Source organism: Battus philenor, unplaced genomic scaffold (assembly GCF_028537555.1).
Source record: "Battus philenor isolate CCGP_79_NKW_IND1 unplaced genomic scaffold, ilBatPhil1.0.hap1 SCAF_30, whole genome shotgun sequence".
In the NCBI taxonomy this organism is placed as follows: domain Eukaryota; kingdom Metazoa; phylum Arthropoda; class Insecta; order Lepidoptera; family Papilionidae; genus Battus; species Battus philenor.
Genome location: NW_027181694.1, coordinates 3326719 through 3534476, shown reverse-complemented (window position 1 = coordinate 3534476; position 207758 = coordinate 3326719). Strand labels below are relative to the sequence as shown.

General features: G+C 35.2%; 4 protein-coding genes across 4 annotated transcripts; 2 read left to right on the top strand and 2 right to left on the bottom strand.

Annotated features, from left to right (window-relative positions):
- Window positions 1-4051: 4051 nt before the first annotated feature.
- PAPLA1 (Phosphatidic Acid Phospholipase A1) lies at window positions 4052-165170 on the bottom strand. Its single transcript, XM_068771192.1, has 20 exons — window positions 164909-165170; window positions 35871-36497; window positions 27084-32005; window positions 25349-25475; window positions 23706-23820; window positions 22887-22962; window positions 21274-21417; window positions 18386-18536; window positions 17367-17452; window positions 16709-16867; window positions 15545-15694; window positions 13655-13775; window positions 12449-12557; window positions 11020-11105; window positions 10063-10187; window positions 7565-7633; window positions 6928-7049; window positions 5678-5789; window positions 4671-4695; window positions 4052-4297 (listed from the first exon to the last, which is right to left on the bottom strand). Exons 1-20 carry the CDS (start codon window positions 165060-165062, stop codon window positions 4266-4268), a joined length of 7512 nt encoding a protein of 2503 aa, XP_068627293.1. The 5' UTR covers window positions 165063-165170; the 3' UTR covers window positions 4052-4265.
- On the top strand, window positions 73504-159550 carry LOC137927223 (uncharacterized). Its single transcript, XM_068771003.1, has 20 exons — window positions 73504-73669; window positions 98554-99104; window positions 105459-105576; window positions 107405-107647; window positions 122110-122207; window positions 126489-126653; window positions 129040-129162; window positions 130044-130160; window positions 131097-131226; window positions 134725-134845; window positions 136256-136407; window positions 150768-150864; window positions 151670-151800; window positions 152136-152323; window positions 153563-153649; window positions 154069-154166; window positions 155267-155370; window positions 156376-156555; window positions 156836-157015; window positions 159053-159550. Exons 2-20 carry the CDS (start codon window positions 98598-98600, stop codon window positions 159211-159213), a joined length of 3000 nt encoding a protein of 999 aa, XP_068627104.1. The 5' UTR covers window positions 73504-73669; window positions 98554-98597; the 3' UTR covers window positions 159214-159550.
- A 1524-nt stretch (window positions 165171-166694) lies between the features above and the next one.
- Window positions 166695-184337, top strand: abs (ATP-dependent RNA helicase abstrakt). The gene is made up of 12 exons (XM_068771138.1): window positions 166695-166975; window positions 169430-169612; window positions 171583-171750; window positions 173191-173380; window positions 173779-173915; window positions 176196-176293; window positions 177428-177591; window positions 179182-179387; window positions 180830-180946; window positions 181791-181981; window positions 182922-183021; window positions 184148-184337. Exons 1-12 carry the CDS (start codon window positions 166759-166761, stop codon window positions 184234-184236), a joined length of 1860 nt encoding a protein of 619 aa, XP_068627239.1. The 5' UTR covers window positions 166695-166758; the 3' UTR covers window positions 184237-184337.
- Window positions 184338-185088: 751 nt separating this feature from the next.
- LOC137927310 (uncharacterized) lies at window positions 185089-196915 on the bottom strand. The gene is made up of 7 exons (XM_068771098.1): window positions 196656-196915; window positions 195400-195507; window positions 194244-194359; window positions 191273-191338; window positions 188600-188714; window positions 187671-187797; window positions 185089-187095 (listed from the first exon to the last, which is right to left on the bottom strand). Exons 1-7 carry the CDS (start codon window positions 196727-196729, stop codon window positions 186457-186459), a joined length of 1245 nt encoding a protein of 414 aa, XP_068627199.1. The 5' UTR covers window positions 196730-196915; the 3' UTR covers window positions 185089-186456.
- Between the last annotated feature and the right edge of the window lie 10843 nt (window positions 196916-207758).

Genomic DNA, 207758 nt, shown 5'->3' with positions numbered 1-207758 from the left:
AGTAGGTAGATGGCGCTGCAAAGGTATCAGCGCGATAACCACGGGAAGCTGTTGGTCGACAAGCGGCAACTGCAGCGAGTTTGTACGAAATGAAAAATATAGAGAATATGTTGGTAGTAGCGTTTTATAGTTGTGACCTGTATGCGATGACCCTTATAGTACGCAGTAAGAAACCCATAAGGCTTCGCCGGAATGCTCACATATTTTATCTACTCTTTAATATTCTTTTCAATCCACTCACTCCCTCTTATCTCAAATCAAGGTTTCAATTTCTTCATGATACACATGAGAGGTCTTTGAGATCATCAGATAATCTGGAATTAAAAATGCCGGCGCATTCTTCCTCGTTTATGGCCAAATCTTTCACCACGCAGGATGTTCGATTGTGGAATGATTTACCGCTGAATATAAGACGTGCTAACTCACTACTTATTTTCAAGAAAAAGGTTAAGAACCATTTACTAGACCTATAATTATCTATATCTTAGTTCATTTCTTTTTCTTCTTGCTTCTTTCTGAGACAAGTGCGATCGAACCAATACTGATCGAAGTCAGATATTTTTATTTATTATTGTAATATATTTATAATATGTATTAAACCTTTTTTATTATAAGTATGTATGTTATATACGTATGTATGTATGTATGTATGTATGTCTATGTATGTTTATGTTCATTTGTTTGTGAATATGTATTTTTTTTACACGTAAACTACCCTTTATAAGTACTTTTATCTTTTCCATACTATGGTTGTCTGTAAGAGATTGCCTTGTGTGATAAGACCGCCCATTGTATTTTTTTGTATATTATTGTAAAAATTATTAAATGTATCTTATCGTGTACAATAAAGAATATTAAATAAATAAATAAGAAGTTTTCAACGGCGAAGGCTGCATGTGATTTGTTTGAAAGCTGCTTAATTTAGTTCTTAACTATTTTCGTATCACGCCGAAGATAGAAGGCGCATTTCGGTCCGAGTAGAATTTAGATAGGCTATTAAATACTATAAGGTATCTATATAAATAAAAAATAAACCGCTAGATGTGTTGGTTAGCGAAAAACTCAGGAGCGGTTCTAATGTAGAGAATAAATGTAAAAATTGTGTGGGACATCGTAAAATCGCATTGCATGCAATGTATTTCTCTGGAGACCATAGGCCAGCAAGCATAGGATGTCTACCCATGAGGTTGACTAACTTTGTCAAGGTCATCAGAAAACAGAGGATACAGGTCCCTTCCAACTGTGGGTATTGTAGAGGCAGTCGTACGGCAATAAACACCTAATGGCCAAAATAATAACGCTGCTAAATCACATTATTACAAATTTTCTACACAGAAATCGATTTTAATGATATAAAATAAATAAATAAAATTATCACATTCAAAAAAATGTTTCATGTTTTCTACTGGAACGACATTTGACAACACGAAGTCTCTTGAGGAACAAGAATATTTTAAAATACCCATTCTCTGCTAATTCAAAAACTGACCGCGCGAACTTCGTTTAGCCTAACAGTCAATGAATGATCAGATTTAATATTATCAAATTTCCCCAAATAGTTAAATGACATTTTTTAAACAGTTACATTGATGGTTTCTTAGTCATATTTTAATAGATTCATATTATTTTTAATACTTATTCTATTCCTAACAAAATCACCAAAATACCGTTCTAGAATTATAAATGCTAATATTTTTATATTTTTTTAAAATTAGAATTTAAAAAGGTACATAAGCTTAAATTAGATTTCATATTTTTCCTAGTTATACTATTAAGTACATAACATCAGTACTTAAAAAAATTGGCAGTTCTTTGCTTTCTTTTTTGGTATTTTTTAATTTGCAATAAATTGGTATATTATTGTAAGGATCCTGAAAACCCTAAAATTATATAAAAATAGTGCAACTAACACTACTTCTTGCTTTACATACATATAAAGGTGTCTTAGTTATTAGTAATACACCGACACCAACGAACGGCGCCCTTACATGCGATTACCCACCCGTAAAAAATGATAGCGCGAGGTAATCTGCTACCAGCGCCATCTATCCGCCGTCCGAAGTGACATACAAATTGTGAGTGAAAATAAAATAACGGTGTAGTAAAATATAAACTTTATTTAAGTGATAACCAATAATGTTAGGTCAGGCCGCGGGGCCCGGTGCGAATAAATATTGTGAACCAAATCATTACATAACAACCACGAAAATAAACACATCCATTTAAATCATACAACATATATATTTTTCTAATTTAAATTATCATCTCGGGTCGCATATTCAGAGCATAATTACCCACAGTTTCTGTTAGCTTAGTATGGAAAACATTCATTAAAAATATTCTGGGTATGAAATTGAGGTAGAAATTTAACATAAAAAGGTTTCTTTTGTAATTTACTTATTAGTAATTCAATAAAGTCATCTCCATGGTAGAATTATCTAGAAAAATAAAACGTGATTAGACATAGGTGTAAAATTGCCATGTGTGAATATATACCTAATTTACTGTTAAGTAATGTAGGGTAAACCTACCCAAAAACCAAAAATTAATGAAACCAAAAAAAATATCGTATACTAAATGTCCTTGCAGATTTTATACTGTCAGAAATTATTGGTCTATAGCATTAACAGAAAAAATTGCTTTACTTAAAAATAGTTTTAAAGATTTTACACCTATTTCCAATCAACCTGTATAACTGTAGGTAGATATGCATCAGAATATTCGACCTCCACTTACGGTTCCTTAAATAAATTTTCTAAAGTAATTGTCTTTGTGCTGGCAACAAAAAAAAAAATGTTCACGTCTTTATAAGTAGAAACGAAAATAAATATATTTGTTGGATCTAAGAGACATAGATATTAAGACAATAGTATTATTAATTAACAACCTCGTATAACAATTGAAAACACTAACCGAAATTCATAAATTATCCAAACAATATTTCAGATAAATTATATATGAAATTCATTTCTTTGTTTAATAAAACAATTGTTGAAATATAAAATAATTTTTTATGATACAATTACACTCAAACCAGTTTTTATGCTAAAATATTGCAAATCTTCGTGAGTAATTATAAAAAATTGTTTTTAATATACAATTAAAAACATTTATGCAATTAAATACCACAAAACTCGTTAAATTAAGCCATTTAATGATAAATTTTAACCATAACAGTTATGTAACCGGTGAATAATTTTTTAAAATAAACGCTCGACATTAATATTTTTCATACCGCATATTAAAATAATTAAAATCTCGAAAAACAGGTTCGAGTGTAATAGCAAAACAATAAAAAATTTTAATTGTAACTAAGACGCTTTAGAAGTAACTAAAAGCTTATTTAAACAAAGTTTTGAATATTCTAATTATATGTAGATACATTCGAATGCATATTCTCCTAAACTAGAAATGTTGGATTACTATGGAAAACACTTTTATATCTCATGATGCTAGAGCGAGATATACTTTTAAGGAGACGAGAATCGAAAACTCATTGAAGCTGTCTCCACATTTTTAATGGTTTAGGTATATGCATCCATATATCCAATTTTCATCAAAGGACATCATGTAGTGTACAACAACAAATACTTCTTTCAAAAATAAGAGAATTCATTTAAATGTATAATTACAGGTTGCATTTAAAACATTGGCGAAAAATAACCAAAATTAACAATTAAAAGCATTTCATTTAGTTAACATAATGAAGAAAATAGTTTTTTTTAGATAAAACTTTAATAGTTTAAAACAATTTGTTTAATTTCATTACTGTGAAAATGTATTTTCTCGTCAAAATATCGATAGGTGTTAAAATTTAAGAACATACTTTTTTTAAATTATATTTCGCTATGAGTAGAAGTGAAAATAAATAAATTGTAATAAATATAGATGGAAATAATAATGAAAATTAATATAAATATGAAACGAGAAATTTTAATTCTCAATACGAATATGTGTAACAGATAATGTAAACAATTGTTACATTGACCGAATCGATTTTTTTTGTGAATTTGTATTTTTTTTACACTTATACATCTATATTGACTTCTTTCGTATTTTAAATTATCTATGTTCACATTAAATTTCTTAAAACTGTCTATGTATCCATCATACATTTTTTTTGATTAAAATTGATTTTTACCAAAATATTTTCGAAGTTATTCCTAATATTTTTTTTTACAGTATAAATAAAATTTAAAGATGTTCCTATCTCTATTTACGTTATTAAATTATTTTGACGTATGTATCTTATTTTCTGAGCGTGTTCAGATGCCGCCGCGGCTGGTGGATGGATGATCTGTAATTCATATGATATTTGTTCACAGATAAAATATAACTTTGTTTTAGTATAAATTTTTGAACACGAGAAATTGTTTTTGTTTAGTAAAGTGGTCAAATGTTATCTAAAAATTTATGGTTATCGTCGAACGATTGGAAATACTCGCAAAACGTTCACAGGTTTTTAAATAAATCAAGTAGACAGTTGGCAGCACTGCTTTTGAAAATAAATGTAATAGACCGTTGTCATTTAACTTGCGCCCAATCTTTTATTGAAATATGATCAATATTAAATAACTTTACCAAGTTAGGTAGTGTTAAATAAAATTTTAATTTTATTTTAAGAATAAGTGAATGTAATAATTGGTAAGTTACAAAAAATGAGGTCTTACCCACGCTGTATATGTCGGCATCGGCCTGAAAAATTAAAACAGATCATGTACTCGATTATATTTAAAAGAAAACTCGCATTTGACCGAATACTGCCTGTTCAATTGTAGGAATATATACTTTTTTGGTGTTTACTTTTTTTTTAGTGCAGTGAATAAGGTTTCTTGTGAAGAAAGATGTAAGTGAGGGAGAGTTCTAGTAAAGAAGAGTTATAGTGAGGAAGGGTTCTAGTGAGGATAAGTTCTGATAAGGAAGGATTCTAGTGAAGAAGGGTTCTTGTGAGGATGGGTTCTGATGAGGAAGGATTCCAGTGAAGAAGGGTTTAAGTGAAGAAGAGTTCCAGTAAAAAAGGATTCTAGTTAAGAAGGGTTCTGATGAAGAAGGGTGTAAGTAAGAAAGAGTTCCAGTAATAAGGATTCTAGTGAAGACTAGAACCCTAGTGAGGAAGGGTTCTAGTGAGGATGGGTTCTGATGAGGAAGGATTCCAGTGAAGATGGGTTTAAGTAAGGAAGAGTTTTAGAAAAGAGAGGTTCTATTGAAGATGAGTTCTTGTGACGAAGGGTTCTAATTACGAAGAGTTTAAGTGAGGAAGGGTTCTAGTGAGGAAGAGTTCTAGTGAGGACGGGTTCTAGTGGGGATGGCTTCTAGTGAGAATGGGTTCTGGCGAGGCAATGGTCTAAGTGAGGCAGTAGTCTAGTGAAGCAATTTTGTGGTGTGTGGATGATTAAAATATATTAGTAAAAGAAATATATTGGTGGTAGTCGTAGTATAAATAGTAGTGTATCAGATGTAATAGTGTAGTGGGAGTACTGTTCGAATTGTGTTACTACTGTATTGGTGAAGTGATGAAAGTGGAAGATATAATGTATTAGTGGTACTGGTGTAGTAATGGGAGTGATGTAGTTATGTAATGACGTGTGATAGTAGTGGTGTATTAATTAAAATGTGATGGAGTAATGAGAGTGATGTTGGTGATGGGTGAGGTGATGGCAGGAGGGTGGTGGCTCACCAAGCGCGTGCGCTGAACGGTGAGCGTCTGCTGTGGCAGGCAGCCGTCGGGGCGCACCCCGCACGTGTCGTATACCTCTCTCAGCATCAGCAGCATCGTGTCCTCAGACTCCCTAAAAACAAACGAAACGTCTATTTCCAGCACTGAATAGTTTTTATTCTAAATTTAAAAGTATATTATTAAATATATCTTATTACAGCATTCAAAAGTTTTAGTTGATCGCAACGTGTGGAACTTGGTTCTTTGATATTTACAAGGTTGACATTGTATATATGAAATATTTTTTAATTTCATTTACACGATCAACTGTTTAGCTTCTGTCCGGCTCTTAGCAGATCAGTATTCCTGGCCGGTGGTACAATGCGATTAAAATAAGAATAGGACGGGCTCTCGGCTAACTTCACTCATATAAGTACGGTCAGCATTAAATACATAAAATAAAAAAATAAAAATCTCCCGATTTTTAGATAGCAAATTTAACGAATTTCATTATAAACATAGGTGACAGTAGTAGCAGCAGCAGTGATGATGACGACGATTACGAGGAGTCTGATTCAGTTGGGCATCAGGGCATGAGTGGAATTGAAGAGCTGAGCGATTAAAATTAAAATACGTACATTCACTAAATAAAGACAGTTCAACGTGTTTCTGTGTTTACTTTAGTTTACCTACCTATGATTCGTTTTTAGACGATTTTTTTCTCTATCAGATAAAAAAGTACGTGCTATTACAATATAAAACAAGCCAATATTTTTTAACATTGCTTTTTTTGCACACTATACCAAGTTCCCGTTGTGACGTCAAAACATGGCGCTAGGCCGGTCCTATTCTTATTTTAATCGCATTGTAGCTTTCTACTTACAATTTTAAAATAATCGTAAATTCAAAAGTGCGTATATATACCTAAATCAAAAAAGATAATTTTAATTTGATAATGTGTGCCGATTTAGATTACCAGCTACAATAAGCCAACAGCACCTAGCAACACTGAAGAATATAGCCAACTCTTGTGATGTCTTCAGAGAGGTTTTTATATGTAGTCTTTATTCCACACATATTAGCCATTAGTCTATGCCTTTATTTATTAAAAATTTCTAATATTATGATAATTAAAACCAGTAAATAAAAATAATAAAATTGTTATTGTGGGCGGGGCATATCTCTCGTGGAACCGATAGCACATTCGAAAGGTCTATATCCAGCAAAAGAAATTAGAATTAATTGATCTGTAGTGGTATTGGAGTAGTCACCAGTATCCCACGTGACTGCTCATGGCAAATAGATACTCGTTGATCATTTCAAAGGGCGCCTCTTGGAGTACGTAGTCCACGCGTCGGCCGCCGTTCAGCTTCCCCAGCATTTCAACGCTGACCTGTAACGGTATTATTTATTTTTATAATAGAAAAAGTATGTCTTCACTCTACCAGTATTATAAGTTACAAATTAAAAATATACATTTAAAGACGAAAAAAACATAAGTATAGACACCTTCTGGCTGAAAAAGGATTGGTAACAAGTGAGACCTGACCAAAATAAAGCAAATATAAGAATTCCATTTGGAACAAATTAATTCACAAAGAATGGATAGCGTTCTTTTTAAATACCACACCGCACGTGTTTCAGAGTAGGCAATTTGGTATTACAATATCGGTTGAAATACAAATAACTTTCAACGATTTGTTCATCACTTCCAGTTCATTGCGGTTTAATATTTCATTACTTTCCCGCTATTTCTACTTGTTGCACTTAAATCGTCCTAGGTGATATTAAAAGTCCATGTTGTTTTTTATTAAGTCCTAAAACCACATCTATAACTCGGAATACTTTTGACGGTATTTTCAGTAAATCTCTGCCGTGATAAATAAGGTGTTATAGAATAATACTCACTTCATTCTCCTCCGCAACATCGTCATTCTCTTCTTGTAGTTGCTCTTTCTCTATCTCTTCTTCGACAACCTGAGCGTAGAAATAACTTACATTAGACAGTCCACATATTTGTATTGACAAAATTATAGCTTGTGATGTGGAAAAACGTTTATTTAATTATTAAAACAATTTGTGAGCGGAAAATGAATAATTCGCTTACGCGCGGTTGCGCATCGAACCATGGCTCAAATCCGACTCTCTGGAACTCCAACGGCCGCGGGCGCATGTGTTGCGTCTTGGCTACCTGTCAAGAGCAAGCAAGAGCGCGTATCGTGCACGCCGTGCGAGTGAGCGAGACGAGTGGGCGAGACGAACAAAAGGTTAAGCGTTGTGACGACGTCCGCGGGAACTTTCACATAGGACGGCTTTTTATATAGCAATATTATTACAAGCTGTTATTTTTCGAAATTGGATATTTTTAACAATTTTCAAATTGTAAGGCTTGGTTATTTCATATAGCATCAATGAAATTAAAAAAATCCTTTGATCAACATCCATCATCTATATATTGATGACATCATGATGAATCTGATGATTTGTTCGGATACAAATGATTAATATCTCAGACCTGATGAGGACAGGCCAAGGAAACTCGACTGGATTATATATTTTTCAAAATAAGATACAATTACAAATTAAGTTAATAATAAAATAGCCCGGAGATGACCGCATCATTCTCAAGGTGTGCTATCTTCTATAAAGCCTGGTTATACAGAACTGTTTTATCATATTTTTTCAAAAAGATCTACTAGATGGCGCTAGTCAATAAGTCTCAAAGAGTAGTGCTGATTTACCGACGTTTTGTTTTCTTTAAAACCATTCTGTATACGTGTAATACGTACTCTTGAAAAAAAAAATCATATCACAATATTTGTGTTTCTTCAATATTCTTCTTGGACCTTGAAGAGCAGTCTATCATGGTCTACAAAGTCATTTACAGTGTAATAACCCTTACCTAAGCTTTCTGAACATCATCTAGGATCCTATTGTGAAAGTGTATACACTGCCCAGAGAAATATTTACAAACTCAATGAAGTAGAGTCGAAGTACGAAAAAAATATTTTTGCTTCTGGTTATACTGTGCGTTCACACTTTATGGGTAAATCTTTGCTATTTATAGATTCCCAATAGATTTTCATACTTTTCAACGTTTATGTTCGACATTATTTTATAGTTCATTAAAATCTTGTATTATATTAAAAATTTCAATCGAACAGAAAAATATTTATTAACATTTTTTTTTACTTTTAATAATTTCTTGTGACGTCATCTAATTGTATCAAAACCAGCGAAACTAACTGTAAATCCGTTAATTTTATACTAGTTAGTGTTAACTTTTAAACCACGTTGTTAAATGTTTTAAATTTATGGGCGGCGCTTTGTCAGACTACAACCATCGACAATTAGAAAAATAAACAACAAGACTTTTTGGTGATTTAATTATGTTACGTTTTCGAGTGGCGATCAGCATCCGGTAGATGTAACGTGGGTAGGCTCCCATTAGTGGACCCATAACATAGTTAAGGTAGCGGTAAGTCGCTAGATGCGTGCAGCGCAAGAGCGGTTTATTGTGGCGATTTTTGGGGGAGCTCTATGCCTTGCAGTGGGCGTGATGAATGCAATTCTTTTTAATTTCAGGAATAAGGCTTCCACTGCTGAACATAGGCCTCTCCCAGAGACTTCCAATAGAACCGGATGGAAGCAACCTGTATCCAGGGTTTTCAGAGCAGTTTCGTGTTCTGTTTACGGTTGAACATCCCACGCCGATTCTTGGTCTCCACTTCAATACCTTAAGATCCCAGAAGACATCTGTTCTGGCCTGTGCTGTTTTAGAATTGTAGCGGCCGAACAAACGCATGGTCTCCCCATGCTGCGGTCGGTTTAAATGATTATAACATGCACAAGGTCACGACTCTCGAGCGAGCGACGGCCGGCGTTCCACCCGCGCGCACCCCGCGGTAGGGAGAAACGTACGGCGGCGCTGGGAACACGCGCAGTTTGCTTTCGGTCTGCCCTCGCGATTGTAATTGTTTATAAATGTTTAAGGACTGTGTATCGGTGTACTGATTAATATTGTAAACCAAAGTTTACTTATATAGCGTGTCTGTTTAACAAATTGGTGTATGATTTATCGCCCTCAGTAAACACGCTACAGAATTATTACCAGGAAACTCAATTACATGATTATATTTTTCATTATAAAGCTTCATGGCACTATCTTTTGTCTTTTTGATTGATTTATATATTTATTTAGCTGTATGTCACACATTTGTCGTCAAATGGGAACAGATCAATAGAGATAGGAAACTCTGGATTGTATTGGATTGGATTCTTCAAGACAGATCCTTGAAGACCCAGTGTCAGATAGTACAGTTTACTTTAATTACCAGTTTCATCGACGTTATGGTTCTAGAAATTGCTAGCTAAGTGGTCAGTGAACTACTTGACGTTTGTCTCACCTTCTCCAGCTGTCGATCTATTGCCGGCGGCTGGGCCTTCCACATGCTGGACCACGTGTTCTTGAATAATTCCATCAATTTCTGCTTGATGTCGGTGCCAAACCGTGCCATTGTATCCTTTAGTTCTGTAAAGAAAATATGATGAGGTGTACCTTTTTCATTTGAAGATTTCGTGGGTTTGAAACTAGAGGGTCAAGTCGGGGAACCCTCTGCTTGGGTTGCTACACACTATAATTTCACCAGATTGGGAGGCCGCTGAGCTCTTAGATCGTTTCAGTGGACGCTCCATAGAGGTACCAGGCTCAGGGGTCCCCCACAAGTGGATCTGGGCTTGGACTCTCACTCTTCGATAATACCTGCTTAGCATTCCCACACAAGGACACCAGAGAATGCCTGTAGAAACTCCAGTACCCCTTCAATCTTATATGGTAGGAAGTTGGCTTTTTTTGTGAATACTATCTGGCTTCAGAAGAGACCGGTTTCTCTAAAGGCGGAGGTAGAATTCCTTATCTATTTGCCTAGCCATTTTTACTCCATGGCCAAATTCAGTCGCCCAACTTTGTGAAGGAATTAAGTGAGGACCTTCACGAAATCATCTCTGAATCTATGCCAAGTGGCTTAAAGGTGAGATGATCACGACCATTTTATTAAGACTATATGACTTCGATGCTGTCATGGAAATTAATTAATACAGGGAGAGGCATAATAAAGCAAGGAATAATTTTTGTTTTTTAATCATCTTGCAACCAAAGCTAAATACAACTTTAGGACTTTATTTCGAAATGGAGCTATTTTTCACATATCTGATGCCAGCGTGGAGGTCGTACGAGAAATGTTCTCTAGAAAAGTCATAACGAAGAGATAGTTAACAAGATTTTCTTAAGTCTCTTAACCCAGCAGTGGGCAGTAAGGCAAATACGTATGTATTATAGTATGTATATATTATTATGGACTCACCTAAATGCATTCGCTTCCTTCCTTTGTGGTGTGGTATCTGAAATGGCTTGACGTTCCTCAGCTGGGGATTTATAAGGGGTTCGATTCTGTAAACAAAGTTGATCACTTTAATGAAACTAGACTTATTTATCCACCTGAAAAGCTTCCATATGTCATTTTAAGAGTTCCAAGAGTGTCTTACAGAGAAGAATCCACAACTCAGTCGAGTTCATTCTTCGGTCACTTTCTTACGTCATCAGAAGGATGTCAAAATGAGCCCAATTTAAAAGGAACTAGTATCAAGTTGAACTGCCCTATAAAGACATCATTCAAATTATTACATGGCTTTTAAGGTTCTACAACCTTATACCCAGCTTAACCCCAATTTGACGTTTTAAAAAACATGACTCAAAGCTAATTAAGATTTTCTATAGCAATCTATGTAAAGATCGAAGATAGGTTCCGGGGTTACGAAAATACTACTTTTTAAAGAAAATTGAATAAAGTAAGTATTTGAAAAACAAAACATTAATATTTTTTTACATACATGCAAAAATAAACAAAACGTTCAATTAATTCATGAAAAACAAAATTAAAATTAATCAATTGTCTTATGGGCCCATAGCGGCTGTTATCACTACGTAAATAAAACTGAACTTTTCAATTAGCAAAACAAAGTGAAAAATAAAACTGTATTAAAATTTCGATGATTTTTAGTTGGAAAGAGAACCCTTGAATTTGATGGCATGGCCGCAATCAGAAACAAGTGTTGCCATCTTTCATCAGGAAAGAATTTCATCAGGAAAGAAGAGAGAATTTCTAAAAAACAAATTGAAGACAGAAACACGGTAAAAATCAGTACAGATTAAACAGCGATGCAACTTAGGAAAAACGCAAAACAAAAAGACGCAAAGCGAGGTATTGGTGTATATAAAAATATAATACATCTGAATCCTGGGCAATCTACACAGCAGACCGATTGAAAATCCACATTTTTGAAATGTGGTACCGGGGAAGGATGTTACGCATATCGTGGACTACCAGGATAAAGGATCCGTATAAAGTCCTTACTCTCCACCATCAGCTACTTCTTTCTTGGACTTTTGGTCTACTTCGGCCACAGCTCGGAGGCAACCAGAGAGTCTCTGTAAGCTGGTTGTCGTAGGAACAGTATCCAAAGATATATCCACTGCAAAAGTCGTGGCCTGCTTTTTAAGTGCTTCCGTTATTGATCCTGGCTGATCATCCTCTACAGAAGTAGTCCAGTGGTAAAGGACTGACTTGCTATGGAAGGTCGCGGGTTCGATACTTGGGATACAGTCTTACATATAATTGTGAATTAGTTATATAGGATTTCCACTACTCATAAACAAGTTTCCAGAGGAAAGGCAGCACCGTCCTCTCCACCATACTGCCTTATATTCGACTATTACTATATTGATAGGAGTACCTGTATGCTATGGGGTCATAGGGGTGGAAGATGTTGAAGAACTTGCTGCAGGTTGGTAGACAGAATCCAGGGCCCAGTAGCTCTACGCCCCGTATGCATTCGAAGATAGCTGCAGACGAAAAAAGAACCCTTGTATGTGAATTTGTTACTTATTCTCATAATAAATTTCTTTAATTTCCAAACTAACCCCACTTCAGTATCACGGTATTTGTTTTTTTTTTCATCTTCAAGTGACGTATTCTCGTTGACATTCATACCTTCACTGGATTTAAGGTGACAGAGTTATAAAGGTAGTTAGTAAGAATAGGACAAATATTCCACTTCCGCATATGCACAGAGTCGACTTTGTGTTTGGCACCAATCGGTGTAACATAACTCCTGAAGATGCCCCGTTGAGGAGTGAAACGCGCCTTGAGTGATTTAACGGTGGTAGTTGTGTTTCCTATTATTTGCCGCATACGCATTTATCAGCGGGCTGGCGGGCGGTGCGCTTTGTTGCACGACTACCACTGCATGTGCGAAAGTGGCTAAATAGTGGTCCTTTTCTTACTTAGGATGGACTTCCGCAAAATAACACCTGATTCCATTAAATATAAAGGTAATTAGTCAAGATCTCTATTGATGGAGGGAACAGGTTATGCACGGAGCATATACATCGAATCAGAAATGAGATCTAGTGAAGAACCAAGGTCACTGATGCAGCTTGAAGATCGTCTGATATGGCGGTGCGCGCAGAAAATTGCTCCTATACTGAGAAACGGCGGCTGTTGGGGCGAATCAGTTCTCGAGTGGAAAAATGAGCCGGTCAGTATCACCATAATTTCATCCGCAGGACTTCCATATATACATACGTATATATACACCTATACATATATATATACACGTATATATACATATGTAGGACAAAAATTGTACTAAATGTAGTGTTTATAATTGATAAACGCAGTGAAAATTATTTCTAAATGACGCCTGTATAAAAGAGATGGATGTATGCGAAAGTATAGCTCTCTCTCACTCTCTCACGACGACACCATCATTGTGTAAGACGTAGTAAGATTTTCTTTTGATTAAAATTAGTTATAATACTAAAATATCGCCAATCATTTAGGCCCACTCCCACTTTATATATATATATATATATTTATAGTGATAATCTTTGTCTCTCTCTACCTCTCTCGAGAAACATGTATTGCATAACAAACTCACCTATCGGGCTGCCAAGCGCGTAGAGAGCGTCGGGTCTGAACTCCAGGTGAGGGTATTTGACTGTCGGCTGTCCAGTGCCCGCAGTGCCGTTTACGTATCTCTTATCAGGACAAGTGTTCTCCTGGGGACAATAAATCATTTTCCATAGGTTTTACTACACCTCTTAGTCCTAACAAACCTCGGCACGGACTATTATATAAATTAAGGTATATTCTTAATCCATAGAGCTCAAACGCGAATTAATTCCATTCCGCGAGGCCCATATTGCACTCCTGAACTGCCATGGGGCGGGTCACATTGTTGGCACACTCAACGACCGCTGACGCCGAAAGGTTCCCGACTGGTGAACAAGAGCCGGTAGACGCATGGGTAAGCCTTACTTTAGGTGGTCCAACGACATTAACATAATACGCAAGACCGATCACTGTTGCGATCTTTATTGGAGACTTAGATCTCGCTGTGGGAGTCTATCACCTAACGTGATGATGATTGGTGAATTGTGAACCAGTGCTTGCTTTAAAAATATGAATATACACGTGGAGTAACCGTGTGCGGGGATTCCCACCTGCTGAATGACTACTGACTTAATTACAATTTGCCTTTAAATCGGTACTATTGGGAAGATTTACGTGGACCTTTTACGGTTAAAATAAAATAAAATTGACAAGAGTGAATAGGTGTCTTCTAGGCAAACATGCTACACATGGTAGACCTCGTCATCGCTTAACATCAGACGAGACAGCTGCTTTGCCCTTAGTCGATAAAAATAACGTTAGTGATTTTTAATAAGCTTGAGAATTAATCGATTTAATACTACTATTACTGATACTTATTTTACTACTACTACTAATTTTACGATACTACTACTGGTAGTTTTACGATACTACTAATACTAACTAGACGATACTACTACTACCAACTTTACTATATTACTAGTACTAATTTTACGATTCTACTACTACTGATTTTACGATATTACTACTACCAATTTTACGATATGACTAGTACTAATTTGACGATACTACTACTACCAACTTTACTATATTACTAGTACTAATTTTACGATTCTACTACTACTGATTTTACGATATTACTACTACCAATTTTACGATATGACTAGTACTAATTTGACGATACTACTACTACCAACTTTACTATATTACTAGTACTAATTTTACGATTCTACTACTACTGATTTTATGATATTACTACTACCAATTTTACGATATGACTAGTACTAATTTGACGATACTACTACTACCAACTTTACTATATTACTAGTACTAATTTTACGATTCTACTACTACTGATTATATGATATTACTACTACCAATTTTACGATATGACTAGTACTAATTTGACGATACTACTACTACCAACTTTACTATATTACTAGTACTAATTTTACGATTCTACTACTACTGATTTTATGATATTACTACTACCAATTTTACGATATGACTAGTACTAATTTGACGATACTACTACTACCAACTTTACTATATTACTAGTACTAATTTTACGATTCTACTACTACTGATTTTATGATATTACTACTACCAATTTTACGATATGACTAGTACTAATTTGACGATACTACTACTACCAACTTTACTATATTATTAGTACTATTTTTATGATACTACTACTAATTTACTGAATTATGGATAATTGAAAGCAATCACAAAAAAATCATCCATGTATGTTGTGGGATCTTTTCAGATCAATCATCGTAGTTGTCAGTGGAAGGATGATTTAAAGGAGATGAATTTGTTTATTTTTTTTATTATCAAATTGAGCCTTTATGGCATTTTTCTCGACATGTGGATTATGTCAACAAGATGTCACTGTAAATAATTCAAGTGAATAATAACATGAATAAATATTTACCGCGGGTGTCTGATGGCAGAGCAAATCGTACATGATGACGCTGCCGAGGGAGTGACCACCAAGTGACACGCCTCCGTTGAACGAAGGGTTCCGTGACCTGAACAGGCTGTATATCCGGTTCAGTTCCTTGCATACGGTATCGATGATTGTCTGAAATTATGTTTTATATTCATAAGAATTTTTCTGTGTCCTAAAATTAGAAAATCGATTAAAGATTTAAATTTATGTAAGATTATATTCATTCTAATAATTATTTATATAATAATTTTACAAAGTAAATTTGTACACGGTAAGGTAGTAACAGTAAAATATCTGTAACCTGCTGAAGGTTGCGGTTATCAATACATTACTCTAGAATCTACTTTGTAGGAGATAGGTCGTTGAGTAAAAGTTCGTCGAACGTATAAGAAACACTGTATTCAATATTGCCAACTTGGTTCTCGATTCTCTTCTGGCTTGTTTGCTTCTTTGTCCTTTGCTTCTCTTGCTTCATTTGGTTTCTTTATTTTGCCGCTATATCTACACATCTTGCGTAGTACAACTTGTGGGTGACTGAATCCGCACAGGTCTGCTTGTGGTAGGTACTGTGCGAGCGAGACAGCACTAGGGATTATTGTTTGACGTACTATTGGTTGGTTGGGCGATAGCCATTACTCAATAATGACATGTGAGAAGGTAAGTTTTTTTATGCTTTTATAATGGCTTCGATTTTAGGGACCGCGCGTTGCCCCTGTTTTCTGACGGACAAGGACGTTACAATATCGATTTAAATATTTTTTAACTATCTTTCTCCTTTCAATCTTCACAATTTCTTTCATTCATCACTTCGATTTTTTTTCCAACATCTCCTTATATAGGTGACTAATCGTTGTTTAACTAAAAAAGTATTTTCCAAAACGATATAAACCTTCGTTTTTTCACTATTGTTTTGACAGCCTCTTATTGTCATTTATCCTAAATGAGCACAAAAAAAAAACAAAAAAGTAATCGTCCACAAACGATATATGCGTAGTTAATATATAGTGTGTTATGCGCATTTATTAGCGGGCTGGCGGGCGGTGCTGTTTGTTGCACGACTACCACTGCATGTGCGGAAGTGGCTAAATATTGGTCCTCTTCTTACTTAGGAAATATATAATAGCAATTTTCAAACTATCCACATACCTGACAGTAGACTGGGCTGGTGTAGAACAAGACGTCCAGGACTGTATCGTTGGTGAAGTTGCGCAGACGCGGTATGCTGTCCAGGGTCACCTGCGCTAGCCTCTTATCAACCCCACCTTCCCCGGAGTGGAGTGTGGAATGCCAGGATATTGGCAGGACCTGTGGAGATACACTTGAATAAGCCTTATGACTTTCAATCTTGGTAGACACTCAGACGCTTTTCTTACTTATAATATTGACATTACTGTCTGTAAATTAGAGATATTGTGTACCATATATAAATTAAGCTATACATCCACCTCCTTAAAAACTTCTAAAACTATTTTCAATCACCCTGTAGACATATATAACATCATTTGATCTTATTTAACCGAAACAGACCATTTTGGAGAATTTTTTGTAATTAAATGTTCTCTTATAACTAGTGTAGCATCAATATAAAACATTCATTCGGCTTGCATCTATTAATTTGTGAGTTTAAATATGGAATAGTTGTAATATATCCACTTTTTAATCTATTACTATTTATAAAAATTCTACTTTAATCTCCTTTTCTGGTTGTAAAAATGTTATAAATGATTGTTCAAATGTACAATTATTTTTTTTATAATTAAATAAATTCTAAGTTAGGAAAATCTGAGTAACAAAGTGAACTAACCTCTATTCTTCCCACGATTCCACTCTCGTATGAATTCTTGTAGTGAGATTGAATGAGTTGGAGGCTCGTTGCTCGGAAATCGTCAACTGCGGGCAAAGCGTTCATTTAAGTTGTCAAATTTGTTATAAAATAAAAGTGCCTAACAGTGCCTAGGTGTTAAAAATAAAAGGAAACTAAATAAAGTAGAAATTGAAAGAGCGAACCTCTATTGTAGAGGAATTGGGTTCGTCAGCAAATCTTTAACAGATTCTGGAAGGTTTTAGAAAGAGCATATTTCTTTTGAATTATTTTTGAGATCATGTCTAGATTGCAGTTAGTCTATGGTCACCCTCCAAACGACTCCAGTAGACATATGCTCTGTGCACCATGTTGCTTACCACGACCAGTTTAACTTGCCGTGTATATATATATATATATATATATAACTTTGAGCAAAAAGTAAGGTGGCTTGGTTTTTAAAATGTAAATTCTTACTTATTTTTCCTCAAATTTCTTTCCCTTCCGAAAATTCCCTATCCAATATTACACTCTTTTGCAACACTTTTTCCAGTCCTTGAAACTATGGGAATATCATTTTCCGCTATAGCCTTCAAAACCCTTCTTCCTTTTTTTTCTCCTTAATCGCGTCAAAACGGCAACCCCGCATTGGCGTTTTGAGTTTGCTAAATATTAAGAAAAAGAAAGGAGCCAAATCAGGTGAATACGGTGGTCGCGGAGTTGATATTTGGCAAAAAAGTCGCGAAGAACCAATGCACTCTTACATCGACCAATTGAGACAAGACACGAAACGCCTTTCAAAATGGGCTGAGCCAAATGATATTCCAGGTCTTGACAAACAGACATTTGTCAAATGTTATAGACAATCCTACGAACCTAAGAAAAAAAAATTCGTGTCCAGGATTTTTAGACTTACCTTAGTCACCTTATTTTGTTTCTTACAGTGTTATATTTAAGTAGTATGATATTAATATTAAAATTTTATTTATTTTCCAGTACCAACAAGTACTAGTAGAACTTACCAACATCCTCCACCGGACGGAATCTCATATCGCAAGCAGAACCAACCCCATGACAGAGCAACAGGAGATGGTCCACCTGGGACGGCTCGGTGTCTTCTATCTCGATGTCCGCGCAACCTCGTCGCACTACCCAAGGCCTCAGCACCGATTGCTACATAAAAAGTTTTATAATATACCAAAAGAGTACAGTACCAGCTCCCACGAACGAGCCTTCGGACACGCCATGCCCGGAACCGAGGTCTCTACAACAATAGTTCAACTTTAGACCTCTATAATAATTTCGTGACAATCAAACAAACGAACGCACCTTTAAAAGTAAAGAAATTAAAAAAAATATCTATACATGGAACTACTCCTTGTTTCAGAATGTTAATTTTATGTAGATGAACTTGTCTAGAAAGTCTACAGTTAATATTTTAACGCTTCCGCATGACATTAAACCCAGACCTCTTTATCTCTTCTTCTTCTATCTTTCTTTTATAAATTTTAATGCAATAACATGCGTAGAACGAATACGAGAATAGGATAGGTTACACACTGCCTGTATTCTCTCATTTCTTTAAAATGAAGGTACACTATAAATTTTAACTAAAGTTAATAAGGGAATCTAGTTACTTTTGCTTGTTTATCAATTTTATTCTTTTATTGAAATACAATTGTGTAATATTGTAACATATAAACCACTGACAAAAAAAGTTTATATTATCTAATTTACTTATATATTTATCCAGGAAACTGTTTTTGGTACAAGAAATAACTGCACTATTGCGATTGTGCACTACTGCACTGTTGCAATGTATATATATATATATATATACATTGCATCCACTTTCATGACAATCACGAAATCACTTAGACTTAATGAACAGCGTTTAGAATGTGAATCACTTTAATTACATTAGGATTCACTTAGTAATTTTGAGACCATTCTTGTAAACACTTCTGTATTTCTTAACAAATAAATAAGCTCTGCAAAAATTTTCGACGATGGTATGCCTATTCAAACGTTGGATCCCATGTCCAATATTTATTTATCAAATTGCTTTTGCTGCAGAAGTCAATGTAATTACTCCCTTACAACTATCCTTTACAATATCATCATATGAATCTAGGTCAGAAGTGATATTGATTACTCTAGAACTATTGGCACATTTACTGCATAGGGTTTAGACTGAATGCCGTGGAATGTTTAAACATTCCAATGACAACAGATGATTCGATAATTTCTTTTAAGTTCTTGAAAATAAAAATGTCTGTATTTCTAATGAAATAATATAACATGATATCTAAAATGTTTTAAAATTACAAATATGGTTTTACTCTTTGGTTATCCAGAACATCTACTCTTCTAGAGATAATATAATTTTATGGATCGATTTTCTAAAGTTCGAACGTTGGAGTCATCTCCTTCCATCCATCTCCTACCACGATTTCCAACAATAAACATAATGCGTATTGATGTAATCGGTATCGTTGTATAACACTAATATTACAAATCTAACAAAGTTCATCATCATTCAGCAGTAGGTCTACTGGATATAGGCCCCTTCCATTGACTCACAATAGGACCGGGTGGAAGCGGCCTTCATCTTCCGACCAGAAGATCGTCTGTCTACCGTTTCTTCTGCGATATGTGTCCTATTCATAGCCACTTCAACTTCCCAATCTACTGGACTATATCATTTATTATCATTCCAACTTATTTTTCCTGGTATGAGGGAAAATATTCCTTTATACTTTCCAGGTCTTTATCAGAACTAGTAAATTTTAAATAGGAAATGATTCTAACATTTATTTCGTACCCGTTGTGTCCAGCTCCGTGGACAAACAGCACAAGATGGTCCTGAGCTCTCTCTTCACTTGGCTCCATGGGAATCTTCGTAGGAGTACGATATACCCACTTCACATACGAAATGTGCTAAGGATGACATGGAAAGGATTAGTTGATGAAGGAAAAGGAAAGAAAGGATATAACATTCGTAAGGAACCTAAAAGCCTGGCAGTTAGTATTCAGTATAATTAATAATAAATGTTCTCGAAGGATTCTTCAAGGTCACTTAAAGGATTCTAATTTAAGAATAATTTAGGTAATGATTAAAATAGGTGAAAATGGAAATGCGGATGGGAAAATAGTGCTAAGCCGTGAAAAGACAAGGATATACAAAATTATCAAGGTTTTCTTTTTCACAGTATCATATCTCTAATAAAGTTTTAACCCCCTATAAAGCGATAAATTCCCATGGTATCAACAAATTTCTAGTATGGTATATGTACTATGTTCCGATTTTTTTTAACAGTTTATTTTTCATCAGCTGTAATCATGGCCAGTTTTAACAAACCCGACATGAACACTCATCGCTGTAGGCGTATAAGTCAATGGTGTTAATAAACAAGTGTGTATGTTAATATTTGTAAAAAAAATACAATCAGGGCCGGATTTATATTGAAGTAAATTAATTAAAAAAAAAGTTAACAAATATGTTGTTATAATATAAATATTTGTAATTGTTTAAACCCACAAGATACAATATACACTACATAAAACATGATTTTTTTTTCACATTTATAAAGATATATACACATGTTCTTGCTACTCTATGATAGAAGAATTATTTGGTAACTTCTAAAGAGGTTAAAATAATGAACAGTGCCAATAACATTTACTAAACATAAAAAAAAAATGTAACGTCATCATCGGTTACACCGATAGACGTTCATTGCCAGGCATAAGACTCCCAAGGAAACCCAAGATGAAGAACCTTGACTATGTCATCAGTCCATGTAGTGGGGGAATTCTTAAGTCTATCGGTCAAATTAGCCGTTAGTCGTTTCCACTTCTGAACATGATAAACCAAACCTAAATCCGCCCCTGAGTTACTGTTACTCACAGGCGAAGAGCTGAATGCGTCCGGCACGCTGGACTGTCGGTGGTGCTCCATAACGGACGGCCCGTGCATCACGACGAGCTCATCGTTGGGTAGGATCAGCCTCCTGTGCCACTCTCCCGTCATCACCCCGTGCTTGTATTCCTCCTGGTGAAAATAAGTTACGTCAACAGTCATGACAGTCTTACGTAAGGTTTTTTCTCAGTGTAAGACACAAGAAAATTAATTAGAAAAAAAAAAACAAAACTATAGGGTTGGAAGCGGTCTGCATCCATTATATAGATAGCTTGATCTTATGACTTTTTTTTTTGTTATAATGGTCCCCGCTATTGGGGACCTCTCGTTCCCCTGTCTCGTGTGGGACAGGGACTTTTTATTTCTAATAATTTATTCACATTTTTTTATTATTATCATTCTTCTCTTTCATGTATCATATTATCTGTCGTACTGTTTCTTTCATTTTACAATTTTCCCAGTCTTTCTCTTTCATTCCATTGGCCATACATCCGTCCTTAACCACTACATTCTAGGTTTCCTTACTATTTTATTTTGCAACATTATATTTATTGTTCAAACATTTAACACATATTTTCTTTATAATTATCATATTATATTATACTGTTTATTGCACTATTTTTGGTACCACTTTTTTTTATTTTATTTCTATTAGAGAGATTAATACTTTTTATACATATTTACTTAGGAGACTTTAATTATAAACTTTGAACTACAATAAAGACTGTAGTCTCAATGGACTACACTCGAGATCACACTATATACTAATTTCTTAACATAATAACACATTATAGCACTGTGCTCCTCGGCAAACTTTTTGAACTGTCTTCGCGACACTAACGCCCTCCTTTTATAAACGATAGTATTAGTACGTAACACTATTAGCTTTCCAAGATTACCTTAATTATAATATTTTAATGGTTGCTATCATACGCACAAGTTATTTAAAGTATTTTAAATTCGGAGAGTGAACAGATGCCGACAGGCATTATTTGATTTTGAGTGTCTAAGTGCGGCGCTGGAGTTTTTAAGTTTTGCACATACACCCACAGGTTCCGTCTGCTCGAACTTTAAGGTTGTCGAAAAACGATGGATGCAGTCAAATTACAACTGATATTTTTTTATATGGCCCCCGCTATTGGAGGCCTCTCGTACCCCTAATTAGTTGGGATCAGGGTCTTTGTTTACAAATAAGTTTTTCAGATTTTTCATCTTTATTCTTCACTCACTTTCATGCTTCTCAATTTCTTTTATTCTTACCTTATTTCACAACTGATTTTAGAAATATATGAAAAGGCCTATATCTAGTAGTGGACGTCTCACGACTGAATGACGAACAAGGACTTGTTAGAGTGTTATCATAAAACGATGCCAGAAAACCTTGTGAAGGTAGTCAGAACACCATGAATGCTTACCACTTTTAACATAGTCTCATTAGAAATATACAGAGGAGGTTTATATATGACACAACTACCTACGGTTGACTATTTCTTCGTAGTTTTGATTTTTAATTAATTTCTGATGAATTACATTCATTTGAACCATTTTTTAAGGTTATAAACTTTTTTTTTCGAGTGTTGAACAATGAAATGAAACCGTACCTCCAACATCTCCGCAATCGACTCCGCATAGGGCACGTACCGTGCGTCTGTATTACCTTTGTAAAACCAACTGCATCTGTTGAAACAATTTTTACTTTATCATATTTTAATAAGTGACAAGTTATACCTAATAATGCAAAATAGTACCAACTCATTTGTTCCTATTGCAGTGAAATATTATTAATTCTATAATTTTACTGGCAACACCACCACATAAAATTACTATAGCACCCGGCGTTTGATTTGGAGAACGCAAATGTAAATATTTAATGAACATAATTCTGCTTTATGTACTTATGTGCTTTTGTACACAGGATGATTGGATTTAGATGTAAAAACTTTTAAGAAACATACCTAAGAACATATTTTAACAGACAGTAAATATACCTCATTTACTGTCTTCTAATGTAATGATAATATTATAAGAAAAAGTCGTTCTAAAATTTGAATTACGTCATATTAAAATTACTTATTTTTTACAATCAAAATTTAAAATGCGGAGACATCTGCAGATTTTGTACTGTCAAATATTATTAAATTCAAATATAGGAAAATGAATTAACGTAACATTTCAGAGATCTTTAAAACTTTCTACGTTCAAATGCCTTTTTACTAAACATCCTGCATACACTAAACATCCTGCATACACTAAACATCCTGTATACACCTACGAAACAGAAACAAGCCGATCTTTTCCGTAAGCTGTTCTTATCTTCACGATATGTTATATCGAATCACAGGTAATATAACTTAATAGTAGGTTTATGTTATTTTCCTGATTAAGATCGATAAACAGGACCATAATAAAAAAAAACTCACCGCAAAACATTCGTGGGTTTATCTGACCAGTACACTGGAACCCTGAGCCTGCCCACCACGTTCACATCGTACCTGCCGCCGTCAGTCGCCACCAGCGTTGTTTCGTCCAGCTCAGCTGAAAGTGGGTTCACTTTTAATATTCCTCTGTTGGGAAGCAACAAGAGTATGATCTAATTATCACTACTTTCTTTATTTTTGTAAATATACGAGGGCCAAACTGAAAGTTTTTAGAACTGGCAACTTAAAAGCATTATATTAAAAAAATAAGTTTAAATTTTGAAAATAGAACTCTTTACCAATAATATTGAGTATACATTTCATTCATTTGTCATTTGTTTTACGATTTGGCGGCAAATTGAAAATTGTCTGTGCACGTCAGAATGAATTTAAGCCGAGAAAATTTTCGTGCAATGATTTTTTATGACTTTCGATGTCATATAAGTCAACAAGAAAGTTATGATAGACTTCGATTGGCTTTTCACGATGAAGCCCCATCTCGTGACACAGTTTACAACTGGTTTAATGAATTCAAACGTGGTCGAACTAATCTCACCGATGATTTGCGTGAGGGACGGCCTTCTACAGCGACGACTGAAGACAATATCAGTGTTGTGCGGCGTATGATAGAGACTGACAAAAGAGTGACCTATCAGCAGATTCGGACAAGTCTAGGCATAGGTATGAGTCAAGTGCACGAAATCCTCCATGAACATTTAGCGGTCAGAAAGCTTTGTGCCCGCTGGATACCGCATAATTTGACCGAGGCTCAAAAACTCCGCCGTGTTGATTGGTGCCCAGAAATGATCCAAAAATTTAACGGAGGTGACTCAAATGCTGTGTTCGACATACTAACGGGTGACGAAAGCTGGATTTACTGTTATGATCCGGAAACCAAAAGACAGTCTGCTCAGTGGGTGTTTCCTTCCGAAGAGTTGCCAACTAAAGTGGAGAGAGGTCGAAGTGTTGGAAAAAAGATGGTGGCCTCGTTCTTCGGAAAGACAGGTCATTACGCGACAGTTGTCTTAGAGGATCAGAAAACGGTTAATGCAGAGTGGTACACTAACAACTGTTTGCCACTTGTCTTGGAAAAAGTTCGAGAGAAATGACCTCGCAGCAGGATCCTCCTTCATCACGACAATGCCTCGTCGCACACCGCCAGGCAAACGATCGACTATTTGGCGACCTCAGACGTGGAATTACTGGGTCACCCGCCGTATAGCCCCGACCTCGCACCCTGCGATTTTTATTTATTCCCGAAAATAAAAGAAAAACTTCGAGGAAAACATTTTATGGACGCCGAAGAAGCAGTGGCTGCGTTTCAAAACGCCGTCGAAGAGGCCCCTAAGGCCGAGTGGGCAAGGTGCTTTTCTCAATGGTTCCATCGAATGCAGCGATGTATTGATGTAAATGGACGCTATTTTGAAAAGTTATAATAAACTAATAACTTGCTAGAATGCTTAGTTTTTGATTTTCTAAGAACTTTCAGTTTGACCCTCGTAGTAGCATCTCCGTAGATACACCGGAACCAGCTAAATTTCCAAAGTAGTCTTTATGAAATAAGTCTGGAAATCTCTGCTCTATGAATTAACTTCCCCTTTAGTGAACAATTTAAGTGCTTGTTATTCTCTTAACGTTCTACTTACGGCTGCTGAAGGCATTTTCCAAAGCATTGGAGTCGACCACTGAGAAACCTTTCCACACTTTCTCCTCGGCCTGCGCTTGGTAGAACCAATGGTATTTCACTGGACTGTACTCTCCCGCCGACCGGTTCTGAAAGGTAAAACTTCTTATTAGAACAAATTGACACATGCATGACTTCATGTTCTTCATAACTCTTTATAAGTTCGATGGTGTCCAAAGTAAACTTCGAAACTATCATTCACATAAAATAATTGGTGATGTAAACTCAGAAAACAGAATATCTGAATTTATTATTACTTAAAAATAAGTGTACATTTTATTAAAAGGCCTATTCAAATATTCGAATTTTCTGGAGGGGCAATATTATACTTCTTGTGAGTATTTCAAATTGTACTTACATTAAATATTACAAAAAAATAAATAAATATATTAAGAAAAAATATATATTAACAGGAGAAAATGTTTAATATAAAAACCCTTAGCGGAATGCCTGAAATTTTAAAGCAGGTTGCATGCCAGTTGCCCAACCCTGACCTAAACAATTACATATAAGAGAGTTAACGAGGTCTTCTAATAATAGAAGGCATTACTTCTTCTAGACCAGAACTCCTACTCGACCTCCTAGATATTGCGACAGTAGATCGAAACCAAATAACTTCTCAGCCAAATCATATGCTATTGTCAGCGTGTTCAACTTACTGGATATATACAATACATCTATAAATAGGGCAAGATTTTTCATATAAACGATAGTATCTTTGCTGGAGTTTTCTCCGCTACTACCTGCATAAACGCTTTCCAAAGTGGATGTAATATTAGCCGTAGAAATTCTACAGGTTATGTCGAGGTTCGGACCTCTCGGGTAGCTTCGAATCGGAATGAAAAATGCGTTTTAACTTTAGATTCGTCATCTGGAGCCATCGTACCGTAGTACTTAGTCGAGTGTCTGTCTTAGCCAGCTCGGCGGGATTCCGAGTTAGTGAAATAAATAATGAACCAGTCAAAACAGAAGCACAGCCGCGCATGTGACAAATCAATCCATTCCTAATGAGAAAAAGTAACCAGATAAAAGCATACTTTCGAAGCGACGACCCTTGCAAAGATTATTGTAAACAAGTCTCTTCTAAGAGCTTTCAAAGCTCAGTAATTTTAAAAATTGTAACCAACCCTAAGACTGCATTTCTAGATTACAAATTATCAGCACTTACAGACATTATTAGTTGAAACCCATATTGGTTTGATTTGCGAAGACCTTATCAAAATTGTCTGCCTGAAACTTTCCAATACCTAACTAAATTAACCAAAAGAGGTTTAATGTAAAATAAAATTAGTTTCAGCTTATAATTAATTTATGTACATACATGGAAATAACTTCCCGGAACTATCAAGCAGTATCTAATATATTTTATGTTAGCGTGATTTTTAAAACATGACTCTTAAAGAATACTACCATAGGCTGATAAATAGTGGGTTCTGTAGACAGGGATTTGCTTTGAATATTTTATAATTTCAACAAAGTGCAAATTATTATTTCTAAACACCGACATTTTCCAGTTTTAGGTCCCAACCAAAAACTCAAAATATACACGACTTTCATCAATTAGGAATACTTATAAATCAACACATGAAAAAACTACAAGCCTAATAACATATGAAACATAAGGATAGCCAGAGCGTAACTAACGTTTGAAAGTATTATAATTATTTTACTTAAGAATTTTTCTTAAAAATTCGTACCTCTGCCACCATAGCGACGTTCTCTTCTTTATCTTCGTCTATAGAAAAGTCCTCGAAACTGACGGTGAACGATCTTCCCGTGTCGTCTTTTTTAGTCTCCATTTCCTTAATTTCTTTTCGCGCTTCAGAACTATTTTTACTCATATGTCTCCTATCTTTTACGTTTTTCGAATCTAAACTATTTAAATTTTCAGCGGTACTATCTCGGACTAAGCCGCTACCTATGTTACAGCTATGTTTGCTTTCTCTGTCTAATAATTTGACAGAGCCTGTCACACTGTCAGATGGATTTGTTTCAACAGTTTTATGTTCGCGTTTGTTACTTTTGTTATTTAAAGAATCATTGTCGTAAACTACAGTGAAATAATTAACCGACCTAACTATCTGCTCTTTTGGAATGAAATCTATATTAGCTGTGGAGGTCAAATCTTTCATTAAGTTCATATTAGCAATGTATTTCTCATGTGGAATGTTTAGTTTATCACAAATGTTTTGTTGAAGAGATGATGAATTTTCTGTAGTGGATTCGTCACAAGTGTTTGCTGTCATATTTTGGGGGTTTGTCTTTTCTTGTCTGTAGTGGTTTTCGGACTGGCTTAATTCAAAAAAAGATTTTGACGGATCTGATTGTGTTGGGGCTGAAAAATAACTTGATAATCTGCTAAAATCATAGACGTCTGAGTTTTCGGATGTCGTCGGAGTAGGGTCTGACGAGAATAAATCTGTCGATTCTGGTAATGATGCCGGAATGTTAGTAATAGGTTCATGAATTGTTTCGGATTGAGTTTTGGTATTTGAAAATAGTGAAACAGATTCGTTTTTATTATCTTCGTAATATTCTTTGCTTTTTACGCCAAATGCACTAGCGAAATCTGGTAGCTTCATTTCACTTTGTGATATATTTGTCGGTACGTTTTCGATGGATACATCAGTCGCTTCTTTGTTTAGTTGTTCCGTAGATATGCTTGTGGAACCTGTGTTTGTCGACTCTAATGCTAGAGAATTTGGAAAACTAGTACTCGAAGAATTCTGACTCATCATTAAGTTAAGAGCTAAGTCATTCTCAGACAGTGTATCCGGAATGAATTGAGCCAAGTCTGCTTTGTTTTTTTCTAAGAATCCTTCATTAGATAAAAGGCTTAATTTCCTCTTGAATTCGTTCTCAAAACCAGGAGGTATTCTCATAATAGGAATTTGGTGCATCGAATGAAATGCATATAAACTCGACGGAGATGTTAGAGAATTCCTGTAATGATTTTCTACAGCATAATTTCCAGTGTCAAAATAAGAAGCTATAGTAATTGATGGACTTGTTGAAGTAGGTAATTCAAATGTCATTGAACTTTTCTGCATTCCAAATACTTCTTCACTATGATCAATTTGTGTTTCTTCCATTTTCTTATATCTTTCCACTCTGCTAGTAAACGTATCCCCTTCCTGAACTGGATCTTCGGAGCTTCTCTCCCTTTCTTTGAACTCAATTTTATCGTCATCTGTTTCAGAAGGCTCGATGACGTATTCTTCAAATATGGGAAAATCCTTCTTTGCATCCTGTTCTATAGATTGCACATCTAAACCACTTTCATCTGATTTAGAATCTTCTTCTGCGGGCGGTGCTGTTGGTATACTCATTTGTCGAGGGAGAACCGTTGTCGTATCGTCGAATGAATTTTTGTATTCGGCTTTAATTTCGTCACTTGCGTTAGTTGGTATGTTATCAAAGAATAAAGACTTATTTTGGAAAAATCCTGCAGAATTACCCACTAACTGTAGAGTATAATCATGTTCTACGAGGACGTTAGAAGTTGGTAGAGGACTGTCGCCTGCAATCCATGCATAGTTTTTAACTATAGTTGTATTGTTATCATTGACATCCAAAAGCTCTGTCGCAGCCTGTACATGTATTGCTTCAATGGTTTCTTCAGTTACATGTGAAATTTCAGCGCATTGGTCAGGTTCGAAATCAGAATTACTTACACCTGGAACACCGTTATCGGCAAGGGGAACTTCGACAGGATTTGATAGCTGTATTGGTGCAGTTATGTTTTCAATAAGTTGATCGGTTAAATTTTCAACTTCTTTTTCTTCAGGCTTATTAACCTCTCTGCAGGTTTCACAAATATTTAAGTCATTATCATTTTCTGGTTCGTCTAAAAGAATATTTTGTATCAATTTGTTCTCTGATAATTTAGGTTTATCAAAAAAGGCTGCAGCGCTCTCATCAAATCTGATGTTATTTTCTTGTTTTACAGAATCCGCGAATAAAATTATATTTGACTTATCCGGATTTTCAGCAATATTTTTATATTCATTGGATAGTGGTTGGCTAAATAATGAAATGCCTTGGAATGCGGTTGCAGGTGTTTCAAAATATTTTAAGGTAGAGTTATCCAAATTGTTAAAATGTTCTTGTCCAGTAATATGGGACGACGAATTACTATCAACCTCCTGTTTTATATCAGATTCAATAGCGACATTTTCTTTCATTTCAACATTACTCAATTGCCAAGAAGCTTTTGCAGACATTAAGTCGGTTGCACCAAATAATTTATTATTTTCTGTAATCTCATGCACCGCCTGCGAAGAATCTTTACTTGACATTTCTTCTTCCATTTTTGACGAAGACGGCTTACAGAGCAAGTCTTGTTTTAAACTTGTGTCGCAGTAGACATGCGAATCCGAAAAATAGGAGTTATCAATCAAATTTGTTCCTTGCGTTTGGTTTTCGAATGGTTTAAAATCTACGGTATTATCTGTGCTCGTATTGAAATCCTTTACATTTTCTGTGGAGCTCAAAGTGAGATCGTCAGACTTGAGTTGATTTTTTGACACACAAGTAAAGGTGGAATCGATTTCTTTTTTAACATCTTCAGCCTTACTCGCAGAAGGAGGAAAAGTCGCACTCCACGGAGTTGCATTGATAGTTTGACCAAAATGGGTATAATTTAAAGTTTCGTTGGAGTAACCTGTTGAATACGTATTTCCTGATGGATTAGCAAAAAAATCGAAATAAGAATGTCCAGATACATCAGATCCACTTTTGGGTGCAGTAGTATTAGTTCCATCAATTATTTGGTAATTATAATCACTAATTGATTGTAGAGCCGGTTCTGCCTTAGGAACAAAGATTTCCAAATTATTATCTTGTGTTTCGGGAAATTTGTATGATGGCATCGATTCATATGGTTTATTTTCTTGTTCACGTATTGGATCAACTTTTGTATAATTATAAGCGGGATCAAAAAATGTGGTGACGGAATTTTGAATCTTATTGATATCTATCGAACTTAGCTTAGATTTTAAAGATCCAATAATTCCATAACCTTTCGATTCCAGCTGAGGACGATCGAAGCTTTCGGTTGTTTGTCGGCTCAAATCAAAGACAGTGTTGTAATCGGGCTGTGTTTGCGGCTGGTTGATTTCATACCTTGGAAATGATGTATTATCCTCCATTGATTGCGTGATATCGAATGGCGGCACTGACTGACCAATACCTGATAAAGATATACCAGAATCCTCAAGGGTAGAATGGGCAGGCATCAAAGGCATTTGAGGCGTGTACATCACGCCCTGAAAAGTATTCGTCTGCACAGGATTGATAGTGGGTTTTATGTTATTGCTTATACTGCCAACGCCTTCAATAGGGCCAGAATAATATTGTGGTTTCTTCTTTATCATTCTGAAATTATGATTATTGGACACTTTTGGAGGTTCTGGTAAATTTTTGATAGGTCCTGAGAGCGTAGGATCGAATTCATATGTTCTTATAACAGTATTTTTATTTTCTTCTATCTCAATATCTTTACTTCTCATGTTAGACGTTGCTGAAGAATCAATTCTGGAAACTCTTGACGGTGGTGGTACGGGGACCAATATTGTAGGCTTGCTTAATGATAAACTGCATAATGATTTCTCAGAAGGGACCACTTCCAGTAATTCTTCGGTGAGTTTAGATATAGGCGGATCTAAGTTCATCTGTGACAGCTGCTTTACTGATAGATCAGATGGTTGTGAAATGACGTGAGGTAGTTCAACATGTGGTTTTTTGTTATCTTTTGCAAGTGTAGCTGATGGTATATCTTTTGTTATAGTTTTGGAAAGGCCAGTTGCTTTTGATGAAGGCGGTTCAATAACAATTGAAGAAGTAATTTCTTTTGCCATGTTTGTATGTGGATCATTTATTGGGGTTTTATCCTTCGTTGATTGTGAATCAAACACAGGTACAAAACATTTTGCAGCTTGTGACACATTCTGGTTATGCTCTGTTTCTACAGGAGTATCAAAAGTTGGTACAAATATGTTATGAATCGGATTTGCAAGTGGAGGAGCTTGTTGTTTTACTGGATGATTTGCGGAAATACGCCTTGCAACAGATGGCGGTAAAATTGTTCTGTCGATCTGTCCTTCTGGTTTTGATATATTTGAAAACATTGGAGGCGGCGGTATCACAGACATGTTGGCACTAGTCACTGTTGTTATAAATTGAGATTGAGAGGTAATCATAACGTTTGGTTGTACAGTGTCAACTGATTGAGATTTTTGAGTATGTGTTTTGATTTCTATGTCTTTGTTTATGGGCACAGCTCCTTCAAGTGGTGGAAATGGATGATTATCTGGTTTTTGGTATGATTGCGATGAACTATTTGGATCCGTGTGAGTAATTTGATACTGAGTTGTCCGATCAACAATGTTATCAAGAAATGGGGATTTAAGAACTTGTACGTAGAGTCCACCTTCCAAATTAGTCTCCGTTTTGCACATTTCGGGAACGTTAGTCGCTTCGGGTATAAAGTACGAAGGTGTATTTGCAGGGCATAAAGGGCTGTACGTGGATGTATTTTGCGAAATATGTCCAGATCTCAAACCGGGTATCTGCGCATACATTTTCTTTCTAGTAGTTATCCGATAATTGGAAGCAGCGCCTGTAACAAACAAGATCGTGTTTAATCATAATATTAGCGTCGAGTATTTCTACTCGTTACTTGCTTATTGATTCTATATGCGCAGTATTCTATACAAAGCACTTAACTTGCATATTTTATTGCATATGATAAAAATAGAGACACATTCGACTTATTTGCAGTAAGTAAGTAAGATACATTGAGATAGATATATTTCAAATCATAAAATGAAATAGCATTAGAATAAGTACAAAATGGACTTTGTTCATAATTAACATTAAGGTTTTGGCTAGGTCCTACATTTAAACAGTTCAATAGTTTCTGAAGGCTTCTATTCGTTGCCTTTTTATAATATAATCTGTTAGTCTGTACGAGTCTGAAGTACCAATTAACAAGTTTTCGATTTTCCTTGCAGAAGATATGGAAGGGGAGAAAAAAATGTTCGTAATAAGCTCTTGTATTATTTAGCTAAACAGACATTCATGTAAAAGATGAGATGAAATACCTCGGTGTAACGAGTCTCTTTTAAAATCTACTTCATAATATTACAGGGAAATGAAGGTAAAGACCTTTTACATGATCTGGCCAGTAATGAGTTTTAATAAGATTCAATTTATTTTATTGGAATTATGTAAACATCGTATAGCTCTCGGAACTGTTGGAGTATAAACATAGTTAATACTTAATATTAGTTCCTGCAGAGAAAGCTCGTCTAAACAACTTACATAAATCACTAATTCCAGTTAGCACAGCCCTCATTAAACTATAACTGTCACTCTACTCTAGATTCAGGTCTCGTAATGATAGTGTCGAGTTGTCACCTTTATAAACCAGTTCCTTGTTAATATGCATAAGAGAGTATATCAGGAAGTAATGAAATGGCATCTAGAAGTTTTAGGTTCGATTAAACTGTGACCGTTCGTCCAACACAAATAGTCAACATCACGATGCCTCTGATATCTGACACTAGGAACCGTAGCTAGAAAAATTCTTGGGCAATCATTTTCACTTCAATCGTTATAGCAGAACATAGGCATATCCCATAGATTTCCAAGACCATTGGTAGCGAGGGACCTGCATCTAGACTATTCCGAAGATTTTAACAAATTTGTCTGTCTAACTACGCTTTGCAATGCTGCGTTTGGCAATCCGTGGTCTCTACTGCCCCTTCTCGTCAATTAGCTGGGCTAGGTCCATTACTTTTGTTATACTGATCTTATCATTCCTAATGTAATCCATTATATAAGGAGCATCATTATCTTATATGAACAAATCAGAATTGACGCTACCAAAGATTTTTAGTATTGGTACGTTTGAAAAAGGTTAATAATCGTTTGTTTGAATCGCCTTTTATAGATCAAGTTACCGACCATCTTGTAAACTATCTATTCTTCTAACCATTTAAATACTAAATATCTAAAACAGTAAACGTTCATGGTGGATATTTTATACAAAGACAGTTGTTATCACAGTGTGTTCATATATTATTTCTTCTTTTTAGTGTATGCTCTTGTCGGAGCAGTAGTAGCTGTCGCTGCATGGCGTTTCTTACAGTTCCCCAGCCTCTCTGTCTCACCATTAACCTTTACATGCATATAATCACGGGTTGCTATGAAAACCTTCGCTCCATCTATCCATCATAAATGGTCATATCTGGATTCTGTGCCATTTACTTTACCCGGCCAAAGTATTTTCAAATTTAAGTCACCGACTGCTGAAAGGCATTATGTATTTGATTTTGAACTCATGGAGATCGGAGACAGTAGCTTTATTATGAATTTAATTGATTTATTTGATATTATAGATAAAGTGGTAATTCTGAAATAAGTTATATTAATTTATTTTTTAACTTGGTTTGCGATAGGTCAAATACTTTTGACCGTATGAAATCCGCCGGGGCAGCTAGTTGTATGTACATACATATATTGTATCTGTGACATTCTGTAATGTTCAAGCGTGCAATTTGTTGAAACGACACTTAGTACATATTTAGTACGCAATCACGGCACAACAAAATGGATGTTATGTACCCATCTAACATAAACATATGTCATTTCAGTATATATATGCATTAAACTTTGTGGCATATTTGTTAACATGTGCCAGCGTGTACTGCGTAGCTTTGTATTTTATATGTTGTCGTATAAGAAGGATTTACTCAATTTTTTTTGGTAAATTTTAGATGTGATCGCATTTTTCTAAATGATACAGTAATACCCCGCTTTACGCGAGGGATACGTTCCAAAAAAAATCGCGTTAACTGAAATTCGCGTATAACGAGGTTTATAATTAAACATAGTCAAAAATTATTACAAAAAATACAAACCATTTTAATCAATCACTTTAATTCTAGGAACAGTTTATGCAACACATACTCTTATTTTTTACGGAAAAATACATCTATTGGGTAACGTTTTGTTTACGTTCTTGTAAAATACGTTCATAACACCCAACACTGTTTTTAATTGTTTGACAGATGGTCAAGACACCATAGAGAAGTTGATGACTACATTATATTTATATTCACTCTTTCGCGTAATTCGAGGCATTTGAGCGCGAAATTTGCAATTCGCGTTATAGTGAAACCGCGTATAACGGGGTCGCGTAAAGCGGGGTATTACTGTAATTGCTTCGTGCCCATTGGTATTTACAGCATCAGGATAAGGATAACATGTCTTTATAGGTACTAAGCTTGAAGTCTTTCGAGGGACTTGTGTCTTTTATATTAGATATTTTGACGGATTTGCAAGTTGTCAAGCTTTTGTCGTATTGGACGATCGACGAACTGTCTAAATGCCTTTGTGGGGTGTGGGGGAGGGGAGGGGGAGATATCTCGGCTTGAGTTGTCGCTCGGAACGCTGTGAGCATTTTGATTACTGTTATCGGAAAATAGAGAATGAGATCTAACATTGAGAACTTACAAAAGCTTTGGCTGCTGCTTCTTTAATCCGTAGTCAATGTTTCAGATTGTAACGAACTAGAAATATCCAACCGACGTTTATAAGAAGAGTATGAAAATAATAAAGAGGAAGTGAAAAATTTCGTAAAGAAAGTAAATCCCTGTTCTCAACAAAACAGGGGGGCGGAACGAGAGGTCTAAGAAAAAAAACCGAAGTTTATAAAGTAACCACAATAAGCAACTATTTTTGCTCTAGGATTATATCTCGAAATGTGCCTACTTCGTCGCGTAAGATACTAAAGTGTAACTTGCATTTAATCCAGACTTATGAAAGTCCATTGCAGAACAGCATTCATACTGAGTTTGCAGTCGTATCTACTACATACTTATAAGTCAATTTTTAAAATTCTATTCGTTTCGTACTGGCTTCACGTAAACGCCGCTCTAGAGGTCAATTGGGGACCATGAGAACGACAGACCGCGCGGCGCCCGCTCCGCACGTTCCGTTTGCTTTAAAAATTCACTTCTGTCGTGACGCAAACTCTGCTCTGCAGGTGCCTAGCTGACCTTGATATGAACAACAACCGTACATAACAAGCCTTTATCAATCCGTTCTTATATTTTTAAATACATTTTATTTGGCGCCTTTCAAACTTGGTTTCTTAGAGAATCATTGCGGAGAACTATTCTGTTATTTCACTGTTCAATATTATTTCATATGCCGGTTTCAACGTACTTGTTATGCGTAGCGGTTTTATGTAACATATTTTGTATTTTCATAATTTAATGCTACATGTTCTATTTAATTCAAGTATTTTAGTTTTAATAGTATCTAATAATGTTTTATAACTATTATTCTAATAGTAAGCAAAATTAAATTATGATACTACCTCACAAATAGTACAAAATTTGTCGATAATTTATATTTGTCAATATATCTAACAACTACTAGTGATTTATTGCAAGTAAATTTAAGTTCAAACTCACCTATTATCGGAGGTTCCTTAGGCGGCGGCGCCAAATCCTTGACCATTTCTGGGGCGGACATCAGAGGAACACTAGCGTCCTCAGGGCGCTGTATTTGCGGCTCATAATATTCCGGCTGTTTTACCGCATCCGGTGTCTGTTCCCGGCTTTTCATGCTGAGCATATTCGAGAAAGAACTGAACACTGCACTAGCCACTTGAGGGAGAACAGTCGGCAGCTGAGAGAAGTTCTGAGCGATGTCTGAAGTAAGACTATGCTGAAATTCATCTGTTGCCGATTTATCTGGCTCGTTCAAGTTTATCTCCTCCAAATTCTCTTCTTCTGTATTCAAGTTGTCTCTCTCTTCTTTGACGGCGCTATTCAGTGGTGCGCTGACATACCTCGTGCCGTGGAGCCTAGCAAAGTATTCGTTCACGTCGAAATCGTCTTCGGCGCTGACGGGGGCTTTTGACGTCGCATTGCGAGAGTCATTTATGCTGTTATTGTCGCCGAAACTTTTGACTGGTGGGTTAAGATTAACGGGTTGTTGAGTGTGAGTGAAGTTCGATTTTCCATCGCCGGATGAGAGATCTGTTGCGTTCTGGTCGGAGTGCACCAAGGAATGCGCTTGGGATCCGGATTGTACATCTGGAACAGAAATTAATTTTGTTATAAAAACCCATAAGTAATTATTAAACAATGATTATGAGTAGAAGAACCATGGTCTTAGGCGTTGTAGGAATAATTGCTCAATATTTAAATATTTATACTACCACTAGTTATTTAACAAGCTTGACACTGTGGCATTGGAGCTCATGCAATAAATATATGTTTATTCAATATATTATACACATGGGATTATTCACTTGAGTATGTCATATCAAGAATGCAAGAGAATCCCAGTTTGATAGGTATTAGAAACAAAACGAGGAGTTATGCTGAAAAACCAAAGTCACCGACGCAGCTCGAAGATTTTTCGTCAGCAGTGGAAACGTGCGGGCACATGGAACCGATGGCTGTTGCAGTCGAAAGGTTCTTGAGTAGGGACAACTGGTCGGTAGACGTGGCGTGAGTAAGCCTCTGGACTGGATGGTGAGACAACCAAGTTCGCGGCAAGTAGCTTGATACGGCAAGACCGTTCATCATAGCGATCTTTAGAGAAGACATATGCCTTGTAGTAGACGTCTATCGGCTGATATGATGATGAGGAACTATTAATTTAATTGTCAAAGATAACTTATATAATTACTCTGTTTAATATTGAAAGATATATCAAGCTTTGTAGTAAATTATGGTAGCTTTTGCAATAACATTAAATATTATAATACCAATTTACCGACATTTTAAAAACAGCATCATAATATATTTTTTTACAGAATCTAACAAACCGAGCGCTAAAAATACATTTTGTTATTTTTTTATCAATATTGAATTATCTAATCGTGGTTTATTATTGACATTATGACATACAAAGCGATCACTCTGAAATACATTTTTTTATATTTTGGCCATTTTTTTGCAGAAAGAAGTCTGTTTGAGCTAGCACTTAATACAAGTATTAGAAGCCACAGAGTTAAGAATAACTAGAAGTGTCACTGAAATACGCTTCAGAATTTTTGTCTATTATCATTAAGACGTTATCTAGGCTGCACCATAACGGACGACAACACCAGAGAGGAGGATATCGATATCCGTATCCAGAACTCGCTGAGATGCAGTGCAACACTTCACAAGGTTCTAGTGTCTAGGCTCCTAAGCAGAAGTACAAAAGTCCGTATCTGCAAAACCGTAATACGACCAATATTGATGTATGGCTGTGAAGCTTGGACGCTAACTTTGAAAGAAGAACAAAAACTGCTAGTGACGGAACACAAATCATGCGGAAGATCTTGGGACCAGCGAGAAATCAAGACGGATCTTGGAGGCTCCGAAAGAATGCCGAAATTGAGACTTTAGTAGCACAGCCAAATATCATTGGCGAATATAAAGCTCAACGAATCCGTTGACTTGGTCACTTGGAGCGAATGGGATCGGATCGGAGCGTGAAGGTAGCGTACCTGGAAAAACCGAGGGGTCGAAGACCAGTGGATTGACCCAGGTATCGCTGGATCGATCGCGTTGATCAGACTTGCGCGAATTGAATGTCAACCAAGGGCAGACGATGGCGCAAGATAGAGGAAAGTGGAAGTCTCTCGCTTCGGAGGCCAAGACCCACTTTGGGTCACTGAGCCAGCGGAGTAAATAAGTAAGTAAGTAAGTATCATTAAGACGTATAATATTACTTACGTAGATGGAACCTACAGTTTTTTAAACAAATGTACTTGACTACACAACTAAAGTAATCAAGTACTACGATGTATTAAACGAAATAACTAGGAATATATTCGTAGTGTATTTGTATGCGGTGGAAGTAGGAGCGCGAGGTATAACAGAGATATCTCTATGTAACCTGATGAAGGATTTCGGCCGGTCAAGAGAAAACATAAGATCATTTCTATGGCTCTAAAGTTGGATTGTTAAGATGCGATGCGTTTCATTTTTGTGTCGCAGGTCGACAATTTGATACATGAATGAAAATGACCAATGTTTAGCCACTTCCGCACATGCAGTGGTAGTCGTGCAACAAAGTGCACCGCCCGCCAGCCCGCTGATAAATGCGTATGCGGCAAACAATGCGAATTACACAACCGCCACCGTTAAATCACTCAACACGTGTTTCACCCCTCCACGGGGCATCTTAAGGAGTTATGTTACACCGATTAGCACCAAACACAGAGTCAAACTCTGAATTTGATGTATTTTACCGTAAACCACTTTATTTTTCTCGGAATTGATATTTGTGTTTATACTGAACACAGTTGGTCTAAAGCAATTTAACAAATCAACCGCAATAGAAGCCTGGCGGCTGTTCTATAATTCGCACGTGGTTTTTATAATGTCAAGAGCAACAGAGAAAAACAAACAGATAACACTCCCCGACTAACATTCGACAGGTTAAATCAAAAAATATTTTATTATTTTGCAAACATTTCAAGTTCATAAATGATACTGTAAACAAAATAAGTACTTTGATATAGTGGTGATAATAAACGAATTCTTTTCTTATTCAACAGATAAAAATCTACTTGTTAATATATTAACTTAAACAACATATACGCAGTTAAAGTTTTGTAGCCGTAAACAGATTTATTTATATCACTACTACTAGCTCCACTCAGAAATGATAAAATCTGAACGAACAGAAATTACGGATATAGCCCAGCGGACTAGCAAGTTGAAGTGGCAGGCCACAAATCAGATGGTCTCTCGGTCGATTCTTGAGAACAGGGATCGGCAAGTGACTTTGTTAAGGTCGTATACACTTGATAAATACGTATTACCTCGAATGAAGTTAACGCTATTAGTCCTGGGGTCTTTTAAAGCTTCGTCGGAACAGAGTTCACCGGTCTGCAAACTATATTCGATTCATTCCAACCGGTCCTAGCAGTATTTATATTCGACATCTACGTTTACGTATCTTCTCATTTTTGATTCGATATTGTATAGAAAATAGAATAGCATAGAATAGAATAGAATAATTGGATTCTAATTTTAAACTTCCGTTTTTTAGTAGAAAGAGACTGTTGAGACTGAGAGTTCTAATTAACCCCAATCAGCTAATAAAGGACACAAAGGAAAATAGTAATCATGGTCCAAAAATCCTAAAGGTACATATTGGTCCTTTTCTTACTTAGGATGGACTTCCGCAAAATAACGCCTGAATCCTTTAGATATTCTAAAGGTGGTCAATCAGGACTTATGGATACGACACCTATTCTGTTCAGGATTTCGTGTGGAAGAAAACAGAGGTTGTGCGTTATGTATTGCAACCCCACAACGTACGTTGTTTAATATAACGCGGCGAGTGAAAAGGAACGCGGGTAGTTCAAACATTTGCGACTCGCTTATTGAACGCGACCGCTTTCTCGTCGATCGCTACCAATTGTGTACAGTCGCGGGGAAAAACACTTTCATAGAGTTATATTTATGACTCTTACAGGCGAATAGATAGCTAAGATATGTATATTAAGAGAAGTTCTACGATTGGATTAACTTCAACTGAAATATCGCTTTTTTTATTAAATGGCTGTTTTTGAACGGAGTACTTAAATCTATGGCTAAATAAGTTATATTACACTTTTATGTTGATTTGAAATAAATGTAAAAGCTTTTAAGATTTTTGCCGATAAATAACCTTTGCCCCTTTAAATATTTTAGTTTACATCTATAACCAATCATCCTGTATATGTGAACAAATAAATCACTATCGAAGTTATGACCTTTTGTGTTATTTTTTGTAATTTTAAAGGTTATTCTGTGTATAAGTATATATCGTTAATTTTTTAATAAAACTGATATATAAAGTGTATCTATGAATCTGTGCGTGAAATGTCAATAACGAGGGCGCTACTGTGCAACGGACAGACAGGAAAACAACAGATCTTGTAAAATAACTTTTAACGAGTTTAATAAATATTTGTATAGCTGGAACAGCTTGTGTTACAACTACTTAAGACGTAACAATGTTATGTTAGCACACACTACGTCTTCTACGTTTTATTTACGACTACTACGTTTCAAATTCACAAACTCACTACGTACAAAATGCCTTTCTTACTGTTGCAGTGGTATCATCGACTGCAGTAAAATTACAATTGTAATACTTTCCATTTAGATTAAAAAATAAGTTAAAATTTAAAACTTTACCACACGCCTGTACGCGTTGACGTGCAGTCCTTATAAAGCTCGACATTTGTGCTTAGGCCTTGCGAAAACCTTTCGAGAAGGAAATCTATTTTTCTCAGGCCAATAGTTACTAACAGGTTACATAGTAGGAAATATGGCGCCGTCGCACACCGTGTTATATTATAATTCAGCCTTGTTACGTTAGATTTTTACTTTAAAATACTCTAGAAGTCTTTCGACAACTTGATTGCTGATTGTAATTTTTATCCAACGGATCAGCGCTCCGAAACCGTGGTAGCTTACTACATATAATGTTAGACTAACTAAAAATTTAAAAGTACGTATAAAAGCCTTCTTCAACACAGTTATTGATTTTTTTATAATTTTGCCAACGGTTCGTGAAAATAAATGAGATAGATTTAATTGATAAAGTGCGTGAAAAAATCTGTAAAGAATTCTGTTTTCAAATTTTATTTTATTTTTCATTATTTCTTTACTATCGAGATTAAACATCTTTCAATGACACCTATTAGTGATTAATATCTGTTGTAGTAAACGAATATAGCGCTATAATAGTGATAAAAATTACAAATAATTAGAAAATTGTAATTAAGCAGTGGTAACCAATCGCTGAAGTACTGAGATTTGCGATCGTAGGACGCGGATTCGATTTCCAGAAAACAATCTTATGTAATTAACATTTTGTATTAATTATATAGAAATGCCACTGCACATAAAGAAGTTTCCAGGGTGGACAGCTGCATCATCTGCGTACAATAATGCCACATTGCGATCGTATGTCCGCTTGACAAGCGTGTCGAAAATGATATATCCACCCATAGATATCTTTCGGGAATGATCGTAATTATTTCAGATAGGTAAAAATAAAACACAGTAATAAATTCAAATAGACTTGAAAATGAATAAAAAAGTAAAGCAAACACTTAAATAAATAAAGTAGTACCAAAAATAGTGCAATAAACAGTATAATATAATATGATAATTATAAAGAAAATATGTGTTAAATGTTTGAACAATAAATGTAATGTCGCAAAATAAAATAGTAAGGGAACCTAGAGTGTAGTGGTTGAGGATGGATGTATGGCTAATGGAATGAAAGAGAAAGACTGGGAAAATTGTAGAACGAAAGAAACAGTACCACTGATAATATGATACATGAAAGAGAAGAATAATAATAATAAAAAAATATAAATAAATTATTAGAAATAAAAAGTCCCTGTTCCACACGAGAAAGGGGAACGAGAGGTCCCCAATAGCGGGGACCATGTAAAAAACAAATTGTTTTAGAAATAGTCAATTAATTGTTTTCTATATTCCACTGTAACTATTAACTACCAGGTTAGTAAATGTATTTCTAAGAATAATTAGAAAATTTATACGTCAAATGTCTGACAGATAGCGACAGGGATTTTAATAATTTAATGTGTGATTTGTACGGAAAAACTAAAGTAACACATCATCATATTATCGGATAGACTCCCACTGTAAAGTATAAGGCTCTCCCAACAATAACTGCTATTGCGCTGCCCGCGTTCTAACAGCCTTAACTATGTCGTCGTTCAACCTATAGGGAGCTCATCTGTAACGTTATTAACGATATTATATTCAATTAATTATTAGTCTATAATCTTTCCTACCAGCATATGAGACGGAGGTCAGGACGGTGAAATCTATGGGTGAGGCCTGCCGTATGATGTCCAACAGTGGACTTTCTAAGACTGAAATGATGATGGGGAATGATACGTATCTGACAATCCTGTGAGCATATATGACTTACAATCAGAGCTCCCATTACATAACCACGTCAGAGAAATTAACATTTGCGGCACCTTTGTTTTTCGGCATTGACTTTTCGCGAGAAAGGAATTCTCTCATATACGTTCAAGATACGCAAAAGAGAAGACATCTAAGCTATTTTTAAAATATCAAATTGTTTACTTAAGCAACCTCTTCTTCTCGAAAGAGTTTCCAAAATATTTTTAATGGTTCTTCTTTTATCGTTCAAAGGTAGATTGATGGTGATATTTCATAAACGTTTATAGTACAAGGCGTCCGGTGGCAGAATTCGAATTTCAAATTCAATTTTATTTGTAACCGTTTGGCTGAGGAGCGGGGAAGGGGCAGAACTAACTTGTTATTCGTGTGAATTTTTCACACACTTTTCTTTTACATCTTCTAAACTTACTTTAAACTGTTAACCTTAAGTTTTTCCTGCTCTGATAGACTTACCTTTTTCAGGATAATTTCTTTGAATAATCGTAGAGGTATTATAAACAAAAAATTCTTATTCAAACTGTTGGACAATAAAATTAAGATACCCTCGCTGTTGCCAAGTGTTAATTTCAGAATTCCAAGCACTCCAAAAGTCAAAGTCAAAATCGTTTTATTATACATAATATAAGATCGTTACAGTCATCTATAAACGCCAGCTTAAAATTAAGTTTACGCTAATCAATCTACAGAGAAGAACCAACGAAAAACTCAGTGGGATTTGTAGTTTCCTTTTTTTATTTTTACAAAAAAAAAATTCCTTGAAATTGGAACAATTAATTTCCGAACATCTCAATCCTAAACATAGTTTAAAATAGAGTAATATACCTTTCGACAGAGCCCGTACAAAATTTCTTAATTCTTGCAAGTTTTTAAACTGCTTCAGTAAATCTAACGACATTTATACGGATTCGAACAAATTTCGTAAGACTCGTGTACACGATGTTTATTTATAACTTGTAATGGATACTTTTCGTTCAGAAATTTAAGACAAGATATATGTCTTATGTATATAGTTAATATAATTAGTGAATGCTGTGTATACTATTAACAACTGCGTATCCTCAACAAATCAGTCGATAGTAGCCCACTGCCAGGCGTGGGCCTCTCCGAAATATTGCAACGATATCGGGTCTTGCACTGCCCACATTCGCGACCTTAAGTATGTCTTCTGTCTACCAAGCGGGGACCTCTACTAATGCCGCATCAACCGGCTTGTGTTTTTCTTTAATTCTTTGCATATTTCATGTAATAATACATGATTTAAACTAAAATTCTTACACCCCACATATTTAACATAGATATTTTTATATCAAAGCAAAGCGAAATGGGTAAACTCGTGAAGAGTGCACTTTCGAATTGCCCAAACAATCTAATTACCCCCTTTGGGGTGTGGGCCCAAAATTGAGGAACACTGGTGTAGATCAAACAAATAAGAGTCATCTTTGAGGTGGTTTATAAATTTTTCAAGCAGTTCCTGGATATACAGTTGTATAAAAACAGGTTTAACTACTGCTTAATAACGTATTTACTATATCTGGTGTATTTCATGTAAATACCGTCACCGCAACCTGTTTGGGTCGTTTACTAACATGTTTACATTTAAATTTAAACAATTTTATATATTATTGCAACAGTTATAGAGTTGAAAATGCTGTGAGTTTGAAAGTAGGTTTATATGAAAATACTGGGATTCGACTCAGTGATTAAACCACGTCAAATTATCGGTTTAAGTAGTCTTGCTTATTTAACTCTTAAGTTACATTTGTACTTTAAGTAATGGGCAAGTGTCGAAAGTTTCTGAACGTTCTAATCGCGTATGAACAATTTGCATGGTAAGCGGTGGTTGAGACAAAGGATTTGAGAATAACAACAACCTTTATTAACAGCAAGGTCTGGCAGAAAGCCTCGCTGCAAACTTGAACTTCTATAGGTTTTATGTCTGTTTATACCGCAATCTCCATACTTAATAAAGCTTGAGCGCTTTCAAAATTTTTGTACTAAGTTCATATTTTGGTTTGCGCAGATATGACCAAGTGCCCAAGCGGTTATCGATTCTATTTAATCTGACTTACTCTATAGCTCAAATGGCATTAGCATTCGCGGGTACGTGGAGGCAGTACGCTAAAGGCGCTAACATCTTACCATCTCTTTTTAAGTAGCAAACTTCGAGGGCTCTCCAGGAAGCCTCGGCACAGGCCATATCCTACATTTTCACTGGATTAGGAGACCGCCTAGATCTTCTATCGCTTCGGTGATCGCGAGGAGACCTCACTCGTCAATAATACCTGTACCATTCCGACTCAATGGCACCCAAGAAGGCCATACTTTGACTTGGTCGGTAGCTATTATCTGAATTACGTTACCACAACTTCCAAAAGCATTAGCGCAGGGTGCATTGGCGGAAGAAACTCCAGCAACGCTTCTATCTAGTATGATCCGGAGTTGGTGACCCCTGACACACAACTGAAAGGCCGGCTGGTTTTCGATTGGTGCCGATTCGACTTCGCCGGAATACCTTTATCCTTTTAACTTACTTCTTACTTTAAATCAATGTTTCTTTTTCTACATGACTCACATGATAAGTTACTTCGAAGTACTTGAAATTAATAATGCTTTGAATAGGTAATTGTAATAATATTTATATAAGTAACAACTGTCGCTATTAGGTTATGGCATGAATTGCTAGTAGCAATAATAATTCGCGCTAAATCGCTGCTTGCCTTTATAACACCTTTTTAAAAAAAGATGGCAAAAAGCACTTTCTTTGTCTCTAACATAGTATCGACTAGCATTTATTCATCTACTTTTTAGACGATAGACGCCCACGGCAAGACACAGGCCTACCCAAAGATCATCACGACTACCAGCGAGCATATTACATATTCATATTTACGTAATACCTTTTTCTTGTATTACGTGTACACGCATATTAAGTATGTATTTGTTTACGTATAAATAATTATATGTAAAAATATATATATATTCTTAAGTAAGAAAAGGACCAATATTTAACCACTTCCGCACATGCAGTGGTAGTCGTGCAATGAAATGCACCGCCCGCCAGCCCGCTGATAAATGCGGCAAACAATGCGAATCACACAACCGCCACCACCAAATCACTCAACACGTGTTTCACCCCTCCACGGGGCATCTTCAGGAGTTATGTTACACCGATTAGTGCCAAACACAGAGAGAGAGAGAGAATCGGTGTAACATAACTGAAGTGGAAGTGGCTAAATATTGGTCCTTTTCTTACTTAGGATGGACTTCCGCGAAGTAACGCCTGATTCCATTAAATATATATTCTTCGTAAAATATAATTTCAACCATGTAAAAGAGTGAACAGTTCAGCAGTAGCACATCGGTAGAGGACTGAGACTTGCGACTGTAGGTTTCGGGTTCGGTTCTTGCGATACAGTCTTATATAATTCACACTTTGCGCATTAATTATATAGGATTGCCACTGCTCACAGACAAGTTTCCAGAGGATGAGCTACGATAGCAGCGTCATCTGTGTACCACAATACTATATTACAATCGCCAACTCGTCTGCCAAACTTGGCGATTATGGTATATCTTCCAGGGATAGCCAGTGCCTTGCTGTGGTCGTCTATGAACTGAAACGACGTGGAGATCACAGCTGACGTTATTTTTGCCAAAAAAGAAGAAAGACATTAGTGTAGTATAGGTGTATTCAGGAATGACTAATAGAAGAGACCCACTTCTTACAATACAAATCTTCTTTGAAGAAGAAAGAGAGAGCGAGCGGGCGATAGTATCAGATTTACGGGGTACCTCAAGGATTTGATTTTGACCGTTTGTGTTTAGGTGGTGTTATTCACCAATTCCTTTATTATCTGTAATCAAACTGATCTGTGATTATCCGTGAACACCAGTTTATTTATCATTCGAATGTATTTCCTCATCGTTCAATGTATATAATTATCCAAAGGAAGTGGTATCAAGTCTAAGTCTAAGTGTTTATGTTTACACGAGCTACATCATTATTAAGTTATTACATATGTAATTGCTGCTTTATATCGTTATAATTAATGAAAACATTAATAAAATGAAATCAAAACATGAACTTTCGAACCGTTTCATATTTACAATTTGAAACGAATGTAAATACATTGGTTGAAATAAATTGGTTAAAATAAAAAATAAATGAGGGCAAAGGACATCCGCAGAAGAGCCAAGGTTACTGAAGTAGCTCGAAGAATATCTTGTATCTAATAGATTCAGACGTTATTTTGCGTAAGTCCATCCCAAGTAAGAAAAGGACCAATATATAGCTACTTCCGCCATGCAGCAGCAGTCGTGCAATAAAGTGCACCACATGCCAGCCCGCTGATAAATGCGCGTGCGACAATCAATGCGAATTACACAACTATCACCGTTCAATCGCTTAACACGCGTTTCACCCCTCAACGGGGCATCCTCAGGAGTAATGTTACACCGATAAGTGCTAAACACAGAGCCTTATCTATTACCTAGATTATTTACTTACCTAGATATCTTGTCTTAAGTAGCCACGGGGGGGAGCTTAGTCCGCTCTGATTTGTTGAGCGTCTGTGAGCCTATGAAGCTCGAAGATGCAATATCGATGTTACCTACACTAAAACGTATTATGATAAAATAAACACTTTGACCAAGCACAACATAGGGCAAGTTGCGCTTGCCGTGGTCTCCACAAGATAGAATAATCGTCACGATCAGGGAAATGAGGGGGGGGGGGAGGCAAACAACTGGACAGGGACGTGGTCTTAAAGATTAAAAGAAGACCAGAACACGGGAAATGTAGTTTCGTTCGTCAAGCGACAGCTAAGGCTGGACACTCTGGCTAATGGAACAGGAGTTATGTGGAAGGCGAGACGGCTTCGGCAACGAGGAAGTTCTTCCCGAACGTCGGGTCAGACTTGACGCACTGCGTACAGTGGGGCTAGACACGGTTGTGGTCCAAATGTTCACGGGGCATTGGGGATTCGCCGAGTATAGATTTAAACTTAAGGAGAGTCCCTCGTGCGCTTGTGTCCCAGCGGTGGACCAGACCGTGGTTTACTCAGTTACGAGCTGCCCCATGTTTGCAAAGAAAAGATGGGAATGCGAAGTGGAGCTGGAGGTAAGGATAGAAAGCGGCATCATTGTCTTCATTATCAAAAACAAAGAAAACCGTCTCAAATCTTTACAACATTTTTACAAAATAATAAAGAAAATAATAGGTCATAAAAATGTAAGTACATACAAAAACTAAATTGTGATACTAAAAGAATTCGGCGAAGTAAAAGGGGCGTTGTGTGTAAGAATTGTAAATGAAAGAAAAGAGTATACAAGAGAAAGTAAAGAATTAAAGAAGACATATAAAAGAACTTGTGAAAGATGACAGAAGAGAACGCTTATTAAAAATTACTGTGCAAATATTTGAATCAAAAGTCCTAGTCATAGATTTTAGATAGAGGAACGAGAGATCCAGGCCCAGGTATAAAAATCATGTAAGATATGTGATTCAATACTGACGTGGTAGATTTTAGCCTGTATTCTTTCCCTTTTAGTGGAAAATTTTTATTATGTATTTACTTGAATTAGTCAAACATTGGTTCAAATGGTCAGTTACTGGGTAAGTGGGCGCACCTAACTTACTATCATTAGCTGTTTTAACAATTGCGAAATATGTCGCAGCAAATATTTTAATCTTGTCAATGGGCAAAATGGCCATATTCGATAGGGTCATCGCTAATGTTTTTTACGCCTTGATTTTATTTTGAGCAAAAATTACTATTACTTTTCTTTTCTCATAAATCTTTTATAATAAATGATATTTTTTTTAAGTTATTAGGTTTAGTGATATGTTTAGTGATTTGTTATAGATATAAGAGTTTTAAAGACGTGAAAGTGTATCTCATTTGGTGTCGATTGATGTATGGTACACCCTACCAAGAAATTGTTTCACACAAAAACAACTAAAAGAAATCATCCATTAATTTAACATGAGTTAACACAGGATGATTAGAAGTAAAATATTTAAAGCTTTTTGCTGCTTTAAAGAGTTTTAAAATTATAACCACCCTATGTAAATGATCTTAAGTGGATAATAACATGAATAAATTATTAAAAGATGTAAAGACTAATTTGGAAACCGTTTTCGACGCCCCAAAACGATTTCGACATTAGCGAAACTGTAAATTTTTTACTTCAAATACTGGCTGATACAAAATAAAAGCCTTAAATAAATCCAGTTTAATGAATCACGAGCAAAAACTCTGCCGTCGCCTCTACCGTTTTGATGTTCGACGTAAAACATGACGTGAAGAGCGAGCGGCTTAGAGAGTGATTAATGAATGTGGTCAACGACCTCATTTGGCGGTCAAACGATGGATTAACATGTCACTAACATATCGACGATATCGAATCTAGATGGATACCAATGTAGCCAACTTCAGACAAAAATATCAGGGAGACCGGAAAGTAATGTCGTTTCTGTCGACATATTTTACAGAAAAACCGATTGATTTGTTATCGCTCCGGCATTGAAAAATTTTGTATACTAAACTGCAAAAGGCTGTTGTTAACGAAGGTGAACATATTGTTGATTAGAAATAAAAACTTGCTAAAAACGTAGTCGAGTGAATTTAACTTAAGAAAGCGGCATTAGTTTTTTATACAAGTAAATTGGTATATAACATAATCCATAACTAGTGCAGTGTTAAAATAGATTTTGTCCCATAAGTCGAGGACCGTGGTCTCCTTTTATGAGACCGTCGTGGCCTAGGAGATATGACGCCATCAGCGCATGAACTCACCTAGTGATGGCTCTCAGGAGAATGATGTTCTCCAAAAAGGACTTTCGGAGTTGCAGTAGTTTTGGGAAGAGGCCCAAAACTCCCACTGGCTTCAGCGCCTTTGAGATGTACGACGGAAGTACGTGCTTTCAAACCTGCCTTAGGGAAATACCTAAATCCCTCGCACAGCGCAGATGGCGATCCCAGAGATCACTGTTAGTGGTTAGCGATCATACATAACCCTGTACTCTCCTCAGAGGGTATCTTATACATCAAGAAGATTTCCTCACTAAAATATAAAATAAGGTTAAGTCACATATACTGCACCATGTTTGCGCTTTAAAGAAATGTGATAATATATAAAAGAAATGTCATTATTTGCGGCGTAATGCTACACGTTTACAAAATATACCTTCCCTTATTGCATTTACAGTATCCTACTTAACATGCAGGATGACTTTTTAATGAACACTTTTAATTCAAAGGTTTTTTCTTTTATTCTACTCAATCAAATTTCAACTAATTGCTCTTAATCACTAAATAATTTTCCTATTTTTATATCAGTCGATACTCCTTCTCACTAATTAATAATTTGGGTCTAAGTTAAAGTGATTTTTAAACTCATTTTTGACTCGGTGTTTTTTTGTTGATAGAATAATAAATTTGTAAATATTATAAACAAACACTGCAAAAAATTTTAATGCAAAAAAATATTTCCTTCTAATATTTATATGGCCGTATTATTATTTACATTTAAAATAAATAAAAATTAAGAAATTTTCAATGACAGTCCGCCGTGAACTCCGCCCCCACCTTTTTCATAAAGGCATGGTACAAAGATTTCGGTCACATTAAGAGCTCTTTTACCAAGCAATATGGCCACCAGAAAGGAGAAATAAGAAAGTGGGAAACTTTAACATCGAGAGCTACAGAAGCGGTGCGACGGCAATAAATACGAAACGAGAATTTCTCCTACACCAACGGGAAGGACAAAGAAACTGTGTATTCGAGTCATACAGACGCGAGACATAACCTCCAAGTGGCGCAACGGGCAGATCTAGTAGTGGAACAAATTTAAGTTTCAGCGCGAACCCCACAAGGCCAACAGCGCTGACATCTAACAAAAACTACTAACTCTTTTGGTGTCTAAAGTCGTACGCCAAATGTTTCCTCTTACGGTCATTTTTTTCTTCATATTTCATTTTTTTCCATAATTTTGCAAGTAGTAAATTTTAAGTGTTTCTGCTGGTACTTTTAAATTATGTGAACCGCTGGTGTACATGAATAAATAAACCCTTTGCAGCTGTATTGGCCAACGCGCAAGCGGCGTAATCTAATATATAAAATTCACGTGTCACGGTGAACACACAACTTGAACTCCTCCGAAACGGCTTGACCGATTTTTACCAAATTTTATATGCGTATTCAGTATGTCTGAGAATCGGCTACTATATATTTTCCATACCCCTAAGTGATAAGGGTGGTCCACCCCTAAATTTTATTTTTAATTTTTTAGACAATTTTTTTGGTTTTTATTTTATTATGATACAGCATACAAAAATACATACAAACCTAAATTTTCACCCCTCTACGATCAACCCTTATCTTACATTTGTTAATTAAAAACTTTAATTTTTTTTGCAAAACAACGTTTGCGGGATCAGCTAGTAGAAGTATAAAGAGAAACAAATAGGCTAATAAAAATAATATATAAACAAATTGTGATACTTTAGAAAACATATGATTGAACTGTGGAATAGTGTTAAAAAAAGTACATGTAGCTAATCATTGAGCGAAGGCGTCGTAAGACGAGGTATGAAAGGAATATAAAGAATGAAATGAAATGCAAGAAATTATGAGGAATAATAAAGGAATGAATGGATGTCATTAATACGAGAAGAAAGAAGAGTACGGAAATATGAAAATTAAGTCAATAAACTATTATTGTCATCCCTGTATACCCTGGACAGTACAAAAGGCACCAATAGCACCATTAAAAAAAGAAACGGGCAAATGTTACAATAATAAGTAATTTTCCAGTTTGCCCTAAACACAAACTGTAACTGCAACATAATGATTCACGGTTTGCGTTGCGGTAACGCGGGTGCAGCGAGTTATCTTCGAGTCGCCTTTATTTATTTCCGATGAACCAAATTTACTTGTACTTTTCATGTAACACACACTTACCCTAGTTTTCCTACGTTAGCAACGACGGCTGTATCTTCGTTAGTTTTGGTTACAGAACAGAACGTGGAACTATATTGTCTTTCTAAAATATTTTACCAAATGACATTTGGTCGTAAAACTCGTCACCAACGTGATATTTAGGCAATTTATATTATGTCATCTATAGAGCAGTGGCAGTCTAACCGTAGAGCACAGATAATTGCGATTGTATGCCACGGGTTCAAATCCCGGGATACAATCTTATATAATTCACATATTGCATTAATTATTGCTATTTCTCAAGAAAAAAACTCAAAAGGATTGACAACAGGGTCCTCTGTTTATCTTAATAGCACAGTGTTTTTTTTTATGACCCCCGCTATTGGGGGCCTCTCGTACCCCTATTTATGGTGGGACAGGGACTTTATTTGCAATTTAATTTTTCACATGATTTTTAATTTTCTCTCTTCTTTCATATTTTACTTTCTCTTTCGGTCTATTATCTATCTTTCATGCTACGTTTCTACTTTCTTACCCTTTTGCTCTGTTTATCTATCATTCTTTCCTCTTTTCTTATTACATTTTTCATTTCACATTTTTATTTTACATTTTTACTTATTTTCTATAATACATTATTTATCACATTTCTTATTGTATATTTTGATTTTTATTTTTTTGTATAACGTTTTTAACTATTTTCTTGCAACAAGCGAGGAATTCTTTCCTAGTTTCTTTTTCGCCTATCAGGGAGGCTATTGTCTCCTCCCTGATTTCAACGCCAGACCGCCACTCGAAGCCGTGCTGGAGTCCCTCGAATGCGGGACACCGGGCCACAAGGTGGATCACGGTCTGGTCCACGCCCGGTTCACAGAAGCACGAGGAGTCCTCCTTGAGCTTGAACCTGTGGAGGTACTCAGAGAACCCCCCGTGCCCCGTGAAGAGCTGGGCCGAGACCGCGTCCACCTCAATAGCACAGTGTTATCGCCAGGCTGCCTGCCAAGTGTGGCGATAATGGTATATGCCCCTAAATTATGTCATTGGAGTTCTCTGCCTTGCAGTGGACGTCTATGAACTGGAACGATGCAATGGTGTATACGCATACTGCAAATTCAAAAAGTCGTCTCAAAAATAACTTGATTCCTCGTAATCACAAATAAGCTTTATTGTTCCCTCAGAGGGGACATGCAAAAGGTCAAACTAATGTATATTACTCTAAGAAATTAATTATTGACCTGATACTTTTAGATGAATACTAGCTGATCCCGGAAACGTTGCTTTGCAAAAAAAATTAAGTTTTTAATTAACAAATAAAAAATAAGGGTTTGATCGTAGAGGGGTGAAAATTTAGGGTTGTATGTATATTTGTATGCTGTAACATAAAAAAATAACAACAAAAAATTTTGTATAAAAAATAGGATAAAAAATTTAGGGGTGGACCACCCTTATCACTTAGGGGTATGAAAAATAGATAGTAGCCGATTCTCAGACCTATTGAATACGCATATAAAATTTGGTAAAAATCGGTTAAGCCGTTTCGGAGGAGTTCAAGTTCGAACACCGTGACACGAGAATTTTATATATTAGATACTGCCTTCTTAACATAATAAGACAACACGGGCATATTACGTATGTAGTGATAAACAAGGTTTACATCTTACACTCGCATTACATATCACAAATAGTGGAAACAAGCGCCGGAATATCCTTTATATGCCGCTGACTGTCGCGTTGGCTTTGAACGAGAATTATGAACAAGACGCACTTGAAACCAACGATTGAGGTTACTTGTGCAATAGGTTAACAGCTTGAATACTTATATAGTAATACTTAGATATGAAATCCTGTGGTACATTAGCTTAGACAGGGTAGAAGGGTCATGAACTTCTCCTTCGAACTCCTTATTCTAAACGGTATTGTGCCTTTTCAGGCTTAGTTTTTAGGGTTTACGGCGAATAAACGTGAACCGTAACTAACTAAAGCACATCAACACCGTAAACAAATATGTTATTACAAAAGAATATTGCGGATATCGTAGAGTTTCCTGGATAATGTCTTTATTATCCGAAATCACTATCGAAAATTCATATTTTAAATACTCTGGCCCTTGTTATGTAAAAGATACTATCACGGTATGATACAAATGTTTCTTGTCCAGGGTAGAGTGGGTCTCACAATCCTCGAACAGATCAAGGGTTTTTTTTTTGGTTAACTACACACAACATAACCAGATGATTAACCCTTAAATGCACGGCTTTTATTTATACTTTAAAAAAATATTTACCTTGCTGATAAGTACACTAAAATGTAGGGAAAAATAGAAAAACAATATGTATATAATATTTTTTCTGCTTATTTTTTTAAAAACCTTAAGTTGTAGATATACACACGGTACACTGTGCATTTACTTTTAAGTGTAGTACTCATTTTACGTTTAAGTAGTAATTTGCAGTTTTACATCATCATGCATTTAAGGGTTAAATAGCGACTCTGTGTTTGGCACTAATCGGTGTAACATAGCTCCTGAAGATGCCCCGTGGAGGGGTGAAACACGTGTTGAGTGACTTGGTGGTGGCGGTTGTGTGATTCGCATTGTTTGCCGTATACGCATTTATCAGCGGGCTGGCGGGCGGTGCATTTCATTGCACGACTACCACTGCATGTGCGGAAGTGGCTAAATATTGGTCCTTTTCTTACTTAGGATGGACTTCCGCGAAGTAATGCCTGATTCCATTAAATGGTTAAATAGAGTTTTTCTACATTCACTCTTCGCATAATTTTAAAATACTTTGAACATTTTATACGAAAGTAAGATGCTATAAGACACTTGTGGTTCAGGATAGAGTGAATCACTATATACCAGGGGGTGGCCAAGCTTTTTGAAACTTCGAGCCATTGTTAGAAATTTGAAATTTATCGCGAGCCGCAATTTATTACGCATTTAAAACACGCAAACGATTTTTCTTTACAAAAATTATATTTATTGAAAATATATTAAATTAATGAAAATATATGACAAAGAGTACAAAATATTTTTATTGAAGTTAGATATAATAACTCACGTATATGACAACACTCATAATAATACCGGTTAGTTAATTATGATCGGTCTTTGGATTTCGCTAATGTTATGGTGGAATAATAATTATTATTATTCACACCAGTAATTCGTTTAGATTTCCCAGGAGCTGATATAGGTTATATAAATTTAAATATTAAAATAATTCGACAATCAATCAGAGTCAAAAATAATCGTTCAAATATATATACAGATCTCTCAGATTTGCGATGTATTATTTAGAACCTATTAAAGAATCGCCCAATAAAAATTCCAACGCTGATTTTTACACCATACATATTTATATATTTAGTTTATAAAAATAGTGGTATTTCATTAAATCCCTTACCAACATGAAACCACTTTTATAACATCTTAATACAGAAGCAAATCAATTCGTTTCCAAGCTCAATTATCATTTAATAATCGTTCACACAATAATACGGTAATTAATTTAGAGACAGACACGGGATATAATATCGTACACCCCACACCCACATTTGTTACAAACTTTATGAAGTAAGAAAAGGACCAATATTTAGCCACTTCCGCACATGCAGTGGTAGTCGTGCAACGAAATGCACCGCCCGCCAGCCCGCTGATAAATGCGTATGCGGCAAACAATGCGAATCACACAACCGCCACCACCAAATCACTCAACGCGTGTTTCACCCCTCCACGGGGCATCTTCAGGAGTTATGTTACACCGATTAGTGCCAAACGCAGAGTGAACTTTATGAAACTTTATGAAGTCTAGAGAAATATATAAAAATCTTTACTTTATTCTTCATATTTCTTCGTTCATTTGCAATCAAGTAATTTACATAGCACATGGTATCACTGCATTGGAATTGTCAACGCGAAACACTTGATCGCGGTTAGAGAAATTATTGTAAAATATTTACATCATGTCTGCAGACAATTGGCCTTACCTGGAACAATTAAATAATATCAACATTAAAGTAATTATATTTCAATTTCTGAAAAAAGAACACAACGAATAAAAATGACAGTCAACAAAGTTTCAGCCAAAATTACGTTTACTGTACATAAGGGAGGCTTTAGCAGATTCTCAAAGAATCGGTCGAAAGCGGTCCACATCCAGTGTTTCGACCTTGACAGAATAGTCTCCACACCTCGAGGACGGACTTTAATCTTTTACAAAGCGTTTAAGAAACATTTACATTTAAAATTAACAGAAACATATACAAACTCTTTGTTTAAAAGGAGGTTTACTTATTAATAGGAAAAATCCTATCCAGCAGTATATATTTAAAACGATATATCCGATTTCCATAGTCTTTATAATAGGGGTTTAGAGCAGTGGTTCTCAACCTTTTTTGCGCCCCAACTAAGCCTTTGTAAAATTCTTCATCCCCCGATGTAAACTCGTTTCGAATCCGTTTTAGAATTGCCCACTTAACAATCAAATTGACAACTAATGGGGCGTGGGTTCCACGTTGGGAAACGCTGCTGTAAAGACAGATAATTGTTTGAAATGCGTGTAATATATATTCAAAAACATAATCAAAAAAGTTTTTGGTCACATTATGCGAACGAATGTCCAGGGTATAGTGAATATATCTATATATAGTGAAAATACATACAATATTCAGAAATCGTATGTATTTATGTAAAGGTCCTCTCGAAACCACCCCTAAACCCTTTCCACTCCAATGTCGAGTGTCACTCGACACTGATTTTGTTCCACAAGCTCAACTGTCGAGTGATACTCGACATGGTGTAACACTTCTTTTTGCGGAAAATTTTAAAACAGGAAAGATTTTTGTTACCAAAATGTTTGAATCACGAATGAATGAAACATATTATATAATCGCAAGATACTATAATTCAATTAAATATTATCGATGCTACAATAACAGCCTTGGAGTGGAAAGGGTTAATGCAAGGGCTAAAAGGCGTTTTGGACCAGTAAACGGAGGTTGTCAAAACAAGTGTATCTCTATTACATATTAAAAACAACAAAATTACAAAAATGTACCAGGCGGGCATAGCTCATTGGAGCCGCGTCACACCTCTTTTTGCGCAATCACAGCGACCGCAAGTATTGCGCTAACCGCACGCGAGACGAGGACAGATGCTGGACAAAGAGAGAAAGGTAAACAGAGATATTTGCTATTCTATTTAGACGAAAAGTAAACACATTAACGGTTAGAATTACCAATAGTTAAAAGAGTTCTTGATTCGAGTTACTTTGGGATTCACATATCGCATTTAACTCATTTGAAGTTGCAGGCGTCAGAGGTAATGTGTGCGTATTATCATAAACTTCTTCATCTTAGTGCAGTAAAATCTTACAAGTTCCATAATACACGCAATCATCATTTTAGCTGCAAGACTACCACTAATAAATAACGAAAACATCAAATCCAAACATCATAGACAGAAATATCTCTAACTGTATGGAGATGATGAGAGAAAATGATAGAAAGCAGCATATTACTCCTCGACGGGAGATAGAAAAGTGAGAAACAGTAAAACGTAATAGTGTAAGAAAGGTCCGTGAATAAAAGTTTGGAATGAAATGTGAAGAAAATTCTGATAAGGGAAAAAAGAGCAAACATTTTAAAAAACCATGATCCGTTCCGTTTGAACGAAATTAAGAAAAATTCTCTACGAAATAGAACCAGGAAAGAGGAGATTCATATATGAACAGCTCACGTAGCTCAGCGGGTTGGCAGGTTGAAGTGACAGCGGATAAGTCACACAGCGCACAGAACTGATAGCCGCTGGGGCTAAGTTCTGGAGTGAAGACCAAAGACTGGCAAGCGCAGCGTTGGACAACCACTCACAAGTGGATAGACTGCATTGTTATATTCTTTGTAAAATGCTGCAAGCCGCTTTGAACTGGTTCTTTTCAAAATACATGCGAGAATGTCCAGCCGTGGACGTCTTTTGGTTTTTTTCTTTCCTCGTTTCCCCATGTGCCATGTGTGGAGGGAAATTACATTTCGAGTAAAGAGTTTTTTTTTAATTTTTATTTACATACTTTTACCTTCATTCACAATATCTTTTATGTCTTCCTTTCGTCCTACAAATGTTCTATCTTTTTCCGTACATCTCCTTTCTTCTTTCATCTATATTTCCTGATTTCAAGTTTGCATTACATATCACAGATTTTCTATTTCATTTTTATACAATACACTTTAGTTCTTGTTTTATCATTAGAGTTAAAAACCCTTTTTTAATTTTCATTATTTTTTCTGTATAGCTCTTTTTATATGATTTTTATCACAGTTTACTTCCTGCGAGTCTTCCCGACTCTTAGTATATAAAGTTGAGCCTTGTTTCTATTTATTCTGATTTGCATCACTTTTTACAATACTCAAGGAATATAGGTAGCGGATTGTCGTCGTCCATCTGGAAGGCGACGCTAGCTCCCTCTATCTCTCTCTCTCCATCTCAACCTCGGAGATGTCCAGCTATAGGAATGGTGATGATGATGAAAGAGGCCCATAAATTTAACTATTGCAGTAACAATAAACTTTTAATTCGACCTTTTTTAATAGACCATTATGGTACCGTAAGGAAGTAATTTATTTTAGTAAAACCTAACAAACCCATATAAATATAATATTTAAGTCAAATATTATATAGATTTACGTGCTTAGAAAAAAAGTTTTTAGTACACTTCTTCTATATGTCCCAGAAACGTCAGCGGCTAGCTAATAATTAAAAACAATATAATTATTTAACAAGTACACACGTATCGATGTAAACAAACAGTAATTATGACATCATTTTCTGTACCTACTTGGATGGAATCACTTCAATGATTTAAATGTGCTACGTAATTGAGGGTTATAGGTAGTCGACAGTGTCCCTGTATTGAGTTATAGGTAGTTGACTATATCTCTTTATTGACTATGTTATTCTAGGCACGAATGCCGACACTATTGTATTAAATTTTATAGCAAACTATAAAACTAAGATCACCGAATCCAACTCTGATCGCGTTCGGAAAGCTAAGAAACATTTTCGAGCTCAAAAAACTGAAATGCCTGAACTAAGGTCTTTGTCCAGTGTTTCTTATCGGCGATGACTTACTTATGCTCTGAGACGTGGTCGTTTACTATAGACATCATAGGAAGGCTCAAGGTAACCAACATATCAATGCAGAACAGAGCTATGCAGAAATCAGGGGATTCATAGAAGAAATAAGGTACCCGAAGTAGTTCAAAGAATTGCTTGTCAAAATTAGCAATGGGCCGAAAGGTTCTCAAGTGTCGATAACGGCCCGGTAGACGCGAACTTAGGTCCCCCATTAGGAGGATCGACAAGATAGTTAAGAAATAAATAAAATCTATTCGATGTCTGCATATTTAGAGAAACTGTCCTCTTTAAACCGTATTCCGTGGGATATTATGTACCATATTACAACACAATCCCATGTATACCAATAATTATCTATATACATAAAAATTAATGTTTATCTGTATGTCCTTTATAAGATCATAAACTATGCATTTGACCATGAAATGATCTTTAGCAAATTTGTTGTGCATTTGCCTACGAAGGTTTCTAAGTGTTTTTTTTTTTAAATCAATAAAATAACTCAAAATGGATCGAACAGCTAGTGTTATATATTTAACTTAATAACTGTTACAAAAAAACTAATTAGTATAAAAAATTTTAAGTGACAAAGTTCGAGAATCAATTCATATATTAAGAAACAGTACTAGTATGTCCAGGGTTCTTCTAAGATCGGAATGCGTATAAAATCCACGTAATTTCTAATTCAAGGATGTCTCTTAATGTATAAATGTAAAGCATCCAAGTGTCTTAGTAAATTTGAAAAAAAAAAAAACAAAAAACAAATTCGTAACTACGCATTGTTGCCAAATATTATCAACGTTGTTTTTATTAGAGTGGCCAATACATCCAATAGATAAGTGTAATAAAAACGTAATGGCGTAAAACCTTCCATCATTATTCGAGTAATAAAAAATAAATGCGCATATGGATTACATCAAGCGATCGATTAATCTGGGTACATGATGACATCTGTCGACCGAGCCGTGGAGGTCAAAAATGTTGAAAAATTGCACAAGATCACAATTTGTGTTACGCGAATAAAATAGCTCATATTGCTACCACTTAGCCAGATCCTTTTGACAAAACCTAACCTGATGAAAATAGAGATACACAGAGACATAATTAGAAGAGTTTAGACCTTTTTATCGAAAGACATGTTGTTGGCAGAATCCAGTTTAGTATAAATAATGTGTAAGACGTAATGTAAATAATTCACTGTAAGGTGTTTGCAATTGCGTTCAACAATCAAGTTAAATAATAAATCTCAATTATATTTACATTGTAATATTGTTTCAAAACATCCCTTAGCAGGCATTGTTTTGGATTTGATTAAAGTCAATTATAGTAATATTTAATGGAAATAGGCGTTACCTTGCAAAAGACATCTTCAGGAGTTATGTTACACCGATTAGTGCCAAACACAGAGTCTGAAGATACCCCGTGGAGGGGTGAAACACGTGTTGAGTAATTTGACGGTGGCAGTTGTTAATTTCGCATTGTTTGCCGCATGCGCATTTATCAGCGGGCTGGCGGGCGGTGCATATTGTCGCACGACTACGACTGCATGTGCGGATGTGGCTAAATATTGGTCTTTTCTTAATCATAGTAATATATATAAATGATTTTTGAGATGAGCGTAAACTGTTTCTTGACACTTCACATATGGCAAATATTAATATATTTCGGCTATTTTATTTTCCTTTTAAATCATTAAATTTCTGTTTGTGAAAGGGATTAATTTAACTGTTCTTCTATAGTATTTTTCGTGACGTAACAGAACAATGTATGTAAATAATCATAAAAAGAGAACTTAGTCTCTACAGGCGGTATTAGATATATATCGAAGCAATGGTTGATAATAAGCAGACCTTAACAGCACAACTTTTGGATACCTAATTTACATACGGATACTAGAGGTGGTAGCTAACGTCGAGTCTTATAAGATGGTACGATAGCCAGAGAGCAAATGGAGAAAGTTATGCTCGAAGTTTCGTTGGGAGATCGAATCAGAAATAGGATGTTTCGCAGAGGAAGCAAGGTTAGCGACTCGAAGAATTGCTCGTCTGAAACGGGAGTGGGTGAGGCAGATTGCCCGTGCGATTGATGGCCGTTGTGGTGACCACGAGCCGATAGACGCGACGTGGGCGACTGACCACTAGGCAGTCCGATGACGTATTAAGGTCTAATTTCGCCTGTGATTTGCTGTGGGCATCTATCGGCTAGTATGATGAAGTAATTCCTGTTAAGTTTGGGAAGCGCCGGTGTAAAGGATCAAGTTATCAACTTGGTAGGAGTCCAAGTTAAAACGAATATCGATAGATGGACGTGATCGATACTGTGTATAGATATTGATAAGGTTGAGACGTGACGGCCGGCGACAGTTTTTGTGAAACCTCAAATCAATTGTGCGGGTGTGGCAATACATTGCGTGTTATTGCTCCGATATTAAATCACTCGTTAATTGAAATAACGAAATGAATGCAGCACCAGATTGCGTTCTATGCGCAAGGGCAAAGAGACAACGATATCTCCATACTCTACTGTTTGTCAGGGCTTATAAAACTCTACCAAGAAAAAAGAAGTGGCAGAGACCTTTTATATGAAGTTTTTAAATGATTTCGAATTTTATTTTATCATTACATATATTATATCATTTGTTAAACTTGGGTATCGTTACTTCTAACACTCTACTTATATAACTTAGATAACTTATCCTAGGTCCTACGCCTCACTCTACCGTTGCTGCAACGGTTTTTGCTGAGTCAGCATCATTACGACTCAACTATTTTTGAGATTGACCGACATTTTCAAAATCTCTTATAAACTTAGTGACACAATAAGCTTATTGCTGTAGGAAAGTAACTCATTCCCAATCTTTCATATCTTTAAAAACCTTTCATACTATAGGAATTTTAACGTTTTTGTTTAATGAACTTATTTAATTTATATCACGACTGTCTTTAATTGTCAATTCTATTTAAACATAATGGTGGGAGGGTGCAAGGTTCTATACTGGCTTATACATTTCGACCACAACAACGGTCACCTAACACATTCAGGTTTAGCTACTCTGCGACTTGACAATGAATTGACAGTACAAACTTCCTCGAGGTAAGTAATATTGGATATGTTGCATAATGTTAATGCTACCGAAACCGCTGTACCGCTTAGAAAAGCGAGGTAAGGAAATATTTACAATATTACTTAAATAACGGACATTTTTTTTCTTCTAATATTTATACAGGATGATTAGTTACAGATACAAGAGCTTTATGGGAGTCAATTTACAGCTCATTTGCCATTCAACTAATGGTACGACGTATACAAAAATCTATGGTTAAGAAATAGTAAAAATACTGATAATCCCATATTAAATTTAATTATTGATTCTTAATTGTATCTGCAGACTTTGTAGTGTCAGATTAATGCATTGCAATTAAAAATAAAATATAAAAGGCCTGTTTCAGAGGGTTCACTTTATACAGGGTTTTTTGTGAATGTTTTTGTAAAATTACAAAGCTATTTGCTTATAAATAACCTACACATTCACGCCATTAAAGCTTTTATTTCTATAACCAATCACCCTGTATAAGTTAACTGTTATAATTTCACCGTACTTCCGTCATTACCAATTTACCTTTCGCGTACCATTATAAGGATCTTTCGCAAATCATACGATACAAGTACCACAGTTTGAGTATCACTGCTTTAGATAGAAACTTCGAGGTCGAATGGTCAGAATGTCTTTATAACGGCGCCCTTTTTGTGGAGGAAATTCCTTCGAAGTTTTAACCTTGAAAGTAAGGATTAACTATGTATCTTGCGTTGATTTAAACCAGACTATGATCTTTGACCGTAAGTTGTGAGAATTACTACGGAGTGCACTTTAAAGAAATGCCTACATTTACTAGTAGTGTGTAAGAAAATAAGTATTAACACTACACTCTTAGTTCAATAACCTTTTTAACATAATTTTTAACATAATCACACTATAGAAGCACGCGCCTCACAGCACATGTTGAACGGTGTCCCCGCGACACCAACGCCCTCTTTTATAAGTGATATCCCGTTCACTTTTTTCCAAGATTACTCTACATAGTCACTTACAATAATACTTACACAAATTAATGATTGTAAACCGTTTTTAAATATTTGACAACGATATTTACTCGTGTGGCGGCTCCACAGTACAGACTTTTTTTAACCACTTACTCAGACACTGATCCCGATTCGAAACCAAAAGACGTAACCACGTGACCCTATGGGAAAACCTTAATATACCTTCGTACAACTTACGGGACCTCCTTAGGAAAAAAATCTACGGCAGAATCTTTTGATGAATTGACCCGAGCACATTGTCTTAAACCATTTAAAAAAGGCATTTAGCGGTCTATAGAGCTTGGGCAGCGACTTGAAATAAAACATGCACCAATTAATGTACAATTGAGTAAATACAAATTTGTTAATTATATTGTTTACATATATACATTTTAGCAAAAAGAAAAATTATAAATAATAGTAAACGCAACAAAAGTAAAAACGCAGTCGTGACTCGCAGATGGGAAAAGAAAGATCCGTGTCAAACAGCGGCAATTCCTCTCCCGACTGTCAGCGCTCAGTGAACGGGAAAAAAATATTGGAAACAAAATACCCTAGTGATACCAATCAGAATTAATAAAAAAAATCTACTAATAATAAATTTCCATAAAACAAAAAAAAAAAAACCAATTGCAAATCAACTCATGTTCTATACACACCCGCATTGACATAACGTGTCTAGATAAAACAATTTATAATCCACTTGGTCATTAACTGGTAAAATATTTTATAAAGGAAGTCATTAGATGGTAGTTGAATTTGATACTAATTTTTATCAAACAGGGTGCTTTTAGCATTCTTTTCATAACGTACACAAGTGATGATTATAGATGATAGTATTAGTCGATCGGGAAGTTAGACAAGATGAACAGACAGACGTTGGGACCTTAAGGATTTGGTGTAAATACTACGGATTGGCAAGCGTAGCGTAAAACGTTTGGTTAAGGTGAACAGATGATCTTTTTGAAGACATCGAAAGTTGGATACAGGACACTTTCAGGATCAATGGCCGCCGGTTTCACGAGAGGTGTACCTCGCTCTCTGCCACTTAATTATTTCTAGACATACTGTTTAATAACATCTCAATCGCAACTAAATGTAAAGTACCTAAAGAGAACTGCGCTTGTCGTAATACTGTGATAAAAAGTAATGTGAATTTGTTCATAAAATCTAAATTCTTTATTTATTCTCACAAATCAATTTTATCCCCTTCAAAGTAATCTCCGTCTGAAAATACGCTCTTTTGCGGACGCTTTTTCCAGTTCTCGAAACATCAAAGACCTTCTTCGGTTCCTTTTTCAACACGGCTTACTCGCATTGGACTTTTGAGTTGTCTAAATAGTCCGAAGTTGCATGGAGCCAAATCAGGCGAATACGGTGGCTGTGAAACGATATGAGTCAAGTTTTTGGGGAAAAAAAAAACGCGAAGAAAATGCAGTATGTCATCGACAAGACTTGACATGTTTAAAACACGAAACGTCTTTCAAAACGTTTAGAGTTAAGTCAAAGGATATTGCATTTTGTGATAAACAGACACTTTGCAAATGTTATAGACTTAATCCTATTACAGGATTAATCCTAAGAAAAAAAATTACCGTCCGTACTTTTTGATCACAGTGGTATATGTGCATTAAAATTGCTCAAATATCACACAAGAATGTTGTATTGAATATACCAAAATGATACATTTCACGGAATGCATGGACCGTCTTAATTTTGTCACATACGGTCTTTTAGCGGGCACCGCAAAAATGCATCGCCCGAATGGCGGGCGTTCGGTGGCTCGAGATAAATCGACACTTAAGATTGCAATTAACGAACAGGATCGCAGGTCACTGACACCGACCGCTGAACAAATTTGTCCATTCAAGTTAAAACCAAAGCACAATTTACACCGTGTAATCAGAAACTTACCATAAACACATCGCTCTTCCTAATCTCCTTGTATTCCTAAAATTACATCTGTTTAACTAAATTTGTAATCATATTGTAACTTACTATTAAAACCATAATTTTTTTTTGGTTTATTCTTGTTCCCCTTATGTTGATCAGATGACATTGCTGCGTGAAGTATTTATTTATTTTTATTCAAACATCAACTATTTAATGATCCAGCTGTATTTTTTATATAAATTATTTAAGATTTATATGAGATCTTTTTAACCCTTTCCATTACTTTCTGAGTGATCTTGAGCCTTTTTAAGAGGTCCATCGTAAGGGACCACTTCGCGGATCCGGATGTCATCGCTTCAAAATTTTAATTAAATGATATGCCTATATCTATGTCTTTGTCTTACATTCAATTATCAATATTTCTGCTTCTTCTCTCCGGAGTACTTTAGCTGAATCGGGTCTTTAACCGTTTCCATTTATTTCTAGTATAATAATTTAAAATGATGTACATAACAAATATTCCTTTTGTCGAATAGAAGTTAGCAACGTGTAACACCTGACATGTAACAACTGATTTTACGAAATTCAACCTGTCGAAGGGGTAGAGGGAGCGTCAAACGCATTTGCCGAGTGTGTGCAAGACAACTGGTTATTGATTTACGAAAACATTTAAATATATAATGACGGACCTATAATATGAATAGACGAATGGAGTATAATTGCCCTAAAGAAACCCCATGTTATACCTCCAGTAAATCCTACAAGTACCAACACATAGAAAGCATTACTCATTCGGCTAAGCGAGTAGGGTTATCACGATATCGCCTCACGCTGCACGTCCACACGGCCCGGCGGCGTTCTTTGATGCCTCCGCGGTCGACAGTGCAAGACATAAGCGGAAGCGATTGTACGAACAATAATTCAAAAATGTATATTACGGTAAAAATGATTAACTGGCAATTATACTGCATTACATGAAGGTCGAAATAGTCAATACTTTAGACTCATCATCATCACTCACACAACTCACTACTAGACGGAGGTTTATTACATATTCCATAGATTTCTGACAGAACCGGCTGGGAGCGGCCTGCATCCAGCGTCTGTCCATTTAGGCTATGAAAAAACATTAAAGGTTTTAATTTAATGAAATTGTAAACAGTTTCAAAGCGTCAAAATTAATAAAAAAAAAAACACGCACAATACGGAAAGGCTAATCGATTTTAATTAACGCTCGATCTCGTGTTAATTATTGTTTAACATACTTCGGTTAAGTATAATGCTTGAATGCAAAGTTGATTTTAACTTGCAATTAATCTACGATTACCGGAGTAGAAAATTTGAGTTTCCCGTACCTTATCTTAATCAGATAATTAGTAGTCAAAACATTTTAGCTAATCGAGGAATTTGACCGAATAAACGTTGAACGTACAAGTCTTTGAATAAATTCTGTTTTTATTAGAAAATTCCATCAATACGTTAAAACATATAATATTTTATTGCCATTTGGGTGAACGAGAGGAATATAACGGGAGGAAAAATTATGCATACTTATTACGCAAGCGATTAGGAAGCGGTCAAAAGAGTACGTCCGCTTATAACTTGCACCCCCTGCCAAGGGTGTGCACGCACGCGACTCCGCAAAACAATTGCCGCCTTCCTGTCACGAATGACAAAACTTTTCCGAGTATTCATGGTTTTCACGCAGTGACCGAGCTTTTCACAGGGACAAAGCGTAAGTTTTTCGAGGACGTGAATAACACGTAATGATAGTAGTGGTTAAAGAGAGTAACTAATATTTAGCCACTTCCGCACATGCAGTGGTAGTCGTGCAATGAAATGCACCGCGCGCCAGCCCGCTGATAAATGCGCATGCGGCAAACAATGCGAATCACACAACTGCTACCACCAAATCACTCAACACGTGTTTCACCCCTCCACGGGGCATCTTCAGGAGCTATGTTACTTCGATTAGTGCCAAACACAGAGCCGCTAATCGGTGTAACATCGATGCTTACTTAGGATGGACTTCCGCGAGGTGACGCCTGATTCCATTAAATAAATAAAGAGAGTAACTTTCAATCGCAGGTGGTGGGTCCAAATCCTGGGATTTTACACACGGTGAAAGAAAATACCCTTTCACCGATCGCGTGCTAGTCTTCATCATCATTTCAGCCTTTGAACGTACACAGCTGGACATAGCTCTCGCTATAGATATAGATATATATAGATTTCCAATAAAACCTGTTGAATGTTGTCTGTATCAAGTCTCCGACGAATTTAACGTCTCCAAGGTGGTCCTAAGGTGCCTTTTTTTATCGTTTATAAGGGAAGCATTTGACCTCTGTCGAGCTATTGCGTAGACCTCGCAATGGAACATGCTTGCCTAGATGATGTACATTTACTCTCGTCTTGAAAACTCCTAAATTGTTGTTGGCCGCTACAATTTTTTTTAAATATTGTTGTAAAATAATAAAGAAAGTAATGGATAAAAATAATAATGATTTAAAAAAATAAACAAAAATTAGCCGAGTTAAAACGAAATATAGAATAAGGAGTAGAAACCAGACAATAATCGAAAATTGTTAACTAAGTTGTGATACTAAAAGAATGCGGCGGAGGAAGAGGAAATGTGTGGACGAATAAATGAAGATATAACAAAAGAACTGGTAAAGGATGACAGAAGATAACGCTTACTAAAATTATTTGAAACAAAAGTCCTTGTCATAGATTTAAAGTCAAGGGAATTAAAAAAAAAAGTTATAGTTGGCTGGAAACAAAAATGTCGATAGGTTGTTCTACTCCTTGGCTGTTCTCATTATAAAAAAATTATCAAAGGCTTAGTGTGGGTGGAAAGGATTTCAACCTTAAGACACACACACACACAACCATAGATTGATGTTGGCGTTCGTTTTATGCATATTTAATTTATAGAACACGAGATTAGCTATCTCTAAAATTTCCAACTTACTATTAGCTTCGCACCGACATAAACAAACTGCGAAAACTCATCAAGACATCTGTCCATCTCACACCACTACTAAGCGGGCACGGGTACTGCAAGCAGTACTTACACCGTTTTAAAATAATCGATAACGAGACTTGCCCATGTGACGACTCCACAGTACAGACTTTTGATCACTTACTCAGACACCGCTCCCGATTCGCATCCAAAAGACGTAACCACGTGACCTTATGTGAAAACCTTAATATACCTCCGTTCAACTTACCGGACCTTCTTAAGAAAAAATCTACAGCAGAATCTCTTGATGAGTTGGCCTGGTACATTGTCCAAAATCTCAAGGCATTTAACGGTCTGTAGTGCTTTGGCAGCGACTTGAAATGAAATAATGTACCAACTAATATATAATTGAGTAAAACTTTCAAACTGTATTGTGTATAATGTAATATGTATAAATTTTAGCTGTATTTATCCATAAGAGAAAATTGTGTAAGAATTTAAAAAAAAATTAAAACGCTGTTGTGGCTCGCAGCTGGGAGAAGAAAGATTCGTATCAAATAGCGGCAACCCTCTCCCAACTGTCTGCATTTAGTAAAAGCGAAAAAAAAATTTTATAAAAAAAAAATTAGTGATACAAATTAGAATTAATAAGAAAAACTATTAGTTTCGGGTCCTCTTAAGGGACCCTAAGGTCATTGTTCATTTATAATATAAAAATCATTTATTCGATGACGAACTATTTCCATGCCCTCTTATTGTCTGCTTTCCTCAGGGCAGTAGTGATAAGAAATCCAGATACTGACTTGATCATACCATCGAATAGACCAGTGCTCCGCAAACTTTTTCCCATCTACGGCGCGCTAAAATCTTTTCTAGAACGGCGCGCAGACAGAAACAGCACACAGAAAGTTTAATTCGAGAAACGAGTGAACGTGGCGTGCGGCTATGTCTCAAATACAAAACATGTATAATGAAAAATTGTAAAATTTCAATTTATTAATTTTTACCGCGGGACACTTGTATTCGACTTACACACCAGTGTGCCGTGGCACATCGGTTGAATAGCACTGGAATAGATGATCGTCTACATCAGTGATTCCCAAAGTGGTCTATATCGACCCCTAGGGGTCTATGACAACCTGCAAGGGGTCTACGTCAGCGAAAAAAAATTTGGGGGTCCATGAAATGAAAATGGGGGTCCACGATAGTGAATCTCAACACATACACTGATAGTACCTATTTACTTACATCATAATATCTTATAATACCAAAACATTTACATTATTTATAAAAGTACCTATGAAGTAAAAAAATTATTATATATGTTTACAAAATTGTGTAAGTTGTAGGATGTTGGTATTCGCTTTGTGGTCGCAATACATTTTGAACTTGTAAATTGAGATTTAAGATTAAACCTTACAAAATTGACGCCAAATGTTGATAATTTATTATTAAAACATCAGTTTCATCCTTCTCACTAAAAATATTGACTTATTGCTTATGTTATTTTATTTATAATTTATTTTATGTTTATTTAATGTTACGTATATTTTACATAACATATGCAAAATTTTATTTTGAGTAGTTTTAATTTAAATTCAATTAATAAATGTATAAATTAACATGTGTTTTTACTTTAAGTTTTTACACTAAACTTCACTACAGTTAGAAATTTACAGGAAATCAATATCAGGTAAGTAGGGTGTCTACTTAACACAGAAAAACATGGCAAGGGGTCTATGACACAAAAAAGTTTGGGGAACTCTGGTCAACATGGTGTTTTACTGTCTTATTTCCCTACAACCAGTAATTTGTTGAAGTCATCTGATTTGCAATATGACTAGAATAACTTAATATTCGTTGGTAACATATTTTATTACTCTCTCTTTCTTCTATTTATACCAAGAGGTTGGTTTTTCCGTATATAAATTCCAGCGAGTTCTACTAGCTCTTGAATTTTGGATTCAATCAAGCTGCAGACAGAAAGGATTATAGCCAGTGGTTTAAATCCATAGACACCCACTGCAAGCTATATATATGGCTTCTCCGTATATAAATTATAGCGAGTTCTACTAGCTCGTTGATTTCAGATTCAATCAAGCTGCAGATAGAAGGGATTGTAGCCAGTCGTTTAAATCCATAGACACCCACTGCAAGGCATACGCCTTCTCCAAAGATATCTATAAAAGGATATCCATCAATGGCCACGCTTAGCAGGAGGATTGACGATCGCAATGTGATATTATTGCACGCAAAGGACTCTGCTGCACATCCTCTGGAAACTTGTTTGTAAGCAAGGACAATCCTAAATAATTGATGTGCAAATTAAAATTTATATATTATACTAGCTGATCCCGCAAACGTTGTTTTGCAAAAAAAATTAAAGTTTATAATTAACAAATGTAAGATAAGGGTTGATCGTAGAGGGGTAAAAATTTAAGGTTGTATGTATTTTTGTATGCTGTATCATAATAAAATAAAAACCAATAAAATTGTCTAAAAAATAAAAAATAATAATTTAGGGGTGGACCACACTTATCACTTAGGGGTATGAAAAATAGATATATAGTAGCCGATTCTCAGATCTACTGAATACGCATATAAAATTTGGTAAAAGTCGGTCAAGCCGTTTAGGAGGAGTTCAAGTTCGAACACCGTGACTCGAGAATTTTATATATTAGATTATAAATTAATGTTATCTCACACAATAAAATAAGATTGTATCCTGGAACCTAAAATTGCAAGTCTCTCTTGCAAGACTACAACTGCTGGACATTAAATTACACACAGAGATTTCAAATTAATCAGAAGCTGGAAAAACAGATTTCTGATCCTATTGGAAATGGATAGGCCTATCTGGGACAGACCTACAAAGGACAGTCCTATATAATTAAGGTACAGGCACAAAGTGTGAATTAAATGAGATAGTATCCAGGGCATCGAACCCGCGACCTACTATCGCTCGACTGTCGACCTTTATCTGTCTTCTGTCTACCACTGCTCAGTAATGTAGTCTTTCTATTTAACCCAATCGTGTTCGAACACCCTAAACCACTTTCCTTCGCCTTATGCCGTGTGTTCTTTTTACAATTTACTAAGCATACATACATACATTTCTTTTGTAGTCTTTTCTATGATATCTGGTCTAATAAATGATGTATTAAAAATAAGCATGAGTATAATCGTCCGTGAAGCTGGTCTTCCTTTCCAAACTGATCTTTTCCTGTTGTATTTCAAAACACATTCACGATTTATTGTGTCTTATTGTATGTAAATAATCAATTTTGTTTTACGAACAAGACGTAAATATGAGTCATTTGCCTGTTGGCAGGTAATAAGTTCAATATGGGTATATCCAGAACTTTTAATAATAAAACTAGTATTATAGAATATACAGCATTCTCGTTTCATAATTTTTAAACGGATCTACTTTTCCAGTGATCAATAGTTTTTATATATTAGTATCTTTATCAGGAAAGATACTATTCAAAGATATATAGATTCATTTCTAGCTATATGTAGAAAATATGATACAAGTGAAGAAGAAAAAGTAAAATATCGTTTTCATGTCAACTGGGCCACTGCAAGCCTTCGGCTTTCGCTAAAATTACCCAGTTGATTGACTCCTTGCTATTGTGACTATGTTGTTGGTCAACCTAATAGGGGTCGCCACTCGAGAACATCTCGCCCTCAACAGCCGTCAGATGCATGAGCGATGACCCTCCCTACTGCGACTTAGACACCAAATTCTTCAAGCTACATCGGTACCCTTGGTTCTTCAGCGCATCTCATATCTGAATCGATCTTCAAGCATAGCCCTCTTCATTTCTCTCTATGTGACCCTGAGCATTCTTATAAAGCCTATCGTAAAAAATGAAAGATGCTTTTTATACGTTGTTGCTTATCGGTAGCTATTATACAGATTAAGAAACATCCACCGCTGACAATGGGTGATATATAACTGAACGTTTGAGTCGACGGGTTGCAAAACCATCACGTTACAGCCGTGCCCCATCACCCACATACCACAGTCGTGACAGCGGCGAGATAACCAACCCTGGCCGGAACAATGATAGTGAAAACGTAACGTGGACAAATAATTGGAAAATGACAAATTACTTGTTCGCAACAGGCTTAGTTCAAGAGCTGTTAAACTGCGGCCCGTTAAGTGATATATTGATCAAATCTTCTAATATTTTTTCTTTTAAAACTTATTATTAAGAAGCACCTCTTTATTGATGACTCCATACCTACATTAATTTTTTTTTAATTTGGTTAAGGGTGTGGAGTCTGACCGATGAACGAGAACTGCAACTCACAACAAGAAAGCCGGCCTCCTTTACACATGCACTAATACGATATACATAAGCTAAATTTTCGTGATCTTTATCATCGGGTCGTACATATATGAGCTTCGTTCAGCATTAAAACTAAATATTTATTTAATAATAACACACTTCCTAACATTATAAAGATACACAGAGAAACACTTACTAATAATAGTTATATTGTTCGGATGCATTGATGATTTGTTTTGCTTCTCTTTGGTTGTAACTAAATTCATTCGTTGGCTAAAAGAAAAGGAGATATACTGTTTACCAATATGCAAATTGTGAGGTGGAAATATATTATTATTATACTTATACATTATTTTTTTTCCACTATAAGGGCCGTAGCAAAGGTATCAATGGAATGGTATACCATAACAGACGCTATTATCGATTTAAAAATATTCACACGTTACGAAGTAGAGCTCCATGGTTTATAAGAAATTCCACGTACAAGAACATTCAGAAATGCCAACTGTCTCCAAACTGATTGAAAAGACCCGTAAGGCTTTTAAACAAAGATTGGAATGTCATAAGAACTTCTTGGCAATGTCTTTGATAAAGATAAACAAGCATGTATTCCGTTTAAAAAAGATCAAGACTAGGTCCATTCTGAACTGAAGTAACATCTTTTTTTTTTCTTTTCTAAATTATTTAATCTTTTGAAGGATTAAGAAAAATAGCTGTGATACAAAATAAGTGATAAAAAATTGTAATATAGAAATTATATGTAAGAATTAAAGAAATTAAAAATTTGTAAAAAAAAGCAGTCCAGGAGGAAATGGTAAAGAAAAGATGCGATGCATGACAGATAAAGGAATGAAAGATTATGTGAAGCAAAATAAGAAACGAGTGGGAGATATCAAGACAGACAAAAGAAGAGTTAGGAAATAATAATAAAAAAATGAATAAAATAGAGTGAATAAAATATTTAGTAAAACAATGTCCCCGTGAACCCAAGGCAGGGGTTGCACGAGAGGTTCAATAGTGGGGGCATTTAAAAAAAAAAGAACCTACATCGTTGAATGAAATGTCACATCATGAGAAGTAGTTCACTTTCAAAAACAAACAACTTGATCAAAAAATTAAATAAAGCTTTCTGGTTGATCGTATACATAAAAACAAAATATACACACGTAGCGAAGTGTCTTTTCATAATAAGAGCAGCAAAAATTCTTTTATTTTTGTTGCTTATAAAACATCAAAAATTTTCTTTGCAATGAAGAGAACCATAGATGAACGAAAGAAAATACACACAGGCAAGAACCTGCGCGATGAGGAAGCACACATAGCGCGGATAATAGATGGCCGCTGGAGCCTTAAGGTTTTGAAATGGAGACCATGGAGCGGTAAGCACAGTGTAGGAGGATTTATAAAAAATAATTACCCAGTACCAAATTATCTTTCTTCTTTTCAAATAGTAACAGCTACACCAAATTGAACAGAGCAGTGATCTAAAGCTCCCTTAGAAGCCTCGGCTTAGACAATTAATTTTTTTATTTCACCTTGTTAAACTAAATATTAAAGATATACGTTTGTTATGATACTCTGTGGTCCGTAAAACTTTGCGGTCCTCTACAAACAAAGCTTGCGAACTCCTGCGTACGCGCATTAAGGCACCTGCGCGACTGACCGACAACGCCAGTTTGGACCCAGCCGCCGTCGCGTACGGTCGTCTCTTACGCCGCTCTGTTATTACGCGATTTATTTTTTTCATCGTTTTTCTTTGTGCCGTGTTTTTTGTGATCGAGGACATTTGATAGTGGGTTTTAGGTACGTTTATTGATATTAATTTATTTAAGTGTTTAGCTTTATAAGTGTGGTATTGTTAAGAGTGTTGTGTTTTTTACTTCAATTTATCAAACACTACAAAAAAATTAAAATATTAATGTGTTAAATTTAAATTTACTTTTCGAAGAAGATAAAACATAAACATACATAACGTTTCTTCTGTTTGCGAAGAGGTGAGGAGTAAATTTGTATTTGATTGATTACAATACATAACATCAAATTGGAACATTTTATTTAAATAATGCATTCTTTTTGCTACGAAGGATTTTGCGAAAAATATTCCCTGATGTCTTGTCTCGCTCTGCCGAATTACATTTTGTTTTTACTTTAAAATGATTCATATATAACTTTTCATATATTATGACATATAAATACGGTACATAGTTTTTTTACGTTATCTCAAAAATATAATTCAGGTTTAAATGGACACTGGATCTGATCATGAAACCGTAACCAAACTAAATCATTTATATGAGAACGTACACGACTGTATTCTTGAAGTCATTTTTCGAATATTTAATATCTTGTTTACTGTCTCATAACAATATTACTTTAGTAATCGAATTCTTAAAAAAACAAAAAAAATTCACACATCTTTATTCGATCGAAACATCTAAAAAAAAAACTATTTTATCTGTGTGTCAACATAGATAAAAAATTCGCATCATTAGCATTTTTAAATTTATAATCAATTCAAAAATAGCACATGGATAGCCCTTGGTTTTTGCCTCACCGCTAATGTCAAATACACGAATTTATAATCAACACGTGAAGATTAATAAAACAAAATAAATATGCCTATCGTAAAATTTTTCCGCTACATTTACGTTAATAAAAAAAGATCGGAGAGCATTCTACTGCGCTGCTGTCTTAAAATTTGGCTTCATAAATAGTAACACATAGTATGTGTTCTGTATAAGTTATATTAAGTTAGTATTATGAAATTAAACATTAATAATGGACTCAACTGAGTGCTTTGTAGTGTATTCTCAGATCAGGATGTGTTTTGAAAACTCGTAGGTTTAACACGATCTGATTTTAGTGGGACAAATTGTGCTACTCTACTGGGATTCTTCTAATTTTTAATAATATATATATATATATATATATATATATATATATATATATATATATATATATATATATATATATATATATATAATGGAAAATTGCAATTCAAAAGTTAGTAATAGCGTTTTCATACAGTTTGATTAATGTATGTCATCAAATAGCTTACATATTAACCACTTTAAAACTTTTACATCTATTTCCAATATCTATATATAAAGTGATCACTACGACATGTTACATTATTTTGTTTTTTATTGAAATGCGATAGGCGAATAACTTTTGTCTATACAAAGTTAACAGACAATAAACAATAATTAATATTAATACGCAGCAATCAAAAATTTTAAAACGCTTTTTAACTACATTATCATAGCTCTAATTATTATTCCTGAAACTTTTGATCGATTCTTGGATAGTTTCGCCTGCAAGACATATGCCTACCCCAAAGCCATCTATGGAGAGATATACCAAAATCACCGCGCTTGGCAGACGCGCTGATGATCGCAGTATGGTGTTACGCTGCGCAAAGCCGTGCTGCCTATCTTCAGGAAGAAAAGAACCACTATTTAGCCACTTCCGCACATGCAGTGGTAGTCGTGCAACAAAGTGCACCGCCCCGCCAGCCCGCTGATAAATGCGCATGCGGCAAACAATGCGAATCACACAACTACCGCCGTTAAATCACTCAACACGTGTTTCACCCCTCCATGGGGCATCCTCAGGAGTTATGTTACACCGATTAACACAGAGAGAGGACTTTATCTTCTGGAAACTCGTATATGAGCAGTGACAATCCTATATAATTAATGCACAAAGCTTTAATTCTATATCAGCCTGTGAGGAATTGAACCTGCTACTTACGATAGCCATTCTCAACCCTCTATCGCTAGGCTGCCACTACTCGGATGCTGGATAGTGTACGTTACACTAATTTACAGCAAATAAGATATACAATAACTACTTTAACGTTTTATACGAATTTCCAATCATCATGTATATCAAAGTTATCAAATAAATATTCATAAATGTTGTAATAAAAAACGAAAAAAAAAACTACAAAAAACCTGTCCGAATGGAAATAGATAACTTTTATAGAAATGTGACAGGAATATATTGACAATTGAAAATAAATATTTAATGTGTTTTATAAAATTATAAATAAGAGTTGTTTTTATTGATAAATAGCGAATGGGTTTTAACGAACGGAAATAAAATTAAAATCAAGCTATAAATAAGTTTTAATATTAATATCCATTTTTGTTTGTTTGTCGGTGTTTACGTGGTAAACGCTCCATTCTTATTTTATAAATAACTAGCTGATCCCGCAAACGTTGTTTTGCAAAAAAAAAAATTTTATTTTCAATTTAAAAATAAGGGTTGATCGTAGAGGGGTGAAAATTTAGAGTTGTATGTATTTTTGTATGTTGTATCATAAAAAAATAAAAACAAAAAATTTCGTCAAAAAATAAAAAAAATTTTTAAGGGTGAACAACCCTTATCACTTAGGGATATGAAAAATAGATAGTAGCCGATTCTCAGACCTACTAAATACGCATATAAAATTTGGTAAAAATCGGTCAAGCCGTTTCAGAGGAGTTCAAGTTCGAACACCGTGACACGAGAATTTTATATATTATAGATTATCATGACATATCTATAATATGAGAGACTACCTCAGAAAAAATTAAGACGATAGATATATAGCACTGTGATCAAAAAGTAAGGTGAAATAGTCATTTAAAACTCTATGACATTAGGAAGGCAGGTATTTTTTTTTCATAGGTTGGTAGACCTGGCAAATGTTATTTGCCAAGCGTCTGTTTACTAAAAGTTGGAGTATCATTTGGTTCAGCCCAAAAGATTTTGAAGTAAGCTTCGTGTCTCGAACCCATCAAGTCACGATTGGTCGATGTCATACTACAAACTTTCTTCAGGACTTTTTTTGTCAAAAGCTCGATTGTTTTGGCTTTGTGTGACTTCTGACTATTCAGCAAACTCAAAAAGCCAATGCGCGGACGTTTTGACACGATTGAGATAAAAATGTAATCGAATAAGATCTTGAAGGCCTTTAAAAACTGGAAAAAGGTTTGGCATAAGTGTGCTTTTTCGGACGGCGATTACTTTAAAGAGAATGAAAATAATTTGGAAGAATAAAGGAATTTACGTATTTTAAACAATATATATGCATATGTATATTTATACATACATACATATGATATGGTCTGTGCATACGAATATTAATGAATATAAGAAAAAGAGCGACGTACACTAACTAGGTCAGCAATAGTAAATTGTAGGCAACTCAAATTCTAAAATTGTCATTAAAAAATTATTTAAACTTGCAAAACCTTGTGAGCTCTTCCCTGAACAGGATGCGTTTGAAACCCTCGTAGTTTTAGTTTGATGGATGCCATTGTGCTCTTCCGGCATCCTTTTTATGAGGTAAACAAGTGATCAATATAAATGATTGATTGTTGACAATGTGAAAATTCCCTCACGTAATTAATAAAGATTCCGTTACAATTCCTTGTGAGGTGGTTGTAGCTTTCAAAACACTTTACTTTGTTTATTATATATAGAAATGAATGTTTTACTCAAACCAGAAAAGTGTTTCATGAAAAACAATTATTTTTAATTTCCTTGCTGTTCGTATTATTATTGCAATTTCCTAGATTTCTCAGGCAATAATTAATGCTGAAGCGTGCAGTTCAGATCACGAAGTGTTCAGAACAGTTTTCAGATTTTATTTCCGCGAAGGAAAACGTCGCGTGGACACCGGCGTATCCAAAGATATTATCATCGTCATATAAACCCATATACGCCCACAGCAAACCATAGACATCCTCACAAGATCACTACCTTGACATTCAATCCACTTATTGGAGAACCTACCCATTACGTGTGGACCAGGGATAATACTTAATAAACACTTAGCGCAAATTATAACCAAGTTTTACTATCCTTTAAAAATCCTTCACCAGGATAAGTAACAATTTTTTTACTAGTTTGAAATGCCCAGAATAAAATAAATGCATTGTTTTTTTTGTGTCCTTTATCTGGGGACTTCCCCGAATGGAATCTTCAGGATTTTCCCGGTTGAATTAGGCTAGTGTTGTCTCAATAAAGTATCAAAGCATACTCCGTGTTCTCATGACAAAACTTTTGAAGACGCTTATGATATGCCGAGGAGAAAGCTGTACATCTTTTAATCTGGTAAACATAATGCTACGTAACTTTTATTCGTCTCTGAGTTTTTGAAAATTTTGGCAATTCGATAAGCTTCTTGAACCTGCTACAATTGAAAAAACACGCTTGTCTGGATCTCATTACGAGAACTTATGAAATGAGAGAGGTGCTGTTAGTGGGAGGTCTATACCCAGCAGTGGACGTCGCGAAGCTTTTGGACTTTGGAAAATGGTCTTGTTTAGAAGTCCACGCTTGAGGGACCTATTTCACTTACAAAAAAAGTAAAGTTTATAATATATACATGAGAAATACAAATGGACGGTATAGTGCTACAACCAAAGCCTGGCAAGGTCGTGGAGAAAAAGGAGACAGATGGAGATGGCGGATTGACGAATCGGTACACGATACTCCCCCCCCCCTTCCCCTTAGCAGTACGCCTTCCTAAGGCGCGGTACAGCGGTTTAGGTAGCACTATAATACGCACGGTCGTCTCCCTAAGATGATGGACATACACGAAAGAATCATCATTTTATTCGAATGAGTGAGACCACGGTGTTTGACACTAGCGTGCGTGTTTTTATTGTTATTTAGATGCAGATGCAAGATGTCGATGAATATTCATTAGTTTGACCGGTTCAGCAGACGCGAGAAGGTCGGCTCGGTTCTGTTTCGGACGTATTTAAGAAACTGTAATTAAATATCGGCTCAAAATTAAGATTCAGCTCGTTTACGAAATAGTACAGTTCGACCTACATTCTCGACTCATTTTAGGCTTAGAAACTAGACACCTTTGACTATACTTGCGGCTAATATATTAATCAAATAGCAACATAAATAATTACGAAGTTTTCGAACCATAACGTACATCATCTTTTTACATCCTGCAGACATATTATGATTTTAAAGTAATGATAATAGAATAAAACAAAAAACAAGTATTGAATGCATTTTCAAAATTAGGATTACTACATATTAAAATTAATTATTATTTACTATCTGTTCCAGCAGACATTGTACTGCCAGATGTTATTGACCAGTCGCATTTTAACAGAAAAAATAAACTAATGTAACATATTTATACACATCTATTTATAAAGAGCGTTTGGTAATAATATATGTTAAATCATTTAAGAGGTAAATCTATAGCTCATTTTTTGTCTAATAATATATGTTAGCCTATTTCAAAAACAATAATTTAAAAAATATTAACGTTGTAATAATATAATAAGAAGAAACGTTTTCGAAATTCGGATTTCTACATATGAAATATAATTTTTTTTTTTTTTTAATTTAGTCTTACAATACAAGCTACATACATATGGTTTAGGGGATATGTTCCACAAATTTAAAGCGTCGTGTTACATGAAAAATCTCTAAATATTTTACCGAAGAAAACGTGAAAAAGAAATACTAATAAAATCAATATTACTAAGTATTAATAAAAGGAAAACATTTCATTTTTATTACAAACAAAAATTGAAATTATTGTACAGTGAAAATTCTGTTTGTAAATACAAAACATTAAAATAGGTGCTAGTACAAAATACTAGTGCTAAAAGTATATTTATTTTTATTGAACTGCATTATATCAAAGTCGTGTAAAAAGATCGTGAAACTAGAAGGTCGGGTTTATATGTTGGTGTGGCCACACCACCATCGTCATTATTCCACATGTAAGACGTCGACTACTGAACCATCTCTATTTCTATAGGTTACTAGTTGAAAGCAGAAGGTAGTGTCCACCTTGTGTGTGAGACACCTACGCCGCACTTGCCAATGCGTGATTTCCATTCCACAATATTAAGTCCCCATCAGCTATCCGTTCTGCACTTGGCCTTGCACTTCAACTTCCCAATCTTTTGGTGGTAATTGGGTTATTTTCATTCATGTCCGGATTCCATCAATCGTGAGTAAAAAAGTTAAGGCAGCACAAATTAATAAGGTCGGTGATTTCCCACTTTGTTTAGTCATTTTATGATATAAAAACTTGGGTTTACCGCTTTCTTAAACTCATCCTTATTACCGACGTCTAACATGAATTTTGTATGATACAAAAAGTTTATCCGTCACTTCTGTAATATTCAGAAAGCTTCTATTGCGATATTTAAAAACTATTAAAAATGTTTGTGTTAAGTATTACTACACTTAATACGTTGAATGCCAGAGTAAAAACCATGTTTACTTCAGTGAGCCGCGACGGACACCATGTGACTGCCATCATGTTGGGTCCAAGAGGCCGCGTCAGACACCATGTGTCCGCATGCCCTCGATCACTTCAGAAGCCTCTAGGGAGCCAACGGACAGTGTTTCGACTGTTTTTACCAAGGCATGTGACCCGCGCGGCCCCGCAGAAAAATAATGGGTAAATCGCTGTTTCCGTAAGTCGCCCATTATTTTTAAGGGTTTTACTGACAATATTTGCAAAAAAACACCTTGGCGATTTTTGACGATTTTCGTGGTGTTAATGGTGTGGCCCCAGGGGACAGTATGCTGTCGGACTCATGGTGTCCGCCATGGCGTTCAACGTGTTAAAATATTTTTATAACATGGGACACAGCACAACTTGGGAGTGACGTGTTCGCCTCCAGGCGTATATATAAAACAAAGACTATTTCTTCATATTATTTCTTTCGCCCGTTCTTCTCATGTCTAAGGTATTTCTTCTCATGTTACTCGTGGAATTAACCTCATGTAAACAAAAGATGTAAACAATAAAATATCTTCAAAATAAATTAACATACTATTAAATGTACTTAACATTTATAAAATTATGTAACGAAAATTCTTATGTTAATACGCACATATGATACAATAACAAAAAAACACAGATCTAGAAAGACCATAGGACACTTCGTAACACAAAGATTCGCTTCATGATAAGCCTGGTCTTTTCAATCTGTACCTGGATGCTGAGGATTCTTAGAATGAGACGGAAGCTCAGAATTACATGTTAGGTGCACCGAACCCATATTTCGTTCCCCAAAAAACTAAACACAAAAGAGACGTTTTATTTTTCTTAAAATGGCATCCGTTATTGTAAACCTCTCGTTCGTCCTTATCTAGGGAAGTACAGGGTCTTTTTATTGCGTTAAATAATTTTCTCAAGTTGCTATTTTTATTTTCCTTCTCTCCTTATATTCTTTCATCACAATATGTTACACTCTCCTGGCTTATTTGTCAATTCAATGGAACTTTTGGTGGTGCAAGGCAATATGCAAGACGAGGGATCTCGTGGACGCTCTCCAGCAACATAGAAAGGTCTCATCAAAATTGGCACTTGGAACTCAATTAATGAATGCTTTGGCGGAATAAGCCGCCAAACACCGAGCTACATGGCGACGCTTAGCAAGAGCAGCGGCTCCAGAAATGTCCGGGGCATGATGAGTACGAAAGAGAGAGAAATGAAGAGATGAAGAGAGAGAGGAAGAGCTAGAGAAAGAATACAACAATATTCAATTTGATTTAATACGCAATTTCGCGAATGTTATGTGTATGATGCAGCTTACATGACTATGTGTCAACACTATGATATATATATGCCTTTATATATAGGTGTATATATATATGATCCGGTCTTCATCTAGCAGTCTGTGGTAACCGCACCTTTTTCATTTCATCGTCGTATAAAGCAGCTGTAGATTTTTAAGGAACAAGTTGTAAGCGTTCCTTAACAAGATCGTCTGTCCTACGCCACGATAGCTGGTACGCGGTCTCAACTTCAGAACCTTCAGGCGCCAATAGGCGTCTGCTCTACGAGTCATGTATTCTGTCCACTGCCATTTAACACTGGGCTATTTCATTTACTTTCATTGATCTACGAATCAACTCATTAACAATTTTATCTCGAACGAAAATCCCAAGTATAGCTCTCTCCATGGTTTGTTTAGCGACTGAAGCTTCCTAATGGGGGGCTGGAGTTAGAGAGTTTACCTTCCGCCTTTACACTGGCATTTTATAACTGACACAAAACCTTTTTTAAAAAAAAAAACAATCATTCCAGCCAGTCCCAGCAAGTTTATTCCTGATGGTTACGATAAAGACGCTTGTAAACAAAACCGCGGGTATAACTTAGTCCTTTACGTAAGTTATACGCAATAATAACGATATTAAGTTGAATCCGTAGCACAATTCAAGTTATGCAATTGGGTTACGCAGTTATTTACGTACGCACTTCTTAAATATTTTTATTCCTTTCGCAAGAGATCGTATTGCCATACATAGAAATAAATGGAGTGTCTATTTGTAATATTAAAATAATCGACTTTTACTACGTGCATATGAATATCTATACGGTAAATATAACAAAACATTATTTTGTTATAAAATTTTGCCTGTTTGTTCCGGCTTATCTCTAAAATGGCTAGAACGATTTTGACGCGGCTTACACTAGCAGGTAGCTTATATAATAAGGAGTAACTTAAGGTACTTTTATTTTAGAAATTTTTTTAAACGAAAAAGATCTAATAAATATTTTTTTTTTGCAAATTTCAATATGTGAAAAATTGTGAACAGAAAGAGTGAAAGAGAGGTAAAACAAGTATGTGAAAAAATTATTTTATAGAATAAAAAGACTATACCTTAAAAGACAGGGGTGTACCAGATACCAATAGTGAGGACCAGAAATAAAAAAAAACTCCCACCAGTTTCAGCTAATCTAATGCGGACGGTGGATAAACGTAGTCTTGAACCAACGTGATGGCACCAGCCGGGTGTCAGGGTAGTGTGAAGGTGGAAATGGGCTATCCGAGCCAGCACAGCTCAGTTGTCGAGTACCATGATGTTTTTAGTGTGTAAGGAATCTTACATAACTCCGTCTTCATACCCTATACCCAGCCTTATAGCTGAGTATTTTTAACATTCATAATTTTCTCCTACCTAAACTAAAAAGATCCGCAGGAGATCAAGTTAAGTTCGACTAAGTTCGCCGTTAAGAAAAGGACCAATATTTAGCCACTTCCGCACATGCAGTGGTAGTCGTGCAATGAAATGCACCGCCCGCTAGCCCGCCGACAAACGCGCACGCGGCAAACAATGCGAATCACACAACCGCCACCGTTAAATCATCACTCAACACGTGTTTCACCCCTCCACGGGGCATCTTCAGGAGTTATGTTACACCGATTAGTGCCAAACACTCTGAGTTGTAGATATTGGTCCTTTTCTTACGCTTTCAATTTGACCGTGTGCAGGTCATCTAAAATTAGATTAAATCTATCTTAGTTCAAGTTAAGATCGAGTTACGTGTTAATAACTTCTGCATTTTGTTTGGGGGGTAGCCCATGTACAGTAACAGACGTCCTATAGCTGAAATGATGTATTTCTGCAAATGCGCAAGTCAAATTTGTATTAAGTTCAACTATCAACCGAGTTCAAATTAAGTGCAAGATAGGTTCGAATAAAGTGTAAGTTGTTGTTAAGTTTGACTTACGCGTAAGTTAAGTTCAACATAAGTGAGCCAATTCCTTGAATTAAGTAGAACCGGTCACGTGCGCCACCTTGACCCGTCGGCGCGCACGCCGCGGCTAAGCCTTTGTTACAGCCCTTTGAGTCAGCTTCTTATCAAAGAACACTACGTGTACTATCACAGGGATTTGATGACGTTAAATGTCAACATTTTATAGCGTTATCATCTAAATATGTTGTTATTGGAGCATTGTTGTAAGATCGTGTCGGAAATGAGGTCTACGACGGATGGGTAGTCGGTAGGGCAACAGTCAACCCACCACCGATGGGCTGAGAGATTATTGAGTGGTGATCACGAATCCGAAGACGCAGCGTGGAAAGCCCCCCCCCCCCCCACGGGACATGACCAATCATTGCGGAGAACTTTGGAGGCTGCCAATGCCTTGCAGTAAGTGTTAATAGCGGACATCATGATGATGGTGATGAAGCTTAAAATTATGATGTCAAGTATTAGAACAGCTCACTTCCGGTGCCTATAAATTCAAATATTCTTTATTCAAAGTCCGATGTATCTTTTACTGGCGTCAATTTGTATCTACACAGGCAACAGAAATGTAGTTCCACTACATTTTTTAATCTTTAATTTTTGGTAAAGAATGTCATATCACAATATAAATTAACAAAGATAAAGCCTGGAGGCTGACATATCATTTCCAAGAAGCGTTATCTTCTTTCAACTAATTTACAGTGTAACAACCCTTGGCACATAAACCATCTTTGTCATTTAATTTTTAAATCTAACAATCGAAGCTTTCTGAATCTTACTATACTGTAAAAGCGAATGCTCTTAGCGAGATTTGGTACCGTAGGTTGACCCTGTAACCATATTTTGATTACAAGAACTAGCTATTTGAAATAACAGTGGACAGGCCATTTAGCGCAAAAACTAAATGGTCATTCGGATCTTAGGATTCTAGAGGAGAAACCGCGGACTAGCATACTTAGCGAAGAACCTCCACCAACAATATGGATAGATGATATTCTTAAAGTCCTGGGAAAGACGTATCATGTCCAACGACGTACATCCCCCTGAATCGAAAAAATCGATAAATAAACCAGAAGTCAATCGAAATGTACCAGGAAGGCATGAGTTATAGGTATCTAGAGTCGACGAGGAAAACAAACACGCGTTCGTGTCTGATCAAAAAGTTCGGCCACTGAATGTTAAGTGGACAGATGTACAGCTGTTTCCCGCCGCCGTGCATTACAATGTTCCGCGCGGACCGCGTCCTTGTACCGCGGACTGGCGTTCAGTTGACTGATCTATTTATTATATGCGAGCTAGCACGTCCACTGGAGAGCCTCTGGTGTCCACAACATAGGATAATGGCGGATAAACTTATAAATCAGTAACAACATTTGTAAACTAACTAATGCATCCGACAAAAGCCGGTAGAGCTGCAACTTAACGTGGCAGTGGTGGTGGTGGCAGTCTTCAGGTTCTGAAGTGGAGACTACAGGCAATTGATTGTTCTTCTTCTTGAAGTGCCTCTCCAACTAGTGGAGGTTGGCTATCAGCTTCCAGCTCTCTTCCTTATTTTTGGTTCTGCGTAATAGCTCAGCAGCGCTGGCGATTCCGGTCCACTCTCTAATGTTACGAAGCCACGACTTCTTTCTCCTACCAACCTTCCTTTTACCAGCGACCTTTCCCATCATGATAAGTTGAAGGAGATTGTATCGTTGGTGTCGAAGAACGTGTCCTAAGTAAGCGATTTTCCTTCGTTTTACTGTGAGCATTAGTGCGCGTATATGGCCGATTCGTTTCGTGCTTATGGACAGCATGCGTCTATATGTCCACATTTCGAAAGCCTCTATACGCTTATTGATTGATTGTTGAAAGAAGCTAATGCAGCTCGCTTCTAGCGAGTCTTATTGGAAAGCTATGAAGAAGGACTTATGTATAGCTGTCATCCTACATCTTAAATAATTTTTAACTTTGTACACAGAAAATGTAAAAAAAAATTGTGATCGAAAATCAAAATATTCTTTATTCTAGGCTGTTACAAGCACTTTCGAATCGTCGATCAACATAATATGTAGGCATTGTTGTCCCTACAAGAAGCTGCCGCCGGCTTGGAAAGCAGTTCTGCTGAGAAGAACCAGCTAGAAACTGAACAGTTGCTCTTTACAAATATAATTATGAGAATAGTGCTTGACAATAATTAGCTTCCTATATTAGCATCGATAACATTTAATTCCACACATTAACAACAGATCAGTATTGTTGAATACAGTAAAATACTTTTTTTACAATAAACTATTATTAACATTAGTTTTAAATCCCTCCATTGTTTGATCTGATACGGTTTGTGGAATTTTATTGTATACACGTACACCTTGTGCTCTAGACGATTTATTTAATTTATGAATTCAAAAAAATTGGGAGTATACAGCTTTTTTTTATTCCTTGTATAAACAGCGTGTCTATTACGATTTCTTAAAATATTTTGTGCTTTTGCGGACAAACAAAATATCGTTCTTTTCAGCCGATGGACGCCCACTGCAAGGTATAGGCCTCCATCAAAGGTCGCCACGGTGAGCGGTCCTGCACTTCCCGTGACCTCAACTCCACCTTATGGGGGGTCTGCCCACATATGGTCCACCGGCTTGTGCCGCCACTTAGAATCTTTCATTATTATACATACATTGCAATATACAAAAGTTTTAGGAACGTTATTATAGATTACAATACGATCTCTTGAATAAGAGAAAAATATTTATGAAGTGCGTAATTAAATATCTGTGCAACTCGAAATATATATACATGTCCTGCATTCAAATAAATACATTTAAAAAACTTTTAAGTTAAACGGTTTTTTAAACGGTTTTATTTGATACCCATATTGTGGTGGTTGTGGAAAAATATGTACCTAGTCCGCCATATTGGAACGGCCTCCATCTTGAATTTTAAATTCTGACATAATTATCGTGTTTTACTAGTGTAGCCCTTTTATTTGATACAAATGAAAAATATGTAATCAGCCATTTTGTTTCGGCGGCCATCTTAGATTTATAATGTTATTGATTTTTATTATATTGTATTGTCATCTAAATTAAATGTGTGTACCAAATTTCAGATCAATCTGACAACGGGAAGGTGCTTAAATTTCAATTTCTAATTTTGACCCAAATAAATAAACAAATAAATTCCGTACGGGTCCAACTATCTGACAACGGGAAGGTGCTTAAATTTCAATTTAAGCTCCTTCCTTAATTTTGACCCAAATAAACAAATTCAAAAATACATAATGAAAAAACAAGTTTAAAAATAGCTTTCGTACTCCTGTCCTAGACTATCTAGAGCGTGTGGACACAGTAATGTCGACCGCAAGCACTAAGCCATCCAGTCGAATAGAGCGTCGCTTAATTTATGATCCTAAAACTGTTGTAAAGCACGCAGTTCAAGTTGAAATGTGAAGCACATACGTGCTTCGCATATACACTGTTTGGTGTACACTTTACACGGCTTAGATTTTCCCATTTTTTGTTCACGCCATACAAAAAGCGATGTTATTAATGAACTGTTTAATATCATAATATCGTTGGCTGTAAGAGGCTTATATAGGTATAATTTTGTCGCCTATTAACACGTTGAACGCCTTTGCGGACACCATGTGTCCGACAGCATACTGTCCCCTGGGGCCACACCATTAAATCGAAAATCGCCAAAGTGTATTTTTGCAAATATTGTCAGTAAAACCATTAAAAATAATGGGCGACTTACGGAAACAACGATTTACCCATTATTTTTGTGCGGGGCCGCGCGGGTCACATGCCTTGGTAAAAACAGTCGAAACACTGTCCGTTGGCTCCCTAGAGGCTTCTGAAGTGATCGAGGGCATGCGGACACATGGTGTCCGTCGCGGCCCAATGAACTAAACATGGTTTTTAGTCTTGCGTTCAACGTGTTAATTTCGTCAAACTGTGGCGTTAGATAAATTTTGGGGTAAATGCGTTATCATGGAGAACTAGGTATGGTATGTAATATACTACACGGGCACAATGCAATTTGATACTTGTCAAAATCTCAAATTTTTGGTTCATACATGCAGGTGTTACTAAAGTGTTAGTAAAACATAATTTTATATGAGCTAATAGGTTTACACCGTCTAATTATAAAAGTAAGGTTTTTATTTTACGATCACTGGAAAATTTATTAAAAAACATTTTGATCGCTTATGAAAAAACTCCACGACGCCGGACTCGGTTCTGGACGATTTGGCCGATTCGGAAGAAGACTTTTTTCGTTTTTTTTATTGGAGTTGAAAAAAAAATACTGGATAACAAATAGAATGGAAATAAACAAATATATAAAACAAACAAATTTTGTATCTATATACGTATATATATCTTCGACATTTCATGAATGTAAGGGGTTCAGAACGCATGAAAACTAGCGATGAGTTGATTAAAACTTTACAATTCATAATTTTCCGATAATGTCAAAAGCGGCCGGCGACAAGCCAAGTAATCCAAATTAGCGCTGCCGACGCCAAGAGAATAAATTTTTACGAAACGAGGAACGAGTACAAGTATGCCTTATTACACTAAAAAAATCTGTTTAAAAACCTGATTAATAGGAAGGGAGATGAATAAACACGTCATACGTTATTTGATAATATATTTAAATATCCTGGATTATCCTACCTCCGTCATTTTAGTCCATAGAATCCCACTACAAGGCTTATTATGCCTCCAAGTTCTCTATAAGGGGCATATACTATAGTGGCCACGCTTGACAGGCGGTTGGTGATCGCAGTGTAGTATTATTGCACGAATCCGCGACGTACGAACTCAAGTTTACTACCACTGCTTACTTACTTGCACAAAAAACAGGTAGACAACTTCAAGTACTACCTGATTGAAACAAGAAATTTCGATGTAAAATTAAAACGAGACAGTGATGCAACTCCTAATCATGATCTGATACAGCGTTGCAAGTACAACTCCATGCTCTGTAGCGGCATCATCATGAGCATTTCTTCTGTAACACCACATTTCCAAAGCATCTATTATGAACAATCACTTTTAACGTCCACGTTCTAAGCTACCATGTCGAAGATCATGTATGTCCAAGTAAAAACTATATATATCCTTTTTTATCCTTTAGAGGTGAAGCATTTGGCCTCTGTCAAGCTATGATGAGGTCTACGACGGTACATGATTGCACGGAAGAAACCCATTCACTCTTGTCTTGAAGACTTCTAAGTTATAATAGTATAGAAACAATAAAGCCGCTTGGTTTTTCCAGTCCTTAGCTGTTCGCACTATAAGAGTATTAGCAAAACGCTTAGGGTGGAAGGAATTTTAAGAAAGGGGATGGGCGTTTTATTTGGTGTAATTCCGAAACACACTCTCCAAAACACCGTCTGATTTTAAATCTTCTCATTCATCATCATAATTTCAGACGTAGGTCCACAATTGGACATAGGTCTCGTCTTTAGGTTTCCAATAAGACCGGCATCCAGCGTCTTCTAACGACTTTAACAAGCTTATATATATATATATATACACATGTTAAAAGCATTAAGATCAGGGAGGGGCATCTTATAAGTATATCCGAGAACCATCTTTTATTTCTGTAAACCTAGTACGGAAACGAAATTATTGAAGAAATAAATTTATCCTCAAACCAAACCCCGCTTTTATGACGTTAAAATCTTAAATGAATAAATAAAACTGGCCGACAACATTTTCATACCAGGATATAATGAGTGTCGTCTGCAGGATGCTGTTTGCGTATTAATCAACACGGAAGACTGTTTTACTCCGCACATAATTACTGCGTAGTGTTCGAAGTAATCAAGCTCTTAACATCTCTGACAGCTTGGTACTTGCGGTAAAGAAAGCATTCTTTAAATTTCCGTAAAATAAATTATCCTGTTTATAAAACCGACGTCAATTTTCACAAGAAATTTAAAATATGTGTAGTAAACAAAAATCCAATTAAAATGACGACCGACGTACTTGAAAAATACAATTATTGTTCATAATAAACAAGCTCCTCGCATCTCTGATAGCCTGGTACTAGCGTAAATGAATACTTTCAAACCAGAGTTGGTAGGAGGTGTTTTTCGTTAAATTTAATTAAAACTAATATGAATTTAATTACAACAAAGTTAATAAAATAATATAAGAAACACTGTTCTTGACAATTAAGCCCTTACTGTTTTTGAAAACCCCGTACAGGAAACTATAAATTCAGTATTAAAATTATCTTTTAAGCAGGCAATTTATACGTTGATTATTTTAACATTCTAGTGGTAATATACCACAGACTCGAACTGCTGATCTGCGAAGAGCCGGCCAGAAACTTAACAGTTGCTCTTTTTAAATGAAATTTTACAAATTTTTATATCTGTATTCTTACATGATTGAGTCATTAAACAATATACATTATAAGACTTAAAAAAATATTGATAAACTCCCAATTATAAAATTATAATTATTTATATATAAAATCAATTAAATAATACATGTCCAAAAAATCAAGATTTCCTCATCTCTTAAAGCTTGATGCTAAAGAATTTTAAAAAAAATTATAATCAGCAAATTTCCGCGTATTTGAACGATTAGGGACCCTCATTTTGTAAGTAAATACCGCGTAAAAGGTTTTAAAAATTTCCCTGCAATTTTTTTTTATTTCCAGCTAATGAGCAATTTTGATTTTCTTTATAGACCTGACTTGCACTCCTGCTTAAGTGACAAAGGGCGCTCAGCCTAAAACCTCTTTTAAGGTGGTGAAACTTTAGGCTTCTCTGAGAAGTCGCATGAAGTAACTAGGCTCCAGGTCCCCCACGAGGGTGCCTCGATCTGGGTTGGCACTCGTCTCGAGAGGACCGAACCTCGATTTAGCCAGTTGCTATTATCTGGTTAAATTAAAATTTCCAGTTTTCTTATTTAACATCTGTACTAAACTGTACTGTCCATTACGTTGTTTATAACTTTCGCTTTACAGTTTAGTAACAAAAACCTAACTGATTTGATTTAACTTGGTTTTAAACTAGTGCAATTGCTGGGGCATTGAGACATCATTTTTTATTACAAAATACGTAAGCGCAGTTTCGGATTATTAAATTAAAAATCCACATCATCGAGTTACAGATCACCGTTTCGCCACCATCATCACCATTAGCGAACCATTAAATTTAATTTTTCTGTAATCCATTCCTACTGTAGTTTAGATCTGATAGCTAATATGCCCGTAAAATCAATTTAACGAGTAACCAAACAAACTCGACGGAAAAGTTGACCACCTTATAACTTAACGTGCTATAATAGAGAATGATTCATGAATTTTAATACAAAAAATATTACCAAATTGCATCGTTTTGTATTGTGTAAATACATTAATTGTTTACAGTCACTCGTAAACAGTAAAAAAACGTTTTATAGCAATGTTTCTTACTATAGGGCCCACGCCCCAAATGGGGCAATATGATTGAATTCGAAAATGAACTCGACACGATTTTAACCCTTTTGCTTTTATATAAAAAAAAATATGTATCTTACTTAAGGAGGCGTTATAATTTAAGAAAGGCTTAGGTGGGTCATAACATAAAACACTGCTACATAGTGTCAGAGATTTTTTTTAATTTGTGGCCCTCTTTACTGGGAGCTTCTCGTTCCCATATCTTATTTTTGGGACAGAGATATAAATCTTCCTATTTTCACCCTCTCTCTCTCTCTCTCTTATACATGACAATTTCTTTCTTTCTCCCCTTTTTAATTTTTCATACTTTCTATCACTCTTGCAGCATCCATTTACATGATATTCACGCATCGCTTCCCATCCCGCGCCACATTTCTTGAAAATTTAATTACTCACATTTTCCATCGACTATTTCCAGTTTTCTTTCCCGTAATTATTCCATTTTATGTTATTTTATACAATATTACAAAATATATTACAGTCTCCTCTTACACGGTTTTGTTACGCTTAATTACATCAGCGTGGCGGGCGGGCCGGGATTGGGAAGACATGCTCTTTTTTATTTCATCGTCGCTGGATTCGAGCAGCGCAAGAGCAGTCATCGTAGCGGTTTTAAAGGGAGGCTGTTGAGATGATGATGCTGGTGATGATGATATATGTATCTGGAAAGTCTGTTTACTTTCCAACTGCCACCACGAGTCCCAGCCTACCTTTCCGATCTCTACCCAGATACTACATAAGAGATTCAGTATTTTTGATAAAATACAAACAACGCCGCGGGCAGGCACGAGTGCGGCGGATCCTGTCTTCGGTTTCATCATTACTTGAAATAACTTAAAGGGCCGGACTGTGAGTCACCGGTCGTTATGTCAGAGCACTTGCTTTTTCGGCTGTTTTAGGGTACCGCGAGCCGGTACAGCAAACCATAACCAATATTGCTAGCTTTCCGATATTTCTATATGAATACAAGCTTTCCTCGGAAGTAGACAATGTGAGAAATCCACCTGATAGCTTTAATGTGAGACGAGACTCTTCTGCGAAAGAGATTACGGTGCCCTATCCAATCTATTTTGGACGTCAAATAACTTACAGATTTAAGTTTAAAAATATTTCAGCTCTTGCAAAGTTATCTTTGCGTAAAGTCTCTAAGGGTGCTATAACAGATTCGCATCTAATCACACGGTATCAACGATTTAAACAGACTACACTTTTTTTTCTCATTACCCCTATTTGTGGTGGGATAGGGACTTTATTAGCATTTAATTTTTTTTCACATTATCTTTTATTTTCTCTCTCTTCTTTCATTCTTCACATTCTCTTTCGGTCCGTTTTCTATCTTTCATGCTACATTTCTACTTTCTTACCCTTTTGCTCTGTTTGTCTATCATTCTTCCTTTTTTCATTTTACATTTATCGATTTGTATTTTTATTTTACATTGTTACTTATTCTATAATTATTTTCTATCACAGTTTTGTTTCTATTTACATTTTTAATCTATTTATCTTTTTATACGCTGTTTGCTTTATAAACAGACTACACTTATTAATGAGAACCTTTTTCTTAAGCCACTCTCTGTTCCTAATGGTCGCAGTAACTACCGATACAACTCAATTTTGTTGCGCACTATGCGTTATTCTATAAATAAGTCGAAGAAATACAATTTGACGGTTTCAGGTTCAATCAATGTGCATCGAAGCGCAAATACATAAAAGATTCCTTTGGTTCTCGAATTTTAAGAACGATTTATTTATTTATATCAGACTTTGTTTTACATTCTATATATGATATCAAACTTGTTGAGTAACTTTCTTCGATAAAGGATTTACATCCTTTTATCCTTACATAAAACCTAAGTCGTGCTTAAAGCAAAAAACTTGTGATGACCCTTTGTAGTGTATGTCGTCTTGTATTGTGTAACTACTTTTAAAGATTTCTCAATAAATAACAAAAAAATAACTTAATGAAACCATCAAGCTATTTTGTTTACTATTAGACTATTTTAGATTTTAGACTGTTAGCATTTATTTAAACACTAACTTACATCTCAGTTGTATCTTAACTCGAGAACTTTCTTGGGAGGGTCGACTCGTACTACAATACATAAGATGTTTCATTGAATTTAGAAACGTCTCTTAGTATTGTATTTCACGTTTATATATTTATTGCGCAATAAATCAACTTTAACATATTTTATATATCCCTTTTTTCACCAAGGATCACTGGTAGTGATGACATGTGACAAGAAAAGTACCATACAAGAATATAGTTGGTAAAAACCACAGCCCCATAGAGCTTCTCTACAACGGATGTTTATCATTTTTAAATAAAGCTACGAACGCGTCCAGATCTGAGAACTCAACTTCTTCTAAAATTGCGCCATACCCCAATCCTATCCATACCGCAGTCCGTTTCGCCGAAATGGCGCTACTGAACTGGATAGCACGCCGCGAAGTGTGCACATTGCATGGCGGTAAGCTGATGTACGAATTTTCTCATTTGTCTTACACATTTAAAGATTTCAAAAAAATATACGTTAGGATAATTGTTAGTAATTTATTTGGCTGTGATAAATCTTAAAACAGGGATCTACACACAAGCCCACATTACCAGGTAGATGCTAACTAACTCCGGCGCTGGTAACGAAAGGTTTAAAAATACTTGACTAATCACAGACATGCGATATCAAACACTTACATATTACTTTTAAAAACGAGTACGGAACCAGTGTTGATAATAACTGATTTTTTTCCACCGCAATCGAACCTCGGACCCTAAGCACGTGCGCTCGATGCGTGTTGAAATCGAGTTTGAATATTTTTTATCCGATATTTTTTTTTTGATGCCCGAGTATAAATATGCATTATGTATTCCGTATTGCGTGTTCGAAAATTCGGCTATGTATGCAGTTTATTGGGGTACGATAAAGGTCAATGGCCATGTAATTATACATTTGCGACGATATATATCAGTAGCATTAAGAGAAGCTTTAATATGTGACTATTTGACAATAAAACTTAACATACGACTTACTACAACTTCTATTGTTCACGGACCCTTTCGCTCCGTCAACTCGTGTCAGACGAAGCTTAAAAGCCTTAAGGCTAACAGCACTAATGTCATCGAAACAGTACAATACAGAATTCTTCAGACTAATTGACAGTTGTCTCTTAGACAAAAACGCGCGTTTTAATAAGCGAAACTTATTTCAATCCCTTTTAATGACAAAACAGTTTTTTTTTAACGGGTCCCGCTATTGGGGACCCCTCGTATCCCTATATTTGAGAAGGACAGAGTCGTTTAGTTTCTTTATTGATTTTTTCACGCTACGTTTTTATTACCTTTTTTTATTTCATTCATCACATAATCTGTATTTTTACTTATTTCATTCCGCAATTTTCTCAAACTTTCTCTTTCGTTCTATTCGCCATACATCCCTCTTCAAACACTACATACTATATTTATTTACATTTTTTTTACGTTCTATTATTTACCTATATTTATCACGGTTTTTATCTTTTATTCTACTTAATGCAATAATTATATTTTCAATTTAATTTAATTTCTTTCCTAGTTCTTACTTACTATTTAATTTCCTATCTGACAATATTTGTGCGCATAATTAAGTTTTATTTCTCTCTATTGCAGTTTTGGCTACCTTCTTACTTGAGGAAGGATTTTCTTTTCTCTTCCTCTAACATGAAGCGATAGTTGCCTCCTCAATTTTCTGGCCAACAAAACATAGTTAAAACATTCCAATCAGGACAGTGAATATTCGAGGAAGAATAAAATTAATCGATATATTATAAAGTGACAGTTGACTGGCCACAGCGCGCAAAGACCGCTGAAGCTTTAAGGTTTTAGAATATAGACTACAGCCCCACAGACGCAGCTTTCGACTCAGGTTGACGTCCTAATCTATCGGGATTGATCAACGTTAAATGTTTTACACCTCTGGATAAATGTTCACAACTCCGAGGTGTTATATAGTAAAAGAAGTGTTATTTTAACGATTTTCCTCCAAGTTATTGTATGTAACCTCTCTATAAAAATCAAAGAAAAACTATATTTGAACAAATCTAAACACGCTTTTTGTACTGATTTACATCATATGCTTGACGGATAGCGAACGGTGTTTTAAAACTTTATTCTGTGATTTTTGCTGAAATGATATCTAATATATAAAATTCTCGTGTCACGGTGTTCGAACTTGAACTCCTCTGAAACGGCTTGACCGATTTTTACCAAATTTTATATGCGTATTTAGTAGGTCTGAGAATCGGCCTACTATCTATTTTTCATACCCCTAAGTGATAAGGGTTGTTCACCCTTAATTTTTTTTTATTTTTTTGACGAAATTTTTTGTTTTTATTTTTTTATGATACAACATACAAAAATACATACAACCCTAAATTTTCACCCCTCTACGATCAACCCTTATTTTTAAATTGAAAATTAAAATTTTTTTTTTTGCAAAACAACGTTTGCGGGATTAGCTAGTATCATCATATAAACAGATAGGCTCTCTTGATTTCCCGCGAGCTTGTCTACGTCGTCGGTACATCTAATCTACCCGCGACACGCGCCACATTTACCATCTCGTGGTCGCCATTCGAGAACGTTTCGGCCACAACAGCCTTCGATTGGACCAGCGATGAGCCCCACCTATTCCTCAATCTACCTCCTTCACCTTGATTCTTCTACAGATCTCCTCATGTCACATTCCATCTCGCTGCGAAGATAACGTATACCTTTCACTATTCACTTATTTATATATTTATCTCCCTAAGAACCTACATTCAAGCTAAGTTAAAATATGAAAAAAAATTGCCGAGTTTATCGGATCGACTTTCGCGATTAGCAACACATTTGACATTTCATTTACAAATTTGAAGGAATCCTATTCACTGTATATGGAGTTATGCTGGCATATCACCTTGGCCATTTTGACCATATGTGAACATGTGTTGTAGTGCAAACAGAAATTTTAGGGTCAAGTATTATACGATAAAATGTCTTCACGGTCACATCGCGTTTGCGGTGAACAGAGTTCCATAGAAAACACGTAAACCACTTTACATTTGTATCTATACATAAGGTAAATATAAGTAAGACGATCAAAAAGTTGAAAATTCTCGACGTTTACATAAAATCTAATTTGTTAGGAAAACAGTAACAGTAGTTTTCCTTTCTCATACAATCACATACAAAATCTTCCGTCAAATATTTGACGTCAAACAAAATCAAAAAATGACATTCCGTCTTATTAATCAATATTATTATAGTGCCATCGAACCCGCAGTACCGCGCCTTAGGTAAGCGCGTGACGAGACGGGGGGAGTATCGCCTTTCTGCGCATTTCTAGCGTGAGGTACACCGGTTTCGGTAGCTCTATAATCTTGTGGAATAGGCAATTAAGAAACTAAAAGTATAAACATAACAATCCGAAATTATAACAAAGTTGTCACTCAGAAAAACGTGTTCTTAATATAACTAATTATTAGTCTTATAACGTGAAAATTTTTCTACGAATTATTTCTGTACTGTGTATAAATTTGTTTCGGCATCATGTAATCTATTCGATATTACTTTATATTTACAACTACACATTTTAATTTACGATGTGTAAGGTATAACAAACTTTTCTTTATTTCTTCGTTCATTTGCAATGAACTAAGAAACTTCGTAACGCTTGATCGCGGTTAAAGAAATTATTTTGAAATATTTACACCAAGTCGGACTGCGGATCATACGCCTTACCTGGAACAATTAAAGAAATTCAAGATTAAATTATTTAATACGTTTATATTCAAATTTCTTAAAAAAGATAACACGATGAATAAAAATAATATACATCAACATTTCAGCTGTTGAAGGTCCAATACTGGACATTATCCCACAGAATTCCAACAGGATCCAACAGGATCGGATTAGTTAACATATTTCATCTACATCTACAACGTGTTTAACATTGACAGAAGCATATATAACAGTGTAAACTTTGTATTTTCCTACATCGAGCAGTGAATTTCTTCGGCTTTATGATGATGAAATCAATATAATAAAAAATTGTCTTCATCATTATCATCACAGTATCAGCCGGAAAACGCCCACTGCAAGGCTTAGGCATTCCTCAAAGATCGCTGTGATGACCTGTCTCCCGCTCCTGGTTTCCGAACTATTTCGTCAGTCCACCTAGCAGGCGGCTTCTCATGCTACGATCTTGGTTCTTCTGCGGATCTCTTCATTTCTTATTCGATCTCGCAAAGAAACTCCAAGCAATCGCTGTTGTTTATATATAAATAACATACGGAACCATCAAAATATTTGTTGACTCGTGCAAGGCATGCGTAATTAAATCAAATATATGTGAAATATCAATCCATGCCGCGAAGCCCCAATGTATTTTTTGTTTACACCAGCGGTTGTCAACCTTTACTCACGAAAGTTCGCAATTTAAAAATTTACGGCGCATGTTTTATCTTTCTTTTTTTAGGTGGGTAGGAATGAGAATTAAAAAAATAAATAATACGGTAATAACAATAATACATTAATGGTAATTTTAAAAATATTCTTTTTTCGAAATACCGCTAGTGGCCTCCATTGGTTTACACTTTTATACTTATCCAATTTAAAGGTTATTTCGAATTTGGTGTAAACATGCCATAACTGTTATCCGAACTTGTACCATATTTTAGGCAGTAGAAGCAAACTTCAGATATCATAAGAAAGTCCCACATTCCCATAGACGTCCACTACAAGGCACAGAACTCCTACAAAGATATCTATCGGTAGAATATAACAATCGCCACGCTTGGCAGGCGGGTTGACGATCGCAGTATTGCGAGTATTGCGCAGTATTGCAGTGTTATGGTATGCATAGGGCGCTGCCAATTTTCTGAAAACTTATTTGTGAGCAGTGACAATCCTATATAACATCCTTTACAAAGTGTAAATTATATAAAATTGTCTCCCAAGAATCGAGCCCGCGACCTACGATCGCAAAACTCAGTCCTCGGCTACTGTCTACCATGGCTCATTTTTCGTCAAAATAGTGTGTGATAAATATCGACTCTATATGCAAATATTACATACAAGAGAAATTACTTTGAACAATTTTTAGAATGCATTATCACACACATTTGCTATATATCTTCCGCTTTGATAAAATAATACAGTAAAAAAATGTAAAAAAGTAATACACCCGCAACCGATTTACCGCGTAATATAAATGCGGTACAGCGGTTCCGGTCAAGCTAAAATCAAAAAATCATACTACATTGTAAAAGGTTCATGAGAAATAATAAGGTTCGGGAACGAATTGCCATAGCTAGTGTATCAAATAATTCTGAATTGAATAATGTCAATATAGGAGAGCTGAAATTGATTCTAGTTTCAATCAAATTGGACTCATCTGACATTCTTTTCTTGACATACATTAGTAATTTAAAATATATAATGACATCAATAAATGAATAAGATTGTATATTTTACTTAACCTTGTATTTACGTTACTTTTTTACACAATGTTTTGTGGGATTAGTACCCACTTAAATCCTCTCGACCAATATTATCATTTGAGCTGTAAGACGTCGACTGGTTTCGTGTCCTTACGGTTATTAATATAAATGAACCGAAGTGAATATTATGAATAAATTTATAAGTACCAACACATCTCAGTGAACACTGTAAAAAAACTTGTATTTAAAAAAGATATAAAAGTAACATTTAATTTCTGACTGCTTTTCGTTTAAACATGCTCATAAAAGACAGCAAAGGGTTTTAAAACCACACACAATTGATAAAAACTACTATATAAGGTCACATTTCAACTACAAAGTGTTTTTAACATTGACATTTCGTCTTTGACCCGTCGCACGATTTTATGTGGCATTTTATCATTCCAGGTAAACAAAGAGATGCGTACGTGCTGAACAATCGTGAATACAAAATGGCAGCGTACACGAGGAAAGACAAATTGACAATTGTGTTAGTGATAGTGAGTGTGATAGGGTGTGGCTTCAGTGATGGTGAGGTGCAACAGAACTATGCCGTTGATAGTGAAAATGATTTTGACGTGATGGTGGAAGTAGACAACAATAGTACACAGGAGAGTAGAGCTGAAACACCTTCTGATAGTGAAGGAAATATGACTGAAAGTCAAACTAGAAGTGTGGAAACATCAGAAGTATATTACGACACAGAAAACGCAACAGATACGACTGTCAACCAATTAATGGAGACCACGACAGCTGGTGAGGAAGTACCCGAAGCGCAAGGCTTAAAGAACTTCGCAAACGACTACGAAGACGTTCATAATCAAGAGAAGGTAGACGCGTTGGAAGCAGGCACTGACGTCACAGAGGCAGCATCACCGACGACGATAGACAATAATGTTTACAAAACCCATGACATTGCGGAGGATGTCTATTCTAGTCGCAGCGGACGGGACCAGGCGGTGAGTTCGTTTTGTTTATGTATTTAAACCACTTATAGAATCGTGGGAAATGTGTTCTTGTAGAATAATTGAGTCACGAATTTAAACTGTCATTGTACAAATCCACAGAATTTTTACCGAGGTTAATAGTCGTCTTAGTTGATACACATTCTTTTACCGATCCAAGTTTTACAACATTAGCATGTAACGGTTAGCCTATAAGGTTTAGTACTATAGCTCAGCTCAGTTTTATGGGAGATTAGATCACAGGGAAGAGAGGGAAGAGATCACAGGGAGATGCCCGAACAGAGATCACTCGTAGATTACCGACGATGTACGACGCGAACATCTTGCATTAAACCCGAAAGCTAACAACACCATTTCACTATATGACTACCACTTCCTCTTGATCAGCTTAATTTTTACTGACTACTTGTTCTAGCCTGATGATCGTTTACATAACCCTCAAGAGTTGCATGAAAATCACTTTTTTGTCTATCTTCAATTCTTCTGATTTTTCGGATCAGTTTTATTACTTCTATCCTGTCCAGAAATTTCTAAGTGGACTTCAATTATCAAAAATCCAATTTTCACGGTCGGGAATGTAAGAAGCTTTTCCGGCGCAACTTTTTCCACTAATGCGCCATCCGCATTATTATGTTAACTGATTCCGCCAAATCTTGAACGTCATATGAATTATTTAATTCAGACAAGAAAGAACACACTATGATTCCGCGACAAGTGTGGGGTAGAATGGCCAGGCACCAGTGACCGACATTTGCATCGGAATCTAATACATACGAGTATGAAGTAACAAACTCAGGCCGAGGTCCCTTTGAGGGCCCCTGCGCTTGTTCACTTCATCATAAAGAACGCTAGAAGTAGAACACAAAGAGAAGGTCTGGAGAGCCTAGTTTAACATAAACTAGTCATATTGTGTCTTCTATAATGGTATCCTTCAAGTTAAAGCTAAAGGGATTTTTAACGCTCCCTGATAGAACATCGAACATAGATATTTTTTTTGCCTCAAAAAATTAGATACGAATGAATGGATTGAACTTTAGAAGGACAGTAGTAGGAAATATACAATTGCAGTCAATGCTGACCAAAGATTTTTTTGTTATCTGGAATTTATTTACCTGTCTATAGACTATATAAAGAGTTTTTTTTTAAGCAAACTGCAACCTCGTCTCTAGTTTACCGTATCGCAACACCGGAATAAATATAGATTTTTCTACAAGGTAACTTTTTTCTACGATGATAGCGGACGTGATTGCGTTGGGTGTGATTCCAAGGGCTCGCTTGATGTCGATGGCATAAGATGCGACGACGATTTGAAGGTATGATGCTCTGGAATGCAGAAACTTAGACGGTAAGAGTGTAACACCTCGGAAATGTACTACTAGCCAAATCATAACAAATAAAATGAACATTTATAACATGAATAAAAAGAAATAGGTTAAACATTTATTACTAAACAAACTTTACAAAAAATTGTGACAATGCATAGTAAATACATTCGAATCAGTAAAAAGGGTATTCGCAGAGGAATAAATCGTCGGAAAACGCAGTTCCGAATACTTTAAAAGTCTATGTGCATTGTTTACATGTCCACCTTTTAGCTGCGCTAAGCTCACAGTGTCTGTAGAGATCACATTCATCCATCATCAGCCTCACAGCCACAAAATCATCACTATTAGAGCCATTTTTATGGAAGTTCGGCAAAACATACTATCATTCCGTGAAACATTCCGAAAAACATTAACCGAGTAGTATTTGTTGTCATCATTATATAAATTGATTCTACCATGTTCGTATGATAATTGTCTTAAATCTTAAATTTTGAAACCTCCGATTAACGTGATGATTCCGTCAATTTGACGAGCAATAATAACTTTCGCTTTAAATACGCAACAATTCCTGATCATCCTAATATCGAGGAGAAGCGCGTTCTAGAGATGAATAGATTGTGTTGCGGAGAGGAGTGCGTAAAGTACGTACTGTGGGAGGGACATTGTAGTAAGTAATAAAAATTAACATCGTTCCGTTTGTTTTTTTAAACTTCTTTTTAATTACAACCACAATTAAATTAAATTGATATGTAATGATAAATAATTAAATTGAAACCACATTATGTACTTTTGTAAAAAGAATTTATTCCTTTTTGCATTCCTCTTAAATGCGTATCTATTTACGGCTGGTAAAAAATTAAAAATTTCGACAATATAGACAGTTGTACCAAATCACACTACTACTAACATCCTCCTATATTAGTGAAGAAATGTTTACACAATTATCTTCTAAAAATACCATGACAGAATGGGTAACTGACATGACTCACATCATTTAAAAGCAGGACCTCGTGTGCAACCAATTAATTAATAGATAAACACAAGACGTAATTACCAGGGTATCAGAAATACTGCAGACATTCCTTGTAAACAATTAGTATTCTAACATTTACGTCTATTATAACACATACCATTAAGTCGCTGATGGCCTGGTACTTTGAGTAAGTGAAGTTATTTTAAGTTCGATTCCCTTACATTAAAGTAATAAATAAAAAAAAGCATATTTATTTATTTCATTATAAATAGCTGCGAATTCTGAAAAATCTTCCAAAAAAGTAAAATCATTTTATTTATAATTATTAAACATATTTTAATTAGAAATCAGGTTAGCGAGTGAAAGTGGCAGTCAATGGGCAGGCCTTATATAGCGTATGTAACAAATGACCATTTCGGCCTTAAAGTTCACTAGTTGAGACCACGTACCGGCAAACGTAGCATAAGACCTCCTCATACAAGGTCAACAGATGACTTTGACAACGTCGTCAAAAGTCACTATATGCAGGTCGCTTTCAAACGGTCTTATTGGAAATATATGCAGGAGCTCTATGTCAATCAAGTCCTCCTAAGGCTTAAATGATGAGGAAGAAAACGAACCCAAAAACTATCTTGACTGAACTATTTTTTTTATAATACTATGATTATCACAAGCGAGTCATAATTACTACTCAACTAACACTTGTCGTATTGCTTGTAATTAAAGTATGGCCCATATTTGCTACCTTATTTAGCTAAACGATGCCTTAACTGTTTGTGCTTAAACAAATGGTGCTTCAATTACTGACAATGGCCTCTTTTCACGGCGACTTTTTGTAGCGATGCTGTCGCGCGTTTACTAACGCGTGTTAGTCGCATTTGTAACAGTAGCGATGTCAACGCGCTAATGTGACGAGGAAAGAACGAAGGTTACTGAATCGCGTTTGCATCGCCACAGAAGCGCGACAATGTCCCGACAGAAGCGCGACAATATCGCGACAGAAGCGCGACAATATCGCGACAGAAGCGCGACAATATCCCGACAGAAGCGCGACAATATCCCGACAGAAGCGCGACAATATCGCGACAGAAGCGCGACAATATCGCGACAGAAGCGCGACAATATCCCGACAGAAGCGCGACAATATCGCGACAGATGCGCGACAATATTGCGACAGAAGCGCGACAATATCGCGACAGAAGCGCGACAATATCGCGACAGAAGCGCGACAATATCGCGACAGAAGCGCGACAATATTGCGACAGAAGCGCGACAATATCGCGACAGAAGCGCGACAATATCGCGACAGAGCGCTACAATATCGCGACAGAAGCGCGACAATATTGCGACAGAAGCGCGACAATATCGCGACAGAGCGCTACAATATCGCGACAGAAGCGCGACAATATTGCGACAGAAGCGCGACAATATCGCGACAGAAGCGCGACAATATTGCGACAGAAGCGCGACAATATCGCGACAGAGCGCTACAATATCGCGACAGAAGCGCGACAATATTGCGACAGAAGCGCGACAATATCGCGACAGAGCGCTACAATATCGCGACAGAAGCGCGACAATATTGCGACAGAAGCGCGACAATATCGCGACAGAAGCGCGACAATATTGCGACAGAAGCGCGACAATATCGCGACAGAGCGCTACAATATCGCGACAGAAGCGCTACAATATCGCGACAGAAGCGCTACAATATCGCGACAGAGCGCTACAATATCGCGACAGAAGCGCTACAATATCGCGACAGAAGCGCGACAATATCGCGACAGAAGCGCGACAATATCGCGACAGAAGCGCGACAATATTGCGACAGAAGCGCGACAATATCGCGACAGAGCGCTACAATATCGCGACAGAAGCGCTACAATATCGCGACAGAAGCGCTACAATATCGCGACAGAGCGCTACAATATCGCGACAGAAGCGCTACAATATCGCGACAGAAGCGCGATAATATAGCGTTTGCATCGCGAGGGTGCAATGGATCATTTAGTTAGATTCGTTCACAGTATTGTTAACTGGTATTGCTGAAACAAAAACAAAACCAATTCAGCCGCTTTCAAACCATTTACAAACGTAACCTACATAAACATACAATTTTAAATCAGAGCCTATATGATTTCATATCATTAAACACGATAGAATATTAACTTTAATAAAATGTAATATGAGATATCCATTAAAACATTGAAGCAATCCTAAATTTATACGCAAAAAATAACGTTAAGGCAAGATTGATCAATAAGACAATTCTATTAAACATTACATAGAAGATAAAGATGTTTGGAATTAGTATCATGCCGATTTGAAGTCACAAATATTATATTTAAAACATGAAAAATTTGGAAAATTTACATTAAAAGAGTAACTATCTAGTTTCTTACCATGTAGAGACGTAGAGTAAACATTGCAATTTTTCGAAAGTGGTTAGTAAAGACTATAATAAAAATTTGTTACATTCGTTGTGGTTTCAAACCCGCAACCGCAGTGAGTGCAGCAACCAATGCACTTCGCGTGCCGATAGCTGACGTCGAAACAATGCGACAGAATGCGCCGGACAATCATGAAATAATTAAAGCGGTTATGCAACGTGTTACGTAATATATTTGTAATTACCTTTACACACATATATTACTTATGATGGGCTATTTAAGAAGACTCAAGGTTAACAAATCGAGACCAATAGAAATTGAAAGAGAATGAAAAATGAGAATGTCCGGGTAAGAACAAGTCATCGATGTAGCTCGAAGATTTACTCGTCTGTAGAGTAGTGGGCGTGGCACAAAGTTCGTGCAACAAAAAGCCGTTGTGGTCGAAATTTTCTTGAGCGGCGACTACGCCAGTATATTCCCCACCAGGAGGACCGATGATATAGTTAAACACAAGACGGTCTATCAACTGATATGTTGTTAACATATATTATACACCAATACCGCGCTTTGCGTCGTTTCGTTTTGCGTTTTTTTTCGAAGTTGCGTCGCTGCTTAATTAGTACTAATTTTCACTGTGCATCGTTAGATTTTCGAGGTTATGTTTTTTATTTTCTTTTTTTTTTCTAAAAGATGGCAACACTTTTGTTTCTAATTGCGCCATGCCATCAAAACTCGGGGATTCCCTTTTTAACTAAAAACAACGCAATTTGAATACAGTTTTATTTTCACTTTGTTCTGCTAATTTTAGAGTTCAGTTTCAATTACGTAGTGTGTTGTGCTTTTTTTAAAAGATAATAATAAATTTATATAAATTTTAACGTGTTGTTTCTGGTTACAAAATACAATAAATGAAAAGAATGTATATTTCATTATTAAAATGTATGACATCTTAAATACAAAATTTAAAATGTCATACATTTTTTTTTATTTGTATAGTGCAAGCTCAAGCTAAGCAGAAATAAACAGTAAATTGGGCCGCGAAGAGATTAAATGTAGTTCAATTGTTTTTGTTTATTTAACTCTATTATGCACCCGCTTGTGTCGTATACGTCACCACTGAGATCGTGATCCTTACTGGAATGTTTTTTTTTTTTTACTCCTGTTATTGGGGACCTCTGCTTCCATCCCTATCTGGTTTGTGACAGAGTTGTTTTTTAACTTTACTAATTTTTCAGTCTTTTTCATTTTCATTCACAGCTGTCATCCTTCACACAGTCTATCATTCTTTTCTTTCATGCCACAATTCGATCTGTCTTTCTCTTCCATTCTGATTGCCATTCGTTCATCACGTCATCCTTTTCCCTCATTTCTTAGTTTTGACAAAAAAAAATACATTCGTTTTTTATTTTTAAATACAATCAAAATTATCACAGTATACTTATTTCCTAATTTATCACAGATTTTTAGATTTTATGTTCTTTCTTATTACCCTTTATATTGGAATGTTTAAGGCGTATATCAAAACTGCCAAAGAAACTGAATAGTCCAAACAAAACATACTCTAGAGAACTAAACCTGCAACCTAGGCAGATAAGTCGCAATTGCCAACTACTGCACTGAACCTATTACCACTTGTTCTAATAGAAATTTATTCTTACAGACTGAGACGCCCACAGCGCAAACCACAAGGAACGAAGAAGTGTTGGAGACGCTCGCCTCAAGCGCAGAAGAGGACCAGCTCGGCAACACGGGCCAGAGGATACCGAAAACCGACGGCTGTATGTATTCTTTTTCTTAGTCGCAAATTCTTCTCAGACCAGTCATGACCAAAGGTCACACTCTATGTTGACTGGATTATCATTCCATCATCAACTTCATTTTAAACGATTACCACAAGAGCTACAGTAAATAAGTCCCTGCCGTCAGTGTCGTCATGGCGCCTATCAGTGTCTGGAACGAATTTTTTAATGATAAATGAAATATTATTGTTTATGATTTTGCGGTTTACAGTACATGTAGAGCAAGCGATTTTAAACTGTATTATTAAGGTGATTCGATATAATGTAGCCTACTTTATTTCGGGCAGATCTAACCCGTCACACTCGGGGAGTTCGGACAGATTTGTCCATAGGCAGCTGACAGGTTAATAATGTTTAATTCTTATTAGACAAATAAAGATTCAATTAAATAGGTTACCAACGCGTGAGTTTTTCATTGTATACTAAAGATTTACTAGTTTCCATTCATTATATTTAAAAAGTTTATTTTTACAAAAATGTCGCTCAGAGCACTTCGTAGAACGTGCAGTGGACAGGCCATACATATAACATCAAATCACAATGTATACACAACGGGTTTAGGTGGCAAGGCGCTGAACGGGATCAGTTTAAACCTTGTTTTAAGTAATAATTAATCATGGCCGTTACACATTGATATATCCAGGCTTTTAGTCTGGCCTGCTGTTTCATAAGAAATGGGTACAAAACAAGCAGTCATAGAGAGCTGGTATAACCTGCGAAAATGTGATGTCGCAGAAGGAAGCTGCGGAGAGAAAGAGAGAAAGAACATTTGAGCTCCCCATCCGCAATCCGAGACCTGGATGTCGGAGGGTGTTTTACCGCGCTTTTCTCCAACCCTCTTAGCATCGCCTTGGCGACGGATTCGAGGGGATCCGCCGCAAGTAAAGAGTCTCACTAGGCCCCGCCATTGAAACTACAGTAGTATGGGAAAGCGTTCCCTTAGTTTCAAGGCGTTCAAGAATACCGTAGGATTTTAGCCAGTAAAAGGCCGTTACACATTATTATCGCCGGGTTAGAAAATCTACAACTTTGACAAATACGATATTGCAACAGATTAAAAATATTCAAATGTAAAGTAGCGACATCTGTGGAGAAAGTCCGTAACACGTGCGATCTGTTGAAGTACAGTCGATAAACGGCCGCCGGCTCGCGTTAATCATCTGGAAAGTGAAAATGAACGGCACGCAGTTGAATATTAAATCCTGACACCTCGGTTGGTTATTAACAAGTTTCCCTTGCAATTTATTAGACGCCTTCGTTTGCATTGCGAACTGTTGATTTCTTACCAATGTTTTAAAAGATTTCTTGTATGTGTGCAAAAATTTGAATTGACAATCGTGTTGGGATAAAAATTCATCATCATCATCATCATCGATTCAGACGCAAGAAGTTCACTGCTGGACATAGGCCTCCTTCATAGATGAGAGTGGTAGAGTAGTAGATGCCAGTAGGTGAAAGTAGTAGAAGCCACTGTCTTCTCCAAAATTTCGACTTCAAAACCTTAAGGCCATACTGAGCTTTTTTTCTGCACGCTTTTTGGCCTGTTCACTGCTAGTTCAATACCAGCTTTATTGTCACTATTACGCGTTTTAATTCAATATACTTTTTACGCGATAAAAAAAAAAAAAAACAAAAATAGCTTTATTTAACACGCGTAGTTTCCACACAAAAGACTTATTGATAATATCGAGCCAAGAGATACATATAACTTGTAGCTTGTAACTTGTAGCTCAGTAGTGGACTCCCTATGTACTTTTTAGTATAATTATCACAGTTGGTTTCACCATGATATTATTCTTTTGAGCAGCTGACAGCAAGCAACCGATAGACAAGAGGAACAACGATGCCCGTCCGCGATCAAACCCAATTCCAAGCAAGAGCTCGACCCTCAGGTCCTGGCTCGAAGACTCCTGGCTCCGCCCGCCCGCTGGTATCCTGGTACCGCTTAGACCTAACGCACTCAAACGCGCCCTCGACGTTTGGAAGGATCTTACAGCTGCGGAGGCTTTGAAAATGACTGACATCGTTATCGTTGGCTTCGATTCAAACGGTAAGTGAACCGAAACCGCTGTACCGCGCCTTCTCCTCCTTTATACTCCAGCTACAAAATATTTGTAGGTTCGTATTCGTTGATTCATTTCAGATTCCTGGTCAAATATATATATTTTACATAATAAGGTGTGCCACAATCCCACACTTTTAAATATAGCTTCCTTTTTATTCTAAAACAATGCAATAAGAGATATTAAAAGTTTAAACTATTTTTTTATCTGTAACCATACCTAAAAGATTTATTGAAGATTTTTTTGCCCTAACCTTAAACGTAAAATTACAACGACGCAAGTTTTTGGTCAATTAATTAATGTAACATATTTCACTGTCACTTTATATATTGGTGATTGGAAATAAAAAAATGGGTGTAAAAGTTTTAATACTTTTTACTGGCTAATTGATGTTCCGGGGTATTTTACGAAATCAACGGTCAATATTTTAGTCACTCGAATTCGGATTTCTACTCTCGATTCTTTGATACTACAAACGTTATGTATGTATATATATATATATATAAAACTTTATTAGTTTATATATAATATATGAAAATAACGTTTGTCGTATCGAAGAAGGAAGGTTAGACACATCGCACAAAATATTTTGAAATACAAAATTTTACATAGAACTCAAAATTTCGAAGTTTAAGAACCCATGCATTTTAATAAAGTAGTATATAGTTCAAGTAATACATCAGCACAGTGCGAGGTCAACAAATCGTTGTACTTGTCGGAATCCAGCCCTGTCGTCCTTCAGCATCTCCGGATGGATCCAAATGTCAAGTGGGACGTGGGAGACCCGCGCCGTCCAGTTTGTGACGCGTGTGTTCTTTACAAAACAAAGGGCAAAGGGCGAGTTGAAAATTCACCATCCACTATTCATAAAGTTGAACTATCATCATAGCATTTCCTGATATAGGATTGTTAAACATATATCATCTCGATATCTATGGAACCATAATGCATAGAGGATTTAAATTTGGTAGTAATATTCATTTCGCCTAGTAGTGTTGAACTAAAAACAGGAATATTCATTTCGCCTAGTAGTGCTGAACTAAAAACGAATTTCACAAAATTCTTTCCACAAGAGAAATTGTGGGATTCATTATAAAAAAATATTTTTTTATTAAAAATATCGATCGTGTAGGTTGGCCTCATATGGCCAGAATTTATGAATATTTTTTGTCGCATTAAAGATTACCAAAGATAGTTTTTTTTTTTTTAAATAACGCCCACTAAAGGCAACATGGGTCAAGCGAAGCGGCTGGGAAACAGCTAGTAACATATATATGAATGTGTGTCTGTGTATTTATAATAAATTTTGGTACCATATATTTTTTTCCTTGATTCAAATGTTTTACAGTTAAATACCTGTTAATTTACGCTATTAAAAGTGTTGTTTTGTATTACTTTCCTCGAATTACTTCAATTTTTTGTATAAAGAACATCGACACGTTTGGCGATTGATTTATAATTACATATATATACTAGCTAAATCTCCCGCCTGCTTCGCAAACACAATGTAAGCTCACTCAACTTTACGTGATGGTCTAATTTTATAAAATCCGTTCTTAGCTGACATCTGCTCGAGGAATGAAATATTATTTCCAAATATCAAGCCTCTTAGCGTTATATTTCCAGATATATCGTGATGAGCCTGTGCATAAATGGAAATGTCCTTTATAAAATAGATGAGATGCCTGTGTCGTTATCATTGTAGTGAATCTGAAGGATGTACAGCATGCGCATAGGGTTTTATGTTTATCCCAACAGTGGGTAAATTATAGGAATACCAACAAGCTCACGCATAAAACATAACGGTATATTAAAAACTTGATTTCAAATTATGTAACCTAATTATGGTCTTCGAACAGGTCTCCAAATATATTGATATAAAAATTAATATGTACGTAAAAAACTGTAAAATCGCGATCCGCACATATCCGGTGCTTTTATGGAATTACGGTACATTCGTATGATGCAAGGGCATGAGGGTAACTGAGACCATAACACGTTTTTCTTATTGCATCTCATTAACTTCAGTCAAGTCGAATTTGATGCGATTTTTTAAAATCACCCGCAAGTGCATTGAACCTCAAGTCATGTCGACCTATAACACTTTATTATATACGTAAATAATTAAAGGCATGTACACGTTATGCAAGAGGCGATGAAAGACAATTCCATATCATACTAGCTGATCCCGCAAACGTTGTTTTGCAAAAAAAAATTAAAGTTTTTAATTAACAAATGTAAGATAAGGGTTGATCGTAGAGGGTGAAAATTTAGGTTTGTATGTATTTTTGTATGCTGTATCATAATAAAATAAAAACCAAAAAAATTGTCTAAAAAATTAAAAATAAAATTTAGGGGTGGACCACCCTTATCACTTAGGGGTATGGAAAATAGATAGTAGCCGATTCTTAGACATACTGAATACGCATGTAAAATTTGGTAAAAATCGGTCAAGCCGTTTCGGAGGAGTTCAAGTTCGAACACCGTGACACGAGAATTTTATATATTAGATTTATACAAAGAGTATTTCAAATCGTGTTCTATTTACAATTTTGACCTAAACACAATGACAGCGACTATCTCACATTTGGCTTCCGGATTCAAATAAGCGTTAAAATTTGAATTCGAGCGCTCAAGAATATTTTAACTCTTAACCCTTAATAGCCTGATTTACGAAAGTGATTTTTTTTAATATTACTGTGTTTGCTTGAGGGTCTAGATGAAGGGAAAAATATATTTTTTTAAAATTTCGTTGGAAAGAATATTACACAACATTAAAATACGTACAGCTAACCTATAAAAAAACTAGTAGTAATGTGAACATTCGGTTTAAATGATTGGTATCAAAATTGAAACTCTAGGCTATTAAGGGTTAAAATGTGTTGTGGCCGTAGTATTAAGCCGGTAAAACGAAACATTCTCTCGTGAGCGCAATAGGTACAACTTTCGCGTTCTTTTAAGAGGAGATGAGAGATATTTACCAGAGACAGGACTACGTGGGCAGTCGGCGCTGGTGGAGAAGCGAATGTGTCGGTGCATCGTGGGTAGTTTTAATTGGTGCAATTGCATCATATCCTGTCCTTGCACAAGACAAACCACGTGAAAGCATTTCTTTCACGTAAAACCATATCATTGAATACGAATACAGTGCTTACAATGAAATAGCTAAAGGTAAATAACCCACGAGGGACAATCCCGATCTAGGATCTATCTTGTAAACCAGGGGTGAGCAACCTTTTTTGGTCGGAGGGCCGCAGTTTCAAAAACAGTGGGCCATGAAAAAAAAAGTATATATTTAAGGTTCAAACCATGTTCTAAACGTCATTTATTTTCGTAATCAACCGATTTACAACTAGATAGATACTTTTATTATCTTTAAAGCCTTGATTCTAGCATTTTTTTTAATACAAAAATATATTAAAATTTACTTGCATCGAGGGCCGCATGCGGCTCGCGGGCGGCGGGTGTCTTATCCCTGTTGTAAACTATTGTGACCGTTAACTACACGAAAGGTAGTTCACTGCAAGGCCTATGCCTCCTCCCAAAGATGGCCACAATGACTGGTCTTGGGTTGACTTGGTCCAGCGACTATCCGCGAGCTTTACTACGTAGAAGGTCCTCTTAGAGCGGACCCTGACCACGCTGCGTATACCGGCTCATACCATTCGAGAACCTTTCAGCCGCAACAGCTGTCGGCTGCGATAACCATGTGCCACGCCCACTTCTACTCCAGAAGACCAATTCTTCGAAATACGTCCGTGAGTTTAGTTCTTCTGCGGACCTCCTCATTTCTAATTCAGTTTCGCTGCAAAAGTCCGAGCAATACCCCCTCCACCGCTCTTTGGGTGACCTCTAGCTTGCCATGAGGTCCATCGTGAGCGACCACGTCTGGGATCCGTATGTCATTACTGACAATACCTAATCGACCTAAAAGCTTGGCGGCCACTGCGAGGCTTTATACAATATATCGAATCAAAACACTTGGGGCAGCCCTCTGCTTAAGTCACTGTAAAGAGGTTTGGTAACAGTTAATAGTTTTAAACTGGTGCAACTGTCGATGACTAGGAGATGGATTAGGCAATGGACTATGAGCATTACAATATAGTCGACCTGTGCCTAGAGAAATCACAAATGAAATATCTACTACTGAATATAATTTGTTGATTATTAGTAACAAAAATTACTACATATGGACACGCTATACTTTAGTAGTAATAAATTAGTCATACTAATTAAAATTCCTCTGGAAATGTCACACGTATGAGGGCTCAATGAGAGGTTTGGTGGTGCAAGGCATAGTGGAAAATATTCTCACTCCGGAAAACAGAGCTACATGGCGAAACACAGCGATACGACCACGATCACTCCGACATGAGTTCAAGACTGGGAAAAAGAGAACTTTTTGAAGGATGGATGAATTTTTGCTAGGTTAAAAGGGGCCATTAAAGAAAAACTCAATTTGATTTTTCTGTAGGTTCGAGTGGTTTTGGCTGAGAGAAACCCTAATAGATTTATTTTAAGTTTAAGTATTTTATATCAAAGAAGGTCAAAGTCATTTACCCTATCTTAAGTTTACTAAGAGTTTTTTTTCGCACCAGATTGCGTTAAGAACTCACGAAGTTTTATTTAAAAATGAAAGATGTCATCATAAAATCAAAAATCATAAGCTCAAATTGATTCTAATTTCTATCAAATTCAGCGCTACTTCCGCTGATATTTACTCTCCAATGAGTGCTTGTAGCCCAGCGGTAGAAGACTGAGACTTGCGGATCGTTAGTCGCGGGTTCGATGTCCGGAATACAATCTTATATAATTAACACTTATTTTATAGGGTTGCCACAACTCACAAAAAGTTTTACCGAGGATCGGCAACCGTCCACTATGTACCATATTACTACACTACGATCACCAACCAGTCTGCCAAGCGTAGTATGGTATATTCCAACATAGATATAATAGGAGAAGGCTTCGAAGAATGTAAATAAATGTATTATTACTCTATGAATAAAGATAAAATATTTCTTATAAATCCTTTTTAACGATACAACTGGACGATACGCGAAAGTATTGCCAGATGTTGTGAGCAAAGCGATAATAAAATATATAAATTATCGATGACAAGTAAATTCATCGACTGCGATGCACGGCATCCATTGCGTCACCGCTTGATGTCACTTTTGTGGCCTGCCACATATTTACGGCAATGGAATTGAGTTACGAAAAGTTTTCACGCAATCGCTTAATACCGTTACATTGTTATTTGACCATATTTGGACGCAAGCGGCCGTAAGTTCAATTTAAGTTTTTTTTTAACAACTTAATGACAAAATGATTGTCTGCCACTACGATTATTTCATATACAAAAATAAATATAATGCGTGATGTGGTTGACATGTTTAAATTATTTTGGTTCCACGATAGTCGATAGAGCGTCGGTTCTATTCTTTTTACTATTCCTCGAGTCGGAATGATAAACGCGTACTAAAAGTCCAATCGAAGGTTTAGTTTAATAACACGCACAAAACCTCATCCTACGCCTGGTCACTCCTGGATCCCCAGGATATCAGCCCTTGCCACTGCTTCTAGCACGGCCGCCTCATCATCTTTACACGCCTTTCTATTTGATACTTCTTTTTTTCCATCCCTATTCATGTGGGAACAAGGTATTTTTTCTCATTTATTTTTTCACATTCCAATTTTATTTCCGTGCTCTTCATTCGTGCATCACATTATCTATATTTCCGTTCTTTCACTCTACAATTCTATTTTTCTCTTCTATCTCTTTCTATTATATCTATTCCATTAATCCATCCCCAATTACTGCAATATGGTGATTATTTACAATTTTCTCAGATTATTGGCATTTGACACTTCAACGGACAGGTCTTTAATGTAAAGTATCCTAGGAAGCCTCCTCGACCATGACTAAACAAGGTTTAAGTTTTTTCGATCCATGGGTGAAGATGTGAAGATGAAGCAGTGAGGTCACTCAACTCGAGTATTATAATAATATCTCAACACATTAAGGACCGTAAAGAAATCTGTAAGACATACGCCTGGGCCTGCACGTTTTGTAACAAACGTAAACGTACTAAAATAATCATAACATTGTTATTTATGAAGCAATTTTTGTGAAAATTTCAAGTAATGTACAAAAGGATGCAAAGTAGGTATTAATGTAAAAAGGTTTTTGTTTAATTATTTGGATAACTTTATTACTTAAAAAATTAATTCGTATGAAATTTTTATATATTAGATATTAAATGCATAATGTTTTGTACATTATGCATTTAGGTATTATAAAAAATGTTCTATAATATTAGGGGGACCCGAAAGTAATGTCGTTTCTGTCGACATATTTTACAGAAAAACAGATTGATTTTTACCTCTCCGGCATTGATTTGTACGAGTATGCTAGACAGCAAAAGGTTGTTGATAAAGAAACTTTTTAAAAATGTAATCGTGTGAATTTGACTTAAGAAAGCGACATTACTTTCCGGTCCTAATATTATTATAACATTTCACTTAAAAATTTGTTTAATCGAATTTTCGAGTACTTTTTTAAAATACGATGTGTGAAATATTTTTGAAGTACAAAATACAAAATTACATATACATCTTGATTACCTACCTTCTTTTGCCATGAGCGGCAAAAACTCTGCGGGGTGAATACTTAAATACATAGAATACAATGTATCAAAGTATGTAATATCTAAAGATAGTGTGTAGAAAACAGGGGTCATTTCGTGATACATCCGTAACAGACGTCGAACTGACTGAACAGAGCGGTCGATACTCCCCCGTCTCGCCGCGCGCATACCTAAGGCGCGGTAATTCCGCATTAACCCCTTCCACTCCAATGTCGAGTGTCACTCGACACTGATTTTGTTCCACACGCTCCACTGTCGAGTGATACTCGACATGGTGTAATACTTCTTTTTGCGGAAAATTTTAAAATAGGAAAGATTTTTGTAACTAAAATGTTTGAATCACGAATGAATGAAACATATTCTAGAATCGCAAGATACTATAATTCAATTCAATTTTATCGATGCTACATAACAGCCTTGGAGTGGAAAGGGTTAAAGAATATATCGTGAATCCATTATATAATACTATCACGATGAAACTAATATTAATACATAAAGGCTTAACACGAGTCCGAAACAGGTACCAATTACAAGAACTATAGGGCCTCTCATTATCTATAGAATATAAACCGCAAATTAATATGAAATACGCGATAACGGTCCACTGGTTACATCCATTTACATAAGATCGTGACAAATGAGGAGAGACCACTCAGTTAAATATTCAATTAACATAAAACAATAATAATAAACAACACGATAAGCGTTCGATGCGCGCAAACATCGATTTGCAAAGTCAAAGGAACGGTAATAAAAAAATAATGCGGTAATAATATAACATTGAATTAGAAACGTAGAGATCCGTAAACGATCGAAAGTAACCGCCCAGCGAATTAGAAAGCTGAATTGACAGTGGAGCCTGCCCGAAAAGCAGCCTGAAACGCAACGTAAGTCCTCTGTGCATTTTGGCGATCTTATTATAAAGGCTTTTACAATAAACTCAACTCTAATACGTTCTAATTATCAATAAATTCAAAAAGTTAATCCTATAAATACCAGGCAAAAATTTTAAAAATTGCGTGATTATCCAGTGCGAAAGATTTCACAAAATCAGTAACCCATTTGTCGACAAATGCGTACATTTTTACATTTATTTTCCTGTAATATCTCAGAAATGAGGATTTCCGCAGAAAAATCAATGTCATCGCGGTATCGTCTTCGAAAAGCTAACTACTCTTTCATGCGTCTTGGGATATGCGCATTTATCATCGGGCTGGCGGGCGGTGCACTTTATTGCACGACTACTGCTGCATGGCGGTAGTAGCTATATATTGGTCCTTTTCTTACTTATATATAATCAAGTTCCACGACATATCTCAGACCTTGCTTTTTTAGTTCTAAACCTAAAATTAAAATATATTAATAATATTTTTTTTATTAACATTCAAGAGTTTTTAATCGATCGAAATGTGTAGAACTTGGTTTGTGGAGTTCGGTTCAAAATTATTTTAAATTGAATTTAAAAGACGACTGTTGACTTTTTGGACGGCTCGTCTCAGCGGATCAGCGTTCCTGGCCGGTGGTAACATACTACTTGTAATGTTAAAATCAACAGATTCAAAAGCGCTTGTAAAAATTTACTTGAATAAAGATATTCTGGAATTAGAAGTTGTAGCTTGTATGAGTAGCATTGGGGCCGATGGCGTGGTTAACATACTGGAAAGTCACAGGAGGAACAAGAAGAATGCCTCAGAAAGATCACAAAATGAATTTAAAGAGTCCATCCTCTAAAAGCCTTAAGAAAATTCCTTTACATATAAATAGAGCATTTTTATATTTTTAATTTTATTGCAACTAATCATTATAATTACTAGTATAAGAGATATCCATGAATATGTTCACAAATATAAACCTGACTTTTGTTGCTGCTCTCAAACCAACATTTGTCAGTCACCAAAATATCTCAAATTAAACAATATCATTATTGTAGCGTAATTTGATTCAGGTTTCTACTATTGCTTTTAATCGTTCTCTTCTGGTATCCATAGTGTTCCAAAGTGAAACATTATAATATTAATGAAAGGAATAAACAGAGTTTCGGACTTTACTATAATACCAGTCTTATTTAAACGGTTTTTTTAGTTCGACCCGTACGGAATTTATTTATTTATTTGGGTCAAAATTAGAAATGGAAATTTAAGCACCTTCCTGTTGTCAGATCAATCTGAAATTTGGTACACACATTTAATTTAGATGACAATACAATATAATAAAATCAATAACATTATAATCTAAGATGGTCGCCGATACAAAATGGCGGATTACATATTTTTCCTTAACCCCCTCAATATGGGTATCAAATGAAAGAGCTACACTAGTAAAACACGATGATTATGTCAAAATTTAAAATTTAAGATGGACGCCGTTCCAATATGGCGGACTAGGTACATATTTTTCCACAACCACCACAATATGGGTTTCAAATAAAACCGTTTAACTTAAAAGTTTTTTTACCGATTTTTATTCCTGTTATTGATCCAAAAACAATTGTACATTCTCAGACATTTTACCACTAAGAGAACCAGATATTAATTGTCCTCGTTTCAGCCGATAGACACTCACTACAAGGTATAGGTCTCTCCCAAAGGTTTTCTACTAGATGATATACCATAATCACCACGGCTAGCAGGCGGGTTTACGATAGCAGTTTGGTAATATGGTACGCAGAGGATGTTGCACCCATTCTGGAACCTTGTTTGTGATCAATGGCATTCCTATCTGATTAAAGCCCAAAGTGTTAATAATATAAGGTTGTATTTCGGGAATCGATCTCGCGACCCACGATCGCAAGTCTCGCTCCACTACCGCCGGGACATTTATAATTACATTCATTTGCAATCAAGTAATTTACATACCACATAGTATCACAGCGTCGTAATTATCAACACGAAACATTTAAAATTATTGTAAAATATTTACATCATGTCTCAGACTGCGGATACGCCTTACCTGAAACAATTAAGGAAATACACCATTAAATTACTTAATTTACTTTCATTTTATTTTATTACAAGTCCTGCAAAAGGATAATAGTAAATAATAAAAATATTTATTTATGTAAATATTAGTACAAAGTTCGGAAGGCCAAAGGGTCTTTAAAACAGTTGATACTAGTCAGTGGTGGACCCAGCGGCATGGAACTGGATCCCGAGCATAGCCTCGTTGAGCAACTTTGAACCTACCAGTGTCGACCAGACAGATAACATTTTAATAGTAACATGTAATATAGTTTTATCTTAAGACACTAAGGAGGAATGAAAGTTATTGTAAAGAAGGAAAGAATAAAAAACGTTAAGCACAAAAGATTTGTAAGGAAATTAATTAAAAATACAATATAAATGAAGTCTGTATGTGTCCCTGTCCACCCATAATAGGGGTGAAACGTAGGACCCTAGGGGTCAAAGCACTTGGAGATATATCGCAAAACTTTCCGAAATTACCACATTAATTGACAAGATCTAAAACTAAATATTTTTTTGGTGATAAAGTTACAATATAATATCTACAAAGCCATTGAATCAATTGTTACCTTCACAAGCAAAATCTGCGATGTTTTTTTATGATCCCATTATTTTGACATAATGGCATGGTATGCCACGGTTAGATTTTCCATTCAGGCCGAGTGGGACGTATGCGACCCACACTTTCAAAAATAAATAGTCTAAGACGTATGCTTTACACTTTTACAATACTGCAAAGCTATAATTAGCGGAAATAAGTTATAAATTTGAATATGCATTACGTACGCGCATGCGTGATGTGAAGTTATCTATATTCGAACTTAAAATTCATTTTTAAGAATCCTTTGTTTTTCAATGAGAACTGCAAATGGCCTGAAAGTGCAGCGGGGGTCATATACACGTCCAACATGGCATAGAATATATTAAGGACACATCTCTCGTATTACCAACATCATAACTTACTCTTTGTAATACAATAAAATTTTTAATGATTTTGATACAAATTATTTATCATATTTCGATAAAAAAAAATTATTGAAAAATTGTTTATTGCCAAAAGTGGTTATATATTTGATGACATGTTAACAGGTGGTCGTTATAACAAGATGTCGATATATAAACCAGCGTAAGGTCAACTGGAAGGTCGTTACGAGATTAATATTTTGAAAAATATCGTAAACGACTATTTGAAACGTTTTATGATGCTAATAATTGACAAGTAATTGCGGGTAATAAAAGTTTTAATGCCCACAACACAGTGTAGCGCCTCGCTGTACCGCATCCGTATATATCAAAACATTTATAACGTGCTTGCATCATCCTTACGTCACAACCAATGCATTAATTCTATCTTGCGAGTCCCTCGTTTGATTCTCAGCAAACGTACTGTTTAAATTCTACACAGCACTGTAAGAAACAAGGCAAGAAGAACTTGTGCGTGTATTCATCATCATTTGATCAGTGAAACGCCCACAGATGGGCACAGGTCTGCCCATTGATTTCTAATATAACCGAATGAAAGAGGCCCGCACTCAGCGCTTTCCTTCAACCTTAATGAGATCTTCTGTTCACATATGGCAGATATATGTAAAAAACGAAAAAAAGGAATAACTATTCTATTTTACTTCTTTCCTACAACCCTACTTTTTAAAAAACCTTAATAAGGATCATATTTTTGTGATACATTAACATCCTCCAATAACCATAAGTTACTAACTTATTTCATTGCTACATGTTTATCCAAATCAATACAGACTGATAATATATATATATATATATATATATATATATATATATATATATATATATACACACATATGTGTGTATATATATATATATATATTCTAAATGTATGCATATCATTCGACGTTTCAGCCCATGGATACCTACTGCAAGGCATAAGCCTTTCCAAAGATATATATATGAGGGGGAGGGGGGAATAAACCATAATCTGATCGCAGCGTGATATAATGATATGCAGAGGAGGTTGCTACCCATCCTTTGGAAACTTATTTGTGAGCGATGCTAATGCTAATAAATAAACGCACAAAGTATGAATAACATTGTATCCTGGGAATAGAACCCGCGAATGGCGATCACAAACCTCACCTACCGCTATTTATTTTTACACTTATTTTCTTGCATTTTAAAAAATCTTTTTTTTTACATTATATTACAAATCTTTTTCTTTGAAACCGACTTTAATAAACACGTCAAACCTTTAGTTAAGTCTTTAGTACTCAATCCATGAAGCAATATGTATATTTATACTCTCAAATTTTTATGATAATATACTATACTTTAGAAGGAAAAAGGAACGTGTAACCTGATTATGCTTAGAAGTAGACGTGGCTGTCTTTATAGAAACTAGTGTATGCTTTTAAAGCTAAAGAAAAAATTCATTTATTCAACATTGGAACTTTTAACAAATTTTTGTTGATCATCAACTTATTATCTATTTATGTTTTTAAAACATTTAATTTTTGACTTTACCCTGCTTCAGTATTAAATAGTTGTGGAGAAGAAGCAGAACGATATTCCAGATAACTTAGAAACCAGGTGATATCGCTTTAATACGAATATCAAGATAAACTTTGGTGGTGGTTATAGGCCGGCGTGACCCGCAGCTGGTAGAAGAAAGATTCAATAGTGGCAAATACCTTTCCAACTGTCTTATGTAAAGTAAACAAAAAGAAATTAAATATATTGTAAACAAAACATTGGTACGAATTAGAATAGGTAGAAATAGGTAGTAAATACTAGCAATTGTAAACATCACGTACGCCGGCTACCAAAACACGCAAAAAAAAAACAATCTAAAATTTCAAATGTGTCTGACCTTGGTCAGTGAATGTGAGAGGTGGTTCAAGTAAATCGACACCGAAACGGTCTAGTTAACGTAGGCAGACCGGGCAGAAAAACGGATCCACTTGGATCTGGTAGTGCACAATTCATAACTAAAGCTCATCGACAGATCAACGAACAACTACCAAGACAGCATTCCTCTAGAAGATGCTATGGCATTCAATGGCTGGACGCGGGCAGCACAATACCGCGAATCCTCGGAATCTTTGGGGGACGTAGGAGTAAGGCATAGGCTTGCAATGGATATCTGTCGGATTACATGATTAACCTGTGATACATTTCGACGTCTTTCATTCTTTGAAACTATCTTTTCTTTAAAATGAGCAAGTCTGTAAATAGTTGTATGATTAAATAAAAATTAAAGCCATTAGCGAAAGAATAGATTTCTCTCTAATTGTATATTATATACGACGTGGGTAGGCCTCCGTTAGCAGACGGCTTTGGGGGTGAAGGCTATACTTTGGGCGTCTATCAGCTGAAACAATGATAACGAGGACTTTGTTCTTCTCGCAAATCTGAGGTCGTTCTTTTCTTGTCTAAAGCAGAACGCTTCAAATGTTAATACACTTTAGAATAAACTTCCTTTCGGAATTTAAAAGTGAGTAAACAGTTTAAAAAGTTTGGAAACCATTGATGGGGGAATCAACGTAACTTATCTGTTATTGTATATTATAGAATATATGTACATATAATCCTATTCATATATGTGTAAACTGTATATTAGATAATAAGTATAGTATTTATCATGTAAATATAAAAAACAGTGTTCGGTTATAGAATTTGTATTTCAAATTTCAATGTAAGAAAAGTACTACAAATACTTATTTCAATTGGAATTAAAAAGAAGAATTGTACGGATTTCATTGCTTAAACATTATTTTTGTCTGAATGCTGACAATCACTTCGGAAATACTCTTGGAATCTGATATCGGTATTTCGTTTCTCTTGATGTAGAAGTATTCGTTAGATATCATTAATGTCGCGAAAGATATTTTCTTTAAGCACTAAGATGGTATCTGGTTTAATTTCTTAAGCTTTACCCATCAGATACCCCCTCAAAATGTCCTTTCTGGCCAGAGGATATCACCACAACGTCTTATCGTCTTCAAGGAAAAACATAGTATTTTATATTATTTTTAATCATATTTACTCACCTGCCATTACAATGGAAAAGCAAAATAGTAAACAAATAAATAGTATATTCGAATCCTCTGGATTTCAACTCATAAATTTGAACCAGTTATTAAACCTAATAGCGTACAAACATGATTATTTAAATTTCGCATGCTTTCCGGTGCAAATTAGACAATACTTTTAAATGACAATTGCTCTTTGCACGGTGGCATTTATGGCTTTACATAGCTTTTTACATGTTTGAGGTGAATATCACTCAAAATTTCATTCTTTACTTTACGCCTTCACTTCTTTACTGTATCCAAAACTTTAGACTTCCTCTAGTGAGACAGCGTTATCCTTTTGATATTTTATCGCACCGGGAAGTTGCCGGAAGCAGATTAACAAGATAATTTCTTTGCCTATTCTTAAATTTGTTGACTATATTGTCCACAAAGTTCTAGAAGGTCTTGCTTCCACTGTCTCTGATAGTATTACTCTGTAAAGCAGTCCTTTACCACCTTGTTTGGGCGATGCCTCCCCTTTGCCTTTCCCAAATTCTTACTCCCCCTAATGTAACATATATAATTTTAAATTAAAACGAAGTGAAATTTTTATATTAAACTCGTGTAGAGTCCACTTTAAAATTGCCCACCTGAACAATCAAAATGCCCTTTTATGGGACGTGGGCCCCACGTTGGGAAACAACGCTTTAAGGTGATAGCCCTGAGCGCGAACGCATACTTCCCTTACGTCACTAAGAACGCGCTAAGAATTCATTTCCTCGTTCGGGATTTTGATTACAATCATGCCTATAAATGTAAACTAATTGATTTATTTAACATGCGTTTATCTTGGCAGGTATCAACTGGAGATCCAGGCACAACCTTCAGGCGAGTGGCTCGGGAGGTGATCGGACGGTCACTGAAGCATTGTCCAAGCTTATACTTAAATACCAGGTAAACATAAACCGACAGAGTTTAAGCATACATCAGTGGCGTAGCTAGGGGGTGGCAAGAGGGGCGGTCGCCCTAGGGCACCACGGGCAAGGGGGGCACCCAAATTGAAAATATTTTTTTTGATGAACAAAAAAATGTTAAAAGAAAAATGAAAACCACGAGTTTAACTAGCGATGTCAGAGTTCAGATCTCCAGTGGGGCCTTTTTTGCCAAAAATGACATATTCATCAGATTAGTGGGGCCCTAAGAACATTTACAAATTTAATATATGCCGAAACTGGTTCGGTTCGTTAGTCAGAGATTGTTATTAATTTTTTTTTTTTGGGATTTGGTATCTTTTGTGGCCCCAAAATAAAAAATCAAGAATTTAATGAAATAGGCCAAGAATTTATTAAAATAGGAAACTAGCCGCATATATTTATTGAAAACGAAACGGTTTGCAGCTATTTCAATAGACCTAAATCATTTGTTTTAACGCAAACAGTCTTGAAGACTTTCCATAAACATTCGATATTTTGTGTATGAATTATTAAATCGTTAGGGTCAACAAAGTGTAGATTGTGGTGACTGTTTCGCGACGTAAACGTTTGAACTTAATTGGTTGTATCACCTCTAATTATAAGTCACTATTTGGATACCGAATTAACATGTACTTTAACAAAATATAAACAATCTACAGTACGATGTCTATGTGTTACTTTCAGAGCACTATTCTCAGTGTATATGCAAATTGCCCAAATTATCCATATTTTCTCGTTTTGTAATATTCGTTTATGTTCATTTATTTTTTGCATGTAGGGGTTGGTCCACCTCCACAATCGTATCAAACGGCCCAAATTTATCGAAATAAGTATTAAAAAAACCATAATCGAATTTATTAAAAAATATATAGATTATACCAAGGCTTCTAAAACTGAGTTTCGGACCCTCTAACGTGTCTTCTGAAAATTTTAGAGGGTCGCGAGATTTCGAAAATAAGAATTTCTATAAGACTTTTTATTTTTTATTTTTTTGGAAGGGGTCGCCAAGGAATCTTTTATTGAATGGGGTCGCGAAAAACTTATAAACCGAAAGGGTATCGCGAGTTAAATAATTTGAGAAGCCATGAATTATACCATAAATCGCAGACCTGCTAACATCTGTTTCATCCGAAATATACTTCATTTTCATGCCTAAACAATTTATATATAAAATGCGCATAGTGGCCGAAATCGCCATATGTTAATTTTCGAAATTGTGTTATAAAATAGAGGAGTCTTTTTCTACATGTTTTCTGTGAACACCTCATTCGTCCGTCAATAGCGTGGCGAATCTTCCCTTTTCAATATGCGTGGGTCAGCCGCATTCACAATATTTTACAGAAACATTTACTAGTCGGAGTTGGTCATCAGGTTCAAATGCAGGATGCATCGTTCGGTTTATATTATTTTTAAAATTTCGACTAATTTTTTTTTACAAGGTAATTTTTTCGTTTTATTTTTGGGACCCTCTTCCCAAAGCTACCAACGTCCGTTTTTTTAATCCTTTAAGATAACTAAATATGTGTTTGTTAAAAGTTTTTCCTTCAAGATAGCACCTTATATTTTTTTGTAAATTTTGACCTTCAAGATAGCACCATATGGCGTTTTCAGAAAAAAAGATTCATTTGAAGAGAACACCATATGAAGTTTTAAAAAAACACCCCAAGAGAACACCATGTGGTCTTATGTGCGTGAAAATTTTTAAACTCAGTAAAAAAATGGGGGGGGGGGGCACCTGACCACAATTTTGCCAGGGGTTTGAAATTGTGAAATTGATCACAAAAAAAATGCTGGGGCTTGGTGTGTGCTCTTCCCAGTTCAGATAGCATATCAAATTCTAACTTCCACAGGTCACTGTAAATTATTAAAATACGTATAACTTAATATCACTTATAAAGTTAGAAGGTAAGCAACAACTTTATAAGTTGTATGTAAGACAAATCCGTTCTTACAAACATCTGTCGATGACACAGACATATGCGATCACGTTTAATTTGGCGTTAAATTTATTCACAATACAAAGTGTGTACAGACGCATATAAAATGTTTTACTGGTGCGATTGTCAACGTCGTGCCGTCATTGTTTGGGAACATCGGTGACAGACCACTGGAGGTCGTACACCCGAATTGCACGAACAGTTGAAACAGAATATGGGATAGTATCAACTTTAATGGAATCTGCAGTGTTGAAATATTCATGTGTAATAAAAATAGTTTAAGGTTAAAAATTTTTTGCTGACAAACTAATTACACATTCATAAAATATAAATTCTCTAGTGTAGTCTTCGTTTTGATATACACCAATACCTCACTTCACGTCCAAAAAAACACGACGCAAATTGAATTAAGATTTTCCATAGAAAACCATGCAAAGATCGAAGATAAGCTCCAAGGTTACGAAAATACTACTCTTTAAAAGGAAAATTGAACAAAGTAAACATTTAAAAAATAAAAATAATATAACTCTGCCAATAAACAAATTAGAAAAATATATACCTTTTTTGTAACCAGAAACAACTCGTTAAAATTTATATATATTTATTATTCTCTTTTAAAAAAAAGCACAATACACCACATTACAACACATTACTTAATTGAAATTGAACTCCAAAATTAGCAAAACAAAGTGAAAATAAAACTGTATTAAAATAGCTTTTGGAAAAAAAAGAAAATTTCAAAAAAAAATTAAAAACTGGAACCCAAAACATCGCAACCTCGAAAATCTAACGACGCACAGTGAAAATTAGTACTAAGCAGCAACGCAACTTCGAAAAAAACGCAAAACGAAGCGACGCAAATCGAGGTATTGGTGTACATTAAAAGTTGATTTTTATATAGTTTCAATTTTAAATGCACACATAACATAAAGGTTTAATAGTGTAGCATTATTTACCTATCACTAAGATTTAAAAACGAAATGCATATTTATTTTTCTATACGATGAGCATAAATATTATCATAACTACTATCTGTTAGACTTATAGATATATCAACTAACTTTCGCAGCAAAGAAATTTTAATAAAATAATAACATATTAGCTATTAAACATGTTATATATATACAGGCTGATTGATTATATTACTCTATATTAATATATGGTATAAACTGTTCAAACATCAATGTTTTCAGAATAACTAACGTAGCGAAAATATACTAAGGAGTAGCGTTTTCTATTTTCGGAGTACTAACAACTCAAATTAAAATGAGGTGTTGTTCACTATCTTTCCCTGCTGACTTATACTTTCTAAAGTTATTGGCCCTCCGCATACTAATAGGAAAAAAATTATACATATTTCAGAGTGCTCACTTTATATGGGTTAATTGAAAATAGATATAAAAGCTTTTTGCTCTGTACGAACGTAAACTTTTAAAGCTTTTACATGTACAACCAATAACCATGTACCTCCGCCTGACTTGCGATTGCAAAAGTGCTTTCCACTATAAGCCAACCCTACTAAATACATATCTGAATTTTCAATATCTGACCGCAGATTTGCCATTTCTTTTTTGTTTTTACATGTATAGCCAATAACCTTGTACATCCGTTTGACTCGTCCATTCGCGTCCTAAGCTGATACAAAAGTGCTTTCCATTATAAGGCAACACTAGTAAATCTATACCTGAAATATTGAATGCCTGACAGCAGATTCCTTCTTTACTTGTTTTTGCTTTTAAATCTATAACCAATAACCTTGTACATCCGCCTGACTGGCTCTTTCGCGTCTCAGGTGATTACAAAAGTGTTTTCCGCTCTAAGCCAACACTATTAAACATACATGGGAATGTAAAATATCTGACAGCAGGTTCGCCATTTTTTTGTTTTTGCTTTTACATGTATAACTTGTACATCCGTCCATTCGCGTCCTAAGCTGATACAAAAGTGCTTTCCGCTATAAGGCAACACTAGTAAATCTACACCTGAATATTGAATGCCTGACAGCAGATTCCTCCTTTACTTGTTTTTGTTTTTAAATCTACAAGCAATAACTTCCGCCTGACTCTTTCGCGTCTCAGGAGGTTACAAAAGTGCTTTCCACTCTAAGCCCACACTATTAAACATACATCTGAATGTTCAATATCTGACAGCAGATTTGTGATTTTCTTGTTTTTGCACCTATAACCATTATTTTATATCTATAATCACACTATATATTAAAAACAAATTCTTAACAATTGGCTCCTTTTATCGCTAATTCTCATAAGGTTTATAGAACAGAAAGCGGAGTATATTCTCTTATTTCCTACCGTTATTTGTGGCAGGGCGTTCGGACAGACGCTTCGCGCGATGGTACCATGAAGGCGTTGGCTTCCGCAGCCAAGCTGGTGCCGTACGACAGTGCGCTGTTCCTCATCACCGACAAGGAGGCTGGAGATCCACAGAAGCTGCCGCTTGCGTTGCGGGCGCTCATCGAGAAGAGACTAAAGGTTGTATTTTCGGCCACTGATCCTTGGTTATTTCCAACCTCCTTTTTCATCCTTCTCGATTTCTTTCATTCCTTTCCTTACTTCTTCCTTAACGTTTATACCATTACGTAGCATTATAATACGTTCTTTTTATGCATCCCTTTCCATCCTTCGCTACATTATAGAAAGCACTGCAAATACATTTACGTATTTATTTCCTTTTTCTTGAATTTTTAGTGATATATATATATATATATATATATATATATATATATATATATATATATATATATATATATATATATATATATATTTATATATTTACTTTGTTTTTTAGAGAGACTGAAGATTACCCAATGTCATCAAACTGCATATTATGTTTAAATCATTCTGAACCCTTTGGAGTTTGTCCTGAGGACCTCAAAGAGGGGACTGCGTTTGAAACCCTTGTAGCTTTAAGATGAATGATACCATCATAGGGGAGTTCAACCCGATTCTAGTTTGTGGCATTTTTTTTCATGTCGCACACAAATGGTCACTGTTAATGTCACTTTACTTATAATAATATTAATAAAAGAACATTATTTCCTCTCATTACTGAGGATTTAGCGTTATTTTGTTTACTTGACTATTTTAAGAAAACTTTACAAAGTAATAACTTAATGAACGTGATGTCGTAAGTAAAAATTAAGTAGCTAATTGCTTTCACGAATAATGTACCTAATTCTACATTTGTACCAAAAGCAATTTGAACACCCCCTGCAAGGTATACGCTTCCCCAAGGATATCTATAGGGGGATATACACAATCACTTCTCTTGGCAGACGGGTTTGAGATAGCAGTTTGGTAATATGGTACGCGGAAGACGCTGCTGCACATCCTCTGGAAATTCGCCAGCAGTGATAATCCTATATAATGAATGTACAAAGTGTGTGTTATAATAAGGTTGTATCCCAGGAATCGAACTCACGACCTACGATAAGTCTCAGCTAAAGTAATCAAATAAAGTTACTTGTGCTTAAAATCCAAGTAACGTAAAATGTCATACTGCGGGTTCCAAGCCTGTGACGCTCTAGGATGCCCCGCATGAGAGAACAATAAAAATTTTTCATGCATTTTAACGATTGAAAGGCTATTTTGAATTTTCTGCGTTACTATTGATGTGTTATTGCTATATTTTCATTGTTACTTATGTCACCTCTCTGTCATAATTAACTTCTACTAGTTGTTCATTTAAACCTTGCAGGGATCTAAAAATATGACTTATTTATGACAAATACCTTCATTATCTACTATAGTATTTGCATTTGATTTGTTTGAAGTTGTGCTGCTAGGCTTTGTGAAAAATTTTCGATGGTTGATCGTACCCCAGTTACATTGAAGACGTGCGTACGAAGAGAGACTATACTCGTGTATGTGTATAGTGTAGTGAATGAGGTGTAGTGTAAGTTATACGAAGCGAGGATTACTCGGCTATCGGCAACGACACCGGCCTCTCCTGACCGCCCTCGCTTGAACGCGGGCCTAAGGCTCTTACGATAACACTAATAATACGAAGCTTGGCCTGTGTTCCCTATTCAAAGCGCGTATTACTACTGTAATGTAGGAACACTGATTTAGGGAAACCAGTAAGTAATGTCGCTTTCTTAAGCTAAATTCACACGACTACATTTTTAACAAGTTTTTATTTCTAATCAACAATATGTTCACTTTCGTTATCAACAACCTTTTGCCATCTAGTATACAAATCAATCGATTTTTCTGTAAAATATGTCGACAGAAACGACATTACTTTCGGGTCCCCCTAATATTATAGAACATTTTTTTAATAATACCTAAATGCATAATGTTGTGCAATATATAAAAATTTCATACGAATTATTTTTTTACGTAATAAAGTTATTCTAATAATTAGAACCTTTTTTACATAAATACCTACATTGCATCTTTTTGCACATTTATTAAAAGTTTCACAAAAATTACTTCATAAATAACAAAAACAAGTTATGACGATTTTAGTACGTATACTTTTGTCACAAATCGTGCGGGCCCAGGTGTATGTCTTACAGATTTCTTTGCGGTCCTTAATGTGTTAAGATATATTTTTATTTCTAATTAACAAAATATTCACCATCGTTATCAAAACAACCTTTCGCCATCTAGTGTACAAATTTCCAATGCCGGAGCGGTAAAAATCAATCAGTTTTTCTGTAAAATATGTCGACAGAAACGACATTACTTTCCGGTCCCCCTAATATTTTGTACACGCCAACTCCAAAATACTGAAGGCCACAGTTGGTTCAAAACAGTGCCAATATTTGACTTTAAAAAGCCATTTAGATTGAAGAATGTCAAAGCGAGATATTAATTCCATATTCAAAATTAAGTTTAAAATGTTTTGCCACAGGTTTATACAATATGGACAGACCCTAGCCACCCGTCAGAGGAGTCGGAGCTGGCGTTGCAGGAACTAAGAAACGTTTCTTCCCACACTGAGGGAGACGTATTACCCTACTCCTTGCAAAATCCGGTAAGTTATCTATATTATATAGCTTGGGATGTAATGGATTATCCCTATTGCTGAATCAAAGATATTGCAATGACCACAAAAAAAGTTTGTCTTTTTTAAACCGTTTTATTTAGTTCGACCCGTACGGAATTTGTTTATTTGGGTCAAAATTAGAAATTGAAATTTAAGCACCTTCCCGTTGACAGATTGATGTGAAATTTAGTACACACATTTAATTTAGATGATAACACAATAAAATAAAATCAATAACATTATAAATCTAAGATGGCCGCCGATACAAAATGGCGGATTACATATTTTTCCTTAACCCCCTCAATATGAGTATCAAATGAAAGGGCTACACTAGTAAAACACGATGATTATGTCAAAATTTAAAATTCAAGATGGACGCCGTTCCAATATGGCGGACTAGGTACATATTTTTCCACAACCACCACAATATGGGTATCAAAAAACCGTTTAACTTAAAAGTTTTTTTAATGTATTTATTGTACGTTCTTTTCAAACTTGGACGCCTTTGAAACCACCTAGCTTTAACTTGAAGCTTTCTAGTATTTATTTATTTACTAAGCTCTACATTACATTTCATGACAAGTACAATCATTTGATATCTCAAGTGTTTAGTAGGGTTAGTTTTAATTTTCACAAATTTACGCTAATTTATATCACTGTTTTGTTTATAATGTAAGGTTAGCCTGGAGAGATATAAGCCTACTCCATCTTACTCCAGATTTCTCTATCTCAAGCTGATCATAACTTTCCCCCAACTCTCATGACGTCATCACTACCTTATGGTCGGTCTACCACTTGGTCTTTTCTTGTAAAAGGAGTCCAATTAGTATTAATTATATAACCTATCAGAAATAATTTGATTGTTCCAGGAGTTAGACAACAGTTTACCATCAGAGGCGGAGTTACAGCAGTGGGAGCCACTGGCTGAGCCGCTGCTGGGACCGCGAAGAGCACGACTGCGTCAGATCGAGGCGGATAGTTTTGATGTGAGTAATATAAACAAATTTACCGCAAAACCAACACCGAACTGTTTTAAAAAACAACAGACAGAATAAAAGTTAAATAGGAACGCGTACAAACATTAAATAAACGAAATGTAAAACGTTTGAATAATGAAGGAAGGTTATATTTCTTTAAAAACATCTTTACTCGTTTGACTCTTTACTGTAGACAGTATATTAACTAAGAAAAGGACCAATATTTAGCTACTTCCGCACATGCAGTGGTAGTCATGCGATAAAATGCACCGCCCGCCAGCCCGCTGATAAATGCGTATGCGGCAAACAATGCGAATCACACAACCGCCACCGCCAAATTACTCAACACGTGTTTCACCCCTCCACGGGGCATCTTCAGGAGTTATGTTACACCGATTAGTGCCAAACACAAAGTCTAAGTATATTAATGTTCAAATTTAACTCCGCTTTCTAAGAGGATCAATAATAATCTTTTACACAACTATGTCATATAATTCAAACGTAGTATAAATCAAAACATTTTTATTAATAAAGAGCGGAATATCCCATTTTGAACATCTTACTTTGACCTTTGCTTCTTTTCCCTCTCCACTCTTGCTGCTCTCATACTCAAATTTACCTATTTTGAATGCTTCACGTTCAAAATGTATCTATTTAAGAAACATTTTTCAAATCAGATCATAATAATTTCAACGTTAGGGCTTACCTTCCACCCCCTCCTTGTAGCTGCTCAATAAAAATTGCTGAAAGCGACTTTAATCCAGAGTCTTTGGATGACCTTAGCAAGAGCGGCCTGTCCACGTTGTGGGTGGACGTCCCGAACTGCGATTGCCGAGGTCTCCTCTCTAAATGCTTAAAATTCTAGCCTCCATCTCCCTTCTCAAATTGTTGCCACTTCAATTTGCCGTTAAGAAAATATGAACATCATTTCATCTCGAATTTCAGACTCTACTAGTGTGGAGGGGTGGCGGTGAAGCAATTTCTCTGGGTATTCCAGTGGAAGCTGGTGTGACAGCTCTGAGAGTTTTAATAGAAGGCGCCGTAGACCACGCCGCTCTTTTCCCGCCAAACGAAGGTAAGATAGAATCAATGTCTACACTTATCTATAATGAAAAAATAAACCTTTAATATACAACAACCTAACATTAAATTTAAAATTTGTCCAAATTAAATTCATTTACAAAAGACAAGTTTTTTCTTCTACAATTCGTTATTTTATGTATTTTGTTTATCAGCATCACATCGTTTCGTTACCAATTTCTCTGGTTACAAAGAAAAGCATGTTTTTTTTTATGAATTTAAGATGCTTTTCTAGATACTTACCAAGAAGAAACCTATTCACTCTCAACTTCAAATTTTCCAAGTTACAGTTAGCTGATAGGTTGTTCTATACGTTGGCTGTTCGCACTATAATAAAAGTATCAAAACGCTTAGGGCGAGTTGATCGGATTTCAACCGTGTATAGATATCGTCGGTATGTCATCTACAGCTCTAATGTTGGTCTGATCTCAATACAATGAAATTGTATCAAGTAGCGGCACAAACCGATGCTCCCTATGGAACCTTCAAGTTCCACATCCTGAAAAGAAGTTTAAGGCATGACTCTGTGTTTGGCACTAATCGGTGTAACATAACTCCTGAAGATGCCCCGTGGAGGGGAGAAACACGTGTTGAGTAATTTGGCGGTGGCGGTTGTGTGATTCGCATTGTTTGCCGCATACGCATTTATCAGCGAGCTAGCGGGCGGTGCATTTTATTGCACGACTACCACTGCATGTGCGGAAGTGGCTAAATATTGGTCCTTTTCTTACTTAGGATGGACTTCCGCGAGGTAACGCCTGATTTCATTAAATATTGAAGTTTAAGGCCAAGCGCCATCTGCACTCTGCCCCCCTCGGATCCACGGATTTTTGCAAATACCACTTGGGCAGAAATGTAAGCTAAGTCAAAAGAAAAATCACCCTTTTTTTCTACGATAATTGCATGAATCAATGCCGCCACAAATTAAAAAGCTACCAGCCACTAGTCATTGGTTACGATCTCTTAATTATAAATAACGTATTGTTCTTAATATCGTATTATGAGACAAAGCCTAGTCAGTTCGTATTCAAAAGGCGTTACCGGGGCCGAATGAAATGATCTTAGTCATATCGAGTACTTAAACAATAACACGACGGACAAACAAACAATCGAACATAAACATCAATAAGCAAAACGATAAATCATAACGCATTCATGGCTGAACCTATTAAGTTTTGCCTTAATATGACGGTTGAGATGGTGGTATACAGAAAACGTAAGCGCGTATACTTGATTCAGACAGTGATAAAAATAACTAAAATAAAAATGAACAATACGAAGTTAATATTTAATTGCCATCTATTCGAATATTTGTCGCTACGTTCAAAGTTGTAAACGAATATATATATCTGGAACAAACCGTCAGCTTGATAAGTTCAAACTCGAGAAACAGATAACTCTGAAACATCTCGTTGAAAACACTGCAATGCCTGAAGACAAAGGCCTTTGACCAGTATCTGTTGCCGGTGATAACTTATGGATCCTAGATGTGGTTGCTTCCGTTGGGTCTTATAAGAAGGCTCAAGGTAACCTAGAGAGCAATAGTGAAGATTACTAGGAGTATCCTCAGGAGATAGAATCAAATTAGGAGATAAGCAGAAGAATTAGGGTTTCCGTCGCAGCTTGAACTTCTCTTTTAAAGTAGGAGTGGGCGGAGCTCATTCCCCATGCGACAGCTAATCGTTGGGACCGAAATGTTTCCAAGTGACGACTGGTCAGTCGTTAGACGCGGCGTGGGTAGACCCTCCACTAGGTAGACCGACGACATAGTTAAGGTCAAGGAAGTAGCTGGTTGAGGGCAGCGCAAGACCTGTAATCGTGACGATCTTTGGATGAGGACTATGCCATGCAATGTCAATTAGCTGTAAAGATTTATCAACCACAAAGACTTAGTTTGGTTAGAGATGGATATAGTGAGAATCAACTACATCAGGCATATTTGTTAAGTTACTACTAAAAGCTAAACTACTGCGATTTGGTTAAATAATTATAAGCACATTCATTTTACCAGAAAGATTCTGGGAATCTTTGAACCACAGTTAAATCCCGGTTGATTCATCATCGATTTTTGTCTAGGGTGTACTCCTTTATTTTTCCATCTTAAAGCAATCAACGTGTTTATTTCTAAAGAAGTAATGGCAAAAAATTACCAAGTTTCAGTTTAAGAGCATTGTAAATCTGTAACTAACGAAGGAAACATAACATCCAAATAGCTTTGAGTTAACAGTAAACTTGGCAATGAGCATCCGCTTAAACCATAAGATCTCAGCCTTGGTAAAGATAATGTACTGACTGACTCACTCCAAGGTTTCGAGAAACACCTCGAGCTTATCTTTACCACTTCACACTCAAAGCTGTAAATGCCAACAACCAAACACACACATGATTGAAAAACAACATACGTAGCTAAAAGAAAGAAGAAAATAATACGAATAAACAAGTGTATGTTCTCGTGGCAACAGGTATGTATGTCCCGCGATCACGTGGACAATCTGACAGTGAGTCAAGACACATTGTTCATATGTTTGCAGGTGAAACGATGCGCCGTGACGGATGGGTCGCAAGGCCGAGTCGGTAGTGCCGCGTTCTGTGTCCGCGACACTCGCGATAACAGTTAAATTATCCACCTAGTTAAATACATCGCGTTTAATGGTTAAATAGACACAGTTTTAATACGGGGATAATCTAAATTTAACCATGTTATCAGATTTACCTTCACCGTCGTGATCTCATCCGAAATACGTTCACGGCTGGACATAAACCTGCCTCTAAAATTTCCAAAAGAACTAGTTGGGAGCGCTCTGCATTCATTGTACTCCAACGACCTTGACAAGATCACACTGCCGATCTACTGCTAACCAGCGGTCATCCACCATGTGCCTTGTCTGCTGCTTCTTCATTTTGCCAATTTACAAACAAGAGTTTTATGAAAAAATTCCGGAAGCCTAGTTTACAACAAAAAATTAAAAACCCAGATTTAAGACTGCATTTTGCATCATACGATAATATGTAAACTCTTCCTTGTCCTCGTATCATAATCCATACGAAGATAACTTCATATCCAAGGCTCTAATGGTCTTTAGGAATGAGGATATCAATGCAAGGAGGAGGACGGAAATTAATTATAATTGTTTTGTACAGATTAAATTAAAAATGTCCATTACATACCGCATGATAATCACATCGGTAAAATCTCTTTCTTTTCTATCGAACTCTCCGTTTGAAGCCTTTGATGGGATATTACATTGATGTTGTCACTAATTATGTCTCAGCCAAATTATCCACTTTAGGAAAATGACCAGTCTCTCCTAGGATTATGAATTTCCACCTATCCAAAAGGAGCCATAGGAGTAGATCACAGTCCAAGTTCGACACCAACCCATGATGTACACGCCTCTTTCTGAAAGAAACCTTTTGTCCCAATCGTCAACAATGTTCTCCTCTTTATTATTCTTAATTAATTCTCTTTATAAACGTTGTGGTACTTTTGCAGCACCTCAGGTGGATCTTTACAACAGGACCTCGGTTCAACAGTTCTCTTCTGCATCCAAAACTCTATCCCTGTCACCGAGGGACGTGTATCTGGGCTTCCCCGGTGCACCTGAACTGGATATGTAAGTTGTCAGTTTCTATCTTTAGTCACATCTTCCTCTTTCTTTTTGTGGAAAGGCATTGGCTGTTTTTATTTATATATTTTTAATGCGAACTTTTTTTCTGTCATACATCTTACAAGATGGAAAAAACAATGAACATGCACCAGAAATATATTAAACAAGAAACGCTATTTTGTGAGCTAATTTCAAGGCCTAAAGTTTTGACTAAAAACCACCTATTAATATGGTCTGTACCTTACATCACAACATAATATTCAGTTCACTTATGGCCTCAAACAATATTGCTGCAAAGTTTGTTTTTTTTTTGTCACTTTTTATAACGTGTTTATTCATCACTGTAGCAACACAGTAATGAATAAACAATTTTGTTTCCATCTTTATTTGAGATACATATAAAAAGACATAGGAATTTGTGTTACTGTATGGAAACGCCGCAGTTATCTTTTTTTTCAGCCGTTCAACTCCTTTTGCAAGGAATAGATCTGCCGGTCCTGCGCTACCAGCATCCAGCGACTTCCCGAGACCTTAGCTATGTCGTCGGTCCACCTGGTGGAAGGCCTATCCTCGACATGTTTACCAGTTCGTGGTAGCCACTCGAGAACCTTTCGGCTCCAACGGCAACCGCTTGCATCTAGTTTTCCTTCTTACGCGACTAAGTTACAGACAAAGTCTTCATCATCATTCAGTATTCCAGTCGAAGTACGTCCACAGATGGACATGATCCTTTCCATAGTAATGGAGATACCATTACTCCGTATATTATCCGTTATGCGCGCCATGTGGCCCGCAAACTGCCTTTTACAACTTGTCAATCCAATAAGCCATTACGTTTACTTTCGTTTGTCTACGGGATTCCAATGCATAGTGTCATGGCTCGTTGAGCTACTGTGAGCTGGCTAATTCGCCCCGAAGTAGCTTTTATGAGTACTAATAGATTAAAAAACTCTTATCACCATACGTATTTTTTCTAGACCAATATTCTTTCCATAGTAAGCCAACACATCATCTTTAAATAATATGTTCTTGAATATCCAATTTCTTCCTGCTGGATATGGTCCTTCCTCGATGCTTTTTATTCTATGCGCCCTTCTCATTCTTCTCTTCCTTGCTCATTCTTTCACTCTAGCCACTATTCAGGTGGCTGCAAATACCTACGGAGGCCTAATCCGCGGCCTAAACTTCTAGATTTTCTTCCCTTATCTGACACGACGAATGTAGCCATAACAATGCCATTTAAATTTGCAAATTCTAAAAGCTATGTGACTTACAAATTGATGACTTACAAAACGCACACGAGGTACTTCCAAACAGGCCTGCTTGACGTTTGTCTACCTCTCATGATTAGCTCTTGCACACACACCACTCTTGTGAGATATGATAGAATAAGACAACAATATTTTTGTAACGCAGGTTGTCAGTCGTACCTGTGACTCCGATGATTACGGATGTGTCCTCCGGTCTTGCGGGTGTGTGGCATCTCAGCGTGCGTTGCGACAGCTGCGACTACCGTCTAACTGTGTTTGCGCGGTCACAGGTTCATTTTCAAGCAGAGGCGAATGACGGTAAGTTTTTGTATAATGCATAATTTGTGACGGAATATTTCATGGCAAAGATTTTTAAATATTCTACGCGTGTTGTACTTATACGTACACGGTTTTAAAATGAAAAAAACTATAATATTATCTTTATTAAAGATTCCTACATCTCTAACTATCCTACAAAATTTTCAACCGCAAATTTAACTTAATTTTAATACATAGTAAATAATTAAAGTTTTGTTTTCGAGAGGCAGTATGTACAGATACTTAAGCTCAACTTGCCGCGTAGCTCTATGTGGGCATTAAACTAGTAAACAGTGCCTGCATGTGTTGCAGAAGGTATATATACCGTTGTATAATTCTATGATGATTTTTAAATTCATAAATTTATAATAATACATCGTTTTAATTAAATAAATACGTGTCGCAGTATTAATACTGATCGTCAAAGCGATAAGTATACGTGTTGTTCAAACGACAACTGCCGAACGACTGCACGACTGCCACACAAAGCAAAGTTGTTTACAAGCACACGCACACATAGAACCGTGAAAGATTTGATACCCATGACCACTATGATCTACCTGATTTTTTAACTCAAAACATTGGGTAACTCTCACTAATTTTAAACATAAAACTGGTGACGTATTAGCATTAATCCAAATAACTTATAATTCACTGTTCCTGTTTCCTTTATAGATATAAATTGATAATATCTTTATTTACCAATGGAATTTTTCTGAAGTTCTCAAATCCATTCGAGGCATTTGATTTGTCGTTTCGCAAAATTCTAGTATTTCATAAAGAATAATCTGTTTTAATTAAATTATATACATACAAAGTCGTCGTTTTAAAAGCATTAGTGTTGAACACCCATCCAAAAATCAATGGTCTCAGAAATTATAAACAACGTAATGATAATTTAGTAAGAAAATGTGTTTTCAAAATTGTGTACTAACACTAATTATCGGTCTGTCGCATTTAAATATAAAATAAATTTATGTTACATATTTCAGAACAATAATTTCATTATTTTGAAATAGGTGTAAAAACTTTTTTGAAAACATATAATCTATATATTTACAGCTTCAGTGTTTATATATATACATATGTATAATTAATCGTCTTGTATGTAACGTAGTGTTTCCACACGTGGGCCCTATGTCCCACAGGGGGGCAATCCGAAAGTGGAGTCGACATGAGTTTAACCCTTTTGTTTAATATATATATATATATATATATATACATATATGTGTGTGTGTGTGTGTGTGTTACATAGAGGGCGGTAATTTTAGAAAGGCTAAGGTGTGGAATGGCACATAACATCTAAAAATACTGATGTAACGTACAAAGGTCTATCGCCCCCTGAGGTCTAAAATGAAGTCACTACAATGTCGAAAATGTCGTCCGTGCGTACATATCGAGCTTAGATTACGTCATGGTTGGTGTTTGGCTCTCATCAGACACCGTGGCTAGCGAACGGTACCCGGCGAAGACGGTAACAAAAAAACAAATGCGAGTTCAACACACCGAGTCGCGGGCGCGTAATGCGAATATCAAATACACATATGCTTATTGCTGCAGTCACTGCGCTGGTTAGGACAAAATTGAAAACGTCCGATTATAATACGTTTTAACTCCAATCTGTTATATGCTATTTTTTAATATTTTGAATGTATTTAATATTTTATTTAAGAAAAAATCGTTTGAACATTACTAGGTGATTCTAAATTCTAATAATTTTAAGCTATTATATATTATACTTGGCACAGACAACGTATTTTCACGTACTTTGCTGTTTGTCGCGCTCGCATACAGAATATATTTAAGTACGAAATAAAAACAGTTTCGTTGGTAAAAACGAAGTAGTTTTCGATTTACTGAGATTTTTATGAACAACCAAACATCTGAGCGACTCGCCACCGCCGGAATACGCGTGTAGCGGGTGGAATTATACCCGCATGCAAGTGTTATAAGCAAATATTGTAAGTAAAACAGCTGACGGGTTTTTTTAATTTACAGGAGAGAATTTTTAATCAAAACCAGTTGCCCTAGCAGATATAGCTCATTAGCTGTCAATTATTTGTACTCCCCTTCCAAAAAAATAAAAAAAGGAAAAAGAGAAAATGTGTTTTCAAAATTTGAATAAGTATATATTCAAATTAATTACTGTTTACTATCTGTGCCCGCAGCAATTGGACTTCCTTTATACATATATATTGGACTAAATAGTATTGACCTGTAGCATTTCTATTAAAAAGATAAATTAAAGTAACATATTTCCGAAAAATCACTTTATTTATTGATTACACGTGAAATAAATAATTCATTTTGCGATCAATAAATGCTGACCGAAGCTGTTAAATGCCAATGTAAATTTGTAGCGCGTGAATTATTAAACGTGGAAGAAAATTGTAATTATATCATCTGAAATTTACTTACCTTTTTGCAAAATTTGGCAATTTGTTCCATTCGTTACTGTAAAGTTTTATGAAACTTTTAAAAAAGAAGAATCAAATCTGTCTGAATTCATTTTCATATACATAGATTTTTCTTTCGCTTTTCAACAGATAGCTCACTACAAGGCAAGGACCACCCGCAAAGGTCGCCACGATGACAGGTCTTACGCTATTTAATAGAATCAGACGTTATTTTGCGGAAGTCCATCCTAAGTAAGAAAAGGACCAATATACGAGGCCACTTCTGCACATGCAGTCGTAGACGTGCAATAAAGTGCACTGCGCGCCAGCCCGCTGATATATGCGCATGCCGCAAACAATGCCGCATGCGCATGTCTCTGTGTTTGGCACTAAAAAATATCTATACCTAGAAAAAGACACCGGTGTCTACAACTTACGGTTTTGTATCAGAAGCGCTTACTGTTTTAAACTTCTCACATTTGACAGTTCGATTTGAAGTATGTCACATTTATTTATTTTTCTATCGGAATGCAAAAGGCTATTACTTCTGGCAGTACAAAGTATGTCGGAACATTTAGTGAGTAATATAAAAAAATACTTAATTAGGTTTTCATTACATTCCTACACTAGTTTGAGTACCACTGGAAAATTGCGATGTAATTTAAAATATGTTATTTTATTTACGTTGCATAATAAAGCTTGGTTGGTTGGTTTTACATAAGAGTACCACAGGCACCAGAGCGAGAGGCAGACTTAATGGGTGGTTCCAAGTTGTCAAGGATAGAGAAATACTGAAAGCTTTGGAGTAGGCTTTTACCTTGAGGGGGTCCATACATATTTAAAATAAAATTAAAACTATTATCTAAAATTTTAAATTATTATTTTTTTATTTATTTATATGGAACGAAATAAAGCTTTATTATTATTATTATATAAAGCTTTCACAAAAGTCAGATTTTAATAAAAATATTATATATTTTTTATATATATATATCTGTTTGGTTGATAATTGTGTACTTCGTAAATATTTAAGAGTATTTGTAATGTCGTTTATATGATTAATAAAAATACTATATAGTTTAGCAAGAACATTTTAGAGATTTTTATTAAAATTAAAATACTAGACAGTCTTAAAATTTAAAAAGGGTTTCTTTTTTATTAACGATATGTAGTGTTCACAAATTATTTAACAATGCCGAGTTAACGAAATAGATTGCATCGCAAATTTTCCAACGAGGGCCATAATCCCAGGTAGTAAGGCACGCGACGCAGGAAGGAGGGGATGAAGTAAACGACAATTTTAATTAATTGTGTATGGTTATATGTAATATTTATTGACCTGATTTGGTTATTTGATCATTTCTCTTTATTTATTTTATTAAAAAATCCATGAAATGTTCGTATGCTACCGTCATCTGTTTCGATAACGACACTAATCGTTTATAATTTGTCTGTAAGGGGCCGTTTAAAAATACGTCACTTCCCCTCTCGTCACAAATCACCTTACATTTTTAACCCTTTCCACTCCAAGGCTGTTATGTAGCATCGATAAAATTTAATTGAATTATAGTATCTTGCGATTCTAGAATATGTTTCATTCATTGGTGATTCAAACATTTTAGTAACAAAAATCTTTCCTGTTTTAAAATTTTCCGCAAAAAGAAGTATTACACCGTGTCGAGTATCACTTGACAGTTGAGCTTGTGGAACAAAATCAGTGTCGAGTGACACTCGACATTGGAGTGGAAAGGGTTAATAAATTAATAATCCGAAATATAAATGTTTCTTAAATATTCTGTGACAGACTAAGAATTACTCCAAATCCCTTCATTCAGAGCAAACGTATTTTGTGAACTATCCCTTATTACGATTACGATTGTGTACAACATGTGCATGATCCTTATATAATAAACAAATAAATGCTAACATATAACCAGTGGCGTAGCTAGGGGGTGGCGAGCGGGGCGGCCGCACCAGGCACCACAACCAGGGGGGGCACCAAAGTTGAAAATATTTTTTTTTTGAATGATGAATAATGAAATGTTAAAATAAAAATGAAATCCATAATTTAAATAGTAAATATCATAAAAAGAATATCGAATTTTACTATTTTTGTGCTAAAAAGTTGTTAAATAATATGAACATTAAAAAAAAGCAAACGGTTACAAAAATATAATATACACAGTGTTTAAGCTTTTCATTTGCAAAACACAGTGTTTTTTTAAAAGGGCCCTAAATGACAAATTAATAAATTATTACATTATTGCAAGATTATTTAATGATAAATAATTTAAATAATCTTGCAATAATGTCAATAGAACATGAACTAGTCGACACTATTGATTTTGCAGGCCAAAAAGCGAGGAATATTCGTTTTAAATTTTTCCAATAAATTTTATTAAGATTTAATGTTATTTTGTTTATATTTATTATTATTTTGAACCAAAAAAATATATATTAACTACATTCTGTTCTGTATTTTGAAATTATTTACTCTTTAGGGGGGAGGGGGGCACCAAGCCCCAATCTGCCCCAGGCCCCAAATACCATAGCTACGCCTCTGCATATAACAAAGTACATAAACTGTAAAAAAAAATTAAAGCTCCATATATGTTTACGTTTTATTCACACGATATGCCACGTATAACTGGTGATTAAAGAAATAAATACGTTGTTTAATGTTAAAAAAAAATCACACGACCCTCCGTTACATTCCTTCACGTTCTTAACAAACAAATTTCAACTTTGACTTGATGTTTTTAATGTCTATTATCGTATAATTCACAGATAATAAAGAGGGTACTTCATGTTTCGTACGTAATAATACAATTGACATTAACATTGGTAAATCACGTTTGCGATTGTAAAGTGAAACTTATTACTTACAGCTTTGAGTTTATATTGAAATGTAGATTTTAAATCAAAACCAGTTTCGTTTAAAAATACCAAAATAAATGAGTGCTCAGGTACCCCGCGATGATTGTACAGGTATTAATGTAAAAGCACTCCAGATCGTTTTTTGGCTTCTCACATTTCTTAACGACGCTCACCGTATATGGTATAAGCAGAGATAAAAATCTTTTATTATGTTGACGCGTTTCTTCGTCGTTGACAAATGCTATTTCTCCATTAGCGTTCATGGCTTCGAATCAGAAATGAGAAGAATCAAGGTAACCGATTTAACTCCAAGAATTGCTGGTCTGCAGTGGTTGTGGGCACATCGCTCGTGCAACCGATGGAAGTTGGGCCGATAGGTTCTCAAGTGACAACTATGGGCCATCCATCCTTCACCAGGTTAACCCTTAATAGCCTGATTTACGAAAGTGATTTATTTTTAATATTACTGTGTTTGCTTGAGGGTCTAGATGAAGGGAAAAACAGATTTTATTTTTTAATTTCGTTGAAAAGAATATTATACAACAGTAAAATTTGTACAGCCAACCTATAAAAAAATCTAATAGTAATGTGAACATTCGGTTTAAAAGAGTGGTATCAAAATTGAAACTCTAGGCTACCTTTTTTTTTTCGGTTGGGGAAATCTTCTGGTATTCAAGATGCCCTGCCTCTGGGGGGAGGACAGGGGTATGTGGGATTCCTACCCACTAAAACCCCCCCTCGGTGGTCGCCCTCTGCGCTAAAACGGGGGACCGCGGTATCTCCCGGTCAGGGATCGCCACGCGGTCTTCCCTCGCGCCTTGCTATTTTTCGATAGCCCGTCCCGGGGTATGCGTGGATACGCTACCCCCGAAACCCTCGTGGTACTATCACGATGGTTCGAGACCACGTCGAACCATCGCCCGCCTCAACTCTAGGCTACCTAACCTAACCTAACCCTTAATGGTTAACCGACGAAAGTATTTGAGCAATTTTAGGAATTTCAAATTAATATTCTGGATGTAGATACCTACTTGTATCGTTCTACGTTTGTTTTTTTAAGTGTTAGTTAGAGTCGCAAAAAGTCGCGATCGTGGCGATATCTTTTGAAAGGCATATGCCTTACAGTGGGCGTCTATCCGCTGAAAAGAGTAGAACAAGAAGTTCCTAGCTTCTTCTAGTTTGAGCTGAAGCTCTGAAGGAATCTAGAACTCTTTGAAGCAAAATAGTATAAATTAGTGAAGACAAAGCTCTCGATAAAAACTTCTAGTGACTGCTTTACTAAAAGAAACGTTACTGACTTGACTGAAATTATCACACAGGTATTACTTTCTTCCTTCACAATGTATACATCATCATAATGTTTAATAAAATATCTTTCACCCAAGTAACCAAGTATCTTTGTTGGTCAATCTGGAGGCGAATAAATAAACGACCACATGTAAACTTGTGACGGTCTAAGTTTATATCCCTAAGAAAACCCACGGGCTGAGCCACTGCAATAAGGTACTAAACTAAAAACACCATAGTGTAAATAGCATTTTTCTTAGCAAATATATAACGTAGTCAAATTAAATTTAAATAGATGTAAAATCATTCGCTATGTCTCTTTTGCGTTCGCAAGTTAGGGGGACCGGAAAGTAATATCGTTACTGCGCATGTCGATATTTGATTGTCATTTAGTAGCTCATTATGTACTTGAAAGACGTTGTTTATTAGATGGCAAAAGGTTGTTGATAACGAAAGCCATATATTGTTGATTAGGAATAAAAACTTGTTAAAATTAGTCGAGTGAATTTAACTTAAGAAAGCGACATTACTTTCCGGCCCCCCTAATATATAAGTTACCTTCTTAAGCAGATCACAGCACATGCACGTTCAAGTTTTGTGTCGAAAACACGCGGCAGCAGTATCTTTTATATATTTATTCATATTGTTATTAACATTGGATCATTTACAGTGAACACTTTAGTACTAATGCCTGAATAGTCCTATTTAATAGAATCTAGATTCAGATTGAACTGATCAGTAATCCTTCAAATTAAAGATACGAGAGGTACAAACGTAGAATGAAAAGCCAACAACAAACTCAGACGGGGTTTTTTTGTGAATACTTTCACAATGTTCTTATTACAGTAATCTCCAAACTTTTTCATATAAATACTAAACATTACAATTTTATTCATAATGAACTTTTTAAATTTGTAAGGTTACTAATTTAACCAATCGACTACTCCTGGCTTCTTTATCATTTGTCATAACACGTCCACTGCTGCATATCGGCCTCCTCTAGATATTTTCAATAGAAGCCATCTGTATCCAGTTCCTTCAGACGACCTTTACTCTCGTCTCACGATTAGTTATTTTCTATTCTTTTCTTTTTCAGCCGATATACTCCCACTACAAGATATAGGCCTTCCCCAAAGATATCTATAAAGGGATATACTGTAGTCGTCACACTTGACAAGCATGTTGGCTATCGTAGTGTAGTATTATGATACGCAAAGAACGGTGCTACTAGACCTCTCGAACTTGTTAGCAGTAGGAATCCTATATAATTAATTCACAAAGTGGGAATTATTTAAGATCGTATTTCGAAAATCGAACGCGGACTACGATCGCAAATCAGTCCTCTACTATAGTCAGATAATATATCTTATATTATTTGTATCGAAACGTCAACCTAAAAAACACGTCCACTCAATCTTACATCTAAATTAGTTAGTTCAATAAATAAACCTACTTCTTACATCAACAAAAAATTACAATCGAAAAACACATCCGGTTTTTTATTCGACCAACTCAAAAATACAATATATCAATATCGTATTGTAAACCAAAACTATTTTTAGTTACACAAAACATGCATTGCAAACAAAGCGTGCCTTGGTTTAGGGTTGCCATCTTCAAAATATTTTAAAGCTGTAATGTTGCTGTAAGACGAGTAAATTTTTGAATTAACTTGAAAAAAAACCACCATAATTATACTTCAAGATATTCATGAATAACGACATACACGAAAATTATAATTCAATTTGGTTTATTAAAAACATTAAAATAATAATGTAAGTCGTTAATCTATACAATTAAATAAAATTGAAGTGTCTGTTAGTAACATTGAAAGAACCGCCGTTTACAACTTGCATGTGAATATATATACGGTGCATATGCGTTTTTATTTTTGTCTGTTTGTCGTTCTTTTCGGCCAATCTGTGAAATTGTTGAACTGATTTTGACGAGACTTATACTGACGGGTAGCTAATATAATAAAGGTATAACTTAGACTACTTTTACTTTAAAAAAATGTATTCCACGCGGACGAAGTCGCAGGCACAGCTAGTATTAAAAAAAATTCTATTATAGTGAGAATGGTTTTATTTAAGTCATAACACACATCTTAGGAATAAATTGTTCCACTACTGTATTAAGGATATTGTGAAAGTGAACACAGGAAAACACCCGTCTGAGTTTATTTGTGGGCATATCTGATTCTCATGACAGCCACAAGTGATTATTGTAAAGAATCCTATGTGGAATAACGTAACTGTAACGAAACGTCCTGATATAAATATACAAAGTTCTACAGAAAAACCTTTAATTGAATATTCTTTTTGGCCACTCCACGGTATAATGCCAAGACAAACCTATTTTCTCAAAATAAATTTGTTAAAAAAATAAGTTTTTATAGTTTAAATATTCCGCGTAGATTGGCATAAAATATATTTTTGCTGTTTGCGAAGTAAAAGATCACGTTTATGGGGCAAAACAATTATTTAATAATTCATGTTAAAACTTTTTTTTTTTAATTATTGAAATCTTAATAAAAATAAATAATTCTTAAATCTAAAAATAAAGAAATCTCAATTGAGTTTTGATTCAAAAAAAAGCTTAAAAATAACACATATACAGCTCTAAAATACAATTAACAATTAAAACTTATAAATGAAAAATAATTTTTGAAATAGTATAAGGTAGTAGCAACCCGAGTATCCAAAAGCATCGATCAAAACAAAAAAAAAACATAAAACATAATAACCTCGAGACGTCACGCTGACAGTTCGGCCATCTTCTCAAAATGGCGGCGCGTTATTTGTAGGTCAAGGGCGCCTGTTGCACTGCACAGACCAGCGTGGCCAAATGTCGCACTTTCTAAGTCGACCACAGATTGACTACAGATCGTGAAATCGTAATTATTTTTTATATTTTACAACTTATTACGTGATCGTTTTGAAACATTACGACACGGTTGAACGGAGATTGAATTATGGTGGTTTTATGTAGTAATGTAAATTTAAATTGTATGCCAGATGTTATGTCAGTATTTTTTGTGGATCAAGATTTATCGAAAACGTAACTACAATTCTCTTATTTCTTAAATACGAATTATTATACTTATCATAAAAAACACACCGCAAACTATTTAAAAACTATGTAGCGTGAAAATTAAAAAAAAATGCATGTAGTAATCATTCAAACATTGCTGTAACATAGAAAAAAAAAGTTAATGATTATAATTTAAGCAACTACCGTTATGTGGGCAAAAAATGAAATCGTTTACACTGATATAATTTTCTTTACTCTAACGATCTATTTAATGTTACGACAGTAAAAATTTATTTTTAATCTCACTAAATAATTTCTACACGACAAACGTATGATAATTCATTTAACTAATAAAAGAAACACTGCTCACTTCCGCTAACAAGTTCCTTAACAACAAAAAAAAACAAATCGTTTTCGCGCCAAAATCGACAAGATGGCGGTGATAACTCGCGCGGAACGAGCAACGCGTCCCAACACATACAGCGGACTAATTTCTCTAATTGAAGCTTATCTCGGCGCTTGTTAGTTATTAACAGTTTATTTAACGAACGGCAGACAAGAAACGGGAGCCCGTGATTAGATTAGTTCTAATTTCAATGTTATTTACATAAACGGCATGCGGATGGTCGACGGTCGGATCAATTTTGCTTTATTATTGTACAATTTACTTTATTGAGGAAAATTGCTTACATCCTTTGACGTTTTATTTTAAAAAAATATTAAGGTTCATTTTAAAAACGAAGGGTTTTCTTTATATATCAAGAACGGAGAAAAACATAGATAACTTCTTGATGTATAACATATTAAGTATATTCTATCCCTGGGCACATATAAAGGCGGCTTCTTTGAGTGACTAAATTGTCAAATAACGTTTTGTGTGCACACTGTCAATGCGTTCATAAAATATAGCACAGCTAGCTTGGCAATGACATATTCGCCTCCAGGCTATTTTAATGTTAAAAAATATGTATTTTTTTCCCTTAAATATAAATATAGTCTCAATGACTTCTTTTCGACTGTTCATCTCATTTCTGAAGGCATTTGGCGTCCGAACAGTTGATAGACTCAACGTCAATAATAAATGAAATAAAACCTGAATCAATCCTATGTGGTCTAAGTCGATCACACAAACAATACATATATACAGAGTGATAAGTTATAGATTTAAAAGCTTTAAAGGGATGAATGTAAAAGTTTTTTTCCAGACAATATACAAAAATCATTGGTTTGAGAAATAGTGAATAAAAAATATAGTTAGAAAAAGCGTTATTAAAATTCAGAATACTACAAATTAAAATTATGCATAATCATCTCTGGAGTACAGTACAGTACTGCCATATTGACCTGTGGCATTTTAATAAAAAAAGTAACATATATTAGAGTGATCACTTTATATAGGAAGATTGGTTATAGTGTTCTAACTCGACCGTACTCGTCTCAGGCTTAATACGATACACAAGCTCTCTCCACTACAAGCTAACACAACTTAATACGTATCCCATGATCAATCTCTGACCATAACACATCCGTAATTCGTCATTCGTTTGTGTTTATTTAAAGTGATATATTAATACGACTATCTATATCATTATAGATACACAAATAGATATACAATACAGATAATATACCAATTTTAAATTAAAACTTCCGCATTTCTTTCTTATAACTTGATTATTGAATGGAAAATAACTATCCGGATATATTCGGAATACTTATATTTACACGTAGTATATTGCAAGCTCAAAATCGCTTAACAAGCCAAGGAGGTATATCGGGATTTGTCAACGAGATCGAATAGGTAACCAACGTATTCCAGCTATTTGGAATACTGATATGGCAGTGAGCCAACAAAATAGCGCGCAGAACAGATGGCCGCTGGGAGCTTGAGGTTCTGGAGACCACAAACCGCTAAAAGCAGTTCTGGACGTTCACTCACAAGGGGGACCTAGATGACCTTCTTAAAGTTGTCGGAAATTGGAAGCAGGCCCCTTATTAGAAATTTAATAGGGTAGGCCTTTGTGACTAGGGAATGACGTGGGGAGCGCTCTTAAACTGTAATGTAACCATAATCGGACGCCACTTCGCATATGTTCAATTCTCACCAGGTTGTGGTTAGATTTTTTATAAATATGAAAAAAGATGTTTTTGTAATATTCATTTGTTTTCATTTCAATTTAACAATTTTCTTAAAAAATATTTTTTTTCTGAAGATGTGCTTCATTTATTATATTAAATGTTTTTAATGTATGGTATTTTTTAAACAATCTCCAACATGAAGGGATGGTTTTCTTTTGCAAGTTTCACAATATTTAATGGAATCAGGCGTTACCTCGCGGATGTCCATCCTAAATAAGAAAAGGACCAATATTTAGCCACTTCCGCACATGCAGTGGTAGTCGTGCAATAAAGTGACTCTGTGTTTGGCACTTATGTCAGCACATAAGCTAGGGATTCCCCTTGAAATGTGTACAAAGCACACGTGTTCATTCACAGTAGCATTTAGAAGAATGAATGAATGAAACCAAAAAAACTTATTTAGAAAACCGTGTAAAAGCGAAAACGTGTAAAACAAGTACCGTGTAAATCGAGGGATAGGTGTATATATATTTATCGTTTCATTCATGTACACTGTGGAGTGTTATCTTCAAATGACGTTATCGATAACCCTTACCCGACCCTAGACGCCGCATCTAACTTCCCGGTTCTGTCTATTGATGTGACGTTAATGAGCACTATAAAGGATGTCCCGAAACATTTTTCTATTATTATTAAAACAAGTTATACTAATGTACAGTATCCAACGGTAAACATTGCACATCGAACTTTGGATGATAATCGGCCGATTTCGGCTTCGGGAACCCCCCAATAGTGGGTGCTATACCCACTAGTGGGGGGCTCTCGTACTTCCCCTGTCCAGGGTATATAGAGATAACAGTCACAATATCAATTAATAACTATTTTTTTATTTCCATTAATGTCATCGAATCATTCTTCTTTAATTCATCACAATTTCTTGTATTCCATTTCATTCTTTATATCCTTTCATACCTCGCCAAACTTACGTCGCCTTCCTCAACGAATAACTACAGGCAGTATATTTTATTTATTTGGTTCATTTTTATATCTTCGCTATACTTCAACTTTAGGCACCACTGGTTTAAATTAACCTCAATTTATTTATTAAAAACACAAACACACGTACGAATATTGAGCAAGGCTTAGATAAAATCACAGGTTTAGTAATTTATTCGAGTGTCGTTTCTTAAGTTATGCAAATGTAATCAATTAGTATAGGAAAGTTTTACCAACATGACTCATTTTGTTTATATATACACATATATATATATATATATGTATATATTTTAAAACTGTAAGATTTTAATAAAAATCTCTAAAATGTAACGTTTTGCTTTACTGATATATATATATATATATATATATATATATATATATATATATATATATATATATATATATTCCAACTTTGGCAGTCACTGTCCAATTGACTTCTTATTACGGGAAACGGTTGGCCATAAAACTCGATATATCATCAGTCTTATGTAGGTCAAAGACAAGCACAAGCTTATCAATAAATGCGAGAAGTTGTTGTTTATATAAAAACGTTTTGTCTATGTAACATGTTCCAACTATAAAAAAAATATTACTCAACTCGGATTTAAACATTATTTGTTCCACCGGCAGTCTCAACTCTTTGTGGCTTGCTTGAACCGATGCCTCATATACTGACCAAGATACGTCAACATGTCTATAGAAACATTTCCCTCATTACTGTCCATGGGAGTTTGAGTGCCAAATCACATCCCATTCGACAGCTATTATCTGATTTAGACGCAGTTAAATGAATTAAAACGATAATTTTTGTGGCCTTAAACTTCTGCAGTGGAAACCACAGACCGGCAAGGTGGGCAAATGATCTTGTTAAAGTCGTTAAAAGACAATAAATCCAGGCCGCTTTTAGCTGGTCTTATTGAAGATCTATTGGGAAGGTCTATGTCCAGCAGTGAACGACCTACAGTTGAAATCATGATTAATATCTGTATGCATGTTCTGTTAGCAATATTTTTTTTAGTAGCGCCTGTACAATCCATAACAGCAATATTTAAACATAGTTATTTCATTTGTTATTTTTTACACATAACATAATAAACTGTATCGCAGCTGAACTCTTAATAGGAACATAGTAATAAAATTTATGAACATAAAGTTATTAAAATTAAGAAAATAAACGATACAAAAATAAAGTAGCGTTGAGCCTGAAAGTGTCCGTTTGTGACTGCGCATGTGTGCGTGAAACGAGAAAGGTATAGTGCTATTGAAACCGCTGTACTGAAACACGACCATACTGTTTTGGTGCTTCTCTCCCTCTCTCTCTCTACTTATATATATATAGCTTAAAATCATTTTTCTAACACTGAAGGTATGTCAATGTTTTGCCTTATTGACATTTATACTTCTACTGGATCCTATGTGCAGAGGTGAAGGCCTATAGACCCCCATTGCAAGGCATAGGCCTCTCTCAAATATTGACACGATGACCGGTCTTGCACTGCCCACATCCAGAAAATTCCCCCGAACTTAAACTATGTGGTCGATCACCTAGTGGAGTGCCTACCACCACGTCCACCAGATCGTGATGTCCACTAGTGAACCTTACGGCCCCAATGTGTACCACAATGCACGAGTACAAATAATATCAACTCATTTTATAGTAAGGAATAAAAATAACCATGAACTCTATTCAACCAGATACCCTGAGCCTGAGAGTCCTAGGAGCAGTGACAAGTATTCGAGAATCTTCGTTGGTAGACGAGTACGGCACGGAGCTATCCAAACTACCATTCAGGTGAGGACCAGACAGCTTAGGCAGTTGTCCACGTTTCTTACATGTATGCTTATATATATAAATCATCATCAACACCATTTAGCCGTAGAAATTCCACTGTAAACATATGCTTTACACATAAACTTCCATTATTCTCCAGGCAACGTGGCCTGATCACTGCCACACCAGCTCATCAATCCGCTAGCTATGTTGGTACTTTCGTGTAGGACAGTGCCCATCCCTGATTCGATCTTGTAAAGAAAACTCTGAGTATAGTCCTAGCAGACCGCTTCAGACAGATTATGCTGGAAATCTATGTAAGACGTCAATGTCTAGTGGATTGAGGCTGAAATGATAACGATGACACCATCTATTCTATCATCCTTAGCTATCGAGAGAAGAGCTAAAATATTTCGTACCTATCGTAGACTACTAAAAAGAGCCTTGGGTTGGTCCACAAAGTAACGGGTCTTCATTTTCCACCTACAGGATTTCAATAAGATTTACAACACGAGGTCCAAAGAAGACCTTGTCAAAAGACGATGGCTACTATGTTAAATAAAAAAAGACCAATATTTAGCCACTTCCGCACATGCAGTGGTAGTCGTGCAACAAAGTGCACCGCCCGCCAGCCCGCTGATAAATGCGTATGCGGCAAGCAATGCGAATTACACAACTGCCACCGTCAAATCATTAAACACATGTTTCACCCCTCCACGGGGCATCTTCAGGTGTTATGTTACACCGATTAGTGCCAAACACAGAGTGGCTACTATGTTCACATAAAATCCTAACGACTTATTTTAACATATGAAATTTAAAACAGCTACGCGCCAATGACGAGCGACTCTCCGAGTGACCACCCGAACCCAATGACAGAAATAGAAGAAGAGGTTCCACTACCAAAATACAAAGGATCCAGAGTTTACGCAAAGATTTTGGGGAGAAATGTGCAAGGTAAATAGATATTATTTAACTAAAATGCTACCGAAACCATTTGTACAGCGCCTTAGGTAGGTGCGGCAACAAGAGAGAGTGTCTCAGACGTTTTTTTTCTCGGACCCCCACCTCACCGCGCTTTCCTTAGGCGTCTTTGAAACCGATCTACAGCCTCTCAATACAGTAAAACTCTATATAGTGGTCCGAATCGAGGGTCTCCCGGGAGCCTTCGAGCTTCAATACCTTAAAACAGGTCAAAAACTACGCCCCCTAACCCTTGCCGACTAGAACTATGCAAATGCCATTTGGACAGCAGCGAGAGTCCAGTTTAAATAATTACTCATGTTTTCCAGGAGACCCGTTCGTGAGATTCGCCGGGCCCATCGACCAGGAACTTGAAATCAGGAACGGCAGATCAGCAATCGTCTTCCCTGACTCCGCCTACGATTTGGAAAGGTTAGAAGAGGAGAACACGAGGATACACCTGAACAGACTGCGTTACAACGACAGTGATCCACAATACAGCAGATCAGTTTCTCAGGTGCGTACTATTGACTTATCATTGACAAAATTTTTATCTATAATTCAATAAATAAAAATATAAAGAGTGATTGGTTATAAGTGTAAAAGAAATGTCTTTCATATAAATATCATTTTAATATGGGGTAAACAAAACATTATTAGACTAACATTTAAAAAATACAAAACGCATATTAAAGGAAAAAAAAAATCCAATCAACTTAAATTATATCAAAATCTCTTAGTTCATTTCTTTTTCTTCTTGCTTCTTTCTGAGGCAAGTGCGATCGAACCAATACTGATCGAAGTCAGTTAGATGTTTTTATTTATTATTGTATTATATTTATAATAACCTTTTTTATTATAAGTATATATGTTATATACGTATGTATGTATGTCTATGTATGTTTATGTATACTTATGTTCATTTGTTTGTGAGTATGTATTTTTTTTTGTACACGTAAACTACCCTATATAAGTACTATTATCTTATCCTTACTAAGGTTGTCTGTAAGAGATTGCCTTGTGTGATAAGACCGCCCATTGTGCTTTTCTGTATATTATTGTAAAACTTATTAAATGTATCTTATCGTGTACAACCTGTACATTCACGAAAATATTTATACTAAATAAATAGCAGTGGGCGCAATAATAACAACGTGGGAATACAAGAGCCTGTAAACAAGGCGAGAATATGCCCCCACTAGGGGGACCGACGACATAAGCAAGGTCGCGTGAATTCGTTGGATGTGGGGTAGCATATGACCAACCATTGTCATGATCTTTGGGGCAGGCCTGTGCCTTGCAGTGATCTATCGGCTGACATGGTGATGATATGTATAATATCTTTATATATCTCCGTTATGTTAGTTTGACGCCGAAGTGCTTCAATTTTTTAATTACTTATTAAACTCTATATCATTAATCAATTCATACTACCCGGCATTTGATTTGACACGTAGAACAGGAGACTAAGATTTACTTTCTAAAATCAACAGAATTCACTTCTGTAGAACGTCGTATTCATCGCACAGTGCGCAAATAGCTTCTTATTATCATTACAATCGTATAGTGTCGCTATCTGAGTTGACTAAATTATTTTTAATCTGTATACAAATTAATCTTGTCAGTGAAATAAGTATATTTAGCTTGCATCGCATTTCATACATCAACATGGCCTGAACGCAACTGCTAGAAGACAGAGATGCACATTACAATTACTTCTAAGTGGAATGTAATGACAAATTAATCTTCTATGTAGGTGGTCAACCAGCAAGGTGTAATCCTGACGTCTGTGCTCATAGGTCTAAGCTCAAGACTGTACGGGTCTCCGGGCGACAGCCTTCAGGTAAGTTAGACTTTACGATGTAAATAAACTAAAACATTTGTCCAACGAATTATTTACGAAATTTCGCGTGCTTTTCTAGAACTATGATCATTGGCAGGATTAAAAAAACAATCAGAACATGAAAATAAAATTAACAGAGAAATAATTAAGGAAAGGCCCAATATATAGCTACTTCCGCCAATGTAGTAGTAGTCGTGCAATAAAGTGCACCGCCCGCCAGCCCACTGATAAATGCGCATGCGGCAAACAATGCGAATTACACAACTACCACTGTTAAATCACTCAACACGTGCTTCACCTCTCCACTGGGCATCTCAGGAGTAATGTTATACCGATTAGTGTCAAACACAGAAAGAAATAATTCATTAAAAATTTGTTTTATACCATGAATAATGATAAAATGTAATAAATTTTTTAAGCTGCACTTCGAAGTGAGCAACCACCGTGAACAAGCAGTCAGGTTCCAGTTCGGCGCCCAAGGAGAGCTAAGATTTCTGAGGAGTATCGAGCCTTCAGCGTAAGTTGCTGGAACTATATTTCTACCGAAACCACTGTACCGCGCCGTAGGCATGGCTGCGGCGAGACGGGAGAAGGGGGTAGGGGTTACATGTCGCTCCTTCTCGTCCACATCTCTTCTCAAGGCTTAACTTCTTCCGACCTTTGCAGTTATAAAGATTCAAATGAGTTTTGATAATCATAAAGTTCTCTAAAGACAACTTAGATATGTTCTTGTGTTTTGGATATTGATAGCACTCAAACGTCACAAACTATCTGGAATTATATACATGTATGCCTTATTTCCTCTAAAGACAGACTGAGGAAATTATACACCTCAGCCTCGATCTTTATGTTATGGACGTTCTTAGCTTCTTGGGCTAGGAAGGACATACCAAACCCATCATTTTCACCATTCCAACGCAGACCTTCCCTATAGATTTCCAACAGAACCGTTTTCTTTTCTCATTCCCCCCTCCCCCCTTTTATTGGGAACAGGGATTTATTTCCTTTATTACATTTTTCACTTCCTTTTTATTATTTTCATACTCTTCTTCCATTCTTCTCAATCCCTATCATTCTGTTGTTCATTCCATAATTTAGTCAATTTTTCTCTTCCGCTCTAATATCCTATCATCCATCCTCAACTACTGCAGCTTAGATTATTTATACAATTTATACATATCAAAGTTCTCTTATTTCTCTTATTTTCAATATCAGTATTTACATATTCAATTTATTTCTGTTATAATTAGTTCTAATATACATTTTTGTATTGCACTGTTTAACTTATCATTTGTTCCTATTTATTGCTGTTTCGGCTACTGTTCTGCAGAAGTTGAGGAAGGTTTTTCTGGCTTCTTTCTCTATCAAAATGGAGGCGATAATAGCCTAATCTATCCTTTTACCTATCCGGGATTCGGTTTCGAAGCGAAGCCCTCCAAAGGCGGAGAACATGAGCGGTTGGAAGCTGTTTGCATCTAGTATCTTTCCACTACTTCAACCAGGTCGTCATTTCATCTTTGCAGGTCGATAGCCTATACAAAGTGCAAGGAATACCAATTTGCTTGAATTACTTTTGTCATCTATTAATCTCATTTATAGAGTTATGTTCTTTTCCAGACAAACCATACCATCTGGACAGACCGTCAACGTGATCGTCAATTTAATCATCACGTCATCAGCTCAGCCTGGCACGAGAGACCTCATCACATTCACGGCTTACGGTTAGATCAAAAGGAAATTGACACACCACTGTTCACCTTCACGAATCTGTACCATCGGTTGCTATTTCCGGTTGCGTTTATGTCACTAGTAAACTTTTCTATCTACTGATGATAATTTAGAGTATCAAACGCAACAGGTTTGTGCAACAGGGTGCAAGTAACCACAGAAAAAACCCGACTGAGATTCTTATAAGTTCTTCTCAGATTAAGACGCGCCTGGAACCCATAGCTTTAATGGATGCTAGTTTTTGTCAAATTGGACTCTTCTGTCATTCTTCTCATGACACAAGGGGTCACTATAAATGATCCTATGTAGATAATATCAATAAATAAATAGTTTTATTCTTCATTATTAACTCCTGCATGACGACACCCTTGATTTTCTTATATCATGTTGGTATCGAAGGAACTATATTACCAAAAAAAAAAAAAATAACGTTGAACCATCTACACCAGTGATTCCCATAGTGGTCTATATCGACCCCTAGGGGTCTATGACAACCTGCAAGGGGTCTACGTAAGCGAAAAAAAATTTGTGGGTCCATGAAATGAAAATGAAGGATAGATAGAGGATCTCAACGCATACACTGATAGTACCTATTTACTTACATTATACTATCTTATAATATCAAAACAGATTGAATTGACGCCAAATGTTGATAATTTATTATTAAACCATCAGGTTCATCCTTCTTACTAAAAATATTGACGTTTTGCTTATGTTATTTTATTTATAGTTTATTTAATGTTACGTATATTTTACATAACTGATACAAATTTTTATTTTGAGTAGTTTTAATTTAAATTCAATTAATATATGTATAAATTAACATTTCTTTTTACTTTAAGTTTTTAACACTAAACTTCACTACAGTTAGAAATTTACAGGAAATTAATATCAAGTAAGTAGGGGGTCTACCCAACACGGAAAAATATGGCAAGGGGTCTACGACATAAAAAAGTTTGGGGAACTCTGATCTAAACCGTCAAATATTAAACCCACAGGTCTAGACCAGGTGTCCACCTCAGCGTACGTCTACGTCCTGAATCCCGGGGAAACTCAAGCCGACACGTGGGCGCCGCAAGTTCGGCACACTTTTCAAGGCCACTGCATCGGGAGGACCGGCAACGATTGCGGTGACTACGTATGGTCGGCAACCATCTTCGCAAGAGATAATGTAGGAGGTGAGGAATCTATCTATCGGACTAATGACTGGATATATAAAAGGCGGTTTTTATTTTCATTTAATACCCTTTCCCTCAACTTGTTTTTTTGGGCCATGGAAGATGGTTTAGATGGGTAGCGACAATCAATATATACTCTTGCTGTCCTTTATACGGAGACATAAGATCTGACCGTGAAACAGAGATGAGAAAAAAAATTACCAGCGACTACATTCCAGGGTCAAATAGATTCCAAGACTTTTTCATGAATGTGTTTAGCTTTAAATGTAAACTGTTCTAGGTCTTCTACGTATCACCTCGTCACCATCTGGACTGACAGCGGCCCAGGATAGCCGCTTTATATCCGGCACGAGAGAGGAAACGGTAACCATGTACCGGGCGACCTGTTGTAACCCGAGGGTTTTAATCAACGCCGTAGACATCTATGGCAACACCAACAGCTATGCGGTCGATATATCAGGTTAGTACTTTGTCCCACGGGGAATAAACATATACATGTTAAATGTTATGTACACATAAAATTGTAAGAGAAATTTAAATAAACTTGTTATACCTTTTGTAAGCTTCATAAAATTTGTAATTTTTTGTAGGCAACTGTGTGTGGTATTTAAAAAGCTCATTAACCGTCTGACTCTTAACAAATCCTTGCAAGAACGCACTAAAACTGCGGGACATATCTTGACTTGATGTTGTCAAATAAATCGCACTCATGTAGACAAATATCAATCAATTATAATAAATCTTTTCGTATTATAAAGAAACATTAAACATGAAGTTTCTTTTTCTTTGAGTTATAAAACTATCAACACTACTTATGCCTTTTCAGCTGAAACTTGCAGCGAAAAAGCGTTTCGTAGCGGTTTTCAAGATGGCATACCGTAGCGCTTTGGGCCCTATAGCAGTCAGTGTTAAACAAAACCTCTTTGAAACTCGTTTTACACTGTAAAATATTTTTAAGTGATTAAAGCTTAATAATGTATTGGTTTACAGCATTAAGGATATCGTAAAGTAAAGGATTAGTGTAGCAACGACCAGCTTTTCGAACTACCCTCCATTTATTCGGGGTATGTGACCAGGAGTGTCGGAGTCATCATCATAATTCCAACCGTAGGATGCCCAATGATGAATATAGGTCTTCCTAAGAGATTTATAACAGAACCTGTTGGAAGAGTCCTGCCATTATCATCTGATGACCTCAAGAATGTGGTCTATCTACTGTGAGATGGAAAGTTTTTGCATGCTGATCTATGATCTCTACGCCACAAAACTTTAGATCATAGCGGCCATCTGTATTGCGCGCTATGTGGCCTGCCTACAGCTCCTTCAACCCTCTGGACTATCTCCGTTACTTTCATTCATTTAACGGCCTCCTCATTTCTGATCTCTGAGAGAAATCCCACGCATAGCCCTATACATGGCTTGTTGCGCGACTATCAATTTTTTTTGGCAATCAGGTCCGAGTGTGAGAAGCAATGTTCGTGACATATGTCATCCATCTATCAATCAAATTATCTCAATTATTCAATTTACGCATTACATACTTTTAATTGAGTATTCTTATGCACTTTTCTTTTGGAGAAACATTTTCACATTAAGATCTCTTTTGATACATAAAATCATAAGACAGGTGTTTCGTCATACGTACAATCTCTATTTTCATAATTAATGTTATTTATAAATGTTGTGTCAACTATGAAGGAACACATAATATAACCATTATTGAAAAATCAAATCAAAAATTAAGTATGTTTCTATATGTTTGTTTTGTACATGTTAACTACCCGCTATTTATACTTCTATCTTTTCCATACTATGGTTGTCTTTAAGAGATCGGTCCGTGTGATAAGACCGCTCATTCTACTCTTTTGTTTATTATTATGAAACTATAGAAATATATGTAAATTAAAATCATTCTGGAGGAATTCGGATTTAATAGAATAACAAAAAAAGAAAAGAGGAATTAATGAAAGGTGATACAGAACAAAAGGAAAAGATAGCAGAATTGTGGCATGAAAGAATAGACCGAAAGACAATGTGAAGTATGAAAGAAGAGAAAGTAAATAATTAAAAATTATGTGAATAATTAAATTTGCCCATAAAGTACCTGTCCCACAAAAGATAGGGGGTACGAGAGGCCCCCAATAGCGGGGGCCACAAAAAAAAATAACGAAGGTCTGACGTGGACTCTTAACTGATCTATAATCTATCTTTAAATACAAGCCACTAAATTTATTAGGGGGACCGGAAAAAAATGTCGCTTTCTTGAGTTAAATTCACACGACTACATTTTTAACAAGTTTTTATTTCTAATCAACAATATATTCACGTTCGTTATCAACAACCTTTTGCCGTATATCTAGTATACAAGTTTTCAATGCCGTAGCGGTAACAAATAAATCGGCTTTTCTGAAAAATACATCGACAGAAACGACATTACTTTCCGGTACCCCTAATACAACGCAGCTCCTGGATATATGTTAAAAAAATACTTTTTCAGGCTACATAACAGATGCCGGTATAGCAGCCATAGTACTCGGAGTACTCCTCGTCATAGCCCTCATAGCTCTGATCATATTCCTCATCACGTGGTGCGTTAGGAAGCGCAGATCGTCAAGAGAACTACCCTCATATGCTACATCGTCAAGAAACATTAGCTAAGTTACAAACTTAATAAACAAGTGTCAACATATTGTTATACAAAAACCTTAAGCTATTGCAACCAAAACAGAACAGTCCATAATTGGTATTTTTATACGAGGCAGGAACATGGACGTTCAAGAATGAGGGTAGAAAACTGTTGTGCTGGTAGAAACTTCTTCCTATACCATAAACAGCACAAAGGACTAACAAATACATACTTGAAGAATTTTTACTAGCAAAAACAAATTATTTGAACATTTAATGGAATCAGGCGTTACCTCGCGGAAGTCCATCCTAAGTAAGAAAAGGACCAATATTTAGTCACTTCTGCACATGCAGTGGTGGTCGTGCAATAAAATGCACCGCCCGCTAGCCCACTGATAAAGCAGTCCTTTTCATACAAATTATTTAAACCTCAGACTCGATTTCATCTAGTTAGAAAATCTTTCTATTAGCTATATATACGTTATCTAAACATATGAATAAAATTTAAGTGTCTGTTTGTAATACCAAAAAAAAAACACTTTTTACTATATGCATATCAATATATATACAGTACACATACCAAAATGACACTAATAAAAAGTTCTGTCTGTCTGTTTATTCTGACTAATCTCCGGTCGATCTTGACGGGATGAACTGGCAGGTAATTGATGTAATAAGGAGTAACTTAAGCGAGTTTAATTTCATAAAAATTCTGACATGAAGGAAAAAAACTTTTTTGTTAACTTCCATGCGGACAAAGTCGCAGGCACAGCTAGTTAAGTATATTATTGGCTTCAAATTTTTACATACAATGCTTCTATATATATAGAGATATATTTAGATTGTCTTTTCATTTGTATAACAATATGTTAACACGCCTGACTAAATAACGAATTTAAGAAAGTATATGTGAAATACAAAAAGTATTACTTAATTATGTGATATTGAATTTGATATATTTCTGGCAACACTCTAGTTATATTGCCATATGCTATGCTTATCAAAGCATAATAAATAAGAATTCTAAAAGCCCCCAAAATGTAGATATAATTAATTATAAGAATTATTTATAAATAAATTAATGGTAAATGGTATTTTGATAAGTCACTAATGTATTATTAAGTGTTAAATTCATTAGTTGCATAATATCTTTATTTAAAACCGTCAACAAATGTTGCCAAGAAATGTTATTGGATGTCACTATAAATATAAATTATTCTGTTTGGATCATGTGAGTAAGTGAAAAGAAAGTTTTATATACATTTATATCAGGGGGACATGTAAGTAATGTCGTTTCTGAAGACATATTTCACAGAAAAACCGATTGAGTTTTACCGCTCCATCATTGAAAATTTGTATACTAGATTGCAAAAGGTTGTTGATAACGAAGGAATATATTGTTAATTAGAATTAAAAACTTGTTAAAAATGTAGTTGTGTGAATTTAACAAAAGAAAGCGACATTACTTTCCGGTCACCTTAATATAAAAAAATTTAATCTAGTAGGGTTACATTTAGTATGTTTCCCTTAATGTTGATTTTAGCTTGACGTTGATTAATGGGACATTCTGTATACCACACTTTAGATATAAAAAAATTTACTAACATTAGTACTGTAGTCTGTAATGAATAAACCAAGTGAACAGTTTTCTGACTTCAACGCGTATATCTAGACATTTATAATTATATTTCCTCTACATATGGCTTTTCTGATATATTTGACCATTTCTTGTAAGTTGAAATTTTTAACATTATAGGTGACTTTAATAAAAAATGTTGCCAGTTAAAACTTAAACCTTATGAGCATTAAATCATTGCAAATTGATTATATACTAAATTGGTACAAATTGGTGTGTACATTTATACAATATATGAAAGCAATCAATACATTTACTCAGTATGTATAGTTAAATCAATATGTTCAACAATTAAAACATTGATTTATAAAATAAAACCATTTCCCTAGTGTATTAGATATTTAAAAAATAGCACAAAGCATTCTATAGCATTCAACATATAATTATTATAATCCCCTAGCAATTATTAATACAAAAATTTGGTAAGAAAATCCAGTCATATTATAATAATATTCTAACCTAATAGTGTGAACAAATTGTTTTACACTGATCATGATAATGTCATTATAAATTAATATATGAAATAATTATAGCATGTCAGATTCAATATTATATATTTAGCATATATGTATGTTTATCGCCAGAAACTTAAGTAAAATCCCTCCCTTAAATGAATTTTAAGACTATGTTTCTTTTATAACATTAATATGAAAAACTGCATTCCAAATCAAATTAAATAATTTAATGCTCTTTTTGATGTTGGATTCAATGCCAGGCAGTGTTAGTACTCTAAAATTCTCAACAAATTGCATTGGTTAATAATTAAAATGTATGTTCACATTATCATGCCTTTTTTGCAGAATACACACAGATTCTCTAACCATATGTTCATTGTTATGGTACAAATCAGTTCATTTAAGGACTGTTCTTCATTTAACTAGTATGTCTATGTAATTTTGCATTAATGCTAATACAAAAAAATACTAATATCTATATGATATACATAAATTATTAATTGCACAAGAAAAAAAATGCTGCATATAAACACAGTCCGTTTTAACTTGCGTACAATGTGCATTTGAAAACACTTTGTATTAACTCTGTCTGAAGAATAAACAATGTGTCAATGTATTTTGAGAATATTGTTAATAAAAATGTAATAAAAATTACATAAAAATCGCCACAGCCTGGCATTTGATGTATTAAAATATCCATAATGTTGAAATCATTAATAATGTTACTAATATGTATTTGCACATTCTATTGAGGATTGACTAGTGCTTCCTTGATGTTTACGAAGTCAATTGAAATTGTTTAACTTATACGGGTAGTACAAATGTTTAATTATTTTAAATTAACTTAGCATTTAGTTGTGAGCCATAAATGATTTTTGTAAATTTTAATAAAATTATTAACAATATATACTTTGTTTTATTTACTTTTAAATAGTTACAGCAACATAGAATGATAATTTAGTTAAATTCACAGGAATATATAATTGAATTGTTCAACTCAAAGGAAAACATTTTCTTTATTAAAACCATCATTAAAAAAATTACAAACCTACCAAACAAAACTGACAAGAATCTTGGTGGGGCAAGTTTCTTGTCAGTTTTTCTTGGTAGGTGACGCATTATGAACTAACTAACTAGATGATCATTAAGTTCTCATATAACAGAGCCAAGAATACTATACTGACATTAATGAATGGAATAAAATGTTGTTGATGCTCACTCAGGAAGCTAATTATTGTCATGTACTCTTTATAAAACTATATTTGTAAAAAGCAACTGGCGAATTTCTTACTGGTTCTTCTCATCTTCGAACTACTTTCCAAACTAGTGATAGCTTCCAGTATGCCGAGATGAAATATTGATTAACGTTTCGTAAATGGTTCTAACAGTCTACTTGAATAAAGAATATTTTGATTTTGATAATGAGCAGTTAGTTGCCAACCCCATAAAATTAAATAAAAAAAATGCATTGCACATATTTTTAAAAGTAAAGATGACTAATTGTATGCACCCTGTGATGTTTCTTCTATTATGATTACTTATGTTTACTTATGATCTTTGATATTTTTATTAAATTTTCACTTTCATTTGACCTTTCTGTACAGCCTAATTTTAAAAGGAAATTGTGCTTTTAATTAAAAATATTAACTCAATGTTATGTTACATCAATCATTTAAAAAATTTAGATGTAAGACTCACTATGTCAGCCACTACCTACAGCTAGATTTTGACTTGATCTTAATTTATGAGACAACACACCACAAAACTATCATACGTCTGATATGCAAAAGCCTGTAGTTTGTTTTGGCAGCAAAAGCTGTATAAAAATAAAAATCAAAAAATCTGCAATAATGAAAAAAAGTATTTCCCTTACTTGAAGAGACTTGCATTATAACATGTAAAATAGGTTTCAGCACTTGCAAAATGCATCTGTAAGATCATTGTTCTGATTGTAATAATTTTCTACAGATTCATATTTATAAGACCATCAATGCAAGGTATAATTTTGCATATGTCAATCATTTGTATTATATGAAATAAGTAGTAAAAACGAAATATTGTAATGATTAATAGTGATATTAACTAAAAGTTTTATTTATGTTGAGTAAAATGTGAAACAAATAAAGATCAATTTAATTCAAGTAGGTTTTTTTTGACAGGTGTTAGACAGGCTAACACTAAAGAAATACACATTTCTGCTATTGAACAATATATCATAGTGTAAAAAGTGCAATAGGATGCTACACATGATTTTGATTTTATAAAACCAGGGAAGTTTTTGTTATTTATCATTAGCAACTTATTTAAAATCCTACATTTTCAGAAAGGACATTGCTAATAAAGTAAGCAACTTGCACACTTAATTACATCAATTATAGCATTGCAGAAAATTAAAATGTAAAGTACACACATACAAATAATGCATTTGTGAAATATCCTACCCTTATAGACCATAGTTCATCAGAAGACAGTGCATTTAGGCCATAACCTACTAATCTTGATAGAAATATTGGGGGGTGCCCTATGTCCAGCAGTAGAGATCTCGTTGCTAAAATGGTGATGTTAATAATTAAATACATTAAGTTACGGTACTTATAGTATCCATCAATCACAACTTCTATTTATTTTTCATTTTTTTCCATTGTACTTATTTGTTTTGTTGTACTTTTTTATTTTTGTTTTTGTTTTATTGTACTTAACTTATTGGTATAAAGTTTTGTGAGTTGAATGGTTTCTGAGAGCTATAACCAATGTCAATCATTACACCTCTTTTTTACTAACTAAATATGAGGACTTCCACAAGGACCTGAGTTTTAACCTGTACTTTAGTTATCTCTATCTATAGTATGGAGTGAATAGGAGCTACCAAGATGAAACATCCTCTTAGACTATCATTCAATACATGTAAAATTTTAATTTGAGGGTATCTAAAAGAGACAAACTTCTACTGTAAGTAAATATTGTTAATATTCTTGATTTTATTTTTAGACAATCTGTCTGTTACTTCATATATTTGCTCCCAGAAATACAGACTCAAGAACTTTTCATTAAACAAGAAAAATATACACTTTGACTATAAATATTTACATGAAATAGCTTATATTCCAATTCGGGACTAGGTATTTTGTAAAATGGTCAATTCACATCACCATTACAATACATTCTCAAAATAAATTAGCTTGTCCAATGTAAATTACACAAACATAATATACAAACACAAAGTCAAAATCACCTAAGTACTTACTATCATGTTTATAAATCGTTGTCCAATATGTTTACAGCTAAAATCGTCTAGTTGGGGCATAAAGCCTGTTTTGAATGGTGCGTTCTTAAATGTCTTATATAGAAATGACGACATTTCATAAGTGCATATGTCAAACAATATAAATATTAGATAAATTGCAAAAGGATTATGACAAAAAAAATCAAATCACTATTATTACACGTAACAAGAAATTATCAACATTAAAATCATCACAATTCGACGCAAACGCAAAAATATACGGAAAGATTCGCGCACTCTGAGAAAACTGACAGTTCGCAAGAGAAAATATACGAATTTTTCTACGAATGTTTTGACGCTAATTTCAAGGCTGAAAGTTTTTACACAACGTGCAGGGACTAAAATAGCACTCACCTTGTCTTGTGATCAATTCTTGGCTGGGCACGGCGGGCAGCAGGACTGCATTGTGCGTCAAATCTTCGAGGGAGACACCAATCACAGCAGTGGACAACAAAGGATTTTTCACTACATTCCTGGACGCTTGGTCGCCGAATCCTCTATCGGACATTTCGGCGTATTCAAATCGAACCGTTTAAATTGTTATTTTCACGTATTTTCACATTTAGAGGTCACAAAAAGCAAATTAAATTATTGAGAATTACGTGTCACTTGCATATTTTGGTTTGACATTGACAAGTTGTTGAACGTTCTGTAATAAAAATATTTATTTACACTACCGAAGCAGTCACACCATCCATTTTCTAGCATTTAGATATCTTTTGCTATTAGCCAATGCCTACAAAGTGTAAGCAGTCTTTTACAAAATCGCAATTTTATAGGAAAACTTATTATAAATATTATTAATAAGCAACAATAGACTTCATAGGTTAGGGAAAAATTCCTTCGCATTTTATAAAACAATCAAAGATATAACTATATTACATATTTTGTTTGGTAACTTTGAGCCATCTTGTAAGTAGTTATATGCTACAGTAATTGTAAGATTTTTATTTTAAAAAAAAGTGGCAAGTAGGTTTTGAAAGTTTGATGTTAATCTGGCACTGATTAACAATTCTGAAAAGACCGAAATAATATATATCTGTTATTAGTATATTATCTCTTAGCAAAACTATCTTAATTTTTTGAGTGGCTAAAGTTTTATATTGTATAGCGTTGTCATAACGAAAGACCACACCCATTCTATTGATTATTGCTGTTGATACAAGCAGTTCAATAAAATAAATTTTCTTAGAAGTTTATACATATTTTAATTTTTCTCCGAACTAATATTTCAGTTTTGGTATAATTCCCATGACGTTGTTGCAAAATTGCGCTGTCACGTCTAGAATATTTTGCGTTTTCATTTTAGTGCTTTTCAATTGGAGTATCTATATGTAGTCCCTTTTAATCTTGTTTCAAAATTAAAATGGATGACTACAGGATTTACTACTAATTAATAATTATAATAACTGGATTAACGCTATTGAGATATTTTTTTTTAAATACGATATTTAGTTAAGCTTTCAACCATAAAAAAATAGATTGTATTTAGATTTTATATCTACATATACATACATCAATTTGATGAGAATGGTTTGATTTTAAGGCAATTTTTAATTTAAACAATATCACGGATAAAATATAAACAACGATAAATCTTTTATAACTCAACGTTTCAATTGTCACAAAATCTTTTAAGCTAAGGTTTAATATTGCGTGAAACCATAATAGTTTATAATATATCGATCTTATTTGGCAAAATACTTTCAGCATCCAAGATATCTATTACGAATATTGTTGTGATTAAATAGAAGTATTAGAGTATATGCAGAAATATTCGGTTTAACATTGTCATACAAAAAATTATGTTTGATAGTGGCTATTAAGTTTCTTATTTTGATAGTACCTTTACTCGGTTGACGAATATGCATTTTATCGTTATTTTTTTACTTACGCTACCTATAAGTAATAAATCTTAACATTTTTGAGAATTTCATGTAAGATATAATAAATAAAACAAATTTTGTACATTCACTTCCATTTTTTTTAGTAAATAGAACACTTGATTCTATTATGAATAAGTATAATTTTACTTTAAATTCGTTGTTTTTAAACAAAGAAAAAACTTTTTTTTAAGTAAATAACGCACATACTTGAGTTATATTCTATATATCATCGACCTCTATAAACGTCACTGTCACTAACGCCTCGTATATTTACTGTTTTTGTAAACATGAGGGTTTATTTGTAAAGAATATATAAAAATGTCTGACACGGCAGGCAATGCGCCGCCGATTAAACGGTACCGACGTGATGAGAAATCATCTGAATCTGAAGAAGAACTTGATAACTACGTCCCTTACGTCCCGGTGAAGGAGCGAAAGAAAGAGAAGCTGCTGAAACTTGGTCGACTCGGACAGGTGGCTGCAGAGGCAGCTGTGGAGACCAAGAGCTCTAGCGACAATGATCCTGATGATGATGGTAAACGATTTCTTATTTATTTCAGGTTAAATTATAACCACTGCTATATTTTATGATAATATAAAGCTGTGATGATTTACACATTAAGCCAATTACTGATGAAAGCAAAAACTATACCATTGAGATGTTGAGTAAAGAGTTCCTTCCTTTAAATATGAATATTATGTAATGTTTTATTTCATATCTTTAATTAACCACAGTTTAATATATGATATATGGTAAGCTGTTCAATATGCAAAAATTAGGTTAGTAATAAAATTTGCTTAATTTGGCTACTTAATACTTCCTGTTTTGTTATCATTGCTATTTTAAGCTGCTTCAAAACACTAAACTGTTTTAAACATACATTTTATTTCGCCTGTTTGTTAAACAATTTCTAAACATACTTCTCATTGGAAAACATATCTTCTGTATATTTTAAATATTTAAATATGTTTCTTAATATTTGATTCTTGTAGGAAATCAAAGGTACTCTTTTCATGTGTTTTTTATATTGTGATAGAATCTTTTACATTGTTTGTTGCTTTCTTGTGTAATAAACTAATCATCACACTCATGATTAATCATTTTAAAATAAAAATGTTTAAACTTAGTAACAATTACGTTAATGAAATAGAGATAAAAGTTAAGTGAAATCAACAAGGAAATTAATAAATTTTATGACAGTAAAAATGTATGCATAACAGACTAACACTTGTATCTATCATGATTTCTAATAAGTCTCTGAAATATTAAAACAGAACTGGATTCTCTGCTCTATTATCTTGCTACTTAATTTTGCCACTTAATATTCTCTGTTGTGTTTTTAAAAGTTTTGTTACCTAGAACTAGAGGTTTACAATCTGTATAATCTATACAAACATTGCATCTATTTTTTAGCTTATTAAGAGTTGATTTGGGGACTATTTGAGTTTAAGCTAGCTAACTCAGAAGTGCCTCTATTACCATCAAAAGCCTTACCCTTGCAATGTTAAGTTGTTTTTCTTGAAGAGGACATTAGTTGTTTACAAAGTCTACTAGACCGGTTGTCTCAAAAAGAAATTTAAGAAACAGATATCTTTCTTGCTTAGCTTGCCTATTAATCTGCAATTAGCCACCAGGTGGTTTTATAATGATATGTCAAGTGTGACATTTGAATCTTGCTTACACTTGGATAAGTAACCTAACCAAAGTAATTATAATGATAATTAAATGAAAAAAATATGGAAGTGGATTCATTGAGCGACTAATACATAAATTAACAATAAGAATTTTTTTGACTTCTTTATCTTGCCAACATCCCAGAATATATTATATGCACAAATGCTTTTCATAGAAAGCCAACTTTTGATTATAAAAAAATATGTATTTGAAATTACTATTCCTACTGTTTCAAGTCTAACCAAGATCTAAATTGCCTTTCATAAAAATGTGCTTAAAAGTGATAAGTCTGCTGATATTAATTTAAATTAATCATTATCAAGAACTAGAGTGAGAAGAGAGAGAAAGAATAGAACTGAAAAATAGATTTCTTTTAAAATCTTCTAAAACTGCACAATCAGGAGTTTGGTTTGAGTATGACAATATATAAATGTTTTGCAGTACTGATAGATCTGCAAGGTTTCTTTCTAACTTTTTTTAATACAAAAATTTCTTGTAATAATTAGGTTTATTGATTACAGTTAATAATACATTTCGCAATGATTTTGTCAAATAAATAAATCATAACTGAATAGAACCTAAACTGAACATTTTTATAGTTTCATGTATTGCTGAAGAAAATTGAAACTTTAGTACAATGTGTTTTATACATGTGTTGTAGTATAGTGTAGCTCTAATGTATACAGCCAGTTGCTCATTAAATGTTTCCGGTAGAATTTTCTACCTTTTTTTATTTTATTCTTGTTGATTTTATACTGTTTCCCTATCTTGGTTTTGGGACAGGTATATACACCCTCCTTTGCTTTCACCTTTCCTCTCTCATTCTTTACAATTTCTCTCTTTATTCCCTCTTTCATCCTTTATATTTTCTATCATTCAGCATACTTTCAGCATATGGCATTCACCCACATTATATTTACGCTTCGCCTCCCATCTCTCGTCACACTTCCAATTACTCGGTTTTGTTATGTCTAATTACCTCACCCACCTTCCTGCAACAAAACTGCAAGAAAATGTTATGGTTCACCTCATCTTCCAAAAGGGAAGTGATGCTGCCGCAAGCAATGTTACTACCCATTTCCATTTCGCAAGCCATTCTGAGATCTCCATGTATGGCACGCAAGTAATTGCATGCATCAAAGTTATAAGTGCATGAGGGACTCCCTTTGAGCTTAAACTTATACAGGTACATTAAGAATCCCCCGTGTCCCATGAACTTTTGGGCATGGCACATATCCACTTATAGCATATTTATATATAAAAGTAAAAGTTAAATAACAGAAAAAGCTTATTAAAGTGTCAAAAACATTTCAGCATCACAAGAAGAGTGGGGCCGTCGGTACAATGTATCTCTGTTGGACCAGCACAGTGAGCTGAAGAGGTTAGCAGAGGCCCGAGCATTGTCTGCAGCAGAGAGGCAAGCAAGAGAAGAGCAGCATATATTGGAGAGCGTGGCACAGAGCAAGGCTCTGATGGGTGTTGCAGAGTTGGCTAAAGGTGATATTATATTCTTTTTATTTTTATATTCTTCGAAAAATGATTACAGGTAACATTCAAAATACAGACATAAAGCATTTGTATTTCAAACAAGACATAGTATTTAAATTTTAATTCAGTGATTTAATTATGTGATGATATATGTTGTACTAAGTGTTTTTGTGTTACAAGTAGTGTGTTTGTAACTACACTTAGACAAATCAAATGAGTGGATTATACGAGGGCCAAACTGAAAGTTTTTAGAACTGGCAACTTAAAAGCATTATATTAAAAAAATAAATTTAAATTTTGAAAATAGAACTCTTTACCAATAATATTGAGTATACATTTCATTCATTTGTCATTTGTTTTACGATTTGGCGGCAAATTGAAAATTGTCTGTGCACGTCAGAATGAATTTAAGCCGAGAAAATTTTCGTGCAATGATTTTTTATGACTTTCGATGTCATATAAGTCAACAAGAAAGTTATGATAGACTTCGATTGGCTTTTCACGATGAAGCCCCATCTCGTGCCACAGTTTACAACTGGTTTAATGAATTCAAACGTGGTCGAACTAATCTCACCGATGATTTGCGTGAGGGACGGCCTTCTACAGCGACGACTGAAGACAATATCAGTGTTGTGCGGCGTATGATAGAGACTGACAAAAGAGTGACCTATCAGCAGATTCGGACAAGTCTAGGCATAGGTATGAGACAAGTGCACAAAATCCTCCATGAACATTTAGCGGTCAGGAAGCTTTGTGCCCGCTGGATACCGCATAATTTGACCGAGGCTCAAAAACTCCGCCGTGTTGATTGGTGCCGAGAAATGATCCAAAAATCTAACGGAGGTGACTCAAATGCTGTGTTCGACATACTAACGGGTGACGAAAGCTGGATTTACTGTTATGATCCGGAAACCAAAAGACAGTCTGCTCAGTGGGTGTTTCCTTCCGAAGAGTTGCCAACTAAAGTGAAGAGAGGTCGAAGTGTTGGAAAAAAGATGGTGGCCTCGTTCTTCGGAAAGACAGGTCATTACGCGACAGTTGTCTTAGAGGATCAGAAAACGGTTAATGCAGAGTGGTACACTAACAACTGTTTGCCACTTGTCTTGGAAAAAGTTCGAGAGAAACGACCTCGCAGCAGGATCCTCCTTCATCACGACAATGCCTCGTCGCACACCGCCAGGCAAACGATCGACTATTTGGCGACCTCAGACGTGGAATTACTGGGTCACCCGCCGTATAGCCCCGACCTCGCACCCTGCGTTTTTTATTTATTCCCGAAAATAAAAGAAAAACTTCGAGGAAAACATTTTATGGACGCCGAAGAAGCAGTGGCTGCGTTTCAAAACGCCGTCGAAGAGACCCCTAAGGCCGAGTGGGCAAGGTGCTTTTCTCAATGGTTCCATCGAATGCAGCGATGTATTGATGTAAATGGACGCTATTTTGAAAAGTTATAATAAAACTAATAACTTGCTAGAATGCTTAGTTTTTGATTTTCTAAGAACTTTCAGTTTGATCCTCGTAGTGTTTCTTGTTAGAAGCTAAAAAGAGGTTCGGAACCATCCTCAAACTTTCTGCACTAAAGAGTTGATCAGTTTTTAAAAATTTACATTTTATTGCGAGCAAAATTACAAAAATTAAAAAAAAAAATTTGTTTATTCCGATTAGTAATTCAGACATGTTTTACTTTTTAACAATTATCCTATAATAAAAAAAATATAAAAGAGTATCATTAGGGTTGAAAAGTTTTCGAGTGGCCACCGCCGACATAGCCTGGGTCGCGAAAAATCAACGGATGCAGGCAGCGTAAAGGTCATCGTGATGATCTTTTTGGCAGTGCATGTGATGATCAATGATGATAACTCGTTCTATATGATGATGATGACACTTATCACCCAAATTGTTATAAAACTTATCACCTATTATCTCTTGATATAGCAAAACTAGAAATGTCAATAATATTCATTATTTTTCTTGAACAGGTATACAGTATGAGGATCCAATCAAAACTTCATGGAGACCACCTAAATCTGTGCTTGAACGACCACCGGAGAAGAATGATATGATTAGACAGCAGCTAAGAATTCTGGTGGAAGGTGAAGACGTACCGCCTCCAATAAGGACATTCCAGCATATGAAATTTCCTAAAGGTATGTTTACATGAATTATTATTTGCTATTTAGAATGAGATCTGATTCATCCACTGCCCTTTGAAATGTAGAGATTTTCATACACATTTACTGACTTGTCTCTCTCTAACCATAAGACTTAGAGACTTAGGAATATTCCTTTCATCAAGAAGAGAACCGCTAAGAAAGGTTTTTATGAAGTTCCACAAGCGGAGAGGTCGAGGTGGTATTATTTTAAAAATAAAATATTTTTATTATAATTGTCTTTTAAGTATGTAACTTGGCTAGAATATTTTTTCGGCATATTAAAAATTACCCAAAAAGCTTATATATATATATATATATATATATATATATATATATATATATATATATATATGTCGGCATGACTATGTATGACGAAGTTCTTACTCCGTTTAAAACGTACATTAGTGTTTTTCATAATAAGCCAAAATTCTGTTGAATGTTGAGCCTCAAGAAATGGAATATAATCTCTTCTTATGTGTGTGGGCTCCATTGTTGGACAAACGTTGGGTTACACTCCTTTCTCACTAATGTGCAGTTCTTATAACAGCATATCTTTCGCGACTCTTTGTAGAGTTTTTCAAACCAACTTAGTAATTCAGTGTATCCATCACAGATTTTTAATCTTAATTGAGTATTGTTAATCACACAATCTTGAAAAAGATTGCGCGCCGGAGGAAACAATTTCGAATTAAGAGCTCTTTAGGTGTTCTAAAATAAGCCAGATGTTTCCTCATACGTAGATCACCTTTCTCTTAATTTTTTTTTATTTGATATGATCTAATCTTACTACAAAGTCATATATATCAGGGGTGGCTAAGCGCTTTGATGATACGGGCCAATTTTAGAAATTTGTAGTTTTTCGCGAGCCGCGAAAAATATTTTAAAACGATATTTTTTTTTGAAAAAATACAAAATTTATGCATTGCAACTAAGTATTACAGTTTGAAACATACAATACGATAACAATTTTTTGAATATAATTACATAAAAATAAAAAAAAATCCGTCAAGAACCACATTGAGCCACAGATTGGCTACCCCTGATATATAGGAATCTATAAAGGAACACATAGCAGAACCATTATTTATATTACAACTTTTAATGTAATTTTAAGTTAAATGTTCTGCTGGTGTATCTAAATAAATATATTAATATGTGAATTTCTCAATGACAATTTTATAAACATTTGACATATAATATTTATGTTGATACTACCATATATTTATATAATTTGTTTTGAACTGTACCTCTTAAATAAACACAACTATCAAGCAGCCATGATATATTTGTTCATGTTCTATCTTTAAATTAAAGATTCTATTCAGCCAGTACTATATATCTACATCATCAGACTTATACATTATCAGCTATGGTTATCACAATTGTAGAAAAATATGACTAGTATTTTAATTACTCCTTCATTTTCTATATCAGGTATCCTAAGAGGTTTAGAAGAAAAGGGCATCAGGAAACCAACCCCTATCCAAGTTCAAGGTATTCCAGCGGTGCTGAGTGGGAGAGATATGATTGGTATAGCCTTTACAGGCTCCGGGAAAACTTTGGTCTTCATCCTGCCCATCATCATGTTGTGTTTAGAACAGGAAATCAAGATGCCATTCATCAGGTAATAAATGCTTTCTTCTCACCATAGTAATAATAAAATATACTACATATTTCAGGATATAATACATTTTGTATATATACAGTTAAACATATGTACAAATACATAAATTACTACACACATATATAATGTTATTTTATTGCTATATTATTTCAGAGGCCAAGGAAGTGCTCTTCTGAGTGTTTTGTGACCCAATTACTTTTTTTTTAATTTTTATTTGCTCCTTCATGACAGATGTCAATAAGAGGTTATTATTGTGAAGATACACAAAAATTTTGTTTGATAAAGACTTCTTAACTAATAAATTAAAGATTAGAAGCTTTCTTCTGTTTCGTTTTAGCAACATATATGTCGTCATATTGTTTTTAATTATATTGTATATCTGTTTTCAACTTCAATAGGAATGAAGGTCCTTATGGTTTGATCATCTGTCCATCGCGTGAGCTGGCCAAGCAGACTCATGACATCATCCAGCACTTCGTCCGCCATCTCAAGCTCTGTGGCAACCCGGAGATACGGAGCTGCTTGGCTATTGGAGGTAATTTTGCCACTGTAATTCATATTATTTACCTATGTCAAATTTAAATTCAAAATGTGTTTATTATTATATTAGTTGGTCAATTATTATAAAAGTAAAAATAGTAAATGAGGAGAAGATGAAAGGCAATACAAAGAAGGAAATTAAGAATGAATGTGAATCTGTGATGTATGATAGAAAATGAATGAATGGTAATATGAAGACCGATAGAAGAGAATGACAATTAAAAAAAATGTGAAATAATTATTAAACACAAAAATGTCTTATTCCCAAAAATAAGACAGGCTGTACGAGAAGTCACCAAAAAAATTAGAAAGTTTGGGAAGCTCAGGAAAAATCTTGTACAAAATACCGCTATAATATCTAAAGATGAATGTGTCTAGCCAGTGATGTCATAAAAAGGCTCAAGGTCATCCAAAAAACAATGGATAGCACTATCATTGCTGGGGTGAGATAGAATTAGCAATTAGGAGATCTGCATTAGTGCCAAGGTCATGTGGCTCGAAGAATTACTCATCTTAAATGACAGTGGGCATGGGACATAGTTCGTGCAACCGATGGCTGTTGAGGTAGAAAGTTTCTGGAGTGGCGATCACGAGCCGGTTGAAGGGGGGGGGGGGTAGACTCCCTATTAAGTAGACCGATGTCATAGTAAAAGTCAAGGGAAGTTCCACAAATTTCATTGAATTAAACTCTTGAATGACAAAGTCTAAATTATTCAATAATATACTTTTAATTTTAGAATTTAAACCAAGAAAAGTAAGGTCTTAGTTATATTGTGATTGGCCTTGATTGATTATACATGTACACCATCAGACCTATGAAAGATTAGTAAGATTTTTGAAGTCAAAATTTAATCGTCACCATTCAAAATAGAGTGATAGGACAGGTAGTGATTAAATCCAGAAAATTATTTATAAAAATTCTTATGTATCAAAATTTGTAATCCCTTTAATAATAGTATATTGTTAAAATTAACCATAGAAGAAACAAAATTATTTTTATTGGTTCAAATAAGTTAACCATTTCGCACACCTGCGTGGTAGAGCAGGGAACATAGTCCATGTAAATATACTATAAAGGGTGATTGGTTATAGATGTATAAGGTTTAAATTCATTCAGTATAAAGATATTACTTTGAAATATGGTACTTCAATAATTACTTTTTATTATTAAATAAATCTTATTAAAGCATTCAAGAGTTTTTAGATCAAATTGTGGGGAACTTGTTGCGTTGGCTCATTTACATGATTTATATTAAAATATACACTTCAATAATTGTTAATTTTCATATAAAAGAGCAATTATTGAGTTTTTGACCAGTGGTAGCTTACTACTTGTAATGTTAAAATAATTGACGATTCTAAAGCGCATGTAAATTGCCTAACCGAATAAACATATTTTAAATTCAAATATTAAACAGCAGAAAGTCTGCAATACAAATAATAAACAATAATAAATTTTAATAACTAGTAATTCGAATTTTGAATTTTTTTTACTGTATTATTATTACTTTACTATTTCTGAAACCATTAGTTTTTGAACAGGGTGTACCGTACATTACTTGACAGTAAATGTACAATAAATTTACTGCATAAATGCTTTTACATATATTTCCAATCACCCTGTGTAAAGAGATCACGTTGAAATAGGTTATTTTAATTTAATTTTTAAAGTTTAATGCGATAGGCTAATAAATTTTGGCAGTGCAAAGTGAAGGGACAGAAAGTAAATAATAAATAATTTTAATATGTAAAAATTCGAACTTTAAAAACGTTTTTTGTTATATTTAATTTAAATTATATATTATGTAAATTGAAACATTAAACTATACATTCATTCCTTTAGAGCAGAGTTCCCCAAACTTTTTTTTGTCGTAGACCCCTTGCCATGTTTTTCCGTGTTGGGTAGACCTCCTACTTACCTGATATTGATTTCCTGTAAATTTTTAACTGTAGTGAAGTTTAGTGTATGTTCAAAATATATTGCCACCACAAAGCGAATACCAACATCCTACAACTTACACAATTTTATAAACATATATAATATTTTTTTTACTTCATAGGTACTTTTATAAATAATGTAAATGTTTTGATATTATAAGATAGTATAATGTAAGTAAAGAGGTACTATCAGTGTATGTGTTGAGATCCACTTTCGTGGACCTCCGTTTTCATTTCAGCAGGTTGTCATAGACCCCTAGGGGTCGATATAGACTACTTTGGGAATCACTGCTTTAGAGCCTTTACACCTATAACAAATCATCCTTTATGTTCATAGGTGTGGCTGTGTCGGAATGTATGGAGGTGGTTCAGAGGGGTGTTCACATTATGGTGGCGACTCCTGGGAGACTGATGGACATGCTGGATAAGAAAATGGTGAGTTTAGTTTCAGCAAGTGTTTTATTTTTAAAATCAATTTAATAATTTTGCTAAAACATTTTACTACGCTCACAATAGTTGCTGTACGAGTATAAATATCACGGATGCATTACATTGAATTATTTTTTCATTTATTACAGATAAAAATCAAAAAAATATTTATTCAATATTCTAACTTTTAACAGGACTGATATTGACCATAAACGTCTATTAAACTCTATTTTATTTATGACTCTACTCTGCTTTGTAAGGTGTTATAGCTGTGGAGAAGAAGCATGAAGAAATTCCACATGAATCTCTTGAAATGTTTAACATTACAGATTTATATATATACACTTTGTTGGATATAGCATAAATGAAAACAAAATAATCAAGCAACATCAATGTTAAGATTCTTATCATTTAACTATTCGTTTATTAAATAATATGTTGTTTAAATAAATGGTATTTCAATAAAGTCTTGTGGAATTATTTTTTTAAATGTGATTTAATCTATTAAAAATGTATTAGAGATTTTTGCAGTAGACATTTTAGTACAGCCATTTTTTTACTATGTCTTGTACTACAATATGTACACCCCCTTCTTATTGTAATTGTTGTAAACATATAAAATGTCAATATAAATATATTGTGAGACCTCAGTCAGAATATTGATTCTTTTTAACCATTTTTCCACTGCTCGGATGGTTCTCTCTTACTAAACAAATATATTCTATCTGCACTTCCACTCCAAAGCATAAATCTAAAGGACATAATGCTATGTAAGTAACTAAAATACATTATCTTAGCGGTATAAGTATTACAGTAACTATTTATTATCCTAAAGGCTTGTTTCAGTCTCTAAGCACTCACTGCAAGGCATAGGTATTTCCAAAAGATATCTATGGGGATATAAGATGCTCACCGCGCTTTTCAGGCAGTTCGTCGTTCAGAGTGATATTATAGTACACAGAGAACGCTGCTGCCGTTCTTCTGAAAACTTGTCTTACATACACATAAATAAATGAATTTTTTTTATAAAAATATCTGAGAGGCCTATTTCCACTAGTTAGATGTCTTATAACTAAAATGATGATGATATAAATAAGAAGGCGTTTGCATTGTCTCTTTAATAGTGGGTTTGTGTACCAGGTCCGACTGAATGTTTGCCGGTACCTCTGCATGGACGAAGCCGATCGCATGATAGACATGGGCTTCGAGGAGGACGTGAGGACCATCTTTTCGTACTTCGCCGGTCAGCGTCAGACCCTGCTGTTCAGTGCCACCATGCCGAGGAAGATACAGAACTTCGCAAGGTAAGTTGATCATTTTGTAATATTTTTTTAAGTAGCAAATGTCTGTGATGGGCATTGCTTAGGCAAGAGGTGAAGGGGGGGGGGTAGTAGGGTCAAAAACTTGGCAAGCACCGATAAGCTGATAACGATTTATAGATACTCTGAACATTTTACAAATTCTTGTTCGTTCCAACATTACTTTATGTAATTATTTATTTCATTTTGTTTATTTATTTATACTTTGTTGCTGTTAAAAATCAAAACAATCACTATGATTATTTCAACCATGTTCTTGTTGAATGTTCTTTTAAAATGAATTTTTGTAAAAACCTTGACTCAGTAATAGTTAAATGTAAAAGTGTTTCATTATTCCCAACATATTTACTTGTTATCGGTGTTATTTGAAATCTATGGGGGCATTCCATGTCAAACAGTTTACTTCATGGGATTCAAATGGTAGTGATGTATGCTTCAATTGTACAAATGTTAGTTGTATGGGGTTTAGTGCAGTGAAATTCCTTTTAATCGTCCAATTCAATTATTTTTGACTGCTTGGCATTTTTTGTTTAAGACGTAACTAGAAGAATTCGTGAATATTCCTCTATAGCTCACTTCGTGTCTCTGTCTTTAGAACTGAATGAAGTCAGGAGGATTTTTTTCTAAATGAATATAGACAGATTTTGCTATCTATGTAAACGCATCTTTATGGCGGACTTTTAGATACGTTGTTAGCTTTATGGTAAAGCCTGTCATTTGAAAACAGTGATATTTAACTTAAGTGCTACCGAAATCGCTGTACCGCGCTGAGATGCTGGGAGTCTTATCTTGACTACGAGCTGGTTTTTGCAACCAAGCGGCATTGCGCTCATTTTGCGTCAGGGTTAACTTTACTCAACCCAACTCCTAGAGAAATTACAGCAAACCCTAGATTTTGCCGCTGATTACGGGGAGACATCTCGGTGAAATGATTAGCCCTGTAGGAAGCTATCCCCGTACGCCGAAGTAGTACGTGAGCAACACTCGATTCCTCTTCTAGGTACGCCCTGCACAGAGGACTGTCTGTAACACCTAAAATAAACAATTGTTTTTAGAAAGACCACCAGTTAATATCCCTACGACCACCGGCACCCGGCAGCATATGGTAACCATTACCTCTTTAGCTTCTCTGCACTCCTTATGGCTTTTTCATTGCTCACTGTGTTGACTCCTTGTATATCTCGATACGAGAGACCTTACCTAATAGATTGTTAGTGGGAGGAGGATCGTAAACGACCGTGCTGGAGCCCCTACCGGCCAGCTCGTCTGCAGCATTGTTGCCTCTGAACCCACTATGACATTCACCGTAGTATCACAAGGTTGTCAATACTTATCTCCATTAGAAGTTTATACACTCTTCGATAGAGGGAGTACTGGTTGCTGCATACTGTAGTCAATTCTTGCGGTTGTAACGGCGGTTTCCTATAGCGCGGTACAGCGGTTTCGGTAGCACTATGATAAAGCTATATATTATAGACTATATTTATATCCTATGGTCTGTCGGTTGAGATGACGACCCTCTCTTGAGGTCCTGTAACGCTACTCTGATATACCAGTTTTCTCTGTTATCACCAGGTCAGCGTTGGTGAAGCCAGTTACAGTGAACGTGGGAAGGGCTGGAGCGGCGTCACTGAACGTTCGCCAGGAGTTGGAACCGGTAAAGGCGGAGGCGCGAACGGTTCATTTATTGCAATGTTTGCAGAAGACCCCCCCGCCAGTTCTCGTATTCGCTGAACGGAAGCAGGACGTGGATGCGATACACGAGTACCTACTCCTCAAAGGTATTGTAAAGTTCCACAGGATATCTTAGACCTTCCGTTCTTTAGATTTAAATAAAAATTAAAAGTATATCTTAAATAAATCCTATTATAGCATACAAACATTTATCTAAATGTGTGAAATTTGGTTCGTTTCTATACTTAAAAAAAATGTTAAACTTCATGTAAAAGAGTAACTGTTAAGTTTCTGGCCGGCATTTCTCAGCAGATGAGTATTCCGATTGTAGCTTACTGCTTCTAATGTTAAACTAATCGACGATACAAAAGCGAAACTTAAATAACTTTTTAATAAACAAATATCCGATAATACTTCGCAGAAACAAAAAAAATTGTTGATGTTTATCGTTCGTTTGTATAAGAAACGTAATATAATTATTATTAAACAAAGTATACGGACATTAATTATAATACTGTTACGTACTGTGGGCTCTGACCCGAAATGAAACACTACAGGTTCACAAGGAGTCCTTTATTCACAAATTAGATGGTCACCCTACTTTAACACAAAGTATACTTTCGCTTAGTCAAAACTACGATTCTAAATCGCTCGAGAAATCACTGTTCAAATAACTAACCAAATAGTCACTTTGTATCATCTATATATATAGATATATAGATGATACAAAGTGACTATTTGGTGATAGATCTTATTCTTATAACTCGAAAAACCACACTGAATTGTCGACATGGGGAGTTATATTTATTTATACTACAGATAAGGTTCTAGTAAGTTCGAGATAGTACTCGGTTAGAATTTCCGAGAACCGTACACAAAAAAACAAATAATTTTAAGGTCACGCGTGTTCTTGATCTTAGAGTTTATTGTTTAGAGGGTTCTGTAACTCGTGCTTTGTAACAATACTACCGTTGCGTTATAGGGTATTTTTTTTGATTTCGGGTGGGGGGCATCTTCCGGACGTTCAAGGTGCCCCGCCTCTGGGGGGAGGACAGGAGTATGTGGGTTTCCTACTCATTAAAACCCCCCGATGATCGCCCTCTGCGCTATACGGGGGACCGCGGTATCTCCCGGTCAGGGATCGCCACGCGGTTTTGCCTCGCGCCGTGCTATTTTAGATAGCCCGTCCCGTGGTATGCGTGTGTGGTTCACGCTACCCCCGAAACCCTCGTGGTGCTATCACGATGGTTCGAGACCACGTCGAACCATCGTCCGCCTCAGAGTCGCTGAAGCTAGTGGGAGTTTAGGGCCCCCATCCTAAACTCCCGCGACTTCGAAGGCCCCGTTTATGGTAGGGGAACACCATTTACCGGAGGGCCGTCGCGTCATTAGTGGGTATGCCTTTATCTGGACATTGTGAACATGACTTTCAAATTAGTAACAATTCAATTTATATTCTCAACATGAAGAAAATACATCTTCTATCAAATTGAGCTATTTTCGCGTTTCTACCTTGATGTAAATTAAATTAATAAATAATTGTCAATAGGTGTGGAAGCAGTGGCCATCCACGGAGGGAAAGACCAGGAGGAGAGATCTCGAGCAGTAGAGGCTTTCAGGAGAGGGGAGAAGGACGTTCTGGTCGCTACCGATGTTGCCAGCAAGGGTGAGTACAGATCAACTTAGTAAAATACACGTAATTTCCATAGAAAGTGATAGTAAAAATTGTGAATAACGGTTCAATTTTAAAACAATGGCTTTGTTTTATAGCATTAGATAACTTTAAAATTAGAATATAAAGTAAATTTATCACATTGCCAAAAAATATATTTTAGACACTCAACTGAAGAACGGTGGCTGAAAAAGGATTTATGTTATGCTAAATATGCCTATAGAAACTGTTAGTTTGTTTTAGCGAACAGTGTTGTGGTAACATACACCTATGGGTAGGTTATGTCGGAGAGCCTTGCTAGGTACGTTAAAATTATTTTTTGATAGGATAACGGGGGAATTGATCTCTGCTTTATTTGCTTAAAAATTAAATAAATACAGCGGTGAGGCCACACCTACGTCATTAAACTTTAGTTCCAACTGGTGCTACTAAATGACAGAACCAATATATAGTTTTGGTGTAAATTTAAAAGTATGTGTCAAGACCTGTGTTTGGTAGTGGTTGGTTTGAATTGCGGTTCTCTGCTTTTAGCACTTCTGTACTTATATAATAATAGTGACATTATCACTGTCCGCGGGTTGAAGGGTTATACGGAAGATATTTATTCTTAACCTCGTTTTAGTGATTGGGCCCGGGGGTTACCTTGGGAGCCTTGACTCGGGGGGCTATATAGTTTTTGTACTGGACGGAAAAGTTGCCGAGAAAGGGAGAGTGAGAGCGAGAGAGCGAAGGAGAAAAAGAGCATGGTATCGTGAGAGATCAAGAACGAAAGAAAGAATGAGTCGTCAAGGCTAAGTGAATATGTTCAAGATAAAGTAATTCATGGAGCAAATTCTAGGTCTGGACTTCGCGAACATCCAGCACGTGATCAACTACGACATGCCGGAGGACATCGAGAACTACGTGCACCGCATCGGACGTACGGGGCGCGCAGGTGGTGGGGGCGTCGCCACCACGCTGCTGGGCCGCGCTGCTGATGACAGCGTGCTGCGCGACCTGGCGCACCTGCTGCGCGAGGCGGGGCAGAAGGTCACTACATCACACCACTCTCCTCCATAGAATACTTCGATAAATACACCAATACCTCACTTTGCGTCGTGGTTGCGTTCCAAAAAAACTCGACGCAAATTGAAACGCCGCAAAGTGAATAAAGATCGAAGACAGGTTCCAGGGTCACGAAAACACTACTTTTAAAAAAGAATATTGAATAAAGTAAACAATTAAGAAACAAAAATAATATTACGTTTTATGTAACCAGAAACAACACGTAAAAATTTATATAAGTTTATTATTCTCTACGTAATTGAAACTGAACTCTTAAAATTAGCAAAACAAAGTGAAAATAAAACTGTATTCGCGTTGATTTTTAGTTAGAAAGGGAATCCCCGAGTTTGAGCTATGCCATCAAAACTCTAATTAGAAACAATAGTATTGCTATCTTTTAGAAAAAAAAGAAAATTAAAAAAAATGAAAGACTCGAACCCATAACAACGTAACCTCGAAAATCTAACGACGCGCAGTGAAAATTAGTACTAATTAAGCAGCGACGCAACTTCGAAAAAAACGCAAAACGAAACGACGCAAAGCGAGGCATTGATGTATATAATAAGAGTTCAGTATCAACTTTCCACTTTGTCCCACTTTGACCCATGTCCAATAACTCTCATTTTCTCCTTTGTCCAGTATCACCTCCTATTTTGTCCCGTGTCCAAAATCTCTCATTTTGTCCCTCATTCAATACCTCCCATTTCGTCCTTCCCACGTCTAGTTTGCACTTTGTCATGTCCAGTATATTCTTTCCACTTTTTTCCAGTATTTCACTTTATTGTAAGTTTATCCTATGAGAGAATTTTATATTACAACTCTAATACTACTTTCCTGCTGACCCACTTTTTCCACGACCAATAAGCTTGTTATTGTACATATAGCGATAAGCAACTGAATATATATTTTTTAAATTATTTCTTAGGTACCGTCATTCTTGCTGGACATGATAGGCGAGCCGGACGTGCCTCTGGCTGATGGTCAAGGCTGCTCCTACTGCGGTGGCCTGGGCCACAGGATCACAGGTCAGTAGCATCCCTTCAAACACAGCACATGTGCAAAACCAGTATAAATTGTCTTAACACAGCTAAGGCAAACATCACTTGTCAAATCGCCTTTGTAGGCATCCGTTGTTAGGTTTCCACAACCCCAAACGTATATCAGCTTTCGACTTCAGTTTTATATAGACTTGAGACAATAAAGTTACATAAAATTAGTGTCTGTGAATCATGTACCAAATTTAACAAAGTTTATTGAATAAAAACTTACAATGCAACGCCTTGAATTTTTGAGTTCTAATGTTCAAAAAAAACCGCATTCAGAAATTTAGTAAGAGTAAACGGTACAGAGATCTCTGATACCTTCCTCTGGGGTGTGCATCAAGGTTCAATACTGGATTCTTCATTCCTCTTTGTCTATGAATAATAAAATTTAAATACTTTATTAAACACTACCATGTAGAAAGTACTATTACAGTGCGAAGGATTTTATAATTGTATTAGATATTATGAAAGTGGTTGCGAAAAATAAACTCGTCAGTTTGTTGTAATTGTTTGCTCTACTTACACCAGGACGTGTTTGTAACCCTAGTAGCATGAAATTAAAGAATGCTATTATAAGAATCCCCTATAAATCAAATGCAGTTTTACCACACAACATTACCACGCCTGACAAAATTTCACATAGGTAGTGTGGGACAGAGATAATGCTCTACGAAGCCGAAATTAGCCTAATCCAAAGGTCGATGTGCAATATTTATCGCCGGGTACTATACCAAGTGTTATACACGAGTCACTGAGTGAAGATTATATTTGGTAGAATCCAAATTAATAAAAAAGCATGGCATTTATTATATCATATTAATTATGAAAAGTGATCAATTTTAGAAATTATTTTTATAAATATTGTGCAAATATCAGTGCTAAATTGGGGCCTCGGTAGGTAGACTTAATGTTGGACATATATTAAGACGAATGGTGTGTTTCAAACGAGCCAAAAGGCTTGGAAGGTTTGATGTTTATTTGATAGATTCCATTAATATCCAGCTATAGCAGAAAAAAATACATCATTGTAATGACTTCGTAAGTAAAACCGAATATCTGGCCATATAATAAGAATAAGTAGTAATGGTGAATAATTTAAAATTTTCAGAGTGCCCGAAATTGGAGGCGGTCCAGAACAAGCAAGCGTCGAACATCGGACGCAGGGACTACCTCGCCAACACTGCAGCCGACTACTAGCGTCCTCTCGCATTTTGTTACGGCCATCTTGTGGCTGTTTTCTAACAGTGTTTTAGCGCCATCTACTAACGAGAATTGTAAATATATAAGTAGAATTAAGTTCTTAACAAGGTATTTTAATAAGAAATGTGTATTTATTTAACCTAATAAATTATTAGTTATTTTAACCGTAAGACAGACACTATAGGCCTCCCCCACAGATTGCAATAGACCCGGTTGGAAGCTCTCTAAGGGTGAGCGTTCTACCTGAACCTTACGGACCCAGTAGCCATCTGTTTTGCGCGCTATGTAGCCTGTCCACTGCCAGTAAAAATGTTCCATCCGCTGTGCTATGCCCGTTGTTTTCGTTCATCTATGGAGTCAAGAGAGAGAAGTGTTGATTGCGCTTAGAAAAAGGCTTGACAGGCTTTTTTATATCAGAGGGGAAATCTTCAAGACAGACACAATATATCCTGCCCTCTGGAGTCTATTCTAAGATCTCTGCGGTATTCCCATTTAGTAAGTGTTGCATGTAGCAGTCCGAGTCAAGGCTTCCCAGGAAGCCTTCGAGATTCACTAAATGAGGCTTGAGGATTAGACCCTTCCCCACTCGCAGGAAATCGGCAAATTTCATTTGGGCAGCTGTGCAAAATAAATAAAACAGAGTTAGGTAAATAAACAAAAATTGTTAAATTGTAATAAGATGTGTATTTCAAATATTATAAATACATATATTGTTTAATGATATATCATATAAATAAGATTGTAATGCCCTGTCCTGTAAGTGTAATAACGGGGGCCATTAAAAAAAAGTCGGAGAATGAAGTCAAGTGATGTAATACATATTGTTAGATACTTAAATAAAACACAGGATTAACTTAAAAATGTTATATTTAAAACTCTTAAAGTATACTAAACCGAACAATCGAAAGAAACGCAAAGTTACTCTAGTTCATTTATAATACATGATTCAGCTCCAGCGGTATCCGATAGTCTCCCGTCTCAGATGAGCACCTATACTTCTGGTAAACTCAACAAGCGTGGACCTGCTAATTCCTCCAACTCTTCGTATCCCGGGTGAAAGATGACTAAATCCCTTCCCGCCATTCATACCGAATATGTACATTATATTTTTGGTACGGCAGGCTTTATTTTGTGAGATACAAATGGAAGAACTTAAAACCCGTTAAATAAACCATTCGATTTATTTTAATGTGACTTCTATACAAGTAAGTTCTATGTTGGCCCATGTGCCCAGCGATGGGCTACCGAACGCTGATGTAAACATACAAACGAAAAGCCGTGCATCGACTTATCCAATACGGGGTGGGCAGGAACCCTAGTGAAGTGCACTTAAGGTGCCCACTGATGGGCACAAAGTGTGACTACATTGAAGGCACATAAACTTTCTGCTTAAATAACTTATATATAATGATTACTAAATCCATTGACATGGAAATCTGTTTCAACTTTGTCCACCCCATATGGAACGCTATTTATAATATGATATTGTTTGCCCAATATAACCTTTAACAATTTCTCTAACGCTTAAAATATGCAGCAATAATATAATTCGCGATCACGGAACTTTCGGTATTTGATTTTGGAGGAAAAGATAGAGACAGAGTGATAAGAGTGGAACTGGAAAGGTTTAATCTATCCTGTAGTCTTTTCCCATCTTTAAATGTGCCGGGAACACTCCCCATTAGGTGAACTGAAGATAGTAAAGATTGAGAGAAGTCGTTAGCATTGTATTGATCTTTGGGGGAGGCCTGTTATGCTGTAGGCGTCTCTCGGCTAAAAAGAATAGGTGGTGGAATGACTTGCAGTATCAGAGTCCCTAAATATACATAAACGAGTATCTGTTATCTATAAACGTATAAGAGATTACCACCTATCTGACTCATCTCTGGAACCCATCAGGCTAAACTCTACTCGAAATGGGGTTAAGGGAATGATTGCTGATCAAAAATAATAAAAATTGTCCAGATTTTTTTTAACATTTTAAAAATGACCAACAAAGGATTTTACGCACAAAAGGCAATACGGTTCAAGAGAAGTGGGCGTGGGACAGGTAGAACGGATGTACTTAATACTTCAGATGAGTTGAGCTTTGTTACATTGCGACACATTACACTTGAAGCCGTTTCTCATTTGTTAAACTACCCACAAAATCAAATACCGAAACTTACTTAAGAAAAGAAAATAAAAACAAGTGTTAATGTACAATTGTGGGAACAGTTAGGTAACAAAGTCGTAGCCAAGGTATTTCTTATTTTTCCGTCTGACGCGAGACGACGCTTTCTTATCGTCGTAGTCGTCCGACGTATCCTGGTCATAACCTCCGTCGACGACCCAGTCGTCGTCCATCTCTGTCTTGATCTGTATCTGTTTCACTTGCTCTCTCACTGACGGCTGCATCTTCTTCTTTCTCTTCTTCGCGCTGTCCACTTCCTTAGATCTCTTTCTGGACCTGTTGTCTAGTACTAGGTGGTCGTACTCGCTGACGATATAGTTCTCAGGGTCATAGCTGGTTGTAACTTCCACGCCCACCGATGGGTCCACATCTGGCAATATATAATAGTTTTCAAAGTCTCCTTGGAGAGTTATCTCATTCATCTCCGCTGTGAAGTGCCGTTTCTTTTTCCCTGTGTTGCAGTGCTTGATGTAGGCGTATTTGGGCTTACTATCTTCGGGTATGATGTTTACCGTCCATTCCCTGTTCTCCGTCACCGGGATCTCTTTCACCTCCTCCATTGTGATCTCCTGCTCCTCGGCGATCTCGTATATGAAGTTGTCGGAGATGTTGCCGTCGTCCATTATGTGGAGGACTTCGTTCTGGTTTTCTAACGGCTCCGCGGTTGATGTTTGTGGGATAATCTAGAAATACATGTTTGCATAAAATATTTGAAATACAGGTAAGATTCTTCAAATCTAAACATTTTTAATTTAGATCATCGGTTCTGATTTCTATACTCCCCCCTTCCTTTGCTTTACAAGAAAAGAAAATTACACTCAAGTCTTATTTATAACATTATTTCATGAAAATAAAGTAGTGCATAAGAGCTCTTCACTTTGTAATTGGACCAGCTGTCGCTACTTTAAAAGGTTGCGGTTAAATCATTACGAACATATGTATATTTAAGTTAATTCGAAACTAAATAATACCAAGATATAAAAAAGAGAAGTAAGAATCACAAATAGAGAAGATATGGAAGATTTTATGTCTCACACGCTGGCAGTTAGAGAGTTGCACTCACAACATTTTCCTTCTGATAGATTCGGCTTGTCAAGCGTACTTGATGACATTAACCATAAGTATCTCCAAACTAAGGGTGGTAATGGCCTGATGGTTAGGAAGAGGAAGACATGGATAGGATGTGTTAGAAAGAGGAAGGATGGATAGTATTACGGATTGTGTGGACAATGTTCCAATTGGAACGGAACATACATACCTCAATAATCTGCTTTGGATCGGCCATTTTAGTGATGACTTGCTCCGATTGAGTGATGGATGCTTCCGTTTTATCCGATTCCACCTTCACCACCCACAGCTGCTTTCGCTGAAGGTTCTTCAGTGATCTGTGGAAAAAACATCAATATTTACGTCGTTATGATGACATTCAACTAAATTGTAGTTCTAATGGCCTTGATGAGGACGCTGTTTCAACTTATGTTTTTTTCCTATTCAAGTACCAAAATTTATAGTTTTTCTTTTTTTGAGTATAACAGCGTCCGATGAATGTTGATACATTTACTTAATTTAAGACTATAATATTGATGATTAAAAATGTCAATTTTTGGAAAACACAACCGGCCAGGAGCCTGAAAGGGTTTGTAGCCACCGCATTAGAGATGGGTAGCTTGCGAGCTAAAGACAAATCTTTGCAAAAGATATAATCACTCTCCAGCTCCCGTGTGTAGCAATTATATCTCTATACTTATAAGTCAACTTTCGTGAAAGAGATGGGTTTATATAGATATTTATACGTAAAAGAGAGACGGATAGCTATTGCATGTTTGTGTTAAAAATGCGGATTGGCGCCAAAAGTCCGCCGAAGATTTAACAGGGGTCTGCGTTAGCGTGACAAAAACAATACGAGGTTCATAATTCGTAAGCCATTCCACATTTATCAAATATGTATTTGGTTTCGATTCTAAAATCGTGGTTTGAACTTTGTTCAACTTTGATAATTATGTGTATCAAAGAAAAATTTGAAAACTATTAATTCATATTTGGAACTCGGCCACAACGCTAATATCATACATAAATTCTTAACGAAGTCTTGGGAATACTGGAGATACCTAAAGAGTCTATGAGAAAAGTCTGGAAACATCTGGAATAAATGAATAGTATATCAAGGTGCTAAGGTTTTATACTCACAGGTAGCCTAGAGTGTCGACTAGTTGACGCACGTTCAGCCTGGACACAGCCTCCCTCGGTTCCTTTTTCACCGGCTCCACGCTGTAGTTATGTTCCATGCGGATGATGTCTGCGGCTGGAAACAAAGACAGCCTGGTAAAGAACAACATGATGATTGTTCTTCTTATATTATTTTAGCTGCAATCGTGCAAGGTGGACTGGATTAGATGAACCAGTTAACGCCAGCGTAAGACGCTGCATGCAGTCAGTTTCCACCGGTCTTATTGAAAGCCTAAGTAGACATCTTACAGCTGTAGTGATTATTATTTACAACACCTTGCTTCTTATAAGACGCACACGAGATATTAAAGAACAGACAGTTCCTGTATCTGACGTCATTCAGCCCATATATCTCAAAAGGAAGTTTGTACACATACTGTAGAACCGTATCCACTTTGTAAGGTAATAATAATAATATTTTATAAGGCAATTACCAGTTTGTAATGTACCAATACTCATTAGTTTTCTCTCTTTTACCGTAAACGTTTCTAGTAGAGATGGGTAGCTCGCGAGCTAAAGACAGAAATATACACCAGTTGTGTAATTCGCATTGTTTGACGCATGCGCATCTATCAGCCGGCTGGGGGGCGGTGTAATTTATTGCACGACTACTGCTACATAGCAGAAGTAGCTATATATTAGTCTTTTACTTAATTATTTTTTATTTGTTATTATCTCTTTTACTGTTTAATTTTGTTTCGTAAAACTTTTTTCGTCCGTTTAATTATCTTCCAGAGAAGACGAGTATACTCGACAAAAACATAGTAAAAAGTTTCTGCCTATAAAAGTGGGCAATTTTGATTACTCAAGCTTGTTGGCTTTTTAGAAAATATATATTTTTATACGTTGTCCATAAAATAAATTAATTTCAATAGTGGAAAAATATCATATAAATATTAAATTAATGCATTAAAGGAATGAAAACAGAAGCAATAATAGACCAACTGAATTTCAAGAAATATAAGTTACGAAAACTAAAAATTTAAATTACGGGCAATTATAGTTTTTAAAGCAAGGTGCAGCAAATAATGCTACCTTGCATATTGGGTACCATTATCTGGATTCTCTTGTAATATTATTTTTCGAAGGTTGCCAGACTAACGAATATTGTAAAATGTACATTTAATATAATTTTTATTTGCCCTTTTTCAAGGAAAAAAAATCCAGTTCATTCGTTTAATAATAACACGAATGTGATTTTATTTATCTACGTGACGAGTTTACTCGACGTTATGCGAAACATTTTCGTTGCGCTTTGTCGAGTATACTCGACACATACACTTAAAGGGTTACTTATCTGTGTGTGTATAGATTTCCACCTACGCACTGAGATATAGCGATATCTCTGGACCCTAACTGTAATTAAATATTCGCTAACTGTAGTGCTTAAACTGTTAAGTTTTATGGAATTACCTAATGTCAATAGTCCATTATGACTATATATAGCCATGCAGTAGCAAATGCAAATGCAACTAACACACATTAGTAACGATTCTGGATTGTTATGCGATTTTTTTCGGTAATGATTATATCATCTGGTTTTAGTTTAAAAACTAGTGAATAAGACAAGAAGGATTTTTGATTTTTACGTGAAACAAGTAACTCATAAAGTCACTCGGGGTTTTGTATTACAAAATCAGGAATAAATCCTCTGTTTGTATAGATACCTCTACTAATGCACGCAGCCTTTAATGAACCTATCGTATGTCTATATATAAAATATTTCCACTTATATACTGACTCATCACGATATCTCTGGTACTATAAGCCTTGGAGGTTTAAAATTTGGTAGAAATATTCCTTTCGTTGGGTAGAAGTCAGTTAAGAAAGGATCCTACGTAATCTCACCCGTAAGATAGGGGTGGGGGGGGGGGAAGGAACAGTTCTTTAAGTTTGAGAAGCAGGCGCGGGACAGCTGAGTGACAGCCAAGGCATAAAGCCTCTTTTCCAAAGGTATAAGAGGGGATAGGTCACAATCGCTACGTTTGGCAGACGGATTGGCGATTGTAGTGTGGTATTAAGGTACAGAAGTTGCTGCCAATTCTCTGGAAACTTTTTTATAAGTGGCATTCCTAAATAACTCATGAACAAAGTGTGAATTATATAAGATTGTGCCCCGGGAACCGTACTTGCGACCTACGACTTCAGTTCTCAGACTTCTACAGCTGGGACACCATTGTTCCAGGACTACTTAGTGGACCTGTCAAAGAGCTAAACGCAGCCGTAGAATCCTTTGATCAACGCGCTTTGTAACATATAATTTTAACATAAGTTTTGTAACATAAGTGTATAGCTATTTATTTTAACTTAATTTTTATCACTGTATGTTTACTTAGACAAATCGTAATAGATCGCTCTCGGTCGTATGTCAGATCGATACGGGCTCCATGACGAAAGCGTTCGAAAGATCTCTCTAGGTTCGGCGACAGATATTGAATTGGTTGCTATTGCCTTTCTAAGACTTCGAAAAACTTTAACACCGAGAAAAGTAACGAAAACAACTTCAGCAATTCTTCTATCGTTGATGTTAATATATAATGTTACAATGGTATTTATTTAACTTTGTGAGATATCAAAGACGTGCATGTAATTTCGCGGCCGATTGAAGCACCCTGTATAAGTGAGTGGCGTTACCTTTAGGAGGGCCCTTAAGGAACTGTTCATATACGCCGAGGAACCCGTCCTGCGCCGCCGCAGCGCCTGCAACAACGGTCCGTCACTCGCTACTGCCTTATACAGGGTGTCTCATTAGTATTTCCTTTTATTCTTGAAACATATTTTGTTTTTTAATAGACTAAGTTCTATTTAGTAAATTGTCTTTAATCGAAAACTAACTTTTATTTGATTTATCATAAATTAAAATGTTTTATACTTGTTGCATCAGTACAGAATAGTAGACGTGGCAAAACTTAAAAAAAAATTCTCTTTGAATAATTATCAAAGTAATGAATACGGAGTCTTAAATAGAAGTAAATACGTAATTACCTGCAAATATTGTTACTTGTCAACACCCTGTTCTGCGTACCAGAGTAGCATTTACAATACTTAACTTGTACATGAACTAAACAACCAGGAATATAATATGATTATAAAATATCCACATTACTTGATCGCGAGATCGAACCACAAATAAGGAGATCCGCATATTAACCTAGATCACCAACGAAATTCGAAGAATTGCTGCTCATTTGAAGTTGCCGTTTAGAAACGGCGTGGGTAACCCCCCAACCCCCCCCCCCCCCAGGTAGACAGGCAGGCGCTGGATGCGAGCAGCGCAAGAATAATGAAGAAGTAATGGTGGAAATCTTTGGAGGAAGCCTGCATTTTGCAGTAGGCGTCTATCTTTTGATATGATGAACATTGAGGAATCTTCCACAAAACGCACGTGGGTGTACGTGAAACACTATATAGCGATTGAATTAAAAACCCAGGACACCGGTCAAAATACTTTTCGCATCCCTTTGATTCGTGGCGTTAAAATATACCCGATTTGATATCAAATAAATTATCTTTTAAAACACCTATAAATTTCCAATAATACTATTGCATATATTATTGGAAATTCATAGGTGTTTCAAAAGATATCATAGTATATATATATAAATATATAGTATATATACACATATATGTAGCTCAGCGGAGATGGCTCTGCGTAGTACATTTACTGATGGTGTAAAAGGTTATCAGACCAGGCCTTTCACCGCCACAGGATTTAAGTAGCTTTGAACCGATCTTATTGAAAACCTGTGGGAAGGCTGTCGTTAGCCGTGAATATTCTAATGCTGCTATGATGATAGAACAGAGTAAAAGTACAAAAGTTTAGGAGCGTGTACAAAATGTGCAAAAATGTAATATATATGTGATTTCAGAGCTCAGGAATACGCAAGACATCAAAATGACATTTCATATTTAAAAGGAGAATAAATCAGAGACCATCCATATTTCTGCCAGTGGCAATAACATAAAGAAAAAAAAGGGGTCCATTTCTTGAAATTTCTTGTCAAATAAGTAAAGATTTCATAGCATTTTTACATTAGAATGTCTTAGTACTTACTAGAAATTTGCGTACTTTTTTGTTTAGTCTGTGGTAATGAAAAAAACAGATGACAAACGCGAATAAATATAATTGAAAATTTTTAATTCATAGAAGAATATTGTAGTCAGTAATAAAATAATAAGTAAATTTTTAATTCATAGAAGAATATAGTAGTTAGTAAGGTAGTCTAAAGAGTTCCAATTTTCGTTTTTGTAATCAGGTAGGTACCCCCATTACAAAAACGAAAAATAGAACACTTTTTAAATATATTATAATAAAAAATATATATTATACATATATCATTTTTAAATAAAGAATATGCATATTAAAAAATATATTCTTTATTTAAAAATGATCTTAAAAGCATTTTCGAATTGTCAATCAGCATAAAATATCAGCATTGTCAGTCTTACAGGAGGCTACCACCAGCTCAGAACGCAGTTCTGCTGAGATCTGGCAAAAAAACTCAACAGTTGCCCCCTTTTCTAATAAAGTTTTACTATGTGTCCACGACAATAACTAGCTTCCTGTGTGAGCGTCGACAACACTCAATTCCACACCAAACACACCTTAATGTCAGTATATGAAAATAAATATATCCAAGAGATAGAATATTTTTTTTTATATGTATATTTATTTATGCTGTGATAGTAAGATAAACTATAGATGAACAATAGTAAAACAGTATTTAAATAGAAAAGCTATTTAAAAATAAAAACTTTTTACAGACTATTTAAAATGATTTTTCATGAGAAGGCATTTCATTTGTCTCCCTACATGCCTTTGGAATATAATACTACCATAATCATGAAGGTTCCGGAGCCTACTAGTATTGGTACTGCCTCTATTGGGAATTATTAACTCTATTGGTCTAGTGTTTTATAGAGTACTTGTACTACTAAAATATATTATTGTGGACATAAACATTGTGCAGGAAATAATAAATAAAATACTGGATATTGTTATATCTGTCTATATACCGCATGCTAAGAATGATATTGGCACCTAAAATATATATTTGATTTTATGCAATGAGTGTTCTGAGTTCCAATAAATGCAATGCCTGCATTTTGGCTTTCGTGATGAGTTTTAATTACTATTTGTTCATAGAAAACAAAGACACTTTTTAAGATAATAGTAAAAATTACCTACTTTATCAAACTCAATATGTACAGGATGATTAAATAGTTACATGTGTGAAGTGTAAAATATTTGAAAGGTAAATGGGTAGTGCATTTGCTGTCAATTAATTTACAGTACATCCCATCCAAAATCAATGGTTATAGAATAATGTAAAGATATTATAGTAGAAAGAAGCGTTTTTAAAATACAGATAACATATTAAAAACTTTATACTGGCAGATGTTATATACCTGTTTCATTTCAATAAAAATTAATTAATGTAATACATTTCATAGTGATCACTCTATCCTGTAAGAGCTTATAGCTGACAAATGAGCTATAGATTCACCCCTTTAAAAATGTTTTAAATGGTGTACTTATAAAGTAATCACTCTATGTATTTATAGATAAAGGATTGTAGGCAATAAATAAATGTATAATTCTTACCTTTCTTATCGCTAGCCGTTTGTGTAACTGGTGCCTCTTGTTCCTGAGGAGTGAGGAGTTCCGGGAGCATAGGAGAATCAATCCATAGTCCTTGAGCGTCCAATTCGAAGTGGTAACTGAATAAAAAATTATATATACTTTTGGATTTATTGTTAAATTAAATATCTGGCATATGGAATTTAATACTTCAATATTTCGAGCAGAGAAATAATTTTTAACATCAATCACATGTCTTGTCAAAATCATCTAAAGGGAAGTATGTCAGAAAATCCCAATCTGATTAAGTAAAATGATATTAATAAAGAAAAATGTTAAAAACCTTCATGAGAGTAATAAAAAATAACTTAATATCTAAATAATAAATTTAATCTAAATAAACAACTATTTTTATTATGAATATTTTATAAAATGATCAGGTTTTATGTGGCGGATGAGGATCACATAAAAAGAACTCAAATATGAAATCACCTAAACCCTTATAAACTTATCACTTAGCAGATCAAATGCTAAAATAAACTATTTTGCTTTCTTCACTTAAACTTCTACTTACTACCAACTAGTGGGCAACTATCACATTAGCATAAAGCTCTGAGACCCAACATGACATATTCATGATGAAATATGTATATATCAAATATTAGTGGGACCGGAATTTCTTAAGTTAAATTCACCCAACTATATCTGTAACAAGTTTTTATTTTTATTCAACGATATATTCACCTTCATTATCAACAACCTTTAACCATTTAGTATACAAATTTTCAATGCCGGAGCAGTAAAAATCAATTGGTTTTTCTGTAAAATATTTTGACCGAAATGACAGTACTTTCCCTAACGTGTAAAATACTAAATGGCCAATTAAAGCAAGTAATTTTTTATCAATGACTTTGTTAGTTATATTACAATCTAGTTGGAGTTTTCACAAAAATCCACATAAACACATATTCAAGTGTATTTTGTTGTTGGACATAAGTGAAATTGAACACAGATCATGTGTCTCTAGTGTGTCAAAAGTGGAAGTTTCATACCACATATTCCTGCATAGCATCACATTTCTGGACACAGTATAACAATGTGATTTTTTCAAATCAAATCACCTCATACCTTTCTGTTTATTATACAATTAACTATTCAGCAACAATGCAATTGCTTTTACCCGCATAGTTGTAAGCTGACATGTCTCCATAAGCATTCACTTTCCTCTTGCATGGCCCCCTCAATCCACTCTTGCCTCGGTCCATCATTTTCTGATGATGTATTTACACTGAAAGCGAATAAAGTTTTATTAATTTTTAAATGCTTACTGTAAAGTTTGTTTTAGTAAGAATTTTACACAGACAGGACAGCCAAATCATGACCAGTCATTGTGGCACTTTCTGAATGAGGCCTGTGCCTTACAGTGGCTGTTTATCAGTCAATATGATGATGGTGAATCAAAATAATAAAGTATGGTTATATCTCTAGCTGAAGAAACCTTTACTAGACTGTTTGGCAAATGAAATTAACCTATTTTAATTGCTAAACAGTAATAACAGTCTAGAAAAGGTTTCTTTAAGTATATCTATAGTATATACATATAGTTAATAGATTTTTTGTACCGACATGTTTTTTTAAAAATTATAACAAGAATATGTTAAAGGGTGTTTTAATGTCACCCCCACTTGCAAGATAAAACATTAACCCTAATATTTTTATGTCTGTAATGTTTTTTATGTAAATACTAATTAAGTTTGAGAATTAGTAGTTTTTTTTTATTATACATAACATAGCCTAGTCTTCAAACTTTGAATGTATAATAGTTAAAGATCATAATAATCATTAATATGTTATGTTACCATGTCATAATAACACATTCATATCAAATGCCTTTATAATGAGTATGGCAGCCTAATTAATATTTGATTTAACTAAATGAGAAACACTGATCTACACTAGGTGCGTTTTAATCTTTATACACATATTTGAAACAATGCCAACTGTAGAGTATCCTATATACTATAACAGATTTATTCGTTAAATTAATTGACAGATATTTTATGAAATACCGACAATAATGAGGTTTTAAAAGTCCTTATAAATCTCGTTAGTTCATCACAAAACAATGTTTAGTATTCGTAAAGAATAAACTTGCAATATAGAATGTCTAATATTTACGTACCACAAAGAAATTACGAAATATAAATGATGACATATCATTCAAAGATATTGTGATAAATTATAATTAATTTGATCGAAACATCAATTTTTCTTTAAATTACAAAACATAAACATCTTATAGGAAACGCGTAAAGATTTACGTAAAATGGGTGGAAAGCGCCCGTGGAGGTCACGGGGTGTACGCAATGGACGCTTTTTAATTCCACATACCTAATAATTAGAGTAAAGTTAATAAAAGTAATGAAAAATACTTACTTGTAAAATGAAAAGCTGCAAACCACATCATATTCTAAATTGCAGCCTTCTACCACACACTTTTGTGCGGTCATTATGGTGGCTTAACCCGCGACCTCCAAATATGGAGTCGGATATCTCACATCCTTGTTTAAACTTGAAAATATTAAAATATAATACTTTAGCGCCTAAACTAACTTACAAACAAACTAATTTGATAGATCTTTGGGAAATTATCAATCAAATGTCGAAAATGACGTGCTGTCACGAAAAGTCCAAGTCTTAAATGCGTGCCATGAAATGGTGATGTAATTCACTTTAGCGCTGTGTGCTAGCAACACTCGTCTCTTATCTCGATCGAAACGAGTTTTAGAATTAAATAGTGTAATCGTTTTGAATGAAACGATTAACATGATATTATATGAGTATTAACAAAATGTAATAACTTTTTCTTGAAAGTTTCACTATTAAATTGTTCCTTATGAAGTAAATAAGTTGCAACAGTTTGCTATATACATTAAATAATGTATATATAAAGAATTTTTCTACATTCTTTTAATTTGCTATTAAATGAAAATTTAAAAAAAATCGCTCGCTAATGTATAAATAAACTTTATTGTAAACCATGATTTTTACAACACTGTAAAAGTTTTTATTTTAGATTATCAACTAATGTAATCCATATTAAAAAAATTTTGCTCTATTATGCTAAAAGTAACATAAATTGTTTGTATTATTTATTGTTTTTTTTTATCAAACATACTGTATTCCTTTTGTTTATTTTTAGTATTACTAAAGTATTTGCATTTTAATTGTTGTATTTCTTTTTTAATGTCATCTTTATTAATACATTTAGTTTATTCACAATGTCTTACTTAATTTATTATTTAAAAGAAACATTTACATACATCGATTAACTAATCGACATGAAGGCTGTGAGTCGATTTTAAAGTGCTGCTATATCAAATAATGAAGTCATAGACTAATGAAATATGACTTTATTTTTAGAATATCTTAGAAAAGGTTCAACTTTAAAACCAATTTTTACATGTGTTATAGCAAAAAAATGCCTTTTATGTTAACAGTAGTTATTTATAACATGTCATTCTTTATTATATTTAAAGATAATTAAAAATAATAACAAAAACTCTTATGCAATATTATTACAAATCATAGACAAATATTTAAGGAAAAATGTATTGATCGTGCTGATTTCATACTTCCGGTCAAATAGAGGTTATATCATTACTATAAATTACTTGTCCTCGAAAATATGGAGAATGCTGTAAATGCCTTTTATAACTAGCGTTGTTTTCGTTTGTTGTTATTTATTGTTAACACTGAATCATAAATTGTCATTGTCAAAAATCGTTGACAATTTTGTCAAAATAATGTCATCAATTACAAGAACTGTCCTTTCGAGTGTCTCTTAAAAATACGAAGTTTTCACAATATCCAACAATTCGTTAAAAGTTATCGAGTTATAACTTGCAATTATTTATAAACTACTAATAGAACTTTACGCTATATGCATATCAATAGATTATTGATTGCATCACAGAATTTTTTTCATGTTTTAGTAACATACATAGTGGCTAAGGAAGTGTTAATTACACAAGTTAATTGCTAATAACTGCAATACTGTATCCATAATTAATAAATAGACGCAGAGATTATATTTTATACGATTTATAGTTAGGCAAATCGCTTTGTAAAGGTTTTGCAATTCTTGTTAATATTGTATTTTTTTAATATTGCATTGCATTCTTGTAAATTATCGAATATTAAAAGAGAAGTAAACATGAGTACAGGTTATTATTAAATTTGTTTTCTTATTATTTTTTTACGATTCTGTAATGAAGTTAAATAATGTGTTCTCTGTGACGTAAGCAACAATAGGATATGGACCTCCATTACACGATTCCAGTTTCAATCAGTGAATCGTTTCGTAGTACAATAAGTTTTTAATTAATAAATATGTTACAGAACAATATTCGTTATTTACACAGTATATGAAAATCAGTTCCTATATTAAACGTTACAATCGTCTATATTTTTGGAAGGTTTATAATATTATTGATTGACAACTTTAATTTGAATATTTCGAAGTTATATCGTTTCTACAAGTATCTGGGAAATAAATGACTCTTAAACCAAACTATCTTGTCATGGGATTCTATATACGTACAATACATGTTGACAGAAATGCCAGTAAAATTTATTGAATGCGTTCAAACTGGTCTTGTTTAAAATACTCACCCAACTCACTGTCCTGACCCTTCGGACTTATAAGAATTACACAATAGGAAATAGTAATTTGCTTTTGCTTTGATTTCGAGATTTTTATAAAACGTTAAGTATTTTAAACTATGTATTACATTTTCGCACTCATTTCACACTTATACATGTAGTACTGTATTCTGTAAATGGCTGTTTACATTTATTTAAAAATAACATATATTTGAATTTCGAACATTAGCTTCTACGATAAGAAAAATAGACTTTTTTCCGCCCTTACCATATGTTTTTGATTACAAATTATTTGTATTGAAAATGGAATGGGGCACTAAAAAGAATAGGGTTGCAGTACTTGCACTGTACAAAGTAGGTAAGGAGCCAGCCGACATTTTTGGTACATTGAAAAAACTAGGGATTAGCCGAATGTTTGTGTATCGTAACATTCAAAGGTACACTGAAACCATGTCTGTTGATGACCGTGAGAGATCCAGCCGACCGCGGTCTATTCGAACAAACTAGGCGGTTAACACAGTCAAGGCCAGAATTTGACGAAATCCCATAAGGAAGCAGAAAATCCTGCCCAGAGAAATGAGAATCCCACCGAGGACACTTTCTCGGATAATCAAATAAGACTTAGGTCTAGGGGCTTACCGGAGATACAGAGGACATACCTTAAATCAGGCACTAAAACAAAAGAGAGTCGAAAGATCAAAACAGCTGTTACTTTTATACGCAGACGAAAAACAGAAAAATTCTCTTTACCGATGAAAAATTTGGAGGAGCACTACAACAAACAAAATGATCTAGTATATGCCCATAACTCTAAACAAGCTTCCCAGGTAGTGGCTAAAGTTCAGCGAGGCCATCATCAAGCATACGTCATGGTTTGGTGGAGTGTCTCCTATCAAAGGGTTACAAAACTCTATTTTTGCGAAAAAGGAGTGAAAATTTCAGCCAAAGTGTATTAAGATACCGTGTTGTTAAAACCTTATTCAAAAATGAAGTGTGGACATTCTAACAGGATTCAGTACCGGGTCATAAGACGCGCACTAACCAAATTTGGGTTGTGCAAAATGTTCCAGACTTCATAAAGGCTGATGATTGACATAAACCCTTTGGACTATAAATTATGGTCTGTGCTAAAGAACATGGCCTGCTCTAAGCGTCACCCAAATATTGAGTCGTTCAATAAATCTTTGGAGGCAGCAGTGACCTAGTTTCCAATGAATGAAAATGAAACCGTTTGTAAATCTATCGACGTATGGCCCGAACGTTAAAAGGCACAATTTGAATTACTAGTTTAGTATGTTAACATATCTTTTTCACTCTATATAATCACATATAAACTTTAAAATAGAATTATTTTTTTAGAAGTTATCGGATATTTTATTTTTAACAGAACTTATGGCTAAATTAGATATAGTATCTTTATTTTGACAATATTACATTCACTGGTGGATTAGGCCTCAGTATAATTCCAATATCGGTCAGAAGCGATGCTTCCAGCGTCTTCTGACGACCTTGACAATTTCAACTGCTAGGCCTTGGTCTCCATTCTCTACTTGAATTTGTAAAAGAATTCAAGTAGAGAACATTGGAGTTCTATCATCATTTTAACTATTGGATGTTTGTTGCTGGAGACAGGGCTTCTCCGTAGATTTTTCATAGAACCACTTGCAGCCCGCATCTAGCATCTCCCGTCGACCTTTACAGTCATCTGTCCATCTTGTGGATTCCAGAGCTTTAAGTTCTTTTAGTTCCAGTGGCGATATGTTCTCCGCGATATGTGGCTTGTTCACTACCACTTCAATTTGCCAACCCTAGGCTTAGAGGGTTACTTTCGTCCGACGACGGTTCTATAGTTTAATGTGCTATGGAGAGAGTTCAGTATGGAGAGATCTTCGAATCAGAAATGAGGGGATCCGCTGACGAACGGAAGTAAGTAGACAGAATATACATTCTTTTTACATTTTGGGTACTTTTCTGTTAGCCGGGCGCAAGTATCAAAAATCGCCAAATAATATGTAATTAACCCAAATTTTATTCAATCCCAAAGGGAAATGTTTGTTTGCGGCGATGAACTTTTTGAATTCGTTCGAAACAAAATACATTTTCCTTTTTAGCTTATGCCTTAATTTTTTGTAAAAAATGATGTAAAGTTGAGATTTTAGCTAGAACTGAAAAATTTGCAGTCTGTTATTTTAAAGAAAATTGTTATAGGCAAAGAATGCTACATTCGATCAGAATCATTAAACTAGGTTAGGTAAAGTTAAGTTCTCTCGTGGGAACCCTTTAATCACTCCACGGAGCCTCCACTAAAGTAATTTAAGAGGTAGGCGGCCTTCCAATCTGGTAAAATAGTAGTATGTAGCGGTATAAGCTCAAGTCGAGGCCCACCCGGGAGCTCCTCAGGTTCGCTAATTTAAAAGAGTTCTTGAGCTAGGGGCCTAAACGCCCTGCCTTCTCAAATCCGCGGAATCTAGGTAATCTGTGAAAGAAAATCAGAATGTGATGAATGGAAGAATTTGTAAAGAATTTGTAAGGAAAGTGAAAAAGGAATTGTGAAGAATGAAAGAAGAAAGATAAATAAAAACTGATTTAATCCGATATTGTAACGTTCCCCTGCCCCCAGACAAAGCAGAGGGAAAGAGAAAAACAAAAAAATATTAGGTTTGGATCTCACAGATACAAAAACCAGCATTCATGTAACTTTTAGGGTGTCAGCGTTGGATTGTTAGAAAGGTTTAATCAAAACAATTTACGTTAGGAAAGTTTATTACAAAAGCAAATACAAAATATTTACATACACTTATGTCTACATATACAAAATCTATTGAATGACAAGATGGCGACGTTATACACAAAATGGACGACAGTGTACATCAATACAAATATATGTTTTATAATACAAATGTCAGGTTATTTTCTTAAGAATATTGCATGTATTTACCGTCGTTCGGAATCGATGGAGCGAGTTTTTACTTAAATTGTCTAATTATGTCAATATGCCTTTTATTCTATCGAATATTAATTTTGATCGCTTTGATCAATACAGGAATTGTAATAAACAAAGCAGCTAATATATAGATTTTTGGAAAAAAAAACCACGAATAGAATTTTAAAACTATCGATTCTTACATACTCCTTGAAGTTATAAATAAATATATAACGCACAAAAACACATCGACGCGAATCTCTTGTATTACAGGAAACCTATACAAAGCGTTTGGTGTTAAGTTTGCTATTATTATAAATTCTTTTGAAATCGCTCCATCTATTTGCAACTCTGTTCTGAACGGAACAGTCAAGTGATTCGCAATGAAGGATTAGTAATTTTACTTAATACTGTTTACAATAAAAGTTTAAGTAAAATAAAATTACTAATGCACAAAATAACTTCTATAAGCGCTTAATGGTATTGAGAAGGTATTTAAAAGTAAATACATAATGATGGTGTCAATGCTGCATGGATCAAAATCTTGTTTGGGCAGTTTTGTTAACAACATTCAAACCTGTTTTCGTCTAAAAGTAACAAAACTAATTTTAAATAGTTTTCGCTATACTATTTCGTAAAACAGTATTATATTGTTGCTATTATGCTGAGGTGGTAGTGGCAGACACACATCGCTTTTCCAAAGGCCAGCCTTTGGCACCGAAAGATTTTCAAGTGGCGACCGCGAGCCAGTAGACGAAGCGTGCGTGGGTTCCCTACTAAGTAGATCAATGACTTATCAGAAACGAATAGATCCGAAGAAGAATCATGACTGTCTGAAATGGCAGTAGGCGGGGCATATCGCTCGCGCAACCGATGACCGATGGAACCGAAAGTTTCCAGAGAGGCGACCCAAGCAGGTAGACGCGCCGTGGCAGTTCCCCACTAGGTAGACCGACTACATAGTTAAAGTCGTACAAAATCGCTGAATGCGATCAGCGCAAGAATATTGTGTCGATCTTCCGGTGAATCATGAAGACCACGCACCCTATTTAGTAATGTTTTTATTTGTTTTGTCATTGTTTGACTATAAATCATCAAAGGTTCTTAGTGAGATAGTTATAAGTAACAATTGTAACTAATTTTAAATTTCTAAGTTTCTAAGTTTGTACTTTCTTACTGCCGTTTGTTACTGTTTATCTCCAATAAAGTAAAGCAAGTAAATAAATAAAAAACATAAAATAATATATGTTTATTCAATAAGAAAGTACCTATTATTTTTGCTATGTAGATGCTTCGATTTTCACGAGACAGTTGTGGCAATATAAATATGCTTGTATATATATTTATAGCTGCCATACTTGACACTACATATCTATCCCTAAACTTAAATCGACAACGAAACCTTTGATCGAAGTGAACTCTCTTTGACGAACCGTATTGTTTGACTTGCCTTTAAGAGGGCCATCGCAACAGGACAACGCGTTGACAAAAGTAACTTCTAGAACTCTTTATAATATTATTTCTACTGGTGTTGATTGATGGTTTGCACAAGAGTCCTTTACATTGACTTGAAAAAGAACCTGTTTTTAAACCTATGAAAACAGATTGGTACAATAGCAACCGTACCAGCCTAGATTCCTTATAGTGCCACTTGCAACCAGTCACACCATATAGCATCTACCACCAAAGCGATCTAAAAAACTTTGAAGCCTTCCGAAACTAGTAAAATGTATTAATTTGAACCGAGAATTCTGTGAAAATCTTTGAATTTAGTTCTGATGAGGGCGGTAGTGGGTCCAAAGGAAATCCAATATGAAAAATGGTCAATTGGTAATGTAAAATGTGATTGTTACAGGTTGTATTACTCAAGTATCTCAACATAAGTCAGTGCAACCAAATTGATCTCAGTAGGCTATAGAAATAAATACAACAGGTTTGGAACCCTTGTAGCTTTAATCTGTCAACTGGACAAAAACCTTTGGACATATAAGCCCGAAACGAAGTAGGCTGCATTATATTGTATTATTTCAGAAATACAGTTTAATATCGCTTGTTTCGGATATAACAGACCACAGGACCATTAAGAATAATATTTCACTCGTCTTATTAATAACTTTTGTTACTGACATTGACAGGCGCCATGTTTTAATAGGCCAACGAAAGGTTAAGTCGGAGGATGCCATTATAGAGAGGCTCAATTTGGTTTTACTATTTATATACTTGTGCTAATGACGTAAGCAAGTCAAGTCATTTTAAACGATTCTGTTTCCTCACTATAATTCAATAGTTATATGAATAAATATATATTTGTTCTTAATTTTGTTTACACTACGTTACACAAAAACAGGTTTGTAATGTAAAGATTTGTTTACACATAACAACTTATGAAGTAACATGATGCTTTATATTTAGTTTACAAGCTACCTCAATCCAGGATGATACCCTGCAGATCTGACAGATAAAGTACAAGATATCAGCGTAAGTATTGATAAACTTATATGAATCGGTTAATTCATCTATTGTTCCTGAAATATTTTCCCCTGGAGTAATATATAGGGATTTTAGGTCTTGTTTTAACAGGAATTGCCGTGATTAATTAATTTGGTATTGTATTATGGACATTAAAGATAATATATGGATACGAGACGTAGAAGGTCATCAAAGATATCTTACGTCGGCTCCAAGTCTTCGTTAACAACTGCTTTCGACCTAATCTCGGTATATACTGGCCAGCGAAAGTCTCCAACGTAGATCTCTGGAAACGCTGCGGCGAGATGCTGATCAAACGCCGCAAGGTGGAACTGGACAGGCCGCACGTTCCGTATGGACCCTGATCATATACCGAGGCAAGCCCTAGAATCCTCAAGGAAAGTGAAGACGTGGCCGCCCAAAGCAAACCTGGTGGCGGACGATCACTGCAGAAGTGAGGGCAGTTGAAGTGGAGCGAAGTAAACCGCGAGGCTCAAGACTGCTCGGGATGGCGACGTACTCTAGACGCCTTCTGCCCCCTCTTGAGGACTATTTCTCTACGACTTCGAATCAGGGATGAAGAGGTCTATAGGTGAATGAAAATGATCGATATAGCCTACAGGATTAGCAAGATGAAGTTGTAACAAGTCGGCCACATAAAATGCAAAATAGATAACCGCTGCAAAAAAATCAAAATTTCATTCAGATAATACCGTAACGTCTTTATATATATCCACTCTTTGGTATTCTTTTCAATCCTCTCACTCCCTCTTGTCTCAAATCTAGATTTGAATTTCTCTGACACAAACTCTATAGATCTCATCAGAGAATTTGAAATTAAAAATGCCATGGAATGTACAAATTTTTACAACACAGGCTTTTCGATTGTGGAATGCGTTACCGGTAAATATGAGACGTGACAAGTCTCTACCAATTTTAAGAGAAATTGTAAGGTAGTATTTACTTGATAATTGATTTATCCATTAATTATTTCAAGTGCGTTTTCTTTATTATTAGCCTCGTACGAACCTATTCAAGTTAATTTGAAGTTTTTATTTATAGTTGTGTTAAAAATTATAATATATATAATTATAATCAAAAGTATAAGTATATATTGTCTATAAGAAATTGCCTTCAGTGATAAGACCACCAAATTGTATTTTTTTTTGTTTATTATGCATCTATGTATATCTTTTGTTACTTATGCAATAAAGAGTATTAAAATAAATTGAATTAAATTGTTATTTTTTTTAAATCATACGCGGTCACAATATAAATAGATCTTATAAATATAATCATTTGTAGTGGCAACATTACGTCATCGACAGCGGCGCATCGAAAAGGGGAAATTCCACAGAAATATAATTCTTTATTTACATCGGTATTATGGCATTATACAGCAATGTTACGTCATCATCAGGCATCGAAAAGGGGAATTCCACGGATATATAATTGTTAATATACGTCGATATAAATACACGCGAATCTCGAATGAATAACGGATTGTTCGGACGGACCCTTCCGCTCCGTGAACTCATATCCGACGAAGCTGTATAAACCTAAGGGCTAGAAGCACTAAATTCATGGAAACAATAGAATACTATAAAATGAATATACACACTACTACTACAGACTTCGTGTTGTTAATATCTCAAGCTACCGGCGGCCGGCCCTAGGAAGAATCCCACACATTATTCAATTATTTGTTTTAGTTCATATTTCAATATATTGAGTTTATGTTTGTGCGTTGAAATATATGGATATATTATTTATGTGGAAAATATTCAAGAGCTATACATGAAAACCGATATAAACTGACCTAACAGCCAGGTATGAACACAGAAGCACCACAGATAACATCTAATTATCTACCAATTGTTTCAATTTGAGGCTATAATATAATTGGGTGTATAGATAGCTCTTAATCTTCTGTTAAAATCATTTCTTTCTACTACAGTATGTATATTTTAAAATTGAAGTCAAAATGTTTACAAAGATTATAGGGTTATTTGTATATGTAACGAAAATCTTTATTCGTCACCAATATTAAAATATTACACCAATATTCTGAGATGAAAACTAGAAATACAGTGTAAAAATACATTTTTCTTAACCCTAATATATACGAGCGAATTATTTAATAGGTAAAAATCGAATGGTTAATTTGGTAAATCTAATCTATGGTTAAACGAATCGATATTTAATCAATGGAACGAACGAATGAATGAAAGAACTTATCGTTTAAATTATGTATCTTGTACACGCCATAATACATTTCTATACACATTTTTAAGTTACTATAAGACCAGCTGGCAACATTGATATGAGTGTTTTTTATATTTTTATATTTTTTTCTTAATTTAAATCTTCAAATCTTTACGCAAACATCCAATCTAATTATTCTATTACATATTTTTTTAATCCGTAGATTTTTCAGTCGAAAGCAACGTATGTTGCAAAATCTTTCGGTTATCAGTGTAATTTATCTTTATATATTTTAAATTAATATAAATTCCTTTATATTTAATTTTTGTCTACACTGAATTATGATTAGATTTAAATAGGTTTATTACTGAAGCAAATAAATAGAAATATGAAGTAATAAATGGCAAATCAAATTAAATGACATCGGCAAGTTTGTGCTTATATGGCAATACTATCATATTAACGGCAAAATTGGCGGCAAATATGAAATGTAATCTGTATATGTTGCGGTAAAACATAAAAAAAATCACTTGTTTGGAACTGAGGGTGGCAACCCCTCCTTCGCTAAGGATAAATAAAGTAGTTCGTTATAATTTAACAGAATCCTATGTCAAACGCGAGACATTTTTTTGAAATTTTAGTATGACCAGGAATGTAACAATGGAACATAGATGACATAAAGTCTTATATTATCCTTTTTTACTCTGTATTCATGTGTTAACGAATATTGCAATTTGTAGACTTTTGACAATATGCTCAAAGAATTACATCTCAATCTACTTTCTGTCTTCTGGCAATATGGCAGAAAAAGACTTTTATGGATTCATTGTCCAGGTGACGTGTCTATCGCGTTGTAGGAAGAGGGGACAAGTACGGTGAACGTTGATGACGACACGCGTATCATGTTAATGGAGGTATCCAGTGCATTGACATTCTCATTCATCGATCAGACTCCTCTTCCTACGTAACCAAATATTTAATAATCCTACCAATGCTGTTTTAGAAACCCCTTTTACAAACGACCTTTGTTCTTAACAGGTCTAAATCTTTGAGCAGGTTATAGAGAGATTTGACTGCTCAACCCCTCGCATATAGATTCATTATGAATTAAATTCTAGTTATATCATTGAGAAGGTATACGAATTATGTAATTTTACTTTTAGAAATATGACGGTAAGGTTTGTGAAAAAGGACCTCACCGCAAGAGATGTGATCGTACTTTTCATTGGCCACTTTAAGTATAAACAACTTAATACAAGTTATCTATGACTATTAGG

What these genes read in the sequence shown, in the direction of transcription:
- LOC137927223 (XM_068771003.1), top strand. Translation starts at nt 98,598, where the DNA reads ATGGCAGCGTACACGAGGAAAGACAAATTGACAATTGTGTTAGTGATA. An exon ending in GCAGCGGACGGGACCAGGCG is followed by an intron (nt 99,105 to 105,458) that starts GTGAGTTCGTTT and finishes TTATTCTTACAG; the next exon opens with ACTGAGACGCCCACAGCGCA. An exon ending in TCTTTTCCCGCCAAACGAAG is followed by an intron (nt 131,227 to 134,724) that starts GTAAGATAGAAT and finishes GTACTTTTGCAG; the next exon opens with CACCTCAGGTGGATCTTTAC.
- PAPLA1 (XM_068771192.1), bottom strand. Translation starts at nt 165,062, where the DNA reads ATGTCCGATAGAGGATTCGGCGACCAAGCGTCCAGGAATGTAGTGAAA. An exon ending in CGATTGCGGAGATGTTGGAG is followed by an intron (nt 21,418 to 22,886) that starts GTACGGTTTCAT and finishes TATTTTCACCAG; the next exon opens with GAGGAATACAAGCACGGGGT. An exon ending in CCGTCCGGTGGAGGATGTTG is followed by an intron (nt 17,453 to 18,385) that starts GTAAGTTCTACT and finishes CTTTGCCCGCAG; the next exon opens with TTGACGATTTCCGAGCAACG.
- abs (XM_068771138.1), top strand. Translation starts at nt 166,759, where the DNA reads ATGTCTGACACGGCAGGCAATGCGCCGCCGATTAAACGGTACCGACGT. An exon ending in ACATGCTGGATAAGAAAATG is followed by an intron (nt 176,294 to 177,427) that starts GTGAGTTTAGTT and finishes TTTGTGTACCAG; the next exon opens with GTCCGACTGAATGTTTGCCG. An exon ending in AAGATACAGAACTTCGCAAG is followed by an intron (nt 177,592 to 179,181) that starts GTAAGTTGATCA and finishes TGTTATCACCAG; the next exon opens with GTCAGCGTTGGTGAAGCCAG.
- LOC137927310 (XM_068771098.1), bottom strand. Translation starts at nt 196,729, where the DNA reads ATGACCGCACAAAAGTGTGTGGTAGAAGGCTGCAATTTAGAATATGAT. An exon ending in TGCAGCTTTTCATTTTACAA is followed by an intron (nt 195,508 to 196,655) that starts GTAAGTATTTTT and finishes ATTCGCTTTCAG; the next exon opens with TGTAAATACATCATCAGAAA. An exon ending in GTCAGCTTACAACTATGCGG is followed by an intron (nt 194,360 to 195,399) that starts GTAAAAGCAATT and finishes TTTTTTATTCAG; the next exon opens with TTACCACTTCGAATTGGACG.